The sequence below is a fragment of the Bubalus kerabau genome, chromosome 2, assembly GCF_029407905.1.
Source record: "Bubalus kerabau isolate K-KA32 ecotype Philippines breed swamp buffalo chromosome 2, PCC_UOA_SB_1v2, whole genome shotgun sequence".
In the NCBI taxonomy this organism is placed as follows: domain Eukaryota; kingdom Metazoa; phylum Chordata; class Mammalia; order Artiodactyla; family Bovidae; genus Bubalus; species Bubalus kerabau.
The window spans coordinates 183117579-183343537 of NC_073625.1; the positions used below are offsets into that span (position 1 = coordinate 183117579).

Sequence of the window (225959 nt, forward strand, 5' to 3'; positions counted from 1 at the left end):
ATGGAATTCCAGTTGAACTATTTCAAATCCAAAAATATGATGCTGTTAAATTGCTGCATTGAATATGCCAGCAAATTTGGAAAATTCAGCAGTGGCCACAGGACTGGAAAAGGCCAGTTTTCATTCCAATCCCAAAGAAAGGCAATTGCAAAGAATGTTCAAACTACCATGCAATTGAGTTCTTTTCACATTCTAAAGAGGTAATGCTCAAAATCCTTCAAACGGCTTCAGCAATACATCAACCAAGAACTTCCAGGTGTACAAGCTAGATTCAGAAAAAGAAAAGGAACCAGAGATCAAGTTGCCAACATTCGTTGGATTATAGAAAAAGCAAGAAAATTAAATATATATATATAATTTTGCTTCACTGACTAAGCTAAAGCTTTTGACTGTGTGGATCACAACAAACTATGGAAAACTCTGTAAGAGATGAAAACATCAGACCACCTTACCTGTTTCCTGAGAAACCTATATGCAGGTCAAGGAGCAACAGTTAGAATCAGACATGGAACAACAGATTGGTTCAAATTTGATAAAGGAGTAGGTCAAGGCTGTATATTGTCACTCTGCTTATTTAACTTCTATGCAGAGTACATCCTGTGAAATGCCAGGCTGGATGAATGACAAGCTGGAATCAAGATTGCCGGGAGAAATATCAATAACCTCAGATATGCAGATGACACCACCCTTATGGCAGAAAGTGAAGAGGAACCAGAGTCTCTTGACGAAAGTGAAAGAGGAGAATGACAAAGTTGCCTTAAAACTCAACATTCAAAAAACTAAGATAATGGCATCCAGTCCCATCAATTCATGGCAAATAGATGGGGAAACAATAGAAACAGTGATCACTGCAGATGGTGATTGCAGCCATGAAATTAAAAGACGCTTACTCCTTGAAAGAAAAACTATGACCAACCTAGACAGCATATTAAAAAGCAGAGACATTATTTTGCTGACAAAGGTCCATCTAGTCAAAGCTATGATTTTTCCAGTAGTCATGTTTTGATGTGAGAGTTGGACTATAAAGAAAGCTGAGCGCCAAAGAGTTGATGCTTTTGAATTGTAGTGCTGCAGAAGACTCTTAAGAGTTCCTTGGACTGTAAGGAGATCCAGCCAGTCAATCCTAAAGGAAATCAGTCCTGAATATTCATTGGAAGGACTGATGCTGAAGCTGCAACTCTAATACTTTGGCCACCTGATGCGAAGAGCTAACTCCTTGGAAAAGACCCTGATGTTGGGAAAAATTGAAGGCAGAAGGATAAAGGGATAACAGAGGATGAGATGATTCGATGGCATCACCAACTCAATGGACATGAGTTTGAGCAAGCTCTGGGAGTTGGTGATGGACAGGGAAGCCTGGCATGCTGCAGTCCATGGAGTCTCAAAGTGTCGTACATGACTGAGCAACTGAATTGAACTGAAAGAATAATTATTATTGACATTGAATATTATATTATCTTATAATGTGCAAAGGGACATCAGGAATGGTAAACTCATTTTTTAAAAAAAAATTCTAGACTACCTACTTAAAAAAAAAAAAAATTCTCCTAATTTCTAGTTTCCCTGCTTCTTCCTTGACTTCAGGCCATAGCTGCTGTTTTCAGTACTGCAATGTTCCCATCCTGTAATCTGCTGTAAATTTTGAAGCCAATATCTAAAATAATAGTGCATAGGATCTTCATGGAGACCTCAGATTCTCTCCTCGGAGTTATTGAATGTTGGCCATGCAAAGTGCAAGGACTTTTACAGACATCACTTTTCTCCTTTTCCACTTATGGTTCTGGGTGGAATTTCTCATAGGTGAAGTTTCCCTTAAGTGAATTACTGATACATGGAAATGACAGTCTAATGTTCACTGACTTAAAAAAATTTTTTTTTAATTTATTATTGTCTGGGCAGAGGGGGGGCTGTGCTATAGCTCTTCATTGCAGTGTGCCAGCTTAGCTGCGCAGAGGAATGTGGGATCTTAGTTCTCGACCAATGATCTAACCCATGTCCCCTATATTGGAAGGTGGGTTTTTTACCATTGGACCACCAGGGAAGAACACATTGATTTTTATTAATGATGAGTATAATGGCAGACCTACTTGATAGCATATTCTTAACAAGACTCACTGCAGCTCTTTTAATTTTTTTGTTTTGACCACACCATGCAGCTTGTGTGAATCTTAGCTCCCCAACCAGTGACTGAATCTGGGCCCTCGACAGAGGAAGCATAGAGTTCTAACCACTGGACTGCCAGAAAATTCTCTGCAGCTCTTTTTAAAGCATGGTCGTCTATATGTCCATACATTTCCTTAGTCCAAGGCAAAAGGGCCCAGGGTGAGCCAACCTTTAGAGAACACACTTCATAAGGAATGGACACTCCGTATTTAAAATACTCTTACTAACTACCCTTTTACTGCATCTATGTGTGTTGCCTTTTTTTTATTTTTTTTACTATTTCTTAATTAATTATTTTTTCTTTTAAATTTCTTTTTTATTGAAGGATAATTTTTTATATAATTTTGTTGTTTTCTGTCAAATCTCAACATGAATCAGCCACAGGTATACATATAAGCCCTCCATTTTGAACCTCCCTCCTTTCTCCATCCCCATTCCACCTCTCTAGGTTGATATAGGGCCCCTGTCTGAATTTCCTGAGACAGACAGCAAATTCCCCTTGGCTATCTATTTTACATATGGTAATGTAAGTTTCCATGTTACTCTCTCCATACATCTCACCCTCTTCTCCCCTCTCCCCATGTCCATAAGTCTATTCTCTATGTCTGTTTCTCCACTGCAGCCCTGTAAATAAATGCTTCAGTACCATTTTTCTAGATTCCATATATGTGCATTAGAATATTTATCTTCCCCTTTCTGACTTACCTCACTCTGTATAATAGGTTCTAGGTTCATTCACCTCATCCGAACTGACTCACATTCATTCCTTTTTATGGCTGAGTAATATTCCAGAAATGGTATGGACCTAACAGAACCAGAAGATATTAAGAAGAGGTGGCAAGAATACACAGAAGATCTGTACAAAAAAGATCTTCATGATCCAGATAAACACGATGGTGTGATCACTCATCTAGAGCCTGACATCCTGGAATGTGAAGTCAAGTGGGCCTTAGAAAGCATCACTACTAACAAAGCTAGTGGAGGTGATGGAATTCCAGTTGAGCTATTTCAAATCCTGAAAGACGATGCTGTGAAAGTGCTGCTGCACTCAATATGCCAGCAAATTGGGAAAACTCAGCAGTGGCCACAGGACTGGAAAAGGTCAGTTTTCATTCCAATCCCAAAGAAAGGCAATGCCAAAGAATGCTCAAACTACCACACAATTGCACTCATCTCACACGCTAGCAAAGTAATGCTCAAAATTCTCCAAGCCAGGCTTCAGCAATATGTGAACTGTGAACTTCCTGATGTTCAAGCTGGTTTTAGAAAAGGCAGAGGAACCAGAGATCAAATTGCCAACATCCGCTGGATCATCGAAAAGGCAAGAGAGTTCCAGAAAAACATCTATTTCTGCTTTATTGACTATGCCAAAGCCTTTGACTGTGTGGATCACAATAAACTGTGGAAATTTCTGAAAGAGATGGGAATACCAGAACACTTGATCTGCCTCTTGAGAAATCTGTATGTAGGTCAGGAAGCAACAGAGCTGGACGTGGAACAACAGACTGGTTCCAAATAGGAAAAGGAGTACGTCAAGGCTGTATATTGTCACCCTGCTTATTTAACTTATATGCAGAGTACATCATGAGAAACGCTGGACTGGAAGAAACACAGCTGGAATCAAGATTGCTGGGAGAAATATCAATCACCTGATATGCAGATGACACCACCCTTATGGCAGAAAGTGAAGAGGAACTCAAAAGCCTCTTGATGAAAGTGAAAGTGGAGAGTGAAAAAGTTGGCTTAAAGCTCAACATTCAGAAAACGAAGATCATAGCATCCGGTCCCATCACTTCATGGGGAAACAGTGAAAACAGTGTCAGACTTTATTTTTCTGGGCTCCAAAATCACTGCAGATGGTGACTGCAGCCATGAAATTAAAAGACGCTTACTCCTTTGAAGGAAAGTTATGACCAACCTAGACAACATATTGAAAAGCAGAGACACTACTTTGCCAACAAAGGTTCATCTAATCAAGGCTATGGTTTTTCCTGTGGTCATGTACGGATGTGAGAGTTGGACTGTGAAGAAGGCTGAGCGCCAAAGAATTGATACTTTTAAACTGTGGTGTTGGAGAAGACTCTTGAGAGTCCCTTGGACTGCAAAGAGATCCAACCAGTGCATTCTGAAGGAGATCAGCCCTGGGATTTCCTTGGAAGGAATGATGCTAAAGCTGAAACTCCAGTACTTTGGCCACCTTATGCAAAAGGTTGACTCATTGGAAAAGACTCTGATGCTGGGAGGGATTGGGGGCAGGAGGAGAAGGGGATGACAGAGGATGAGATGGCTGGATGGCACCACCGACTCGATGGATGTGAGTCTGAGTGAACTCTGGGAGTTGGTGATGGACAGGGAGGCCTGGTGTGCTACAGTTCATGGGGTCACAAAGAGTCAGACACGACTGAGCAACTGATCTGATCTCTGATCTGATCTGAGGGTTAGTTCTCTGGTAGTCTAGGGTCTTGGAGTCAGTGCTCCCACTCCAAAGGCTCCGGGCTTGATCTCTGATCATGAAAAAGATTCCACAAGTGGTTTATTATGGCATTAAGTGAGATTAAAGCAAATATCCAAAAACAAGAAATCAAAGATGAACCCCAGACAAATGGCAGTTACAAAATTAGGTAAATAATAATTAAAATAATTGAATATGCACATATACATATACACCCATGAGCTAAGTCAAAACAGTCCAACAAAAATAAAGCACAATAGATTGACCTGGAGAACAAAAGAAATCAAAAATTATATTTACCAGTTAAGAACAAAACTAACTAAAGCACAAAGTGGAAAACAAAACTACAGCAAGGTGCCAGATGGGGAAATAAAACAATGAAAAAAAAACTAACAAATATGTTGAGAGGAAAGGAAAGCAAGAAAAGAAAGAAAGAATATATATGCAAAGTAAAATAGAGGTAAATGAAGAAAATTTATATACATTAAAGATTAACTGCAAGGGGAAAAGAACATGAGGAAAGGCAAACAAAGGAATAAATATAAAAAAATATATAATAGGTTTAAAAAAATTAAAAGTTAAAATTATAAAAAAGAGGAAAGAAAGAAAAAAAATGGAAGAAGAAAGAAAAAAGGGAAACACCCCAGAACTTTAAAAGCCCAACGTAGAGGTAGAGGTTTATAACAACAATAAAAAGTGTGACTTAATATACACATATACATACACACCCATAAGCAAAATAAAAACAGTCCAACAGAAATAAAGTACAGTAGATCGACCCAGCGAACAAAGGAAAACAAAATTTGTGTCTACCAGTACAAAACTAAAGCATAAACTGGAAAACAAAACTAATGCAAGGTGCCAACTGAGGAATAAAGCAATGAAAATAAAATTAACAAATATGTTTGAGAGGAAAGGAAAGAAAGAAAGAATAGATGTGCAAAGTTAAATAGAGGTAGATAAAGAAGATTTATATACATTAAAGATTAACTGCAAGGTGAAAAGAACAGTAGGAAAAGCAAACAAAGGAATAAATGTAGAAAAAATAATAATAGATCTAAAAAATTAAAACAAGAGAAAAGAAAAAAAAAAAAAAAAAAGGAAAATGCACCAGAACTGCAAAAGCCCAACGTAGAGACAGGAATTTATAACAACAATAAAAAAATGTGACTGAGAAAAAAAAGAAAGGAAAAAGCTCAAAAGTTTAATTAGATTTCACATTTCCAATAAAATCGACAGCTACAATGGGGCAGGGGTGGGGGGAGAGAAAAATCCAAAAGAATCAGATTCTAATCTGGTCCTACTCCTCTTGTTCTTGCCTCCAAGATCCACAACCATCAGAACGAGTGCGTTTTCTTTTGTGGGAGCTCTCAATGCCCTTTTATATATTCCATAGACACAGAATCTGCATAGTTGATCATGTGGATTTAATTTGCAGCTTGTACAGCTGGTGGGAAGGTTTTGGGTCTTCTTCCTTAGTCACACTGCCCCTGGATTTCTATTGTGATTTTATTTCCATTTTTGCATGTGGGTTGTCCACTGGGGTTTGCTCCTTGAGGCTGCCCTGGAGGACTTGGGTTTGCCCCTGTGAGGGCCAGGTGTGGAGGTGGTGCAGCTGCTTGGGTCGCAGGGGTTCTGGCAGCACCAGGTACTCAGAGGAGTTAGCAGCTAGGGCAGCAGGAAATATAGTGCTCTAGAAGGGTATGGCAACCAGTATTGGCCAATACGCTCCAGTATCCTTCCCTGGAGATAGCCTATCCTTCCCTGACAGAGAAGCCTGGCAGGCCACAGTCTATAGGGCTGCAAAGAGTTGGACACTACCAAAGCGACCCTGCGCACATACATGCAGGCCTTTTTTTTTTTTGCCTGTGGCAGCTTTGCCCCAGTGAGTGTTGAGCATGAAGGTAGCACAGCTGCTTGGCTTGAAGTGACCCTGGTGGTGCCAAATGTGCAGGGACACGGACTGCCTCCACCACAGGAGTTATGGCTCTATCAGAGTCTTTTTTCCAGCCTCTTGTAGCTGGCAAACAGAAGGCCTCTTTGGCCAGTCTTTCTCCGTAGCTTGGCCCATTCAAACAGTTAATGGGCTCCCTTGCCCGGGGTCCTTCTCTGTTCTGCATGTCAGGCACATAAAGGGTACCCCTTGCTGGGGTCCTACTCTGTAGATCAGTGAGTCAGGCACTTAAAAGGGCACCCTGGCTGGGGTCCTACTCTGTAGTTCAGTGCATCAGGCGTTTGATGGGCCAGCCTCTCTGTATTGTTCAGCTGCCAATGCTGGCGTGTGGGGGAAGAGAGGCTATAGTAGCGGCTTCACCCCCTACGCATGACTCAGCTGTATTGCCTTGCTTCCGTGGCTTCCCAGCTTTCCTCCACAGGTATTTCCCACCAGTCTCCTCCCTCACATCCCCTCGATCTGTCTCTCTGCAGTCATCAGAATCTCTCGCCCAGGGATTGCCCCACAATCCCTAAACTCCAACTCCCAGTTGCTGTGCCTTCCCAGGGGACCTGAGTCCCTGTCTGGGGTATGTGTGGCTGCGCAAGGACTGTCTGATTCTCACTCCATCTAGGCTGCCACAGATCAGCGGTTTCACTATCAGCCTTAAATGTTTCTCCTCTGACTCAGACAATTGCCCCGATGTGGGAATCGGACCCCTGCTTCAGTTCCCCCACCCACCTCGGGCAGGTCCAGTCCTACTAACACTCCTGTGTTTCCCCCTAGTTCCTTTGTCCTACTGAGTTTTTCGTGGATGGCACCCCACTCCAGTGCTCTTGCCTGGAAAATCCCATGGATAGAGGAGCCTGGTAGGCTGTAGTCCATGGGGTCGCTAAGAGTCAGACGCGACTGAGCAACCTCCCTTTCACTTTTCACTTTCATGCATTGGAGAAGGAAATGGCAACCCACTCCAGTGTTCTTGCCTGGAGAATCCCAGGGACGGGGGAGCCTGGTGGGCTTCCATCTATGCGGTCGCATAGAGTCGGACACGACTGAAGCGACTTAGCAGCAGCATATATTCTTTTCCACTGGTCAGGTATTCCTGTCCACTCTCAGCTGGTATTCCGCATTCACCTCTGTGTCTGAAGGTGTATTCCTGATGTATCCATGGAGAGAGATGTACTCCATGTCCACCTACTCCTCCACCATCTTGTTCTCCCCTGCCTTTCTTTCACTCTTGTACTCACTTAGGCATTAAACCCCTCCCCTTCACCAATTTCTGCCCCCACCTCAAAATAAAAATAATAAAATAAAAAATCCAGTCACAATTAAGTTTTTTGTGAAAGCGGAAGTTTATTGAAGATTTGGGACATCTGGGAAAGCACTGCTCTATTTAATCAGGTGTGTTTGTCCAATAGGCATAGCTCCCCAGACAGAGAGCCCTGTCATTGTGAAGGGATGGGGAGGACTTTTTCTGAGTGGTTACTGAGCGGGGGACAGGGGTGCTGGATTTTGTGGTTAGGTTAGGATTTCCCTTCTTGGTGAGACGTTCCATTACTTACAAGGTTGTAACCAACTTTCTATCAAAAGTGAGAATTAGGAGGGAAGGAAGGGTAGGAGTCCATGGGGTTGCTAAGAGTCAGGCACGACTGAGCGACTTCACTCTCACTTTTCACTTTCATGCATTGGAGAAGGAAATGGCAACCCACTCCAGTATGCTTGCCTAGAGAATCCCAGGGACAGAGGAGCCTAGTGGGCTGCCATCTATGGGGTCGCACAGAGTCAGACACGACTGAAGCGACTTAGCAGCAACTTACCATCAGCAGGAAAGCACTGCACATTCCATCATCTCTCTACATTCTTCCTTATCTTTTTCCATTTCTTCAATCTCTTCCCCTTCCCTGTTCAAATTAATTCAGTATGGTCCTCTATCAATCAGGACAGGCTGGGATGTGCTACAGTACAAAAAGCCCTCAAACCAATCGCTTAAAACATTTTTATGGGAATGAGACCTTCACTGATATGCTTTGAAAGTGCCCACAGAGATAATTTGAACCTTAAGCTCTACATCTATATCTTTTATACCATGTATATAGAAAATAACTACAATATGCCAAGGAGGACCTTATAGTCCCCTAAAATGAGAACTTTATTTTGGCCTGTGTGTGTGTGTGTTAGTCGGTCAGTCATGTCCAACTATTTGCAACCCCTGTAGCCTGCCCCAGGCTCCTCTGTCCATGAAACTCTCCAGGCAAGAATACTGGAGGGGTAGCCATTCCCTTCTCCAGAGGATATTCCCAACCCAGAGATTGAACCCGGGTCTGCTGCATTGCAGGCAGATTCTTTACCAACTGAGCCACCAGGGAAGCTCCTATTTGGGCCTCAGTTCAGTTCAGTTCAGTTCAGTTGCTCAGTCGTGTCTGACTCTTTGCAACCCCATGAATTGCAGCATGCCAGGCCTCCCTGTCCATCACCAACTCCCGGAGTTCACCCAGACTCATGTCCATCGAGTCAGTGATGCCATCCAGCCATCTCATTCTCTGTCGTCCTCTTCTCCTCCTGCCCCCAATCCCTCCCAGCATCATAGTCTTTTCAAATGAGTCAACTCTTTGCATGAGGTGGCCAAAGTACTGGAGTTTCAGCTTTAGCATCATTCATTCCAAAGAAATCCCAGGGCTGATCTCCTTTAGAATGGACTGGTTGGATCTCCTTGCAGTCCAAGGGACTCTCAAGAGTCTTTGCCAACACCACAGTTCAAAAGCATCAATTCTTCAGTGCTCAGCTTTCTTCACAGTCCTAATGGTTGCTAAATTAGGACTTGCTTCAGAATCATGTAGGGACAAAAAAAAATTCAGATACTTTAAATTTTACACCCCATTCTCAAATACTTTGATTTGGTGGATTCGATGTACAATCCAGGACTCTAAATTTTTAACAAGCTCCCCAGGTACTTCTGAAAGTTATCCAGGTTTGAAAACTACCCCTCTAATTCAGCAAACTATAGGCCTCAAGCCCCCTGCCATCTGTTTTTGTAAATAAAGTTTAATTAGAATGTGGACATGCCCATTCATTTATGTATTGTGTGTGGATGTTTTTATGCTGTAATGACAAAGTTGAGATAGAAACCATATAGCCCATAAAATGTAAAATATTTGTTATCTGGTCCTGTATAGAAAAAGTTCACAGATCCTTGCCTCTTGTCTATTTCATGACTAATTTCCAGAAGTCATGTTATTACTTGTGGTGGAAACTAAGTAAGGCAATGTATTTTATCACTATTGAAAACAATAATACCTGGACTGAATTCTTTACAATCTTTATCCTCACATGAGAAAAATGATTCTTTTTAATATATACAAGTAACAGGCCAAATTTTTTCCTGAATTACACTGCCCCCTGATGGTAGAAATGTTAAATCACAGATGTTTAATCAGATTAGATGTTCCCCATCGTTAATCAATTCCTGAAATCAGTCTCTAGATTTGGTAACAGGGACTTTAGGAATCAGTTCACGTGGTAGAACTCAGTAGAACTAAATGGCCTCGGAGAAGGCTGGCAATTTTAATAAGAATTAGAATGTCTTCCCTTTGTGAAATTCTTTTCTCTTCAAAGACTATTAACTCTCTGTATGTGCAATTAGACAGTCATTTATCCCAAGGTGGTACATTTTCTTGGGGACATTTTGGCCATTTGTGCTGCTAGGTCATCACCACAACTGAAGAACAACGCTATCAACATGGTCAAAATTACATGAGCACTCACTATGTGATGAAAGGAAGGGAAGCTTAACCAGGAATCTGGATGCATACAAACATGCCAAAGCGGTCTCCAAGGGGGACTGCACACATGTTGGCAATAATGAGTTAGCAGAGGATAAAACCATTAATTTTCCCCCTTGACTATTGACTAAAATTCTCCAAGAAGCTTTTAAAACCATGACGGCCAAATCCTCCCTGGCCCTCGACCCCTCCCTTCCTCCCCACGCCCCACATATTATGACCTAACAGGCAGCAGTGCTTTTTTTTTTTTTTTTTTTTAAGTTCTGCAAGTGATTTTCTGTGCAACTAAGGTTAAGAATTAGGAGAAGGCACTGGCACCCCACTCCAGTACTCTTGCCTGGAAAATCCCATGGATGGAGGAGCCTGGTAGGCTGCAGTCCATGGGGCCTCTAAGAGTCGGACACGACTGAGTGACTTTGCTTTCACTTTTGACTTTCATGCATTGGAGAAGGAAATGGCAACCCACTCCAGAGTTCTTGCCTGGAGGATCCCAGGGACGGGGGAGCCTGGTGGCTGCTGTCTATGGGGTCACACAGAGTCAGACACGACTGAAGTGACTTAGCATAGCATAGCAAGGTTAAGAATTACTGTTCTATAGCAGTTTCTCAAATTTTAAGGTATATTCAAATCACCTGGGGATATTTCAGATGTGCACATGGATTCAGTGGGTCTGTGATGAAACCTGAGAATTATTCCTAATAAGCTTTAGAGCAGGGGGTTCCCAACCTCCAGGTTGCAGACTGGTACCTCCTGTCAGATCAGTGCCAGCATTAGATTAGAAATATAGTGCACAATAAATGTCATTCACTTGAATCAACCCCAAACCATCCTCCCCACCCCCGGTCCATGGAAAAATTGTCTTCCACGAAATTAGTCCCTGGTGCCAAAAGGGTTGAGGGTGTTGCTTTAAGGTGATGTTGCTGTTGGACCACACTCTGTGTAGGAACAAATTAGATCATTGTTAGCCACTAGACACAATTTTTATGCAAACTCAGTGGTTATGAGATCTTGAAGTATGTGTCACTTGGGAGATAACTAAACATGCAGATTTGCAAGCTCCAGTCTCAGAAATTAAACCTCGGTGGATCTCAAATCTTAATAAACATCCCAAGTGATTTTGAGATTCATAGTCTGGGGACCAAACCTATACTAACCTACTCAACTGATATTTACTCTACAAATCGCATTGTTTAAAAGATGGTAGCAATATTTATTAATTTTACAAGCTACCTTCACCAAATGTGGGGAAATTTTTCTCTTGCTCTAGGTATAAGAAGAAATTATCCTCAAATTCATTGGCTTAAACCAACAATTATATATATTTCATGATTTTGTAGATCAGGACTTGGGCAGAGGCTGACTGGGTGATTTTTCTACTCTCCTTCTGGTGCCAACTCAAGTCACTTAGTAGTATCCAACTAGCAAATAGGTTGACCTGAAGAGTCCCAGATGGCTTCACTTCACATGCCTTGGCTGGGAGTCTGGGCAACTGTTGCCTGGAATACCTACACACAAGCTCGCCAGTCTGGTAGTTTTGGCTGAGGTAATAGATCTCCTTACATGGCAGCTCAAAGTTTCAAGAATGTTTCAGGACACTGGAAGTGGAAGCTGCCATTCTCTCAAGGTCTGGACTCAGAAACTGGCACAGTCATTTCTGCCATAGTCTATCGGTCAAAGCAGTTACAGAGCCCAACCAGATTCAAGGAGAGGAGTCAATAAACAGGGTAGAGTAATGGGCACACAGCCCTCTGGAAAAACTCAAGGACAATTGCATAGGGACATGCACACAAAAGGACTCCATTCTTTATTTATTGCTATCTTAAAATTCCTTATAATTTTTGAATGAAGGTCACTAGATTTTCATTTTGCACTGCCACCCACAAGTTATGTACCCTGTCTTCACCATAAACCTCACTTTACAATGGATAGAGTATTTAACATTTTTTGGCCATCTTTAATTGGCCATAAGCTTCCTTAATCCTTACCATCATTCTGTATTCAAAATTATCCTTTCAAAATGCAGACTGAGGTTTGTGGCATAAATTCAGTATAAAGAAAGGAAACAAATTATGAGGTTGAAAATTGGAACAGATGCTATGATAAGTTTAGGATTAGAAAATGTTGGAAACCGACCACCCTGAGTATCTGCTAACACTTTTTAACTGATCACCTCTGGGCCCACTCTCAGTTAGGTCACTTAGGCATTAACCAATATGTATCCAAGATCAGTATCTGTGCTGATGCATATTGTCCTTGATGAGAAATGTATTGTCCTTGATGAGTATATTGTCCTTGATGAGAAGGTAGCTAGTAATCACTAAATAGAAAGAAGTCTCAGCAAACCTTGATTTGTTTTGGAGGCAAAACTATGTAAAAGTTATTAGAGAAGGCAGTGACAACTCCTATTCTTTTGGAGAACCCCAGCCACATTTGACATTTCTTTGGGTCATCGTGCTACATTATATTCTTAGCAGGAGTCCAGTAAGGTTGCTGGTGATGAATCTAAGCAATACATGGCCTCAAAACAGTAACAACTACCAAAAACCACGATAGATAGAATGGAGACACAATTAATGGAGAACAAGGTCAGAAAAAGTTAAGTACAGATCTTTGCACAAAGATGAAGATTATTGAATTGAAACTATTGATAAGATAAACTCTTGAAAGGTATGATTGTCCAGTGAAAGTTTCTTAGGCAAAGAAGTTAGACTTTGAAAGAAATGAGGGTTGGCAGAGTACTGAAAAGAAATAGAAACTATGTTGGTATAAGGACCAGAAGAAAATCAGCCCTGTCGGACACGACTGAGCAACTTCCCTTTCACTTTTCACTCTCATGCATTGGAGAAGGAAATGGCAACCCACTCCAGTGTTCTTGCCTGGAGAATCCCAGGGATGGGGGAGGCTGGTGGGCTGCAATCTATGGGGTTGCACAGAGTCAGACACGACTGAAGACTTAGCAGCAGCAGCAGTGTGGAGGAACATGGGTAGAGGAATGTTACAAGACAAGTTAGAGGTGAGGAGAGGAGAGCCATTGCTCCAGGGCACTGTTCCAAGGCTGCAGAATCTGAATTTACTCCACAAGCTATGGGAAGTTTGCTATTGGTTTGGAGGAAATGAGTGACGGCCTTTTACTCTATTATTCAAGCATAATATGGCACCCCATTCCAATACTCTTGCCTGGAAAATCCCATGGACGGAGGAGCCTGGTAGGCTGCAGTCCATGGGGTCGCTAGGAGTCGGACACGACTGAGTGACTTCACTTTCACTTTTCACTTTCATGCATTGGAGAAGGAAATGGCAACCCACTCCAGTGTTCTTGCCTGGAGAATCCCAGGGACGGGGGAGCCTAGTGGGCTGCTGTTTATGGGGTCGCACAGAGTTGGACATGACTGAAGTGGCTTAGCAGCAGCAGCAGCAGGCAGCTGATGCACATTCCTTATCTAAGGAGATTATTTGAAGAAGTTAATATGTATCTCTTGGAGTCTGAAGAACATAAGAGTCTGGTGTCTGCACTCCCACCTGAAGAAAATCTAAAGGGTCAAAGAAAAGATAACTAGCTACTTCGATGGCAGGAGTGAGAATTGGCCTGCATTTCCAGAGTTCTTGGGGGCGAAGGTTGTGTCTTCTGTTGTGGTAGATGTGATGCCTGAAAGACTTGTTTCTCCAACCACTGGGAGTGATGCTAGCAGACGGTCCTCCACCATCAGTCTCCTGGGGATTGTTTTGGCTGAAGAAAGATGATAACTAGCTGGTATAGGGGTATAAAGTCCCAGTTTAGAAAAATTAGAAAAATTCTGCAGGGCCAGCTTCAAAACTTCCTGTTAATTGGCTAAGGCCTCTGTTGAGATTGTAGCAAAGCTCAACTTCTCCTGCTAATCAATTTAGCCTCTTTTCCTTCCTTTCTTTTTCTCCACTCTTCTCCAGGAGCATATTGGACTCCTACTGACCTAGGGGTTCATCTAGCAGTGTTATATTTTTTTGCCTTTTCATACTGTTAACGGGGTTTTCAAGGTAAGAATGCTGAAGTGGTTTGCCATTCCCTTCTCCAGTGGATCACGTTTTATCAGAACTCTCCACCATGACCCGTCTGTCTTGGGTGAGTCTATACAGCATGGTTCATAGTTTCATTGACTTACACAAAGCTGTGATCCACATGATCATTTTGGTTAGGTTTCTGTGATTATGGTTTTCATTCTGCCCTTCGATGGATGAGGATAACACTGAAAGATGAAGTCCCCAGGTCAATAGGTGTCCAATATACTACTGGAGAAGAGCAGAAAAATAGCTCCAGGAGGAATGTAGAGGCTGAGCCAAAGCAGAAACAATGCCCAGTTATAGATGTGTCTGGTGGTGAAGTAAAGTCCCATTCTATAAAGAACAATATTGCATAGGAACATGGAACGTGAAGTCCATGAATCAAGGTAAATTGGAAGTGGTCAAACAGGAGCAAAAGCAAGAGTGAAATCAACATTTTACAATTCACTGAGCTAAATGGATGAGAAGGAGTAAATTTAACTCAGATGACCATGATATCTTATCCCTTAGAGAAATGGAGTAGCCCTCATAGTCAAAGAAAGAATCTGAAATGCAGAACTTGGGTGCAATCTCATAAATGGCAGATTGATCTCAGGCTCATTTCCAAGGAAAACCATTCAATATCATAGTAATCCAAGTCTATGTCCCAATCACTAATACCAAAGAAGATGAATTTTAACAATTCTGTTCTAAAAAAAAATGTCCTTTTCATCATAGGAGACTGGAATGCAAAAGTAGGAAGTCAAGAGATACCTGTAACAGGAAAGTTTTGCCTTGGAGTACAAAATGAAGCAGGGCAAAGGCTAACAGAGTTTTGCCAAGAGAATACACTGGTCATAGCAAACACCCTCTTCCAACAGCACAAGAGATGACTCCCCACATGGACATCACCAGATGGTCAATACTGAAATCAGATTGATTATATGCTTTGCAGCTGAAGAGAAAAAAGTTCTATATAGTTAGCAAAAACAAGACCTGGAGCTGACTGCAGGCTCCTTATTGCAAAATTCAGGCTCAAATTTAAGAAATTAGGGAAAGCCACTAGGCCAATCAGGTACGATCTAAATCAAATTCTTTATTATTATACAGTGGAGGTGATGGATAGATTCAAGAGACTAGGATCTAGTAGAGTGACTGAAGAACTATGGATGGATGTTCATACCATTGTACAGGATGTGGTGAAAAAAACATCCCCAAGGGGGGAAGAAATGCAAGAAGGCAAAATGGTTGTCTGAGGAGGCCTTACAAATAGCTGAGAAAAGAAGAGATGTGAAAAGCAGAGGAGTAAAGGAAAGATATACCTATCTGAATGCAGAGTACCAAAGAGTAGCAAGGAGAGACAAGAAAGGCTTCTTAAGAAAACAGTGCAAAGAAATAGAGGAAAACAATAGATTGAGAAAGTCTAGAGATCTCTTCAAGAAAATTAGAGATACCCAAGGGAACATTTCAAGCAAAAATGGGCACAATAAAGGACAGAAACAGTACTGACCTAACAGAAGCAGAAGAGGTGGAAGACTACACAGAAGAAACTGTACAAAAAAATGTCTTAGTGACCCAGATAACCATGATGTTGTGGTCATTCACCTAGAGCCAGACATCCTGGAGTGTGAAGTCAACTGGGTCTTAGCAAGCATTACTATGAACAAAGTAAGTAAAGAAGATGGAATTCCAGCTGAGCTATTTCAAATCCTAAAAGATGGTGCTGTTAAAGTGCTGCACTCAGTATGTCAGCAAATTTGGAAAACTCAGCAGTGACCACAAGACCAGTAAAGGTCAATTTTCATTCCAATCTCAAAGAGCAATGTCAAAGAATGTTCAAACTACCACACAATCTCATTCATTTCACATGCTAGCAAGGTATATGGGGTTGCACAGAGTCAGACACGACTGAAGTGACTTAGCAGCAGCAGCAGCAAGGTAAGGCTCAAAATCCTTCAAGCTAAGCTTCAACATTATGTGAACTGAGAACTTCCGGATGTACAAGCTGGATTTAGAAAAGGCAGAGGAACCAGAGAAAAAATCACCAACATCTGCTAAATTATAGAAAAAGCAAAAGAATTCCAGAAAAAACATCTACTTCTGCTTCATTGACTACGCTAAAGCCTTTGACTACACAGATCACAATGAACTGTGGAAAATTCTTCAAGAGATGGGAATACCAGACCGCCTTACCTGCCTTCTGAGAAACCTGTATGCAGGTCAATAAACAGCAGTCAGAACCAGACAGGGAACAATGGACTGGTTCCAAATCGGGAAAGGAGTATTTCAAGGCTATCTGTTGTCACCCTGCTTATTCAACTTATATACAGAGTACATCGTGCGAAATGCCAGGCTGAATGATCTACAAGCTGAAATCAAGATTTCTGGGAGAAATATCAATAATCTCAGATATGCAGATGACATCACCTTAATGGAAGAAAGCGAAGAGGAACTAAAGAGCCTCTTGATGAAGGTGAAAAAAACAGAGAAAAAGCTGGCTTAAGACTCAACATTCAAAAAGTTAAGATCATGGCATCTGGTCCCATCACTTCACACCAAAGACATGAGGAAAAAAATGGAAACAGTGACATATTTATTTACTTGGGCTCCCAAATCAATCCAGACTGCATTGGTGACTGCAGCCATGAAATTAAAAGACACTTGCTCCTTGGAATAAAAGCTATAACAAATGTAGACAGCATATTAAAAAGGAGAGACATCACTTTGCCAACAAAGGTCCTTATAGTCAAAGTTATGGTTCTTCCAGTGGTCATGTAAGATCTGAGCCATAAAGAAGGCTGAGTGTCAAAGAATTGATGCTTTTGTACTGTGGTGCTGGAGAAGACTCATGAGAATTCCCCTGACAGCAAGGAGATCAAACCAGTCAATTCTAAAGGAAATCAACCCTGAATATTCACTGGAAGGATTGATGCTGACGTGAAGCTTCACTACTTTGGCCACCTGATGGGAAGAGCCAATTTATTGGAAAACACTGTGATATGGGAATGATAAAGGTCAGGAGGAGAAGGGGACAACAGAGGACGAGATGGTTGTATGGCAGCACCAACTCAATGGACAAGAGTTTGAGCACGATCCAGGAGATGAAGGACAGGAAGCCTGGTGTGCTGCAGTCCATGGAATCGCAGAGAGTTTAACACTACTGAGGGACTAGGCCGGAGAAGGCAATGGCACCCCACTCCAGAACTCTTGCCTGGAAAATCCCATGGACGGAGGCGCCTGGTAGGCTGCAGTCCATGGGGTCGCTAAGAGTGGGACACGACTGAGCGACTTCACTTTCACTTTTCACTTTCATGCATTGGCGAAGGAAACGGCAACCCACTCCAGTGTTCTTGCCTTGAGAACCCCAGGGATGGGGGAGCCAGGTGGGCTGCCGTCTATGGGGTCGCACAGAGTCGGACTCGACTGAAGTGACTTAGCAGCAGCAGCAGAGGGACTATTACCTGTCCTCCTACCCCGGGTTCCAAACCTGGAGAGGTTAGAAACTTGGCGGAGGGGCAAGAGCACAAGACAGCATAAGCAAGATGACAACCCCACTCTTTTCCTGACTTAAAAGTTTAAAAGTTTCCCCATCTCTTCATGTTTTATGATATGGCTCATAGTGGATCCTTTCCTTTAATGGGTTAAATGTACCATATTCCTCTGAAGTCCAGGTCTCCAATGTCCCATGTTGCAAAAAAATCGAACTTTCACCTTGTCTAAGGTGAAACTGGTGGTCCCAGGCTGTAAAGTCTAGAAACATTTTCTTGGCTGATACTATGTCTCTCTGGTCATTCCAACTGCAGGCATTCTGAGAGATGCATAATGAGAGGCATATAGCAGTCGCTCAATAAATTTCTGATTTCCTAACTGCCTTCGGGTTCAATCCCTGTGTCGGGAAGATTCCCTAGAGGAGGAAAAGGCAAACCCACTGCAGTATTCTTGCAGGGATAATCCCGTGGGCAGAGAAGCCTGGCAGGCTACAGTCCATGGGATCCTAAAGAGTGGGACGCGACTGAGCACACACGCATGCAAACTGCCTTCGAGAGGAGAGCGGCGTCTGGAAAGGCCGCAGCACAGAAACTGCAGCAACAGAAGTGCAGCAACAGGGGACTCAGGCCAGAGTTCAGTGTGAGGCACGCGCCCGGGGGAAGTCTTGGCCAGGTAGAGGAAACTGTGAGAAGCCTACTTGCGCCCTCCCGTAGGCACTGACAAAGTGCAGTGGCGGGCCAGAGCCACATCCCTGCTGCACTCTGCGCCACGCCGATTCCTTGCGCAGCAACCCGCTGGCGGGCTCCGCTACCTAGCCCAGCCCAGTCCTCCCGTCCCGCCCCGCCCCGCCCCATCCGTTCTGCTCCTCTGGCCCCACCCTGTCCTTCTTGCCCGCCCACTGGCCCGCCCCTCCTTGATATGCTCGCCCCGCCCCTTCCTGCTGCCCCGCCTCGTCCCTCTGGTCGTGTCCCGCCCCCTCCTCGTACCCTGCTGGCAATTAGCAGCGCCAGCCAGCGCCATGGGTACCGCTTCGTCGCTCGTGAGCCCCGCGGGTGGGGAGGTGATCGAGGACACGTACGGGGCGGGCGGCGGCGAGGCCTGTGAGATCCCGGTGGAGGTGAAGCCCAAGGCCCGCCTGCTGCGCAGCTCGTTCCGCCGGGCCGCGGGTGTGGCGGCTGCGGGAGCCGGGCCGGGTTCGCTGCCCCGTGGAGCGGGCGGCGGCGGGCTGCTAGGGGCCAGCTTCAAGTCTACTGGCTCGTCGGTGCCCGAGCTGGAATACGCGGCTGCTGAGTACGAGCGGCTGAAGAAGGAGTACGAGATCTTCCGGGTCAGCAAGAACCAGGAGTTGTTATCCATGGGCCGCCGGGAGGCCAAGCTGGACACGGAGAACAAGCGGCTGCGGGCCGAGCTGCAGGTAATGCTGTGCCCGGGCACTCACCGGAGATGACCGCGACACCTGGGAACTGAGGCCCGGGGCCGTCTGCCCACCGCCCCGCAGCCGCATGGCGGCACTGCCAACCGGACCCTGAACGCCTGACTTCGTCCCTTGTCCGTCCTGTCTCATCTCCAAACCAAAAAGTTTTGAAAGTTAAGCAGAAACTGCTCTGCGTTTTACTTTGAAAGAACATACTGCCTTGCGGTCTAACCTGATTCTTTAACAACCACCAGCTCCCCCATCTCCCTTTTTTTTTTTTTTCCTGTCCTTGGGCCATTCATTCAGACACCTTGAAGCTATTAGCCCGGAGCAGCAAATGCTCGGGGCTTCCCTGGTAGCTCAGCTGGTAAAGAAAATGTGAAAGTGAAAGTCTCTCGGTCGTGTCCGACTCTTAATAGTCCATGGAATTCTCAAGGCCAGAATACTGGAGTGGGTAGCTTTATCCCTTCTTCAGGGGATCTTCCCTACCCAGGGATTGAACCCAGGTCTTCCACATTGCGGGCGGATTTTTTTACCAGCTGAGCCACAAGGGAAACCCAGGAATACTCGTGTGCTCGAGTGGGTAGCCCATCCCTTCTCCGGGGGATCTTCCTGACCCAGGAATCGAACTAGGGTCTCCTGCACTGCAGGCGGATTCTTTACCAACTGAGCTATCAGAGAATCTCTGTTAAAGAATCTGCCTGCAATTCAGGAACCCCTGGTTGGATCCCTAGGTCGGGAAGATCCCCTGGAAGAGGGAATGGCAACCCACTCCAGGATTCTGGCCTGGGGAATCCCCATGTACAAAGGAGCCTGGCGGGCTATAGTTCATGGGGTCTCAAAGAGTCGGACACGACTCAGCGACTAAGCAAGAGCAGCACCAAATGCTAATCTCCAGGGAAGTAGGTCTGCCAGGACCACACAGATACACAAAAGACTTTGGTGACATCTATTGAGGCAGCTCATCAAACCCTTCCTAGGCGTTTAAAACCCCGCCCCCCAAATGCAATTACAACAGGACAGAGTGCACTAAGGGGTGACAAATGTCCCAGGCCCAGGTTATTTCTGTTACCAATCCTGATTCCTTATGAAGCCTTGTTTTTCCTTTTTCATATACCTAGGCATTTAAAACACACACACACACACACCCTATATTTATTTAATCCATTCAGTCAGACATTTACTGAAGACCTGCAGTGTATCAGCCTTGGAGCTAGCAAGAGGAGTGACATGGAGCCAAGGAGTGCACAGTCTCACAGAAATAATTATTCTTCAGGTTAAACCTTATACATTGTGATTTTGTGTGGGAAAACTGAGTTGTAGTGAAGATTCAGAACTGGTGCAGTATTTCAAAGAAAAAGTATTAATTTCTACTGAAAGCTTAATGTTGAATATCTTCATTTATAATTCAAGCACATTTGCAGGGTTTTTTCCCCATTATATGTTTGAATAGAATGGCAGTATGCAGTTCTTGATAACTGGTGAAAAACTAAGTAGACTGTTCATATTCTGAGATATGTAATGTGTATATGAGAGTGTTGGTTGCTCAGTCATGTCTGACTACCCCATGGACTATAGCCTGCTAGGCTCCTCTGTCCATGGAATTCTCCAAGCAAGAATACTGGAGTGGGTTGCCATTTCCTTCTGCAGGGAATCGTCTGGACCCAGGGATTGAACCCAGATCTTCCCACATTGAGGGAAGGTTTTTTAACCTTCTGAGCCACCAGGGAAGCCCAATATGCATATAACATAATGTAAAATTTGGGAGGCATGCTATTTTTGTTAGAAATAACAAGGTAAATTTTTCCAGGCACTTCAAAAAACTTACCAGAAGATACTTCGGGAAAAGGAAAGTGCTTTAGAAGCAAAATACCAAGCAATGGAGAGAGCAGCTACATTTGAACATGACAGAGATAAAGTTAAGAGGCAATTTAAGGTAAATTTCATACATCTTTATCCCCAAAGTGACAGGGAATAAAGCAATATATTTTAAAAGTTCATATAATACTGTGATGAGTAAATAGAAGTAAATGATGTAGGAGTCATGAAAGGTATAAGAGCTAAAGTCTTATAAAAAGTAAATACTTTTTACTTTTGAAGTATTTGAGTTGGACCAGGTAAACTTGAGATAGTTTCAAAGAAAAGGTATAAAAGTGAACATTTTAATGGGGGTGGGGAGAGGCAAGGGTTATATTAGGGGAGAGCATTTAGAAATATTTCAGAATGTGTCCTTTGGGAGAGCATTACTGGTAATAAGTGTGCATGCTAAGTCACTCCAGTCGTGTCCAACTCTGTGACCCTATGGACTGTAGCCCACCAGGCTCCTCACTCCATGGGATTCTCCAGTCAAGAATATCGGAGTGGGTAGCCATGCCCTCCTCCAGGAGGGCAATAAGTGGGAGGGGGACAAATTTGCTAAATATCAGGTAGCACACACAGCATCCCCACACCTTAGATATATCCTCCTGGAATTCTACTGGGTTCCAGTTACAAAACAGTGACAGAGAGGTATTCACCTTACAAAAGAGGAGATCAAGGACCAAATGAATATTGATTTTATGAATGAAAGAATTTTCCCTTAAAACTTGATAATATCACTTTTTGCTTATGGAAAAGGATTTCAAAATTAAAATACATCTTTTAAAGATTTTTAGGGAGACCAAGGAAAATGAAATTCAGGATTTATTGAGGGCCAAGCGAGAGTTGGAGAGCAAACTTCAGAGGCTACAGGCTCAGGGGATCCATGTATTTGATCCTGGAGAGTCTGATTCAGATGACAACTGTACAGATGTTACTGGTAAGTTTATTTCCTATTTATAATGTTTTGTGATATCAATATATTAATAGGTATAATGATTGTAGAGCCAACTTTGAATCCTTGTACTGATAAGTAATTGCTGTTACAAATAGAGTTGCTCTTTCTCTTTCTCATGTTATAACAGGTCTTTTCTATAGAAGTCCATGGTGTAGAAGCTGAGGTTCCTTCTATCTTGTTCTCTGCCAACCTTAACCCATAGCTTTTCTCTCTCTGGTCTAAGATAGCCCCTCCAAGTCCCATCATATATACAATTTAGCTAGAGGGAGTGGGGGAATACATTACTTTCCTTGAAAGCGCAATCTGAAAGATACACGCATTACTCTTGCTCAAACCCCATTGGCCTATACCTTCCTCAAACCCCATGTAGGCCTATACCTTCCTCTACCTAGGAAGATGGGAAAGTGTAATTATTAGTAGGAGAGCCATGTATGCACATAAAGTTTGGGGTTGTGTCAGTAAAGAAAGAAAGGGAGAATGGATGTTGGAGAACAGTTAGTAGTTTCTGTTACATTTTTCCACATAATGGATGTATTCTTGCAGCTATCAGAGTATCTACATGATGTTTCAGCAAATGGTTTCCAATACAGTTTTTTGAAATATTTTAAAGTTTTTGTTTTATAATTAAACATATTAAATGTCTTTCTAGAAATAAAGAAAAACTCAGAATCATAGAATGAAAATGTCCACTATGTTAATAGGAAATAATATTGAAATGTGATTGATATTGAACAATATTCTATTTTAAGTGTAGTGGGAAAATGAAGTCACTCTCCCATTTATAAAAAAAACTGTAGTTATATTCTTCCAAATTAATGTATTTTGGAGAGAAATATGGCAATTGATAATCCCCTCTTAATTTGCATTTTAGTACCATTGAAATCTACTAACTTTTGAGGAAAAAAATGTGAATAATGGCTTATTATGACTAACACATTAGTCTTAGTGGTTATTTCAGTGTTGACATATGTTAAAATATACAGTGTTTCAAAACTATTATATTCTAATTCTCTTGGCAAGTTAATAAAAACAAGTTAATATTTCCTCCTAGGTCTTTCTTCCTATTTTGATATAAACATGAAGAAGGAATGCCTGAGGGAATATTGCTCATTATTTGTCACCTACAAATAAAAATCAGTTTTGCCAGAGAGTTTCACCCAAATACCAGTTTACTTAAGTTTAGTCAAGGACTCCATGTTATAGCAAATATTACTTATTTTAAAAATGTGTGTTTAAGTACTCATTAATTCAGACATTAATTTTGTTCCTCTGGGAGTTAAAGAGAATGTACTCTTTACATCTTTAGCTTATATCCTAATGAATTACCAATATCAATTACTGGTGTGCCAGTAATAGTCTTCCTTTGAAATTCTTCCCTTCAAATTTTACCCTGATACATAAATCATATGGTTATAAAAGTCTTTTAGAAATTTTTGTTGGGGAGCGTTTTTAATTCCTCTCTGTTATTATAATTTCTTTGGTTATTGTATTCCTAATTTCTTTTCATCTTTCTCTCTTTAATCCCCATTTTAAGATTGAGATAACCAAAACTGTGTTACCTACCACCTTAGAACATGCCAGAAGTTGGTGGCAAAGTACTTTCAGAATTATTCTTTTGATTTCAAAATCAAAGTTTGAATATTTGTTGTATTTATAATCTTATTGTACTTTTTTGGATTATAAATCCTGTTGAGTGTATTTGATAAGGTTTTGAAGTTTCAATATTATTTGGTTTTCATCCGATGAAATCTGCTTTACAGCTGCTGGAACCCAGTGCGAATATTGGACTGGTGGAGCCTTGGGAAGTGAGCCTTCCATAGGGAGTATGATCCAGCTTCAGCAATCCTTCCGGGGCCCTGAGTTCGCCCACAGTTCTATAGACGTGGAAGGACCGTTTGCTAATGTCAACAGAGGTAAATGGCTAATGGTAATTAGCCATTTGCTAATTAGCTTAGTTAATGGTAATGACTGTTTGTGTACTACAGTCTTGTGCTGGGAGAACTGCCATCAGCAGAGCATGAGACTTGTTTTCTGGGTGTCTTCCACTGTCAGGCCATTATGTTCTGGTACTTGTCACTGATCAGGAAGGATGAAGTTACATAATTCACATCAGGATCAGATGGTGTCCCCCAACCTGACTGACCAATAAGTTCTAATAACTGAAATTTTGTTCTGGATTCTCAGGTGTTTTAGTTGAGTAGTGAGAGTTTAATGTAGATCAGCTGAAAAACAGTAGTTTTCATCTTTTCTTTTGCATCTTTGATGGTATTGAAAAGTTATGTGTGCATGTGTGCGAAGTCACTTCAGTCACATGTGCACCCTATGGACTGCAGCCCGCCAGGCTCCTCTGTGCATGGGATTCTCCAGGCAAGAATACTGAAGTAGGTTGCCATGCCCTCCTCCAGGGGATCTTCCTGATCCAGGGATCGAGCCTGCGTTTCTTATGTCTCCTGCACTGGCAGGCGGGTTCTTTACCAATAACACCACCTGGGAAGCCCAGTTTTATTCATTATCTTTGTATAATTTGGTATTCAAAACAGCTCTTAAGATCTGTTCAGAATTTCAGTACCACAGCAGACCTGAGATATTATAAGTAGCTCCATTCTTTTCTTAAAACTATGAAATTATTTATCTATTAGCAAAATGAAAATTATTTTTTAAATAATGCATTTTCAATTAGTCAAATATGTCTTAAAATATTCAGTCTCACTATCTTTAAGTTACTTTTCATTTTATACCATTCTTGAACTTTCTTTTTGACTCAGTATATTTCAAGAATAATAAACAAGTAAAACCAGTCTGGGAGCATAGGCCTTCCTCAAGTTACAAATTAACTGAACAGCCCATATGGCCTAGTTCCCTGACATTTGACTGGAGCCATGGGTACCTCAGCAGAGACCACTGGTGACTTTGATTGCTTTAAACCCCAGGATAGAATTTGAGATTAGAGAACTGATTGCCTTCTAATATGTTATTCTAGAAGTTATGTCGTATTACAAGTGAGATAAATCATTCTATGATGTCTGTTGTGTTTTTTCAGACTTTCAGACATCTTATCATATAGTCTTCTAGTAATTCTTTTGGGGAACTTATGAGAAATTTTATTTTCAGATGACTGGGATATTGCTGTGGCTAGTTTATTACAAGTTACCCCTTTGTTTTCACATTCTCTATGGAGTAACACTGTCAGATGTTACCTCATTCATACAGATGAAACCCAGACTGAAATGGATCTTTTCCTTAAGGTGAGGACATTTATAAATTTTGTATTCACTGATTTAAAATACAAGTTAATATTGTATTCTGGTTATGATAATACTGCATCTGAACCAGATAGTTTACTACATACAAGATTACATCGTAAAGAGTAGGAAGCATCTTGGGCTTTTCTTAAGAAAATGTCTTAGTATTTTCAGTATATTCAAATTAAGTCCTTGGAACTTTATGCTTTTGAATGCTTCATTACACATTCTCCACAGTGTTTAGCTGTGCCTGCTTTAGTTAATCTCTGCCAGCCCTATTCTTTAATCTGTTTCAGATTATAACAAAATTTAATCCTTGTCATGATTTTCAATTTTTCACAGCAGTCATTGGGGTTAATCTAAGGCAGGGGTCAGCAAACAAAAGCCTGTTGGCCAAATCTGGTCTGAAGTCTGTTACTGTGTAACCTAGAGCTAAGATTGGTTTCTGCGTTTTTAAATGATTGAAAAAGAAATCAGAAGAAGAATATTTTGATGTGAAAATCATATGAAATTCAAATTTTGTTGTCTATAAAATTTTATCAGAACACAGCCACACACAACATATTGTCTCTGGTTGCTTCACATTAATCGCAGAATAAAATTATAGTTGCACCTAAATGTACCACAAAAACCTCTGCCAAAACAGGCAGCTTCTTAAACTATTATTAATTTGCCACCTGGCTCTTCACAGAAAAGTTCACCAATTACCTTTCTAACTGAATTTTCAATAAATATGTGTGGCACATGCAATACCTTCAATATTAACATCCTCCAGATTGTTGATTAATAAGTCCATTTAGCTTTCCTTTTTGATATTACTCAATTTTGGAAAACAGACAAAGTATTTTGAAAACCAAAGCTTCTACTCACTAACTGAGTATACATTATTCCCAAATACATGTTGAAGGAATTATTAATTTATTGCATAGTAATAGTCAACATTACTAAGTAAGTTAATTTGTTATCAGTTCAGTCGCTCAGTCGTGTCCGACTCTTTGCGACCCCATGGACTGCAGCACGCCAGGCCTCCCTGTCCATCACCAACTCCCAGAGTTTACTCAAACTCATGTCCATTGAGTCGCTGATGATATCCAACCATCTCATCCTCTGTCGTCCCCTTCTCTCGCCTTCAGTCTTTCCCAACATCAGGGTCTTTTCAAATAAGTCAGCTCTTTGATAATTTGTAATAGACCAGCATATTTTTATTTTATATCTGTTTCCTTTAGTATTCATGGCAGACACTTTTTACTATATAAATTTATGGATTTATGTTTGTCACCCTGTAACAATAAACAGAAGTTATTTGTAAGAATAATAATAAAAATATATACCATGGCAAAATAACTTAATACTGTACTACTGTTGTTTTAAGTTTTATTATGAGATAAATCATTTTCTGAACTAGGAAACAGCCAAGCTGCTAAACTATTACTATTTTCAATTTATAAAGAAATTTGCCTTTCCTCTTAAAGATTTTTTTAAAATGTGATTATGATTTTTTTAGTTTTAAATCAGAGAATATCCAACATAACTTGTGATAAAGCATGTTTTTTGATTTTAAGTAATATGAAGCTGACTAGATCTTCAGTTAAATAAGCTGTGCTATCTTATGTTTCAATTTGTTTTTAGGATTACTCACCTAAACTTAAGAGAATGTGTGAGACAATGGGATATTTTTTCCATGCTGTGTATTTTCCAATAGATATTGAAAATCAATACCTCGCTGTAAGAAAATGGGAAATTGAGAAAAGTTCATTAGTTATTCTATTCATTCATTTAACCTTACCAAGGTAAGCAGAAAATTCTATAATTTATTATAGGGGTTAAACTTGTAAATAGAATTAAGTTTGCCAAATGAACTTGAAACATAAGTTCTAATTGCATTTTTTAAATTTTATTTATTTTTTAATTGAAGGATAATTGCTTTACAGAATTTTGTAGTTTTCTGTCAAACCTCAACATGAATCAGCTACAGGTATACATATATCCCCTCCATTTTGAACCTCCCTCCCATTGCCCTCCCCATCTTACTCCTCTAGGTTGATACAGAGCCCCTGTTTGAGTTTCCTGAGACATACAGCAAATTCCTGTTTGCTATCTATTTTATATATGGTAATGTAAGTTTCCATGTTACTCTCCCCATACATCTCACCTTCTCCTCCCCTTTCCCCTTGTCCATAAGTCTATTCTCTATATCTGTTTCTCCACTGCTGCACTGCAAATAAATTCTTCAGTACCATTTTTCTAAATTCCATATATATGCATTTGTATACAATATTTATCTTTCTCTTTCTGGCTTACTTCACTCTGTATAATAAGCTATAGGTTCAGTTCATCCACCTCATTAAAACTGACTCAAATATGTTCCTTTTTATGGCTGAGTAATATTCCATTGCGTTATATGTATAAGAAGTAATGGATACTTCTTTATCCATTCATCTATCAATGGACATCTAGGTTGCTTCCATGTTCTAGCTATTGTAAATAACGCTGCAATGAACAATGGGGTACATGTGTCCTTTTCAGTTTTGGTTTCCTTAGGGTTTATGGGTAGGAGTGGGATTGCTGGGTCATATGGTGGCTTTATTCCTAGTCTTTTAAGGAATCTCCATACCATTTTCCATAGTGGTTGTATCAATTTACATTACCACCAGCAGTGCAAGAGGGTTCCCTTTTCTCCACACCCTCTCCCACATTTATTGTTTGTAGACTTTCTGATGATGGCCATTTGACCAGTGTGAGGAAATAACCCACTGTAGTTTTGATTTGCTTTTCTCTAATAATGAGCAATGTTGAGCCTCTTTTCATGTGTTTGTTAGCCAACTGTATGTCTTCTTTGGAGAAATGTCTCTTTGGGTCTTTTTCCCACTTTTTGATTGGGTTGTTTGTTTTTCTGGTATTGAGTTATATGAGCTGCTATTGAGTTATATGAGCTGTGTATTTTGGAAATTAATCCTTTGTCAGTTGTTTCCTTTGCTATTATTTTCTCCCATTCTGATGGTTGTCTTTTCACCTTGCTTATAGTTTCCTTTGCTGTGCAAAAGCTTCTAAGTTTAATCAGGGCCCACTTGTTTGTTTTCGTTTTTATTTCCATTACTCTAGGAGGTGGGTCATAGAGGATCTTGCTTTGATTTGTGTCATCGAGTGTTGTGGCTATGTTTTCCTCTAAGAGATTTAAAGTTTCTGATCTTACATTTAGGTCTTTCATCCATTTTGAGTTTATCTTTGTGTATGGTGTTAGGAAGTGTACTAATTTCAGTCATTTACATGTAGCTGTCCAGTTTTCCCAGCACCATTTATTGAAGAGGCTGTCTTTGCCCCATTGTATATTCTTGTCTCCTTTGTCAAAAATAAGGTACCCATACGTGTGTGGATTTATTTCTGGGCTCTCTATCTTGTTCCATTGGTCTATATTACTGTTTTTGTGCAAGTATCATACTGTCTTGATGATTGTAGCTTTGTAGTATAACCTGAAGTCAGGAAGGTTTACTCCTCCAGCTCCATTTTTCTTTCTCAAGACTGCTTTGGCTATTCGGGGTCTTTTGTGTTTGCATAGGAATTGTGAAATTTTTTGTTCTAGTTCTGTGAAAGATGCCATTGGCAATTTGATAGGGATCACATTGAATCTGTGGCTTGTGTTTGGTAGTATAGTCATTTTCACAATATTGATTTTTCCTACCCAGGAACATGGAATATCTCTTCATCTGTTTATGTCATCTTTGATTTCTTTCATCAGTGTCTTATAATTGTTGTGTACACTTCTTTTGTCTCTTTAGGTAAGTTTATTCCTAGATATTTTATTATTTTGTTGCAATGGTGAATAAGATTGATTGCTTAATTTCTCTTTCTGATTTTTCATTGTTAGTATATAGAAATGCAATTGATTTCTGTGTGTTGATTTTGTATCCTGTGACATTGCTAAATTCACTGATTAGCTCTAGTAATTTTCTGATAGTATCTTTAGGGTTTTTTATGTACAGCATCATGTCATCTGCAAACAGTGAGAGCTTTACTTCTTTTCCGATCTGGATTCTTTTTATTTCTTTTTCTTCTCTGATTGCTGTAGCTAGGACTTCTGAAACAATGTTGAATAATAGTGGTGAAAGTAGATACCCTTGTCTTGTTCTTGATTTTAGGGGGAATGCTTTCAGTTTTTTACCATTGAGAATAATGTTTTCTGTAGGCTTATCATATATAGATTTTACTATGTTGAGGTAGGCTCCTTCTATGCTTATTGTTTGAAGAGTTTTAATCATAAATGGGTGCTGAATTTTGTCAAAGGCTTTTTCTGCATATATTGAGATTATCATATGGTTTTTATCTTTCAATTGGTTAATATGGTGTATCACATTGATTGATTTGTGTATATTGAAGAATCCTTGCATCCCTGGAATAAACCCACCTTGATCATGGTGTATGAGCCTTTTAATGTGTTGCTGAATTCTGTTTCCTAAATTTTGTTGAGGATTTTTGCATCTATGTTCATCAGTGATATTGGCCTGTTGTTTTCTCTTTTGGGAGGTTGTCTTTGTCTGGTTTTGGTATCAGGGTGATGTTGGCCTCATAAAATGAGTTTGGAAGTCTTCCTCTGCTATTTTTTGAAAGGGTTTTAGAAGGATAGGCATTAGTGCTTCTCTGAATGTTTGATAGAATTCTCCTGTGAAACCATCTGGTCCTGGGCTTTTGTTTTTTTGGGAGATTTTTGATCACAGTTTCAATTTCAGTGCTTGTAATTGGCTTGTTCATAATTTCTGTTTCTATTTTAAGAATCTGTCTATTTCATCCAGGTTATCCATTTTATTGCCATATAGTTGTTCATAATAGTCTCTATAATTCTTTGTATTTCTGCATTGTCTGTTGTAACCTCTCCTTTTTCATTTCTAATTTTGTTGATTTGACTCTTCTCTCTTTTGTTCTTGATGAGTCTGGCTAAAGGTGTGTCAATTATGTTTATCTTCTCAAAGAACCAGCTTTTAATTTTATTAATCTTTACTGTTGTTTCTTTAGTTTCTTTCTCATTTATTTCTGCTCTGATCTTTATGATTTCTTTCCTTCTGCTATGTCTGGGTTTTTTGTTGTTGTTGTTCTTTTTCCAGTTGTTTTAGGTGTAAAGTTAGGCTTCCTATTCAATGTTTTTCTTGTTTCTTGAGGCAGGATTGTATTGCTATCAACTTTCCTCTTAGAACTGCTTTTGCTGCATCCCATAGGTTTTGAGTTGTCATGTTTTCATTGTTTTTTGTATCTAGACATTTTTTGATTTCCCTTTTCATTTCTTCAGTAAACCATTGGTTATTTAGAAACATATTGTTTAATCTTCATGTGTTTGTATGTTTTATATTTTTTTTTCTTCTTATAATTGATATCTACTCTCATAGCATTGTGGTCAGGATGATTGATATGACTTCAGTTTTCTTAAATTTACTGAGGTTTGATTTGTGACCCCAGATGTGGTCTACTGTGGAGAATGTTCCATGTGCAGTTGAGAAGAAGGTGTATTCTTCTGCATTTGGATGGAATGTCCTAAAGATATCAATGAGATCCATCTCATCTGATGTATCATTTAAGACGTGTTTCCTTATTAATTTTCTGTTTTGATGATCTGTCCATTCTTGTGAGTGGGGTATTAAAGTCTCCTACAATAGTAATCGTATTATTGTGTTATTGTCAGTTTCTCCTTTTATGTGTTAGTGTTTGTCTTACATATTGAGGTGCTCCTATGTTGGGTGCATAGATATTTACAACTGTTACGTCTTCCTCTTGGATTGATCCCTTGATCATTCTTTAGTGTCCTTCCTTATCTCTTGTAATATCCTTTATTTTAAATTCTATTTTGTCTGATATGAGGATGTTACTCCAGCTTTCATTTTCTATTCGCATGGAAAATATTTTTCCATCCTCTCAGTTTCAGTCTATATGTGTCTTTAGGTCTGAAATGGGTATCTTGTAAACAGCATATAAATGGATCTTGTTTTTGTATCCATTCAGCCAGTCTGAATGGATTGGAGCACTTAATCCATTTACACTAAAGTAATTATTGATATATATGTTCCTATTGCCATTTTCTTAATTTTTTGTGGTTTTATTTTGTAGATCTTTTTCTTCTCTTGTATTTCTTGACTATATAAGTCCCTTTAACATTTGTTGTAAAGCTGGTTTGTTGGTACTGAATTCTCTTAACTTTTGCTTGTCTGAAAAGCTTTGGATTTCTCCATCAGTTTTGAATGAGATCCTTGCTGGGTAGAGTAATCTTTGTTGTAAATTTTTCCTTTTTCAGTACTTTTAATATATCCTGCCATTCCCATCTGGCCTGCAGAGTTTCTGCTGAAAGATCGCTGTTAAACATATGGGGTTTCCTTGTACGTTACTTGTTGCTTTTCCCTTGCTGATTTTAATATTCTTTCTTTGGTTTAATCGTTGTTACTTTGATTACTGTGTGTCTTGGCATGTTTCTCCATGGATTTATCCTGTATGGGACTCTTTACACCTCTTGGACTTGATTGACAAACCCTTTTCCATGTTGGGGAAATTTTCAACTCTAATCTCTTCAAAAATTTTCTCATACCCTTTCTTTTTCTCATCTTCTTCTGGAACCCCTATAATTTGAATGTTAGTGTGTTTGATATTTTCCCAGAGGTCTCTGAGACTACCCTCAGTTCTTTTTATTCTTTTTACTTTATTCTGCTCTTCAGAAGTTATTTCCACCATTTTATCTTCTAGTGCACTGATTCCTTCTTCTGCTTCAGATATTCTGCTATTGATTCCTTCTATTTTTAATTTCAGTAATTGTGTTGTTTGTCTCTGTATCTTTATTCTTTAATTCTTCTAGGTCTTTGTTAATTGATTCTTGCATTTTCTCTGTTCTGTTTTCAAAGATTTTGATCATCTTTACTGTCATTATTCTGAATTGTTTTTCAGCTAGTTTGCCTGTTTCCTCTTCACTTATTTGGACTTCTGTGTTTCTAGTTTGTTCCTTCATTTGTGCATTATTTCTCTTCCTTTTCATTATTTTTATTTAAACTTACTGTGTTTGAGGTCTCCTTTCCTCAGGCTTCAAGGTTGAATTCTTTCTTCTTTTGGTTTCTGCCCGACTATGGTTGGTGCAGTGGTTTGTGTAAGCTTTGTATAGGGTGAGATTTGTGCCAAGTTTTTTTTGTTTGTTTGTTTGTTTTTCCTCTGATGGGCAAGGCTGAGTGAGATGGTAATCCTGTCTGCTGATGACTGGGTTTGTATTTTTTTGTTTGTTGTTTGGATGAGGTGTCCTTCATAGGGTACTACTGGTGGTTGGGTGATGCTGGGTCTTGTGTTCAGGTGGTTTCCTTTGGAGGAGTTCTTGCTATTTGATATTCCAGAGGGTTAGTTCTCTGGTAGTCTAGGGTCTTGGAATCAGTGCTCCCACTCCAAAGGCTCAGGGCTTGATCTCTGGTCAGGATCAAAGATTCCACAAGTGGTTTGTTATGGCATTAAGTGAGATTAAAACAAATATCCCAAAACAAGAAACCAAAGATGAACCCCAAATAAATGGCAGTTACAAAATCAGGCAAATAATAATTAAAATAATGGAATATACACATGTACATATACACCCATAAGCAAAATCAAAACAGTCCAAGAAAAATAAAGTCCAATTGATTGACCCAGTAAACAAAGGAAAACAAAAATTATATCTAATGGTTAAGAACTAAGCTAACTAAAAACAAACTGGAAAACAAAACTAAAGCAAGGTGCCAAGTGGAGAATAAAGCAATGAAAAGAAAACTAACAAATATGTTGAGAGGAAAGGAAAGAAAGAAAGAATAGATATGCAAAATTAAATAGAGGTAGATAAAGCAGACATATACATTAAAGCTTAACTTCAAAGTGAAAAGAACAGTAGGAAAAGCAAACAAAGAATAAATGTAGGAAAATAATAATAGGTTTTAAAAAAACTAAGATTAAAAAAAGAAAAGGAAAAAAGGAAGAGGAAAGGGGGAATAAAGAAAAATGAAGAGAGAGAGAGAAAAAAAAGGAAAACTCCACAGAACTGCAAAAGCCCAATGTAGAAGCAGAGGTTTATAACAAGGAAAATCATGATTGGATTGGCTGTGGGGAGAGAGAGGCTATGATGATGGCTCTACCCCTTACATGTGACTCAGTATTGCCTTGCTTCCATGGCTGCCTGGCTTTCCTTCACAGGCATTTCCCACCACGATCTCCTCCCTCACATCCCCTCAGTCCATCTGTCCACAGTCAACAGCAGCCCTTGCCCTAGGATTGCTCCACAATCCCTAAGTTCCAGCTCTCAGCCGCTGCACCTTCTGTGGACCTGCGTCCTTGTCCAGGATACATATGGCTGTGGCAAGGACTGTCTGATTCTCATTGCATTTAGGCTGCCACAGATCAGCTGGTTCACTCTCATAAATGTTTCACTCTCATAAATGTCTCATAAATGTCTACTCAGTTGCCCCAATGTGTGGATTGGACCCCTGCTTCAGGTCCCCGACCTGCTGTGGGTGGGTCCAGTCCTACTAACATTCCTGTTTTTCCTCCTAGTTCCTTCATCCTACTGAGTTTTTGTGTGGTTCTGTATATTCTTTTCTGGTGGTCTGGTACTCCTGTCTGCTCTCAGCTGATGTTCTGCACATACTTCTGTGTCTGAAGGTATATTCCTGATGTATCTGTGGAGAGAGATGTACTCCATGTCCACCTACTCCTCCACTATCTTGTTCTCTCTTTCTAATTGCATTCTTATAATCAAAGACAATCCTTGAAATTCAAAAAATTCTATGACTTTTCATACTTCAGTTCAGTTCAGTTCAGTCGCTCAGTCATGTCCGACTCTCTGCGACCCCATGAATCGCAGCACGCCAGGCCTCCCTGTCCATCACCAACTCCCGGAGTTCACTCAGACTCACGTCCATCGAGTCAGTGATGCCATCCAGCCATCTCATCCTCTGTCATCCCCTTCTCCTCCTGCCCCCAATCCCTCCCAGCATCAGAGTCTTTTCCAATGAGTCAACTCTTTGCATGAGGTGGCCAAAGTACTGGAGTTTCAGCTTTAGCACCATTCCTTCCAAAGAAATCCCAGGGCTGATCTCCTTCGGAATGGACTGGTTGGATCTCCTTGCAGTCCAAGGGACTCTCAAGAGTCTTCTCCAACACCACAGTTCAAAAGCATCAATTCTTCAGCGCTCAGCTTTCTTCACAGTCCAACTCTCATATCCATACATGACCACTGGAAAAACCATAGCCTTGACTAGACGGACCTTTGTTGGCAAAGTAATGTCTCTGCTTTTCAATATGCTATCTAGGTTGTTCATAACTTTTCTTCCAAGGAAATATTAATAAAAAGTTCCACACTGTTAGGCTTGTTTTTGATAGGTTATAAGATTAACATCATTAATGTAAGATCATTTTAATCAGGGGTTAGCAAACCATGGCCCTCAAGTCAAATCCAGCCAGTCACCTGTTTTTATAAATAAAATTTTATTGAACACAGATACGCTCCTTTATTTGTGTGTTGTCTACAGCTGCTTTCACAGTGTGCCACCAGCGTTGATTATTTCAGCAGAGACAGTGCGTCCTGCAAAGCCTAAAATGCTGGCTAGCTGACTCTTCACAGAAAAGGGTGGTGACCCCTGATTTCAGTAATTAGCGTTAACCTTCATTATTTTCTTTTTTAAGATAGATTGAGAGGCACTTGAACACTCGTATAAGTGTTAAATCATACTTTTAATTTGCTGAGGGAGGAGGTAACTACTTAAATCCAGTAAAGTGAGCAGTTTTCTTATAATGTGAATATAATCACACCAATGAATCTAATCTGCAAACAAAGGTTTTCTTTTTTTTTTTTTTTTTAACCAGTTAGATATATAGATAGAAGACAGAATCGGATAGATAGAAGGTTAAATAAGGGGTTAGTTTTTCTTTCTATACTTTCTATCTGATTGGGTTTAATCCTTCCAAAGCATTTTTTCTCTTTTTATTGAGGACCAACTCTGACTTTAACTGTGTATGGAAGTGTTTGGAGCCCTAAGCTTTACAAGAGACTCTGCAGTATAACCCATCCTTGATCTTTAAGACTATAGAGTATAGTCTGGATAGCCAGAGGCCAGGTGGCTGGGGAACCACCTGGTCAAGGAACCTTTTCCCAAAACAAGTTTGAGGATTCCTTCAACTTGATTTCCTCTAGTTGGAGTTCTTTACCTCCCCTCCCTGTTTTCCTTTCTTGTTTTTTTTTTTTATATTTATTAAGAATATATCCTGTTTTATATTTAACATCTGGGTAATATTTTATCTCAGGCGGTAGTATATGTCATTTGTTGTTTTTCTCGTTAATTCTTTAATCTTTGCAACCATGTTGTTTTTTTTTGGTTTTCCTCTTTGTTTTCTCTTCTGCTTTGTATTAGGGCTGGTATTTTAGTTTTTTAATGAAAATTCTGAATTGTATAATGGCTTTCCCTTGTATATACAGTACTTATTTGCCTCCCTAGACAAACTTTGATTTAATGCCTTTTAGAAAGGGAAGTTTATAGTTTTCCTTGTGATAAAGAAAATGCAAATAGTCTATAAGATTTCTAGAATTTAAATAGGAATAGTACAAACTATAGTTATAGTTATAGTACATTGTAACAGAATTTCTTTTTAACCTTTACCTTGGTCAAGATTTTTACCTAGCCTATCTAGCCTTTCTCATTTGCCTCTGGATCTTTCTTACAGTGCATCTGGGGTATAAGGATTCAGATCATTTATTGGATGAGTAAAGGCTAAAGGACTAGAGAAGAGAAAATCTTGAAACCTTGAGGCTGATAATATTTGTGTTTTAACTTGAGAATTATATAATTGTAAATGGAATTAGGTTTTCCATTTATTTGCAAAGTGTCATGAGTCTGGTGCATTATTTTGAGCAATGTTTAACAGTATTTTTGAGAAGTTGTTTTAAAAAATTATATTTAAATACATTTATGTATGATTTTAAATTTAATTTATTGCACAATTTATTGTCTACTCTGTCTGCTAGTGAATATACTGTACTTTAATATAAGCTGGAACAAAGCTATAAAAAACATCCATTTTTGGAAAGTTTCGCTTGTTCTGTAGCAGGGCCTTTCCTGGCCACTTGTCATTGTAGGAAATCCCCTTCTTGGCAGTTAGGTTAATAGACTATCTGTGTGCAGTGTAGCACAAGAAATACTGATTTCCAATCTAGCCTTTTATTGGAAGACTGTGAAGAAGCTTTTCTGAAAAACCCTGAAGGCAAACCACGATTAATTTATCATCGTTTGGAGGATGGGAAAGTCAGTTCTGACTCTGTCCAACAACTGATTGATCAAGTTTCTAACCTGAACAAGACCAGCAAAGCCAAGGTAAAATTCATAGGTTGTTTTTAAGAACATGCTTGGGAGAGCAGTGTGCTGGGACAAAAGCTATGAGGTGGGAGTGAGCCTGGCATGTTTGAGGAAAGGAAGGAAGCTAGTGTGGCTGGAGCAGAGTGAGTGAGGGGACGTGAGTAGGAGAGGTCACAGGGAGCCAATCCTGAAAAACCTTGGTTTTTCTCACTTAGAGCGAGGTGGGGAGCCATTGAAGGACTTTAACCAAAGAGGAAGAAATGCTGTTGTGACAAGGCTGTCTTGGGCTGCTGTGTTGAGAATTGACTGTGGTTTGAAGGGAGGGTAGTGGAGGGGTACAGAGCTGGAGAGCTCCTGCTGTTATCCAGACGAGAGTTGCTGGTGGCTCAGACCAAAGGATGTGATGAGAAGTGATAGGATTCTGAATAAATTTTGACAGAGTCAATAGATTTCCTAAGAGATTAGTTGTGGACTATAAGAGAATGAGACACGCATAGTGATATATACCTAAAAAGTGTATGATATGTAAGTGGACAAATCAGAATCATTACTGTGCATTTTTCTCAAGCACAGAGTTGTTCTATCTATTATTGGCCAAGGATCAGTGTAAGGAAGAGCCTTTTCCTGGTAACCCTTTCTGAGGGCTTTGGGAAAAGCCAAAAACTGATGATGAGTAGGAGAAGGATTTTATTATCCTTAGATGCAAAGCAGAATGTATTTTAGAATAGAGATTACAGGCTTTGCATTACTGCATGCTGAGATAACTTGGTAAATGTTTATAGTTAATGGTAAGAATACAATTAAACAACTCTAGGTTTTTCACAAAGTTTCTGTTTCTGTATGTCCAGCCAGAAAATAAGATCAAATGTGAATACAAACATTTTTCTTGAGGTCAGCATAACACAGTGAAGAGTCTAAGAAAAAAAGAGTACATTTTTATTATAGTTAATCTCCAGAGCCATTTCATCCTATTTTAATTTATTTTAGTGTCAGCCTACATTACTAGATGCTACAAGGGAAGTTACTTATTCTATAGATACTGTTTTTAAAAATTAGTATACAGGTTGAACTTTTTTATATAGGAGTCACAATCTCTCTACTATGATTATAAATTTAAATGTAGGCTAAACTTCTTTGCTTTGTTTTGTAGAATTGTAGTTTTACTGGTATAAAGATGGATTTTGAATGTTATGTATATTGAATGGTACAGAAATACATAAGATGAAATTAACTGTTTAATTCATGTGTGTGTGACTGTGTGTTTAAGAAAAAAAAAATGCCATTCAGGACATCAAGAGAAGGGACATTCAGCAGAGTGATTAAAACAATAAAGGCTGGTATTTGGCTTTGCCTAGCTTTGGAATGTTCATAACCCCAAAAGTGAAGTGATTAGCAAGGTATCTACAAGTTTTCACCTGAAACAAAACTATGAGAATTCAGCCATTGGAGTTTTCCTGAAAAAAAAGACTATTCCTTTCAGCTGGGGCCAAGCCCCCCATCCAAACAGGGAAGGAGCTGAGAGTGGCAGTTGTGGGGGTACCTTGTCCTCTGCACTCCCACCTGCTCCCCAGGTGAAGGCCCCCCTCAGCCTTGGCACATAGCCCCCTCCCTCCACCACTCCTCTGGATCATTCTATAAATAACTCACAGATATGCTGAGCACCTAGGCCCCAGGTCCACAGAGAAAAGCAGAGGAAGCCCCATTAACTCCCACTAAAGAAAGGCTGGTTCCCCCTGACCACAACCAGGGACCCCAACCCTTCCACATTTCCTCAGGTTATCCTTATTACCCTTCCCAAATAAATAGGCAGAAAGCAAGCAATATTCAGAGAGGGCTTTTATATGAGCCTACGTGTTGAGGTTGCATGATAAGAAGAAAGAAACAAAAATTATTTCCCCTGAGGCTGTGAGATAAAAAGAATCAAGCCAAACTTAGGAATACTTTCCACAGTCTCTGCTCCACAGGATAAAATCTGCTTCTGTTTGCAGGCAGAGATGGAGGCTCCATGGCCTCGCAGCACACCCAGGGGTGTACACGCTGCTTCCAAGGCCCCAGCACATACCATCCCACCTATCCAGGTCCTTAGGTTCCTGCTCTCGCGTGTCACAATGGTCAGCTGTGTGCATCAGTCCAGACAAAGTAGACTTTCAGTGGTGATACCAGGTCCTGGACAGAGTTTTGGCATCACCAATACCAGTCACTTTTCCAGATGGACACATGAACCAAAAAAAAAAAAAAAAGCATACTTTTTGTTTATTTGCAACATTGTTCACACAAAATCCCTTGCATGACCTTAGACAAGTTATTTAACTTGCCTCAGTTTCCTCTTCTAGAAAATGGAGAGAATAACAGTGTCTTCCTTATAGGGTTGTAAGGCTAAGTGAGCTATACACACAGAGCACTTAGAACTGTTCCCGACACATAAGCCTGTAAAAATGTTCAGTACCACCTCCTCCTCCTGTTAGTATTGCTTTCTCTTGTTGTTAAACTTCTTTTTTGTCTCCCCCTAGATCATTGATCACTTGGGAGATCCTGCAGAAGGAGTCTATAAAACCTATATTTATGTAGAAAAGATTATTAAACAGGTAAATATGCATTTCCTGTAAGATTTCATCTCAAATATCTTGACTGATTTCAACAAAATTGAGTTTTCCAGAAAAAATCACTTGTTTGCTTTTTTGAAAACAATACTTGGGTCGTGTACCCTTGTTTCTGGCAAGAGTCCATCCTATAGTATTGTTGTGACATTCCCAGTACTGTGTATCTGTATCTCTGAGCTCACAAACAATTTGATTCTTTAATACCCATCAGGTATAAAATGGATTACAAAAGCGGTAGGTAAAAAGCAAGTATATGAGGGATAATGTTCATCCTGTTCAGTAGAGTCTCCTCAGGTTCTGTGTGTACCTTGAGTTTTTGTAAATAGAAAAATTCAGGATGGATTTTACTATCCTCCTAACCATAGAGAGGAGTGATAACATACCTCTGTGTGTCTGAGGTCACGGATCACAGAGACATCTCAAACTAAAAGTTTCTATGATATCTCAGTATTATCTTGAGACTTTATATGAGTTAAATATTTTGCTTGATATTTACCTGTCTTTATTTTTAATATTAAAAATCATTCAAAATTATGTATCAGCAAAAATGCTAATAATAATAATAAAAAGTATTCCCTATCTTCAAGTAAAATGGGCATAAGAAGATGTTTAGCCTGTGTTTATTCTTACCTGCTGACCTCTCCCTCAGGGTACTGGGAACCCTATTTGAGAACTAAGGGTTTAGATTACTTTTTAAAAATTAACTCATGTTAAAGTATGGAGATATGTTATTAGAGAAAAAGAGTGAGCCCCGAAATAAGATGAATTAAACAGAATAAATGGTAATAAATGAAAATGGACATACTCACCAACTTTACCACTTGTAGGACAATATATTTTCAGTGATTAATATAAAGAGTAGATATCACAGCAGAGATATTTAACATAAAAAAACCCTAATTAGTAATTAAATTCTTTTTTTTAATTAAATTCTTATAAAAATGTAAAGCAGCATATATCTTAGACATTAGCACAGTCTTTAAAATTGTTCACTAGCCAAATACAACGCTGTTGTGTAATATTTTTCAGAAACCAGATCCCCTCTAACTTTAATGAAAGAGAGAGGTCTTTGTTTTTATTATTTTAATATTTTTTGTGTTGTTCTGTTAGTCACTCAGTTGTGTCCAACTCTTTGCGATCCCATGTACTATAACCCACCAGCTTCCTCTGTTGATGGATTTTCCAGGCAAGGATACTGGGGTGGGTTGCCATTCCCTTCTTCAGGAGATCTTCCTGATCCAGGGATTGAACCTGGATCTCCTGCATTGCAGGCAGATTCTTTACTGTCTGAGCCACCAGGGAAGCCCTAATATTTCTTTACCTTTATTTTTAAACTATTGCTTAATTTTATAGTTATAAATTGATCCCTGGAGGTACCATTAAAGGCCATAGGTTTGAACTTGCCCTCCAAGGTAGGTGAGGGCCACCTTAGGCCTGTGTGCTGACTATACTGTATAAGGTCTTCAGTTCCTTCATTCACTTTTGTGTGCTTGCTCTTGGTGTTCAGGACATCCTGGGCTTTGAAAACACAGACCTGGACACCAAGGATTTGGGCAGTGAAGATTCTATTCCAGAAGAAGATGATTTTGGTGATGTTCTGTGGGACATACATGATGAACAAGAGCAAATGGAAGCTTTTCAGCAAGCTTCAAATTCAGCCCATGAGTTGGGATTCGAGAAAGTAAGCATTTGGTTTACAGTTCCAACAAAAATCAGTTGCACTTAAAAGCTGTAACATAATTGTGGTTTAATCTAATTATAGTCAAGGTTAAGGACTGTATTAATAACTTCCTCATGGCTCAATTATCCATGTTGAGACATGTACTTAGGTTTGTATCATGTGAAAAAAAGTGAGATTCAAATATACTTATGAACATCATACATGTTTAGTTACAGATTGTGCTTGTGTGCAAAGTCACTTCAGTCATGTCCAACTGTTTGCAACCCTATTTGCCGTAGCCCACCAGGCTCCCCCATCCCTGGGATTCTCCAGGCAAGAACACTGGAGTGGGCTGCCATTTCCTTCTCCAATGCATGAAAGTGGAAAGTGAAAAGTGAAAGTGAAGTCGCTCAGTCATGTCCAACCCTCAGCGACCCCATGGACTGCAGCCTACCAGGCTCCTCCATCCATGGGATTTTCCAGGCAAGAGTACTGGAGTGGGGTGCCATTGCCTTCTCCGTGTTAGGTCATACAACCTAACAATTTACAAGGTTTATGAGGTCATAAATCAAATAAGCCCTTTGTTTTTTGAGAAGCATCATTTCTATCAGAAATATTTGAATTCCTGGGAAATATGATATGACAAACAGAAAAACTGATTGAAAAACTATACTAAGTAATTATTTATTGTAATTGCTAGAAATCTCTGCTACCCTAAAGCTCACACAAACTGCTTATTACACATTCTTTTGATTCCTCATCAGGTATCATTTACACCACTGGTACACTTAAACATCCTAACCCCCAAGATGACTTTGGAAACTCCTTTATAACAACTGAGATATTGCAGTTTTCTGAGAAAGTTCCTTTTCAGCTCTGAACCAAGTTTCCCTATCTGGGAAGGCCTCGGAAATAAGAGTTCTTGGGCTTTGCATAGAATTCACTCAGTTTCAAAAAGATCTTAGGTGGCCTGTCCTAACTTGATTCTCTGTAGCGAGTTCGGTGACTCCAAGGCTTCAGATAAGACCTTCTCATTGTTTCTCAGGAATCCCTGGAAACTGAGATGGTCTTCAGAACAGGTGTTCTTCTGACCAGGAGATATAGGATGCCTGCTGATGATTCCCTCAAGGTCTTCTTTGGTTCTTTCCAAGGTTCAGGAGCTCAGGGTAATATAGTAGCCTTCCTGCAACATTCTGCAGAACATCTGAATGGTGCAAAGCCCCACAGTGATCTGAAAGGCTGCCCCTCATCCATTAATTTACATTAATACTGTAGCAGAAGAAATTGGGGCCCATTCTTAGTTTACGCCTTTGGATATATTTAACCAATCATAAAAATAAGCAAATATGAGGGTACTACTGATTAAAAGTAGATTTCATTTTTTCTTGCAGCTGTTCTCCACTGATTTCAGAGAATAATTGGAAATTGACTCTATTTAGTATTTGAAGAGGCATGTTCTTCCTCTCAATTTACAATTTAAATTCATTTTTATTTCTAGTACTACCAGCGCCTTAATGATCTTGTGGCAGCACCAGCACCAATTCCACCCCTTCTTGTATCTGGAGGACCAGGCTCTGGAAAGTCCCTTCTTTTATCAAAGTGGTATGATACAGTGCAATTAATCAGTTATTGTTGTCATCATTTGAACTACTGAACTCATTCAACAAAGTGAATTATTGCATGTCTACCTTCCTGTAGAAGGGCCTGTATTGAATATTAAAAAAGCAAAAAGAGTAAAATAACAGACTCATGCCCTGAGAAATATACAACTTGAATGTTAGAAAGAAGATACAGAATGAGAAAGGAATAGCATTTGTGATTGTGTACATAAATTATGTTGTTTAGTTGTTAAGTCTGATGCTTTTGCAACCTCATGGATTGTAGCCTGTCAGGCTCCTCGGTCCATGGGATTTCCCAGGCGAGAGTAGTGGAGTGGGTTGCCATTCCCTTCTCCAGGGGATCTTCCCAACTCGGATCAAACTTGCATCTCTTGAGTCTCCTGCACTGGCTGGCTGGTTCTTTACCACTGAGCCACCAGGGAAGCCCACATAAAATATAGGTCAGGGCTAAGGGAGTGGTCAATATCAATATCAATAACCTCAGATATGCAGATCACACCACCCTTATGGCAGAAAGCTAAGAGGAACTAAAGAGCCTCTTGATGAAAGTGAAAGAGGGAGTGAAAAATCTGGCTTAAAACTCAACATTCAGAAAACTAAGATCATGGCATCTGGTCCCATCACTTCATGGAAAATAGATGGGGAAACAATGGAAACAGTGACAGACTTTATTTTCTTGGCCTCTAAAATCACTGCAGATGATGACTGCAGCCCAAAATTAAAAGATGTTTGTTCCTTGGAAGAAAAGCTATGACCAACCTAGACAGCATATTAAAAAGCAGAAACATTACTTTGTTGACAAAGGTCTGTCTAGTCAAAGCTATGGTTTTTCCAGTAGTCATGTATGGATGTGAGATTTGGACCATAAAGAAAGCTGAGCACTGAAAAATTGATGCTTTTGAACTGTGGTGTTGGAGAAGACTCTTGAGATTCCCTTGGACAGCAAGGAGATCAAACCAGTCAATCCTAAAGGAGATCAATCCTGAATATTCATTGCGAGGACTGATACTGAAGCTGAAGCTCCAAGACTTTGGCCACCTGATTCGAAGAGCTGACTGTTTGGAAAAGACCCTGATACTGGGAAAGTTTAAAGGCAGGAGGAGAAGGGGATGACAAAGGATAAGATGGATGGCATCAACAAGTCAATGGACATGAGCTTGAGCAAGCTCTGAGAGTTGGTGAATGACAGGGAAGCCTGGTGTGCTGCAGTCTGTGGGGTCACAGAGTTGGACTGAGCAGTTGAACTGAACTGAAGGGAGTGGTCAGTGTGACAGGGAATTAGGTGAATTACAGAGGCATGTACCTTTATTTTCAGTTACTGGGCTCATCTTTAAAGATTCATTGGGATTTTAAATATTTGAAATAAGACAGACTATTTAGAGTGAAATAAATCATGCTGCTGCTACTGCTGCTAAGTCGCTTCAGTCGTGTCCAACTCTGTGTGACCCCATAGACGGAAGCCCACCAGGCTCCCCTGTCCCTGGGATTCTCCAGGCAAGAACACTGGAGTGGGTTGCCATTTCCTTCTCCAATGCGTGAAAGCGAAAAGTGAAAATGAAGTCGCTCAGTCCTGCCCGACTCTTAGCGACCCACGGACTGCAGCCTCACCAGGCTCCTCTATCCATGGGATTTTCCAGGCAAGAGTACTGGAGTGGGGTGCCATTGCCTTCTCCGGAAATAAATCATAAAGAATATCAAAATAAAGGATAATCTTTACTGTGAATGTAAAACTGGTTCTTTAAATTATGGACTAAGGTTCATTTAAGCTAATAAACTCTTATTTTAGTTCATCATGTTATTTAAAAACAAGAGGTAAGACCATTTTCTTTCATTCATAGTTATTTTTTACATTGAGGAGTTACCATATGTTATTTCCTTTTTATTGCCCTTTTATTCAAAGTTATATTTCAAAATATTATTTTTGTACTTAACATAGAAACTTCTTTCTTCCTAGGTTAATGTTCATTTTGCTAATACTTTAACCTCAAATGTATAGTATTTTGATTAACATTAGTCACACCAATTTGTAAGTAAAATGAAGCTATAATTTTTAATGGCTTATTTAAAAGAATCTAAAAGTGGAGTAAAAATGGAAATTTCCCATATTAATTCAAAATTAACTGATTGTGTAATTACTAACAGGTAGCAATTGATGCTTAATGCATTGTGAATTCTTTTTTGTTGACAGTAAAAGAGGTTTATCTGTCTTACAAAAGGTCTTTTTCTTTCAGGATCCAATTACAACAGAAGAATTCCCCTAACACACTAATTCTTTCTCATTTTGTGGGGAGGCCCATGTCAACCAGCTCAGAGGCTTCCTTGATTATTAAACGACTGACTCTAAAGGTAGAATATACCATTTTGGGAGTTACTACAATTTTTCTTTAGATTCAGAAGTTGTCTGGCCTGAGGACCTGATGATAAACTAATTTTCAGTATTACCCATTTGTTTTGGTTTTGCATAAGGTTAAAAGTATATTCAATGCTATTGGGTCCTTCTGGTGACAATTTTGGTTTAAAATGCAGACATAGAAATATTTCTCACCAGCTGTGTGATAAAGTGTAGCTACTTTAATTTGTATGTGTTCTCACCTTGTAGTTGATGCAGCATTCTTGGTCAGTATCTGCTCTGACATTGGATCCTGCTAAGCTTTTGGAAGAATTTCCACGTTGGCTGGAAAAACTCTCTGCCCGTCATCAAGGCAGCATCATCATCATTATTGATTCTATAGATCAAATTCAGGTATGTTTTCACTTTGTAACCTATTGATACACTCAGAAAAAGACAAAAGTATCAGTAATGACAGATGTTTAAATCATGTTTGTGAGAAAAAAATGTTGAATTTGTTTCTTTTATTTCTGCTTAATTTATAGAGAGGAAGCATGTGGACAATACAGAAACACACACACACACATACATATATGTATGCCAGTAGACACTAGTATCTTGTTGGGAAGGACCAACTATATTTTCACTATTAGCAAATATTGTTCATTTTGACAAAGTTTTAGGGCTTTGACATTTCCTTACAAGCCCAGAATTCGGATCAGTGATGGTAGTGTTTTGCCACTTATTCTTCTAATATTCTGCAATAAATAATCCCCAAATAAGATTTTACCCTTAATGAGAAATATAATGGGAATTTCATTTTAATTGGAAAGCTTTTGAAATATTTTAAATTAATAGATGGAATTTTGTTTTTATATTTTTAAGCAAGTTGAAAAACACATGAAATGGCTGATAGATCCCCTGCCTGTGAATGTAAGAGTAATTGTTTCTGTGAATGTAGAAACATGCCCTCCAGCGTGGAGGTAAGCTGCTAACATTAGTTATTTCTGGTTACATGAAATATTTTAAGTACAAAGAAAGGTGTTTGATACGTGATTATTTCTTATATTTTTCATGTAAGTGGGAGTGAGGATAGGGAGAAGTGGACAAATTCAGGAAAAGGATGCAATCTATAGCATTTTGTGGGAAGTTAGATCTGAGATGTGAGGGAGAAGACTAGGATGGCCCCCAGGTTTCTGGCTTGAGAAATAAAGTAAATTGTGGTTCCATGAACTAAGATGGGAAACACAGAGGGCAGGCAGGTTTGTGGAGGAAAGGTCATGAGTTTTGTTTTCAGACATGGTTTGTTTGAGTTGTCAGTTAAATAGCTCCAATTGGTGATTTCTGTCTGGTAGGCAGTTAAATTTATGGGTGAGGAAAACAAGGGAAGAGCTGGGCCAGGAAAAATAAGACTAGCCATCTGCGATCCTGAAATGCAAGTCCAACACTTAAAAAGGGATGCAGTGGTTGAGTTCTGTGAAGTGGTGTTTCTCAATCTATTTTTGTCTCTCTACCCCAGGAGCATTTTTAGTAATGCTTTTCCTAATCACCTCCCTACCAAGAAATTTTAATATCACACATATACCATACATAAATTCATGAAGAAAAACAGATATATGTGTATTTGTTGTTCAGCTGCTAAGTCATGTCTGACTCTTTGCAACCCCATGGACTGCAACATACCAGGCTTCCCTGTTCTTCCCTATCTCCTAGAGTTTGCTCAAACTCACACCCATTGATTGAGTCAGTGATACCATCGAACCATCTCATCCTCTGTGTCCCCTTTCTCCTCTTGCCTTCAATCTTTTCTAGCATCAGGGTCTTTTCCAGTGAGTTGGCACTTTCCATCAGGTAGCTAAAGTATTGGAGCTTCAGCTTCAGTCCTTCCAATGAATATTCAGGGTTGATTTCCTTTGGGATTGACTGGTTTGATCTCCTTGCTGTCCAAGGACTCTCAAGAGTCTTCTCTGGCACCACAATTCGAAAGCATCAATTCTTCAGCACTCAGCTTTCTTGCAAAGATTAAAAGTATACTCAGTGCAATTGGGTCCTTTTGCTGACAGTTTTGGTTTAAAATGCAGAGATAGAAATATTTCTCACCAGCTGTGAGAAACATGACTCATACCCATACATGACTCTTGGAAAAAGCATAGCTTTGACTATATGGACCTTTGCTGGCAAAGTGATGTTTCTGCTTTGTAATATGCGGTCTAGGTTTGTCATAGTTTTTCTTCCAAGGAGCAAGTGTAATTTTGTGGCTGCAGTCACTGTCCACAGTGATTTTGGAGCCCAAGAAAATAAAACCTGTCACTGTTTCCACTTTTTCCCCAGCTGTTTGCCATGAAGTGATGGGCCCAGATGCTATGATCTTGGTTTTTTGAATGTTGAGTTTTAAGCCAGCTTTATCACTCTTTCACCTTCCTCAAGATGTTCTTTAGTTCCTCTTTGCTTTCTGCATTAGGGTGGTGTCATCTGTATATCTGAGGTTATTGATATTTCTCCCAGCAATCTTGATTCCAGCTTGTGAGTCATGCAGCCTGGCATTTTGCATGATGTACTCTGCATATAAGTTAAATAAGCTGTGTGACAATATACTGACTTTATGTACTCCTTTCCCAATTTTTAACCAATCTGTTGTCCCATGTCCAGTTCTAACTGTTGCTTCTTGACCTGCATACAGGTTTCTCAGAAGGCAGATAAGGTGGTCTGGTATTTCCACCTCTTTAAACATTTTCCACAGTTTGTTGTGATCCACACAGTCAATGGCTTTAGCCTAGTCAATGAAACAGAAATAGATGTTATTCTGGAACTCTCTTGCTTTTTCTATGAGCCAATGGATGTTGGATATTTGATCTCTGATTCCTCTGCCCTTTCTAAATCCAGCTTGTACATCTGGAAGTTCTTGGTCCCATACTGTTGAAGCCTAGCTTGAAGGATTTTGAGCATAATCTTGCTGGCATGTGAAATGAGCGTAATTGTACAGTAGTTTGAACATTCTTTGGCATTGCCTTTCTTTGGGATTGGAGTGAAAATTGACATTTTTCAGTCTTGTGGCCACTGCTGAGTTTTCCAAATTTGCTGGCATATTGAGTGCAACACCTTAAAGCACCATCCTTTAGGATTTGAAATAGCTAAGCTGGAATTCCATCACCTTCACTAGCTTGCTGGGGAGGGGAAATCTTACACTTTTTATGTATAAAGCACAGATTTATGGTTTATAAAAAGCATAAGATTTCCCTTCTCCAACAAAGAATTTCAGCACTTCATTGAGAATGGATGTTATAGGGTGATTAAATTTGACTGAATTACAAGTAATGTTTGGTCAAAGACTATGTCTGGCACTATTCCTCATAGGTACCAATACCGATGTTATTTTACTGATTGTATAGAACATAGAACTAGAAATGTTTTACCAGTTTACTGCCACTATATAAGCTTTTATGTTATAACAGTGTTTGTTGTGATTAATTGCTAAAAGTAATGACATGCATATTATAACATGTATAAAGGAAATAATATTACTTACTATATTTAACAGATTAATTTTATGAAGGTAGTATAAAAAATTAATTCTTATAATGGACTTTGATTTGTATTATGGGAAGCTTTGTTGTTTCATTAGAAAAGAATTTCATTTTTCTTTTTCTTTAAATAAAAGGCTGTGGCCTACACTTCATCTTGACCCTTTAAATCCAAAAGATGCAAAATCTATTATAATTGCAGAATGCCACTCTGTAGACATTAAATTGAGTAAAGAGCAGGTAAGTATTTTTAATTTTGCTGCTCTCTTTTACTCTCTATAGCCTTCTTTATTAAAAAAAAATACCTTATATGAGACTTAAAATTCAATATGGGAACTCTGTGTGGTTCCAAGGAAAATTGGAATTTAGTCATTACTTTGTTAAATGCATTTACCCTTAAACTAATAACAGATATAGAACAAGCAATAAAAAAGACTTTGGTCTTAAGGCTTACTTTACTATATTATATTAAGCAGTATTTTAAAAGTGAAAAGGCATTTGTATGTTGACAACACTTGTAGTTTACCACAACACGGCAGTCATGCCACTGATGAGGTGGCAGGAACTGTGTTATTTCTTCAGGGACATTTGCTGATGGCTCAGTTGTAAAGGCCACTTAATTCCAGGGTGGTTTTGTATTTTTGTTTTGTTTTGTTTTGTTTTTTTGGTTAATTGGTACAGGAGAAGAAGCTAGAACGACACTGTCGTTCTGCTACAACCTGCAATGCTCTTTACGTCACTCTTTTCGGCAAAATGATTGCACGGTAAGTGGTAGTTATTTTATGTTATCTTCAGCAATTTTGTGTTTGCTGCAGAATGCTTCTTCACTGTGTGGAACAGAACTGAGCATTATGGCAATCTCTCAGGCCACTAAGATTCTGGTGTTCTAACTGTGATACTACGACTTGACTGTGATGCTGTAGCTTGACATCCATGATAATGTGACGACTGAAAATTGCTAGCCCGTGAATATCAGAACTTGTTGAATATATTTGTCTGGTTTTCATCACACTAACCTTTTCTCAACTTGGGGCTGCAAAAGAAGGCCATCTTTGTTCTAAATTGTCACCTTGAGGCCCGTAGTTTTGGGAAAGTGAGGAGGCAAATGAGGCATAAAAAGTGTTATTTCAGGTATCTTTCAATATCAGTAGATAGGTATATTGGTAGGAATTTTTAATTGTCTCTGTTCCCACATCCTGATAAACATTTCATCTTACAGCAGAGACTTCTATTTTAGACACTCATTTGTAATGTGCCTTTATATAAGCAGTGGAGAGTTTTACTACTTTTACTTCTTCAGGACAGCCTCACCTTACTTTGTCTGTTTGAAACCAGAGGTAAAAAAAAAAAAAAGACTAATACTTGTTTTGGTATTCATCAGAGTAGGTTGTAATCCTAGCACAATTCATACTGGGGAAACTGAAACTAGTACTCTTGTCTCTCAATTCCACATTCTCACCTGAAGCACCAAATTTGAAATGAAGAAAATCTTTCAAAACTTTGAATTGCCTGTGATATTTTCACTGACCCCTCCCCTTGTCCCCAGAGTTGTAGCAGTGAATCTGAGAGCAACAGTGGCTTGCATGAGTACAATTCAAAAGTGTTGAGTCATGCATTTCGTATTTTTTCAAGTAATCTCTTTTAAGAGGGACTATGGACCATTTTTTGTTTTTTCACCATTCTTTACATATTAAAAAAAAGAAACTACTGGTAAATATTATGTACTGTTTTAAAACAAACCCTATCTACTGTTTTCCTTAAGCTGATATTTTCTAAATTCTGGTTCTGTTTGTTTAAATTTAGTTTGCATGGCTAACTAATAATACTTATTTGTAATTATTTTCTTGCTTCCTGTATGTAGGTGGTGTGCATCTAGATGTATCATGTCATTTTTTTTATGTTCCATAGTGTGCAGTAATTACTTGATACATAGTTAATTCCCAGCATATGTTTATTACATTGAATTAAATGGTATACTAAAATAACTCTGATGATTCTAGCAGTCCCATAAAACTAATGTTTTCCTGGGCCATGTTTTATCGAATTCCTGTTGTTACCAGTTGAACAGTATAAAAATAGATAAAGTAGAGCATTGTTTTTATTTACCCCCAATTATTCAGTTGTTGGCAGACTGTAAGAAATTAAATCTGTTCTCAATTCCAACAGTGCTGGGAGAGCAGGCAATTTAGATAAAATCCTTCTTCAGTGTTTCCATTGTCAAGATACTGTTTCATTATATAGACTTGTTCTGCGATCTATCCAGGAGTCCTTGGCAAACGATACAGATAAAGAACTAATGAAACAGGTAAAATGTAATAAAGTTATAAAGGGAAGATTATTTTGCCATGTTTGCATTTGTGTGTGAATCGAAGTAAATGGTAAATCCCTGTAATGTTAAATATGTTTCAAGCATATACTATACCCACTGCCATAGCGTGCTTATGACCAGAAGTGATATCTCAGGGAATCTTCATTTTCCTGATTATCATGGAGATTTTTCATCTTTTCATGCTTCTTGGCTTTTCTTGTTTCATCTTCTGTGAATTGCTGGGTCAGGTCCTTTACCCATTTTTTAACTGAGTTGACTTTTCTTGTTGATCTGTTAGTTTTTAAAGGTTCTGCATATTGAATACAAATTCTTTGTTATAGAGTTTACAAATTAATATCTTCCCTGTTCTTGTGTTTTAACCTTATGACATCATTATACAAAGTTTTGTTTTAATAAAGTGAGATTTATCCATAGTTTCTTTTATGGTTTATGCCTGTTTATCTTATTTTTTAAAAATCCTTTGCTGTCATAAAAATGATTTCATATTTTTCCCTTCAAAATATTTTATAATTTTGTTCTTCATGTGTACGTCCTTAATGCACATTACATATTTTTATTTATTGTGTGAGGAAGGAATATTCTTTTTTTTTTGCCACACTGCACAGCTTGCAGGATTTTAGTTCCCTGACCAGGAATTGAACCTGGGATACTTCAGGGAATTCCCAGGAGCCTAATTCTTAATCTTTTAAAATATAGCTAGTTAATTGTTCATTTTATTTTATATATCTTTTCTACTGATTGGGAATGCCACCTCTCAGGTATCAAGCTCATATATAAACGTGAGTCTGTTTCTAGGCTCTTCTGTTCCAATTTACTATTCCTTATCAATACCATTGTTTTAATTATTAGAACTTTAAAGTAAGCTTTGATATTTCATTGGGCAAACCCCTTCTTAATATTTTTCATAGTTGTCTTGGCTCATTTCCCATGTGTATCTTTAGAGTTGGCTCAGCAAGTGCCATGGAAATTCAATATGCAATTTTAATTGGAATTGCACTGAATTTAGAGGCTAATTTGGGGGAAATTATCTTATATCTTCTCCTTCATGAAAAACTAGATAGTTCTCCATTTATTTAGTCATCTTCTTGGATGATTTTCAAATAACATTTTATCTTCTTTCCCATAAAAGTTTTGAACATCTTTTGTTAAAATTTGTTTCTAATGACTCTGTAGTAGTTAAAATAACTTGTAAAACTTTTTTGTTGCTGGTTATTCAACTTAGTTTTCGGAAATTCACTAACAACCTTGCTGAGCCCTTATAGTTTTAACCTGGATCCATTTTTGTGTTTATTTCTCAGCTTGGGGGGGTTCCTGTAGGTTGGACTTTTCTTTTTTTTTATTTAATTTTATTTTTTAATTTTACAATATTGTATTGCTTTTGCCATATAGCAACATGAATCCGCCACAGGTATACACGTGTTCCCCATCCTGAACCCTCCTCCCTCCTGGACTTTTCATTCTACCTCTAAGCCCACAAGCTTCCTTCCTTGTCTTCTTGTTCTGCTATTTATTTATCTAAATTTTCAGTTTCCTATTTGGGATACTTGGGAGATTTCCCTTTCTTTTCTGAAGGTTCAGTTATGATTTTAGAAATGTTTTTTTACTTGTTGTTATCTGATATTAAGATGCATTTGTACTAAGAGGGTTGTTTTCTTCCACCATCTTCCCAGAATTGGAACTCTTTAATTAGTTTACTTTTTCTATATGTATGCTATCTTTGGCATGCTACATTTTATATGTACACTGTCTTATTCTTGATTAGTGTCTTTTGGAAAGTGTGTTTTATTTTAAGAAATCTGTTTCTTGGTTTATTAAATCACTTGAATGATAAATTTGAATAAGTTAATAAGCGTAAAAGAATTATGGACATTTTAATGGCTATTAGTTAACAATAGAGGTACTGTATAATCACTGTTAATTTATTTTATCTACCTAGATTCTCTGCCTTGTAAATATTAGTCACAATGGTGTGAATGAGTCAGAATTGATGGAACTCTATCCTGAGATGTCCTGGACTGTCTTGACCTCCCTTATTCACAGTTTACACAAAATGTGTTTGTTGACTTATGGTTGTGGTTTGCTCAAGTTTCAACATCTACAGGTAAATGTTATCTTAGTAAGGTTTTTTCACTTATTGAAATATCTACATATCATTGCATATGTATTATGCTATATAATACCATATTTTTTCAAATATTTTAATTAAAAGACAAAATTGAAATCTCATTTGGCATTACAGATATTTTTCCAGTAATTTTAGGTTAGATACAAAATTTGGCTAATATTCTTATGAAGTAAATACCTTTATGAAATGGCTACTACTTTAAAAGGTAGTTTTTTCTGAAAAACGTTTTTTCAATTTTATGTTTCATTGTATTGTTGGTGTAGTATACGTATTTTAAGAGCTTGGGTTCTGTCACTCTGCCTCAGTTCACAGCCCAGCTCTTTACAGCTTAATGTAACCCTGGGCAATTTCTCTGAGCCTTGGGCAGATGTTTTCTGCTTACCTCGGGGGTTGTGAAGATAATTAACTGAAATGGTGAATAATTAATTGGTCCTGGTGAAGTCCTAAACATGATTTCTAGCACCTAGTAAATAATGACTAATATAACTCCTTTTTTTGTACCACATAATTTGCATCTGTTAATCCCAAATTCCCAATCCTTCCCTCCCCAACTACCCCTTCCCCTTGGAAAACACAAATTTGTTTTCTATGTCTGTGATTCTGTTTCACAGATATGTTCATTTGTGTCATATTTTAGATTCCACATATAAGTGGTAATCATACAGTTTGTCTCTTTCTGACTTCGCTTAGTATGAAAATCACTAGGTCCATCCATGCTGCATTTTAATTCTTTTATTTATGGCTGAATAAATATTCCATTGCATATATGTACCATGTATTTTTCATCTATTCTCCTATTGATGGACATTTAGGTTTTTTCCATGTCTTGGCTATTGTAAAGAGAACTACCATGAACACAGAAGTGCATGTATCTTTTTGAATTACAGTTTTTTCTGGATAAATGCCAAGAGTGGAATTGCCAGCTCTTATGATTACTCTATTTTTAATTTTTAAAGAAACCTCCATGCTGTTTTCCATAGTGGCTATACCAGCTTACATCCCTACCAGCACTATGGGAGGGTTCCCTTTTCTCTACACCCTCTCCAACATTTGTTATTTGTAGACTTTAATGATGGCCATTCTGACTGGTGTGAGATGGTACCTCACTGTAGTTTCAATTTACATTTCTCTAAAAATTAGCAATAATGAGTATCTTGTTATATGCCTATTCACCATCTGTATGTCTTCTTTGGAGATATATCTACTTAGGTCTTCTGCTCATTTCTTGATTGGGTTGTTTGGTTTTTTGTTATTGAGTTGTATGATCTGTTGGTATATTTTGGAAACTAAACCTCTGTTGGTCACATCATTTGCAAATATATTCTCCCTTTGTTTGTCTGTTTGTTTATGATTTGATTAAGCCCTGATGGTTTAGTTTTGCTTTTATTTCTATTGCCTTGGGAGACTGACCTAAGAAAACATTGGTACAGTTTATGTCAGAGAATGTTTTGCCTATGTTCTCTTCTATGAGTTTTATGGTGTCATGTCTTATATTTAAGTCTTTAAGTCATTTTGAGTTTGTTTTTGTGTATGGTGGGAGGATGAGTTTTAACTTCACTGATTTACATGCAGCTGTACAGCTTTGCTAACACCACTTGCTTTTGAAAAGACTGTCTTTTCTCCATTGTATTTTTTTGCTTCCTTTGTCAAAAATTAATTGACAGTAGGTGTGTGGGTTTTTCTTGGCTATTTTGTTCCATTGATCCATAGGTCTGTTTTTGTGCCAATACCATGCTGTTTTGGTTGCTATAGCTTTGTAGTACTGTCTGAAGTCTTGGGGGGTTATGCCTCCTGCTTTGTTCTTTTTCCTAAGGATTGTTTGTCAATTCTGTGTCTTTTTATGGTTCCATATAAATTTTAGGATCATTCGTTCTAGTTTTGTGACAAATGTCATGGGTAATTTGGTAGGGATCACATTAAATCTATAGTTTGCTTTGCGTAGTATGTCCATTTTAACAATATTAATTCTTCCAATCCAAGAGCATGGGATATCTTCTATTTTTTTGAATCATATTGTTTCCTTTATTAATGTTTTATAGCTCTCAGCATAAAGTCTTTCACCTCCTAGGTAAGATTTACTCCTAAGTATTTTATTTTTTGCTATGACTTTAAAAAGAATATTTTTTTACATTCTCTAATATTTCACTTTTAGTGTAAAGAAATACAACTGATTTCTTTATGTTAATCTTATATCCTACTATCTTCCTGAATTCATTTATCTCTTCTAGTAGTTTTTCTGTGGAGTTTTTAAAGTTTTCTATATGCAGTATCATGTCATCTGCATATAATGACAATTTTAACTCTTCCATACCAATTTGAATACCTTTTACTTTTTTCTTTCTTTTTTTTTTTTTTTTGTCTGATTGCTGTGGCTAGGACTTCAAATACTATGTTGAGAAGTGGGGAGAGTGGGCATCTTTGTCTTCTTCCAGATTTTAGTGAGAAGGCTTTCATCTTTTCACCATTGAGTATTATACTGGCTGTGGGCCTGTAATAAATAGCTTTTATTATGCTGAGATATGTTCCCTTTGGATCTACTTTGGTAAGAGTTTTTATCATAGATGGATGTTGAATTTTCTCAAATACTTTTTCTGCCTTTATTGAGATGATCATGTGTTGTCTTTTCTTTTGTTGATATGGTATATCACATTAATTAATTTGCATATATTAAATCATCCTTATGACTCTGGGATGAATCCATCTTGGTTGTGGTGGTGTATGATCTTTATGTGTCGTTGAATTCAGTTTATTAATATGTTGTTAAGAATTTTTGCAACTACATTCATCAAAGATGGCCTATAATTTTCTTTTTCAGAAGTGTCTGGTGTGGTATCAAGGTGATGGTGGCTTCATAGAGTTTCTTTGGGAATGTACCTTTCTCTTCAGTCTTTTAGAAGAGTTTAGGAAAGACTGGTATAAGTTCTTCCTTGTATGTTTGGTAGAATTCACTTGTGAAGCTATCTGGCCTTTGACTTTTGTTTGTAAGGAGTTTATAAATTACAGATTCTGTTTTACTTCTAGTTATTGGCCTGTTCAAGTTATTTATTTCTTCTTGATTCAGTTTTGCTGAATTGTATGTTTCTAGAAAGTTGTCCATTTCTTCTAAGTTGTTGAATTTGTTGACCTGTAATTGTTCCTAGTATTCTCTTATGGCCCTCATACCAAAAAATATTAAGTCCACACAGGCTACACAGGGATGCTCCCACATAAAAATGGTCCTCCAAGACCACAGTAGATAACTGTTTCTCCTAAATCCATAGAGTAAGAGAAATATAAGTAAAACGAAGCAGAGGAACCACTCCCAAATAAGATCAAGAGATTCCCCTGAAAGAACAAATGATGAGACAGACTTCTTCAATCTAATAGACACTGAAACAACAAGATAATGAAAATACTGAAGGAATTAAAAAGGACTATTCATAGTAATGTAGGTTACTGTAAAAAGAGACTAGAAACTAGAAGGAGGAGCCAAGAAAAATTAGAAAATTCACTTGCTGAAATGAAAGCTGAGCTAAAGGCAATGAATAGCAGAATAAATAATGCAGAAGAATGAATAAGTGATCTGGAAGATAGAATAATGGAAATCACCCTATCAGAACAGCAGACAGAAAACCAAATGAATTAAAAAAAAAAAAAAGCAATATGAGACTTATGGGATACTATGAAAGCATGTCAGTCTATACATAATAGGGATCCCAGAAGGAGAAGAAAGAGAGAAGGGGGATTGAAAATATATTTGAAGAAATTATGCCTGAAAATTTCCCAAACCTAAAGAAAGAAACATATCTTCCTGTGTACAGGAGGCACAGAGGGTCCCAAGCAAGATAAACCCAAACAGACCTATATCAAAACATACTATAATAAAAAAAATGGCAAAAGTTAAACATAAAGAGTGCAAGAGAATAAGGGGGTGACAGAGAATGAGATGGTTGGATGGCATCACTGACTCAATGGATATGGGTTTGAACAAACTCTGGGAAATAGTGAAGGATGGGGAAGCCTGGCATGCTGCAGTTCATGTGGTTGCAGAGTCAGACATGACTTATCAACTGAATAACAACAAAATATAAAGAGAAGATACTTAAGGAAGCAAGAGAAAAACAAAGAGTTAATTATAAGGGAATCCCCATAAGGCTATCAGCTGATTTCTCTACGGAAACATCACAGACCAGAATAGAATGACAAAATATATTCAAAGTCCTAAAACAGAAAAATCTGTAGCCTAGGATACTCTACCCTCCAAGATTATCATTTAGAACTTTTCAGATGAGCAAAAACTTAAAAAAAAAAAAAAAAAACAGCAATACTAAACCCATCCTAAAGGAAATATTGAAAGGTCTTATCTAAATAGGAGAGAAGTAAGAATCAATAGGGAAGAGAAAACCACAATTGGAAAGTAAATCATTTAAATAAGCTGGTTTGTTATTTAGTCACCAAGTCATGTCCGACTCTTCTGCGATCTTATTGACTATAGCCCGTCAGGCTCCTCTGTCCATGGATTTCCCAGGCAAGAATACAGGAGTAGGTTGCCATTACCTTCTCCAGGGGATCTTCCCAACCCAGGGATTGAACCTGCGTCTCATGCATTGGCAGGCAAATTTACCACTGAACCACTGGTACACAGATATTTAAAAATTTCTGTCAAAGTGGTGATAACCACAACAAACAGCAAAAGGACAAACATGAAGATATAAAAGAGGACATCAAGATCATAAAATGTGGGGGACGAGCATAAGAAAATGTAGATTTTTTTTTTTTTCCTAGAATGAATGTGTTTGAGCCATACAACTACCAGTCTAAGGCAAGCAGATATAGGAAGGGGGTTAGCATACATGAAACATAGGGTAACCACAAATCAAAAACATATAATAGATTTACAAAAACCAAAAAGAAGAGAATATAAGCATAATGCAAAAGAAAATCATCAAACCCCAAAAGGAAAAAGAAAAAGAAAGGAACAAAGAAGAAATATAAAACCATGGAAAAACATGATTTAAAATAATAATAAATATATTTCTATTAATAATTACTTTAAATGCCAATGGACTGGATGCTCAAATCAAAAGACACATAGTCGCAGAAAGGATAAAAAAAAAGAGTCTAGAATATGCTGCCTACAAGAGACTCATTTTAGGGCAAATGATACACACAGATTGAAAGTGAGAGGATGGAAAAAATCATTTCAAACAAATGGAAATGACAAGAAAGCAGGGGTTACAACATTCATATCAGACAAAATAGACTTTAAGTCAAAGGTTATAAAGAGAGATAAAGAAGGATACTATATTATGATAAAAGGATCAATACAAGGAGATGATAGTACACTCATCAACATATATTCAGTCAATATAGGAGCAACTAAATACATAAATACTAACAGACATAAAGGGATAAATTGATGGGAATACAATAATAGTAGGAGACTTTAACACTTGACTCACATCAATGGACAGATCTTTGAGACAGAAAATCAGTAAAGCAATAGACAGCCAAAATGATACAATATAATAGTTAGACTTAGTTGATATTTTCAAGACATTACATCAAAAATAGCAGAATACACATTCTGTTCAAGTGCACATGGAACATTCTCTAGGATTGAGTATGTGTGTGTGTGTGTGTGTGTGTGTGTGTTCGGTCCTGTCCAATTCTTTACAACCCCCTGGACTGTAGCCCACCAGACCCCTCTGTCCATGGAATTTTCCAGGCAAGAATACAGGAATGAGTTGCCATCTCCTTCTCCAGTGTATCTTCCCTTGAACCCACATCTCTTAAGTCTCTTGCATTAGCAGGCAGGTTCTTTACCACTAATGCCACCTGGGAAGCCCTTCAATGCCATGGTTAATTTACATATGTAAACTAATGTAAATAAATTCTTTCATTTGAGTATGCTGTGTTATATGTAGGTGTGGAATATTTGTAATTTCACAGGCTTATCTTTCTCCTTTGTAGTATTAATATATCACTTAAATATAGTTTGCTGCTTTTAGTACTTTTGCAGTCCACATTTCAGATTTTTAATGTATTCACTAAAAGTTTGAATTGTATTATATTTTGAGTTCTAACAAGAATTCTCATGTCAGTTGTCACATAAATATATACTGAATTTTTAAATATTCTAATGCTATTTCTATTATACAACTATAAATTGAAGTAATTATAAATTTCATTTTAAAAATTCACTGTTAGATGTACAGTGACTTACAGAAAATAGACTGTAATATTTTTTCTTTTTCTCCATAGGCTTGGGAAACAGTGAGACTAGAATACATGGAAAGCCCCACCATTATTGCTTCATACAGACAAAAGCTAACCAACTACTTTACCATGCAGCTAAGGTATTACAAATGTGCATTTTGTTGTTCTTAGCTTCTGCAACACACTGTACCTCTGTGTCCTTATTTTTTTCTTTCTTAGAATAACTTAATGTATAAAAATTTACTTATTATTTTAAAGGTTAAGTCCTCTTCTGTTAATGCCAAAAGAACAAAAATATAATTATGCAAGTCAGTCTTTTAATATTATGCTGAAGATTTAAGTGAAATCAATGCAGGATCATTTTATTATTTTTATTTTATTCTAGTTAAATAGTTTAAGTAGTTTAAAAATATGTGTGTGTCTGTAAATACCTGGGTGTGTGTACAGTTGTGTCCATTGATGTTTTTTTCTGATAATTCAATTTGTGTCCCATTGATGGTTTTTTTAATAGTTCAGTGCCTACTCTATAGGTATAGGAAAATACCTATCGAGTTTGATCAGTGGTCCTGAATATTACTTTATTTCCATAGTTAGGTTTATAAAGTTTCTGATTTTTACCTAATTTTCTCAGTATTATTCATAGAGTCAGGGATAGGATATATATCAAATATATATCTCCTCCTTTAACATTTGCCAGTAGTCTTTTAAAGCAATCTCACTGTGGGACAGTACTACTGAATGTTGTCCCTTCTTTTCTAATAGTCAGGACCGAGTGACTTGGAGGAGTGCAGATGAACTGCCTTGGCTTTTCCAGCAGCAGGGAAGTAAACAGAAGCTGCATGATTGTCTTCTTAACCTCTTTGTATCTCAAAACCTCTATAAAAGGTAAAAAACGTATTTGTAGGACATCTTTCCCCAGAAAAACAGATTCAAACAGTTGTTCGGTGTAATGGGAAAATGGCATTCTTCATTTAAAAATTAGTCCACTTTCAGTGGTAACCATAATATAAAACAATGTGGGAGAAATTTTAAACAGTTTGCAAAAATGCAAATAGCCACGTCTACTTTTTCCAAGAGATAAACAAAAAAGATGCTGTGCTGTGCTTAGTCACTCAGTCATGTCTGACTCTTTGCAACCTCATGGACTGTAGCCCACCAGGCTCCTCTGTCCATGGGGATTCCCAGGCAAGAATACTGAAGTGGGTTGCCATGCCTTCCTCCAGGGGATCTTCCCAACCCAGGGATCAAACCAAAGTCTCCCACGTTACAGGCAGATTCTTTACCATCCGTGCCACCAAGGAAGCCCAAACAAAAAAAATAGAGTATTGTTTTTATAAAATCAGAGCTGGAATGCTCTTGAGATAGCTTTGTATCTTAATCTTTCACTGAAGCAGGTTTAAATCCAGACCACCCAGAGAGGTGGTTCATGATGTCTACCTCTTAGGGCATCCAAGTATTTTAAAGTATAGCCTTCAAACCAGACTTTGGGCTCTTCATAGGATCTGACTGGTGTCAGAATTTAAAGAAAGGATTACCCTTTTTTTATAATAATCTTTTTTAAGTTTTTATTCTTTTTGGCTGTACTATGTGGCATGTGGGATCTTATTTCTCTTACCAGAGGTCAAACCCACACACAGTGCAGTGGAAGCGCCAGGTCTTAACCACTGACCCACCAGGGAAATCCTTTATGTCTCATTGTTATCTCCTGGTGTGTCTGAATTTGCCTCTTGCAGAATCACCTTTTTATGAGCCAACCTTCTGACCTCTAAGCCCCACCTCTGTCTCACCTAGAAATTTAGACACTTCTCATAACTTAGCTGCATAATTTGTTTTATTCCTTAATGATGTCTCTCAAATTTCTTTGTTGCAGCTCATAAATTATTTCTGATCTCCATCCAGTTTTTCATGATTTAAAATGCGATTCATCCTCTGCTTTAACAGCTCTCCATCCTACTTAATACCATCTAGAGATGAATAAGCTTACTTTTATCATTCCATCCCTTGATGAAAATACAAAGCAGGCATTCTGACAGCTTGCCTGTGCTTTGTTTCTTCTGTTCGTATTTCCATCATTTAAAATAATTTTGGGGTGAACTCAGCAGTTGACTGCATATCATAAAAAGTCTAAACAGGATTCTGATAGGGTTCCATTGGTGAATAACCATAATGGCATTAATGGTAACAGCCAACACTGTGTAGTACTTGCTACATGTCATAATCTCCTTAAAGCAACACTTGAGGCAGGTGATGTCTGGGTGCTCCTTCTGCAGTCGAGAATGATGAGGTAAGAGAGAACACAGCGAGAGTGCTGTGGACTCAGATGGCAGGCCCAGTTTACACCTTTACCGCACTACACTGGACTGGCCTCCAAATACACTGTCAGTAGCTTGATATGAATTTGTGGCATCTTCACTCGGTAGTGGGGTTTAACGTTTCTTTTTCATTATATTACTGTTATTTGTTGAAACAGAGGACATTTTGCTGAGTTGCTGAGTTACTGGCAGTTTGTTGGCAAAGACAAAAGCGCAATGGCAGCAGAATACTTTGATTCATTGAAGCAGTATGAGAAAAACTGTGAAGGCGAAGAGAGCATGGTTTGCTTAGCTGACCTTTATGAAACCCTGGGGCGATTTCTCAAGGATCTAGGCCTTCTCAGTCAGGTAACTTCAGCAGGGAGTTAGAGACTGTGTGGGTCTTCATGTTTACTCTTTTCTCCTTCCTAGGAATTGATGTAGCTTTCATTTGTTGTGCTAATCAGATGGCCAGTCTTATAGGATTTCACTCACATTAATTGGTCTTTAACCTTTTTCTTCCCCAGGCTGTTGTGCCTTTGCAGAGGTCTCTGGAAATTCGAGAAACAGCTTTAGATCCAGATCACCCACAAGTAGCTCAGTCTCTCCACCAACTTGCAAGTGTGTATGTGCAATGGAAGAAGTTTGGCAATGCAGAACAGCTGTATAAACAAGCACTGGAAATCTCAGAAAACGCCTACGGTGCAGACCATCCACATACTGCTCGCGAACTTGAGGCACTTGCAACTTTGTACCAGAAACAAGATAAGTAAGATTTCAATGAGTAATTCTCTGGTTTTTTGACAGGGAATTACAGTTCTTAATGTACTTCTGTGGGAGGCATTGTTTTGTGGCTGTGTACTTTTCTTTATCCTGTACTTTCCTTATCCTATATTCTTTTGAATCCATCATATTCAAATATTATTCTTGGTCTGGGTCTTCATGGGGTAAACAAAATTAGAACTGCAAGGTTTATCTCTGTTTCAAGATGTGTGGAGGACAGAACATGGACTTTGGAGTCATAGAGCTGGATGTGAAAATGAGCTCCTTTGCTGACTGGCTTTGTAATATTGAGTCCTACTAACACAGGGGACAGCAAGCCATCACCCACATGCCAAGTCCAGAAGGTCCCCTGTTTCGGATCTAAGGTTGTAATGGAACACAGCCATAGTTTTTTTTCATTTAAATATTGTCTGTGGCTGCTTTCATGCTTCGACAGTAGCTTTTTAGTTTCAGTAGCAATCACATAACCCACAAAGGCAAAACTGTTTATTATCTAGCAGTTTACAGAAGTTTGATCCCTAGTATAATACGCCCTCTGATAGGTATCTCTTCTCTATCTGAAATCATTTCTTTTGCTCAATCATAAGTGACACATATTGGAATTTTTTCTTTTAACTTCTAAAAATATTGTTTCACACAGATTTTGTGTGAATTTCACAATTATGTGACCAAAAATTAGCTGATATAGCAAACTAAAGTTTTGAATTTTCATTTAATTAGAAATGAAATTTTAGAGATTGCCTTTTAAACTCAAAATGGGTTTAATCAGCTGAAAAATAGTTAAATGTCAGCTAGTTGGAAGACTTGTTCTTTTAGTTGCTAAGTCATGTCTGAGTCTTTTGTGACCCCATGGACTGTATCTCTCCAGACTCCTCTATGCATGGGATTTCCCAGACAAGAATACTGGAGTGGGTTGCCATTTCCTTCTTCAGGGATCCATTTTCCCTCTCCTAAACTCAGGGATCAAACCTGCATCTCATGCATAGGCAGGCAGATTCTTTACCACTGAGTCCCATGGAAGCCCACTTGGAGGACTGGATTTATTAGATTTTGTTTTGTGAAAATTTTTGTTTAAGATTTTTCATTCCCTATGACTATCACTTCTAGAAATAATGTTGTATTTAATTAGCAAAAAAAGACTTTGCATTGGTGCTTTCATTTCACTGAAGTATGACACTTTGGACATGTTGCTTTCCTTTGACTTACTTTTTTTTTTTTTAAGATATGAACAAGCTGAACATTTTAGGAAGAAATCATTTAAAATTCGTCAGAAAGCTGCAAGGAGAAAAGGCAACTTGGTAATGAGAGATTTCTTTTGTGTTGTGTTTTGAACAAAAAGGAAAAGAACCTCTCTGTATCATAATGTAGATGCATAAACCTCACATATTTAAAAACTTTTGATTTTAAATTGATTTCTAGGGAAGTACTGATTAATATTTTCTGGTTTAAAATACATGTTTAAAAACTAGTATTACTGAGAAGTACAAATTAGTATATGTTTAAAAAGTGGAACTATATATTTTGGTAATCATTTTACACTATATACATATGTCATATAATCATGTTGTACACTTTAAATTTACACAGTGTTATATGTCAATTATATCTCAATAAAGCTGGGGAAATTTTTTTTTAATTTTTAAAAGGTAGAACTATACAATTCAAAGATTAGATTTTAGTGTGAAGCAATTATACTCCAATAAAAATTAACAAAAATGATAAAGGTTAGATTTTAGAAGATGGACTTAAAAGCTGTTTCAATTTTTTAAAGCGCTTTAAAAGAGAATAAAAGAAATTTAGTAAACATTTAATGTTACATTCAAATGCCAAGAAATTATTATCCTTAAATGCAAAAAATTTTTCATTTTTCTAAGCTGCTGATAAAATAAATATAGCATATTTATTTTAACTTAAAATGCTATATTCAGTTTTTTATTAAAATGTATTTGACATCTAACATTGTGTAAATATAAGATGTACAACATATTTATTTGATGCATTTATATATTGTAATATGATTGATTACACCATAATGTCACATCACAAAATTATTTCTTTTTTGTAGTTGGAATAATTAAGATCTGGTCTCTTAGCAAGTTTGATCATTATAATACAGTATTGTTGCCACTATTCCCTATGCTATCTATACATTTGATTTCCAGGACTTACTTGTCTACTAGATGCAAGTGCTATGTGCAGTTTTAAGTACCTGGTATTAAATGTTTAGTAATAGGGTTAATATATGCACATTGTTTCCTAATCTTTCTGATGCATTTAGGGATTCTGTTCATTTTGCTAAATTATCATAGTCATTTTCACAAAATAGTTTTAAATGAATTTAAGAATGTGAAGTCACTGGGAAGTATGTATATTTTTTAATAATCATTAGAGTAATTCAGTATACTTAAAAGTAATTGTAATCTACTTTAAAGGAAACAAAAGGAGAAAGGATTTTTTCAGAACCCTAGTATATTGCTTCAGAATCAGAGATTGCACTTACTTGATGATTGTTGTGAATTTCTGTGTTTCTCCAGTATGGATTTTCCCTTTTACGTAGACGGGCCCTACAATTAGAAGAGCTCACATTAGGTAAGGATACACCTGACAATGCTCGGACCCTCAATGAACTGGGTGTGCTCTACTATCTTCAGAACAACCTAGAGTGAGTACCATACTGTTAATAATGAAAACACATATTCATTTCATCTCTTAGATGCAAAGTTGCTTTACATTTCTATCAAGCCAAGCTAGAAAAAATCGACAGAATTTTTCATGTATGATATGTTATGAACATGGCCACATTTAACAAAGACCATGACAATTTCTCCACTGTTTCCTTTCACATTGTGTCTTTAGTAACTAAAAAGATATTCTGTAGTTTCCTTAGTATTTTATATGTTTATAACAAGTGAGTTTGTGTAGATATTGTACAAAAGATCTCACATAAGAACAAACTTGGGACTGAGGGAAAATAAAGAAAAGAATGTAGATGGCTGCTAATTTTATTCTTCAATTTATTTGGGCATAGACTCAAAAAGACTCTTTTATGAAAAATGAGTGTTTTTGGACTTCTTTGTATGTCAGCAAAATACAATAGATTTGACATTTTGGGTATCAGAAAAATACAAATATTTAGCCCACTTCACATGGAGGAGGCAATGGCACCCCACTCCAGTACTCTTGCCTGGAAAATCCCATGGATGGAGGAGCCTGGTGTCCATGGGGTCACTAAGAGTCGGACACGACTGAGTGACTTCACTTTCACTTTTCACCTTCATGCATTGGAGAAGGAAATGGCAACCCACTCCAGTGTTCTTGCCTGGAGAATCCCAGAGACGGGGGAGCCTGGTGGGCTGCCATCTGTGGGGTCGCACAGAGTCGGACATGACTGAAGCGACTTAGCAACAGTAGCAGCAGCAGCCCACTTCACAAAGGAGCAAGGTCTACTGTTTCTTGTGGTACTCAGGCTTCTCATAGTGGTGGCTTCTCTTGTTGAAGAGCATGGGCTCTAGGGCACGTGGGCATCAATAGTTGTAGCACACAGGCTCAGTAGTTTTGGTCCATGGGCATATGTAATCTTCCCAGACCAGGAATTGAACACATATCCCCTGTACTGGCTGGCAGATTCTTATCCACTGCACTATCAGGGAAGTCCCACAAAGGGTTCTTTAATTAAAACTTATTTAGTACTAGGGAGCTCCCTTGCAGCTTGGTGGTTAGGATTTGGCTCTTTCACTGTGGAGGCCCAGGTTCTACCCCTGGTCAGGGAACCATCTTGCATGGCACAATGCAGCCAAATACCAAAAAAAAAAAAGAAAAAAACCAGGTTTAGTACTAACTCCAAAGGGAGGGAGAAGGAAAGAATACCAAAATCCTTTGAGTTTGACTTAGTAAATTTTAAGATATAAAAAGTTTGTTTTGGAAACTATTTATGAGTTTGTCTTTTAGGAGGAGTGAAGTGGAGAATGGAGACAATCATCCAGACACCTTAGGGTCTCACACTTCTAGGAAGGCATATTTAATTTTTGGAAAAGGGCAGAAAGAGATGAGGGGTGGGAAAGAGGATTTTGAGATGAATCCTTCATTTTAACTATCTTGGATTTAAGAATAAAAGTACTTCAGTTCTCCTCCTAATTAGGACTAGGGTTCTGACTTCTAGAGAATAGTTTAAACCATCTGGGTCTTTTGTTCATAGAACAGCTGACCAGTTTCTGAAGCGTTCCTTGGAGATGAGGGAGAGAGTTCTAGGGCCAGATCACCCTGACTGTGCCCAGTCTTTGAATAATCTGGCAGCTCTATGCAATGAAAAGAAACAGTATGACAAAGCAGAAGAACTTTATGAAAGAGCCTTAGACATTCGGAGACGAGCATTAGCTCCTGATCACCCTTCTTTGGCTTATACGGTAAAGCATCTTGCGATCTTATACAAGAAAATGGTAAGTAATCCATAGCATGCTACATGTGTTTTATAATATACCAGTTAAGCCATAATTGCTGTAAGCAAAATAATTTATCTTCCAATGGATATATTATTTTCTATGAGCTTTTAAATCACAATGATTTAATTATTTCAGGCTTAACTGAATTAAGGTCCTAGTTTAGTTTTTAAAAATACATTCTAAATACAAATGCATTTGTCAGAACTCTAACTAGAACTTATTCTTCTTTTACATTTCAGAAGTTTTAAAATTCAACTAGTATTACGTTTGCTGTGTTAGGCTACCACAAACGTAACAAATCACCCAATTGTAAGGACTGAAGAAGTCTCCATAGCTAATGAAATGACCATTTCACTTTCTCTTTGCTTGCAATTAAATGTAACCATTCTTTACCATAGAGTTCTAGCCTAAGTGATATTTGGATTTTTTATAGCTGTCTTTAAGACAAACGAAAATCAGGAGAAAAAACTGCTTTCATTTAGTGTGGTTACAGAGTTGAATAGACTTTGTGGGACTGTTGCTAACCCTCCTAGTACCGAAGTTGATGTTTCAGTATAAAGGATCCATTGTTGCTATTTCTACCTAAATTTCAAGTAAAAAAGAAATAATCAGAAAAATCTGGAAAGGATTTGGTGGAAAATGAGTTTTAAAATAAAAACTTTGATGCTATCTCTAAATTACATATAGCAGCAAACATACTTTAACTGGCATGTTTACATCACCAGAAAGTTATAATGGGTGATCCTAAAGAACTTTCTGAGTTATCAGATAAAATGTTCTTATATTCTATATAGCTTTACTTACATATTAGATTTCAGATACCCATAAACTTATCCATTAAACTGGGAGAAAATATTTCTGAACTTTTTTCCTCAAAATTACTTTTTACCATAAAACTGTATTTATGGAACAAGCTCTGATCGTAAAGTATTTATTGCTTTAATATTTTTGTTAGATTTCACTTTTGTGTTTTAGGGGAAACTTGACAAAGCTGTACCTTTGTATGAGCTGGCTGTTGAAATCCGGCAGAAATCCTTTGGCCCAAAGCACCCAAGTGTAGCTACTGCCTTGGTGAACTTAGCTGTTCTTTATAGCCAAATGGTAAGTTCCCATAATGTAATGCTTTACAAATGAATAGTTTTAACATATGAAATATAGGTAAACATGTATTAGATATAGGTAAACATGTATTAGATATGACACAGTAAAAATAATTAAAGGACATTTAAGGTTATCTACTAATGTTCCCTTTAATACTTGAGAAATTATTAAAGTTACAACTGTAAGACAGTCCATTCTTCTTAGTGTGAAATACTGTGTTTAGTTCATTGCATAGGCTTATTTATTTCTGGAGACTCCCTACATCTCTTTATCTGATATTGTTCCCAAGATGTATCATTTGCTTGTCATGAGTAAGAGATATGGTACCCTGGGGTACCACAAAGAAGTTTGTGCTTATATAATTGGATTAATGTCAGTTGTTACCAAGCCAGGTCTAAAACTTAAGTTTCTGAATTTTATTATACTACTTCTCCAATTACGATTACTCCCAAATTAATCAGTTTATCTACATCTTGTAGGAGGATATTAACTCTTTTAAAGTGCTTAGCCAAGTAGGTCAGCTCAGTCTAGAGTACCTTAAAAGTAATTTCAGAAACCCAGTGTGTTCAAATGAGCATTGTTTCTTTTTTAATAAGAAAAAACACAGTGAGGCCTTGCCGTTATATGAACGAGCATTAAAGATTTACGAGGACAGCCTGGGTCGGATGCATCCTCGAGTTGGAGAAACACTAAAAAATTTAGCTGTGCTTAGGTAAGAATTTTTCGCTTTCCTCATATAGCCAAAATCCCTTTTAGGACATCTTTGATTCATCATAGAACCCCACAAAATATTTATTGCTGATATGCTTTTTATTAGAACAGAGGGTTTATTTTTGGCTGATCTAGTTCAAGAGACATTGAAATAATATCCAGAAGTGAAATTGAAGGTGGCACATATTTTGTAGAGTATCATGACAAATAAGAGGATGGATTATATTTGCAGCTAACTGGCTCTGGGGGTAATCGGCAATTTGCTATTCTCAAAGTGGATTTACCATGTTGACTTTTGCATTATATTTACCTCAGGATGCCAACTTCCTTTAGCAGTTTCACTGTACCCATTACAATGTAGTCTTAATGGTGCCCCTATAAGACACTTGGCAGCAGACAAAAAGGAGAAGAATTTGGGTATTCTGTTTTATTGGTCTGCCTGAAAATGGACTTGTGTTGCAGAGTAAAACTTACAAACTGAAGTTAAAATATAAAGTAAGATCATTTCTTAGGCAAAACACAAAACCTAGAAATGATCCAGAGTCTTTCCAAGTAATGGGTCAAGCTGCCTCTTGCATGTCACTGTGGGACCACTCACGATTTCACAGTGCACAGAAAACCTGGCTGCAGGGTTTTCTACAAGGTGAGGTGGACAGCACTTCTGGGTAGATTTCAGGTGGATTTTTTTTTTGAATTATTTATATTTTGTCATATGGTTAAATGACTAGCAATTGGCTGAAATAATCTTGGAAATCCTGTGATAGTTGGCATTTTAGAAAAATTTGAAAGCATTTAACAAATGTAACTTTTTCTATATAAAAAACTAATAATAAAAACCTCCAGTTTTTCAATCTTCAGCTTGGAAAAAAAGAGCACAACTTGTTTTTCTGTATCCTATAAGATCATTTACAATCGTTAAAAGGTTATATTCTCATTTTGAGAATTTTTTTTCTCCCAAAGCTATGAAGAAGGGGATTTTGAAAAAGCTGCTGAACTATACAAAAGGGCAATGGAAATAAAAGAAGCAGAAACGTCACTTTTGGGTGGAAAAGCTCCTTCCCAACACTCATCAAGTGGAGATACATTTAGCTTAAAAACAACCCATTCTCCTAATCTTTTCCTTCATCAAGGACAAAGGTGATACCAGCAACTACCACTCATTGGAAATGCACCTTAGGATAAAATAATTAAGAAACATTTGGAACTTTAAAATTTATAAAAACTGTTAAGAAAATTTAATTTCACTATGTGATTTAACTGGTTATTTGTATGATATTGGACTACATTGACGTTTGAGTCATTACTATTTTAATTTTAGCTGTTTGAAAGAATTAGCTTTCCTATTGTGTGGGAACCAATATAGACACCTTGGAATCCTAAGATGACATGAGTTGATCATGAAGAGTAGATTGGTCTCTGTTCTGTAAGAGCAGTTATAACTCTTTATTAGCAGTTAAGACAAGGAGTTCAAGAATTCCATGATTCTTCTCTCTCAAAATCTACTTTCGCCTCACCATTCCTCATCTTGCTATTCAGTAGCAGTCTGGCCCAGTTGTCTACCTCAAAGAAAAGTTTCGGAATAAAGGGATAATGTTTATGGGACATATGAATTGTCTTCTGTAAAATGAACTAGTATTAGGAATCTCTGTCTGCTACATGTCTTTTATTCTACCTTTTCCTTGAGCAGATATGGCTAAGCCCACTGTTTTCTGTGCTTTCTACATTGTATATTATTTTTACTGTGTAGAATGTCCTTGCACAATCTGAAGTCAGTATTGCAGTAACAAATTAAGCTCTTTGGCCTTCTTTTAACTTTTCCCAAAGTATGGACACGACCTCCTTCCTTAAATGGCCTAAATCTACCTCTTCATTTATCTCGAACTCAAATTACTTTCCCGTTTTATATTGAAAATTAAATATTTTTATAGATTTTATAAATATTGCTAATCTGGGGTACTGTTTCATGCCATTTATGTATTTATATATAATAAAATTTTCATTTTTAATACTTGTAACATTCCAGCATGTATTAATTGTAAAGGTGAAAGATGTGATAACCATATTTCACTATTTTAAAATAAAGGTGAAATTTCAAGTTTTTTTCCACTCCAGTTTATACAAAAGGATTATATTTACATAATTAAGAAAAATGTTGAACACTACAAAAAAAAAAGAATTAGCATTGTAGTTTGCTAATTCACTGAGTAGTTTGCTCAACTTGAGCTTCAGTGACTCCTTAGGATTTTGGTTAATGTTCTCTAAGGCTTGGCTACTCAAGGTGGTCTGTAGACCAGAATCATCAGTATTACCCTTGGAGCTTAGTAAAAATTCACACAGGCTCTCCCCAGACCTACTGAATCAGCGTCTGCAATGTAGCTAGATTCTCAGGTGATTCATATGCATATAAATTTGGGAAACAGTGGTCTAATTTTAAGGCACTACAGTGGTGACTTAAAGTAAATGAGGTAGAATCTTACAAAATGAACATCATTCTTCTCCCTTCTGGCAGAAATACAACAGGGAAAAAAGAAGATAAACTACAACCATAACACATATTTCTGGGTTTGCCAGCTATCAAAGGTACAAAGCAACTGAATTCACAAATATATCAGACACTGACTGATTTTAGAATTAACCTTTTAGAGTTTAAAATTTGATTATTTAGTGGTATAAGTAATTTAAAACATCATAAATAATAAATTTGAATTTAAATTTAAATAATAAATTTAAATTTAAACTTGAGATTAATATCCTAGAAGCCTGAAAAAAAGGAAAAACTAGCAAAAGGATAATATGCATTTTTCTTTGTTCCTACAAAATTTGGACTTGAAAAATATACAAAAAGTGAAAACACATTATTCAAAGTGACTTTATGGTAAGTTATTAATTATACTTGAGGGGTGATTATTTCAAAAGGTTTAAGTTTAAATATAGTTTTTAAGACTATATTTTGATCTTACTAATTATACTACCAACTCAAATGTTTTCATGTAGAATGCCTAAAAAAAAAATAGGGACTTCCCTGAAGGTCTAGTGGTTGGGACTTCATGCTTCCATTACAGGCAGCACTATGATCCCACATGCCATGCTGCACGGCCAAAAAAAAAGAGGTTCTCAAAAGGAATATTATGTATACTTTAATATACACCTTTAACATGAAAAGCATAGGTTTAAAATAATTATAAATCTGAATTGGAAGGCTCTAAACTATGGTAGTTATAATTAATTTTCATTCATTAATACTTTACAAAAAGAGAAATACTAAAAAAACATGTGATGGGGGAACTTAAAGCTTCATTAATATTCTTAAATATTTATTACATTTTTGGGTTGGTCAGTGTGTTTATAGGTATTCAGGAAGTAATATTTTTACACAAAGGAACTCATAATACTTACTTTTTTTACTACATAAAACATTTGAATAGTACCATAAATTAACCTCCCGTTAAATTAAAAAGGGATTAAAGTTAAACATATTGTTTGTTTTACTCTAATTTAGAGCATTTGTGCTAAGGCAATTTTGGGAATGTGTTTCCATCTTTTACACTTGAAGCAACAGTGTTATAAATCTGGTCAAACACTATGGGTTTATTTAGTAACGTAAAATCCAATGATGATTAATTTCTCATGGTCAGCTGTCTACATATACAAATTTTCATGACATACAGACTTGTCAAGAGAGCACTCTAGATTACAAAAGATATTTGTTACCAGATTTTTTCTGCTAAAATAATAACTTTAATGGAAGATGTAAGAAAAAAATCAGATAAGATTTTATAAAATATAAGATACCAGCAGGGTACAAATTAAGAACAGAAAAAAAAATCTTTAGATGATAGTAGGTTCTAATATGTATAACTGATTCACTTTGCTGCACACCTGAACATAAACACAACATTGTAAATCAACTATACATCAATAAAAAAATTTTTTTTAAAGATGGTAGGTTCTAGCTATTTATCAAACTATATAAACTTAAACTTGTAAGTATAGCCTATACCAAATTAGTGTACCAAAGGAATGTTATTTAGAAAGACTGCATTTCTTTTCTGAAATTCAAAGCATCTCTATGAACTAGAAAAGTTATTTTACAGATGAATATACTAAACTTTTAAAATAACTGCAATGACCTAGCAAGGCAACATAAATACGTTTCAAGACTAGAAAGCTATCCCCATATATCCTGACATTACTGTAAACATAAGAATCACAGTACCCTAAAATCTCAAAACTAATATATTAAACATATTTGATATTTGGAGCTTTCTGAAATTAGTTTGTAGAATCTTATTTCATAAGTAGGAAAGGTACTTGAAACTTTTTAATTACATTTTCCCCTAGAATTTAGACATTCTCTCTTCAAAGCAAAAAAATCATCAAAATAGGAGACAAGCACAGTAACAGCCTACCAATAATGGTTACCCATGCATGTTTATTAGTCTCCAAACCATTAGGAATTTACTTTAACCAAGGCTCTCTAAGCCTTCATTATTTGTATGCAAACTCCAGAGAAAAGCAGTTTATCAAATTACAATGATCAGGGAAAATGATACTCTTCCCTGTGAAGAAATACATGTCAGTCATTGCAGAGGTAATTTAGGCTTCATTTATTATCTGCTACCCAGGACAAGCCTTTGCCAGTAACTAATTACCCGGGGAATCAAATTTCAATAAAATAAAGTATTAGAAGGTAGCCCATATGATGGGTATAATTTAGGTGATCTTAAGCCTAAATTTATCTTTTGCGCCTCAATAAAGCACACTGACTCAGACAGATGATATGCTGACTTCCCTGGTGGCTCAGACGGTCAAGTGTCTCTCTACAATGCTGGAGACCTGGGTTCGATCCCTGGGTCAGGAAGATTCTCTGGAGAAGGAAATGGCAACCCATTCCAGTACTCTTGCCTAGAAAATCCCATGGACGGAGGAGCCTGGTGTCCATGGGGTCGCAAAGAGTCGGACATGACTGAGCGACTTCACTTTCACTTTCAGTGCACAAATACAATTTGTACATCCTGAAAATATCTTTACCTGTCTATCCATGAAGGAAGCTGCTTTTTATTTGCCTCTGTCTTGCTTAGATTATATATGTCACAAGTTTACATACTTTTCCAGTGCCTACATTTCAGCTTATATTTCATCAGGAAACATTTGAGAGGATGTTTTTATTTTATAGGTTTACAACTTGAAATTCACTGTTGCTCAAGTTAGTAGTAGTGGGCAATTTTCTTATAGAGAGCAATTCCAAACACAATGAGTATGTGCCCACTGGCTTAAATAATCAACATGCTGTACCTCTTGTTCTTTCCCTATATGTGATCACACACTATTCTATTGTCCATGGCCGCAGGCAACAGACTACAAAGGATTACTGAAAAGAAAAGGAATATACCAGCAAATTGGTCCTTTCTTCTCACTGCCCCCCACAAAAGGTCAAAACAGTTCAATGGCTAACCTACAATAATCCTTTAAGTTTTCTTACTATAATGAAATATGAGTTTTAAGAGAGTTTCTGATTTAGTTGAAAGAGGGGAGCAACAAGCAACAGTTACAGTATTTCCAAAAAGTTAATAACAATTCAGTGAAGATTACACATCAATTGATGTTCCCTTAAGTTTTCTCAGTTTTTAAATGATTTTTTTAATTGCAAGGGAATAGGTTTAAACACAGGAAATAAAATATAGGCCAGTCCATTATTTATATGTTCTTCATCTTGGCCATAAGGTCTTCCAAGCTTTCACCAGAATCTTCTACTGTTACTTCAGGTACAGAATCTTCTTGCTATCAATAAATGAGGGAAACATGGTGAAAAAATAATCAAAGTTCTTAATGCTTAGGATCAGTAAGCTATAACTATGTTCAAAAAATTTATGAAGTAAACCTTCTTTAATAAATATGCCTTCTAATTTTTAGGAGAGATAAAATCCTTTATTTTCTCCACCAGTCTTTCGACTTACAAGGCAGTAATTTCAGTTTTCTTGAGATCTCTACTGAACTGGTATTTTTAAATGGTATTGTGGCTAAAACTATCAATATACAGAAAAGGTAGTCTTAATCAAAATCTATTTCACCGATCCATCAATGAATGAACAAAACTATGTCTATATTTTCAAACAGTTTAAAATGTGCTGTGCATATTTCCATATTAACACTAAATACCTCTCTCACAAATCTTAATGTAAAATATCTAATATAAGAAATACTGCATTGGCATTATAAAATAGGTTGAAGATGGAAGAGTATAAATAGACATTTTCTCTTTTATCTTCTTATGTTAAATCAGATATTAGATGTACCTTTTGGGGAACTGTATATGCCACTATAATTCCTTCAGGTAAGTCAGGGATTGGACCTGAAGATTTTTTCAGTTCCTCTTCTGAAATCTCAGATACCAGCTCAATACCTGTAAAGTTAAACTTAAATCTTAAAACCTCTTTCAAGGAGCTTAATGAGCAATAATCATTCAAAACTTGTATAATCTTAATTATAATTAGATTCCCTCCCATAAAAGAATGTTTTTTTTGCTGCCATTTCAATTTATAAAACAATTCCTACCCCACTCATTGTCTTCATGTATTATTTCTCCTTCTTCTTGAATTACCTCCTGTTTGGGCAGTGCTGCTACCTTTTTCTGTAGAAATCAAACAGTTTCGGTGTTTTTACTCATTCTCAGTTCTCTGAAGCATCAGACTTGATCAGAATCAAGAATTCAGACACACTTTTTCTAAGGTCTACATACAGAGACCTTACGGAATACATAGAGAGATCCAGCAGACATGTATCACTAATCATCAGGGAAATGTGAATGAAAAGCACAATGAGATAACACTTGTCAGAATGACTACCATCAAAAAGACAACAAATAACAAGTGTTAGCAAGGACGTGGAAAAAAGGCAAACCTTGTGCACTGTTAGCAGGATTGTAAACTGGTGCAATCACTGGAAAACAGTATGGAGGTATCTCCAAAAATTAAAAACACAACTACCATGTGATCTAGCAATTTCACTTCTGGGTTTGTTTTTTTTTTTAATGAAAACAAAAACACTCAAAAGATATATAATCCAATGTTCATTGCAGCATTATTTATAACAGCTAAAACATGGAAGTTACCTAAATGTCTATCAACAGATAACTGGATAAAGGTGTGGTACATATATACAATGGAATATGACTCAGACATAAAAAAATTTACTATCTGCAACTACAAGGCATGGATAGAACTACAAGGCATTATGTTCAATGAAATTAGTCAGACAACCAAAGACAAATACCATATAATCTCACTTAAATAAAGGACCTAAAAACAAAACAAAAGGAAAACAGACTCGCAGATACAGAGAACAAATAATGTTGCCATAGGAAACGTGGGGGTGCAAAATAAGTGACGTGAACAAAAAGGTCTAAACCTATAATAATATAATAAGTCACAGAAATGCATTTACAGCATAGGGAATATAGTCAATAATATTTTAATAACTTTTCATAGGAAGAGATGATAACTAGACTTCTCACAGTGATCATTTGATAATGTATGCAAATGTCAGATCATTACATGGTACACCTGAAACTAGCATAATATGTATGTCAACCATATTTTAGCTTAAAAAATTAAAATTTAAAAACAGAATTCAGACAAGCTTTTTATCTTACAAAAAACAAGAAAGGACTTTGAACAAAATTTTCATTTCTAAAGCATGGTGAATAAATTAGAACTTTAAAAATCCAGAATCCATTTACCTTGTATTCCAAGTCTAAATAATTACTTCTTCTTTTTTAAGTTTTTGTCCTATGCAATATGATCTCTCATGCATTGTGACACATTGACATATACCTTATATTCCTTCTGTTGCTTCCTACAGTTTCTGTCATCACACTGAGGATTTGGCTTCATGGACATAGTAGGGAAAAAATCCTGCATTGCATTGTATCCAAGGTAAAAACTAACAGTACCAAAATTTAACAGAAACCTATAAAAACAAAGCAGACTTAAATAAACAAAACCATAAAAATATTAGAAAAAACTGATACTTTTTAAAAAATTATTTTCAAGGTAATGATTTTTGAAACAAGAACCCAGAAAACAATTTTTTTATCTTATTTATACGGCCTGGCTTATAGTAGATTATCTTGAATTAAACAACAGAATGCACTATTATTTTTTGAACCTGTAATCAAGATAAAATGCTGCCAATTAAACTATGACATGTCAACAACATTAAGAAACATATTAATTTCAGAGAAGTTCAAATGTGAGATATCAAAGATATCTTAAAGACATCTTTGAGATATGGTTCTAAATCTCAGTTTTAAAAGTTTTTTATATATGACACTGCAAAGTTTGCTATCTTAAATTTGTATTAAATCTCAATAAAATTTTATACAAGTATTCACTCATGTAATAATCACTACCAGATCAAAATATAGTTGGCCCTCCATACCTATGGGGAATTGATTCCATAACACCCCCACCCCAGGGTACCAAAATTAAGTCCTGCATAATATTTGCAGATAACCTGTGCACATCCTCCCATATACTTTAAATCATCCTGGTGGCTCAGACAGTACAGAATCTGCCTGCAATGCAGGACACCAGAGTTCGACTCCTTGGTCAGGAAGATTTTCTGGAGAAGGGAATGGCTACCCACTTCAGTACTCTTGCCTGGAGAAATCCATGGAGAGAAGCAGGCTACAGTCTACAGAGTCACAAAGAGGCTGACATGACTGAGCAACTAAGCACTGAGCACTTTCACTTAGATTACTTATTATAAATGCTATGTAAAAAGAAAGTGAAAATGAAGTCGCACAGTCATGTCCGACTGTGACCCCATGGACTGTAGCCTCCCAGGTTCCTCCATCCACGGGACTTTCCAGGCAAGAATACTGGAGTGGATTGCCATTTAAATAGTTCTAAATATAATGCAAATACTATATAAACAGTTAACAGCCTGTGGCAATTCACATTTTGCTATTTGGAACTTTATGGATTTTTTTGGATCTACAACTGGTTGATTCTGCAGATGCAGAACCCAAGGAAATAAAGGACCAGCTATATAGTGCATTTCCAATATGCCACAAAGCACCCTTGCTCCCTTACATTTGAATCTGATTCCTTTTATTTATTTATTTTTTAAGTTTTTATTTATTTATTTATTTTTGGCTACCCTGGGTCTTCATTGCTGCACACCGGCTTTTCTCCACTTCAGCCTGCGGGCTTCTTATTGCAGTGGCTTCTCTTGTTGCAGTACATGGGCCCTAGAGCACTCAGACTTGAGTAGTTGGGGCATGTAAGCCCAGTAGTTGAGGCATGTGGGGTATAGAGTGCAGGCTAAGTAGTTATGGCACATGGGCTCAGTTGCCTCTTGGCTTCCCAGAGCAGGAATTGAACCTGTGTCCCCTGTACTGGCAAGGGTATTCTTAACCACTAGACCACTGAGGAAGTCCCTAATTCCTTTTAGAAGCTTGCCAGTAGAGGAAAAATCATTTACAAACATAAACAACAAAAGGAAAAAAAATCGAAAAATGCATAGTCTCAATATACAACAAAGAAAGACAAAACTGAACAGAGAGAACAAGGCGGCAGAGCAGAAGGTGGACATGGAGTACTTCTCCCTCCACGGATACATCAGGAATGTATCTTCAGACACACAAGTGCGTGCACAACACCAACTGAGAGCGGACAGGAGTACCAGACCAGCGGAAAAGAACATATAGAACCATGCAAAACTTGGTAGGGTGAAGGAACTAGGGGGAAAAACAGGAGTGGTACTAGGCCTGAACCTGCCCTCGGTGGGCAGGGGAACTGAAGCAGGGGTCCGATCTCCACATCAGGGCAATTGTCTGAGTCAGAGGAGAAATATTTAAGGCTGAGAGTGAAACAGCTGATATGTGGCAACCTAAATACAATGAGAATTAGAAGTCCTCGCCGCAGCCATATGTACCCTGGACAGGGAAGCAGGTGCCCTAGAAGGTGCAGCAGCTGGGAGCTGGAGCTTAGGGATTGTGGAGCAATCCCCAGGTGAGAGCTGTTGTTCACTGCAGACAGATGGACCGAGGGGATGTGAGGGAGGAGACTGTGGTAGGAAATGACTGTGGAGGAAAGCCAGGCAGCCATGGAAGCAAGTTGATACTGCTAAGTCAAACTAGGGGGTGTAGCCATCACCATAGCCTCCCTCTCCACACATGCCAACATCAGCAGCTGAACAACAGACTGGCCCATAAAGGACCTGACGCACCGAACTACAGACTAGGACCACACCCAAGGCACTCTTTTAAGTGACTGATGCATGGAACAGAGTAGGACCCACCCAGGGTGCCTGTTTAAGTGCCTGACATGCCAATCTACAGAGTAGGACCCCAGCCGTGGGGGGGCCTTCTATGTCCCTGACATGCTGATCAACAAAGAAATACCCCAAAAGGGAGCCCTCTAAGGGCCTGAACAGGTGGAGCTATGGAGAAAGACTAGCCAAAAAGGCTTCTGATCGCCAACTACCAGAAGCTCGAAAAAAGACTCTGATAGGGCCATAACTCCTGTGGCTGAGGTAGTCTGTGTCCCTGCAGACTTGGCGCCACCAGGGTCCCAGAGACCCAAGCAACTGTGCCACCTTCACGCTCAACCTTCACAGAGGGAGACCTGCCACAAGCAAAAAAAATCTTCCCATCTATGCATGTGGGGTCGTTTCCATCGTGTTCAACTTGTTGTGACCTTGTGCACTATGGCCTGCCAGGCTTCTGTCGGGGGGCATTCCCCAGGCAAGAACACTAGAGTATACTGGCCATTACTGGTTTCCATACCCTTCTTTAGAAGCACTATATTTCCTGCTGCCCTAGTTGCCGACTCCTCTGAGTACCTGGTACTGCCACAAACCCTGCGACCCAAGCAGCTGCACCACCTCCACACCTGGCCCTCCCAGGGGCAACCCCAAGTCCTCCAGGGCAGCCTAAGGAGCAAACCCCTGTGGACAAACCACATGCAGTGGTGGAAATAAATCACAAATGAAACCCAGGGGCAATGTGGCTATGGAAGAAGACCCAAAACCTTCCCCCTGCTATACAAGCTGCAGATTAAATCCACATGATCAACTAGGCAGACTTTGTGTCTATGAAATATGTAAAAGGACATTGAGAGCTCCCACAAAAGAAAACACACTAGTTCTGATGGAAAATGGAGGCAAGAACACACAGAAGTAAGACCAGATTAGAATCTGAGCTGCCCCAACAGCAGGTCCAGAGACCAGCACAGCGATGGAAGGTACCCTAGGGGGGTAAGGGGGACTGTGACTGGACCCTGACAGAAGTGATTCAAGAAAAACATTTATTATTCTTATGTTTTGACTTCTGTAGTTTCTTTTGGATTTTTCTTTTCTTTTTTCCCGCCTCTGTTGTAGTTATGATTTTAATGGCACTATGAAATCTAATTAAGATTTTAAGTTATTTTTTTTCAATCACACTTTTTATTGTTATAAACCTCTGCCTCTATGTTGGGCTTTTGCAGTTCTACGGAGCTTTTTTCTTCCTCTATCTTTTTTTTTTTCTTTTCTAATTTTGATTTTTAACTTTTAAAAACCTATTATTTTTTTCTACATTTACTCCTTTGTTTGCTTTTCATACTGTTCCTTTACTCTTGCAGTTAATCTTCAATGAACATAAATCTTCCTTCTAAAGCTATATTTAACTTTTCATATCTATTCTTTTTTTCTTTTCTTTCTTTCCTTTCCTCACAACATATTTGTTAGTTTTGTTTTCATTTCTTTATTCCTCATTTGGCACCTTACTTTAGTTTTGTTTTCCAGTTTGTGCTATAGTTAGTTTTGTTCTTAACTGGTAGATATAACTTTTGGATCGCTCTGTTCACTGTGTCAATCTATTGTATTTTATTTTTGTTGGACTGTTTTGATTTTGCTAATGGATGTATATGCATATGTGTATATTCCATTATTTTAATTATTTGCCTGATTTTGTAACTGCCATTTGTCTGGGGTTCACCTTTGGTTTCTCATATTGGGGTATTTGTTTTAATCTAACACATAATGCCATAACAAACCACTTGTGGAATCTTCATTCCTGAACAGAGATCAAGCCCTGAGCCTTTGGAGTGGGAGCACTAACTCCAACCCTAGACTACCAGAGAACTAACCATAGGGAGTATCATATAGTGAGAACACACACAAAGGAAACCACTTGAATACAAGACCAGGTATCACCCAACCACCAGTAGCACCCTGTGCAGGACACCTCATTCAAACAACAACCAAAACAAAAATACAAACGCAATCGTCAGCAGACAGGATTACCACCTACTCAACCTTGCTCATCAGAAGAAACACAAAAAAAAACTCAGCACAAATCTCACCATATACAAAGCTTACACAAACCACTGGACCAACCTGAAGAGGGCAGAAACCAAAAAGAAGGAAGAAGTCAACCTTAAAGCCTGGGGAAAGGAGACCTCAAACACAATAAATTAAAAATAAATAATAATGTAAAGGTAGAGAAATACTGCACAAATGAGGGAATAAGCTAGAAACACAGAAGTCCAAATAAATGAAGAGGAAACAGGCAAACTACCTGAAAAATAATTCAGAATAATGATAGTAAAGATGATCAAAAACCTTGAGAACAGAATGGAGAAAATGCAAGAATCAATTAACAAAGACCTAGAAGAATTAAAGAGTAAACATACAAACACCACAATTAATGAGATTAAAAATATTCTAGAAGGAATCAATAGCAGAATATCTAAAGAAGAAGAATGAATCAGTGAGCTGGAAGATAAAATGGTGGAAATAACTTCTGAAGAGCAGAATAAAGTAAAAAGAATGCAAAGAACTGAGGAAAGTCTCAGAGACCTCGGGGACAATATCAAACACACCAACACTTGAATTATAGGGGTCCCAGAAGAAGAAGAGAAAAAGAAACGGTATGAGAAAATTTTTGAAGAGGTTATACTTGAAAATTCCCCAACATGGAAAACGAAATAGTCAATTAAGTCCAAGAGTGGGAAAGAGTCCCATACAAGATAAACCCAAGGAGAAACACGCCAAGACACACACTAATCAAAGTAACAAAGATTAAATACAAAGAATATTAAAAGCAACAAAGGAAAAGCAACAAGTTACATACAAGGGATACCCCATATTTTTCACAGCTGATCTTTCATCAGAAACTCTGTAGGCCAGAAGGGAATGGCAGGATTATATTTAAAGTACTGAAAGGGAAAGATCTACAACCAAGTTTACTCTACCCGGCAAGGATCTCATTCAAAACTGATGGAGAAATCAAAAGCTATTTAGACAAGCAAAAGTTAAGAGAATTCGGTACCACCAAATCAGCTTTACAACAAGTGTTAAAGGGACTTATATAGTCAGGAAATACAAGAGGAGAAAAAGATCTACAAAATCAAACCCAAAAGAATTAAGAAAATGGCAACAGAAACATATATATCAATAATTACTTTAAGCATAAATGGATTAAATGCTCCAACTGAAAGACACAAATTGGCCAAATGGATACAAAGACCCATATATATGCTGTCTACAAGAAATCCACTTCTGACTTAAAGACACATATAGACTGAAACTGAGAGGAAGGAAAATTGTATTCCATGCAAATAGAAAGCAAAAGAAAGCTGGAGTAGCAATCCTCGTATCAGACAAAATAGACCTTAAAGTAAAGAATACTACAAGAGATAAGGAAGGACACTACATAATGACCAAGGGATAAATCCAAGAGGGAGACATAACAATTGTACATATCTATGCACCCAACATAGGAGCACCTCAGTACATAAGACAGACACTAACAGACATAAAAGGAGAAATTGACAGTAACACAATAATAATAGGAGAGGTCAACACCCCACTCACACCAATGGACGGATCATCAAAACAGAAATAAGGAAAGACAAGCCTTAAATGATACATTAGATAGATGAATCTCACTGATATCTTCAGAGCATTCCACCCAAATGCAGAAGAATACACCTTCTTCTCAACTGCACGTGGAACATTCTCCACAACAGATCACATCTTGGCTCACGAATCAAACCTCAGTAAATTGAAGAAAAACTGAAACCATATCAAGCATCTTTTCTGACCACAATGCTATCAGACTAGATATCAATTACAAGAAAAAACTAAAAAAAACACAATCATATGGAGATTAAACAATACATTTCTAAATAACCAACAGGTTACTTAAGAAACCAAAAGGGAAATAAAAAAATTTCTAGAAACCAATGACAATGAAAACACAACAACTCAAAACCTATGGGAAGCAGCAAAAGCAGTGCTATTTTTGAGGGAAAATTTTGAGGGAAGTTTATAGCAATACAATCCTACCTCAAGAAACAAGAAAAACATCAAGTAGACAACCTAACTTTACACCTGAAAGAACTGGAAAAAGAACAACCCCTCCCCCCAAATTAGCAGAAGGAAAGAAATCAAAAAGATCAGAGCAGAAATACATGTAAAAGAAATGAAAGAAACAACAGTAAAGATTAATAAAACTAAAAGATGGTTCTTTCAGAAGATAAACATAGTTGACAAACATTTAGCCAGACTCATCAAGAACAAAAGAGAGAGAAGAATCAAATCAACAAAATTAGAAATGAAAAAGGAGAGGTTACAACAGAAAATGCAGAAGTACCAAGGATCATAAGAGACTATTATGAACAAAAACATGGCAATAAAATGGATAACCTGGAAGAAATGGACAGATTCTTAGAAAAGTTCAATCTTCTGAGACTGATCCAAAAAGAAAATAGAAATTATGAAAAATCAAATTACAAGCACTGAAATTGAAGCTGTGAACAAGTATCCCCCCAAAAACAAAAGCCCAGGAGCAGATGGTTTCACAGGAGAATGCTATCAAACATTCAGAGAAGAGCTAATGCATATCCTTCTAAAACTCTTTCAAAAAATTGCAGAGGAAGGAACCCTTCCAAATCCATTCCACAAGGCCACCATCACCCTGATACCAAAAGTAGACAAAACAACACAGAAAAAGAAAACTACAGGCCAGTATCACTGATGAACATAGATGCAAAAATACTCAACAAAATTTTAGCAAACAGAATTCAGCAACACATTTAAAAGCTCATACACCATGATCAAGTTGGGTTTATTCCAGGGTTGCAAGGATTCTTTAATATATGCAAATCAATCAATGTGATACACCATATAAACCAATTTAAAGATAAAAACCATATGATAATCTTAGATGCAGAAAAAGCCTTTGACAAAATTCAGCACCCATTTATGATTAAAACTCTTCAAACAATGAGCATAGAAGGTACCTACCTCAACATAGTAAAAGCCATATATGATAAGCCTACAGCAAACATTATTCTTAATAGTGAAAAACTGAAAGCATTCCCTCTAAGATCAGGAACAAGACAAGGGTGTCCACTTTCGCCACTATTACTCAACATCGTTTTAGAATTCCTAGCTACAGCAATCACAGAAGAAAAAGAAATAAAAGGAATCCAGATCAGAAAAGAAGAAGCAAAGCTCTCACTGTTTGCAGATGACATGCTACTATACATGGAAAACCCTAAAGACAGTTTCAGAAAATTGCTAGAGCTAATCAGTGAATTTGGGGCTTCCCTGGTAGCTCAGACAGTAAAGCGTCTGCCTAGTAAAGTCGCAGGATACAAAATCAATACACAGAAATCACTTGCATCTCTATATACTAACAATGAAAAATCAGAAAAACAAATTGAGGAATCAATCCCATTCATCACTGCAACAAAAAGAATAAAATATTTAGGAATAAACTTACCTAAGGAAACAAAAGAAATATACACCAAAAATTATAAGATGCTGATGAAAGAAATCAAAGATGACATAAACAGACGGAGAGTTTTCCATGTTCCTGGATAGGAAGAATCAATATTGTGAAAATGACTATACTACCAAATGCAATCTACAATTTAATGTCGTCCATATGAATTTACCAATAAAATTTTTCACAGAACTAGAAAAAAAATTTCACAATTCATATGGAAACACAAAAGACCCTGAAAAGCCAAAAGATTCTAGAGAAAGAAGAATGGACCTGGAGGAATCAACCTTCCTGACCTCAGATTATACTACAAAGCTATAGTCATCAAAACAGTATGGTACTGGCACAAAAACAGAAATATAGACCACTGGAACAAGATAGAAAGCCCAGAAATAAACCCATGTACCTATGGGTACCTTATTTTTGAGAAAGGAGGCAAGAACATACAATGGGGCAAAGACAACCTCTTCAACAAATGGTGCTGGGAAAACTGGACAGCTACGTGTAAAAAAAATGAAATTAGAACACTTCCTAACACCATACACCAAGATAAACTCAAAAGGGATTAAAGACCTAAATATAAGACCAGAAAATAAAACTCTAGAGGAAAACATAGCCACAACATTCGATGACATATATCAAAGCAAGATCCTCTATGATCCACCTTCTAGAGTAATGGAAATAAAAACAAAAGTAAACAAGTGAGACCTGATTAAACTTAAAAGCTTTTGCACAGCAAAGGAAACTATAAGCAAGGTGAAAAGACAATCCTCAGAATGGGAGAAAATAGCAAATGAAACAACAGACAAAGTATTAATTTCCAAAATATACAAGCAGCTCATACAACTCAGTACCAAAAACACAAACAGCCCAATCAAAAAGTGGGAAAAGGCCTAAACAGACACTTCTCCAAAGAAGACATACAGACGGCTAACAAACATGTGAAAAGATGCTCAACATCACTTATTGTTAAAGAAATGCAAATCAAAACTACAATGAGCTATCACCTCACACCAGTCAGAATGGCCATCATCAGAAAGTCTACAAACAATAAATGCTGGACAGGGTGTGGAGAAAAGGGAATGTTCTTGCATTGTTGGTGAGAAGGTAAACTGATATAGCCACTACGGAATACAATATGGAGATTCCTTAAAAAACTAGGAATAAAACCACCATATGCCCAGCAATCCCACTGCTAGGCATATACCCTGAAGAAATCCAAACTGAAAAAGACACATGTATCCCACTGTTTACTGCAGCGCTATTTACAATAGTAGAACATGGAAGCAACCTAGATGTTCACCAACAGATGAATGGATAAAGAAGCTATGGTACATATATGCAATGGAATATTACTCAGCCATAAAAAGGAATGCATTTGAAGTCAGTTCTAATGAGGCGGATGAACCTAGAGTCTATATACAGCATGAAGTAAATCACAAAGAGAAAAATTAATATTGTATACTAATGCATATATATGGAATCTAGAAAAACAGTACTGAAGAATTTATTTGCAGGGCAGCAGTGGAGAAACAGCCACAGAGAATAGACTTATGGACATGGGGAGATGGGGGAGAGGGGAGGAGAGGGTGAGATGTATGGAAAGAGTAACTTGGAAACTTACATTACTATATGTAAAATAGATAGCCAACAGGAATTTGCTGTATGGCTCAGGAAATTCAAACAGGGGCTCTGTATCAACCTAGATGGGTGGGATGGGGAGGGAGATGGGAGGGAGGGTCAAAAGGGAGGGGATATATGTATACCTATGGCTGATTCACGTTGCGATTTGACAGAAAACAACAAAATTCTATAAAGCAATTATCCTTCAATTAAAAATACAAATAAATTTTTTCTAAAACTGAGCAGAGGACATAAGAAGACAATTCACAGAAAATATAAATGCTCAAGCCTTTGCACAATTGGAAATTAAAATGAGATACCCTTTTTTCACATGTCAAATTGACAAAGAGTTTGATGACTAACATCATATACAAAAATAAAATCAAAATGGAGTAATGATCTAAATCTAAAACCTAAATGTTTCCTAGAGGGAAACATAAGCAGAACACTCATTGACATAAATTGTAGCAATATATTTTTTGGATCTGTCTCCTACAGTAATGGAAATGAAAAGAAAGATAAACAAATGGGACCTAATTAAACTTCTGCACAGTGATGGAAACCATAAACAAAACAGAGACAAACTATGAACTGGGAGAAAATATCCACAAACTATGACCAATAAGAGGTTAATTTCCAAAATATACAAACAGCTTATATAGCTTAATATCAAAAAACCATCCAATCAAAAAATGGGCAGAAGACCTAAACAGACTTTTTTCCAAAAAAGCCATACAGATGGCCAACAAGCACATAAAAAGATGCTCAATATAGTTAATCGTTAGAAAAATGCAAATCAAAACTACAATGAGGTATCACCTCACACTGGTCAGAATGGGCTTCATCAAAAGGTCTACAAATAATAAATGCTGGAGAGGATCTGGAGAAAAAGGAACCCTCTTACACTGTTGGTTGGGATGTATATTGGTGCAGCTACTAGGAGAACAGTATGGAAGTTCTTTAAAAAATTAAGAATAGAGTTTTCATATGATACAAGAATCCCACTCCTTGGCATATATCCACAGAAAACTCATTTGAAAAGATACATGCATCCCAATGTTCACAGCAGCACTATTCACAACAGCCAAGACATGGAAGCAACATGCAAGTCCACTGACAGAAAAATGGATGAACGTGTGGTGTATATATATAAAATGAAATATTATTCAGTCATTAAAACAAGAATGAAATAATGCCATTTGCAGTAACATAGATGGACCTAGAGATTATCATACTAAGTGAAGTAAACCAAAGACCAATATCATCTGGTATCACTTATATGTGGAATCTAAAAAACTTGATACAAATAAACATTTACAAAACAGAAACAGATACACATAGAAAACAAATTTATGGTTACCAAAGGGGATGGGAGGTCTGCAGAAAGGGAGGAGGATAAATTAGGAGTATGGGATTAACATATACACACTAAATATATCAAATAGGAAAACAAGGACCTAATATATAGCACAGGGAACTACACTCAATATCTTGTAATAACTTATGAAGGAAAAAAAGCTGAAAAAGAATATATATGACTTTGCTGTAAACTTCAAAAATAAAAGTTTGATAACACCTAATGTTACGAAAGGTCTGGACAAACCAGGTACTCTCAAAACTGTCATGGAAACATACAATCCTTTTGAAGGAGAAATTTAGTAGTATCTGTCAAAATAAGTATTGCATAAACTTAGAAATTATACTTCTAAAAATTCACACTATAAAAATCTAGTTTACAAAGATAGAAAGCAAATTGTTTTTTGCAGCATTGTTAATAACAGCAAAAAAAAAAACAAACCACAATCTGTAAGTAGCATAAATGTCCATCAACAGATATGATATATCTAGACATACAGATGTACAGAGAGATACTTTATAGAAATGACTATTTTCCCCCTTCTTCATAACATACAATAAAATATTGTGTTTAGATAGGACCTATTGAAGTCTGACAGACTATTTGTCTTATATGAAATAGTCACAGAGAGTTGCCTTGAGAGTTCTTATGTGTGCTGGTATTTCTTTGCTGGTAGGTGATACTAAGATTAGAGTGCCTCTCTGTATCATGTAGCAATTTCTTCTTATTATATTGGATGCTGAAAAACATAATTAAGCTTATTAACAGTGTAAAGTGAGGTAAAAAAATGGCCTGAGCTAAGGAACAACTAAAGTAGTTCTGCTTTTCATAAAGTATGAGTTGGTTCAAAAACTGACATTAATTTTAGCTGCAAAGAAACATTTGTCCTTAAAAAAAAAGAAGAAAGAAAACCTTGTCCTTATTAGCTATAGTTTAGATGTATGGTTGCTGGGGTATCTATTTATGTATAGCAGAGATATTACCCTAGTTAAAGTTTAATCACATATTATTTTTATTAATAAATAATAAGCATCAATGGCAGAAAGTGAAGAAGAATTAAAGAGCCTCTTGATGCAAGTGAAAGAGTAGAGTGAAAAAGTTGGCTTAAAACTCAACATTCAGAAAACGAAGATCATGGCATCTGGTCCCATCACTTCATGGCAAACAGATGGGGAAACAAACAATGTAAACAGTGACAGACTTTATTTTGGGGGGCTCCAAAATCACTGCAGATGCTGACTGCAGCCATGAAATTAAAAGATGCTTGCTCCTTGGAAGAAAAGCTATGACCAACCTAGACAGCATGTTAAAAAGCAGAGACGTTACTTTACCAACAAAGATCCATCTAGTCAAACCTATGGTTTTTCCAGTAGTCATTTATGGATGTGAGAGTTGGACTATAAAGAAAGCTGAGGGTCAAAGAATTGATGTTTTTGAACTGTGATGTTGGAGAAGACTCTTGAGAGTCCCTTGGACTGCAAGGAGATCAAACCAGTCAATCCCAAAGGAAATCAATCCTGAATATTCATTGGAAGGACTGATATTGAAGCTGAAACTCCAATACTTTGGCCACCTGATGCACAGAACCAAATCAACAGGAAAAACCCTGATGCTGGGAAAGACTGAAGGTGGGAGGAGAAGGGGATGACAGAGGATAAGATGGTTGGATGGCATCACCGACGCGATGGACATGAGTTTGAGTAAACTCTGGGAGTTAGTGATGGACAGGGGAGCCTGGTGTGCTGCAGACCATGGGACTGCAAAGAGTTGGACACAACTGAGTGACTGAACTGAACTGAATAAGCATCAAATCAAGCGAGTGTGTCTGTGCCTAGGTCTTCACCCTTCGGCCAAACCTGCAGATGTAAATCATTTGGTTAAAGCTTCATAAATAAATATACCAGTACTACTGTAGCATTTAACAAGAGCTATTCCAAATGGAGAAAGTAACACAATTATGTGTGTGCTGATGTGTGTAAATTAATATATATTTAAATTAAATATATTAGATTTATTTATTTATAAATGAAGGGCTACCCTGGTGGTTCACTCGGTAAAGAATCTGCCTGCAATGCAGGAGACCCAGATTCAATCCCTATGTTGGGAAGATCCCCTGGAGAAGGAAATGGCAACCTGCTTCAGTATTCTTGCCTGAGAAATCCCATGGACAGAGGAGCCCAGTGGGCTACAGTCCATGGGTAGCAAGAGTTGGACATGACTTAGTGACTAAACCACCACCACCATATATAAATTAAATTAAAAATATATGAATTAAACCACTACCATATATAAATTTAAAGTATACATATATTACACATGTATAAAATTTTTAAATATCTGTAAAATTAAATTAAAAAAATTAAATACTTAGCTGGTAACTCCAATTTTGAAATGTTTGTCAAAAGTAAACAGAAAAATTATTCTTCACTCACTTTAACACATTTTGTACCAAGATCCCAGCAACCACTCCCATAGTAGTAGGAAGACTGGCTGCACAAACACCTTCTCGTTTCAGAGTCTTCTCATCAATATTTGCAGCAACTACAAGTGGTGGAGCACACTACATGAAAAAGAATTAAAAAATGTGTATTTCAAAAGAAAAGGAAAGAAGTATTCAATGTTCCAAATAGTATCCCACCACATTCAAAGTTTGGTTTTCCTTTGAACTATAAATATTTTCCCCTAGGAACTCTAGTACTTAACAATGAAAAATAATAACTCAAAATGAATCATGCATACCGCAAAACAAGCCGATTCTCCAGGGATTATGAGCTGTATATGCCCTGAAACTGCATTTTCACTGACCCCAGACTCCATCCATATTTGTCCAAGCTCATTACAAGCCTTAAAAAAAATAAGTGAAAAATAAGAACATTAAAAAAAAAGTAATTTACCATAAGTTTTTTCGTGAAAAACTGGAGTTTAACAAAATGAATTACAAAGAGTTTGTAAAAATAAATTTTAAGAAACAAGAAAACTGTAAATAATGAAATTCCTTAGCAATTGACAAGTTGCTAAGTTTTCTGCTTAGAAAAGTAACTGATAGCATTCAGGTAAGCAGTCAATAAATACCTAATTAAACTGAACCAAAGCATACTGGATTTCTTATTAATTAATGTAAAACTTCACTTTTCTAAAATAATTTCAGCAACAAGAAACTGCAAAATATTATTTGCAAAGTTGAAAACACAATAATTCAAAAGAAGAATTCAGTTTTATTTTTGAAAAATCATGTGTGTAAGCTATTTATACATATTTATACATTTACTTATTAGTAACAAAACTTAAAACCAATGCTGACCAAGAATAAGGCAGTATTATAAGATATTCATTTAATTTAAAAATTGTACATCAGAATTATCTGCTGTTTAATAGTTTCTCTACTGGCCTAAGACAGAGTAGGATACTGAAACATATGCCTTACCAGCAAGGCTAGACAGGTCCCCTTAGAATAAATTTCAAAAATAGGATGAGATCACATTAAGAATAAATAAAACACATTATCAAAGGGCTTAAATGCAGAACTACTTTCAGAATGTGGAATATATACTGACAGAATACACAGGAAATTAGTGAGAGCTAACAGGCAGGAAGGCCAGGGCCCTCCAAACAGAGGAGGTAGGCTGCAAGTGTCAGACATTTTTTATCTCTCTCTTATGAGGCAGGAGGAAACAAACTAGTGATACATATTTTTTCCCTTCTCTATACAAATTTAAAAAGAGGTTTCTCTTAAAATACAGTGTTGCCATAATGACACCTGGTTTCACCTGACCTTAACGATTCTCAAACCTTGAGCTAACCAATGCATTTTTCTTATGGAAATGTTTGTCTTAAGCTATGTTAATGTACTATGCATTTACCCCAGACTCTGTCTTCAAGTCCGTTTGCCTAAAGGCTCTGAACTGACTTGACAAACAGTATATTATACTCATACATTGTTCTCTTAATGAAACTATACTTTTGTATGGGAATATGCCTTCTTCATGTCAATAGTTTTATGGCCTGGGATGACTCACCTGGTGCCAAGATTATCTCAAAATGCATCTTGTGGGTGAGGGGCCTGGTGCCATTCTCTGAGTTTTGAGACATTTCCTTTTATTAATTAGCAGACAGCTAGTAGCTATATAACATCCAGCTAAAGGCTAGCAGGGGGGTACTCTTTCTGCCCCCTTCTGATGTCTATGTCAAGCTTTCTCTATCTCCTTTATACGTTAATAAAACTTTATTACACAAAAGCTCTGAGCGATCAAGCCTCATCTCTGGCCCCGGATTGAATTCTTCTCCTCTGGAGGCCAAGAATCCCGGCCAAGACCAAGAATCCTGGCGTCTTTTCCTGGTTCAGCAACAGCCTTTCAATAGGTAAACCCATGCTATGCTATGCTATGCTAAGTTGTTTCAGTTGTGTCCGACTCTGTGTGACCCCACAGACGGCAGCCCACCAGGCTCCCCCGTCCCTGGGATTCTCCAGGCAAGAATATTGGAGTGGGTTGCCATTTCCTTCTCCAATGCATGAAAGTGAAAAGTGAAAGAAGTTGCTCAGTCGTGTCCAACTCTTAGCGACCCCATGGACTGCAGCCCACCAGGCTCCTCCATCCATGGGATTTTCCAGGCAAGAGTACTGGAGTGGGGTGCCATTGCCTTCTCTGAGGTAAACCCATGAGTATAACACAAAAGATACTCACTGTATTTATTGTCATTCGAGCTTCAAAATTATCCACACAGCTAAGAACTAGGTCAACAGGTTTTCCTTCTTCTAATCCACCATTACTAGGCAAAGAAAACAAGTTTTATTGGAAAAAATCAGGACACAAAATACAATCTTATTTGTTCAATCAACACATTTAGTCCTTCAGTAAATTTTTGAGTATAATTGTAACATAGAATTTAATATTAAAGACCCAGTATATATTAAGTCGGAGAAGGCAATGGCACCCCACTCCAGTACTCTTGCTTGGAAAATCCCATGGACGGAGGAGCCTGTTAGGCTGCAATCCATGGGGTCACTAAGAGTCGGACACGACTGAGCGACTTCACTTTCACTTTTCACTTTGATGTATTGGAGAAGGAAATGGCAGCCCACTCCAGTGTTCTTGCTCGGAGAATCTCAGGGATGGGGGAGCCTGGTGGGCTGCCGTCTATGGGGTCGCACAGAATCGGAAACGACTGAAGTGACTTAGCATAGCATATATTAAGTATTCACTGTTATAAATATAATATCAATAATATTACAGTATTACTTATACTGTAAAGATGTACAGGGGGAGCAGAAATATAAACTGTGTTCACAAAAATTATCATTTCTCTGTCAGCTTTTACAGACTTTTATTCATGTTTCACTACAAATGTAAATGTAATAAAAGTTAATTGAATACAATTTCAATAGTTTAGGTCTGCAGAAAACCATATTCAGATAGAAATATAACCTATAACACAGAACTTATAATGGAGGACCCCTTGCTACATCATTATAGTAACAGACATTTTGAGGCTTATTTTTATTTTGTTGTTACTATTGTTTAATGGACCATATATACTATTTACTGAGCACCCACTATATAAAAATTACACAAAATATTAACTTTTAAAAATAAATATATCAACCTTCTGATTGAGTTAACTGATAGATTTTCTAATACTGAAAGTGAAATGGACATTGTGCAAAATACTGATAAATAAAATTTTACCTTATTCTATTCATGAAATGTTCAAAGTTTTCTACTGTGGTTATATTGTAGTTGTGTACTTCAAAAAGAACATCAGGATTAATGTTCCTAAAGGGAAAAAGAGAATGATTATAAAAACTACAAGTAGAACAGTAAAAGAAAGCAAGAAAAAGCACTAAAAAGAGCTAAAGATCATTTAACAGATATTAGAGAAATGGAATTCAAGCAATTCAAAGAAAATCCAAAGTTCTCTTCTACCTCTTTCATCCCACTCAGGGACCTAGTTCAAAACATGTAGAGTGTCAGAAGGATTACAAAAATATTCCCACAGTCTCAGTTCAGTTCAGTCACTGAGTCATGTCAGACTCTTTGCAACCCCATGAACCGCAGCACACCAGGCCTCTCTGTCCATCACCAACTGCCGGAGTCCAGCCAAACCCATGTCCATTGAGTTGGTGATGCCATCCAGCCATCTCATCCTCTGTCGTCCCCTTCTCCTCCTGCTCCCAATCCCTCCCAGCATCAGGGTCTTTTCCAATGAGTCAGCTCTTCACGTCAGGTGGCCAAAGTATTAGAGTTTCAGCTTCAACATCAGTCCTTCCAATGAACACCCAGGACTGATCTCCTTTAGAATGGACTGGTTGGCTCTCCTTGCAGTCCAAGGGACTCTCAAGAGTCTTTTCCAACACCACAGTTCAAAAGCATCAATTCTTCTGTGCTCAGCTTTCTTTATAGTCCAACTCTCACATCCATACATGACCACTGGAAAAACCACAGCCTTGACTAGACGGACCTTTGTTGGCAAAGTAATGTCTCTGCTTTTTAATATGCTGTCAAGGTTGGTCATAAGTTTCCTTCCAAGGAGTAAGCGTCTTTTAATTTCATGGCTGCAATCACCATCTGCAGTGATTTTGGAACCAAAAAAATAAAGTCAGCCACTGTTTCCCCATCTATTTGCCATGAAGTGATGGGACCAGATGCCATGAACTTCGTTTTCTGAAGGTTGAGCTTTAAGCCAACTTTTTCACTCTCTTCTTTCACTTTCATCAAGAGGATCTTTAGTTCTTCTTCCCTTTCTGCCATAAGGGTAGTGTCATCTGTGTATTTGAGGTTATTGATATTTCTGCCAGCAATCTTGATTTCAGCTTGTGCTTCCTCCAGCCCAGCATTTCTCATGATGTATTCTGCATATAAGTTAAATAAGTAGGGTGACAATATACAGCCTTGACGTACTCCTTTTCCTATTTGGAACCAGTCTGTTGTTCCATGTCCCAGTTCTAACTGTTCCTTCCTGACCTGCATACACGTCTCTCAAGAGACAGCTCAAGTGGTCTGGTATTCCCATCTCTTTCAGAATTTTCCACAGTTTATTGTGATTCACACAGATGTGCTGGGAATTAAGCTTTTATCACCTCTGTTAGCTACACAGTTCAGTCTAACAAAAGAGCTTCTTTGCTTCTTATTCAATTCAGTCCAAGAACGTTTAGGAACATAAAGAAACATCCCAGAGTAAGAGCTGCCAAACTAGGTCCCTTGGGCCAAATCTGACTACCACCTTGCTACATTTTTTGTAAGGTCTGCAAACTAAGAGTAGTTTTTATATTTTTAAATGGCCGCAAGAAAAGAAAAAAATCAAAAGAACAACAATATTTCATGATGTGAAAATTATAAGAAATTTAGATTCCATAAATAAAGTTTTATTGGAGCACAGTTTTGCTCATTTACTTTTATATTGCCTATAGGTACTACAACTGTATAGTTGAGCAGTTTTGACAAAGACCATATGGCTCTCAAAGCCTAAAATATTTACTATCTAGCCTTATAGAGAAAAAGGCTGCCAACCCATATCTTTATGCATAAGTGAAACCTGCATTTTTATACAGGAAAATTCAGTTCCATTTAAAAGTTAAGTGACTAAATACATACAGGAAGATTTCACCAATTTCACTGCCTTCAACTGCTATTCCATTTACCTCAAAGTATGTTCTGCTGCTTGAACTTTACTTAATCCTGCTTGATGAGGTTGGAAGAAAAGTCTATTCATATTGGCCAGTTCCACCTTGTCATAGTCAAAGAGTAGCAACTAAAATGAAAATAGTGGTAATCTGATGAAAAGTGTACCAAAAAAGAAAAAAAAAATAATGAACTAGTTGGCTAGTTAAAATCTGATGGGTTTAACTCTTTAACAGTAATAATATTAACTAACTTTGAAAAACTAGATGTCATATATTAACTCATTTAAGGATCACATGCAGTAAGAATATAGGTACTCTCCTCATTTTAGAAATAAGACAACTAGGGTACTTGCCGAAAAGCCACTCAGCTGATATGTAGTGAACATGGGATTCAAACTGAGGCATTCTCTGCTGTACTGCCCCTCTAAATGATTATCTCAAAAATTAATGTTCATTCCATTTCATGACAATTTTTACAAACTGTGCCAAAATCTTATTTCATTCCAATTATTGGCCCAAAGCCAACAATCCATTAGATAAATGAAAATTTTAAATAAGATAAAAAAATGCTGTAACTTAAAACCATGGTATAATACAATGCCTTTCATGAATATGGAACTAAATATACTCACGACATGGCTCAAACATTATTCCAAACAGAATGATTAAGCAGTTAATTTATATCTCCTGCTATATATTTAGGCATGACAGCATTTGTCAAACCTGTTCACCCAACTTTAAAATGGCGAAAAGGTCCATTTCCTATCAGTAAGAGCAGGTTGAACTCAAAGATATCCAAAGTCCTTTCTTTTTTTTTGACTATCTAAAATTAAATTTTTATTGGATGAGACTCAGAGTAGACTAGACATGGCAGGGGAAAAAGAGTATCAATGAACTTGAGCGCACAGCAATGCAATTTATCCAGAGTGAAGAAAAAAAGAACCAAAAAAAAAAAAAAAAAAATTGAGCCTCTAGACCTATGGAATAATTCAAAGCAGTGTAAAAGTGATATACTTTGCTATAGTTGCCAAAGTCACTTCTTTATCTAAAATTCTGTGACTTTGTCATACAATTCTCAGTGTTCCAAATCTAACAATAAAAACAAAAATGGGATGTTCTTCTTCTCAATACAGACACTAAAGAAAGTTAACCCAGCCCTTAGTATCTTGCTAGAAAAGACATCACTTATATTCTCTATAACTTTCTAACCCTACTTAGTCTCTCCAAAATTTGGTTTATTTAAGCTCATTCAAACAGTATTTATTAGGTCAGGCCAAGTATTAAGTTTGCGTTTCAGCCTCATAGCTATATGAGTAAATTGTAGGAAATCCTAAATTTGAGGACAGGAGGTGTGAGTTGTAACTGTCAATAATTAGCTCTGATTCTGGGTAAGTCACTTTAACTGTTTAGGTCTGTATCCTCATTTGTAAAATAAGGCAGTTGATCTAGATCTGGTTATCCAGGGTACCCCAGGAACTCAGGAAATTTTCAGGGATAAGAAGTGGGCTCTGGATCTCCAATCCTCCATTTCCCTACTTAACCACATGAAATAGCTTCTTGTTTCTCTGTTTTATACATTGAAGAAAGAGTTCTGAAACTTACCTATGCAGATTCTTAGCTTACAAACTTGAGTGTACTTGGAATCACTGTATTTAAAAATACAGATGTAAAAAAAATAATAAAATAAAATAAAAATAAAAATACAGATGTGTGGGTCTTATTCCCAGAGGTTCTGATTACCTATTATGGGGTGCAGTCTGGACATAAGAATTTTTTTTGAACATCCCAGGTGATTCTAACTATAGCAATATCATCAGGAGTTTGTGTTAAAATACAGATTCTGATTCAGCATGTCTTGAGTGGGACCTGGGAATCTTCGATTCTAACAAGCTCCCAGGTGATGCTGGGACCAGACTGAATAATCAGTTCTTAAAGCACAGTCACTGGAATATCATCAGAGCCACCTGGGAACTTGTTAGACATTCTTAGGTCCATCTGCAACCTACAGAATCAAAACCACTGGGTTAGAGTTCGGCAATCTATGTTTTAATAAGCCTTCCAAGTGACTCCAGTGCACACTCAAACCAAAGACCCACAAATCTTCATGATCTCTACCACCCTTGGTCAATCAACTAGGTAATGTCAGCTACAAGCAATTGTTGACAGGCATTTATAAACTTCTTGAAAGATATTAAAATGTTAATAAACATTTTTAGTACTTTGGTGGTGTCTTTTCTATATTGATAAATAAGTGCCAATTTTGAAACCACTTTAAGAATCTGGGGCATGGAATGGACCAATATATTAAAGAGCATTGATAAAGCAAGCATTTTCCCACAAAGTTTATCAAAATGATATACAATTGTGGAAAACTTTTATATTCACCCACTATCTATCTAACATCATGGACTTTAGATTTATAAATATAAGATTGGTACACTGATTTCTGGTATAAAGTCAACTTCTCCTTCCTTCTCACAATCACAATCTAAATCAATTTTAGAAAAAAGTATGGAACTTCCTGGTGCTCCAGTGGTTAGGACTTGGGGCTTTCACTGCCATGGCCTTAGAGTTCAACCCATGGTAAGGGAACTAAGATCTCACAAGCCTCACAGGGCATGACCAAGAAAACTTAGGGTGAAAAAAAAAAAATGCCTGGGTTAAAAAAAATCTGGAGCATTCAGCAGTTCAATTTCAAGAGTAAGAAAGGCACATGCTTTTTAGTTTGTCTCTTAAAAAACAAGTTTTTAAAAAAAATTTGGGGGGGTGTTTCAGTGTTTCACAACACACTTTTTCAATTTAACAGCCTTCTTTCCTAAACTTCTTTAATCAAAACACTTAAGTCCAAATTGTTTATACATTATCCCGAACAAAAAAGTTCCTGAACACAATCAGATAGTCCTTATTTAATCAGCAGCAATATTAGTTTCCTCTTGGGTGGGTTTATGTCTTAACTGGGGTAGAAAAAACAATCTGAATGAATACACCACAAATCAATATGCCATTAATAAGGAGAAAAAAAATCCTAATTTGTACCTTATTTACTCTGCAAGTGAATGGGTTCCGAATACGACAGAAAATGAGAAATGCTTTTACCTTACCAATGCCACATCGCGTCAGCATTTCAGCAGTCACACTGCCAACTCCACCAACACCTACTATTGCTACAGTAAAGGTACGGATTTTCTGTAAAATGCAAAATTATATATGTGTTGGTTAATAATTCTTCACTGAAAATGTCATTGAAAATTATTTTCATTTACTGAAACCATCTTCAAAAATTTGGAAGAGTTTATCATACCTCATAGTCGCTCACAATTCCCATTCGTTTCAAAGCCATCAGGCGGCTTAAAAAAAAAAGGAAAAACAATGTTTTAAAGTTTACAGTCTTTTAATTAATAGTGACATAGGTAAACATACATCATCACAGAAAATAAACTGCAAGAGAAGAAACAGTGAGGGGAGTAGGGGTAAAAAAAAAATGTTTTAAAGTTTACAGACTTTTAATTAATAGTGACATACATCATCGCAGAAAATAAACTTTAAGAGAACAAACAGTGAAGGAAGTGGGGTGGGAGGAGAAATTTTTGTTAATTTTTACCAGATGAAACTAAATCACCTCAGCAATTTTAAAAAGCATGCATGCCCGAATATCCTCCAAGACAGAGCCTGTGCAATAAGATTTTTTTTTAAGTTCCTCATACATTCATTCTAATGTGCAGTGAAGACTGAGACCTACTGACTGAAATGTTAAGTTTCCAGATGAGAATGGATCAAAGTGAAATTTCAGCATTTTCCCATGCTTATTAGTTTACGTAAATATTTAATGTTTGATTCAGATTTAATATTTAACATCAGAATAACCTCATGACTGGAATTCTATTCACTTATTGCCTCTGCCCACAATGGTAAGTCTTTTAGTAAATACCTTTATTCCAAGGACTCTAAGAGGTACTTTAGATATCTAGTTACTGCTAGTCTGTTACCTTCTTCAGTCACCAAGCCAATCAAACTTTGGATGGGAGGCCTAACAATCGTGTTTTAATAAGCTCCCCAAGTGATTGTGATGCACACTAAAGTTTGAGAACGTTTACTATAGATTACTTAATTTATTCTCTTGTTATGGTTGGAAGAACATCTTCCCAAAGCTTTGTAAAGGGTAAATTTTGGAAGGTAAATTTTGAGAGCTTGTATGTCTGAAATGTTCTTTACCAAACTTCTTAAAAACGTTTTATCAAAATTCTGTTCTTAGAAATATATTATAAAATGACAAACTGAAGCGTATATAATTGTTGACAGCTATACTTTGCCAACAAAGGTTCGTTTAGTCAAAGCTATGATTTTTTCTGTGGTCATGTATGGATGTGAGAGTTGGACTGTAAAGAAGGCTGAGCGCCAAAGAATTGATGCTTTTGAACTGTGGTGTTGGAGAAGACTCTTGAGAGTCCCTTGGACTGCAAGGAGATCCAACCAGTCCATTCTGAAGGAGATCAGCCCTGGGATTTCTTTGGAAGGAATGATGTTAAAGCTGAAACTCCAGTACTTTGGCCATCTCATGCGAAGAGTTGACTCATTGGAAAACTCTGATGCTGGGAGGGATTGGGGGCAGGAGGAGAAGGGGACGACAGAGGATGAGATGGCTGGATGGCATCACTGACTCGATGGATGTGAGTCTGAGTGAACTCCGGGAGTTGGTGATGGACAGGGAGGCCTGGCATGCTGCGATTCATGGGGTCTCAAGGAGTCGGACACGACTGAGTGACTGATCTGATCTGATACCTATACCCACACAGAGACACACACACACTCTTAGTTGATAGTTTAACTAGATATATAATTTTACATTAGAAACAATTTTCCTTCAAAATTTCTAACATGATTTCTAGTTTCTGAAACTTCAAAATGTGCCTTAGAGTGAAACTATTCTCATCAATTGTGCTGAGTACTTACTGGACTCTTTCCAATCAGAAACATATTTAAGTTCTGGAAAATTTACTTGAAGAATATGGTGACTTCTTTGGTTGGTTGGTTGGTTTTTCCTGAACTTTCTGGAGCTCCTATTATTTGGAAGTTGGACCACTTGGACTAGTCCTCTATTTGTAATGTCTTTCCTCTATTTTCCATTTAGTTTTCCACTATTCTCTGGATTTCTTTCAATGTTATTTTCTTTTATTGAGATTTTCACTTTTGTTATCATTCTCCATTTGCAAGAATGATTCTTTTTGTAGTACTCTGTCCTATTTCATTTATACATATATCTTTCTGAAGATATTAATGATAATGTTGGGGTTGCAGTCCCCTTATATAGTCTATTAATTTTGTTTTCTTCCTTTCACATTAGGAGCTTTTCTCATCCTTTCTGCTCATATTTAAAAGTCAGACACTAATAAAGGCAAGGATGTGGGCGCTGTTTATTTGACTTTGGGCTTCACTATAGCATGATCTCGGAGAAGGCAATGGCAACCCACTCCAGTACTCTTGCCTGGAGGAGCCTGGTAGTCTGCAGCCCATGGGGTAGCGAAGAGTCGGACACAACTGAGCAACTTCACTTTCGCTTTTCACTTGCATGCACTGGAGAAGGAAATGGCAAACCACTCCAGTGTTCTTGCCTGGAGAACCCCAGGGATGGCGGAGCCTGGTGGGCTGCTGTCTATGGGGTCACACAGAGTCGGACACGACTGAAGCGACTTAGCAGCAGCAGCAGCAGCATAGCGTGATCTGGCTGGGCTGTTTAGTAGTTGAGAAACCCACAATGTCAGTGTCTTTCAGTCTTTCTTCTTGGCCCTCTCAGATTCCCTACAGAAGAATCTTTCAATTTCCACACTGAAAAGTCTTTAAGCTGATCAGTTTTGGGGTGTTAAATGGAGAAGTAAGGCTGGGAGTCCTAGCATTCAGTGTGTAAACATTTAGTTAATTCCCTCCCTTCAGGCATGAAGACTTGCTTTAATTATTAATAGAAATACTCTATTTTACTCTCTAAGGAGTAAATCTCTAGTAGTCTCTCCTGACAGAGAAGAGCATTTGCCTCGCTACTCAAAGTGAAACAATGAACTTGGGTTGCTTCTTCAACAGATTTTCAGCCATCTTGTTTAGTCCTACCTTAAGCCCTTGTTGAAAGACTTATGCCTGTTCTGAGCTTTGAGAGAATTCTATTGTATGAGTCGGGTTGCAGGCTTTAGAGTCAATTTCTTGGATCCTTTAAATCAGGATCATCTATCAGTCATCTGTCCCTTTCTAGTTTCTAAAACTGTTTTACTATAATCATTTAAGTACAGAGACTCACCCATCCCCCAATTATTAACAGAAACTCTTTTTTTTCCCAGTGGTGATTTATTCCCTTTTAAAAATTATTCCTTTACTTTCATTTCAGTGAGATTGGGAAGACAGTGATATATGTCTGTGATCAATCTGCCTCTTTACCTTGATGCTATCTTTAATCTTTATAAATAACCCTGAGAAGAATGCATTGCTGGAGAAGGAAATGGCAACCCACTCAAGCATTCTTGCCTGGGAAAGCCCATGGAACACGGCAGGCTACAGTCCCTTGTGTCACAAAAGAGTTGGACGGGACTTAGCAACTAAACAACAACAATATCTAATTGGTCCAGCAACACTTGTTGCAAAAACAATCCTCTCCATAAATTGCTTTGGTAACTTAGTTAAAAATCAACTGACCATATTGGTGTCGCTAAGAGTCGGACACAACTAAAGCGACTTAGCAGCAGCAGCATATGGGTCTTTTACCAGACTTTCTATCCTAGTCCATATAAATATTTGTCTAGCTTTATACTTATATTATAGTCTTATTCTCTGCAACTTTAAAATGAAATTTTAAAATAAAGTTTCCTTAAAAAAAAAAAAGAATGCATCACAACCTCCTTTTATAAATGGGGCCAGGTGGGGGAAGGGAGGGGAGATTCAGGTTAATCAACTTGCCCAAGATCAGTTAAATGGCAAACAATTATTCAGAGCTGGATTTTGGAGCTAGTATTTAAAACCACGTTTTCTAATTTTAAAGACTCTGCTCACCTTTTCATTTAATTAACATGCTTCTAATTATATTCCTTACCACACAATTTTACAGTTACTTTTTTTTAAAAAGAGAAAGAACAACTTTTGGCTAGGACTAAGACTTGTCCTTGCTCGCTTGGAAATAAGACCCTAGAAGAAGAAAAGGGAGGTGTGAGCTGTCAGCTGGACAGCGGCGGGAAGCCCCTCACTTCTGACCACCTGGTGACCGTGACCTCGCCCCTCTTCCGGCCCCGACCCGTCACGCAGGTCACCTGTAGGGGTTGGAATCCACCACCTCGGAGCTCATCTTTTCGATGCGGGCCCGACCGCCTCCTCCGTCGCCGCTTCCCAGGGCGCGGCGACTTCTCTCCTGGGCCAGTTCCCGCTCCAGCTCTTCAACCCGCTGCTGCAGCCGTTCCACAGACTCGGTCATGGCTGGGACCCCGGCCCCCAGCGCTCCCAGCCCCGGCCGTCGCCGTCGTCGCCGCCCCACGCTGCTGGCCTGCTGGCCCCGAGAGGGATATGTGGCGAGTCACCTTGCTGCGGCTTTCCCAGCCCACAAACCTGGGGAAGCGCTCCCAGCGTGCCCCTGCCCGACACGTCACCGCCGCTCCTGCGGGTCTCCCAGCGGGCCACTTCCGGTGCGTTGCAGTCAACGCTCCGCCTCAGGCAAAAAAAAAAAAAAAAGCCCCCTACTTCCCCTCTTCGCCACGGCCTAAGAGTCCAGGGAGTCCCAGGGCCCTGGTCATATGTGTCCAGAACCAGCGGCCTGCGATGTTGCCTTTCCAACCTGGCGGCCAGGAAAAACCCCAGAATCTTTTATTCCTAGGCTCGAGGTCTTGACGGGCCCTTTTCTGCACCGGACCGGTAGGTCTTCCGCCTGCCAGCGCTTTCAATTTGGAGACGGACCAGGCCTCGGCGTTCTAATATGCTCTTGTGACTGACGTGACTTTGCTTTCTTTAGAATTGAGGTCTCCAACTCTGAGGCTGACTGAAAACTTTAAATTCGAACACACAAGGCCCTTCTGGCGTTTCCTGAGTACAGCCCAAGTCCAGGAGACAGCTGGCCAGTGCTGCCGGCCAGCGGCCTGGCGATATGTAATTGGCTGGAGCCGCGGGCCCGCCTCCATCTGGGCGTCTCGGCCTCGCCCCTGTCCGTGGAGTAGCGTTCTCCTAGACCTACCGGATCCCAAGAGTCTAGTGAGTTCTGTGACTCTGTGGTCTGAAGCGGCAGCGTAGATCATGGAAACCTTTGCCTCCCGCGAGCCCAACACTATCGAAGTGCTGCCCCAGCACAAGTTCGACTGTAGGTCTCTGGACGCCTACCTAAACCAGCACTTGCCCGGCTTTGGGACCGAGCCCGAGGCCAAGCTAACGGTTGCCCAGTACAGGTATTGGCCCCAGCCTTCTCCAGCAGAAACAAATCTGTACCTTGTGCTTTTCTTCCTCTGGCCCTGGGTAGTTTTCCGGTTTCCTCCACCCTGTTTCTTTTTCCGCAGTGACCTACTCTGCCGGTGGGAGCTGCTGTCACTAGCTCCCGCGTTACATTCTGAGTATTTCCAATTCCAGCGCGGTAATGGAAGCACTATAGCGTTCACGATTCCAGCTATGAGAAGGAATCTTTGTTAACAGCTGGGTACTTTGAGAATTCACTGAGGCAGTTAAGGTTGGAAGCTCTGTGTGATATAAAGAGGCCGTTCGCTCAACCTTTGTTCTATAACCTTTTTTTCCCCAGAGAAGCTGATGTAATTCCATTCACATTGGCCATATTCTTAGAGGCTGAATTAATGGTACCAGTTGGGGGATCCGAATTCTTATACTGGATATTCCATTTAGCAAATCACAGCACCACTTTGGGCTTTAGTTCTTTTGAAATAGGGGAATGGAACTAGATGACGGTCCTGAGAGTACTGTCTGTCCTCCACAGTGAATCTGCCTCTAGTCTGATGTTGTTGTATAATAGAAGGTAATTTACAAATAGACTTTGCTGTAAAAACAGCATCTTGATAAACACAGAACTATAAAAGCAATCCTGGCTTCCAGAAGAATTAGGTGTGTCACTTACTGACTGGAAATTTAAGTACTGTGGTACGTGAACTCTTTGATGACTAGTTTCATAACCTGTAATAAATACTTGCCTGCTCTGTATAATCCTGATAAGTGAAGTAATATAGATGAAAGGGCTTAATGTTGTAACAGCACTGTTTACCAGTGGCCTTATCGCAGGGTATTCCTTGACTACTGATTTCAGAGAAATTAAAAATAGTGGAAAGGTGATGGATCAGAGAGGGTTTGACGGTGTAAAATTAAAAAGCACCATGTGGAATTCCCTAGCTGTCCAGTGGTTAAGACTCAGTGCTTTCACTGCTGGGGACATGCAGTGGCCAAATTAAACAACAACCAAAAAATAAAAGACACTGTGTCACATAGATATTATAGGATGAAGCAGCAGGTGGAATAAAAAATGGCAGAGGTTTCTAGCCTGAAGCCTTGAGTTGTAAACAAATAGATCAAAGTTCAAATCGGCTATGGCAATCTGGACAAGTTATTTAACTCTTTTGAGCATTGAATCTTCCTTTGGCAAAGTGGAGATAATATTTATCTCCTAGGGTTTTTTGAGAATTATCTAACTAAGAGTTAATTCTGAATTAAGTTGAATGTTAAATCAGAATTGTCCTTGATAAATGGAATAACTAGTATAGAACTATTTAGATAGATAGATAGTATAGAAGTATAGATGGTATAGAACTATCCCCACAGAGAATACACATTTATTTCCAGGACACATTGAAAAGTTTATAAAAATTGAAGACATGTTAGGCCACAAAAGTTTCAAAAATTCAAAAACGTCATTCTTAAAAAAAAAAAAATTAAAATTCAGAATATAAATGCCAAAGGTTTAGAAATCAAAAGAGAATAGTTAATGAACACATTTTAGAAAATAATTGATACACAAATTAAAGAGCCAGTAGTCTACAGAAAATAATGGAGTTTATCAAATTTCAGTATGCAAAAATCAATTGAATTTCTCAACTTTAGCAACAAAAATGTAAAGATATAAATTTCAGAAAGATGAAATTAATAAGAATATCAGAAATATAATTTTCTCAAACAATAAAGTTTTTGCAAGACCTTTGTAGAGGAAATTATAAAACTATTAGAACCTTAGAACTAAATACAATGAAAGATGCCATGTTCATGAATAGGAGAATTCAGAATTGTATGATTCTCTTTTTTTTTTTCCAATTGATACATAGATTCAGTGCAATGACACTCACAGTCTTAATTTTTCCCCTAATTCAAAAAATTACTCCTAAATTGTATGTGCAAGAGCAAAGCGCCAAAAATAAAGGAAAACACTCCTGAGGGAAATGTGAATTAAGATGGCTTATTTTTTCACAGAGATAGACAAATCAATAAAACAGAAGAGAGAATCCACAAAAAGACCCACATATTTATAGAACTTTGATATATGAGAATCAGTCTTTGGAGAGTTGGAGGGAGAAGAGATTTTTCAGTAAATTATACAGGGATAATTATTATGTATATGAAAAAAATTGAAACTAGACCCTTTCCTTACTCAACCTCACTCAGTTCTAGGTGGATTACAGAGGAACAGTAAAAGCAAAACTATAAACATTTGGGGACTTCCCTGGTGGTCTAGTGGTTAAGAATCCATGTTGCAGTGCAAGGGACACTGGTTCAATCCCTGGTGCAGGAAGTTCGTACATGCCTCAGAGCAACAGAGTCGGGGCACCACAACTACTGAGCCTCTGCTCCAGCACCCAAGAACTACAACTACGGAGCCTGCAACAAAGAGTAGCCCCCCGCTCGCCACAACTAGAGAAAGCCCATGTGCGGCAGCAAAGACACACCACAGTTAAAAAATAAATAAATAAATAAAATAATCTCTTAAACTGTAAACATTTGGAAGACCTATAGAAGCTCTTTAGACTGTGGAGTAGAGAATAAAGTCTTTAAAAAGACAAAAGTGCAAACTGTGAAGGAAATGACTGGAAGAATCCTTCAAATGAAATTATAGATGAAAATATTTTCAGTGTATAGAATGGATAAAAGATTAACCTCCAGAACATATGAAGAACTGCAATAGCTCAACAGAAAAATGGGCAAAAGACTTGAAGACACCCAGCCTCATTACACTGTAATAATTGGGGAAAATGCAAGTTAAAATGACAAGATACCATCTCATAGCATAATTTTTGACTTTTTTTGAAAAAAAAAATCTGATAATATCAAACAGAATATGAGATAACAGGGACTCATCCACTATTGGTGGGGGTGGCACCCTGAAGCTGGGAAAGATTGAGGGCAGGGAGAGAAGGGGTTGACAGAGGATGAGATGATTGGATGGCATCACCAACTCAACAAACATGAGTTTGGGCAAACTCAGGGAAATAGCGAAGGACAGGGAAGCCTGGCAAGCTATAGTACATAGGGTCACAAAGAGACATGATTTAGTGGCTGAACAACAACACAACAACCTTGGAAAACAATTTGGCACAATCTTGTAAAGATGAAATGGGAAGATATACATGCTGCGTTGCCGGGGTCCAGCCCCAGCTGATCCAGGGTATTCGAAGGAGAGACGGCGTAGGCGAGGGTCAGGAAACAACTGCTTAATTAAACATTAATTAAGGATATAAAGAGTAATAGAATGAGGATAGCTCAGTAGGAAAATTCAGTGGAGAAAAGAGGCTGAGTAGCTTGGTTTACGCGGGAGACCAATAAAACTTCAAGACAAGAAGTTTGCACCACTTACGTAGGCCACAGGCATCCTTCCGTTCTCCCGAAGGAGAGGAGACACTGAGGCCTCCCCGGTCGGATCTTAGAAGCCCAGGCATAATTAGTAAGCATGGTGTGTTCCGCCCTCCAGATGGAGACTCAGCCAGAGTGAGAGAGAGACATGGGGAGACCAGTCTTTCGAGGAACTGATCCCAATTCTTTATTTTCCATGGTCTACTTTTATACACTGAGATGTTATGCAAAAGTCACGTGGGGTCAGCAGTCCTGACTTTTATCAAAGTCAGGTGCTTCATACAAATGTATACAGAGGTCTTAGGGGTGTTAGATCATCTTCTGGCCAGGGGGCCTGCTGACAATTTATGACCCTCTCCTTGTGACAGCGGTCAGTCAACCAGGACACTTATTTCTCCAGGGGTGATTATTCTTAAAACAGATGCCACCCAAATAAAGTTACATTCCTATAGGGTGAGGGTGTAGTGGGATTTAGTTAAGGAAAGAATTTACTTAGCCTAAGGTCTAACGTGATTAATATCAAAGGTTAATACTTATTTCTTCTATATATTTATTGATGTGTGTAAGGGCAGGGGATATGGGGACTTAGCAGCAAACATTGGCTCAACAAATGAAAAACCCTTCACCAATACAATTTCTAATCAGCCCATTATACTTATAATTTTCTAACTTCTCTAAAGAATCTGTTTTTAGAAGGTTTAAAGCTTCTCGTGCCTCTCACGGTTGGGAGGCTGTGAGCAATCACATGTGGCTGGACAAGCCTGTCAGGCAGGCTAGAGAACCTTCAGAGGAGTTTGTAGGTTAAAACACTCTTGTCACGCCCAGGAGTTTTTATTAACTGGAGCTCTAAGTTAACTCCTTCTCCGAAAGAGGTGGTGGGGGACAGCCCCCCGTAAAGTCAGAGGTGTAGGTGAGAGCACAAAGTAGTAAAGTAGGCAGACTCTGGTTTTAGGGGTAGATGCTCGAGAATTTCCAGGGGGACTCCTGAGGCTTGATCCCGCCTTTGCGTATGCCGAGCCTCCTTCCTCATGACCTTTGTCATGGGCGGAGTTCCTCATGCTGGCTCCCGGCTGTGATAGAATTCCAGTTGAGCTATTCCAGATCCTGAAAGATGATGCTGTGGAAAGTGCTGCACTCAATATGCAATATGCCGGCTCCCGGCACTGCGTGACAAAGCATTTGTATTCCTAGTTATATACACTGAGGAATTGTTGTACTAGGGTATCAGGAGATGATCTACAAAAATCTTCGCACTGTTTGTAACAGTAAAAATACAGTAATAAAACAACATTAATCAATTAAAGAATGGGTGAATAAATTATAGTATATTCACATGAAGAAACACATACAGCAGTGAAGATTATTCAACTGCAGCTATATACATCAACACAGAAATAAAAACTGGACAAATAAACAGTATATTGTTTAAGGGGATAAACTTCAAGGGAATGATAAATGTAAAAATCAAGATGGTAGTTACTCTGAAGAGAGAGATAGTGGTGGTCCAGTGGTTAGGACTCAGTGCTCTCACTGAGGTGGCTCAGGTTTGATCCCTGGTTGGGGAACTAAGATCTTGTAAGACATGTGGTGCAGACAAAAAGCAAAAATAAAAAATGAAGGGAAGGATACACAGAGGGCTTTAGATATGGTGATTTTTTCTTTCTCAAATTATGTAGTGAGAACACTGGTATTTGTTTTGTTACTGTTCTTTTAAATATTATTTTTTACCTATGCAAAGTTTATTTTTAGAATTAGCAAAATTTAAATCATATTAGAAATAAAAATATTTTGACTTAATAATGAAGATGTTGTATAACTTGATAAAACAAACCCTATGATTTCCAGGTATGTGTATATTATGTGCCTGGCACTGCTTCAATCACTGGGAATTTAACAAAAAGAAGATCCTGCCTTTTTGGAACCTGCATTCTACTGGAGAAGACAGAGGATAAATAAAATCACTTTCTAAATATTAAAGTATATGAGAAAGTAATGTGTATTATTGAGAGAAACAAAGGAGAATAGGAAATGTTTAGGAGGGGGAAGCAGAAAGGCCTCAGTGAGCAGGTGGCATTCAGCAAGAAGAGATATGGATGTAAGCCTTATAGCTATCTGGGGAAAGACTATTCCAGACAGAGGGAAGAGCAGGGGCTCTGAAGGGGATGTGTGCCCAGTGGGTGGAAAGAATACAAGCCAGGGTGCCTAGAGTTGCATAACAAGGGCAAGAGAAATTCTGTTGACTCTTATAAGGGCTTTGGCCTTTATTCTAGCTGACACTCTTCCCAGGTGGTGCTAGGGGTAAAGAACCTGCATGCCAATGCAGGAGATGTAAGAGATGCAGTTTCGATCCCTGGGTCAGGGAGATCCCCTGGAAAAGGAAATGACAACCTACTCCAATATTCTTGCCTGGAAAATCCCATGGACAGAGTAGCCTGGTGATCTACAGTCCAAAGGGTCACAGGAGTCAGATATGACTGAGTGACTAAACACACAAAATTAGCTGAGATGGTGAGAGATTAGGGATTTAGGGGCAGAGGAGAGAAGTGATTTTTTTTTTTAAGTAGAATCCCTTTGCCTATTTAAACAGAATCTGTTTGCCTATTATTGTTTGACTGAAGGAGGCAAACAAAAGGAGACCAGTTTGGAGTGTATTTTGATGACCTAGTAACACCCAAAAAAGATGTCCTTTTCATTATAGGGGACTAGAATGCAAAAGTAGGAACTCAAGAAACACCTGGAGTAACAGGCAAATTTGGCCTTGGAATACGGAATGAAGCAGGGCAAAGACTAATAGAGTTTTGCCAAGAAAATGCACTGGTCATAGCAAACACCCTCTTCCAACAACACAAGAGAAGACTCTACACATGGACATCACCAGATGGTCAACACCGAAATCAGATTGATTATATTCTTTGCAGCCAAAGATGGAGAAGCTCTATACAGTCAACAAAAACAAGACCAGGAGCTGACTGTGGCTCAGATCATGAACTCCTTATTGCCAAATTCACACTTAAATTGAAAGAAGTAGGGAAAACCACTAGACCATTCAGGTATGACCTAAATCAAATCCCTTATGATTATACAGTGGAAGTGAGAAATAGATTTAAGGGCCTAGATCTGATAGATAGAGTGCCTGATGAACTATGAAATGAGGTTCATGACGTTGTACAGGAGACAGGGATCAAGACCATCCCCATGGAAAAAAGCAAAATGGCTGTCTGGGGAGGGCTTACAAATAGCTGTGAAAAGAAGAGAAGTGAAAAGCAAAGGAGAAAAGGAAAGATATAAGCATCTGAATGCAGAGTTCCAAAGAATAGCAAGAAGAGATAAGAAAGCCTTCTTCAGCCATCAATGCAAAGAAATAGAGGAGAACAACAGAATGGGAAAGACTAGAGATCTCTTCAAGAAAATCAGAGATACCAAGGGAACATTTCATGCAAAGATGGGCTTGATAAAGGACAGAAATGGTATGGACCTAACAGAAGCAGAAGATATTAAGAAGAGATGGCAATAATACACAGAAGAACTGTACAAAAAAGATGTTCAAGGCCCAGATAATCACGATGGTGTGATCACTGACCTAGAGCCAGACATCCTGGAATGTGAAGTCAAGTGGGCCTTAGAAAGCATCACTACAAACAAAGCTAATGGAGGTGATGGAATTCCAATTGATCTATTCCAAATCCTGAAAGATGATGCTGTGAAAGTGCTGCACTCAATATGCCATCAAATTTGGAAAACTCAGCAGTGGCCACAGGACTGGAAAAGGTCAGTTTTCATTCCAATCCCAAAGAAAGGCAATGCCAAAGAATGCTCAAACTACCGCACAATTGCACTCATCTCACACGCTAGTAAAGTAATGCTCAAAATTCTCCAAGCCAGGCTTCAGCAATATGTGAACCGTGAACTTCCTGATGTTCAAGCTGGTTTTAGAAAAGGCAGAGGAACCAGAGATCAAATTGCCAACATCCACTGGATCATGGAAAAAGCAAGAGAGTCCCAGAAAAACATCTATTTCTGCTTTATTGACTATGCCAAAGCCTTTGACTGTGTGGATCACAATAAACTGTGGAAAATTCTTCAAGAAATGGGAATACCAGACCACCTGATCTGCCTCTTGAGAAATCTGTATGCAGGTCAGGAAGCAACAGTTAGAAGTGGACATGGAACAACAGACTGGTTCCAAATAGGAAAAGGAGTACATCAAGGCTGTATATTGTCACCCTGCTTATTTAACTTATATGCAGAGTACATCATGAGAAACGCTGGACTGGAAGAAACAAAAGCTGGAATCAAGACTGCCAGGAGAAATATTAATAACCTCGGATATGCAGATGACACCACCCTTATGGCAGAAAGTGAAGAGGAACACAAAAGCCTCTTGATGAAAGTGAAAGTGGAGAGTGAAAAAGTTGGCTTAAAGATCAACATTCAGAAAACGAAGATCATGGCATCCGGTCCCATCACTTTATGGGAAGTAGATGGGGAAACAGTGGAAACAGTGTCAGACTTTATTTTTCTGGGCCCCAAAATCACTGCAGATGGTGACTGCAGCCATGAAATTAAAAGACGCTTACTCCTTGGAAGGAAAGTTATAGCCAACCTAGATAGCATATTCAAAAGCAGAGACATTACTTTGCCAACAAAGGTTCGTCTAGTCAAGCCTATGGTTTTTCCTGAGGTCATGTATGGATGTGAGAGTTGGACTGTGAAGAAGGCTGAGTGCCGAAAATTGATGCTTTTGAACTGTGGTGTTGGAGAAGACTCTTGAGAGTCCCTTGGACTGCAAGGAGATCCAACCAGTCCATTCTGAAGGAGATCAGCCCTGGGATTTCTTTGGAAGGAATGATGCTAAGCTGAAACTCCAGTACTTTGGCCACCTCATGCGAAGAGTTGACTCATTGGAAAAGACTCTGATGCTGGGAGGGATTGGGGGCAGGAGGAGAAGGGGACGACAGAGGATGAGATGGCTGGATGGCATCACTGACTCGATGGACCTGAGTCTGGGTGAACTCTGGGAGTTAGTGATGGACAGGAAGGCCTGGCGTGCTGCAATTCATGGGGTTGCAAAGAGTCAGACACAACTGAGCGACTGAACTGAACTGAGTAGACAGTAATTAGTGGTATGGACCAGGGTGGTAGTGTAGGATAGGTGCAAAGTGGTCATATTCTGGATTTATTTTGGAGGATTTATAACTGATCACATGTGGGATATGAAAGAAAAAAATGAAACCAACAGTATTCCATTTTTGTCTTGGCAACTGAAAGGATGGATTTATCATGCAATGAAATAGAGATGACTGTAGACAATCAGATTGGAAAGGAAATATCAGGAACTTGGTTCTGAAATGTTGAGTTTCAAGATGCATTTTAGACATGGGAGTGGATATGTAATAGTAAGCAGACAGATATATGAATCAAGAGGTCAGAGCAGAGATCTAAACTAGCCACATACATTTGGAAGTCACTGAGATAGAGAAGGTATTTAAAGCCATGAGATCATAGAGCTTACCTAGAAGATAGTCTACATAAAGAGACGGTCTGTGAACTTATTCCCAGGGATCCCAGTATTGAGAATTGAAGAATTAAGGAGGAACATACAACAGAGTCTCAAAAGGGGTGGCCCAAGAAGGGGAAACCATGATCTGATACCATAGCAATACTAGTGACCTTGAAGAAAATCATTTCACTGGAAAGATAGGAATGAAAGCTTGATTGAAATGGGTTCATGAGAAAATAGGAGAGGAGGAATTGTAGCTAACAGTGTAAACATTTTGAGTTTATACTCCTTGCTCTAAAGGGGGAAATGAATGTTTTATGTAGAGGGGGAAGTGGGGTCAAGTTCAGTTCAGTCGCTGAGTCGTTTCTGACTCTTTGCAACCCCATGAACCGCAGCACGCCAGGCCTCCCTGTCCATCACCAACTCCTGGAGTCCACCCAAACCCATGTCCATTGAGTTGGTGATGCCATCCAACCATCTCATCCTCTGTCGTCCCCTTCTCCTCCTGCCCTCAATCTTTCCCAGCATCAGGGTCATGGGGTCAAGATAAGTCTTAAAAAAAAAAGAAAAAGGCAGCATGTTTGTATCTGATGGCAGTGATCCAAAACAGAACGAAAAATCTGTGGAAGAGAGAAGGCTAGAATGAAGTCCTTGAGTAGACAAGAGTAGAATGGGATCTAATTCACAAGAGAGGAATTGTCCTTAGAAAGAAATGTAGACATTCTACAGACTCTGTAGGGAAGAGAGAGTATATGGATATAGGTGCTTCTATGCCATAGAAATGGTAGTGTAACCTTGTGGAAGTTCTCACCTGATTGTTCACATTTTCTCTGTGAAATATGAAGCTAGGTAATCAGCTGAGTGAGGATGGTTGAAAAAAGTGTTGGAGGTTTGAAGGAAGAGGAGGAATTGTGAAACAGTCATCCAAGAGCATGGGAAATGAATGAAAGAACTAAGGAAGTATATTATGATTGCAGCGTGATTCACTTTGAGGTTCATAGTCATGAATTCGAAGTAAGAGTAGTTATTTTAGTAGGTATTATTGATCCTTTGCCCAGATTCTCTTGGATCTGTTTTTTACTGCTTTTTACTGTTTCCATGTATACCCTGCTTTGGTGGCTTCTGCTTCCAGTAGCCAACACATATGGCTCTTTTACAGACTGTCCTTGCCTTCTGGAGCCTCTTTTGCCCTGAATGTTGTAGTGCCCAAGATGGCTCTTAACTGGTAACTCATGGGTTCAGGAGTATGAAATTCCCACTATTTTTGCTTTAGAGATAAGACAACTCTCAGGTGTACCTTACACTGTAGAGTCCCCTCCTTACCATGAAATCAAGCTGAAGTTACCCTCTAAGGAACTTTGTCTCAGATCATAATTTTGCTTAGCATTCTCCCCTTCCCTGACTTGCTTCTTTCAATTCCTTATTGGTTTCCTAAGCATTTCCATACTAAGTCACTTGCACACAAATCTCTCAGGATCTGCGTCTAGTGGACCTAACCTAAACAATAATTATGGCTATGTGTTTCTTTCTCTAACTACATTCAATTATATGAATGCAGGCAAACAGTTGGATTTAACCAGGATGGGGGACTCCAAGCAAATAAAATGAAGTAAGAGAGGGCAAGTATATTAAAGATGTATTCAAGGGAGTAGTTATGTAACTGATCATCTAATTTAAGTTAGTTAAAGATGGATATCATGGGGAAAGGGGGGAACCAAAGGCCATGAAAAGGTAGTATGATTAATGGTTGGTAGGTAGGTCCAGGAGAAGGCAATGGCACCCCACTCCGGAACTCTTGCTTGGATAATCCCATGGATGGAGGAGCCTCGTAGGCTGCAGTCCATGGGGTCGCTAAGAGTCAAGACAGGACTGAGCGACTTCACTTTCACTTTTCACTTTCATGCACTGGAGAAGGAAATGGCAACCCACTCCAGTGTTCTTGCCTGGAGAATCCCAGGGACCGGGGAGCCTTGTGGGCTGCCGTCTATGGGATCGCACAGAGTCGGACACGACTGAAGTGACTTAGCATTAGCATTATTAGCAGGTAGGTCCAGGGATCAAAGAATTGTTGAAATTCAGGTACTAGGTGTGTGAGTGAAAAGAGATTATGTTCAGAGTTAGAAATGCTTAAAAAATAGGATAATGCCATGCTTGAGTTGTTGATATTGATAAGATATAAGGTATGTCTCAGGGCTTTCCAGGTGGTGTTAGTGGTAAAGAACCTGCCTGCCAATGCAGGAGACATAAGAGATGCTGGTTCGATCCCTGGCTCAAGAAGATCCCCTGGAGGAGGGCACGGCAATGCACTCCAGTATTTTTGCCTGGAGAATCCCATGGACCGAGGAGCCTGGGGGTCTACAGGGACTTACCACCACCACCACCACGGTGTGTCCCATAGAATGAGTGACAGGTAGTATAATCACTGGAGGTGAGAATTCAAGGAACTGATAGGCCTAAGAACGAATATCTTTATGGATTTGATGCCATTAATAATTAGGATGGGGGTAGAGTTTTGGCCACCTGATACAAAGAGCCAGCTTACTAGAAGACCCTGATCCTAGAAAAGATTGAAGGTAGGAGGAGAGGAGGATGACAGAGAACGAGATGGTTGGGTAGCATCACCAACTCAGTGGACATGAGTTTGAGCAAGCTCTGGAAGATGTTGAAAGACAGGGAAGCCTGGCATGCTGCAGTTCATGCGTTCGCAAAGAGTCAGACATGACTGTGTGACTGAACAACAAAGTGTTAGTAAGACTGAAAATCCTTAGGCATTGAGGGAGAATGATCTATGAATTAGTGGGTGACTGCAACAAGAATGAGTAGAGGGTGGCAGAGTCTCTATGACATGAAATTCAAAGCTGGGGGAGAGGTGTTTAGACAGGATGGAGGGCAGAGAGCCTGGAACCGGCAAGGAGTATCAAGAAGGACACAGACTCCATTTCCAGGTCACTGGGTGAGTGATGTGGGGCAAAATCTACCACATAAGAGACAAGGGAAACAGGATGCTCGTAGAACATTCAGGTTTTAGTTAGAGCAAGAAGGTGAAGGGTCCTTTTGGAGAAGAGACTGGCGCTGCATGTGATTGTGGTGCTGAAAGACAGTGAGTTTCAGGGTGCACAATGTAAAGGTGTTGGGAGTTGGGGGCATGAGGGTTGGGGTGAGAGAAGAAGACTAAGACTGTATAGAGCCTCATGGGAATTAGAATGCAGTGGATAAGTGGTGACATGAGCATGTAGGTCTTTTTTTTTTTTTTTTTTTTTTTTTTTTGATAACATAAACAGAGATAAAGAGCATAATGAGACCAGTCCTGGTGGTTTTAAGACAGCAGTGCTATGAGTGATGGGAAGTAGGAAGAGATAGGTGTTTAGGAATGGGGACAGGCAGTCTTATTCAAAGTACTCTGAGTTAACTTTTTTTTTTTTCCCCACAACTGAGGCCAATATAAAAAAGAGCTTTGTTTTTTGACATGAATAGCACTTTCCACTTATTTATTATGTGGATAAAGTGAACCTGTATTATTCTCTTTCTCTGTGTGTATTTAAGTATACAGATGTCTATTTGTTGGTTTTGTTCAGTTGCTAAGCCATATCTGACTCTTTGCGACCCCATGAACTGCAGCACTCCAGGCTTTCCTGTCCTTCACTATAGCCCTGAGTTTACTCAAACTCCTGTCCACTGAGTCGATGATGCCATAAAACCATCTCATCCTCTGTCACCCCTTCTCCTCTTGCCCTCAATCTTTCCCAGCATCAGGGTCTTTTCCAATGAGTCAGCTCTTCATATCAGGTGGCCAAAGTATTGGAGCTTCAGCTTCACCACCAGTCCTTCCAATGAATATTCAGGGTTGATTTCCTTTAAGATTGACTGGTTTGATCTACTTGCTGTCCAAGGGACTGTCAAGAGTCTTCTCCCGCATCACAGTTTGAACACACAAAAAAGTTCTTCTGTTCTTCAGCCTTCTTTATAGTCCAGCTCTTACATCCATACATGTAAGAGCTGTAATGGAAAAACCATAGCTTTGGCTATATGGACCTTTGTCGGCAAAGTGATGTCTCTGCTTTTTAATACACTGTCTAGGTTTGTCATAGCTATTCTTTGAAGGAGCAAGCGTCTTTTAATTTCGTGGCCGAAGTCACCATCTGCATTGCTTTTGGAGCCCAAGAAAATGAAATCTGACCCTGTTTCCATATCTATTTGCCAAGAAGTGATAGGATTGGATGCCATGATCTTCCTTTTTGAATGTTTAATTTAAGCCAACTTTTTCACTCCTCTTTCACCTTCATCAAGAGGCTCTTTAGTCTCCTCTTTGCTTTCTGCCATTAGAGTGGTATCATCTACTTGTATGAGGTTGTTCATATTTCTCCCAGCAAGTTTGATTCCAGTTTGAGCCTCATCCAGCCTGGCATTTCACATGATGTACCCTGCATATACAGCCTTGATATACTCCTTTCCCAATATCAAGCCAGTTCATTGTTCCACATCCAGTTCTAACTGTTGCTTCTTCTTCTGCATACAGGTTGCTCAGGAGACAGGTAATGTGGCTTGGTATTCCTACCTCTTTAAGAATATTCCACAGTTTGTTGTGATCCACACAGTCAAAGGCTTTAGTGTAGTCAATGAAGCAGAAGTAGATGTTTTTTGGAATTTCTTTGCTTTTTCTATGATCCAGCGTATGTTGGCAACTTGATCCCTGGCTCCTCTACCTTTTCTAAATCCAGTTTGTACATATGGAAGTTCTTGGTTCACGTACTGTTGAAACCTAGCTTGAAGGACTTTGAGCATATTCTTGCTAATGTGAAATGAGTGCAATTATATGATAATTTGAACATTCTTTGGCATTGCCTTTCTTTGGGATCGGAATGAAAACTGACCTTTTCCAGTCTTGTGGCCACTGCTGAGTTTTCCAAGTTTGCTGGAATATTGAGTGCAGCACTTTAGCAGCAGCATCTTTTAGGATTGGAAATAGCTCAGCTGAAATTCCATCACCTCCACTAGCTTTGTTTGTAGTAATGCTTCCCACGGCCCACTTGACTTCACACTCCAGGGTGTCTGGCTCTAGGTGAATGACCACACCATCATGGTTATCTGGGTCATTAAGAGTTTTTTTAATACAGTTCTGTGTATCCTTGCCACATTTTCTTAATCTCTTTGGTTTTTGTTAGGTCCTTGCCATTTTTGTCCTTTATTGTGCCCATCTTTACATGAAATGTTCCCTTGGTATCTCCAGTTTTCTTAAAGAGATCTCTAGTCTTACCCATTTTGTTTTCCTCTATTTGCATTGTTCACTTAAGAATACTTTCTTATCTCTCTTTGCTATTCTCTGGAACTCTGCATTCAGTTGGGTATGTCTTTCCCTTTCTCCTTTGCCTTTCGCTTCTCTTTTCTCAGGTATTTGTAAGGCCTCCTCAGACAAACACTTTGCATCCTTGCATTTCTTTTTCTTGGGAATGATTTTGGTCACCACCTGCTGTACAATGTTATGAACCTCCATCTATATTTCTTTAGGCACTCTGTCTACCAGATCTAGGCCCTTTAATCTATTTATCACCTCCACTATATAATCATAAGGCATTTGATTTAGGTCATACCTGAATAGCCTAGTGGTTTTCCCTACTTTCTTCGATGTAAGTCTGAATTTTACCACAAAGGGTTCAGGATCTGAGCCACAGTCAGCTCAAGGTCTTGTTTTTGCTGACTGTGTAGAACTTCTCCATTTTGATTGCAAAGAATTTAGTCAATCTGATTTTGATATTGACCATCTGGTGATATCCATTTGTAGAGTCATCTCTTGTGTTGTTGGAAGAGGGTATTTGCTATGACCAGTGCGTTCTCTTGGCAAAATTCTGTTAGCCTTTGCCCTTCTTCATGTTGTACTCCAAGGCCAAACTTGTCTGTTACTCCAGGTATCTCTTGACTTGCTACTTTTGCACTCCAGTCCCCTATGATGAAAAGGACAAATGTCTATAATTTTAATATGTTAAATAGTTATAATTTAATTAATATATTAATTGTAAATAGTATATTAAGAAGCTCAAATAATGATTTTTTAAACTGTCAGTGACCCGACTTCCTACAAATCAGAGTCCTTCAAACTTCATGACTCTGTGGAATGTGCTGTGTTGTGTTTTGTTCAAATTGGTTGATTTTTGCAGTCATGGATCCAGAAAAGGCACCTCTGGAGAGATGAGCCACCACTTCCAGGGAATGCCCAGCAAAACACCTATCATGATGCCTGTTCTCTGGTAAACTATGTTAGAGTTTTGGACCCTCTCCAGCTTTTTCTGCTGATGTTAAATTCTTCCTTTTCAGTAATCTGATTCTTGGCCAGCCATTTGTTGCTTCCATTGTACTTGTCAAGAATCTTCTGACTTCTTTTGATTCTGCCTTGACATCTCTTCTTCTATCATGGCTCTGAATCCTAGTTTGGAGCAAGTTTTTTGGGGATATTTTGCCTCTTCTTATCTCCAGCTTTGTATTTTTAAGTCTTTTGAACTATATACTCAATATTTTCTATGCTTAAACACCATGATATTAGTCTTTTAGTCTTCTCTTTTCTCGATCTCTAATCCACAGCAAATACATTTGAAGCGCTATCGGCATTAGTATCAAAAGTTACTACTTCAAAGAATGCCATAGCAGTGCCAGTGAGTTCAGTTGCCAAGCTGGTTGTTATCCTGCTTCATTGCTCACTCAATTCCATATACCTCTATGAGCATACCAAGCTGATTTTAAGAGTAGATATGAAGGTCTAAGTCCACTTGGTATTAACTGCTTGCTATGGTGCACTTGGTCAGAATAGTCATGACTCCAAAAGTGGTTTCAACATTAAAGAAAAAGGAGTGATATCAAATAACAGTAAATTCTGAATAACTTCAAATTTACCTCCAGACAAGGGACAAGATGGCTACCTTCAGTTCAGTTCAGTCGCTCAGTCATGTCCGACTCTTTGCGACCCCATGGACCACAGCACGCTCGGCCTCCCTGTCCATCACCAACTCCTAGAGTTTACTTAAACTCATCTCCATTGAGTCGGTGATGCCATCCAACCATCTCATCCTCTGTCGTCCCCTTCTCCTGCCTTTAATTTTTCCCAGCATCAGGATCTTTTCCAATGAGTCAGCTCTTCACATCAGGTGGCCAAAATATTGGAGTTTCAGCTTCAACATCAGTCCTTCCAAAGAACACTCAGGACTGATTTCCTTTAGGCTGCCTACATAGCTGCAAACGTATGTGACCTTTATCAGGATTGATGCTTTTTAAAAATTTCTTGCTATTGAAAAAAAATCTTATAAGAATATCTACAAGCTTGGAAGCTTGGAGATGCAAACAGAGCCACCTGCTAGGATTACATCATGGATCTGAGGTTAGCATATTGTGAGAAAAGTGTTTAAAAAAAAAAAAAACAAAAAAACACCTTTTCTCCTGTTCTATAGACAAATTAACTTTCTAGCTCTGTTACTCTGGAAACTTGGTAAGGTGGAGTGTCAGCTGTGTTTCCAAGCAAGAGCACTTATGTTGAAAGTAACATCTGTTTGATAAACTGCATCTGAACTGGAAGGCCTGTAAATGTATCTGGTCAGATATTTTAGGCTTAACTTGGGGCTTTTCTACGTTTAGTCAGTTCTTAAAATTCGTTATGTCTCTTGCTAGAGGACTGCTACTGGAGATGATGGAACCATCATGGTGTGGAGCATGAGGCTTCTAAGGCAGGGTGGCGCCCACACTCATCCACTGTAGTCTCATTCCTTCAAACCTGAGCTATCACCAGAGGGACACAGGAGTAATAACATAGATCCTAGACTGCTGCATGGACCTACTCTAAGGACCTTACTAAAGAAACTCATCTGATGCTACCCTGCTGGCATATTGTATCTCCTGTCTTCCTGTGCTTCTAAGTAAAACCAATGCTTAGAGTCTGAGATTTCTTGTCTAGTCTAATGAGTCTACCAAATGAGTGTTCCTAACTGAACACTTAAATGCAAAGATTCCATCTTTGTAATTAAGGCTCGACAAATCAAAAGTGTCACATGTTTGGTTATAAATCAACCCATTTCTTTTAGTATTAAATGTCCTATTCAAGTCCTGCTGCTGCTGCTGCTGCTGCTGCTGCTAAGTTGCTTCAGTCGTGTCCGACTCTGTGCAACCCCATAGACGGCAGCTCACCAGGCTCCCCCGTCCCTGGGATTCTCCAGGCAAGAACACAAGTGGGTTGCCATTTCCTTGTCCAATGCATGAAAGGGAAAAGTGAAAGTGAAGTCGCTCAGTCGTGTCTGACTCTTAGTGACCCCATGGACTGCAGCCTACCAGGCTCTCCGTCCATGGGATTTTCCAGGCGAGAGTACTGGAGTGGGGTGCCATTGCCTGCTCCGATTCAAGTCCTAAAGAATAGTTATGACCTTTGGCTGATTGATGATTCTCATCATATTGATACCATCAGTGGATTCCATACTATAGGGAGGCCTGATGGTTAGAGTGGTAAAATGTAGTCAATATTTGTTCACAGTACACAGTGTTGGTCATGGTCTTCCTCTGCTGGAATTCTGCTTTTTTTTTTTTTTTTTTAATCTTTTTTTGTCTTTGTTAGAACCATGGACGGTAGATACTTGCTCAAAGAGATGCTTTTAGTTTGGTGGGGTTTTGTTTGTTTGTTTGTCTGTTTAGATAAAATTCATGCTATGGCAATCAGAGCAGAAAAAGAAATAAAAGGAATCCAAACTGGAAAAGAAGAAGTAAAGCTCTCACTGTTTGCAGATGACATGATCCTCTACATAGAAAACCCTAAAGACTCCACCAGAAAATTACTAGAACTAATCAATGACTATAGTAAAGTTGCAGGATATAAAATCAACACACAGAAATCACTTGCATTCCTATACACTAATAATGAGAAAACAGAAAGAGAAATTAAGGAAACAATCCCATTCACCATTGCAACGGAAAGAATAAAATACTTAGGAATATATCTACCTAAAGAAACTAAAGACCTATATATAGAAAACTATAAAACACTGGTGAAAGAAATCAAAGAGGACACTAACAGATGGAGAAATATACCATGTTCATGGATTGGAAGAATCAATATAGTGAAAATGAGTATACTACCCAAAGCAATCTATAGATTCAGTGCAATCCCTATCAAGCTACCAACAGCATTCTTCACAGAGCTAGAACAAATAATTTCACAATTTGTATGGAAATACAAAAAACCTCAAATAGCCAAAGCGATCTTGAGAAAGAAGAAGGGAACTGGAGGAATCAACCTGAATCAAGCCTGAAGTCTCTACTACAAAGCCACAGTTATCAAGACAGTATGGTACTGGCACAAAGACAGAAATATAGATCAATGGAACAAAATAGAAAGCCCAGAGATAAATCCACGCACATATGGACACCTTATCTTTGACAAAGGAGGCAAGAATATACAATGGATTAAAGACATTCTCTTTAACAAGTGGTGCTGGGAAATCTGGTCAACCACTTGTAAAAGAATGAAACTAGAACACTTTCTAACACCATACACAAAAATAAACTCAAAATGGATTAAAGATCTAAACGTAAGACCAGAAACTATAAAACTCCTAGAGAACATAGGCAAAACACTCTCTGACTTACAGCACAGCAGGATCCTCTATGACCCACCTCCCAGAATATTGGAAATAAAAGCAAAAATAAACAAATGGGACCTAATTAACCTTAAAAGCTTCTGCACATCAAAGGAAACTATTAGCAAGGTGAAAAGACAGCCTTCAGAATGGGAGAAGATAATAGCAAATGAAGCAACTGACAAACAACTAATCTCGAGAATATACAAGCAACTCCTACAGCTCAACTCCAGAAAAATAAATGACCCAATCAAAAAAATGGGCCAAAGAACTAAATGGACATTTCTCCAAAGAAGACATCCAGATGGCTCACAAACATATGAAACGATGTTCAACATCACTCATTATCAGAGAAATGCAAATCAAAACCACTATGAGGTACCATTTCACACCAGTCAGAATGGCTGCGATCCAAAAGTCTACAAGTAATAAATGCTGGAGAGGGTGTGGAGAAAAGGGAACCCTCTTACACTGCAGGTACTGAAGACTGTGGGCCTAGAGCCTGTGCTCTGCGACGAGAAGACACCTCAGCGAGCAGCACATGCGCCACACCTGGAGGACAGCCCCTCTCTCCACAGCTGGAGAAACACTCCCGCAGTAATGAAAACCCAGCACAGCTGAAAAGAAATAAAAGAATTTATATTTTAAAAAGATTAACAATGCAGCTTGATGTTGTCCCACTTGCTGACGCTGTGGCAATGATCTTCACTTTCCTATGCGTAAAGGCGCTCACCCAGGATTAGATGGTGCTTTTTAGTATGATTGATGGAGAGGATGGGTCCTGCTTATCTGAGTAAGATATAGACACTGGAGGTGCTGCTGCATTCAATCTGCTTTTGTTCTTTGCAGATGGAAGCTGAAAGCCTAGGGTAAAACTTCAGAGAAAAATGTTTTTTAACTTTCTCTTATTACCTATTACCTCAGGGATTAATTCTGCTTTTTTGGTTCAAGGCCTCTCTTTCATGCTATTGAATTCTTTAAAAGTTGGGTAAATGAAGATATAGATTAAATAATTTTGGCAGCTGGAGTGTATTTTCTTAGCTTGTGTGAGAATTTCTGTCCACAGAGCAGGGAAAGTCAGTGCCCTGGTGTCTGTGAGTCACCTGGGGCACTATTGCACTTCCTGGCCCAAATATCCACTCTGGGACTTTGCTTATCAGAATTCCCGTTTCAGAGAGCTGTACTCGGAGTTCTCTCTCCAATCGCAGATGAGGGAACAGCTGTTCCAGCATCCTTTAATTAATTTTCTGACAGATCCCCTACAATCTCTTCTCCCAGTCTTTCTTTTCTTAGATCTAGACATTTTTCTGGGAATACTTCTGATAAAACTCATGATTTTCAGGCAGGAAGTAAGATCTTCTCTTCTACCTGTATAGATTATAGATTTTCCAGCTGCAACTGTGTTACCATCTGCTATATATAATCCAAAAATGAATGTTCTCAGTGGCTGGTGGCACCCCTCTTGGCTTTCTAGCATTGAAGTGGATTTATTTTCATTTTGTGTTTTCTTCTGAAATTTCAGCAGAATGTGGGGGAAAAGAAAAAAGAAAAATATATCTTTGTTATTGACCTTTTCTCTATTCTTATCTAGATCAGGACAGTCCAATCCAACCTTTCATCTCCAGAAAGGCTTTCAAGCATATGTACTCAGAAAAAAACCACCTGGTTTACTTCTTCCTAAAGCACATAAGGTATGGTATACAAATGCAATGTTAAATTCCTTGTTGACTAATAAGTGCATTTTATACTCACAAAACAATTTAAATTGCTTTTAAAAGTACTCTCACAATTGTAAAATATAGAGAATGCATTTTATTTCTTAGATGAAAATTTCACTTGAATTGTATTCCCACCCCCTTTTTGTTTTTATCACGGATTTGAGTTTGAAATCTAAGGCTGTGTTTAAGCTGGTAATCTTGAGCACTATCCAGTCCTCTTGTGGATTTGATTCCTTTGTATATAGTCAGCTAGAAATACAGTCACCTGGTGAACATTTTCAGAGCTGCTCATTTAGAGATGTTTTGTACTTTGATTAAATTATGTTTTAAAAGGCACATTATTATATCTTATAATAATATCTACTCACTGAATACTTTAATATATTTGATGTAATAATCCTCTGATCTTTTGGTGATAAAAATAAATATTTGAATAATCATAATATGCTGTAAATATTAGACAGTGAGAATTACAAAAGATTTTTGTTAAAAACTGATTCTTTTCATAAAACATATTATCTATGGATTTTTATAGAAAAGAACATTAAAATCATGATACATATTTTGGATATTATTATAATCATGTATAACAGATTATACATGCTTCCCAGCCAACCCCAACTGACTGAAGATGGGCCACTGAAAGGTGGGTTTAATATCACAGTAATGGAAAATGCAGACTCTGACTATAATATTCTCAGAAAATGAAGTAACCTGCATGCTTAAGATCAAAAAAGTTCAGTAACTTTTATTAAGCCTCAACAAGGCATGGGTGAAAGAGAATCCCCACCTGCAGGGAGAGATTTATGCCCCAGTAAACAGCTGGATTTGTCTTTCTTCTTGATAATACCCTCGATATCTATAAGACATCAGAACATAACATAATGCTTTCAGCCCAAAGATCTAAAGTACTTTTTTTTCAACTCCTTTCATTTTTCCCAGATCTACATTGGAAAAAAGCAGTGTTTCCACACTGATATCTACTTTATAACCAGCCTCCACCACCCCATGCCACCCCTATTTCACAGCACCAGAAACCTTCTTTCTATAGCTATTGGCATCTCTGACTGTTCTCACCTTGGTTATGGGTTTAGTCATTTCTCTGCTCTAGTGATTGCAGCAGTGGCTGCTTTATCCCTTTGGTCAAAGTGAACTGCATGGTTTCCTCTCCTTAGAAGTGATCAGCCACCACTGCCTGAGTCTGGGGAAGGGGACTTTACAGGCAGATTAGTTGGCATCAGTGTTCTGCTATAAGCTGTGTCCCTGGGTTCTGAGTGATAAACGTGTATATCTGTCCTGGTTGAAGAAGGTCTTTTCTTCTTCTATCTTAGCTGAGCTTCTGTGTCAGCACCAAGTTGCTTCTCAATGTCTTCTTACCCAGTAGTTATCTTGAGCTCCATGGCAGCCCTGGGTACCAGGAAGAATCCCCACACCACTGCCTTGAAAACAAGTACCTCTATTGATCTCCAGATGGAGTGGGTACATTTCCTTTCTACCAGCACCCACAGGCTTCCACCAGTATCCTGTAGTTGACTGTGCCCAGAGCATTGAAATAGAGACCTGCCTGAGCCCCATGGTAGACTGGAGAGGGATTGGTGGTGGGGAGCAAGAGCAAGAGTGAGTCAGCAAGCAGGGACTGATAAGAAAAAAAGGTTGTTGTTTTTTTTTTAATGATATCTGCAAAATATTATGGTCAGAAGCTGTCACCTTAATATTATCAGTCAGATTAAGCCCCATGCATAAGCCTGTCCTTTTAGCCTAATTAGCAATTTTTGTTGTTGTTTTTGTTTTAGTTGCTAAATTCTGTCTGACTCTTTTGCAAGTGCCAGCCTAATTTATAATTGTAATAATCACACTAAGACTACTTTTATGGACAATACTAAGGAAATTATTATCCTCTGGGTTATATTGTTTGTTATATTTGTTGATACTGTTTTAAAATTAATGTCTAGCCTTAATGTTAGCTCGCAAGTAATTATTACATTTCTGTATTTCTGATTTTTAATTATCTATCATCTTATTTAGATTGATAGAGAATTTAAAGTCCAGAAAGCCTTGTTTTCAGTTGGATTCCCCGTTCCCAAACCTTTATTGTACTGTAGTGATCCATCTGTCATTGGAACAGAATTTTATGTGATGGAACGTGTACAGGTAAATTAAACTTAATTGTACTTTGTTGCTTTTACTTTTAGTTGTGAAATTACATGCTAATAAATAATAGTTTATCAGTCAGCATTTTAGGTAGTTTGCTTTGCAAGGGTTTAAACTTTTTTTCTTTTTATTAAAGCAACATAAATGCATCCTCTCATTTCCAGAGGCTAGAAGTTTGAAACCAAGGTATCAGTAGGATTGGTTCTTTATGGAAGTTTTTATTTTTGTTTTGCTTTTAAAATTATTTTTTTATTGAGATATAGTTAATATACAATATTATATGTTAAAGATGTATTACATAATGATTCACAATTTTTAAAGGTTATACTCCACTTAGAGTTATTTTAAAATTCTGGCTGTATTCCCTGTCTTGTATTAAACTTTCATTTTAATTTGAGAACACAATTTGAGTGAGATAAACTAGGAACATATTTACTAATTACAGCATATTGGCCCAGTCTTCCTCTAGGTGTCAGTAAAGAGACATGTAAATGGCAAGAACTAAACTGTCCAGATAGTAGAGGGAAAGAAACTACTCCAGATAAAAAACCAGTCCATTAATAACAATAAATCCAAACTGTTTTAAGATTTTTTATTTGGTAAAATGTTACTTGAGAGTAGTTTTTGTCCTTTAAGTTGATCTTGGTGTATCCTTGTATTTCCCCTGTGGAAATATGTGTTAGTTGCTCAGTTGTGTCCAACTCTTTGCAACTTCATGGATTTTAGCCCACCAGCCTCCTCTGTGCATGGGATTCTCCAGACAATAATACTGGAGTGAATTGCCATTTCCTTCTCCAGGGGATCTTCCTGACTCAGGGATCAGACCTGGGTCTCCTGCATTGCAGGCAGATTCTTTACCATCTGAGCCACCAGGGAAGCCCTGGCACATTCTACAAAGAATTGGTTTTGGTTGCAAAACTGTACCTAATCTTTTTTGTAGGAAACAGAGTATGATGACACAGCAAATGATTGGTATGAAAAGATTTATTTTGTTTTAAATTATCTGTTGTAATTGTTTCCATAGGGCCGAATCTTTTCTGATTTGACAGTTTCTGGAGTTAGCCCAGCAGAACGTTCAGCCATATATGTGTCCATGATACAAACTTTGGCTCAGTTACATTCCTTGACTATACAGTCATTGCAGCTGGAAGGATATGGTAGAGGTGTTGGGTATTGCAAAAGACAGGTAAGGCATCCACACAAAGAGTTTCTTTTCTCAAGTTCTTGGAAACAAAATATACATTTCTAATTAAAATTAAAACGTATTATTTTATACTTTTCTGAAATCTGGCTATAACTTTGAACCTTCAGATTGACTTATTTTAAACATAAAATGATTTTATAATTTTTAGATCAGCAAAAGCTTCTATAATGGACAGCATATAAATGTAAATTTAAAGCTATTTCTATCTCTTCACTTAATTTAGCAATACATTTTCTATACAATTATCCTTTTTTAAATTAGTTTAAAAAATATTTGTTAAGTATGTGTTTAATAAACAAATATTTATTAGGCATATAAGTATGTTTAATACGTGCTAAGTATGGTGTTAAATTTCAAGAAAATAGAAATCAATTCTTCCCCTAAAGGAACTTAACATTTTTGAGACACCTCTACATGAAACTCATTTACATGAAACGTGAAAATGGTATAAAAGAGTATGTAATCTGGTAGTAGGGGCGGCCGTGAGGAGATACCCCTCGTCCAAGGTAAGAGAAACCCAAGTAAGACTGTAGGCGTTGCCAGAGGGAATCAGAGGGCAGACACACTGAAGCCATAATCACAGAAAACTAGCCAATCTGATCACACGGACCGCAGCCTTGTCTAACTCAATGAAACTAAGCCATGCCGTGTGGGGCCACCCAAGAGGGGCGGGTCATGGTGGAGAGGTCTGACAGAATGTGGTCCACTGGAGAAGGGAATAGCAAACCACTTCAGTATTCTTGCCTTGAGAACACCATGAACAGTATGAAAAGGCAAAATGATAGGATACTGAAAGAAGAACTCCCCAGGTTGGTAGGTGTTCAATATGCTACTGGAAATCAGTGGAGAAATAACTCCAGAAAGAATGAATGGATGGAGCCAAAGCAAAAACAATACCCAGTTGTGGATGTGACTGGTGATAGAACCAAGGTCCGATGCTGTAAAGAGCAATATTGCATAGGAACCTTGAATGTCAGGTCCGTGAATCAAGGCAAATTGGAAGTGGTCAAACAGGAGACAGCAAGAGTAAACGTCAACATTCTAGGAATCAGCGAACTAAAATGGACTGGAATGGGTGAATTTAACTCAGATGACCATTATATCTACTACTGTGGGCAGGAATCCCTTAGAAGAAATGGAGTATCCATCATGGTCAACAAAAGAGTCCGAAATGCAGTACTTGGATGCAATTTCAAAAATGACAGAATGATCTCTGTTCGTTTGCAAGGCAAACCATTCAATATCATGGTAATCCAACCCTATGCCCCAACCAGTAACACTGAAGAAGCTGAAGTTGAACGGTTCTATGAAGACCTACAAGACCTTTTAGAACTAACACCCAAAAAAGATGTCCTTTTCATTATAGGGGACTGGAATGCAAAAGTAGGAAGTCAAGAAACACCTGGAGTAACAGGCAAATTTGGCCTTGGAATATGGAATGAAGCAGGGCAAAGGCTAATAGAGTTTTGCCAAGAGAACGCACTGGTCATAACAAACTCTCTCTTCCAACAACACAAGAGAAGACTCTACACATGGACATCACCAGATGGTCAACACCAAAATCAGATTGATTATATTCTTTGCAGCCAAAGATGGAGAAGCTCTATAAAGTCAGCAGAAACAAGACTAGGAGCTGACTGTGGCTCAGATCATGAACTCCTTATTGCCAAATTCAGACTTAAATTGAAAAAAGTAGGGAAAACCATTAGACCATTCAGATATGACCTAAATCAAATCCCTTATGATTATACAGTGGAAGTGAAAAATAGATTTAAAGGACTAGATCTGATAGACAGAGTGCCTGATGAACTATAGACAGAGGTTCGTGACACTGTACAGGAGACAGGGATTAAGACCATCCCTATGGAAAAGAAATGCAAAAAAGCAAAATGGCTGTCTGGGGAGGCCTTAGAAATAGCTGTGAAAAGAAGAGAAATGAAAAGCAAAGGAGAAAAGGAAAGATATAAGCATCTGAATGCAGAGTTCCAAAGAATAGCAAGAAGAGATAAGAAAGCCTTCCTCAGTGATCAGTGCAAAGAAATAGAGGAAAACAACAGAATGGGAAAGACTAGAGATCTCTTCAAGAAAATTAGAGATACCAAGGGAACATTTCCGGAGAAGGCAATGACACCCCACTCCAGTACTCTTGCTTGGAAAATCCCATGGATGGAGGAGCCTGGTTGGCTGCGGTCCATGGGGTCGCGAAGAGTCGGACACGACTGAGTGACTTCACTTTGACTTTTCACTTTCATGCACTGGAGAAGGAAATGGCAACCCACTCCAGTGTTCTTGCCTGGAGAATCCCAGGGACTGGGGAGCCTGATGGGCTGCCGTCTTTGGGGTCACACAGAGTCAGACACGACTGAAGTGACTTAGCAGCAGCAGCAGCAGCAGCAGCAAGGGAACATTTCATGCAAAGATGGGCTGGATAAAGGACAGAAATGGTATGGACCTAACAGAAGGAGAAAATATTAAGAAGAGGTGGCAAGAATACACAGAAGAACTGTACAAAAAAGATCTTCACGACCCGGATAATCACGATGGTGTGATCACTCACCTAGAGCGAGACATCCTGGAATGTGAAGTCAAGTGGGCCTTAGAAAGCATCACTATGAACAAAGCTAGTGGAGGTTTGAGCTATTTCAAATCCTGAAAGATGATGCTGTGAAAGTGCTGCACTCAATATGTCAGCAAATTTGGAAAACTCAGCAGTGGCTACAGGACTGGAAAATGTCAGTTTTCATTCCAATCCCAAAGAAAGGCAATGCCAAAGAATGCTCGAAATACCACACAATTGCACTCATCTCACACACTAGTAAAGTAATGCTCAAAATTCTCCAAGCCAGGCTTCAGCAGTACGTGAACCGTATGTGAACTTCTAGATGTTCAAGCTGGTTTTAGAAAAGGCAGAGGAACCAGAGATCAAATTGCCAACATCCACTGGATCATGGAAAAAGCAAGAGAGTTCCAGAAAAACATCTATTTCTGCTTTATTGACTATGCCAAAGCCTTTGACTGTGTGGATCACAATAAACCGTGGGAAATTCTGAAAGAGATTGGAATACCAGACCACCTGATCTGCCTATTGAGAAACCTATATGCAGGTCAGGAAGCAAGAGCTAGAACTGAACATGGAACAACAGACTGGTTCCAAATAGGAAAAGGAGTACATCAAGGCTGTATATTGTCACCCTGCTTCTTTAAGTTATATGCAGAGTACATCATGAGAAACGCTGGGATGGAAGAAGCAGAAGCTGGAATCAAGATTGCTGGGAGAAATATCAATAACCTCAGATATGCAGATGACACCACCCTTATGGCAGAAAGTGAAGAGGAACTACAAAGCCTCTTGATGAAAGTGAAAGAGGAGAGTGAAAAAGTTGGCTTGAAGCTCAACATTCAGAAAACTAAGATCATGGCATCTGGTCCCATCATTTCATAGGAAATAGATGGGGAAACAGTGGAAAAAGTGTAAGACTTTATTTTTTGGGGCTCCAAAATCACTGCAGATGGTGATTGCAGCCATGAAATTAAAAGACGCTTACTCCTTGGGAGGAAAGTTGTGACCAATGTAGACAGTGTATTGAAAAGCAGAGACACTACTTTGCCATCAAAGGTCCATCTAGTCCAGGCTATGGTTTTTCCTGTGGTCATGTATGGATGTGAAAGTTGGACTGTGAAGAAAGCTGAGTGCCGAAGAATTGATGCTTTTGAACTGTGGTGTTGGAGAAGACTCTTGAGAGTCCCTTGGACTGCAAGGAGATCCAACCAGTCCATCCTAAAGGAGATCAGTCCTGGGTAGTCATTGGAAGGAATGATGCTAAAGCTGAAACTCCAGCACTTTGGCCACCTCATGCGAAGAGTTGACTCATTGGAAAAGACTCTGATGCTGGGAGGGATTGGGGGCAGGAGGAGAAGGGGACGACAGAGGATGAGATGGCTGGATGGCATCACTGACTCGATGGACATCAGTTTGAGTGAACTCTGGGAGCTGGTGATGGACAGGGAGGCCTGGCGTTCTGTGATTCATGGGGTCACAAAGAGTCGGACACGACTGAGTGAACTGAACTGAACTGAATCTAGTAGTAAATTGTTTGTTACTTATCATGATAGCTGTTCCGTTCATAGGGTAGATACAAGTATGCCCTTGCTCAAGTTGGGGAAAGGTCCTATGAAAGTTACGTCTTGTACTGTATATTTAAGGAAGACTAAAATCTAGAGTGAATGGGAGAAGTTTATGAGCATTTCACATCAAAGGAACAGCAAGACCAGATAAGTATGGGGCTGTTTCCCTTTGTACATATGTCTTTTTCAGGGGGCAGAAGGAAGAGAGACAGGAACTAAGGTTGAAAGAATACTCACTAAATATCAGGTCCCATGCTAGATGAGTTATAGACCCAATGTTTTTTAATCTTTGTAGCAACCCTATTACATAGATATTAATACCCTCATTTTGCAGATGAGGCAACTGAGGCTTGCAGGTATTAAGTAATGTACAAATAAGTGGCCTAAACATAATTTAAACCCAGCTCTCTGTGATTCCAAAGATGAAGGTCTTTACTGTACTAAATTGAACAGAGATACCTTAGAAAGTACAGAGAGAGAGATAAGTGGTAAATATTATTTCAATTGGTGGAGGACTTTGAGAATAGATTGAGTTAGTTGCATTCAATTCTAAGAAAAATAGGAAAAAAAACTTTGTATTTTCATGTCTGTAATATATTTCAAAGATTCTTTAGAAGATTCTATGGGTAATAAAAAAAAAAGATTAAAATGAGAAATAAAAGTCTCCCTTCTTTTTCTAATCCCCATATAACATTTTTCAGAGACTACTTGTTTCTTGTGACCCTTTCAGAAATTTTCTATTTTTTTTCATATGTAGGTATATGTGTTTGTTCTTTTTTTTTCTTCTACAAAATAATTGCCATATAAAGGCTAGAACCTACATCTCTTGATTTCCTATTGTTGTTGTTCAGTCGTGAGTTGTGTCCGACTCTTTGCAACCCCATGGACTGCAGCACACCAGGCCTCCCTGTCCCTCACCATCATCTGAAATTTGCCCAAGTTCACATCCATTGCATTGATGATGCCATCCAGACATCTCATTCTCTGACACCCTCTTCTCCTTCTGCCCTCAATGTTTCCCAGCATCAGGGACTTTTCCAATGAGTCGGCTGTTCGCACCAGATGACCAAAGTACTATAGCTTCAGCATCAGTCCTTCCAACAAGTATTCAGGGTTGATTTCTCTTAAGATTGACTGGTTTGATCTCCCTGCTGTCCAAGGGACTTTCAGGAGTGTTCTCCAGCACCACAGTTCAAAGGCATCAATTCTTTGGCATTCTGCCTTTTTTTACGGTACAGCTCTCAAAACCATACGTGACTACTGGGAAGAACTTAGCCTTGATTATACAGACCTTTGTTGGCAGAGTAATGTCTCTGATTTTCAAAACACTGTTTAGGCTTGTCATAGTTTTCCTGCCAAGAAGCAATTGTCTTCCGGTTTCATGGCTGTAGTCACCATCCACAGTGATTTTAGAGCTCAAGAAGAGCAAATCTGTCACTACTTCCACCTTTTCCCCTTATTTAGTTTTAAGCCATCTCTTTCACTCTCCTCCTTCACCCTTATCAAGAGGCTCTTTAGTTCCTCATTGATTTCTGCCATTAGAGTGGTATCATCTGCATATCTGAGGTTGTGGATGTTTCTTCCACCTCTTGATTCATATAGGCCAGTGTTTTTTTTCCCCTGATTAAAGTCTAGGTAAGTAGAATGGAACTAGATGGAAGAGAAACTCAAGTGTTGAAGTTTTTAGGCCTGTGTGAGTGTTTTAGACTAAGATAAGTATCATAGGCATTATTCCTGAGTATTTAAGACTGAACCCAAATTTGATATAATTGAATTTTGTTTTAATTTAAAAATTGCTGAATCTTATGTTCTACTTTCAGATCTGTCATTTTTAAAATTTATTTATCTTTAGGTATCAACCTGGACAAAGCAATATCAAGCTGCAGCTCATCAGGACATCCCTGCTATGAACCAGCTATCTGACTGGCTAATGAAAAACTTGCCAGATAATGACAATGAAGAAAATTTGATTCATGGAGATTTCAAACTAGATAACATAGTTTTCCACCCTAAAGAGGTATTGGAACCCCTGTTTACAATAAATTGAGTATGTCTGACTTGGGATACAAGTACTAAGTAGATGTTCCCCTAGAGTGCTAAAAAAGCCCAAACCATCCCCATTCTTCCTCAACATTCAAGACTATCTTCACTGCTCACAATTTTTGGAAATGAGTTGTCGATTTTCTGGCATAGGTATCTTCTTATCTTTAAGGCCAGGTCTCATACTGGCCTTTACTCATAAGGAAGTAAACTAAAATAATTTGGGAATTTACATACATGTTGCTGTTTTCTTCAAAGATGTTTTTCAACTACTAAATATATTTAGCTTATCCATATTCTTGCTCTTTCTTCTGGTTCATTTTCATTTTTTTCCCCTATCTGATGAAGAATTTTTAATTTTATTATTATTAGCTCAGAGGACAGAATTCCAAGATTCCTTTGAGGCTTCAAAAGAACATGTATGAAGTTAATGGAACCTTGCTCTATATAAATGTACTGAGTGTAATTTTCATAAAAAGTACAAACAAATCAAAACTATAATCCTCCTCCACTGAGCATAGTGAGGCCTAGAATTGAAAGAGTGTGGTGGGACTAAAGAAAGTACTTCAGTTCTCTCTTTACCTAGATGCCTTTGGGCAAGACATTTGGCCCTTAGTATTCTAACACTGCTGTGAAAGATTTACAGTTCCCTGAATCCTCCTCCTTAGGGCAGGATTTTCTGGGTTCATTAGTTTTCTCAGAATGCTGAGATGTTACAGGGCCAGAAGAGCTGTTCTAAATTCATGTGCTGAGCTTCTGGGTTTCATGTTCTTTTCCTGTAGGAAGAGGATGGGGGAAAATAGCATTATAAATTTTATTGTTGTCATAATTCAAAGTAGTACTATATCTATTGAAAGTTCAAATATAAACACATATGAGCACATTTACCATTAAAACAAAATTTTTCATAGAAAAGTCAGTTTGGATATTTAATTTATATATATGTAATTATATGTATATGTAATTATATGTGTATGTGTGCATGTAACTTTGTTAATGGCATGGATGGATTCTGAATTCTAACTTTGTTAAATATAGAATAGGAAATTGAAAGATCACTAATTTATAACATAGAAAAATTATAAAAGCTTATGCTTTAAAACTGGATCTGGTCTATATTTTATCTATATCAGTTGATTCATTAATATTTTTGGAGCCTATCTTTGAATAGGTCACTGTTCTTTATGTTTTCTGTAATTGTAGTACTTTTCTTTCATTTCTTAATCAAGGAAGTGATATTTCAGACCTAAATCTCCTTATTATGTGTTTTCTACCAAGATGTTTAAATATGCTGAAATTAAATATTAAATATGCTGAAGTAATGACAGACTATAGTAAGTTCCAAATAGTTATTTCCTTTTTGTATTTAATCTCATGTTAGAAAACCATTTCTTATAAAATTCAAGTTAGCAAACAAAGATCATCTTTCTTAAGTTCTGTGGAGGCAATGCTAATTTGTAACATATGTCTTTTCTGTTTTAAATTCATATGTCTTTTATGTTTTAGGGTTATATAATAGCTTGTAAAATGTCTTCTACCCAGTAATGCCATAATTTATACCCAGTAATGTAATAATTTATACCCAGTAATTTATACCCAGTAATGCCATAATTATTAGTGATGTAAAATTTAATCACTTTCTGTCTCATATAAATACGGGTAGCTAATTTTTTATGGAAGTAACACACAGTTGGCAATGTGCCAATCAACTAGCATTTATTTATTACCAACTATGTGCCGTGAAACATGGAGGTAGAAGGAAAAACAGCTCTTAATGAGCTCAAAATACAGATGGAGAGAAAAGATAACTGTGGCGACAGCAGAGAATACATACTCAAGTGCTAAACTATATCATACAATAAAACTGAGACTAGTCAAAAAGGGAAAAGATATCCACTGTGGTCTGACATTAAAAGCTATGAAACATTACAAATTAATTCTAGTCAATAATTTACTATAATTAGTCAATAAAATATTGACTAATAGTTTAAAATTTCATAAATAAGTAGGAAATTAGACTATTTTTCTTTTTCATGAAGGCACTTCACAAGTTGAAATATCAGTCCCTGGATTATAACAAGTTTAGTATGTGTGTTTGTGCTCAGCTATACATGTTCCTAAGAATATGATTGAAAGCTTTTTATTTTTCCTTTGAGGGTAAGGATTGTATCTTTAATTTTTTTCTTACTTTTGTTTCTAAAGCCTATATGGTAAATGCTGAGTAAATGGGGACCTTCTAGACTAAACCTCCTATAAAGCAGTAAATGCATCTTACTCATTTATACAACAGCTACATGTTTCTGAATGAATCTATGCTAAAAGAACTGATTATAATTAATCACTAACTAGCTGTTTCCATCTCATTTATTTATGCTTAGTTTCTGTTCTCCAGTAGTATGGCTGTCCCCACCTCTGTGCCTCCATTTTTATTGTAGCTTTTAATTTTGAAAATCTTTAAAGACTCACAAGAAGTTATAAAAATAGTAATAGGGGAGCTATGTATCCATCATCCACATTCCCCAAAGAGATCTCACACAACTACAGCAAATTATTATCAAAGCCAGGAAATTGATATTGTGTGCATTTTGAATTGGGGGGAAAAAACAAAATCAGGGTTCCCAAGAAGCTAAAGTGAGGTAATTGATATGGAGCTGATGCTGACCTTATTTTAATTCTTTTCTTTTCTTCCTCTCTGTTTTTATATTCTAGTTTTCTAAGATATCCTATCAAGTTCTATTATTTAGAAAAAAATTAGAACAAAGTAAAATCTTTACTCTTTAGTAAATATGTACTAAAACCTAAACAGTGGTATAGGGAATGGGATTATAGCAGGCTTATGAATTTACATTCCTGTGATGTTTAAGGTTTGATGTTTTATTTTTTTTCCCCAAGCAATAGCTTATTTTAGTTTTGTCATCAGAAAACTCAGTAATTAAGGAATAAAACAAAAACAATTTTGAATGATAAACCATCCAGGAATGCGTGTGGTAAGCCAGTAGAAAATTACTAAAGGGAATAAAAAAAACTGAACCATGTTACTCAGTTTCACAATCCCTAGTCATTTTATAATTACTGATATATAAAGTATTTGAAGCATATTTGAATAAGTGTTTCAGTAACAACATGCTCAATCAAATGTTTAAAAGAACTCCAGTTTTCCTGGAAAAGATTGTTAACTTTCCAAATATAAATCAGCCATCTGGCAGAGAAATGTTTAAGATTTTGGAGTTTAGTATACCTATTGCCATTTCAGCTTGAAAGATAAATATGTTTAATTAGGAACAGATAAACCCATAGGTATTTCATCTGCCTTCAGTAATTAGCAGTCAGATGTATTTTAGATAAATATAAGTACACTGGTTCTTCTGAAGTCATCTGCCTTGCAGCATTTTATATGTTGTCTTATGAAAAAAAAAAAAGATTTGATATGCAAAGCACAATGTATTTTTAATGGTTTTTTTTTTCTTCTTAATTCCCCCATTATTTCTAAGATGCCAGTGTAGTTGGGAAAAAGTTTAGTTATAAAATTTAATTTTATTGCTACAAAAGACATGGGGATGTGTTTTTCCCAATCTTTTTACTTTACAAATAGTTTTAGATACCCTTAATATGCTCTTTGGCCATAAAACCAAAGAACCTTTTGAACACAGGCCTACTGACTTCATTCCACACTGTCCTGCTTCTCATCTCCTCTGGAACTGGTCAATTTTGGTAATCTAGAAACTTAAACCCTTGTCTTTGACCACATCCTCACTACCTTCTGGGCTTCCCCGATGGCTCAGATGGTAAAGAATCTACCTACTATGTGGGAGACCTGGGTTCTATCCCCAGGTCAGGAAGGTCCTCTGGAGAAGGGAATGGCAACCCACTCCAATATTTTTGCCTAGAGAATTCCATGGACAGAGGAGCCTGACAGGCTACAGTCTATGGGATCACAAAGAATCAGACATGGCTGAGTGACTAACACTTTCACTTTTCTTTTCACTACCTTCCACTTCTCTTATTTATACCTCACCTGAGATGCTACAAATTTGATTGCTCTTACTTTAGAATTCATGAACTCCTTATGACTTCATCTGACTTCTCACCCTGCCTGGCCTATTTGGGCATGATCAGTCATTTAAAAAACTACCTTCTTTATTATCAATGAAAAAATAATTTTTTGACAATGAATGTGTGTGAAAATAATGTAAGAGTTACAAAGTTTCCTGACCTTAGCTTACTTGTTATTCCAGAATCTTCTCAACTCTTGTCTATATATATAATCTTCAACCCTGATCTTGATTCATCATATTTTTGCTGCAGAATAAAGTCATAGTCAGATTAATAGGGTTTGGGACATATTTTTGCTGCATAATTTCATCTAGGCTCTAACTTCTCTCTATAAAATCTGTGAAAAAATTGTAATCCCTTTCTCAAATCTTTTGTATTCTTCTTGAACTGTCAAATTGCTTTTTACATCTAGACTCTTACTCTCAGCATTTAGACTTGATTCATTTTTGTCTTTTTAGTCACTTTTCAGCACAAGCTGCTTTTAGGGAAATTCCCTGGAAGTTCCCTTGATACTGATGAAGATATTTCAGTCCTCTCCTTCATGCAGACTGCTGGGTGGCATTTTTCCTAAGCCATTACCAAGAAAAGTTGTTACTTTCTAAAAATTGAAGTATAGTTGATGTACAGTATTATATATTACAAATGTACAGTATAGTGATTCATGATATTTAAAGGTTATATTCAATTTATAGTTATTATAAAATATTGGCTATATTCCCTGTATATTCCAATGTGTCCTTATAGCTTATTTTATACATAATAGTTTGTACCTCTTAATTCCCTACTGCAGTATTGCCCCTCCCCTTTCCCTCTCCCCATGGGTAACCAGTAGTTTTCTTCTCTGAATCTCTGAATCTGTTTCTTTTTTGTTATATTCATTAGTTTGTTTTATTTTTTAAATTCCACATATAAGTGATATCAAACAGCCTTTGTCTTTATCTGTCTGACTTCTTTTACTAAGCATAATACACTCCAAGTCCATGTATGTTGTTGCAAATGGCAAACTTTCCTTCTTTTTAATGACTGAGTAGCATTCCATTGTATATGTATGTCACATCCTCTATATGCATTCATCTGTTGGTGGACACTTAGGTTGCTTCCATATCTTGACCATTATAAATAGTGCTGGGGTGAACATTGGATACACGTATCTTTTCAGATCTGTGTTTTTGTTTTGTTTCAGTTATATACTCAGGAGTGGAATTGCTGAGTCATATGATAGTACTAGGGCTTCCCTGGTAGCTCAGTTGATAAGGAATCAGCCTGCCATTCAGGAGACCCTGGTTTCATCCCTGGATTAGGAAGATCCCCTGGAGGAGGGCATGGCAACCCACTCCAGTATTCTTGCCTGGAGAATCCCCATGGACAGAGGAGCCTGGCGGGCTACAGTCCATGGGGTCACAAAGAGTCGGACACGACTGAGCAACTAAGCACAGCACAGCCCACGTGATAGTACTGTGTTTAGTTTTTTGAGAAACCTCCATACTGTTTTCAATAATATTAGGCTACAGGAATTTACATTCCCACCATTATATGAGGGTTCATTTTCTCTACATTCTCACCAGCATTTGCCATTTGTGTTCTCTTTTCTGATAGCCATTGTGACAGATGTGAAGTGATATCTCACTGTGGTTTTGATTTGCATTTTCCTGATGATTAGCGATGTTGAACACTGTGTGCCTGCTGGCCATCTGCATGTCCTCTTTAGAAAAAGATATATTCAGGTTTTGTGCCCAATTTAAATCATATTTTTAAAAAAGATTTAAATATTTATCTTTGGCTGTTCTGGGTCTTAGTTGCAGCACGTGGGATCTTCAGTCCTTGCAGCATGCAAATTCTTAGTTGTGCCATGTGAGATCTAACTCCTTGACCAGGACTTGAACCTGGGCCCCCTACATTAGGAGTGTGGAGTCTTAGCCACTGGATCACCAGGGAAGTCCCTAATCAGCTTAAAAAATATATATATATATATATTGAGTTGTATGGGCTGTTTATATATTTTGGATATTAACCCCTTACTGGTCATATCATGTGCAAATATTTTCTGCCATTTAACAGGTTCTCTTCTTATTTTGTTGATGGCTTCCTTTGCTATGCAAAAGCTTTTAAGTTTAACTAGGTACCATTTGTTTGTTTTTGCTTTTCTTTATCTTAGGAGACAGATCTAAAAAAATATCGCTACAGTTTATATCACAGAGTGTTCTATGTGTTTTCCTCTAGGAGTTTTGTTTCCAGGCTTATACTTAGGTCTTTAATACATTCTGAATCTATTTTTGTTTTGTATGAGAAAATATTCTTATTTCATTATTTTACATGTAGCTGTTCAGTTTTCTCAGCACCAGTTGTTGAAGAGACTGTCTTTTCTCCATTGTATATTCTTGCCTCTTTTCTCATAGATTAATTGAGCATGGATTTATGTCTGCATTATCAATTCTGTTCCATTGATCTCTATGTGTGTATTTTTTGTGTCAATACCATACATTTTGATGATATGATACTATAGCTTTGTATTGTTGTCTGAAGACAGGGAGCATGAGTCCTCTACCTCTGTTCTTCTTTCTCAAGATTGCTTTGGCTATTCCAGATCTTTCGTGTTTCCATAAAAATTTTATTTTATTTTGGCCACACTGCACAGCTTGTGGTATCTTAGTTCCCTGACCAGGGATTGAATTCAGGCCTTCAGTGGTGAAAGCATGGAGTCCTAACCCCTGGACCACCAGGGAATTCCCTCCATACAAATTTTAAAATTATTTGTTCTATTACTGTGAAAAATACCATTGGTATTTTGATAAGTATTGCATTGAATCTGTACCTTGCCTAGAGTGAAAGTGATAGTCACTCAGTCATGTTTGACTGTTTGTGACCCCATGGACTAGATAGTCCATGGAATTCTGCAGGCCAGAATACTGGAGTGGGTAGCCTTTCCCTTCTCCAGGGGATCTTCTCAACCCAGGGATTATACCCAGGTCTCCAGCATTGCAGCTGGTTTCTTTACCAGCTGAGCCACAAGGGAAGCCTAAGACTACTGGAGTGGGTAGCCTATCCCTTCTCCAGCAGATCTTCGCAACCCAGGAATCAAACCAGGGTCTCCTGCATTGCAGGCAGATTCTTTAACAACTGAGCTATGAGGGAAACCCTCATAGTTAAATGAGTTAAAATCCTCATTTTAACAATATTAATTCTTCCAGTCCAAGAACATGGTACGCCTTTTCATCTGTTTGTGTTATCTTCATTTTTTTCATCAGTTGCTCATAGTTTTCCAACTGTAGGTCTTTTACCTCCTTCATTTCAGTTCAGTCACTCAGTCGTGTCCGACTCTTTGCAACTCCATGAACTGCAGCACGCCAGGCCTCCCTGTCCATCACCAACTCCCGGAGTTCACTCAAACTCACATCCATCGAGTCGGTGATGCCATCCAGCCATCTCATCCTCTGTCGTTCCCTTCTCCTCCTCTGTCGTTCCCTTCTCCTCCTGGATCTCCTCCTCCCAATCCCTCCCAGCATCAGAGTCCTTTCCAATGAGTCAACTCTTCACATGAGGTGGCCAAAGTACTGGAGCTTCAGCTTTAGCATCATTCCTTCCAAAGAAATCCCAGGTCTGATCTCCTTCAGAATGGACTGGTTGGATCTCCTTGCAGTCCAAAGGACTCTCAAGAGTGTTCTCCAACACCACAGTTTAAAAGCATCAATTCTTTGGCTCTCGGCTTTCTTCACAGTCCAACTCTCACATCCATACATGACTACTGGAAAAACCATTGCCTTGACTAGACAGACCTTTGTTGGCAAAGTAATGTCTCTGCTTTTGAATATGCTATCTAGGTTGGTCATAACTTTCCTTCCAAGGAGTAAGAGTCTTAATTTCATGGCTGCAGTCACCATATGCAGTGATTTTGGAGCCCCAAAAAATAAAGTCTGGCACTGTTTCCACTGTTTCCCCATCTATTTCCCATGAAGTTATGGGACCAGGTGCCATGATCTTCGTTTTCTGAATGTTGGGCTTTAAGCCAACTTTTTCACTCTCCACTTTCACTTTCATCAAGAGGCTTTTTAGTTCCTCTTCACTTTCTGCCATAAGGGTGGTGTCATCTGCATATCTGAGGTTATTGATATTACCTCCTTAGGTTTATTCCTAGGTATTTTGTTCTTTTTGGTGCAATAATAAATGAGATTATTTCCCTCTTTTTTTATGTACATTGTTTTTAATTTTATTTATTTATTATTGGCTATGCTGGGTCTTCTTTACTGCAGTCGCTTATTTCTAGTTGCAGGGAGCAGAGGCTGCTTTCTAGTTGCAGGGCATGGGCTTCTCATTGCAGTGGCTTCTCTTGTTGCAGAGCACAAGCTCTAGGGCATGCGAGTTTCAGTAGTTGTGGCATGTGGGCTCAGTATTTGCAGCTCTCAAGCTCTAGAGCATAGGCTCAATAGTTGTGGCACACAGGCTCAGCTGCTCTGTGGCATGTTGGATCCTCCTCGATCGGGGATTAAACTCACGTCTCCTGCATTGCCACTGAGCCACCAGGGATTTCTTTTTCTGATAGTTCATTGTTAATGTATAAAAAAACAACAGATTTCTGTGTATTAATTTTATGTCTGCAGCTTTACCAAGCTCTACCAAATTCACTGGTGAGGTCTAGTAGTTTTCTGGTGGCATCTTTAGGATTTTATATGTATAGTGTTTGTCATCTGCAAAGAGTGACAGTCTTCTTCCTTTTAAATTTAAATTCCTTTTGTTTTTTTTTTTTGTCTGAATTCTATGACTAGGACTTCCAATACTATATTAAATAAAAATAATAAGAGTTTGCATCCCTGTGTTGTTCCTAATCACTGAGGAAATGCTTTCAGCTTTTCACTGTTTTAGTACGATGTTAACTGTCTGCTAAGTCTGCTAAGTCACTTCAGTTGTGTCCAACTCTGTGCAACCCCATCGATGGTAGCCCACCAGGCTCCCCCATCCCTGGGATTCTCCAGGCAAGAACACTGGAGTGTGTTGCCATTTCCTTCTCCAATGCATGAAAGTGAAAAGTGAAAGTGAAGTCACTCAGTCGTGTCCGACCCTCAGTGACCCCATGGACTGCAGCCTTCCAGGCTCCTCCATCCATGGGATTTTCCAGGCAAGAGTACTGGAGTGGGGTGCCATTGCCTTCTCCGGATGTTAACTGTGGGTTGTCATTAATGACTGTCATTATATGAGCATATGTTTCCTCTGTTCCAACTTCAGAAAAATGTCATAAACGAATGTTGTTGTTGTTCAATCACTAAGTCATGTCCAATTCTTTGCAACCCCGTGGACTACAGTATGCCAGGCTTCCCTGTCCTTCACTATCTCCAAGAATTTTCTCAGACTCATGTCCTTTGATTAGGTGATGCTATCCAGTCATCTCATTGCCTGTCACCCCCTTTTCCTTCTGCCCTCAAACTTTCCCAGCATCAGAGTCTTTTCCAATGAGTTGGCTCTTTGCATCAGGTGGCCAAAGTTTTGGAGCTTCAGCTTCATCATCAGCCCTTGCAAGTGAATATTCAGGGTTGATTTTCCTTAGGATTGACTGGCTTGATGTCCTTGCTATCCAAAGGACTCTCAAGAGTATTCTCCAGTGCCACAGTTTGAAAGCATCAATTCTTTGGCACTCAGCCCTCTCTTCGGTCCAACTCTCACATTTGTACATAACTACTGGAAAAACCATCAGATCAGATCAGATCAGTCGCTAAGTCGTGTCTGACTCTTGGCGACCCCATGAATCGCAGCACGCTAGGCCTCCCTGTCCATCACCAACTCCCAGAGTTCACTCAGACTCATGTCCATCGAGTCAGTGATGCCATCCAGCCATCACATCCTCTGTCGTCCCCTTCTCCTCCTGCCCCCAATCCCTCCCAACATCAGTCTTTTCCAGTGAGTCAACTCTTCGCATGAGGTGGTCAAAGTACTGGAAATCAGCTTTAGCATCATTCCTTCCAAAGAAATCCCAGGGCTGATCTCCTTCAGAATGGACTGGTTGGATCTCCTTGCAGTCCAAGGGACTCTCAAGAGTCTTCTCCAACACCACAGTTCAAAAGCATCAATTTTCGGCGCTCAGCCTTCTTCACAGTCCAACTCTCACATCCATACATGGACCATTGGAAAAACCATAGCCTTGACTAGACGAACCTTTGTTGGCAAAGTAATATCTCTGCTTTTGAATATGCTATCTAGGTTGGTCATAACTTTCCTTCCAAGGAGTAAGCGTCTTTTAATTTCATGGCTGCAGTCACCATATGCAGTGATTTTGGAGCCCCAAAAAATAAAGTCTGACACTGTTTCCACTGTTTCCCCATCTACTTCCCATAAAGTGATGGGACCGGATGCCATGATCTTCATTTTCTGAATGTTGAGCTTTAAGCCAACTTTTTCACTCTCCACTTCCACTTTCATCAAGAGGCTTTTGAGTTCCTCTTCACTTTCTGCCATAAGGGTGGTGTCATCTGTATATCTGAGGTTATTGATGTTTCTCCCAGCAAGCTTGATTCCAGCTTGTGTTTCTTCCAGTCCAGCGTTTCTCATGATGTACTCTGCATATGAGTTAAATAAACAGGGTGACAGTATACAGCCTTGACATACTCCTTTTCCTATTTGGAACCAGTTTGTTGTTCCATGTCCACTTCTAACTGTTGCTTCCTGACCTGCATACAGATTTCTCAAGAGGCAGATCAGGTGGTCTGGTATTCCCTTCTCTTTCAGAATTTTCTACAGTTTATTGTGATCCACACAGTCAAAGGCTTTGGCATAGTCAATAAAGCAGAAATAGATGTTTTTCTGGAACTCTCTTGCTTTTTCCATGATCCAGCAGATGTTGGCAATTTGATTTCTGGTTCCTCTGCCTTTTCTAAAACCAGCTTAAACATCTGGAAGTTCACGGTTCATGTACTGCTGAAGCCTGGCTTGGAGAATTTTGAGCATTACTTTACTAGCGCGTGAGATGAGTGCAATTGTGCGGTAGTTTGAGCATTCTTTGGCATTGCCTTTCTTTGGGATTGGAATGAAAACTGACCTTTTCCAGTCCTGTAGCCACTGCTGAGTTTTCCAAATTTGCTGGCATATGGAGTGCAACACTTTCACAGCATCATCTTTCAGGATTTGGAATAGTTCAACTGGAATTCCATCACCTCCACTAGCTTTGTTCGTAGTGATGCTTTCTAAGGCCCACTTGACTTCACATTCCAGGATGTCTGGCCCTAGGTCAGTGATCGCACCATCGTGATTATCTGGGTCGTGAAGATCTTTTTTGTACAGTTCTTCTGTGTATTCTTGCCATCTCTTCTTAATCTCTTCTGCTTCTGTTAGGTCCATACCATTTCTGTCCTTTATTGAGCCCATCTTTGCATGAAATATTCCCTTGGTATCTCTAATATTCTTCAAGAGATCCCTAGTCTTTCCCATTCTGTTGTTCTCCTCTATTTCTTTGCATTGATTGCTGAAGAAGGCTTTCTTATCTCTTCTTGCTATTCTTTGGAACTCTGCATTCAGATGCTTATATCTTTCCTTTTCTCCTTTGCTTTTCACTTCTCTTCTTTTCACAGCTGTTTCTAAGGCCTCCGCAGACAGCCATTTTGGTTTTTTGCATTTCTTTTCCATGGGGATGGTCTTGATCCCTGTCTCCTGTACAATGTCACGAACCTCAGTCCATAGCTCGTCAGGCACTCTATCTATCAGATCTAGGCCCTTAAATCTATTTCTCACTTCCACTGTATAATCATAAGGGATTTGATTTAGGTCATACCTGAATGGTCTAGTGGTTTTCCCTACTTCTTTCAATTTAAGTGTGAATTTGGCAATAAGGAGTTCATGGTCTGATCCACAGTCAGCTCCTGGTCTTGTTTTTGCTGACTGTATAGAGCTTCTCCATCTTTGGCTGCAAAGAATATAATCAATCTGATTTCAGTGTTGACCATCTGATGATGTCCATGTATAGAGTCTTCTCTTGTGTTGTTGGAAGAGGGTGTTTGTTATGCCCAGTGCATTTCTTGGCAAAACTCTATTAGTCTTTGCCCTGCTTCATTCTGTATTCCGAGGCCAAATTTGCCTGTTACTCCAGGTGTTTCTTGACTTCCTACTTTTGCATTCCAGTCCCGTATAATGAAAAGGACATATTCCATAGCCTTGATTATATGGACCTTTGTCAGCAATGTGAAGTCTACTTTTTAATACACTGTCTAGATTTGTCATAGCTTTTCTTCTTTTAGTTTAATGGCTGCCGTCACTGTCAACACTGATTTTTGATCCCAAGAAAAAAAAGTCTGCCACCATTTCCACTTTTTCCCCGTCTATTAGCCATGAAGTGATGGAACCAGATGCCATGATCTTAGTTTTTTGAATGTTGAATTTTTAAGCCAGTTTTTTTACTCTCTTTCTTTACCTTCATCAAGAGGCTCTTTAATTCCTCTTCCCTTTCTGCCATTAGCATAGTATCATCTACGTATCTGAAAATGTTAATATTTCTTCTGGCAATCTTGAATCTAGCCTGTGACTCTAGCCTAGCATTTTTCATGATGTATTCTGCAGAGAAGTTAAATAAGCAGGGTGACAATATACAGCCTTGACACACTTCTTTCCCAATTTGGAAACAGTCCATTGTTCCATTAAGGTTCTAACTGATGCTTCTTGACCTGCATACAGGTTCCTGGTAGTCTGGTATTCTCATCTCTTTAACAATTTCCCACAGTTTGTTGTGATCCACACAGACAAAGGCTTTAGCATAGTCAGTGAAACAGAAGTAGATGCTTTTCTGGAATCCCCTTGCTTTCTCTGTTTCCAGGAAATGTTGGCAATTTGATCTGTGGTTCCTCTGCCTTTTCTAAATCCAGCTTGTACATCTGGAAGTTCTTGGTTCACATACTGTTGAAGCCTAGCTTGAAGGATTTTGAGCTTTGCCTTGCTATCATGTGAAATGAGCACAATTGTATGATAGTCTGAACATTGTTTGGCACTGCCCTTCTTTGAAATTGGAATGAAAACTGACCTTTTCCCATCTTGTGGGCACTGCTGAGTTTTCAAATTTGCTGACAAATTGCAGCACTTTAACAGCATCATCTTTTAGGATTTGAAATAGCTCATCTGGAATTCCATCACCTCCACTAGCATGTAGTAATGCTTCCTAAGGCCCACTTGACTTCACATTCCAGTATGTCTGGCTCTAGGTAAGTAACTATACCATGATGTTTATCGAGGTCATTAAGACCTTTTTGTACAGTTCTTCTGGGTATTCTCCACCCCCCTTTTTTTTTATAATTTTAAATTTATTTATATTCTGCTTGAAGGATACTTGCTTTACAGAAGTGTGCTGGTTTATGCCAAACATTAACATGAATCAGCCATAAGTATACATATGTCCCTTCCCTCTTGATCCTCCCTCCCATCTTCCTCCCCATCCCACCACTCTAGTTGTTACAGAGTCCTGGTTTGAGTTCTCTGAGTCATACAGCAAATTCCCATTGGCTATGTGTTTTACATATGGTAATATAACTTTCCATGTTACTATCTCCATATATCCCACCCTCTCCTCCTTCCCACTACCCTCATGTCCAAAAGTCTGTTTTTTGTGTCTGTGTCTTGATTGCTGCTGCTGCTGCTAAGTTGCTTCAGTCGTGTCCAACTGGGCAACCCCATGGATGGCAGCCCACCAGGCTCCCCTGTCCATGGGATTTTCCAGGCAAGAGTATTGGAGTGGGTTGCCATTACCTTCTCCCTGTGTCTTGATTGCTGCCTTGCAAATAATTTCATCAGTACCATCTTTCTAGATTCCATATATATGCCTTAATGTAAGGTATTTGTTTTTCTCTTTCTGACTTACTTCACTCTGTATAATAGGCTCTGGATTCATCAACCTCATTAGAACTGACTCAAATGTGTTCCTTTTTATGGCTGAGTAATATTCCATTGTGTATATGTACCACAACTTCTTTATCCATTCATCTGTTGATGGACATCTAAGTTGCTTCCATATCCCAGCTGTTGTAAATAGTGCTGCAGTGAGCTTTGGGGTACATGTGTCTTTTTCAATTTTGGTTTCCTCAGGGTATATGCCTACTAGTGATATTGCTGGGTAGTATGGTGGTTTTATCCTAAGGAATCTCCATACCATCTTCCATAATGGCTGTATCAATTTACATTTCCATCAACAGTGAAAGAGGGTTCCCTTTTCTCCATACCCTCTTCAGCATTTATTGTGTGTAGACTCTGGTGATGGCCATTCTGACTGGTCTGAGGTGATATCTCTTTTTATAGTTTTGATTTGCATTTCCTAATAATGAGTGATGTTGAGCATCTTTTCTTGTGTTTGTTAGTCATATGTATGTCGTCTTTGGAGAAATGTCTTTTTCCCACTTTTTGATTGGGTTGTTTGTTTTTCTGGTATTGAATTGTATGAGCTGCTTATATATTTTGGATATTACTCCTTTTTCAGTTTTTTCATTTGCTATTATTTTCACCCATTCTGAGGGTTGTCTTTTCACTTTGTTTATAGTTTCCTTTGCTGTGCAAAAGCATTTAATTAGGTCCCATAATCATATGGGATTTTTGAGCATAAAAATATGTTTTTTTTAATTTCAATTATTTTATTCCATTTTATTTCCATATATTGATTTTTATTTCCATTCTTGTAGGAGGTGGGTCAGGGAGAATCTTGCAATTTTTGTTATAGAGTGTTTTGCCTATGTTTTCCTCTAAGAGTTTTATAGTTTCTGGTCTTCATTTAGGTCTTTCATCCATTTTGAGTTTATATTTGTATATGGTGTTAGGAAGTGTTTTAATTTTATTCTTTTACATGTAGCTGTCCAGTTTTCCCAGTACCACTTATTGAAGAGGCTATCTTTGCCCCATTGTATATTCTTGCCTCCTTTGTCAAAAATAAGGTACCCTAGGTGCATGGATTTATCTCTGGGCTTTCTATCTTGTTCCATTGGTCTATATTTCTGTTTTTGTGCCAGTACCATACTGTCTTTTGACTGTAGCTTTGTAATATAGTCTGAAGTCAGGAAGGTTGATTCCTCCACCTCCATTCTTCTTTCTCAAGATAGATTTGGCTATTCACGGTCTTTTGTATTTCCATATGAATTGTGAATTTTTTTGTTCTAGTTCTGTGAAAAAATGCCATTGGTAATTTGATAGGGATCACATTGAATCTGTAGATTGTGTTTGGTAGTATAGTCATTTTCACAATATTGATTCTTCCTACCCAGGAACATGGAATATCTCTCTATCTGTTTATGTCCTCTTTGATTTCTTTCATCAGTGTCTTACAATTTTCTGTATACAGTTCTTTTGTCTGCTTAGGTAGGCTTATTCCTAGATATTTTATTCTTTTTGTTGCAGTGGTGAATGGAGTTGATTCCTTAATTTCTCTTTCTGATTTTTTCATTGTCAGTATATCAAAATGCCAGTGATTTCTGTGTATTGATTTTTGTATCCTATGACTTTGCTAAATTCACTGATTAACTCTAGTAATTTTCTGATAATATCTTTAGGGTTTTCCACGTATAGTAGCATGTCATCTGCAAACAGGGAAAGTTTTACTTCTTTTCTGATCTGGATTCCTTTTATTTCTTTTTCTTCTTTGCTTGCCATAGCTAGGACTTCCAAAATATGTTGACTAATAGTGGTAAGAGTTGGTAACTTTATCTCATTCCTAATCTCAGAGGGAATGCTTTCAGTTTTTCACCACTGAAAAACCAGTGTTTGCTGTGGGCATATCATATAGGCCTTTACTATATTGAGGTAGGTTCCTTCTATGCCCATTTTTTGAAGAGTTTTTAATCATAAATGGGTACTGAATTTTGTCAAAGGTTTGTTCTGCATCTATTGAGATTATCATATGGTTTTTATCTTTCAATTAGTTTATATGGTGTATCACATGGATTGATTTGCGAGTATTAAAGAGTCCTTGCATCCCTGGGATAAACCCAACTTGATCATGGTGTATGATTGGCCACCTCTTCTTAATCTCTTCTCTTTCTGTAGGTTCTTGCTGTTTCTGTCCTTTATTGTGCCTATCTTTGCATGAAATGTTCCCTTGGTATCTCCAATTTTTTTTTTAAAAGACCTCCTCTAGTCTTTCCCATTCTATTCTTTTCCTCTGTTTCTTTGTATTATTCACTTAAGAAGGCTTTCTTATCTCTCCTTGCTTTCTCTGGAACTCTGCATTCATTTGGGTATGTCTTTCTCTTTCTCCTTTGCCTTTTGCTTCTCTTCTCTTCTCAGCTGTTGTAAGCCCTCCTCAGACAACTATTTTGCATTTTTGCATTTCTTTTTCTTAGGGATGGTTTTGGTCTCCGCCTCCTGTACAGTTTACTGTCTGTCAGATCTATATTTTGAATCTTTTCATCACTTGCACTGTAAAATCATAAGGGATTTGATTTAGGTCATACCTGAATGGCCTAGTAAAGGTTTTCCTTACTTTCTTGAATATAAGTTTGAATTTTGACGCAATGAGTTCATGATCTGAGCCACAGTCAGCTCCAGGTCTTATTTTTGCTGACTGTATAGAGCTTCTCCATCTTCAGCTGAAAAAATATAATCAATCTGATTTTGATATTGAGCATCTGGTGATGTCCATGTGTAGAGTCATCTCTTGTATTGTTGGAAGAGGATCTTATCCATATTCTGTTTGCCTTTACCTTGCTTAATTTTGTACTCCTAGATCAAACTTGCCTGTTACTCCAGGTATCTCTTGACTTCCTCTGTTTGCATTCCAGTCCCCTGTGATGAAAAGGACATCTTGTTTTGATGTTAGTTCTAGAAGATCTTGGAGGTCCTCATGCAACCATTCAAGTTCAGCTTCTTTGACATTATTTGTTGAGACATAAACTTTGATTATGGTGTTGTTGAATGGTTTCCCTTGGAACAAACCAAGATCATTTTGTCATTTTTGAGATTGCACCTATGTACTGCATTTTGGACTCTCTTGTTGACTGTAAGGGCTGCTCCATTCCTTCTAAGGGATTCTTACCCACAGTAGTAGATATAATGGGTATCTGAATTAAATGGATTTTGAATTTTTGAAAAGCCTTTTCTACATGTATTGGGTTTCAGATATTACAAAATCTTTGCATACCTAGGGTAAATCCCACTTGATCATGGTGCATGATCCTTTTACCGTATTGTTGTATTTAGTCTGCAGTTACTTGATTTACTAGTATTTGGTTGAGGATTTTTGCATCTATGTTCATCAGCAATAATGGTCTATAATTTTCTTTTTTGTAGTATCTTTGTCTGGTTTCAGTGTTAAGGTGATTCTGGATGAAAAGGATAAGTTCAGAAATGTTCCTTCCTCTGCAGTTTTTTGGAATAGTTTAAAATGAATAAGCATTAACTCTCTGTAAACTTTGGTAGACTTCATTCATGAAGCCATCTGGTCCTAGATTTTGTTTCTTAGGAGTTTTAAAATTACTGATTTAGTTTGCTTACTGGTAATTGATCTGTTCATATTTTCTATTTCTTCCTGGTTCAGTTTTGGGAGATTGTACCTTTTTAAAAAGGTGTCCATTTCTTTGAGGTGGTTCATTTTATTGGCGTATAGTTTCATAGTGGTCGCTCATGAATCTTTATATTTCTGTGATATCAGTTTTAAATTCTTCTGTTTCAATTCTGATTTTATGGATTTGGTTTCTCTCCTTTGTTTCTAAATATATCTGGCTAAAGATTTATCAATTTTGCTTATCTTTTCAGAGAGCCAGCCTTTAGTTTCATCATTCTTTTCTATTGATTTTTTAGTCTCTATTTTATTTCTTCTCTGATCTTTATGATTTCTTTTCTCCTGCTAACTCTGGGTTTTGTTTATTCTTCTTTTTCTAGTTCCTTTAAGTGTAAAGTTAGGTTGTTTGAGATTTTCTTTTCTGATTTAGCTTTTATAAGTGTAAATTTCCCTCTTAGAACAGTTTTTGCTAAATCTTATAAATTTCAAATCATCGTGTTTTCATTTGTCTTTAGATATGTTTCTATTTCCTGTTTGACTTCTTCAGTGATGCATTATTTAGTACTTTATTGTTTAGCCTCCATGTGTTTGTATTTTTTGTAGTTTTTCTTTTTTTGTAGTTGAGTTCTAGTCTCACAACATTGTGGTCAGAAAAGATGCTTCACATGATTTCAGTTTTCTTAAATTTACTGAGGATTGTTTTGTGGCCAGCATGTGATCTATCCTGGAGAATGTTCCATGTGCACTTGTAAAGAATGTATATTCTGCTGCACAATATTCAGATGAATATTCTATGTATATATCAATTAAGTCCATCATCTCTAATGTGTCATTTTAGGCTTATTGATTTTCTGTCTGGATGATCTGTTCATTGATGTAAGTAGGATGCTAAAGTCCCCCACTAGAATTGTGTTACTGTTGATATCTCCCTTTATGTCTGTTAATATTTGCTTTATGTATTTAAATGTTCCTATGTTGGGTGCATATGTTGTTACATATGTTTACAGTTATATCTTTTTCTTGGATTGATCCCTTGACCATAATATACTATCCTTCTTTGTTTCTTGTAACAGTCTTTATTTTAAAGTCTATTTTGTCTGATATAACTTTTGCTACCTTACCTTATTTTTTTTTTTACTTCCACCCCCTCACTTTCAGTCTGTGTATATCTTTAGATCTGAAGTGAGTCTCTTGTAGGCAGCATCTTTTGGGTCTTATTTTTATATCCATTAAGCTACTCTGTGTCTTTTGATTGGAGCATTCAGTACATTTACATTTAAGGGAATTATTGGTATATATGTTATTATTGCCATTTTGTTAATTATTTTGAAGTTGTTTTGTGAGCCTTTATTTTTTCCTTTCTTCTTCTTTTATTCTCTTGTGATGTGATGACTGTCTTTAGAGTTATACTTGGATTCCTTTTTCTTTTTGTGTGTATATGTATTATAGATTTTTGGTTTGTGGTTACCATGAGGTAAATAGGTGTATAAGTATGTGTGTTGTTTTAAGTTGCTGATGCCACAATGTCAAATGCATCTTAACCACCCTGCATTTGTACTCTCCTTCTCTCATGATACTGTTATTTATATCATATTTTACATCCAAATGGTTTCTGTATTCCTTACCTGCTTATTGTGGATATCAGTGGTTTTACTACTTTTGTCTTTTAACCTTCCTGCTGGCTTTGTGCATGGATGGTCCTGGGGTTATTTCTGGACTACTGGAGGGCAGAGCAGGTCTTGGAGTCTAGTTGCAGGATCCAGGGATTCTAGAGCTGGTGTCAGATTACTGCCAGTGGTAGGTGGGTTTCTGACACAGAGCCTGGGGTGTCCAGAAGCTTGAATTGGCCTGCTAGTGGGCAGAATAAGGGCTAAGTTTGTCTCAGGGCAGAGTATGGCCTTTTGGTCAATGATCTGGGTCTGAAGGCTGCAGGATTGTGGTTTTTTTGCATGTGGTGCCTGCCCATGGTGGGTGGAGGAAGTTCCTGTGCCCTCTGTTGGTAAGGGCTGTGTCCAGAGGCAGCTACAGGCTCATGGGGTCTTCAGGCAGCCTGTCTGCTGATGGGTGGCCCAGTTAGTTGCATGGCCTAAGGTGTCCCAGGACTGGTGACTATAGTTTGTTGGGGCATGGCTGGGTCCTAGGGCTAACTAGAGGGAGGATTCCACAATGACATGTGCCAACACCAATGTCCACCTGGTAGAAGGAGCTCCCTAGAATGGTTGCCACTGGTGTCTTTGTGCCCAGGGTGAGCTGCAATTGCCTCCTACCTCTCTGAAAGAATCTCCAAAACCAGCAGTTAGATCTGACCCAGGTCCCTATGAAATTATGACTTTTATTTTGAGATCCTGGAAGGTGTGAGATTTTGTGGGCACCCTTTACAAGTGAAGTCTGTATTTTCCCCAGTCCTCTGGTAGCTTCCAAAAGTAAGCTCCACTGACATATTCAAAAGCAGAGACATTACTTTGTCAACAAAGGTCCGTCTAGTCAAGGCTATGGTTTTTCCAGTGGTCATGTATGGATGTGAGAGTTGGACTGTGGAGAAAGTTGAGTGCCGAAATTGATGCTTTTGAACTGTGGTGTTGGAGAAGACTCTTGAGAGTCCCTTGGACTGCAAGGAGATCCAACCAGTCCATCCTAAAGGAGATCAGTCCTGGGTGTTCTTTGGAAGGAATGATGCTAAAGCTGAAACTCCAGTACTTTGGCCACCTCATGCAAAGAGTTGACTCATTGGAAAAGACTCTGATGCTGGGAGGGATTGGGAGCAGGAGGAAAAGGGGACGAGAGGGGATGAGATGGCTGGATGGCATCACTGACTTGATGGACGTGAGTCTGAGTGAACTCCGGGAGTTGGTGATGGACAGGGAGGCCTGGAGTGCTGCAATTCATGGAGTCGCAAAGAGTCGGACACGACTGAGTGACTGAATTGAACTGAACTGAACTGACCTTCAAAGTCAAATAAATGCTCTGAGGGTTCATCTTCCTGGTACAGGACCCCTGGAATGGGGAGCCTAACATGGGCTCAGATCTCATACTCTTGTGGGAGAACCTCTGTTGTAGAATTATTCTCCAGTTTGTGGATATCCACCTAGGGGTTCGGAACTTGACTGTATTGCAACTCCACCTGTCCTACTCATCCTGATGTGGTTCCTTCTTTTGTTTTTAATTGTAGAGGATCTTTTCTGGTAGGTTCTGGTCTTTCTCATCAGTGGTTGTTCTGCTTATCATTGTTATTTTGATGTGCTCATGAGAGGAGGTGAACTCATCCCTGATAGGTTATTATAAGATAATGGGTATAATTCTCTGTGCTATACAATATATTCCTGTTGCTTATCTGTTTTGTATATAGTAATTTGTATCTGTTAATTGCATATCCCAAATTTGTCCCTCCCCCTACCCTTTCTCCTTTGGTAACCCCAAGTTTGTCTTCTGTATCTGTGTCTGTTTATGCTTTATATATGCATTCATTTGTGTTACTTTTTAGATTCCACATGTAGATTATTTCATACAATATTTGTCTTTCTCTGTCTGACTTATTGTATTCAGCAAATATTGCTTAAGTCTCTCCCTGTTGCTACAGATGGCAATATTGCTTTCTTTTATGGTTGAGTAATATTCCCTTATGTATATTCTGTGTCTTTTTAAACCAGTCATCTGTTGATGTATACTTGGAATCAACCCAGTTACATGCAGTATAAAAATTGTGGCTGATTATCAACAAAATGAAGCTTCTGTTGTGCTGGATTAGGTTTAGTCACTCAGTCATGTCTGACTCTTGTCATCCCATGGACTATAGGCTCCTCTGTCCATGGCATTCTCCAAGGCAAGAATACTGGAGTGGTTTGTCGTTTCCTTCTCCAGGAGATCTTCCCAACCCAGGGATCGAACCTGGGTCTCCTGTATTGCAAGCATCTCCTTACCAACTGAGCCACCAGCGAAGCCCATAGACCAGTTGTGCTGAGGAAGTGCTAATTTTCTTTGGATGTTAGGAGCACAGAAACAAACAGAATGGTATGGACAAAAATGCATCCAATCCTTTTTTTAAAGCAAATTTAACTGATAATTCAGTATAATCACAACCATAAAAAGTCTTATGAAGGCAAATCATGGAGGAAGTAATGATCAGTTTTTCCACAGTCATAATAGAAAAATTTTTAATGCCTGTTATATGCCAGGCCGTGTACTTATTCATTGAATAAATACATTTTAGCCACCTACTGTGTGCTAGGTACTTAAATAGACTCTGATAAACAAAATGGACATATTACCTACCTTTATTTCATATTGACACTAACTCTACACCAGATATGTTATGGTTCCTTAAATTGAAAATCAGAAGTGTTAACTAGTCCAGAATTGCAGAGTTAACCATCTGGAATTACACAGCCAGTAAATGATAGAGGGCTTCCCTCATGGCTCAGCTGGTAAATAATCCACCAGCAATGCAAGAGACCTGGGTTCAATCCCTGGGTTAGGAAGATCTCCTGGAGAAGGGAACAGCTACTCACTCCTGTATTCTGGCCTGGAGAATTCCACGGAATGTATAGTCCATGGGTCACAAAGAGTCAGACATGACTGAACAAGTTTCACTTTCTTTCATTAAATTGTAGAGCTAGGATTTGAATTCAGGTCTGTGTGGTTCCACAGACCACATTTTTCCTTAAAGCTACAATAATGTGTTCAAGTATATGACTGAAGTAAGGGGGTGCAAACACATACAAAGATACAAAAAGGCATGAAACACAATAATATGCATTGCCTAAATGAACTCTGTTGTTTTATCTGGCTTAGATAATCTTGGCTAAATTGTTGCTGCAGTCTCGTCTTTGCCCTCCTCCAGTCTATTCAAAACATAGCAGCTAGAGTGACCTTAAAATACAAATCCTATTCAGTTACTCTTCCTGTACAGACCCTCCAGTGGAGTGCCTCCTCCCATATCCCATCCCTCCTACCTAACTTGAAGTATCCATAGTCATTGTTATCAGTTTGGTATGTATTCTTTCAACTTTGAGTATTCATTTGCAACCTTTTTATTTAAATAGGATCATAGTGCACATATTCTGCAGATTGCTTGTATTTTCAGTTGAATGCCCAATGTTCCTAACATAAAAATCTATATTCCCTTGATATATATTGTTACAAAGTAGAATGAGGAAAGCTGGGTTATTGATTCCAAATTACACAACTCTTTTATCATGTTGCTATATGATGATTGATTTTATATTCATAAAACAAGCAGCATCTTTTATAACAATTGCCTTTTTGTATCTGCAGCATGAAATAACTCACTTTAAAAAATTACTGTTGCCATAGGAGTAAAATATTTGTCATGTTGCTAGATTCATTATTAGAGCATAGATTCTTAAATTATAGCTAATTGTTAGAATTTCTTCTTTTATTATAGTTAACTTCCAGTTGAATATTTTCAACTGCTCTTGCTGCCGCTCTTTAGTAGACATGTTAAGGCTATGTAAAATAAAATGAAAAACTGAGAGCCAATCATGGAAGCAAGGGACTTGGCTTTACTCATTCAAGGCTATTAAAATTAGTTATTTGATAAGTGAATTGTGCCACTGTGGGTAAAGACTGCAAACTACAGCCTCATATTTGCTTTTGATGGAAAATATGATTTTCAATATATTCTATTTCATTTATTTCCTTATTTTAGTTGTTTTGGATTTAATATATTAAAATCTTTTCATTTTAATTACAGTCTCGAGTTATAGCTGTGCTTGATTGGGAGCTTTCAACCATTGGTCATCCTTTGTCAGACTTGGCTCATCTCTCGATGTTCTACTTTTGGCCAAGGACTGTTTCATTGGGAAATCAAAGCCATCATTTGCAAGAAAACATAGGTATGAAAACATAATGTTGCCTAAATTTCTATTAAGGTAAAATTGTCTTTATTTCTCTCCATAATTAACAAAAGATAATTTTATAATCTTAGATAAACAGCTTTTATTTGTTTTTTGAAATGTTTTTAAATCATCTTTATTAATTTTTTTAAAGTGTGCCATTCTACTTTTAGTAATTTGTGACAAAATATAATCATTTCTATATACTATTCTTTTGGAAATAAATACTTGGAACATGTTTTGCTTTGTAGAAAAGTGGTTTTATATTCAATTTTATATGTAATATGACATTTAAAATTATTCACCCTGACATTTTTATTAAAGTTTATAGTATGTACTGTTTTTATAGGGATACCATCAATGGAAGAACTGATTTCAATATATTGCCGCTGCAGGGGAATTAATTCTAATCTTCCTAACTGGAATTTCTTTCTTGCCCTTTCATATTTTAAAATGGCTGGAATAGCACAGGTAATTAATTTTTTAATATGTGTTTCACTATTACTTACTGATGTACTCTTGAAAATATTTTTGGTTTTGGGGGGTGTTACATTCTTTTTGGTTTTTTGGCCATGTAGTCACTTGGCTTGTGGAATCTTAATTCCCTAACCAGAGATTGAACCCAGGCCCTGGCAGTGGAAGCTCAGAATCCTAACCACTGGACCAGAGAATTCCCTTATATTAATATCTTTAGATCAATTTATTTTCCACAATGGCAAATACCAAACATGGATAAAATATAAATCCAGAGTTTACAGAATAGGAATTTGGCAAGGGAAAAAGTTGAGTAGCAAATGTGGTATAACAGACCAAAAAGATGGAGGAATGGAGAGAAAAAGACATAATGACAAAAAGAAAAAAGCATGTGAAAATTGGTTATTTCCTGAATATCAGTATAAGAAAGAGCTAAACTCCTAATGTGATATCTGATTCAGATTGTAAAGCCATTTATTAATCAGGGCTGATGGTGAGGAAAGAATTATCATTATATTTCCCAAAGCCTAGCACAGTACCTAGCATACAGCAGCCTCTTAATTATGTTTTTGAGTGAAGATAAGCAAAACTGTCTGTTTTCCTAATAATATGACAAATTTTGAGAGAAAATTGAACATAAGTACAGTTTTTCTTTTAATTTACAGTTTAAACAAATGCATTCTTCATTATACTACCTCATTAAACTAATTCTTCATTAACCTAAGTTTGAATCTTTGTTTATTTAAGAAATTAAGATGCTTCGTCACTGGCAAGGGGTTAGGATTTATAAGAAGAACAAGTAAATAAGAGATTTTAGAAACAAAAGGAATGGGAAAAAAAAGATTAAGGAAAATTATGGTTATTTTTCCCTGTCCTCAGAGTCCATGCTGTCCTCCAATACCTGAAATATCTTCAAAGAAATTGTTGTGTTACATCTCATTCTGTAGTTTAGAATCATATTAATCATATTAATTAAACTTGTTGCTTGGATGGATTTCTCACAATAAGGTTTATGGTATGTTTCTGTATTTGTCAGTTTCCACAAAAAAGATACCAAATAGGCTTTCAAATTAAAATGGATTTTCATTTCAAATGAAAACTTGACATAGTTTATGATTGAAATTAATATGTCATAAACTACTATGTCATAAACTATATAGTAGTAACTTTAGAGATGATCATAACATTCCATACTAACTGCTACTGCTAAGTCACTTCAGTCGTGTCTGACTCTGTGCAACCCCATAGATGGCAGCCCACCAGGCTCCCCCGTCCCTGGGATTCTCCAGGCAAGAACACTGGAGTGGGTTGCCATTTCCTTCTCCAACGCTTGAAAGTGAAAAGTGAAAGTGAAGTCTCTTAGTCATGTCCGACCCTTAGCGACCCCATGGACTGCAGCCCACCAGGCTCCTCCGTCCATGGGATTCTCCAGGCAAGAGTACTGGAGTGGGGTGCCATTGCCTTCTCCATCCATACTAACTAGAAATGTGGAATTGGAAATGATGGAAAGACTGTTACAATGTTAATATTGTATAAAGAAATATATACAGAAATAAACTAATAAAATTCAGTTGATATTGTTTGGGGCAAGGGAACCAGAGAATATATTATGTTGGAAGCACAGAACATGGTGAGGTAAGAAAAAAAAAAGTTGAGCATTCCACAAACACTGTTCAAAGGAGAATGCTGCTGCTGCTGCTAAGTCACTTCAGTTGTGTCCAACTCTGTGTGACCCCATAGACGGCAGCCCACCAGGCTCCCCCATCCCTGGGATTCTCCAGGCAAGAACACTGGAGTTGGTTGCCATTTCCCTTCTCCAGTGCATGAAAGTGAAAAGTGAAAGTGAAGTCTTATTGGACTCTTCCCCACCCCATGGACTGCAACCTACCAGGCTCCTCCGTCCATGGGATTTTCCAGGCAACAGTACTGGAGTGGGGTGCCATCACCTTCTCTGTCAAAGGAGAATAGTTTCACCTAAATTAAAGGTCCAAAAAAATGAGATAAAATATTCTTAGAAGTCATTTAATTGTCTTCTTTTTGGTTTTATAATTTTTAATTTTATTTTGATTTCTTTAGTTTTTTTTTTTTTTTTTTCTCTACTATGAAGGTAGAACAGTGATCTTTAGAGATGATATAACTTGCCAATTTGGTATCTTTGGTAACTGCTGAAGTAATTTTGAAGTTTGGTTTGATTTCCAGCTATAATTCTGTTATGATGAGAGTATGTTAACCAGATGATAAGCGTGTAATACTTTCATTTGGAGTGGCATGATTTTTCCTGCATGTAAACTAATAGAATTGATAGTCTGATTTATCTTATTATCTTAGTACTTTGTAAGTTTAGTGATTCACATAGCTGGAAAACTGGGAAGACTGGATAGTTGAAGAATAGTTTTCATTGAATTTTAATCACTTTATGTTAATTTACTTATAGGGAATTTATCATAGATATCTTCTGGGAAATAATGCATCTGAGAATAGCTTTCAGTATGCCAATGTTGTGCAACCTCTGGCAGAAACTGGATTGCGGCTCTCAAAAAGGTAAGCAAAATATAGATTCCGTGTTTAACTCAAATAGAGCCTTTATTAGGTATGTGAGGGTCATAAGCTTCAGAAGGATAGGGATTGTTTTTATTGCTTACAACACAAGGATTACTGCTGCCAACCATGGTTATTCTTTTTTTTTTTTTTTTTGAGTAAATCTCTTTTATGCTTGAAAATAAGTTGACTTCACATATAAAGAAATATCGATTTAATATTAAAAGATTTCTCTTATGCCAAGTTGAATTATAAACTTTTAAGGATATTGATAAAATTCTGAAATGTTCCCTTCTAATGTTTGTTACATACATATACCTATTTAAAATTATGTATTATATAAAATGATTTATATCTTATGATTTACTAAGTTTAAAAATGTTGCTCTCTTCCACCATCAAATTTGCATGAAACTGTATTGAGACATTTAAGCATCTTTTAATTCATATGTCCATTAGTGGGGCACTTCTGAGGCATCTAATACACTTTTTCAAACCATACCTCCATCTAACAGGTGTGATGCAAGGGGAGGGTAAATTAGGGGACTGAGATTAACATATACACACTACAATATATAAAATAGATGATCAACAAGAACCTACTATATAATGGAAGGAACTCTACTCAATATTCCCATAAGCTTTATGGGAAAAAAAATCTGAAAAAGAATAACTATATGTATATGTATAATTGAATCATTTTGGTATACCTGAAACTAACACACTGTAAACCAACTACTCTCCAATGTAAAATAAAAGTTAGAGAAAAAAAAAAAAAGTGTGATAAATAGCACTTACTGAACGCATGAATGATGCTGCCCCTGGAAATTTTGCCCAAGCCACAAGTTTCCATGACATCACCTTGAAAGTGCAAGTGTTAGTTGCTCTGTGTGTCTGACTCTTTACGACACCACGGACTGTAGCCCTCCAGGCTCCTCTGTGCGTGGAATTCTCCATGCAAGAATACTGGAGTGGGTTGCCATTTCCTTCTCCAGGAGAACTTCCTGACCCAAGGACTGAACCCAAAGCTCCTGCATTACAGGCAGATTCTTTACCACCTGAGCCACCAGGGAAGCCTGACATCACCTTAGGACCATTGTATTTTACACTTCATCTTATACATGAATATTTGTGATCTCTGTAACATAATAAATGACAGTGCTGCTCTTCATAATGATCTTTAGAGGTCTTACTTATAATGACATCCTGCAGTTGTATTTGTGAGGCAGATACTAGGAGTGTCTAATTCTATTTGTGTCCAATTTTTTTGCCTTCTTGTTTAGATATTTTGATGAGTGAATTCAATAAAGATTTTTAAACTCCCATTGATTGAGGTCATGCCAGGCTATGTTTTCTCCAAAAAGTGCTTTAAGCACTAAAGTTTAATGTTCAAAATAAAGAGATTCTGCATTCTTCCCATAACCATGAAAGGTTAAAAAAAAAAAAAGCTCCAAAATACGGAAGCTCTTTCTGAGAGATATTTATGGGGAATTGGGGGAAGACTTCACATTCTATTCAGAAATCTGTAATGATGATTTTGGACATCTTTGTAACTTTTTTCTTTCTTTGTAATCTTTTTTTAAATAAAGATCTTTCAGCACTGCATTTCCACAGACTGATACTACCTGTCAGTTGTTTGTACAGACTAAGACAGGTCAGGAGGTTCTTACTAGGGTGAAGCAGTTCATGAAACAACATATCCTCCCAGTGGAAAAGGTAAGTGTTCTATAAATAAACAGAATGTATTTGTGCTTCAAGACTATTGATGAATTACTTCTGTTCTCTCTTCTTCTAGGAGTACCCTGGTATCATTTCCTTGCAGTCAATCCTTACCTAGATGCCCCTTCTCACCTTAGCACTGAACTGCTACAGAGCCTAATCCTGAAAAATTCCAAGCTTCTATAATATGCCAAGGGAATGCCACATAAATCTGTAGAATTAAAACTAAGTCAAAGGGAATTAGCTGTTTGTAAAGTTAAGATATTTTCTTTGCATAGAGTAAAACATTACTTTGAGGGTCTTTTCCTAAGGCAATGACTTTCAGCCTTTTATTTCTTTATGAGCCCCTTTGAAAATTAAAAAGACTTTATGTTAAACAAAAAGGGCATACCCAGAAAATTTTGTATATCATTTAAAACTACATGGATACTACCACTGCTCCCCTCACAAGCTCCTGTTCTAAGGTGTTAAGTAAATTTACTGAGAGTAGACAAGTAATGTGACACACTCATTTATTCAGTTAACAAATAATAATTGGGTACCAAGTAATGGGGTAGGCACCTAGCCAGCCACTGAAAGTAAAAGGAAGAACAAGAAGACAGGACTTTGTACTCCTACAGAGCTTATACTTTAGCATGAAAGAAAGGCATTAAGAGATGATAAATGCTGTGAAGAAAAGATAAAAACTATTATGACTATATAAGGCATTCTTGCCTCAAATTAGGTGGTCTTGGACAAATAACTTTATCTCTCAGAGGCCCAATTTCTTTATCTACAGTATGAATAGGTATGTTCAGTTTCAGTTCAGTCGCTTAGTTGTGTCTGACTCTTTGTGACCCCATGAATCACAGCACACCAGGCCTCCCTGTCCATCACCAACTCCCGGAGTTCACTCAGACTCACGTCCATCAAGTCAGTGATGCCATCCAGCCATCTCATCCTCTGTCGTCCCCTTCTCCCCCTGCCCCCGATCCCTCCCAGCATCAGAGTCTTTTCCAATGAGTCAACTCTTCGCATGAGGTGGCCAAAGTACTGGAGTTTCAGCTTCAGCATCATTCCTTCCAAAGAAATCCCAGGGCTGATCTCCTTCAGAATGGACTGGTTGGATCTCCTTGCAGTCCAAGGGACTCTCAAGAGTCTTCTCCAACACCACAGTTCAAAAGCATCAATTCTTCGGCGCTCAGCTTTTTTCACAGTCCAACTCTCACATCCATACATGACCACTGGGAAAAACCATAGCCTTGACTAGACGGACCTTTGTTGCCAAAGTAATGTCTCTGCTTTTGAATATGCTATCTAGGTTGGTCATAACTTTCCTTCCAAGGAGTAAGCGTCTTTTAATTTCACCATCTGCAGTGATTTTGGAACCCAAAAAAATAAAGTCTGACACTGTTTCCACTGTTTTCCCATCTATTTCCCATGAAGTGATGGGACCAGATGCCATGATCTTCGTTTTCTGAATGTTGAGCTTTAAGCCAACTTTTTCACTCTCCTCTTTCACCTTCATCAAGAGGCTTTTTAGTTCCTCTTCACTTTCTGCCATAAGGGTGGTATCATCTGCATATCTGAGGTTATTGATATTTCTCCCAGCAATCCTGATTCCAGATTGTGCTTCTTCCAGCCCAGCGTTTCTCATGATGTACTCTGCATAGAAGTTAAATAAGCAGGGTGACAATATACAGCCTTGACATACTCCTTTTCCTATTTGGAACCAGTCTGTTGTTCCATGTCCAGTTCTAACTGTTGCTTCCTGACCTGCATAAAAATTTCTCAAGAGGCAGGTCAGGTGGTCTGGTATTCCCATCTCTTTCAGAATTTTCCACAGTTTATTGTGATCCACACAGTCAAAGGCTTTGGCATAGTCAATAAAGCAGGAATAGGTGTTTTTCTGGAACTCTTGCTTTTTCAATAATCCAGTGGATGTTGGCAGTTTGGTCTCTGGTTCCTCTGCCTTTTCTAAAACCAGCTTAAACATCTGGAAGTTCACGGTTCATGTACTGCTGAAGCCTGGCTTGGAGAATTTTGAGCATTACTTTACTAGCATGTGAGATGAGTGCAATTGTGTGGTAGTTTGAGCATTCTTTGGCATTGCCTTTCTTTGGGATTGGAATGAAAACTGATCTTTTCCAGTCCTGTGGCTTCTGCTGAGTTTTCCAAATTTGTGGGCATATTGAGTGCAGCACTTTCACAGCATCATCTTTCAGGATTTGGAATAGTTCAACTGGAATTCCATCACCTCCACTAGCTTTGTTCATAGTGATGCTTTCTAAGGCCCACTTGACTTCACATTCCAGGATGTCTGGCTCTAGGTGAGTGATCACACCATCGTGATTATCTGGGTCATGGATCTTTTTTTTTTAATTTATTTTTATTTATTTGACTGTGCCAGATCTTAGTTGCAGCACATGGGATCTAGTTCCCTGATGAGGGAGCAAACCTGGGCCCCCTGCATTGGGAGCATGGAGCTTTAGCCACTGGACTACCAGAGAAGTCCCATGGATCTTTTTTGTACAGCTCTTCTGTGTATTCTGGGTGACTTCACTTTCACTTTATGTGTATTCTTGCCACTTCTTCTTAATATCTTCTGCTTCTGTTAGGTCCACACTGTTTCTGTCCTTTATTGTGCCCATCTTTGCATGAAATGTTGCCTTGGTATCTCTAATTTTCTTGAAGGGATCTCTAGTCTTTACCATTCTGTTGTTTTCCTCGATTTCTTTTCATTGATCGCTGAAGAAGGCTTTTTTTATCTCTTCTTGCTATTCTTTGGAGCTCTGCATTCAGATGCTTATATCTTTCCTTTGCTTTTCACTTCTCTTCTTTTCACAGCTATTTGTAAGGCCTCCCCAGACAGCCATTTTGCTTTTTTGCATTTCTTTTCCATGGGCATGGTCTTGATCCCTGTCTCCTGTACAATATGATGAACCTCAGTCCATAGTTCATCAGGCACTCTATCTATCAGATCTAGTCTCTTAAATCTATTTCTCACTTTCACTGTATAATCATAAGGGATTTGATTTAGGTCATACCTGAATGGTCTAGTGGTTTTCCCTACTTTCTTCAATTTCAGTCTGAATTTGGCAATAAGGAGTTCATGATCTGAGCCACAGTCAGCTCCCAGTCTTGTTTTTGCTGACTGTATAGAGCTTCTCCATCTTTGGCTGCAAAGAATATAATCAATCTGATTTCAGTGTTGACCATCTGATGATGTCCATGTGTAGAGTCTTCTCTTGTGTTGTTGGAAGAGAGTGTTTGCTATAACCAGTGCGTTCTCTTGGCAAAACTCTATTAGCCTTTGCCCTGCTTCATTCTGTATTCCAAGGCCAAATTTGCCTGTCACTCCAGGTATTTCTTGACTTCCTACTTTTGCATTCCAGTCCCCTATAATGAAAAGGACATCTTTTTGGGGTGTTATTTCTAAAAGGTATTGTAGGTCTTCATAGAACCATTCAACTTCAGCTTCTTCAGTGTTACTGGTTGGGACATAGACTTGGATTACTGTGATATTGAATGGTTTGCCTTGGAAACGAACAGAGATCATTCTGTCATTTTTGAGATTGCATCCAAATACTGCATTTTGGACTCTTTTGTTGACCATGATGGCTACTCCATTTCTTCTAAGGGATTCTTGCCCGCAGTAGTAGATATAGTGGTCATCTGAGTTAAATTCACCCATTCCAGTCCATTTTAGTTCGCTGATTCCTAGAATGTCAACGTTCACTCCTGCCATCTCCTATTTGAACACTTCCAATTTGCCTTGATTCATGGACCTTACATTCCAGGTTCCTATGCAATATTGCTCTTTACAGCATTGGACCTTCTTCTGTCACTAGTTCCATCCACAACTGGGTATTGTTTTTGCTTTGGCTCCATCCCTTCATTCTTTTTGGAGTTATTTCTCCACTGATCTCCGGTAGCATATTGGGCACCTACCGACCTGAAGTTCCTCTTTCAGTATCCTATCATTTTGCCTTTTCATACTGTTCATGGGTTTCTCAAGGCAAGAATACTGAAGTGGTTTGCCATTCCCTTCTCCAGTGGACCACATTCTGTCAGACTTCTCCACCATGACCTGCCCGTCTTGGGTGGCCCCACATGGCATGGCTTAGTTTCATTGAGTTAGACAAGGTTGTGTTCCTAGTGTGATTAGTTTGACTAGTTTTCTGTTATTATGGTTTCAGTGTGTCTGTCCTCTGATGCCCTCTTGCAGCATCTACCGTCTTACTTGGGTTTCTCTTACCTTGGACATGGGGTATCTTTTCACGGCTGCTCCAGCTAAGTGCAGCCGCTGCTCCTTACCTTGGACGAGGGTATCTCCTCACCACTGCCCCTCCTGACCTTGAATGTGGAATATTACTATGCCATAAAAAAGAATGAAATAATGCCATTTGCAACAACCTGGATGGACCCAGAGATTATCATGCTAACTGAAAGAAGTCAGACAGAAAGACAAATGTCATATGATATCACTAATATGTTGAATCTGAAAATATGACGCAAATGAACTTATGAACTTATTTATAAAACAGAAACGGATTCACAGACTTAGAAAACAAACATGTTTACCAAAGGGGAAAGGTGAAGGAGAGGGATAAATTAGGAGTTTGGGATTAACATATATATATTACTATCTATAAAATAGATAATCAACAAGGACCTACTATATAGCATAGGGAACTCTACTCTAATAACCAACATGGGACTGAAAAAGAATATGTATTGTATAACTGAATTGGAGAAGGCAATGGCACCCCACTCCAGTACTCTTGCCTGGCAAATCCCATGGATGGAGGAGCCTGGTTGGCTGCAGTCCATGGGGTCGCTGAGGGTCGGACATGACTGAGCGACTTCACTTTCACTTTTCACTTTCATGCATTGGAGAAGGAAATGGCAACCCACTCCAGTGTTCTTGCCTGGAGAATCCCAGGGGCAGGAGAGCCTGGTGGGCTGACGTTTATGGGGTCACACAGAGTCAGACACGACTGAAGTGACTTAGCAGCAGCATAACTGAATCATTTTGCTTTAAATTTGAAACTAACACAACATTGTAAATCAACTCTACTCCCTGTAAAATTAAAATTTTTAAAAATAAAATAAAATTCTGAAGTTTGAGGTATTAAAAAGAAAATACAACACTTTGAGTTGAAGATGGCAGACTGAAATCTTGGACAAATAAAATCCCCTTGAATTAACAATAAATTTTTTTAACTGTATTTTTAAAAGCACAAAAATAGGGGAAGTACACATCAGAGGACTAAAGGTTTTGAAAAGAGAATGGAAATTGGATTTGGAAAGCAGAATGATCATACCAAAGACTAAACCTTAACAGAAAGCCACGTTTCAAGAGAATTTCAAAGTGAGAGCAGTCTTTAATACAGGTGGTAACCAATTTTTTTCTTTTTACAATGGACCCCTTATGATTGCCTGTTATGAAGAGCAAGAATGAGAAGAGGAAGAGAAATCAAGATATTTGATTGAAGAATAAACCTGTAATTTGTGGGCTGCTTGGGCTGGTTTCTAACACTCCTGGGTAGCAGCAGTGATTGCTCCATACAAAAGGCTGCCAGAGTACTCTAAAAAAGCAGATGATCTGTTTCCAAAAAACCAGAGCTTCAAATGATGGTTAATACTCCAGAGAAGAGTTCTCCACTTTTTTTTCCCCAGTGGGGACTTGGTGTAGACCCCAGCTTGCCTATCAGCCTACCTGATTTATTCAAAGGAGAGTCAAGTGGCAGAGGAAACCAAGTAGCCTTGTTCTTTCGTTCCTAAATGTGAGCAATCCAGGGAAGCACAGAAGAGGTGTTACAAGTTGGATCATGATACATCTGCTGAACCTCATCTCATGCAGCTACTAAAATATTTACAAAGAATTTTCAGTAAAATGCTTTGTGATAAATTTAGAAAAAGCAGTCTATAGTTTTAAAGGAAAGATTTGTCAACATTGTGTGTGGCAAGGAAAGCCATAACCATTTTCTGTTTGCAGATTTTTCAAATTTAAAGTATATCTAATGAGAGCGTTTTCTCGCTTTAAAAACTTGTACTAACATCTGTAAATGTTTTATCCTGTAGAATGATTCTGAACAATACTAATCCCTATTTCTGAACACACTCATTTGAAATGATACTTGGGGAAGAGTAATTAGCTTTTTCAAAACAGAAGGTGAGAAAGCCTATAAAATTCTGTCCACTATGATTATAACTATATTTATAAAAACTAGAACAATCATATCTAGAAAATAAGATTGTATCATATAATAAACTAACATCTTAATATTACATATCTTTAGTAGTAAGACTCCTGATGATTTTTTCTTAATACTTTATGTATCTTCCCAACTTATAACAGGAAAAAAATAAGGTTCAATTTATGCTCTTCTAATGACCTTTTAAAATTCTTTGAATATCATAAAGTAAGAACATAGGAACCCATTATCCATTAAAACGTTAAAAGGTGATTCTTCCTGGAGGGGAGGGAGAGGGAATTGGTGGTAATCAAAAGTTATAAACTTCCAGTTATAAGATAGATAACTAGGAATGTAATACACAGCATGATAAATACAACTTACAGTTATGTGTGAAAGAAAAAATTTTTTCTATTTCTTTAATTTTATATCTATATGAGATGTGTATATTCACTAAACATTGTGATAATCATTTCATGATGTATGTTAGTCAAGTTATTATGCTGTATACCTTAAATATATACAGTGCTATAAGTCAATTATATCTCAATAAAACTGGAAGAAAAAAGGAAATGAAATAAAGGCAATTCTTCTTATTTAAAATGAATAAGGAGTTTTAAAATAGCATGTAGAACAGAAACTAGCAACATGACATACTTGAGAACACACTTTTAATATAATGGTAACATTAGTCATATTTTTTACTGAATCTAATAATATATTAGGGAAGAATTCTTGCTTCTTTTTTTCTAACAGACTTAAGTTTAAAGTGAAAAATGTATTATATTGCAAAATTACTTATAGGCTCAGATTTAAGACTATGAACTAACATACTCCAAAGCAGTGTGTCTGTCAGTGAATGAGAAAGTTAAATATTAAAGGTGATATCTGGGGATAATTGATCAGGCACCAAGCATATTTTCTGTTTTCCTTTTCCATCAATAAACTATTTTTTCATACTTTAAGAATTAAAGAAAGATTATTTGTGATAAATTATTTTAATTATAACTTCTACCATACCACGTATTGTGTTGTTCAGTCGCTAAATCTTGTCTGACTCTTTGCAACATATAGATTTTATTCCTCATAGCTCAGTTGGTAAAGAATCCGTCTTCAATGAAGGAGACCCCAGTTCAATTTCTGGGTCGGGAAGATCCCCTGGAGAAGGGATAGGCTACCCACTCCAGTATTCTTGGGCTTCCCTTGTGGCTCAGCTGGTAAAGAATCTGCCTGCAATATGGGAGACGTGGGTTCAATCCCTGGGTTGGGAAGATCTCCTGGAGAAGGGAAGGCTCCAGTATTCTGGCCTGGAGAATTCCATGGATTATACAGTCCATGGGGTTGCAAAGAGTCAGACATGACTGAGCGACTTCCACTTTGACTTTTCACTATTAAATAATACAAATTTTTAAATAATTATATAAATGGCATAATGAAAACTGAGTGCTAAAGAATTGATGCTTTTGAACTATGGTGTTGGAGAAGACAAGTGAAAGTCCCTTGGACTGCAAGGAGATCCAACCAGTCCATCCTAAAGGAAATCAGTCCTGAATATTCATTGGAAGGACTGATGCTGAAGCTGAATCTCCAGTACTTTGGCCACCTGTTGCGAAGAACTGACTCATCAGAAAAGACCCTGATGGAGGGCTTCCCTGGTGGCTCAACTGGTAAAGAATCTGCCTGCAATGCAGGAGACCTGTGTTCGATCCCTGGGTTGGGAAGATCCCCTGCAAAAGTGAATGGCTACCCACTCCAGGATTCTGGCCTGGAGAATTCCATGGACCTCAGTCCATGGTGTCACAAAGAGTGAACATGACGAGCAACTTTCACTTTCATTTGGTGCTGGGAAAGACTGAAGGCAGGAGAAGAAGGGGACAACAGAGGATGAGATGGTTGGATGGTATCACGGACTTTATGGACTTGAGATTGAGCAAACTCTAGGAGTTGGTGATGGACAGGGAAGCCTGATGTCCTGCAGTCCATGGGGTCACAAAGAGTCAGACATGACTGAGTGACTGAACTGAACTGACAAATGGCATAGTGTAATTTCTCACAACTATAGAGTCAAACAGAGGTAGTCACAGATGGGAATTTGTACACATATTACATAACACATTTCTTATCAAACACAATTGCATTACTATTTCCATGGCAACATGAGGGATGGAAAGGATAATAATTAACAACCATAAACAGGAAGTCTTCCAACTTAACTTACTTCCTGACAGAAATGACAAATACTGTTCATTGTGGTGCCTGTGAAAGAGCCATCCTTTGTCTTCTTGAAGTTTTAGATTAGCCATGCTTCAATAAAAGGAACATTTTAGCATATTTACTTATATGACTGTAATTTGGTGGAACAATTTTAGAAAACAATTTTTAATACAGAGTTTTGACCAATGTTCATAGCCTTATTTCAGTAATTCTATTAGCCTGTATGTAGGAAATAAGTACAGAGTTTTTTAAGAGCAAAATATTAGAAAATGTCCTTATAGTCCAATATTTTAGTTCACAGATTAGAGATTACTGTTATTGTTTTTATGTAGCTAGTTGTTAAATTTCAACTTACCCTTGTATTTATCACTTTATTTATTTACTATTCCTTCTTACAACCCAGATGTTCCTTCTTGGATCAAAATCCTTTAATGAGAATTTGCTAGTAAATGCTTATTTTTCTTTCTTTTTTCCTTTCCCCTCCTCCCCCCAAATTTGAAAAGGGAAGTAATGATTCTCTCTGTATCCATCGTATCTTTTAACCACTCATATTTTCCTTCCATTGAATTTCTGTGCTTCATTCAAGAAAGGAGTAATTTCTTCAGATCTTTCTTTCAATTTATTATTATTTGAATGTAACTAGTCCATCTTTCAACCTTGCATAGAGGGGTGTATCTCATTATTTGGATTGTGTCAGAATTGCCTAGAGAGCTAGTTAAGATTACAAAAATAGGAATACACAAGTAGACTCATCGAGGAAGGATACAGCCTGAACTCTTGTGTTTTATCAAGTGATTCTGATGCCCACCAAAGTTTGAGAATCACTGCCATTGTGTTTTTAAATTTAATTACTATGGTTTTTCTTTGCCTCAAGTTGTATTCAGTCTTTTTCAGGTTTGTCTACCCAAGTTTGATAGTCCTTTGTCGGCCTCTTAATTCCTTCTTTTATTCCTGGAATCTATTGGACACAAATACTTTTTATTCTGTATTTAATCATTATTCTATCTGTGGCCTTTGGGGATATGATTCTATTTTGTTAAACTTTTGTTTTTGCTAATTCTTGCTAATGGTGGCTTGTTACCTGTTTAGTTTTTTTCATTCTGGAATCACGTTCTTTGGAATGGAATTTTATCTGCAGGGATTAGTCAAGGCTTTTTTTAAAAAGAATTTTTCCTCCAGAGTGAATTTGCTTTTGCTTCTGCAGTACTTTTAGGCACTGTCACCAGGAACACTGTAAACTTTAATTTTTGACTTGAATCTTTAGGGCCACATAGGTCTGTGAATTCAGATCTCAAACTTGATTGAAGACAGGCTGCAGGTTAGAAATGTTTCTTTTTTCTGTTCCATCCTGTGAATGGTCTTATTCAGCTTTTTGTTTTTATTTTCTACTTTTTTCCACTTAGGTTTTGCAGATCAGGCATCCTGGCTTTGATGCAGGGAGTGGTGGTCTCTGATCCCTCCTCTTGCCCTGTTTCTGACATTTGGTTTTGCCTGCCTATGTGGCCCATTGGAAACTAGGATCTAGGCTAATTGGATCAGCCTACACCCTCCAGACAAACTTGGTTCCAGTGCTCACTCACGCCTAAAGTCAGACATTTTTATTCCTGGCCTCTGAGGAGTTTCCTTATTTTCCTTTCAGCACAGCTATGTATTATTACATGTATTTTTTAAATTATTTTTAATATTTTACCCAGCAGTTTTAGTTGTATTACCCTGGGAGAGGATTCTATGACCATCCAGTATGCCATTGTACTGAAAATGGAACACTCAAATCTTGGTGTAGGATTTTGAAAGTTAATTCTCTAATACCAAGGCAGCATAATTTTGTGAGGAATAAAATATTGTATTATTTATTATAACTATATATTACATATGATTATATATTACACATATAATTATATGTCTTAGCCTGGGCCAAAGTTTCCAATGGGCCACATAGGCAGGAGTCAGGAAGCAAAACCAAACGTCACAAATAGGGCAAGAGGAGGGATCAGAGATCACTGCTTCCCTCTACCAAAGCTAGGATGCCTGATATGCAAAAAAAAAAAACAAAACTGTAAAATTTTTTATAATTCTGTGTCTGATTTTAGAAAGAAACTTTACTGATTCAATAGCAGCTGAAAGAGCTTTTCACTTAAATATGTTTATTTACTTTGGATATTAGCAGCTTGTGGCATTACTTTCATTAACTCTAACTAATGAACTTTTTTATCCTTTTATACTTTTAGGAGGTAATTGAGTTCTGTGTTCAAAATGAAAATTCAGTGGACAAGTGGAAAAAACCTTTAGTAATTGATAAACTCAAGGTAAGAAAAATAAGAGAACCTTAAAACTGGACAATTTATATGCAGGTTTTATTTGAGAACTTTGTTGTCGCTTCTCTTGTTATATATGTAGAGGATAATTATATCAATTATAACTTTTGTTATATATATAGAGGATAGTTATTCAAGTATACTTTTTAAAAAGAAATTTAAAAATAGAATCTGTAATATACAAATTAGTTTACCTAGCGTGTTGTGTGTGATATGTAATGAAGACAGCCTCTTATAGCTATTCAAATTAAAAATACAAACAACACTCTCACTTGAGACTGAAGCTGAGGCAGAGTATTTGTCCCACATAGACTTAATCCAAATTCATGTTTTCAAATGTTAACACATATTAGAAATTGAAGTGCACAAAATAGTGTATTTGGCATAATTATACTCAAATGGAAGAGATTTTATAATAGCTATGATACAGTAGGAAGCACTCAAGTAAGTAAATTTAGTTTTTCAGCCAAATATAAGGAAGCTTTGCGGAAAAGTCATTTATTTAACCATTGAGAAAATGTTGATTTACAATGAGTTAATGACAGCACATTGTAGGATACGATGAAGTAATTTCATAAGTTTGAAAGGCGTAAATACCAATATCTTTTAAAAGTAAACTATTTTAGGTTGTGATAAATTATGGTCACTCTGGCATATTCATCATCTTGACAGGAAATGGCCAAAGCAGAAGGCCTCTGGAACTTGTTTTTGCCAGCTGTAAGCGGTCTCACCCAGGTGGACTATGCCTTGATTGCTGAAGAAACAGGAAAATGCTTTTTTGCTCCAGATATCTTTAACTGCCAAGCCCCAGGTTACAACATTATTTTAAATCATAACTTTTCTTAGATATTTTAAGCAGTGTTTACAATTTCTCTATTTTTTGACAAGGAGATTTTCCTACACAAAGTCATTGATTTATAAATTTGTTTTTTTTTTTTTTTTTGATTTATAAATTTGTAATTTTACTTTTTAGTTACTTTCATTTAAATGTTAAAAAATGGATCTAATGTTCTCATTGTATTATTCTTTTATTAAACATCATTACACTGAGTATTAGTGAATAGAAGTTACGATCAAAGGGATTGGCATTATAAAATTTCCAGATTTCTGACTCAGTATTAAATATATCTGTGGTTAGTTGGAATGAATAGAGTTTTAAAATCTTTTGGTTAGCCTCACTGTCTCTCCACTTACTTGCTCATTCTTTATCAGTTGCCTACTATATGCTAAGTACCATTTTAGGAACTCGGGATAGATAATGAAATACACAAAGTTTTCTGCCATCATGGAGCTGACATTCTAATAGAAAGAAACAAAAATAAACACCAGATAGATTAAATAAGTAATTTTACAGTAAGTTTGAAGATGGAAAGTTCTTTGGAAGAAAAAACCCCAACAAGGTAGGGAAGTGCTGGAATGCTGAGAGATGGGGAATATGTATTACAATTTATTATTAAGATGAAAGGCACAGGATAAGCCTTATTGAAAACCTGACATTCAGTTAAGACTTAAAGAGGGTGAGAGAGTCAGCCCTGCTGAGATCTGGGGGAAGAGTTTTTATAACATAGAGAACATAAAGTACAAAGGCCTTAAAGCATGAATGTGATTGGTGTATTTTAGGAATAACCAAGGAGGTTATTGTGGCAGGGAAAGAAAAGTAGAAGATATCAGAGGGAAAGGGTCTTCCTTATATGTTGGGGCTTAACAAGCAGATGACAGCTTATACTTTAATGAAATGGACATTTGAGCAGAGGAATGATGAGATTTCTCTTCAGTTTTTAAAGGATTTCTTTGGCTGCCATGTTGAGAATTAACAAAAGGAGAAGGATATAAGCAGGGACTCTTGTTGTGATGGTCCTGAGTGATGGATGATAGGGATTTGTTCAGGGAAGTAGCAGTGGAAAGAGTGAGAAGTGAAAGATTCTAACTGTATTTTGAAGGCAGAGCTAAAAGGATTTCCTGGTTGGTTTTGGGGTATTAATGGAAGAATCAAGGATGCCTTCAAGGACTTTCAGTTCAGTTCAGTTCAGTCGCTCAGTCGTGTCTGACTCTTTGCGACCCCATGAACTGCAGCACGCCAGGCCTCCCTGTCCATCACCAACTCCCAGAGTTCACTCAGACTCATGTCCATCAAATCAGTGATGCAATCCAGCCATCTCATCTTCTGTCGTCCCCTTCTCCTCCTGCCCCCAATCCCTCCCAGCATCGGAGTCTTTTCCAATGAGTCAACTCTTCGCATGAGGTGGCCAAAGTATTGGAGTTTCAGCTTCAGCATCAGTCCTTCGAAAGAACACCCAGGGCTGATCTCCTTTAGAATGGACTGATTGGATCTCCTTGCAGTCCAAGGGACTTTCAAGAGTCTTCTCCAACACCACAGTTCAAAAGCATCAATTCTTCGGCATTCAGCCCTCTTCACAGTCCAACTTTCACATCCGTACATGACCACAGGAAAAACCATAGCCTTGACTAGACGGACCTTTGTTGGCAAAGTAATGCCTCTGCTTTTGAATATGCTATCTAGGTTGGTCATAACTTTCCTTCCAAGGAGTAAGCGTCTTTTAATTTCATGGCTGCAGTCACCATCTGCAGTGATTTTGGAGCCCCAGAAAATAAAGTCTGACACTGTTTCCACTGTTTCCCCATCTATTTCCCATGAAGTGATGGGACCAGATGCCATGATCTTAGTTTTCTGAATGTTGAGCTTTAAGCCAACTTTTTCACTCTCTTCTTTCACTTTCATCAAGAGGCTTTTTAGTTCCTAGCAGAGTATATTTGCAAGATAACAGGCAAAAGTTAGCCAGTAAATTATTTTCCTCAGTCCTAATTGAGTCAAAACTCTCTAGAACCATGCTTCATTGGGATGAAGTAGACAAGTGTCTGTGATTCAAAACAAGCTGAATAATAGGCACCAAATGCCATGTAGTTATGACTGCTTATGGCATACCTTCTTTGTAAATTATATTTACTATTATGTTTAGTCTATGGCCATGCCACCCTGAACACACCTGATTTCATCTATTATGTTTCAAAATATTTTTGTTAGTAAATATTAGAAAGATTCATGTCTCTTATCTATATAAAGTTTGGATTTCATATTAGTACATTTTTAAATGCAAAATTAATGCTTTTCTTTATTACATGCAGACACAGGGAACATGGAGGTGCTCCACCTATATGGAAGTGAGAAACAGAAGCAGCAGTGGCTAGAGCCTCTTCTTCAAGGGAATATTGCCTCCTGCTTCTGTATGACAGGTAAGAGCAAATCAGTCACGTTCTCCCATTGTGCACTCTTGAGGTTATTATGGAGGAACTAAAGAAATGTGGGATGTGGCTTTGTGTTTAGGCAAATTTTTCTGTGACCAGAAATATGAATGTGTTTGTTGTGAGCCCAGTTTTAATATTTTGGCATTTTAAAATGTGCAGAATAAAATCATCCTCCACTTTGGGAGGATACCATATGTTTTCTGGTAGCCTGCTTTAGCAGCAGAGTAAACATAATTTCTGGAGAAGGCAATGGCACCCCACTCCAGTACTCTTGCCTGGAAAATCCCATGGGTGGAGGAGCCTGGTGGGCTGCAATCTGTGGGGCTGCAAAGAGTTGGACACGACTGAGTGACTTCACTTTCACTTTTCACTTTCATGCATTGGAGAAGGAAATGGCAACCCACTCCAGTGTTCTTGCCTGGAGAATCCCATGGACGGAGAAGCCTGGTGGCCTGCCATCTATGGGGTCGCACAGAGTCAGACACGACTGAAGTGACTTAGCAGTAGCAGCAAACCTAATCTCATAATATTTTGACTTGCATTTAAAATTGCCTTCTAAGGACATTTAAGATCTTTTTTACCTTAGTGTATGAAACATTCATCTTTGTGATAATTTTATACTGACACTTAAAAGTACTCCACTCTGCCATAAATCGAAAAAAATAGAACTTTTACCCGTGTTGGTCATATAGCTCAAATTATAAATTATAATCATGTGGGCTGATGAAAGTAGGAGCATGCTAATAAAAGTGGGTCTTGGTATATTTGTACATAGAAAACAGTTATTAAGAACTCTTACTCAAAAAACAAAGTCATTGTTTTATAATTGAGTTAGAATTAAACTAAGTTTCATCTGGCCATAAATTTATCAGAATTTATTATCCTTCTATAACACTGCATGCATTTATAATAGTAAAACTGGGACCTCCCAGGTGGTACAGTGGATAAGAATCCACCTGCCAATGCAGGGGACATGGTGTGATCCCTGATCCGGGAAGATTCCACATGCTGCAGAGCAACTAACTCGTGCAACCCAGCTACTGAAGCCCATGCACCTAGAGCCTGTGCTCTACAACAGGAGAAGCCACCACAATGAGAAGCTTGTGCACTGCAACTAGAGAGCAGCCCACGTTCTCCACAACCAGAGAAAGCCAGTGCACAAAACAAAGACCCAGCACAACCATAAATATAAATTAAAAAAAAAAAACTTTTAAGTAGAAAGCTCCTTTTCTAAAGAAAGAGTGTCTCTAGTTTTAGAAAGGGAACACATAAACTATTTGAAGGATACTGCACAAAAGAGCAGCATATTAACAAATGCAGATTACTATGATTTAGAACTAGCCTGTTAAGTTCTAAAATGCAGTGCTGTAAAACAGTCTTGTAAAGGTGTCCTATGGAAAGCTTTCTGAAGACAATAAATGTTGAGCCGGTTTTATAGAATGCAAAATAGATCGATGACAGCACTACTGATGGAATTTGAAAGGCACAGTTAGAAGTTGTTTAAGATACTACAGAAATAGTGTCAGAGATGCAGAAAACAAGCTATGGTTACCAAGGGAGCAAGCAGCAGGGAGGGATAAATTGAGAGATTGGGACTAACATATACACATTATACACACACACACACACACACGTATACAATCGATAACTTGTATATAGCCTACTGTATAGCACAGGGAGCTAATGACCTCCCTGTGTATGTATGGGAAAAGAATCTAAAAAGAGTGGATATTATGATTCACTTTTCTGTACAGCAGAAACTAACACAACATTGTAAATCAAATATACTCCCAAAAAAATTAATTTAAAAAAAAGTTGGTTAATATACTAAACCTATGGTGATCAAGACCATCCCCGAGAAAAAGAAATGCAAAAAGGCAAAATGGTTGTCTGAGGAGGCCTTACAAATAGCTGTGAAAAGAAGAGAAGCAAAAGGCAAAGGAAAATAGGAAAGATAGACCCATTTGAATGCAGAGTTCCAGAGAATAGCAAGGAGAGATAAGAAAGCCTTCCTCAGTGATCAATGCAAAGAAATAGAGGAAAACAATAAAACGGGAAAGACTAGAGATCTCAAGAAAATTAGAGATACCGAGGGAACATTTCATGCAAAGATGGGCTCGATAAAGGACAGAAATGGTATGGACCTAACAGAAGCAGAAGATATTAAGAAAAGGTGGCAAGAATACACAGAAGAACTATACAAAACAGATCTTCATGACCCAGATAATCATGATGGTGTGATCACTCACCTAGAGCCAGACATTCTGGAATGCAAAGTCAAGTGGGTCTTAGGAAGCATCACTACGAACAAAGCTAGTGGAGGTGATGGAATTCCATTTGAGCTATTTCAAATCCTAAAAGATGATGCTGTGAAAGTGCTGCACTCAATATGCCAGCAATTTTGGAAAACTCAACAGTGGCCACAGGACTGGAAAAGGTCAGTTTTCATTCCAATCCCAAAGAAAGACAATGCCAAAGAAAGCTCAAACTACCGCACAGTTGCACTCATCTCACACGCTAGCAAAGTGATGCTCAAAATTCTCCAAGCCAGGCTTTAACAGTACATGACCCATGAAATTCCTGATATTCAAGCTGGATTTAGAAAAGACAGAAGAACCAGAGATCAAATTGCCAACATCTGTTGGATCATCAAAAAAGCGAGAGAGTTCCAGAAAAACATCTATTTCTGCTTTATTGACTATGCCAAAGCCTTTGACTGTGTGGATCACAACAAACTATGAAAAATTCTTCAAGAGATGGGAATACCCAACCACCTGACCTGCCTCCTGAGAAATCTGTATGCAGGTCAGGAAGCAACAGTTAGAACTGGACATGGAACAACAGACTGGTTCCAAATCAGGAAAGGAATACGTCAAGGCTGTATGTTGTCTCCCTGCTTATTAAACTTATATGGAGAGTACATAGAAAAAAAAAAAAGTATGTCAGGCTGGATGAAGCACAAGCTGGAATCAAGACTGCCAGGAGAAATATCAATAACCTCAGATGTGCAGATGACACCACCCTTATGGCAGAAAGGGAAGAAGAACTGAAGAGTCTCTCTATGAAAGTGAAAAAAGAAAGTGAAAAAGTTGGCTTAAAATTCAACTTTCAGAAAACTAAGATTATAACATCTGGTCCCATCATTTCATAGCAAATAGATGGGGAAATAATGGAAACAGTGACAGACTTTATTTTCTTGGGCTTCAAAATCACTGCAGATGGTGACTGCAGCTATGAAATTAAAAGACACCTGCTCATTAGAAGAAAAGTTATGACCAATCTAGACAGCATATTCAAAAGCAGAGACATTACTTTGCCAACAAAGGTCCATCTAGTCAGAGCTATGGTTTTTCCAGTAGTCATGTATGGATGTGAGAGTTGGACTGTGAAGAAAGCTGAGAGCCGAAGAATTGATGCTTTTGAACTGTGGTGTTGAAGAAGACTCTTTGAGATTCCCATGGACTGCAAGGAGATCCAACCAGTCCATCCTAAAGGAAATCATTCCTGAATATTCATCGGAAGGACTGATACTTTGGCCATCTGATGCAAACCCTGATGCTGGGAAAGACTGAAGGCACGAGGAGAAGGGGATGACAGAGTATGAGATGGTTGGATAGGATCACTGACTCAATGGACATGAGTTTGAGTAACCTCCGGAAGTTGGTGATGGACAGAGAATCTTGGCATGCTGCAGTCCATGGGGTTGCAAAGAGTTGGACACGACTGAGTGACTGAACTGAACTGAACTGAACTGATGGTAGGGAAATCTGGCTTGCAAATATGTAGTACAGATTTCCATTGTGGAAAGTAAACAATGATATTTTTAATGTGTGTTTGATGATTAGAGAAAGGATTAAGTGCGTTGTAACCCAAGTCATGTGTCACTGAGTAAGCCAAAAACACAATTTGGATAGCTGATCTATCTGAGTTGTTCTAAATATTTCATTCATTCTCTCAGTGCACATTTATTGAATACCTACTATGTGTAATGGTAGGAAGATGAAAAAGACAAAGATGCCTCTGTCATCAAAGAGTTCACATTTCTTTAAGTGTCTTTTATAAACCAGTGGTATCTGCCTGCCTGTAAATTCAGCCTTTGCTTATTTGTAGAGCCCGATGTAGCTTCAAGTGATGCCACAAATATTGAATGTAGCATCCAGCGAGATGGAGACAGCTATATAGTTAATGGCAGGAAATGGTGGAGCAGTGGTGAGTATTCATAATGATCCTTCATGCCAGATGCTGTGCTAGAATAATAAGATACATAGTTATTCATTTCATGACCACAGTTCTTTAAATTCTACCTTTGAAAGCATTTTCAAATTTAGAAATAGTTGATAAAAGGAAGAAAGCTGAGCACCGAAGAATTGATGCTTTTGAACTGTGGTGTTGGAGAAGACTCTTGAGAGTCCCTTGGACTGCAAGGAGATCCAGCCAGTCCATTCTGAAGGAGATCAGCCCTGGGTGTTCATTGGAAGGACTGATGCTAAAGCTGAAACTCCAATACTTTGGCCACCTCATGTGAAGAGTTGACTCATTGTAGAAGACTCTGATGGTGGGAGGGATTGGGGGCAGGAGGAGAAGGGGACGACAGAGGATGAGATGGCTGGATGGCATCACTGACTCGATGGACATCAGTTTGAGTGAACTCCGGGAGCTGGTGATGGACAGAGAGGCCTGGCGTGCTGTGATCCATGGGGTCGCAAGGAGTCGAACATGACTGAGTGACTAAACTGAACTGAACTGAACTGATAAAAGGAAAGTAATCTTAAAATAATGTCTTGATTAGGCAATGTTTAAGAGCAGAAAACATCTATTTTTTTTTTTTTTACAGTTTGTGAGGTAAAAATTCATATTAGCACACCATGTTTAGCCATTGTCATTTCTACCAAAATTAAATTTTAGTAGGGGCATATTACCTGGACTATAATAATTTATATATAATTTTTGAAGAAATAAGCAGTACATGTTATTAAAATTTATTTGTGGTACATATTTTCATTGCTTAAAAATACAAGTGTTTAAGTGAAAAATAAAAGTCTTTACATATAGGAAAATATTTAGTCAACCCTTAGTAATAGAATCACATAAGTGGATAAGTCCTTTAGGCAATTATAAAAATTAAAACCTGTGCTTGTCTGAGGATTGCTTCTAGAGTATACGTGGTAAGTCTAGTAGGATAACCAGCTTATTACTAAAGAAAGTTGACATAAAAGTAAATTATATGTTAAGAAACTTACTAGTAATATATTAAACGGCCAGAAAAGCTTTTTTTTTTTTTTGCTAGTTTTTATTCTTTCTGGAGTTTTACAAAATCACTTACACATTAGAAACAGGAAAAAGAAAAAGACAGCCAGAAAGCTTATTTTTTTATTTTTGATTGCTAATTTTTACTCTTTCTGAAGTTTTATCAAATCACTTACAAATTAGAAACGGAAAAAGAAAAAGTCATTAAATGTTGCTGCATGATTATTCAAGTATTAAAATTATGCAGGAAAAATATATTAAAATTTAGATAATTTAAAATAACTGTAAAAATTAAACCTCTTTAATAATCCATTTTAGATGACCTAACTTGTAGTGTTTTTCTTATGTATGACTGTTAATACTATTTTCTTATATTGTTAGCTTTAATTTCTATGTTTTATGAATTTATTATTTTGTTTCCTCTTTTTCTTGGCTTCTACTCCACTCCCCTTTCCCACCCCCTCTTCTTTGCAACAAGTTGCCACCACAGTGTTTGAAATTTGAATTTCTGAAAAATACAGATGTTTGATGCAGATGTAGATGTTCTCAGCAGGAAGCATCATTCATGTGTATTGAAGCAAGAGACAGATGGGTCTTATATTTAAATGCTGAAAGTACTGGTTGGCTCTGTAACATCTTCAGATTCGAAAGGAATCTCCTCCACATTTTGTCTTTGTCTTCTCCAGGATCCATATTTCTTGGCAACTTTCATGATGTAGTTTTTAAAAGAGGTTCCCATGAAAACATACAGGACTGGGTTGAGGCAGCTGTGAAAGAGTGCAATACTCTCTGTGATTTGGATGGCAACATCCATGCGTTTGCTCATGTCACAGTCAGTGATCAGGGAGTAGATGATGTCTATGGCTTGGCAGAACTTGACAATATTATAAGGTAATTGAGTGACGATGAAAACCATGACCACTGTGAGCAGAACTTTGAGGGGCTGAGACTTTTTAACGTTAGGCATCTTGATGAGTGTCTTTGCCGTGATGAAGTAGCACACTGCCATGATAAGAAAAGGTATTATAAATCCAATGCAGATTTCCAGGATTTGAATTGATGCTTTCATTGATGTTCCTAGGTGGTATGGAAAGATGGGAACGCACCTAGCTTTATGATTTACTGTATAAAAAACCAACTGAGGGATACTCAGTAAGATGGCAGCCACCCAGACACAGAAACAGATGACCCAGCATGGTTTTCCCACTCCAGATTGACTGGGAGCTTTAGTTACTGCCCAGTATCTGTCTGTGCTGATACAAGCCAGAAACTGCATTCCAGACACAAAATTGACTGTGTACAAGGCTGAAGTGACTTTGCACATGATTGTCCCTAAAACCCACCCATGAACTGCATTAACTGCCCAAAAGGGCAAAGTGAATAGAAGGAATAAATCTGCCACTGCCAAATTCAAGATGTACACATCTGTTTTGGTTCTCCGCTTTTTGTAATAGGCATAAATCGCCACTACGGTGGAATTGCCTGCAAGTCCAATGATGAAAGCTATTGTGAAGAAGGCAGGTAGGAAAACTTTTGCAAATTTTCTGACCTCTTCTTTTATACAGATCACTTCATACTGACTATAGTCATGAGTGTCATTCATTTCATTTTCCTCATAATAGTAATCTGTTGACTGGTTGTATTCCAAAGCCATGGTTCCAATCTAAATGGCAAAAAGAATACAGTGTGTTTAATATTGCTTAAATGGAAACGCTTTTGCTCTAGCATATGTTTTATGCTTTTATTAGAGAATAGCTTGTTGTTATAACATATGTGAGCCTGAGTCTGCCACTCTTTGAAACTCTTTAATGGAAGTCATGTCGAAGTATATCCTCAAGAGTAGTTTTTCATCACTTGTTTTTACAAGTCTGTACAGGAAATGGGATTTACAGAGGGAAGATAAAAAATAATACCCGGGAAATGTTCTTAATCATTAAGCCCTAAAACTTTTACATATACAACTTTGTGATTCTTATGCAGTATATCAACAATAAATTAAAATAAATTATTTAAAATAAATATTTTACTTATATTTATTCATGAATTTATTTTAAATTAAGTTAAATAAATTATCTCAGAATTGTACTTAATTTTAGTTGTTATCTTTTATAAAACAACGTCTCCTCTAGTTAGCTTCCCTCCAAAACTTGCCACTATATGCTGATTGTAAACTACTATTTGATAGAACTGTTGTTCCACTAGTCACCTAAGCCTTAAGCCTGCACCATCCTTGATTCCTGTCTTCATCCCTTCATCCCAGATTTTCAGTCTGCCCCTAAATTCTGATTTTACCTTCCAAATAGGTCTCAAATCTGTCTCTTCCTTTTCACATAATTCATCCACATTATTACCTGGCCTATTACAATGTCTTCCCAACTGGTATCCTACTGTTCTCATTCCTTCTTACCACTTCCTTGTCAAAAACATTTTTCTTACTGCCATCAGTGTGCTCTGTCTCTAAAATGTCAGTCTTATCACTCTCCTGCTTAGCTCCTTACCTAGAAGACACATCTCTCTGAAAGATACAATCTAAGTTCTTTACCATGATACCCAAGGCTCCATAATGTAGTCCTACCCATGGTTCCTGTATACCCTCTACTGTATACCTTACACTGTAGACGATGGCAGTACTGATTTGCCAGTGGTTTTTGGGCACACACCGTGCCGTAGTATACATCTACATCGTTACTCATTCTCTTCTTTTATCTGATATACTATTTCCTTACCGTCCCTTGAAAGGCCATTTCCTATTCAGTTAACTCAAATTTCACCTTTCTAGAAGACTTTCCCAGTCCAATAACTGTATCTATGTATCAATTGTATCTACATATCAAAGAACTGACCTGGTCCTGTGGAGTTTCCCAGACTACCTTTTCCCTCTATGGTCTAAGTTCCTTAAGACTGTGACCTATTGGATTTCTATTTGTAATTAATAACTGAAGAGAGTGCCTGGTACACTCTAGGTGGCCAGCAAATATTTATCAACTATAACGTCTACTAGTAAGTATAAAGCTGTTACTCTAGGAATGGAAAGATGATATTCCAGGAATCTTGTGTCTCAGCATTAAGTTATTCTACTATGTTGTCAATTAATAATACCCTGTAGTATTAAGATAAGCTTGCACAAAATTCACATTTTAAAATATATATAATAATAACTTCTAGCATTTTTATTATAGTGCTAAGCTTTGTTATGCTTTTTCCTTAGCCCTTCTGTCTTCCTTGGGTTATTTTTTGTCCTTGGAAGAATCTCAAATGTTCTTATAGAATCATTAATGAAGAAATTATTTTCAAAACAGTACACTAGCTTATGCTACATTTTCAAAAGAATATTCTTATACTTGCTAACCTTTTGTAAATGAGGAAAGCAAAATGAAGAAGGCCACATAGAGGAAAAATACCACATAGAACTGCTTTCATTTTGTAAAAACCAGGTGCTCACAATTTTAAATGACTGTTTTATCCTTATCGTTACTTGAAAAGTTATGTGAAAAGTTCCAATCTAGAAGACCACTCTAGTGTTCATTTTCTTATATGTTAATTATTAACACAATATGAACTTTGTTCTTTCCTTCTCTTTTATCACAGAAATCTTGAACCTGGTGATAAGGTATAATATGGCCAAACAGTATAAGATATTAAGGAAAGATATTTTAAAAGAATTAATCATACTAAAAATATGAGTAAATAAAAATAGGACTGGAAATTATTTGCAGAAGTGATCCTTCTGGCAGATAAATAGAAACACATTTAAATGCCTTTATAATTACAAAAATTTAAAAAATTGGTGTTTATAAAACAAAGCAAGAAAAAATGGTATAGCAAAACCTGTTATTAACAAAGCTTTATAGGCAAGTAATGGTATTAAAATAATATTTTCTTCTTGCTATATTCATATTTTTAAGGTTGAAGTGTACAACTTTTCAAATAGCTCTTTTTTGCACCTGTAAACTTTTATGCCTCTACTCCTTCTGCATAGGTAAATATACAAAATCTTTGGACTTAAAAAAAAAGTCATATCCAACTCTGAATGAAAAAGAAAGAAAAAAACCAACCTGTTTCAGTAGGCAGACAGGAGCAGTCTTGAATGCAGAGAGTAAAATCAAATGACACTCTCTAACTCAGACTACTTTTGTTTTCGTTTTTACACCCCGCCTTTGTCTTACATCCAGGAGGGCTTTCCGGAAACGTAATCTTGTGAGCACTTGATCTTTTATTTATGTATAACCGTCCTGTGAAATCATATCCAAGTTCTTAAGTATCCTTGGTTATAAACTTGAAGGAATTCAATCTTGTTTCAAAAGCTACAGACCTTTCCAAGTTTCCACTTAACTGAAGGGAATGGGAACGTGACTGCAGCTGAGGTACTGACTGCCAAACCAAGAGAATTCACCAGAGCATCTCCAGGCAGCTAATAAGTACTTGTGGGTAGTATCTAGACAAATACTATCTAAAATTATTTTATCTAGGAAAGAAAACAAAAATGATTGTAACTCAGACAATTATCGTTTTGAAGATTAAATTATCAAAAATAAATTCTGAGTAATCATTAAGCATTTATAGTAGAATTTAAATTTTTATACCAGGTCATTTTATATTTTATTAATACTTAAACTGTGAGACTCTCCTTGGCTTCACTGAACTCCTCCTCTGTCATTGACCCCAGAGTATGCCTTTCCCCATTACTTTAAATTCTTGTGCCTTCTTGTAATCTTCAATGACCAGCCACAAACTTTTCACATCCTTCTGTCTGGGAAGCCTATCTCAGCTGTCTCCCCCTCCACCCATTTCCAAACAAATGAAAGTTAGAGAAAGAAATGTATGCAGATTTAACACTAGTAGGCTGTTTGACCTGGACTCTCCTCACATTTGCATGACAGTTCCCTTATTTACTTTCTCAGAGGAGACTAGGCTTAGTCTCTCCCTTCAGAAGTTATTTCAGACCCATACCTTTTTTTCTCTAAGCAGTTGATCTAACATTCCTGTTGGTTCACAGAAAAGAAGCTCTAGGTCACTGAGGTCTTCACCTTCTGCCTGTGTGTCTGAGGGTACAGCCAGGTTCTCCTCCTTGTTATCTACCAGTCTTTGAGGAAGTTATTTGCATGCAGCTAAACCATCTCACCAAGAAAAAAACTACCTAGATTTGCAGTGTTTGCCATTCTTCATGGTGTAAATACTCCCACCATGGCCAGTTTCAGCTACCAATGTGAATTCACTGAGGGCAACTTTGCTAAGAGATGAGTATTTTCAGCCTTTCTTAGGAGGCTCTAGCACAATTCTTCAAAGGAGGCATCTCTGCTCCTGACCATAGCTGATAATTACTCTGATGTCTTATGAAGGATACTGCTCTTAATATTATCCCTGCCCTCTCTAGGGGCTTCCCAGGTGGCTCTGTTGTAGCTACACGTTCCAGGAAACAAACTCAGTCAGAAGGACAATGCAGATAGTGGAGTGCAGTTTATTAGACCGACGGGCCCAAGACAGAGTCTCCTCTTAGTCAAGGACCCCAACCAGCATTTGTGAAAATCTTTTATACCCCATGTGTACATGTCCGAACCCACCACCCCAAATTCCTTGAGACTTACATAAACCAAGGAAAATACAATCCAAATAACCCCATCATTCATGTGCTATGTGCTCATGTGCTCAAACAGTCAAACAATTAGCCAACAATCAATAAACCCAAGGTTACACTCCAAAAGATACAGAAAAATTTATGGCCTGTCTGGAGGAAGAGGTGATAAGTGTATGTTTTTTCTTAGGTGATGAGTAACCTAGATACTATCTTCAAGGTTCCCCTGTCTGGGAGGGGGTCTTATCCTTCTGTTGTTGTTTTCATAGGCACTAAACACAGAGTTCAGAGTCTATTGGAAAGGTGGCCGAGCATGATCAGCATGAACAGGCCTAAGATGGAATCCAGGCCCTTTGAATTCCTTCTTCAGCTCAGTGGTAAAGAATCAGCCTCCCAATGCAGGAGATACAGGAAACGTAGGTTCGAACCCTGAGCAGGGAAGATCCCCTGGGGTAGGAAATGGCAACCCACTCCAGAATTGTTGTCTAGGAAATCCCATGAGCAGAGGAGCCTGGTGGGAGTCTAGGGAGTCAAAAAGAGTCAGACGCAACTGAGCATACATGCACACCCTCTCTAGACTGTCTGGTCTTTCGCTTTCTCTTACCTTTTATTCTTTTTTTTTTTCTTATGTATTTTGAGGCCAGGTGGAAGCAAACAAGCGACCTTCCACTAAATTCTTAGAATGATCTACAAGTTCCCACAAGGTCTGCCTCCATCCCTCATTACCTCCCTGACTTATTTCCTTTTACTCACCCCTTTGCTTGCTTATTCTGCTGCACCAGCCTCCATGCTGTTTTGAAATGTACCAGGCACATTCCTTCTTAGGGCTTTTGTATTGGCTCTTCGATCTGCCTGGAATGTGCTTTCTTTTAATACCCACAAGGTTCACTCCCTCATGTCTTTCAAGGCTTTGTCCAATCACCACCTCCACATTGAGGGAACCTCTGACTATTCTATTTAAAATATTGTCACAAAACAAATGAACAAACATTAAACAAAACAGAAAGTTATAGATACAAACAAAAAACAGATGTTTGCCAGATGGGAGGAGGAAGACGGGGGAAAGAAATAGGTGAGGGAGATTAAGAGATTACAAATTCTTAAGAAGGAATTACAAACTTCCAGTTGCAAAGTAAATGAATCATGAGGATGAAATGTACATTGTGAGGTGTATAGTCAATAAGTAATTTTTGTATGGTGACATATCATAACTAGATTTATCATAGTGGTCACTTTAAAATGTATAGAAATATCCAATCACTATGTCATATAATGGAAACTAATATAAAGTCATAGGTCAATTGTACTTTGAAAACAAGCAACCATTAAAAAAAAAAGAGATCAGATATGTGGTTACCACAGGCAGGTGGGTGTGTGTGTACATGCTCAGTCACATCCAACTTTTTAATATCCATACTACACATTGAATTAATGTTTTATATGATTTGGGGAGGTGGGGTTTTTTTTTGGGCAGGGGGGCGTTGACCATGCTGCATGGCTTGTGGGATCTTGGTTCCTTCACCATGTATCAAACCCATGACTGCTACACTGGAAGTGTGGAGTCTTAACCACTGGATCACCAGAGAAGTCCTGTATATGAGTTTTTTACTTAGCATTTTTGCTTAACCATTTCCATGTTATGTCAAACTCTCTATAAATGACATTTTTAGTAGCTAAATAATATTTTGTTGTGTGGATTATCATAATTTGCCTTTCTATTCAACTGTTATAAGATTTTTATAGTGTTTTGCTCTTACAAATAATGTTATAGAGAGAATCTTTGTAGATGTAGTAGGAGATGTACTTAATCTTATCTTACTGAGGGATTTTGAAGAATGGGACTAACCATGTCTAACTATCACTTTTCTTGCTACACTAAAGATAGCATTCCATAGAATAATCTTAGAGTTCTTTCAAATCATTGCTTAGAATGTTTTCTTATTCTTTTAAGGAGGGTTCCATTATATGGACACATCCATATAATTGTCTTCTGTTGGTGGATACTGATTTATGCCCAATTCTTTCCTCTCTCAGTTCATTCATGCATGCTAAGTCGCTTTAGTCATGTCTGACTCTTTGTGACCCTATGAACTGTAGCCCACCAGGCTTCTCTGTCCATGGGACTCTCCAGGCAAGAATACTGGAGTGGGCTGCCATGCCCTTCTCCAGGGGATCTTCCCGACCCAGGGATTGAACCTCCATCTCTTATATCTCCTGCATTGGCAGGCGGGTTCTTTACCACTAGCAACGCCTAGGAAGTTCAGGAGCAGCTACATCTGTAGGATAAATCTCAGAAGTTGAATAGGTGGATTAAAGACTAAGTGAATCTGTAATTTTGATGGATGTTGCCAAATTGTACTTCATAGGGATGGTGTTACTTTGTACTCTCACCAGTAATGTATGAAAATATCTGTTTTTCTAGAGCATTGCCAGTTGGATGTCTTGTTCCACTACCATTTTGCTGTCTTAAAAAACTTGTAATTCAGTACCAGTTCAGTACCATTCCCCTCCCCTTGACAGCTGTATATGAGATATTTTTCCTAAATTGTTGGGTTTTTCTGTTGTTGTTTGCTCTAGTTTTGTTTCTTTGTTGTTATTGTTTAATTGCTAAATCGTGTCCGACTATTTGTGGCCCCATGAACCGTAGTCCACCAGACTCCTTTGTCCATGGAGTGGGTTGCCATTTCCTCCTCCAGATGATCTTCCTGACCCAGGGATCGAACTTGTGTCTTCTGCATTGGCAGGAAGATTCTTTACTGCTAAGCCACCAGGGAAGCCCAATTTTGTTTCTTACTGTACAATAGTTTAATACAGATCAGCCAATCAGTCTTCTCTTTTAATTTAATTTTTCTTTTTGGACACACACAAGGATTGAACCTAGGCCGCTGGCATGGATTCCTAGCCACTGAAGCACAAGAGAATTCCCACATTTATTATTTTTAAGGTTTAAAATTTCTTTTCCATTCAGAAATTTCATAGATACTAAATTGCTTTTTCTTCTAGTTTTTTTATGTCTTGATTATTTAATTTTTTAAAAATTTCAATTCTGATCTATTTGGACCTGATTTTGATTCAACTATATTTTGCAGCAGTGACAGCATGTAACGTTTATAGAATACTTTTTAGATGTAAACCTTCCTAGAGGAAGAATAAGTGAATTTCAAAGGTTGTTTCCTCTATTAACAATAGCACATATAATCCAAAGGAACACATGAGATTTTCTTTTTTTTCCTTAGTGAAGTGAAGTAAAAGTTGCTCATTCATGTCCAACTCTTTGCAACCCCATGGACTATACAGTCCATGGAATTCTCCAGGCTAGAATACTGGAGTGGGTAGTTTTTCCCTTCTCCAGGGGATCTTCCCAACCCAGGGATCAAACCCAGGCCTCCTACATTACAGGTGGAGTCTTTACCAGCTAAGCCACAAAGGAAGCCCACTTTTTTTTTCCTTAACTGTATGATAAACATTTTTTTTTTAACAAGTGGAAATTTCATTGTAAAATGTTAGTTAACACATAATTGTTTTTAAAATCTGCCTGCAATGTGGGAGACCCTGAAGAAGGCAATGGCTACCCACTCCAGTATTCTTCCCTGGAGAATTCCATGGACAGAGGAGCCTGGTGGGCTACGATCCACAGTGCACAAAGAGTCAGACACGACTGAGTGACTCACTCTTTCACTTTTCATTAGTATTAATGGTAAGACCAAATGAAGTTTATATATTTCACATCAGAAGTTTGATATTGGTAGAAATAACCTTGATGCTTTGTAAATGACTAATTGTACTTCATATTATATTATTGTTTATATCACTTTCCCTATGGTTGCAGACCATATCCATATTCAACAGTTATGTTTTTCTCCACCTGTCATATTTCCTTGTATTATAGAATAATTTTGTTTGATAGTCATGTGGTTGTAAGAACGTATAAAATTAAAACTCATTGGCAAATATCAGGAAAATGTCCCTTTCAGCCTAACTTAATCCTGGCTCTTGAACAGTCTTGAAATACCACACAGTCTGGATTAAAAACAAAATTATTTTATCTGTGCCATCTGTTTTCACTCATGAAGGCCTGTGACACAGCAGATAAATATTTAAATGCTTTCTGATCTATTCAGATTTCCTTTAATATATTTAATTTTTGACATTTGGTATCCTGTCCATTAAGTAAAATAATATGAGAACAAAAACTCTTTAGAAGAAGGACATTTCAGCGGCTGCACCTGCCAAATTTTGCTTGTAGCTAAGATGAGATGATATATTTGTGTGAGGGTTTTCCCATTTTCTGAAACATCAAGGTTAAATCAAAATATTTCAAAATTTACAGCTTATGTATTCATCCTTACTTCCTCTATTTAATGACCCCAAAAAGGAAAGCCAGTTTAGAAGTTTCACTTTTTTAGAATCTGAATTGTTTTCCATATTAGATTGGGCAAAGCAGAATTGAAGAATTCTTTTCCTAGTTTCTTGAGTTTCATCAAAATTTACCTAATATCTGAAATTTGTTGGGTACTTAAAGTTGTGGCAACAATTTTTCATAATAAAAAGAGCAGGACAAGAAATCCTATTGGAAATATTAGAGAAAAAATATGGAATTAGAAAAGGAGTGCTTTCAGTTAGGGTTTAAGGGAATTATACGGAAGATTTTACTTTTGAAGGATTAAGATCCATGAATCCTTAAAAGATGTACCCAAAGTGGTTTTGATTATCAGGATAAAGTGGACAAAGAAAAGATCTCTAATGAAATGAACCCCAAGTCATACCATTATGTCCTAATCTGATTTTTAGATGTACACCCACCAAAGAGACAATGTGTTATATAGGGCAAGTGGCCTGACTCTTCATTCTTAGAGCCTCAAATCTTCCCACAAGTAAAACCTAAAAAACTGCAAGTGGAAAAATATCCAGTTGAAAAATTAAAAATAAGCCTTTCTGGAAAAGATTCTTTTGTCTATAATTTCTAGAAAAAATCAAAGCATGATTGCATAACATTGCAGAACCGGAGTCAATCAAGGGTAAAAAAATTCCCTCTGCTCAGTGTTTTCAGATAAGAAATTTCCATTAATATCCACATTGAAATTTAAGTTTTATCATCTACTGTTTGAATCATCCTAATGTTTTTTGGGTTGATCCTCAGAATTGTGGAATTCATTTTCTCTGTATTAACACCTGTAAAAATCAGAAAGACACACTTTTGTAAAAATAACTAAACAATTTGGAAAGTCAAACATGGTTCAATAAATAAGGATAGTCAAGTGGACTCAACATCAAGAGTATAACATCTGAGATTTTTAAAACTTAATTTTGAGATATGTGAGTGGGGAAATCTTTTTTCACTAAAATCTGGAAGATGTAGCAGCTGATACATCCTTCTTATAAAGAGTCCTTTCAGAACTGATTGAAAAAAAAATAGTTTCCATTAAATTTGAAGAAACCCAAATTAGAGCTTTGGTTTTAAAACAATTGTGTTTTAACTTTAACCGTATCTTACTTTACATGTATAATTCACAATATAGAATAATTGAGGGGAATAGAATGGTAAGCTTTTGGTTTTATTGATTTACACTTTAAACTTCTAAGATTCCTAATTCTGCCTCTTATGTGATCATATTTTGAGGTGATCATTGCATTTCTAAAACTTTAACTGACACTAATGATAGGTACCTGATTTAAGAAACCATCACATGAGAGAAGTGAAAACCTGGTTTTGGCAAAGTTTTAAAAACTCTAGGGGAGTGCCATTTCTGGTGTGGTGGATTAAGCACCTCAGATTGACCTTCTCACAGATAACAACTAAAAAACTACAAAAAATAACTACCTGAAGAGTCTGTAGAGTGACCAAAGACAGGCTGATTTTGTAGCAGAGTCAGAATTAAGAAGATGAGATGGGCCCAAGGTCTCATTTTAAGAATCTGGCCTAAGGACTCAATGTGGTGTGAGAATGCTGAAACTTCTCTAGATAATGCAGGTCTTTGTGTCCTAAGGAACTAGAGGATAGTAAGGCAGCCATTGCTCCCAGAAAAATGATAGAGTAGGGTGAGACTGTAGGAAAGGAGGAAACCGGAGCAAGAGAGCTCTGTTTCCTGTGTAAGCTTTGCCCAAGTCTCTGGCTTACTCACGAATCAAAGTGATTCACAAGGCAGACTCAAAGCACCTTGCAGCTAAATGAAAGAGCTAAAGTGAAATGTGGCCTCTCATTCACCTTAACTGAGACAGACTGCAGTTTGACTCTACCTAAGTTAATTGCCTCTTAAAACAATAACATTAACCGTCTTCAGAGAGAGAGAACAGAATCCAGAGTCTTCAAAACAAAGGAATCATTATGTCCAGAATACAATGGAAAATTATTCATTAAATGAAGAAGCAGGAAAACATGATTCACTTTCAGGGCACCAACCTTGCTTCATCCCTATTCCCATTTCCTCCTCTGCACATATTATTTTGAAATAAATCCCAGATATCACATTATATCTCTCATGAACATTTCAGTGTGCATCTCAATAAGAGCTCTTTTAAAAATGTAACCACAATGTAGTTAGCACACCTAAAATTACTTAATATCATTACATATCCAGTAAGTATTCAAATTTATAATTGTTTGTAGATGGATTAATGCTTTTCAGTTTGTTTAATTGAAACAGACTCACCCTCATCCAACTCCATGGCTGGGGAAATTAAGTCTTTCTCAGTCACTGCTTGTGGAGTAAATATAGTGAGTTTGGTACTGTTGTCCATAGGTCAGAGAATATGAGATCTGAACAGGAGGAAATACGTTAGAAGAAGTTCATAGTCTTTCTAGCATGCTGATGTTTGAAATGGTGTGAATGGGAGAGCCATCACTGTGTCTTAAGGGCTGCAGTTCTTTCATGGCTTCTTTGATCTCTGGTTATTTTCATGCAGCAGTTATCACTGAAAAAGTCCATTCTAGGCCTAAGTTAGTCAATTTTCTTGAGTGATATACAGTTTTGTACATAAGCATTTCTTTTTTTAATGATCAAGGGCTTTCTTCCTATATGTTTGTTTGTTTTGCCAGAGGTAAACTTAGAAAGATTAGAACCTTTAGTGTGAAATGTCAGACTAAAAATTTCTTTTTATGATGTATTCTTTTCATTGTCTCTCTGGTTTTAGGAGCTGGGAATCCAAAGTGCAAAATTGCAATTGTTATGGGAAGAATTAACAATAACTCTGAAACCAGGTAATAAAACAATAGTGATTGAGAAATCTATGAGGAATAAGAGTCAGTCTTTTTTTGTACTCAATTTACTTAAAATTCACTATTTAGTCTCATAAATTATAATAATATAAAATATATTATGATATTAAATGTCATATGTCTGTTGTTTCACAATTATTTTGCTAAAGATATATTTAGAAAACATTTTAGGAAGTGTTGGTATACATTCTTCACTTTGAAATTTCCTTTTTTAAAAAGTGTTGCTGAATTCTCAAAGCTGTTTGGATCCAATTATAAGATATATAAACTTTTTCAAAACTGTCTGTAAGTAATTAACTGATTAGATATTTAGATCCAAGGCAATAATCTTGAAATGTTTAATATATTAAATATCAGTTCCCAGTTACCATTCTGAGCAAGGAGAAGCCTCAATTAAATAACTTTCACATATCTTCAAATCATTGTTGTTCCAGATCACAGCCTGCATCTGAATGTACTTAATGATTTTTATACAATTCCTATTCCAGACATCATTACTTACATGATTACATGATAGCAACAATGAAAAGATGACAGTTGAGTCTCCACCTAATATCTGTTTTATTTTTCCACTTAGCAAACTTCCTAACATCTACTTTTCTTTTGACCAGACACAAACAACACAGCATGATTCTTGTTCCTATCAACACACCTGGAGTAGAAATAATAAGGCCCTTGACAGTTTTTGGCTACTTGGGTAAGTATTCAATCAACTTGTCTGTGTATTTGCAAGTAGGAAACCTAGAATATGCAGTAACTCTGAAGGAAATAGATAACATTTTAGTGTATGAGATGGATTCTTAGAAATCCTTTGACCCTTAGTATAAATTACCAGTGGAGTTCAGAATAGAACAAATGAAAAGAGAGGTGGTGCAGCATTCTACCACATTTTTTCTGGTTTGGGGAAAGGGCAAACTGGCATTTAAGGCACAGCAACTGAGGAAGGGTTAATGAAATAAATGTGAAAAATTAAGTAACTCACAGTAATATTCATTTTTAACTTTCTTAATCAACCTACAAGAGTTAATAAGCAAAGGGTTTTGAATGATTTGAATGCAGAACTTTTCCTTCCTCTGTCCTTGGGTGGAATGTCTAAGAAGCAAGGATACTTTTGCTCAGTCTCATGTTCACTGTTTCCTTGCTGCTCAGGTTTCTCACTCTGCAAGTATTTGTTGAGCACTCAACCCACTCCAGTATTCTTGCCTGGATAATCCCACGGACAAAGGAGCCTGGCAGGCTACAGTCCATATGGTCGCAAAGAGTCGGACATGACTGAAACGACTTAACACGCACGAACACGCACAAGCACTGTTACAGGTGCTTAGAATACAGTAGTGAACACAGGAAACAAAGATCTCTGCCCTTGTGGAGCTTACTTGCTGGGGGACAGAGACAGAGGATAAATACAGACATGTAAATAAGCTAGGAAGCTGTCAGCAAATGATAAATGTTATAAAAAAGTTTACTGAACTTTAGGTTTTGTGATGACCCTGGCTTTCTCTTTATTGTTAAATGTGGCTAATGCAAATATTCAAGAGGTGGATTACTTTTTGTAGGTTGCAGCTAGAAAATGTACCCACAGGTTAAGTGGTTGGATTGTAGAACAACCACCTAAAAGACTATTGGTTGGCTAATAATGTTGGTTGGCTATTAATTCCCACCATTGTAGAGCCTATGTTTCAAATTTCAGTATGACAGTTTCACCAACATCTCTCCAACTCCCTGTGCCAAGGCCAAAAGAAATAATGTGGATGGACTTGATTATTAATGTCTGTTCTGACAGGAAAAGGGTGTGGAGTTAACTGGAGATTATCTCCAGAACTTGGCGAGGAGGAAGGATGATGTAAAGACAAAGTGTGGATGTGTTCCCAGTCTCTGTCACATGCCCGCATTTTCAAGAGGCAAACAAGCCTAGACTGGAAGCAAATATACTTGCACGTCCAGCCTTGGCTTTGTCTCTGATGCTAAACCTCCTCTGTTCCTTCGAGCAGCTTCTTCACATCTTCAGGCATTGGTTTCCACAGTGATAAAATAAGAGTTACATAATTCACTTGCAAATTTTGAACCATTGGAACCTTTATTTCCCCAAGCAAAATTTTCTTCGGAAGCCTGTATATTAAAAATTTTAAAGAAGAAGCAATAATAAAACAATAATAAGATGATCTAATTTGAGCTATGGAGCCATCTTCTTTTTCACAGCTCTACAATTTCAAAGAATCCATTCAGAAACCTCTGGATGAAATGATATCTAAAATCTCTTAAAATTTCTTAAACATTTGGTAAGTTTTTTGGGCTGCACAGCACTGGGGGTTCAGGGCTCAGATCTGCCTAGAAATGTCTGACATATGAGGCCTTTAAATGCCACTGTCTTCAGTAGATTAATTATCTCTGACCACCTTTTTGTCACCTCATTTTGTTCTCTAAAATCTTATTCTCTATTTTATAGATAATTTCCATGGAGGACATTTTGAGATCCATTTTAATCAAGTGCGAGTTCCTGCCACCAATTTAATACTAGGTGAGATAAATTGAACAAATGATTCTCTAGTAATTAAAAAAAAATATTTTCAGATCTAAATCTGAAAAAGATGTGAAGTCTACCATAATTTAGATGCTTTCCTTCTTGTTTACTCCATTTATAAGGGAAAATTATTTCCTTTGGTAATAATAACAATAATAATAACAATAATAAGGTTTTATTTAAGTATTTGATGTGGTGTCACATCAATTGAAAACATAGCTAAATACAAAAATTATACAATTCAGAGCAACATACATTTTCCTAAAACATCATCGTCAAGCCTCTACTTGTTTTAATAAAACCTCAGTAGTTTCTGAACACTGTATTCCTTGAATGACTTCATCCTCTTGCTTGTTGGAATCCTACCCAACCTTCAAGGAATATCTCTAATGCCACCTCTTTCAAGAAGTTTCTTGTATTCATCTCATCTCATCCATTCAATAAGCCCCTGATCCTGCCAGGCCCTCAGGTTACCATGATGAACAAACACCTTTCCCTCCTATGCCTTTCTTGTCCTTCTCCATATCCCTTATCCCTAGCATCCTTGCCCCTCTTCTAGTTTCTAAACTCAGGACTCTGTCTTATCTACCTTGGTAACCATTGCAACACTAACAAAATAACTTAGGCAGAGTAGGTACTGAAGAGACCTACTTCAGATCAGTTCTTGAATCTGATCCAAGTTTTTAATGATGGTGGTTTACATTTCTGTGTATTAGAAATCAAAGTTCCATAAATGTATAATGGGCCTTATTACAGAACTTACTTTTTTCCTACCAGAATGCCATTTTTATTGAGGATAGTTCATTATTTTCTCAGGATCTGTGTAAATAACAAAAGAAAGAGGCTGTTCTCCTTTCTTTCTCACAGGTGAAGGTAGGGGATTTGAAATCGCCCAAGGCCGACTTGGACCTGGCAGAATCCACCACTGTATGAGAACGATTGGTCTGGCTGAACGTGCTTTACAGATCATGTGTGAACGAGCAAACCAAAGGGTGGCCTTTAAGAAGAAACTTTGTTCACATGTAAGAGTAATTACTTATTTGAATTTATTGTAGCCCAATGCACTATATTAGCCTTGAACCAAAATAACATTATTTGGTCAGAAAGAGATTTCCTCTACATAAACAAGGTGATTCTTTTCCACAAAATATATTTATTTGTAGTCTATATTTAAATGTAGTCTGATGATGTGGATGGACCTAGAGACTGTCATACAGAGTTAAGTCAGAAAGAGAAAAACAAATATCATATAATATTCCACATATGATTCCACTTATATGTAAAATTAGAAATTGATACAGGTGAACTTATTTGCAAAGCAGAAATGGAGACACAGAGGTAGAGAACAAACATGGATACCAAGGGGGGACAGGGCAGGATGAATAGGAGGGTTGGGATTGACATATATACCCTACTATGTATAAAATAGGGTGTGATCACCGACCTAGAGCCAGACATCCTAGAATGTGAAGTCAAGTGGGCCTTAGAAAGCATCTCTACAAACAAAGCTCATGGAGGTGATAAAATTCCAGTTGAGCTATTCCAAATCCTGAAAGATGATGCTGTGAAAGTGCTACACTCCATATGCCAGCAAATTTGGAAAACTCAGCAGTGGCCACAGGACTGAAAAAGGTCAGTTTTCATTCCAGTCCCAAAGAAAGGCAATGCCAAACAATGCTCAAACTACCGCACAATTGCACTCATCTCACATGCTAGTAAAGTAATGCTCAAAATTCTCCAAGCCAGGCTTCAGCAATATGTGAACCGTGAACTTCCTGATGTTCAAGCTGGTTTTAGAAAAGGCAGAGGAACCAGAGATCAAATTGCCAACATCCGCTGGATCATGGAAAAAGCAAGAGAGTTCCAGAAAAATATCTATTTCTGCTTTGTTGATTATGCCAAAGCCTTTGACTGTGTGGATCACAATAAACTGTGGAAAATTCTGAAAGAGAAGGGAATACCAGACCACCTGATCTGCCTCTTGAGAAATCTGTATGAAGGTCAGGAAGCAACAGGTTAGAACTGTACATGGAACAACAGACTGGTTCCAAATAGGAAAAGGAGTACGTCAAGGCTGTATATTGTCACCCTGTTTATTTAACTTACATGCAGAGTACATCATGAGAAACGCTGGATTGGAAGAAACACAGACTGGAATCAAGATTGCCGGGAGAAATACCAATAACCTCAGATATGCAGATGACACCACCCTTATGGCAGAAAGTGAAGAGGAACTCAAAAGCCTGTTGATGAAAGTGAAAATGGAGAGTGAAAAAGTTGGCTTAAAGCTCAACATTCACAAAACGAAGATCATGGCATCTGGTCCCACCACTTCTTGGGAAATAGATGGGGAAACAGTGAGAGACTTTATTTTCTTGGGCTCCAAAATCACTGCAGATAGTGACTGCAGCCATGAAATTAAAAGACGCTTACTCCTTGGAAGGAAAGTTATGGCCAACCTAGATAGCATATTCAAAAGCAGAGACATTACTTTGCCAACAAAGGTCCGTCTAGTCAAGGCTATGGTTTTTCCTGTGGTCATGTATGGATGTGAGAGTTGGACTGTGAAGAAGGCTGAGCGCCGAAGAATTGATGCTTTTGAACTGTGGTGTTGGAGAAGACTCTTGAGAGTCCCTTGGACTGCAAGGAGATCCAACCAGTCCATTCTGAAGGAGATCAGCCCTGGGATTTCTTTGGAAGGACTGATGCTAAAGCTGAAACTCCAATACTTTGGCCACCTCATGCGAAGAGTTGACTCATTGGAAAAGACTCGGATGCTGGGAGGGATTGGGGGCAGGAGGAGAAGGGGACGACAGAGGATGAGATGGCTGGATGGCATCACTGACTCGATGGACGTGAGTCTGAGTGGACTCCGGGAGTTGGTGATGGACAGGGAGGCCTGGTGTGCTGCGATTCATAGGATCGCAAAGAGTCGGACATGACTGAGCAACTGATCTGATCTGATCTGAATGAGAACCTTCTGTATAGCACAAGGGACTCAGTGCTCTGTGGTGACCTAAATAGGAAGGAAATCCAAAAAGGAGGGGATATATGTATACATATAGCTGATTCACTCTGGTACAACAGAAACTAACACAACATTGTAAAGCAACTATATTCCAATAAAAATTAATGAAAAATCCTAAGATTCAAGCTATATGTGAATATATATATATAGGCTCACAAGAGGTAGTTATCTTTGTGCAAGATTTAATCATTCCTTAAGTGCTTCAACACCTCAGCACACAAAGTGTCGATAATTTGTTCAACTTTCTCTGGTTCTCATTCTCTAGAGAACTTCATACAGTAGCCCTCTCTGTGGACATGAGAGGGCTGTTTTAAGGAAGAAGGAAGCCTTATTCTTGGCTCTGTGGAGGAATTAAGACAGATAAGTGGAGAGATGTAGGAAAATAGCCCAAAACTCAGTGAAAGAAGAGATCTAAAAATGGAAAGGACTGATTTATAAAGAAGTGAGCTCCCTGTTGCTGGAGAAATGCAAGTAGAAATGGGACCAGCATTAGCTGGGGTGTTCATGATATTTTGAATTTTCATCTCTAAGTTATGTACTACTGAGCCTATTGTTTACAAAGAACAATACTTACATCCAAGCACTATAATCCAAATTAGAAAATATTTATCAAGAGGGAAAATATGCTACCATATCAGACTTCCTTGCTTACAAGAAATATTCAAAGGAGCTTTAAGCTGAAATGGAAAACTTCTTAAGAGCAATGAGATAGCTGAATCATCCCCCTAACAGCCCTTCTGAGAAGGTGAGAAAAATTATTATTGAATATTTAATACTTAAGATTGCTAACATGTACTGTTAGGTCAAACTTGTAGTGGTAAATTGTATCCATGTTTGCTGGACATGTATATTTTAGTACATTTTATAAGATTGTCTCAACTGTACTTTACAAGGAGTTATAAAGTTCATTTGTGACAAACTTATAAAAATTTTACAGTATATTTTTTACCGTGAATTCTTATAGGCCATGCTTTCTTTTTTGTGAAATTTTATTTAGCAAATCTATGACTTAGTTATAACATTGTTCTTATAAAAAAATATAGCCTGCTTTATGGCACATACCTGGGAATAATTTGTAGAAGAACCCTCTTAGTAAACAGTGAGGGCAAGTGTTCAACTGTTGGATGGGCACTGTAGAAGGTAAAATGATACGAAAGTTTGAGGCTATAAATACAACTCCACGATGCTGCTGGAGTAAGAGCTAAAGAGTTATTCATGGCATCAAATGTCATTTCATGAACATTTCTCTTCTCAAAATTGCCACCCAAACCCCGAGCAGGGTGCAAGGAGGAACAGAAAGGTTAACCTACAGGCATCTTGAACACACAAAAGCACTCTCCTTAAGTGCTGCTTTCATGACAGATGTTTTAATACTGTGCTAAAGAGATTTCTTTTCCACTTTGTAAACTTAATGTAGCAAGCATAACAAGCCTGGGCTTTTCAAAAATATGCCTCCCTTCTCTGAAAGCCTCTTGCATTTGGCATAATGGAAATAATCTGGCAAGAGCTAAGAGATGTGTGAACAGGTCAAATAAAAATCTGGGCTAGCTTTTTTTTCCTTTTTTAATTTGTCAAAGTAACATTTTACTTCCCTGAATTTGGAGATCCTTTCCAGCTGCCTTCTAATTTATTCCAGGCACTAAAGAAAAAAGTTCTTTATCAAAGTTCTCTCCTAGTAAATAAATCTGGCGCCTTCTTAGAGCACCCATTTAATTCTTTTTAGAAAATCTAGGGCCTGTAGAGACCCACCTAAGACCACTTTCCTTTATTCTAATGCTAAGAAATAATTGCTTATGGTGGTTTGTTCATGAAGTTATAATCACCTAGTTTGATCAATTCAGTTCAGTTCAGTCACTCAGTCGTGTCTGATTCTTTGTAACCCTATGGACTGCAACACACCAGGCTTCCCTGTCAGTCACCAACTCCCAAAGCTTGCTCAAACTCATGCCTATCCAGTCGGTGATGCCACCCAACCATCTCAACTTATGTCCTCCCCCTCTCCTCCTGCCTTCAGTCTTTCCCAGCATCAGGGTCTTTTCCAATGAGTCAGTTCTTCGCATCAGGTGGCCAAAGTATTGGAGTTTCAGCTTCTGCATCAGTCTTTCCAATGAATATTCAGGATTGATTTCCTTGAGGATTAACTGGTTGGATCTCCATGCAGTCCAAGGGACTCTCAAGAGTCTTCTCTGACACCACAATTCAAAAGCATCAATTCTTTGGTGCTCAGCTTTCTTTATGGTCCAGCTCTCACATCCATGCGTGACTACTAGCAAAACCATAGCCTTGACTAGATGGACCTTTGTTGGCAAAGTCAAGTCTCTGCTTTTTACTGTGCTGTCTACGTTGGTCATAGCATTTCTTCCAAGGAGTGTCTTAATTTCATGGCTGCAGTCACCATCTGCAGTGATTTTGGAGCCCAAGAAAATAAAGTCTCTCACTGTTTCCATTGTTTCCCCATCTATTTGCCATGAAGTGATGGGACTGGATGCCATGATCTTTGTTTTCTGAATGTTGAGCTTTAAGCCAACTTTTTCACTCTCCTCTTTCACTTTCATCAAGAGGCTCTTTAGTTCTTCTTCACTTTCTGCCATAAGAGTGGTGTCGTCCACGTATCTGAGGTTATTGATATTTCTCCCAGCAATCTTGATTCCATCTTGTGCTTCATCCAGACCAGCATTTCGTATGATATACTCTGCATATAAGTTAAATAAGCAGGGTGATAATATACAGCCTTGACGTACTCCTTTCTCGTTTTGGAACCAGTCTGTTGTTACCTAGTTTGATAGCCATTAAAAAAGACACTGACTGCTGGAGTTTTGTTTGACATTGTTAATTCAGAGCTTGGTTTCAACCTCTAGGACAGTGCCATCCAACAGAAATATATAGTGTAAGCCAGAAATGAATTTAAAATATTCTGCTGCTGCTGCTGCTGCTAAGTCGGTTCAGTCGTATCCGACTCTGTGCGACCCCATAGATGGCAGCTCACTGGGCTCCTCTGTCCCTGGTATTTTCTAGGCAAGAAAACTGGAGTGGGTTGCCATTTCCTTCTCCGAAAATATTCTAGTAGCTACATTCTTTAAAAGTAAAAAGAAACAGATGAAATTGATTTTAATAATACATTTTATTTAATCCAATATATCTGAAATATTATTTCAACATGAAATCGATATAAAAATATTACTAGTGGGTATTTTACATTCTTTTAAAAACTGATTCTTCTAAATTAGATGTACATTTCACACATGTATAATACATCTTGTTTCAGACTAAACGTATTTCACATTGCGTATGATTATTGGCTACCATGTTGAACATCACTGTGATAGGGAAACTGATCAAAATACCCACCACTGAAGCAATGTACTGTAGCAAACATGTTGCTGTTGTTCAGCTGCTAAGTCATGTCCAATTCTCTGCGACACCATGCACTCATCATGCCAGGCTTCCCTTTCCTTCACTATCTCCCGGCGTTTCCTCAAACCCATGTCCATTGACTCAGTGATGCCATCCAACTGTTACATCCTGTGTCGCCCCCATCTCCTCCTGCCCCGAGTATTTCTCAGCATCGAGGTCTTTTCCAATATGTCAACTCTTCCCATCAGGTGGCCAAAGTATTGGAGCTTCTGCATCAGTCCTTCCAATGAATATTCAGGATTGATTATCTTTAGGATTGACTGGTTTGATCTCCTTGCTGTCTAAGGGACTCTCAGGAATCTTCTCCAGTACAATTTGAAGGCATGAATTCTTTGGTGTTCAGCCTTCTTTATGGTCCAACTCTCACATCTATACATGACTTCTGGAAAAACCATAGTTTTGACTCTGGATATTTGTCAGCTAAGTGACATCTCTGCTTTTTAATATGCTGTCTAGATTTGTCATAGCTTTTTTTCCAGAGAGCTATCATCTTTTAATTTCATGGCTGCAGTCACCATCCACAGTTATTTTGAAGCCCAGGAAAATAAAATCTGTCACTGTTTCCACTTTTTCCCCTTCTATTTGCTATGAAAAGATGAGACCAGATGCCATGATCTTAGTTTTTTGAATGTTGAGTTTTAAGCTGGCTTTTTCTGTCTCTTTCACCCTTATCAAGAGGCTCTTTACTTCCTTTTTGCTTTCTGCCATTAGGGTGGTATCATCTGCATAGCTGAGGTTGTTAATATTTCACCCAGCAATCTTGAATCCAGTTTATGCTTCATCCAGCCCGGCATTTCACATGATGTACTTTGCATAGAAGCAGAGTGACAATATACAGCCTTGACTTACTCCTTTCCTAATTTTGAACCATTCTGTTGTTCCATGTCCAGTTCTAACTGCTGCTTCTTGACCTGCATACAGGTTTCTCGGGAGGCAAGTAAGGTGGTCCTGCCAAGGTCCAGCCCCGGCTGATCCAGGGTATTTGAAGGAGAGACGGCTAGGTGACCTATTCAAATGTTAATTAGGGATATAAAGAGTAATAGAAAGAGGATAGCTTAGTAGGAAAATTCAGTGGAGAAAAGAAGCTGAGTGGCTTGGTTTACGCAGAAAATCAATATAACCCATGACACCAGGTTAGCTCTGACCACGGAGGCCGCAGGCGCCCTCTCGAATAGTGGAAGGTGCCCCACCTTAGACACCTTTTCGAGTGGGTCTTAGAAGCCCAGGCAAATAAATGGTCGCAGAGGATATCCGTGCTCCAGATGGATACTCAGCTGAAAATTGAGGGGAAGAATGACATGGGGAGACCAAGCGTTGGTGAGCAAGGCCCGTAGCTTTATTTTCAACAGGGGTTTTTATACCCTAAGTTACACATAGAGGATAATAGGGGATGCAAAGTCAGCAGTTTTTGGTGCTTATCAAAAACCAAGGTTTCTTTCCTGCAAATTTATCGTATACAAATGGTTTAGGTGATTTACATCATCTTCTGGCCAGAAGGCCTATTAACATTTTATGACTCTTGACAAGAGCTTATCAACAAAGATTTATTTTCTCTGAGAGTAATTATTTTAAGGTTTGGCGCCATCTTCCAAAGATAAAATTATATTCCTATAGGGCGGATGTGTAATGGGTTTACAAAGGAAAGAATTTATTACCTTAAGGGTCTAAAGTACTAACACCAAGGCCACTACTTATTTTTTTACATACCAACTATATTAATTAATACACATTCAAGGATACAATTCAGGGGATGTGGAAACTTGGCAACAAACATTGGCTCATTAATGAAATCTTTTACTAGTTTTATTCTGACAGTTTCTAACTTTCTGAGAGGCTCTAAGCTATTTGAATATCTTAAGTTTCCTGTGCCTCTTGAGGCTGGGAGACTGTAAACAATCATATGCATAGCTGTAGGAGTCCGGGTAAACTTGTCAGGCGAGTTAGAGAGCCATCTGAGGGGTTTGGATTTAAACACTCCTAATTGCCCAGGAACTTTATTAATTGGAGCTGTAAGTTAACTCTTTGTCAGAGAGAGCGAGATGGTGGTAGGGGACAGCCCCCAGTAAAGTCAGAGGTGAGAGCACAAAGCAATAAAGTAGGCAGACTCTGGTTTTTGGGGGTAGATGCTCGAGAATATCCGGGGGCACTCCCGAGGCTCGATCCCGCCTTTGCGTATGCCGAGCCTCCTTCCTCATGACCTTTGTCACGAGTGGAATGTCTCTCGCCGGCTCCCGGCATGGTCCGATATTCCCATCTCTTTAAGAATTTTTCACAATTTGTTGTGATCCACACAGTCAAAGGCTTTTGCATAGTCAATGAAGCAGATCTTTTTCTTGAATTCTCTTAATTATTCTGTGATCCAATGGATGTTGGCAATTTGATCTCTAGTTTCTCTGCCTTTTTTAAATCCAACATGTACATCTAGAAGTTCTTGGTTCACATACATTGAAGCCTAGCTTGAAGGATTTTGAGTATAACCTTGTTAGCGTATGAATTGAGTGCAATTGTGTGGTAGTTTGAACATTCTTTAGCATTGCCCTTCTTTGAGATTGGAATGAAAACTGACCTTTTCCAGTCCTGTGACCATTGCTGAGTTTTCCAAATTTGCTGGGATATTGAGTGCAGCACTTTAACAACATTATCTTTCAGGATTAGAGATAGCTCAGCTGGAATTCCATCACCTCCACTGCTTTGTTTGTAGTAATGCTGTTCTACAAAAAGAGTTGTTCAAAGAGTTGTTCGTAATATTCTCCTATTATCCTATTGATGTCTGCAAAGTCTTCTGTGATATCCCCTAAAGGATACAAAATTGTTTATTGTACCTTCCTTCCTTTGTCTGTCTAGTTAAAGGTCTGTCAAATTTATTTGTCTTTTCAAAGAATATGTATTAACATATAGAATTATACAATATAATAATTGATATGTTATGAGTTAATATTAACAAGATCTTTGTTTCATTTTCTCTTTTGTTTCAGTGTTATTGATTTCTGCTGTTTATCATATCTTTTCTTTTGCTTTCTTCAGACTTATTTTGCTCTGTTTTTCTAGGATCTTGGTATGGTAGCGTGGATTATAGATTTTAGACTTTTCCACTTTTCTAGTCTATGTATTTAGCACTGTAAATTTTCTGCTCAGTACTGCTTTATTTGTATCCCACAATTTGTATGTATTGTATTTTCATGTTCATTCCATTCAGTGTTATTTTTCAATTTCCCTTGAAATTTTTCTTTGATACATGGAAGTGGGTCACAAGAATGTGTTACTGAATTTCAAAGTGTTTAGAGATTATCTTGCTATTTTTGATCCATGTGGTCGCAAAACAAATTCTGTATTATTTCAGTTCTTTAAAATTTGTTGAGGTTGGCTTTACAGACTAAGATATTGTTTATCTTATTATGTGTTTTATGGATACTTGAAAAGAATGTGGATTCTGCTTTTGTTGGGTGGAGTGTTCTGTGAATATCTACTAGATCCTATTGGTTGATGTTATTGTTGAGTTCTTCTGTATCCTTGCTGATTTTCTAATTGTCCTATCAATAGTTGAGAGAAGGGTGTTAAAGTCTTCAACTAGAACTATCAATTTGTTTACTGTCCTTTTCAGTTCTTTCTGTTTTTTATTTACATGTTCAGCAGTTCAGTTATTTGATGCATACACATTTAAGATTGCTATGACTTCATAAGGATTTACCCTTTTATCATTATATAATGACCTTCTCTGTCTCTGTGCTTTGACCTCCAAGTAATTCTCAGTACTTTGAAGTCTACTTTTATCTGGTATTAATATAGCTGCTCCTGCTTTCCTTTGATTAATGTTTGCATGATATATTTTTTTCATTTTTGGTAGGTTGTTTTCAACCTGCCTAAATCATTATATTTGAAGTGAATTTGTTGATGACATATAGTTAGTTGGGTCACATTTTTTAGTTCATTGTCTTTGTAATAAGATTGAGGTTAGTGCTTAAACCTGCCATTTTATGTTTGTTTTTAGTTTTTGTTTTTTTCCTGCATTCCAATCAGTTAATTTAACATTTTTAGAATTCCACTTTGCTTTATCTAGAATGTTTCTGATTGTATCTCTTTGTAAACTCTTTTAGAGGTTGCTCTGGGTATTATAATATAAATACATATAATATATAATAATAATTCATATATTAATATATGTATGTATATATCTCACTAATCTATTGGTATCATCATTTGACCAGTTTGAATGAAGAAACTTTACTTCCCTTTAAGTCCATTTAACCTCCACCATTTATAATATAATTATTTTAAATATTTCCTCTATGTACATGTAGAATGACATCACATAGTATTAAAATGTTTACTTTAAACATCAAACATAGTGTAGAAAATTCAAGAGGAAAAGAAAAACCAATTTCTGTAGCCATATTTTTCTTTTCATGGTTTATTCCTTCCTGATTTTCCTAGGTTCCCCCTTAACCCCTCTGTTTAGAAGACTTTTTTTAGCTGTTCTTTTAGGGTCTATAGGCAAGTGTTCTCTGTTTTCCTTTATATAAGACTGTCTTGATTTCTCCTCCTTAAGGAGGGTCACAAAAAGTCACAACTGAGCGACTAAAGAACAAGGATATCTTCACTGAGTATAAGGTTCTATGTTGACAATTCTTTTCTTCCAGCACTTTAAAAAATATCCTGCCATTTCCTCCTGGCATATGCATATATATTTTCCCTGTAGATAAGATGTCATTCTTCACTGGCTGCTTTTAAGATTTTGTCTTTAGTTTTTAGAAGTTTAATTGTGATGTGTCTTGGCATGGATTTCTTGGATTTATTATGCTTTAGGTTTACTCAGCCTCTTAAATCTATAGATTATGTCTCTTGCCAAATTTGGGAAGTTTTCAGCCATTATTTCTTAGAGTATTTTTTCAGTCTTGCCCTCTTTCTCTTCTTCCTGGACTCCAGTGTCATAAATCTTAGATATTTTGTTATAATTCACATGTCCCTAATGCTAGTCTTTAAAAAATTTTCTTATTCTATTTTCTCTTAGTGGTCCGGATTGGTCAATTTCTATTGACCTGTCTTATAGTTCATTGATTTGTTCCTTTGTCTCCTCCATTTTGCTAACCATCCACTGCCCATCCACTGAGGTTTTTATTTAAATTGTTACATTTTTCAGTTATAAAATATCCATTTGGTTCTTTATTTCTTCTGTTTCATTACTATTATTTAAGTTTCTTTGCTGAGACTTTCTGTTTTCTCATTTGTTTCTACTGTGTTTACACTTACTAATTGAAGCATTTTTATTATAGTTGCTTTAAAGTCTGTGGTCAGAAATTATAACATCTCTGTCACCTCAGTGTTCACATAATCATTCATTTTCAGACTTCCTGGGTTTTGACGTGACAAAAGATTTTTTATTAAAACCTAAACATTTTCATATTATATTATGAGTCCTTATTTAAACCTTCTATTTTAGCTGGGTTTATCTGGCAGTACTCAGTTAGAGGAAGGGGATGCACTACCTCTGCCGGTAGGTAGAAGTCCAGGTTTCCGCTCAGCCTACATTGATACCTGAGGATAGAGATGTTTTCTTATCACTGAGTGGTCCCCATTGACATCATAGAAGGGAGAGAACTTGTTCCTGGTGTCACTCCTTACTTGTCTGATACCACCCTGGACAGGGTGTTGAGGTACCTCATTACGGCACTCAGAACGGTGGAAGCCTGTGTTGGCATGAGTTGGGGTGGGGTCAGTGATTTTTTTCTGCAGTATTTGGCATAGGTAGAGTAGTTATTCTCTAAGTTTTCTGTCTTTTTAGCTGCCCTTTCCCAGTCCTTCAGCTATAGACAGTAGACTTTTGTTGAAGCTCTTTTTCATTTGATTTTTGTCTGTGCTCATTGGCATTTTCAAGTTGCTGGCTTCTTCAGCTCCAAGTCTGGGATATATGAGACAAAGAGAAAATCCAAGGAACTTAATTTCATGTTCTTTTTCTGGTCCAAAAGTCCCTTGCAGTCTGCCTTCTTCTCTCTACCTTTCAGAGTCTTATGCTTGTTTTATAGACAGTGCCCATGTTTGGTTTGTACTTTGTCGAAGGAATAGGGGAAAGTACATCTATTCCATCTTCCTGGAAACAGAAGTCTTTGGAAGCACAAGTTTCTTAATTTGTGCAGGTATTCTCTAAACTACTGTCTGAAGTTCTCTGGGAAAGGCTAAACTAGAGAATGGGGACTGGTACTGAAGCTTAAGTAGAGTCTCCTTCACTCTAGGTCTGGAGCTTGGGAAACACACCCTCAGGCATGTATGACGATCATATAGATTTAACAACTTAGATGAAATGGATCAACTCCTCAAAAACCTACAAACTACCAAAACTCACTGAATATGAAATTGTTGTTGTTGTTCAGTCACTCAGTCATGTTGGACTCTTTGCGAGCCCATGGACTGCAGCACACCAAGCTTCCCTGTCCTTCACCATCTCCCAGAGCTTGCTCAAACTCATGACTGTTGAGTCGGTGATGCCATCCAACATATCATCCTTTGTCGTCCCCTTCTCCTCCTGCCTTCAATCTTTCCCAGCATCAGGGTCTTTTCTAATGAGTTGGCTCTTTGCATCAGGTAGCCAAAGTATTGGAGTTTCAGCTTGAGCATCAGTCCTTCTGAATATTCAGGATGGATTTCCTTGAGGATCTCTCTAGAGTCTTCTCCAAAACCATGCTTCAAAAGCACCATTTCTTTAGTGCTGAGCATTCGTTATGGTCCAGCTCTCACATCCATACATGACTACTAGAAAAACCATAGCTTTGATTATATGGACCTTTGTCGACAAAGTAATGTCTCTACTTTTTAATACACTGTCTAGGCTTGTTGTAACTTTTCTTCCAAGGAGCAAATGTCTTTTAATTTCATGACTGTAGTCACCATCTGCAGTGATTTTGGAGCCCCGTAAAATAAAGTTTCTCACTGTTTCCATTGTTTCCCAACTATTTGCCATGAAGTGATGGGACTGGATGCCACAATATTAGTTTTTGAATGTTGAATTTTAAACTAATTTTTTCACTCTCCTCTTTGACCTTCATTAAAAGATTCTTTAGTTCCTCTTCACTTTCTACCTTACGGGTGGTGCCATCTGCATATCTGAGGTTATTGATATTTCTCCTTGCAGTCTTGATTCCAGCTTGTGCTTCATCCAGGCAGCATTTCATATGATGTACTCTGCATATAAGTTAAATAAGCAGGGTGACAATATACAGCCTTGACATACTCCTTTCCTAATTTTGAACCAATCTGTTATTCCATGTCTGATTCTGACTGTTGCTTCTTGACCTGCGTACAGGTTTCTCAGGAGGTAAGTAAAGTGGTCTGGTACTCCCAACTGTTTAAGAATTTTCCACAGTTTGTTGTGATCCACACAGCCAAAGGCTTTAACATAGTCAATGAAGCAGAAGTAGATGTTTTTTGGAATTCTCTTGCTTTTTCTATGATCCAGCATATTTTGGCAATTTGATCTCTGGTTCCTCTGCCTTTTCTAAATCTAGCTTGAACATCTAGAAGTTCTTGGTTCATGTACTATTGAAGAATAGCTTGGAGAATTTTGAGTATCACTTTCTAGCATGTGAGATGAGTGCAATTGTGCAGCAGTTTGGACATTCTTTGGCATTGTCTTTCTTTGGGATTGGAATGAAAACTGACCTTTTTCAGTCCTGTGACCACTGCTTAGTTTTCCAATTTGCTGGCATATTGAGTGCAGCACTTTCACAGCATCATCTTTTGGGATTTGAAATAGCTCAAATGGAATTCCATCACCTCCATTAGCTTTGTTCATAGTGATTCTTCCTAAGGCCCACCCAACTTTGCACTCCAAGATGTCTAGCTCTAGGTGATAGATCACACCATCATGGTTATCTGGGTCATGAAGATCGTTTTTGTATAGTTCTGTGTATTCTTGCCACCTCTTCTTAATATCTTCTGCTTCTGTTAGGTCCATACTGTTTCTGTCCTTTATTGTGCCCATCTTGGCATGAAATGTTCCCTTGGTATCTCTAATTTTCACGAAGAGATCGCTAATCTTTCCTATTCTATTGTTTTCCTCTATTTCTTTGCATTGTTCACTTAGGAAGGCTTTCTTATCTTTTGGAACTCTGCATTCAGATAGATATATCTTTCCTTTTTTCCTTTGCCTTTCATATCTCTTCTTTTCTCAGCTATTTGTAAGGCCTCCTCAGACAACCATTTTGCCTTTTTGCATTTCTTTTTCTTGGGGGTGGTTTTGAACACTGCCTCCTATACAGTGTTACAGACTTCTGTCCATAGTTTTTCAGGCACTCTGTCCATCAGATCTAATCCCTTGAATCTATTTGTCACTTCCACTGTATAATCATAAGGGATTTGATTTAGGTCATAGCTGAATGGCCTAGTGGTTTTCCCTACTTTCTTTAAGTCTGAATTGTACAATAAAGAGTTCATGATCTGAGCTACAGCCAGCTCTTGGTCTTGTTTTTACTGACTGTATAGAGCTTCTCCTTCAACTGTAAAGAATATAATCAATATGACTTCAGTATTGACCATCTGGTGATGCCCATGTGTAGAGTAGTCTCTTGTGTTGTTGGAAGAATATGAAATAGATAACCCTAAATGCTTCTATTAAAGAAGTTGAAGTCACAATTTAATATATCTTGAAAAAAGAAATCTTCAGGCCCAAATGGTATCAGTGGTGAATTCTGATGAACTACTAAAGAAGAAATAACACCAATTCTACACAATCTCTTCCAGGAAAATGAAGAAGAAGAAGCACATTCCAGCTCATTTATGAGACCAAAATTACCAAACAACAAGCTACAGACCACTATAGATGCAAAAATCTAGAGCAATCCAGCAGTATGTAAAAAGAACAACCAAGTGATGTTTATCCCAGGAATACAAGGCTGATTCATATTCATATGTCAATCATTAAGAAAATTATTCATTGTAATCTACCATATTAACTGCCTAAAAAGAAAAACCACATGATCATATCAATTGATGCAAAACGGCAACTGACTAAATATCAGCATCTATTCATGATATACTAGAGATAAAAAGGAATTTATTTAACCTGATTCAGACCATCTAAAAATTCTGTAGCTAACATCATACTTAATAATGAAAGATTGAGTGTTTTAATTCCCAAAATTGAGAACAAAAGATGTTTACTCTCACGATTGCTCTTTATCGTCATAGAGGAGGTCTTAGCCATTGCAGTGAGACAAGAAAAAGAAAGTTCCTAGTTGGGGGAAAAAAATAAATAAAACTGTGCCTCTTTGCAGACAACATGATTGTGTATAATATCCTTAGGAATCCACCAAGCAAAACAAACAATCCCTCCTAGATCTAAAAATAAGTGAGTTTAGCAAAGTCTCAGAATTATATCAACATATAAAATTAATTTTATTTCTATATACTGCATGCTAAGTCACTTCAGTCATGTCCAACTCTTTATGACCCTATGGACTGTAACGGTCCATAGTTAAGAATACTGGAGTAGATTGCCATCGCCCTCCTCCAGGAGATCTTCCCCACCCAGGGATTGAACCCACATCTCCTGTAGCTCCTGCATTGGCAGGTGGGTTCTTTACCACTAGCTAGCAGTGAACATTTGGAAGCTGAACTTTTTAAAATACCATTTCACAATAGACTAAGAAAGGAAATAGGTACACATATAACAAAATATGTATGCTATCTATATGCTAAAAATTATAAAAGTAATGAAAGAAGCCTAAACGAATACAGAGAAATACAGAATGTATAGATGGCAAACAAACACATCAGCAACTGCTGCTGCTGCTGCTAAGTCGCCTCAGTCGTGTCCGACTCTGTGTGACCCTATAGTAGGCAGCCCACCAGGCTCCCCCATCCCTGGGATTCTCCAGGCAAGAACTCTGGAGTGGGTTGCCATTTCCTTCTCCAATGCATGATAGTGAAAAGTGAAAGTGAAGTCACTCAGTCGTGTCCGACTCTTAGCAACCCCATAGACTGCAGCCTACCAGGCTCCTCCGCCCATGGGATTTTCCAGGCAAGAGTACTGAAGTGGGTTGCCATTGCCTTCTCTGACATCAGCAACTAGGGAAATACAAATTAAAACCACCATGAGATATCTCTGCACATTGTGAAAATGGCTAAAACTTAAAAGCACTCACTATACCTAGTGCTGATAACTGGAACTCTCATACACTGCTGGTGGGAAGGTAAAATGGCATAGTCACTCTGGAAAATGTTGACAGCTTATAAGTATTTACCACATGACCTAACAACTCCACCCCTGGTATTTGCTTTTAAAAATGAAAAGGTATATTCACACAAAAACGCATATACAGATATTTACAGAAGCTCTTTAATAATCACCAAAAATTGAAAACAGCTCAAATGTCCTTCAGCAGGTGAATGGATAAACAAATTGTGGTACATCCCTACAGTGGAATACTACTCAATGATAAAAAGGAATGGACAGTTGATAAACAGAACAATTTGGATGACATTCAAATGAATTATGCTGAGTGAAGGAAGCTGGCCTCTAAATAACACATGCTAAAGAATCCCATTTATATAACCTTTGGAAAAAGGCAGTAGTATAATAACTGACAAACCTAGACAGCATATTAAAAAGCAGAGATATCACTTTTCCGACAAAGGTCTATATAATCAAAGCTATGGTTTTTCCTGGAGTCATGTATGTATATGAGAGTTGGACCATAAAGAAGGCTGAGAGCTGAAGAATTGATGCTTTTGAACTGTGGTGTAGGAGAAGACTCTTGAGTCCCTTGGACAGCAAGATCAAACCAGTCAATCCTAAAGGAAGTCAACCCTGAAAATTCATTGGAAGGACTGATGCTGAAGCTGAAGTTCCAATACTTTGGCCACCTGATGTAAAGAGCTGACTCATTAGAAAAGACCCTGATACTGGGAAAGACTGAGAGCAGGAAGAGAAGGGGTGACAGAGGATGAGATGGTTGGATGGCATCATTAGTACAATGGACGTGAGTACTCAATGGACATTAGCTCAGTGGACATGAATGCTCAAAGGACTGCATGCTGCATTCCATGGAATCGCAAAGAGTTGGACACAACTCTTCTCTGGTAGCTCAGATGGTAAAGTGTCTGCCTGCAATGTGAAAGATCTGGGTTCAATCCCTGGGTTGGGAAGATCCCCTGGAGAAGGAAATGACAACCCACTCCAGTACTCTTGCCTGGAAAATTCCATGGATGGAGGAGCCTGGTAGGCTACAGTCCATGGGGTCGCAAAGAGTCGGACACGACTGAGCAACTTCACTTCACTTCAACAACAACATAATAACTGAGAACCATTCAGTGGTTTCTACAGGTTAGAGGTAGGGCTATTAAGGGGCAGCATGAGGGAGTTATGGGGGGAAGATGAAACTGTTTTGTATCTTGATTGTGGTTATACCAGTCTATGAATGTGTTAGAAAAAGTCATGTTTACTAAATAAATAATAGTAACAATACAACGAAGGACTGCTGGACCATTCTCACACTGCAATTGTCTTGGGAATTATGTAGACTGTCTATAAGCAGACCCACCACCTACACTTTACAAGTTTCAATGGGACTATGCAGTTAGCATTTAAAATAGCCGGTATGGAGAGTCTTGGCAACAAGACAGTTGCTCAGTTTGGCTGTCTTGACTTTAGACACCAGAATATCCAAAATAAATTATTTTTATGAGCACATAAATTTTTTTTTTCTAAAATCTTCCAATGTTACCTGCAGGCACACCAAATACTGTATATATGGCTGGGTGGTTATATCAAACTAAGTCTTCCATTTTAAAATATTAATATATAGAATAGGTTGTTTTCATGTGTTATATGTGGACCTCAGACACCAGCTTATTTCCTCCTTCTTCTGCTGCCCTTTATTCCCCTCCAGGAGGTGGTAGCTCACTGGATAGCTGAAAGCCGCATTGCCATTGAGGAGATCCGCTTGTTGACCCTGAAAACTGCCCACAGCATTGATACTCTGGGCAGTGCTGCTGCTAAGAAAGAGGTGAGGACCTTTGGACCACCATCTGCCAAGTAATACGTTTCTCCCACACTTTGGGCATTCCGGGTTTCATGGTGACTGGAGGGCACTCAGAATATTGGAAGCTTCCATTTGATTTTGGTTTAAAGATTATAAATGTATGTCATTTGCCAGTTTTCCTTTCACTGGGCTGCTTTAGGGAATGATTTTCAGGATGAAGAATATCTTCAGCTTTCTCAAGATGCAGCAACAGAAGGTAGGAAAATACTAGACTTTATATAGACTTGGAATTGTACCCGGTATGTCACCTTCTGCCAACCTCTTGACCTTGAGCAAAGTATCTAACTAATCTGCCTATGACCTAGAGTTCCAATGAAGAATAACCAAGTTGATGTAGAATGTGGGGCACTATGCTGCCACATAGAAATGTTTCATAGAAAGTCCTTGTCTTCTGCCTTATGTTTCTGGCTTATTTGGAATAAGAACATAATTATTTAACTATAAAATCAATGACACTTCCATGTTCTAGCTATTGTAAATAGTGCTGCAATTAACAATGGGATACATATATCTCTTTCAGTTTTGGTTTCCTCAGGGTATATGCCAAGGAGTGGGATTGCTGGGTCATATGGTGGTTTTATTCCTAGTCTTTTAAGGAATCTCCATACCATCTTCCATAGTGGCTGTATCAATTTACATTCTCACCAACAGTGCAAGTGTTCCCTTTTCTCCACACTCTCTCCAGCATTTATTGTTTGTAGACTTTTTGATGATGACCATTCTGACCAGGGTGAAGTGATATCTCATTGTAGTTTTAATTTGCATTTTTCTAATAATGAGCGATATTGAGCATCTTTTCATGTGTTTGTTAGCCATCTGTATGTCTTCTTTGGAGAAATGTCTGTTTAGGTCTTTCCCCATTTTTGGATTGGGTTGTTTGTTTTTCTGGTGTTGCATTGTATGATCTACTTGTATATTTTGGAAATTAATCCTTTTTCCATTGTTTCATTTGCTATTGTTTTGTCCCATTCTGAGGGTTGTCTTTTCACCTTGCTTATAGTTTGCCTTGCTTTGCAAAAGCTTTTAAGTTTAATTAGGGCCCACTTGTTTACTTTTGTTTTTATTTCCGTTACTCTAGGAGGTGGGTCACAGAGGATCTTGCTTTGATTTATGTCATCGAGTGTTGTGGCTATGTTTTCCTCTAAGAGTTTTATAGTTTCTGGTCTTACATTTAGGTCTTTAATCCATTTTGAATTTATCTTTGTGCATGGCACTATTTACAATAAAAACAGCACTATTTACAATATCCAGAACATGGAAGCAACCTAGATGTCTATCGACAGATGAATGGATAAAGGAGTTGTGGTACATACACACAATGGAGTATTACTCAGCCATAGAAAGCAACACATTTGAGTCAGTTCTGATGAGATAGATGAACCTAGAACCTATTAAACAGAGTGAAGTGTATCAGAATGATAAAGATAAATACCATATTCTAATATATATATACAGAATCTAGAAAAATGGCACTGAAGAATTTATTTACAGGGCAACAATAGAGAAACAGACATAGAGAAGAGATTTATGGACATGGGAACAGGGGAGGAGAGGGTGAGATGTATGGAGAGAGTAACATGGAAACTTACAGTATCATATGTAAAATAGATATCCAATGGGAATTTGCTGTATGGCTCAGGAAACTCACACAGGGGCTCTGTATCAACCTAGAGAGGTGGAATGGGGAGGGAGAAGGGAGGGAAGTTCAAAAGGGAGGGGATATATGTATACCTAAGGCTGATTCATGTTGAGGTTTGCATAAAACAGCAAAATTCTGTAAAGCAATTATCCTTCAATAAAAATAAATAAATTAAAAAAATAAATCAATGACACTGCTAAGGGAAAATGATTAGTGAGGCCTCTTTACCTCTTTATGATCCCTAACATGATGAGTATCATTTATCAGCTGCCTGAAATCCTTCTGCAAACAAGGCAAGGCAAGTTATAAATAAATTAATAGAATGTAATTTGGATGAGATATTTCTTTCCAGAAGGTCTATGTTGACTGAAATATGGCCTAATGGCTGCATTAGCAGATATTTTTGGCTTTCATCAAAAATCCTGTTTCAGTGGTGAGTGTTTGTGGAAAAGTTCTCTTGTTTCTTTTCACAAAGAACATACAGATTAGATAAAATTCTGTCACACATATTGTCTAAGAAAATAACATTCTTCTTACATCTTGTTTATGTAGATTGCAATGATTAAAGTGGCTGCCCCCCGTGCTGTCTGCAGAATTATTGACTGGGCCATCCAAGTGTGTGGAGGTGCGGGTATTTCCCAGGATTACCCTCTGGCTCACATGTGAGTGCTGTGTGCTAAGTAGTTTCAGTCATGTCTGACTCTTTGCAACCCTATGGATGGTAGCCCGCCAGGCTCCTCTGTCCATGAGATTCTCCAGGCAAGAATACCAGGGTGGGTTGCCATGCCCTCCTCCAGGGGATCTTCCCAACCCAGGGATCCAACCCACTCGTCTTATGTCTGCTGTATTGGCAGGCAGTTTCTTTACCATTAGCCCCACCTGGGACCCTCTGACTAACATGTCATCTAATCACCATCTACATTTAATGGTGTTAGGGTTAAATATCTGCAGATGCTTTGATACTGTTTACAAAGAAAATAAAAATAACTAACTTACTTTAAAGCATAATTGAAAGCTAACTGAGGTAATATAGGTACTTTACAATAGATCTCTGTATCCATAAATAGTTTTATAATTACAATTGTCATTTCCCTCAATTGTGTTCACTTTTACCCAGAGAGGATGCACTGAGGGTTCCTGGACTGTAAATAACTCATGAGGGTTCACCCTGGAACAGGAAGGAGGACAGGAGCAGAGCTGGTCAAAACGGGGCCCAGAGCCAGGCTTAGGTAGGCACTTAGGACGCTTTACCTCCCACACCCATAGCTGTGGCCAGACTGCAGCCATTCCTGCCAGCCAACACATCATGTCCACATGGCGAGTGCTGAGATCAAGAAGATACACTCAGTACCGGACGTGATATCACCTCTGTCACACTGGAGATAAGAATCTGGTGCCCCGTCAGTTTTCCCCCATCAATTTTTAATAAGAAAGAACTGAATATATAGTACTATATATTCATATTATATAAAAGTTATATATTCTTCATGGCCTGTGTTACCCAAGATGTCTCCTAGCAACTTCTAGTACCTACAGCCATCCAAGAATGAGATTAAGCCCTCTGCACCATGCCATTTAAGACTCCACTCCCAAAGTGAGGACTTTAAAATGACATTTCAGAAGCCCTTGGGCTTACTTTTCTTGATTTTCCCTGTGCAATTTTTCTTATCACTGCCTTGGTGAGATTTCAAACATTAAATAATCTTGGCTTAGAATCGGAGTGACTGTTGAGGCATCAGGTTTCTCTACGATAAGTCCTGCCACTCTGTTCTTTATGTTTTTGCAGGTATGCCCTAACGCGGACTTTGCGAATAGCAGATGGGCCTGACGAAGTCCACCTCTCAGCAGTTGCAAAAATGGAGCTGAGGGACCAAGCCCAAAGCCTGAGGGCCAAGATATAGGAGGTGACACCACCTCACCTTGATACATAATATTTTTCCACTTTTGTAACAGCTTGAGCACAGGATTAATTACTCACTTAGGTAAAAATTTGAGCATCTGTTTTAATCAATGACTTTTATCATTTCAAGGATCACACTTGAAATTTTATAATCTCAAGAGTTTAAGTAAAAAAGGAAATTTTATAGCTGTTGTCATTCAGTCTAACACCTAAATGTATATAGCATTTAGTTTTTAAACACACTACTTGTAAAGAAATCATGAAGTAGATTGGAGAACTAAATCATAAGCATAAAAATATTTTTACTTTTTTACTTTCAGGAATTGTTCCATTTAAATAAATATTAAATAAATATTTAATCACTACTTTGTAAAAATATAGTGGGATCTCCTTTTGGTCATTGGTTTTAGGGGTTGGTTTAACACTGTGTGGTATTGTTTGCATTGAACGAGGCATGACTGATTGGGTCATTTTAGAGTTTATATTGTTATAAGGCTCTTTATAATTCAGCAGGAGCATTTATCCATAAAATCTGATTATGGTTTAAAGTTTACTAGAAGCCATGCATCTTATAAGAAAATAAAATTAAGAAAAATTTTAATTATGTATAAAATGTTGATGTGAACAATGGATGTTTTAACCTACAAGAAAGTTATATAGTTTTGAGAGGAGATTAAAAACAATCTGCTCTGAACAACGTTTTGTTAAAAGCAATACCCTAAGCCAACATCCTTGTGGCGTGTTAAATCCGTGCTGCCAGAACTACAGCCCTGGACCACTTGTAAATCTTGAGCACCTGAATTATGTGGTCAGCATAACTTAGGAACTGAATTTCTGATTTTTAAAAATTTTAATTAATTTAGATTCTCAACTCAGTTACTGGAAAACTTTTAAGTATGCTGAGAATAACTTGGATATGTGAATTGTCTTTGGCAAATGTAAATTTTTTTAAGTCTAAATGCAAGTATTTTGAATGAAAATTTAGCACCCAAATTAAGAAAGTACAAAATAAACGCCAGATTTTGAAGATTTAGTACAAAAAAATAAATGTTTCATTAATACATTTTAAATATTGATTACTTGTTGAAATGTTAATATTTTTGATATATTGAATTAAATAAAATATATTTAAATTAATTTTACCTGTTTCTTGTTACATTTTTAGTTTCTATGGATGCCATTAGAATAGTTACTGACAAATTTTTAAAATTTTCAAATGAAAGTATTTTGATTTCAAAAAGCTTTAAAACTGTACATGAATTTATTGATGTGCATGCTGCTGCTACTGCTAAGTCGCTTCAGTCGTGTCCAACTCTGTGCGACCCCATAGACGGAAGCCCACCAGGCTCCCCCGACCCTGGGATTCTCCAGGCAAGAACACTGGAGTGGGTTGCCATTTCCTTCTCCAATGCATGAAAGTGAAAAGTGAAAGGGAAGTCGCTCAGTCGTGTCCGACTCTTAGCGACCCCATGGACTGCAGCCTACCAGGCTCCTCCATCCATGGGATTTTCCAGGCAAGAGTACTGGAGTGCGGTGCCACTGCCTTCTCCGATTGATGTACATAAATTATTGTAATCATTATTTAAATGTTTTCCTGGAGTTGGGGTGGGTACCCAGCATTTGACAAAGACCTGGGTTCTCAGTCTTGTGTATCATGTGGGCTTTGTAAACATTTGCCTTTGAGCCTTAACCTTGTGGTATCTTGTATTTCCTTCTGTATGTTGGGATTAACTTTTAAACTTAGAGGACCCTTTTCTACTGAGGGCTTGTGTGATAATCACTGAAGCTGTATAAAAATACTCTGATACTTGTGAACAACAATAAAGCCTTCTATAAGGCATCCTTTTTTAGGTGGATAAAATCTTATAACCCAAGCTATTCAGTCTTATTACTAGTTTTAAAAATTGCAACTTAGAAGAAATCAAGATTGTTTCTGACCAATTAGAATTAAAAGTTGTATCTGGTAATTGTAATTTTGTGATACTTTTTTCCTCCTTGAGAAAAACTGGCTGAATTGGTGGTTGACTTATTTCAATTGATCTGTTTCTATCTGTCTGTCATATACGCAGCTGTCCTCTCCCCATGTGATCCATATCACCTCTCTCACCTACCTTTAATTTATTCAGATAAAATCATATTAAAAACCATAGTAAAGATTGTTGAAAGAAAAAATTCCAGTCAACAAAGACTAAAGTAAGATCAAGGGCCCCTTTTAATCACAGTGCGTGAATGACTGACTATAAACATGGGAGTGGCGGGTCCACTTCCAGGGTCTCCTCAGGCTGTCACTGCAAGTCACTCTGAGCAGTCCACCCTGGACAGTCAGCCACATTTGCCGGTCATTTGATCCCTCACAGGTTTAAAATGAGAAATCGCCCTTCAGGTAACCTCACATAGGAAGAAAGGGAGAGCTCACCAGTTAGTGGGCAACAGCAGGGAAGGAGGGGCAGCGGCTGCCCAACTGGAAGTCACCATAAGGCTTTACACAAAAGCAGCCACAGAAGGCATGGCTTGTCCAGGGAGTAGCCAGGTAAGGATCTCCAGTAGTTGATGGTTTAACCTTTAAGAACACACAAGAGAAAGTTCAGGTAATCATGGAGGAGTTTTCTCATAAGCCTGTTTACAAGGCTTCCTTCCCCCAGGTCCATGTCTCCCCAGCTCTTCCCACAACTCTGGTCTGCTTGCATCTCATAGGCCTGTTTTGTTCAGTTGCTCAGTCTTGTACGACTCTATGCAACCTCATGGACCGCAGCACACTAGGCTTCCCTGTCCTTCACTGTCTCTGGAGTTTGCTTAACTCATGTCCATTGAGTCAGAGACATCAACCAACAATTTCATCCTCTGCCGTCCCCTTCTCCGGCCTTCAATCTTTCCCAGCATCAGGGTCCTTTCCAGTGAGACAGCCTTCCCATCAAGTGGCCAAAGTATTGGAATTTCAGCTTCAGTATCAGTCCTTCCAATGAATATTCAGGGTTGATTTCATTTAGGATGGACTGGTTCGATCTTGCCGTGCAAGGGACTCTCAAGAGTCTTCTCGGGCACCACAGTTCAAAAGCATCAATTCTTCAATGTTCAGACTTCTTTGTGGTCCAACTCACATCCATACCTGAAAAACCATAGATTTGACTATACAGACCTTTGTTGGCAAAGTAACATCTCTGCTTTTTAACACACTGTCTAGGTTTGTGATAGCTTTTCTTCCAAGGAGCAGGCGTCTTTTAATTTCATGGCTGCAGTCACCATCCCCAGTGATTTTGGAGCACAAAAAAATGAAGTCTGTCACAAAGATCCTTTCTTGACCACTTGTTCTGAACCAGCATCACCTGCTCTCCAGCCCCTTTATACCATTCTTCTCACAGCACTGATCACTTGACATATCTACTTACTTATGGTCTGTCTGCTCAGTAGAGTCCACTTTTTTTGTGTATTGGAATCATGCATGGCTAGTATACACTCAAAAAAGTATGAATGAATGAATTCATGTGCATGATTGCTTTCCTGATCCCTGATTTGCAGTTGTTGAGAGGGCAAAGCATTTATTTTTAAGTCTGTAAACAAAAACAGAACGGAAGCCTGAGCACTAGCCCAAGAACACAGAGGCTGGACAACAGACCCAGACTGAAAGTGAATGTGAAAGTCTTCACTGGGACTGAGAAAGGATATTAGAGCCCCAGCAGTGGAGGGCACACAGCAGTTTGGGCTGATCAACTGATGAAATACTTGTTTTTAATAAGTAACAATTCAGAGAATACACATTGACTTTTTTCTTTACTTTCTTAAAAAATTCAGTTATTTTTTAACAATATTGGTTTGATTTTTGCCATACATCAACATGAATTAGCCATAGGTGTATATATGTCCCTTCTTTCTTGACCTCCCTTCCACCTCCCACCTTTTCCCATCCCTGTAGATTGTTACCTAGAGTCCCAGTTTGAGTTCCCTGAGTAATACAACAAATTTCCACTGGCTATCTGTTTTATATATGGGAGTGTGCATGTGTCTAAGCTACTCTCTCCATTTATCTCACCCTCTCCTTCCTGCCTTGTACCCTTGTCCATAAGTCTCTTCTCTATGTCTGTGTCTCCATTGCTGCCATGCACATAGGTTCATCAGTACCATATTTCTAGATTCCATGTATATGTGTTAATATACGATATTTGTTTTTCTCTTTCTGACTTACTTCACTCTGTATAATAGGCTCTGGGTTCATCCACCTCATTAGAACTGACTCAAATGTGTTCCTTTTTATGGCCAAGTAGTAGTCCATTGTATATATGTACCACAATTTTTTTATCCATTCATCTGTCAATGGACATCTATGTTGCTTCCATGTCCTAGCTATTGTAAATAGTGCTGCAAGGAACATTGGGGTACATATGTCTTTTTCAGTTTTGGTTTCCTTACGGTATATGCCTAGAAGTGGTATTGCTAGGTTGTATGCTGGTTTTATTCCTAGTTTTTAAAAAAATCTCCATACTGTCTTCCATCACGGCTGTATCAATTTACATTCCCACCAACAGTGCAAGAGGGTTCCCTTTTCTCTGCACCCAGTCCAGCATTTATTGTTTGTAGACTTTTTGATAATGGTCATTCTGACCGGTGTGAGGTGATATCTCATTGTAGTTTTGATTTTGTTTAGGTCTTTTTCCCACTATTTGATTGGGTTTTTTTTTTTTTTTTTCTGGGATTGAGTTGTATCATCTGCTTGTATATTTTGGAAATTAATCCTTTGTCCATTGTTTCATTTGCTATTATTTTCTCCCATTCTGAGGATTGTCTTTTCACCTTGTTTATAGTTTCCTTTTCTGTGCAAAATCTTTTAAGCTAGTTAGGTCCCACTTGTTTATTTTTGTTTTTATTTCCATTATTCTAAGAGGTGGGGCATATTTATTTTTTAAAAATTTCCTTGATGTGGAGTCCAACCTAATCATCCAGAGTGCTGTGATCAGCTCAAGGTACAGAGGGAAGACAGGATAACTAAGAAAAACAAAACCACATTCAGTGATTGTTAGCATTTTCTAATTTTCCAAATTAGGATTCAGGGAAGAGTCCTCATTTAATTCAGGGCAAAAAGCATTCAGGGTTTATGATCCTGCCATAATATTTTTATTTTTATTTCTTCGGGTATCTCTTTCTCATAATTTTGTGATTATCATGAAGAAAATCCACAAACATTCTAGTGTAAGACTGTGGTTGCAATAACTTTTGTGAAACAAGAGTTTCTTTAAAACTTTTATTTTTAATTGGAGGGTAGTTCCTTTACAATGTTGTGTTGGTTTCTGCCATATGTGACTCAGCCTGAAGTATACATATATCCCCTCCTTCTTGAATCTCTCTCCTATTCCATCCCCATCTCACCCCCCTAGGTCATCACAGAGCACCAGGTTGAGTTCTCTGTATTATACAGCAGTTTCCCAGTAGCTATCTATTTTTTTTTTACTCTCATTATACACTTTATTCAAGGAATCTTTGTTGAAAATACAGTCCTACAATATAAGATTCTTATAGAAAGTAAGTTAAAGTAGATGCACAACAGTATATGTGTGAAATCTTGGATTTCACACTATAGAAACAGACCATTTATAGTGGTGAGGGATCTGTACATGAAACATGGACAAGGCTTTGCTTTATTCCGACAAAGCACAGTCCACATTTAATGATACATATGATCTGAGAGAACAATTCTGCAAGTTAAAGACACTGATGATGTTCCAAAGATTCTAGTTGATAATGAGTGTGACTTGTAAGACGACAGAGTTGTAAGAAAGGAACAAGTCAAAATCCAGCAAGAAAATAGAACAACTGTGTGTTCTTTGACTCCTCTGGGAGTGTCTGAGGGTCTCCTGCAGAGGCATGGGTCAGCATTGGCATGCCGCTGGGACAGGGCACTGGCCAGCAGCCTCTACCACTAGCTATCTACTTAACATATGGGAATGTGTATGTTTCAGTGCTACTCTCTCAATTCATCCCACCCTCCCTTCCCCCACTGTGTCCACAAATCTGTTCTCTATGTCTGTGTCTCTATTCTTGCCCTGCAAAGAGGTTCATCCATACTATTTTTCTAGATTTTGTATACATGTGTTAATAAATGATTACACTTCCCTGGTAGCTCAGATGGTAAAAAATCTGCCTGCAGTACAGGCTCTGCACTGGTTCAATCCCTGGGTTGGGAGGATCCTCTGGAGAAGGGAATGGCAGCCCACTCAAGTGTTCTTGCCTAGAGAATTCCAAGGACAGAGGGATTCTCTCACTTGGAAAACTCTTCCCCAGTCCTGTATTCTCAAGGCTTGCTCCCTTCCTGTAAATGTAACATTTTAGGTGTTTTCTCTGTGATTACCCCCATCCAAATGTCTCTACCCTTCTAATATATACACACATACACTCCTTACCACTTCCTCTGGTTTGGCTTTCTCATGAGAATGGCCAGCTTGTAACATACTATGTATCTTTCTTTTTTATTTGGCTTATTAGCCCCCATTTCCCATTAAGAAGTATGCTTTAGCAGAGAGGGGATTTGTGTATTTGCCTCAATGCTACACACAGTGTCTAGAACAATGCCCAGCCAGTGCGTGTTAGATCCTCACTAAACATTTGTTGAATGTGTCAATGGAATTCTTCCAGCTACTGAAGCGCACAGATCCCAGGAAGTTTGCTTTCCTCTCCATCAGGAGCGTGCAGCAGTGACTCGTGTTTACTCATTGGCCATGTGTGTGCTTAGTCACTCAGTTGTGTCTGACTCTTTGTGATCCCCTGGACTGTAGCCCACCAGGCTCCTCTGTCCATGGAATTCTCCAGGCGAGAATACTGGAGTGGGTTGCCATGCCCTTCTCCACTCACTGGCCATGCAGAAGCCGAAAAAACCTAAAGCCCTGTTTCTCAATCCTGGTTGAACATCAGAAACCCAGTTTAACGAAGACTCAAGTGCCCCAGCCCAACCCGAATCCAGTGCTGGTGATGGTGACTTCAGGAGTGACTTGAAGGGATTCTGGAGAAACGAGGGCCACTCCCTGCAAATCCTGATCAGGTCTGTTTTAGAGTGTCTGGCTGAAAACCCCAGGAAGAGACTGGCTAATGTGTGCTAAAGGAAATCTGCTAAGTGAGTGTGGAAGCAGAAGACCAAGAAAGCCTGGAGGCTCTTGCCAGGAAAGGCCACAGGGAGAGAGAGCAACTGACCAGCAGAGCTGACCTCCCTGGGCCCCACGCTCCTCAGCTGTACCTCTGCCCCACCCCGCCACTCAGGTTCCCAGGAGCCCCTGGCTGGGCAAACTCATTGCAGAGATCACCAGGGCCTGTTCTACAACAGAGAGAGAAAAGAGAAATAGAATCTGCCACATGTATGGTTGTAAATTGTCTAGTGCCACATTTCAGTTCAGTTGGTCAGTCGTGTCCAACTCTTTGCGACCCCATAAACAGCAGCACGCCAGGCCTCCCTGTCCATCACCAACTCCTGGAGTTCACCCAAACTCATGTCTATTGAGTCGGTGATGCCATCCAACCATCTCATCCTCTGTCATCCCCATCTCCTCCCGCCCTCAATCTTTCCCAGCATCAGGGTCTTTTTAGATGAATCAGCTCTCTGCATCAGGTGGCCAAAGTATTGGAGTTTCAGCTTCAACATCAGTCCTTCCAATGAACAACCAGGCCTGATCTCCTTTAGGATGGATTGGCTGGATCTTCTTGCAGTACAAGGGACTCTCAAGAGTCTTCTCCAACACCACAGTTCAAAACCATCAATGCTTCTGCGCTCAGCTTTCTTTATAGTCCAACTCTCACATCTATACATGACTACATTTAAAGAAACATAAAAAATTAATTTTAACTATATATTTTATTTAACCTAATATATCCAAATATTGGGGCTTTCCTGGTGGCTCAGCAGTAAAGAATCTGCCTGCAATGCAGGAGATGCCAGAGACACGGTTTCAGTCCCTGGGTCAGAAAGATCCCCTGGAGGAGGGCATGGCAACCCACTCCAGTATTCTTGCCTGGAGAATCCCATGGACAGAAGAGCCTAGTGGGCTCTAGTTCATGGGGTCTCAGGGTCAGACATGACTGAAGTGACTGAGTATACACACACACACACACACACACACACACACACATCCATATATTATCATTCCAACATATAATCAATAACAACAAGTACCAGTAAGATATTTTTCACTTTTCCCCCCAAAATCCAAAGTATATTTTACATTTACAATACATCTCAATTTGGAAGCTAATTTTTCAATGCAAATACTTGAACTATAAAAAGTTAATTGTAGTTTTCATAAAACTTACAGTTGAAAAAATAGATTCATATACTTGAATTGTTTCATGCACATTAAGTTTTTAAAAGCATCAGCTTTTAAAATTAAAAAAAGTTAATTAAAATGAAATTTAAAAACTAGTTCATCAGATACATTTCAAGTGCTCAGTAGCTACAAATGGCCAGTGGCTATTGTGCTGGCCAGTATGACCATGAGACACTGACCGGCCGCACTACATGCAGGAAAGGCCTGGGGG

General features: G+C 38.1%; 4 protein-coding genes across 6 annotated transcripts; 2 read left to right on the forward strand and 2 right to left on the reverse strand.

Annotated features, from left to right (window-relative positions):
• Positions 1-18814: 18814 nt before the first annotated feature.
• Positions 18815-70386, forward strand: NPHP3 (nephrocystin 3). 2 transcript variants are annotated; one of them, XM_055569677.1, is made up of 27 exons: positions 18815-19244; positions 21055-21180; positions 21891-22041; positions 23820-23972; positions 25171-25304; positions 26931-27091; positions 36487-36643; positions 39136-39210; positions 40733-40906; positions 42384-42487; positions 44736-44850; positions 45104-45247; positions 45719-45816; positions 48492-48594; positions 49036-49118; positions 50521-50659; positions 52620-52784; positions 59052-59146; positions 59769-59891; positions 61477-61666; positions 61825-62066; positions 63303-63378; positions 64615-64742; positions 66276-66516; positions 67495-67620; positions 68217-68332; positions 69292-70386. In XM_055569677.1, the coding sequence occupies exons 1-27, from the start codon at positions 18849-18851 to the stop codon at positions 69470-69472; spliced, it is 3996 nt and encodes a 1331-aa protein (XP_055425652.1). In that variant the 5' UTR covers positions 18815-18848; the 3' UTR covers positions 69473-70386. The 2 variants fall into 2 exon arrangements, with proteins under 2 accessions (XP_055425652.1, XP_055425653.1); XM_055569678.1 differs by lacking the exons at positions 67495-67620; positions 68217-68332; positions 69292-70386 and having other exon boundaries at positions 66281-66375.
• A 1513-nt stretch (positions 70387-71899) lies between these two features.
• On the reverse strand, positions 71900-102420 carry UBA5 (ubiquitin like modifier activating enzyme 5). The gene is made up of 12 exons (XM_055569682.1): positions 101994-102420; positions 98012-98057; positions 97807-97896; positions 94729-94838; positions 92777-92863; positions 91775-91859; positions 89832-89936; positions 89525-89652; positions 76164-76299; positions 74887-74962; positions 74628-74734; positions 71900-74112 (listed from the first exon to the last, which is right to left on the reverse strand). Exons 1-12 carry the CDS (start codon positions 102152-102154, stop codon positions 74029-74031), a joined length of 1215 nt encoding a protein of 404 aa, XP_055425657.1. The 5' UTR covers positions 102155-102420; the 3' UTR covers positions 71900-74028.
• A 55-nt stretch (positions 102421-102475) lies between these two features.
• On the forward strand, positions 102476-219424 carry ACAD11 (acyl-CoA dehydrogenase family member 11). Of its 2 annotated transcripts, XM_055569679.1 has the most exons (20): positions 102477-103112; positions 123191-123290; positions 125343-125468; positions 126493-126654; positions 132650-132814; positions 156039-156180; positions 156530-156651; positions 159089-159195; positions 160781-160907; positions 171532-171609; positions 172291-172429; positions 174763-174870; positions 178993-179091; positions 192833-192899; positions 193529-193614; positions 195364-195435; positions 196306-196460; positions 213760-213876; positions 216104-216213; positions 217338-219424. In XM_055569679.1, the coding sequence occupies exons 1-20, from the start codon at positions 102964-102966 to the stop codon at positions 217450-217452; spliced, it is 2346 nt and encodes a 781-aa protein (XP_055425654.1). In that variant the 5' UTR covers positions 102477-102963; the 3' UTR covers positions 217453-219424. The 2 variants fall into 2 exon arrangements, with proteins under 2 accessions (XP_055425656.1, XP_055425654.1); XM_055569681.1 differs by lacking the exon at positions 178993-179091 and having other exon boundaries at positions 102476-103112.
• ACKR4 (atypical chemokine receptor 4) lies at positions 180231-182054 on the reverse strand. Its single transcript, XM_055569683.1, has one exon. The coding sequence runs from the start codon at positions 181781-181783 to the stop codon at positions 180731-180733; it is 1053 nt and encodes a 350-aa protein (XP_055425658.1). The 5' UTR covers positions 181784-182054; the 3' UTR covers positions 180231-180730.
• Positions 219425-225959: the final 6535 nt, after the last annotated feature.

Coding starts and splice junctions, on each gene's coding strand:
- NPHP3 (XM_055569677.1), top strand. CDS start 18,849: ATGGGTACCGCTTCGTCGCTCGTGAGCCCCGCGGGTGGGGAGGTGATC. Junction 42,488..44,735: donor TCCCTTCTTTTATCAAAGTG/GTATGATACAGT, acceptor TTTTTCTTTCAG/GATCCAATTACAACAGAAGA. Junction 44,851..45,103: donor TTAAACGACTGACTCTAAAG/GTAGAATATACC, acceptor CTCACCTTGTAG/TTGATGCAGCATTCTTGGTC.
- UBA5 (XM_055569682.1), bottom strand. CDS start 102,154: ATGACCGAGTCTGTGGAACGGCTGCAGCAGCGGGTTGAAGAGCTGGAG. Junction 94,839..97,806: donor CGCGATGTGGCATTGGTAAG/GTAAAAGCATTT, acceptor TTTTCATTTTAG/TTGCTACTCTTTGACTATGA. Junction 91,860..92,776: donor CATTTCATGAATAGAATAAG/GTAAAATTTTAT, acceptor TTCTTTGCCTAG/TAATGGTGGATTAGAAGAAG.
- ACAD11 (XM_055569679.1), top strand. CDS start 102,964: ATGGAAACCTTTGCCTCCCGCGAGCCCAACACTATCGAAGTGCTGCCC. Junction 174,871..178,992: donor CTCCTGCTTCTGTATGACAG/GTAAGAGCAAAT, acceptor GCTTATTTGTAG/AGCCCGATGTAGCTTCAAGT. Junction 179,092..192,832: donor CAGGAAATGGTGGAGCAGTG/GTGAGTATTCAT, acceptor CTCTGGTTTTAG/GAGCTGGGAATCCAAAGTGC.
- ACKR4 (XM_055569683.1), bottom strand. CDS start 181,783: ATGGCTTTGGAATACAACCAGTCAACAGATTACTATTATGAGGAAAAT.